At 43.9% G+C, this 288358-nt stretch overlaps 1 protein-coding gene and 1 pseudogene across 5 annotated transcripts; one reads left to right on the plus strand and one right to left on the minus strand.

The window, feature by feature from the left end:
• Positions 1 to 3028: 3028 nt before the first annotated feature.
• Positions 3029 to 234103, plus strand: SRGAP3 (SLIT-ROBO Rho GTPase activating protein 3). Of its 5 annotated transcripts, none has more exons than XM_066615038.1 (22): positions 3029 to 3634; positions 112008 to 112203; positions 135732 to 135894; positions 147720 to 147782; positions 160445 to 160630; positions 164265 to 164393; positions 182080 to 182301; positions 184299 to 184400; positions 186478 to 186675; positions 188635 to 188719; positions 193227 to 193254; positions 199989 to 200091; positions 204883 to 204943; positions 206262 to 206339; positions 207833 to 207967; positions 211037 to 211142; positions 211349 to 211576; positions 214009 to 214088; positions 221343 to 221523; positions 225052 to 225201; positions 225410 to 225737; positions 232126 to 234103. In XM_066615038.1, exons 1-22 carry the CDS (start codon positions 3568 to 3570, stop codon positions 232540 to 232542), a joined length of 3306 nt encoding a protein of 1101 aa, XP_066471135.1. In that variant the 5' UTR covers positions 3029 to 3567; the 3' UTR covers positions 232543 to 234103. The 5 variants fall into 5 exon arrangements, 4 of the variants coding, with proteins under 4 accessions (XP_066471135.1, XP_066471136.1, XP_066471138.1 ...); XM_066615039.1 differs by lacking the exon at positions 199989 to 200091 and adding an exon at positions 203676 to 203706; XR_010793772.1 differs by lacking the exons at positions 225052 to 225201; positions 225410 to 225737; positions 232126 to 234103 and adding an exon at positions 216784 to 218964 and having other exon boundaries at positions 221343 to 221409.
• A 25948-nt stretch (positions 234104 to 260051) lies between these two features.
• LOC136643299 (5S ribosomal RNA) lies at positions 260052 to 260171 on the minus strand (annotated as a pseudogene).
• Positions 260172 to 288358: the final 28187 nt, after the last annotated feature.

Genomic DNA, 288358 nt, shown 5'->3' on the forward strand with positions numbered 1-288358 from the left:
AGGATTTACACACAGGTTTGCATGGTACAAACACACAGGTTTGCATGGTAAATGTTGCATCTGTAGCACAATGGGCCCATTACAGAGTCCTTTGGTCAGTTGCTGCCTTGGTGACAAGGGAAACTGTAGTAGAGAGAATGAAAGAGAGGTACTTCCTGCATGGTTTTGAAAAGAAAGCATTTGATCTGTAGAAGTGCAATGTGATAAGCATAAAACACATTCCTGAGCAAACATGACCCAGTACAGGACTTGATTTCTATACACATTGCCTCCAGAGAGGTATTTTGTCAGTCTGGAAAGCTCTCATCTAAAATTAAGATAGGAAGCTATCCTGAGATAGCTTATAGGGTGCTTTTGAATTTAACAGCATGATTCTTTGCAGTTAGGTAGATTCATTGAAACTTATAGGCCTAGGCATGCTTAACCCATTTCTGCCCAGCCCATAGTTGTATACATATGATCCCTGTTGCGTATATGCAACGTTGGGCAGAAATGGCTCATCTCTGCTTAGGGTCTGGCTACCTGGCTGCAATCCTATGTATATTATATACTCAGAAGTAAGCTCCATCAGATTAATGTGACTCATTTCAAGGTAAACATGCACATAAGCAGATTGCACAAGTGTCACATTTCTTATTCATTTCTGAGGGCGAGTGGATACAAGTGAATTCATAGTTCTAGTGGATACAGCCTGGGAAGGCAGCTCATCTGAGAGAAGGAAAACTCTGATCCCAAACCTCCACTGCCTTGTGGCTACATCCAGTTATGGAAAAGGTTTCAGGAGTCAACCTCGAGGCAAAATCCGGAGCCAGAGTCCCTGAGGCAGTTCATGGCTGAACACAGTCACGTTCTGGCAACTCCTGCGACGCCGCTGGAACCAACCGTATTGGCTTCTGCCTTTCCATTGGACCATTTCAGCGACGTGGAGAGGGGGGATTTGCTGCATGGGTAACAGCCTATCCTCCATACGTACTTTACCCAGGAATACGTATGGGTACTCCTATTTCGCGCACTGGAGAGGACACTCTGTTCCAGAACCACCATTCAGAGCGTGACACCATAGTCTTCTGAGACTGAAGGATGCCAACACAAAGTGGATACAAAACTGCACTTTTGAGCCTGGGTCCAAATGCCATTTTTTTTGGAATTGTGAGGCAACCTCCTCTCTTATCATATGGTGATATGATAGCTCCAGTCCCCCGTGAGTACACTAAGTATAACATAAGACCTCCTAGTAGTGGGCCAAAATAGATCCACACAAGACCTCCTGATAGTGTGCCAAACAGTGGCGTATCCAGCGGGGGAAGGGGTGCAAATGTCCCAGGCAGCAGAAATTTAGATGGCTGGGGAGGCAGTATCACCACCCACTCTCCCCCGCCACCAGTTTGTCGGCACCAACAGTAGCTGCGCTCTCGCAGACATTTTAGGCACTGCTGATCTGAGGGTCGCCCTCCTCTCCTCCCCCTTAAAGAAAAGGGAGGGAAGGAGGGTGGCCCTCAGAACTGCCAGAGAGCTGACCTAGCAAGAGGCAGCTTGTGTCTCCTCCAATTACAGAGGAGGTACACACCACTTCAAGCTGTGAAGGAGCTGTTTACACTGCTGGAAGGCATGGAAGGCTCCATCAGAGCTTTTACATGCTGATGGGGAAGGCGCCCAGGAGGCAGGTAGCACTTGCCTCCTGGGCACCTTCCAGTAGCACAAAAAAGCTCTGTTGAAGCCTGGGTTTCCTCCTCCCTTCCCCCACTTTTTTCAAAGGGGGAACAGAGGAGGCAGCAGCCCGGAAGTAATTGAGGTGATAATGACGTCACCACAATTTCTTCAGGTTGGTAGTAGCAAATGGGTGAGTGGCCCTTGGCAGGAAAACCACCAGGACTGCCACTGGTGCCAAATGGTGGCAGAAGGGCACTCCCTACCAATCTGCTGCCTTAGGCCACTGTTTCAGTTGGCCTCATGAATGGGCCGTTCCTGTTCGCGCATAGCTTTACTGTGAAGGACAATCAACAAATCTTTATTTTAAAATGCTTAGATTGCGATCCCCTTTTGGGGCCGGCAGCTAATTTTCCCCTTAAGTTTTGCCAGGTAAACTGTTTTGTAAACATTTGTTGTTACTGAAAAGCGGCATATACTGTATACCTACTCTAAAAGACAAATTTTAAAAAAGACCATGAGTTCCTTTGCAGAAATCACCAATGACAATGTTGCAGAGAGTGTACTTCCATCAGAGTACACGACAATATGACACAGAATTTGATTTAAAACAGGGATATGCGGTGGGTGGGGATTCAGGTGAGGCAGCGCCTCCCCACTGGAGTCCTTTAAAAAGTGCTGCCTCCTGTGAGGTGCCCGAGCTCCCACAACCCACAAGCAGAGTGAAGAGGGGCAGGGTGCAGAGCGCGTGGGTTGGGGTGCCTGGGCATCTCACACAACAGTGGAGCTTTTCGAAGGACTCTGGTGGGGAGGCACTGCCTCACCTGCCTCCCCACCCACTGCAGGTCCCTGATTTAAAAACACCTCTCCTCCCCCCCCCCACTAACTTGGCTAACTTGGACCTGCTGTCCAGTGCTCACAGCACAGCCCATCAATCATGAGGTCAAGGCGAAAAATCATCTCGATGTGCCTCCCATCGCACTCTCTGGAGCCTGGAAATACGATTGCGGGGGGGGGGGTGGAGGAGAAGAGGAGCTCAGGTCCACTGGGCGTGCCCCGGGCGGACCACTGCAGAGCGGGTCTCGGAGAGAGCTCCCCTCCCTCCAGCGCCGTCTTGTACCCCCCCCCCCGACGGCGCTGCTGCCTCTTCCCCTTGCAGTGAGTTCAGGCGTCCTGTAGGCTACAATGTGTCAGTGGTTAGCAAATGCGGGGGGCGGGGCTCGCCTGCGCGTGACGTGGGGGCGAACTTAATTCAAGCCTGCAGTGCCCAGCAGCAGCAGCTCTCTGCAACTAACTTCCAGGGCTGCCTCTCTCCGGATCCTCCAGCCGGGGGGGGGGGGGGAAGCGCCATGCGAGCCCGTCTTTGCAACCTGACCTGCCTTTGGATGCCAGCCAGGGAGCCTCCCGTGCTGCTGCTTGCCATGGGTTTGCCTGCACGCTAAGGAAGGAGGGGCCCTTGCCTGGTGTGTGTGTGTGTCTCTCTCTCGCGCTCTCCGTGTTGGTTGTTTTGCTCAGCTGCCCCTTCTCCCGCTTGCCTGCTATTGATTGCTGCTTATCCTTCCAGCCACAGGGCATATTTGGGGAAGCCTCCTGGGGCGCAGGTGACACACCCTCCTGGTGCCCCCCCTCACCTTCCATCCACACAAGGGCAAAACAAGGCACGGATCTCTGGCCAGCCAGGTTCTCCCCGATCGGAGGCAGATGAAGGGGCAGCCGGCCCAGGGAGAGAGGAGGGCAAGCTGGTCTCCCTCCGCTGCAGAGTGAGCCGGGGAAGGCTGCGAGGCGGACTCCTGATCGTACCGAGCAGGCTCAGCCTGGGGGGGAGAAGAGGGGAGGACTTTTCTCTCTCCGTTGCCCTCTTATAAAACCGAGGAAGGGGAGGAAAAAGGATCGCTGGGATCTGGGGAGAGCTTTCCAAAGATGTCATCTCAAACTAAGTTCAAGAAAGACAAAGAGATCATCGCAGAATATGAAACTCAAGTAAAAGGTGAGTGACCGTGCCATCCTTTGGGCGGGGGGGGGGGGCTGGAGGAAGACTTTCAACCTTGGTCCCCTCCCCTTCTCTCCCTCCCCCTCTTTCCTCCAGCCCCCACCAGCCTTTCATTGTCATAAATCAGATTACGCATCGGTCATCTTATTGTGAAAACACTTGGATCGTTGAAACCAGCTTTGGCTGCCCTGAGAAGCGAGAGGATTGGGAGGTGTGTGTGTGTGGGGGGGGGGAATCACGGTGGGGTAGTAAAAGCTGCATTGCAGTCGTGTGAATGGTGGCTCTCTCGCTCTACTCGCCCCCCCCTTTAAATAACGGTATCGGTTTGGAGAGGAAAAGATCCTCACTTGCTCTTGGTCGCCTTCTCGGTCGGATCTCTTGATCAATGGTGCCTGCCTCTCAATCTAAAGCCCCATTTCGGCGTAGGTGGGGGCAGCCATCTGTATATAATAGATATGTATGAGCGCAGATTTGCATTGAGCCTCTATGGAACATGTAGGCGTGGATTTACATCTCCCATATGGAGATCACTTCTGGAAGGGCTGCCTGTGTGTCTCCACGGTAAATAGCTTTTTAGATGGAGGGTGTGTACCCATATTTTAAGCTTCTAGATTTTTAAAGAGGGGTCTTTTCTGGGGGTGGTGGAGGAGGAGGAGTTGCTGCCTTTAACCCCTAGCTCAGGCAGCCCAGGTGAGCTGGAAGAGCTCATAAGCAAGGATAAGAAATATCCAGCATGGGTTTCCATATAGTAGGTGCAACATGGGGGGGGAAGCCAGGGTCCTTACTTGCCCTCTTCCTTTCCCTCCAGTACCTTCTGACACACCCTTGGGCAAAAGCTCTGTCTTCCTATGGTTGTCCATAGCCTGTTTGATTTTTTTCTACCCGAGTCATAACCACATTTATTTTTCTGCTTCCTGTGAAGCAACTCTCCTGGCACAACGTAAAAGCCACAAACGCTGTTTCATTCTTGTTTTTAGCAAGTAGTTTTTATTTTCCCCCCTCCCTGCCCCCTCTCATTGAGAAATCGAGGCCCAGTAGATGCAGAAACCCAAACATGCAGATGATTAACTCCGTGTATTGTACTGTTTGTGGTGGAACAGAGGGAACATGAGGTATCAATGTCTACTCATGCTTTTCTAATCCACGGATTATTGATGGGCTAACGCTGAAAGAGCAGTTGGCCGGTGAGCTTTGTGTGCACATGTTTTGTGCTGATGTTGAGTGGTGCCAATTGCTGTGGAGTGTACAAAAGAGATACTGGGAGAAAGTTTAGGTGTCATTTTATAGTTGTAACTTAGTTGTATGTTGTATCAAGGAGCACCATCTGGATAATCCAAGACGGTGGATGATGTTGTTCCTTATTCATGATCTTTTTTTTTACATGGTGTTATCACAATTTTGGAAGGCCTCAGCCTTGCAAAACCATATCTACATGCTAAGCTGTTCAGCTCTCTTTACAAACATTTAACCTCCTTATGCATGCTACATATACAAGGTCTTGATCACATCCACTATGCTTTATTCCTAGAAAAGCTCTTTTTCAGGAAGGCGTGTGAGTCTTGCAGTTAGTGACTTATTTTTTCCTCCTTAATGGATGTGACTCTTGAATATAGATGGGAGAAGTGGTATTAATCCAAGTGGCCTCGCTGTGTGCAGTGACCACCCGCACTATTCATTGTGAGCTGGCTCTGCCCTGCACTTTCATGGCACCGTGAGATTCCCTGCAAATGCAGGTTCGCAGTATCGCTTGCCAAGATAGGCAGGATGAAATCCTGGCTCTCTTGATGTTGGTGGAAACATGGCCATTAACTTCAAGAGAGGCAAGATCTGACTGTCTTTTTTTTTAAAGATCTCATAATATCCCTTGTAATTGTTCTTGGATATCCTGTAGTGGTTCCTACAGGAAACTTCTTCATCTGCTGCTGTTGCCCATAATCTTGTGCTTTAGTCAGCGATTCAAGCCAATGGCTGAGTGGCTTGCAATGTTCTTTCCACTAGTTTCTTTTTATAAAAGGCCTCACATCTTGGAACTCATTTACAATATGTGAAACTTGGATTCCGTGGTCCTCTTTCACTGTAAATGCAAGTAAACATAATCCTGGGAGATGCATCAGACTGTCTTCTCTTAGCAGAGCACGTTTAGAGTGCTCCAAATCCTATATTAAATGCACAGTTGAAGTACTGTACAACCAGATAACAGTGTTTAAGCTGCAGAACTGTGATTGGTTGAATTAAGATGAGTTGAGTAGGCTTCAAGGTGAATTTCAGCCCATCTTGTAGCAGATGCTTTAAATAGATTCATGCAGCTTCTGGGGTCAGTGGAGCAGGTGCTGCACCCCTGGAGGGGGATTTGTGGGAGGGGGGCTGACCTTTGATCTTGTGCCATTGCACTTCATTTTCAGTTTCCTTGCAGATGGCTTTGAACAGTGATGTTGCTGTCACAACTCGTACTACGCTGTGCCAATTATCCTGTTGGTGTAGAATCCTGTCGGTTCTGATTTGACTTTCTCCTAAACTCAAATAGTTCAAGTTCACGTCCAACTTGGAGTGATGCATTGTCTTAAAGCTTGAGTTACAAAAAAAAAAAAAAGGAAATGATCATCTTATAGGATTTATAGTAATATTAGCTTGGATCTGGTTAACTGGCTGTTTCCTGATCAGTGTAGGAGTTGCATTCCCCGCTATTGTTTGGCATATAGCTGGGTTTATTTACCTCTGATATGATCAGCATGAGTTGTAAGAAGCTTAGGAGAACCACCACAATATGGCTATGGATTTTGAGAAGTTACTCCTGCTGTAAAGATACTTCTTCCATCTACTGTATTCTCCATCTTCCTCTACTTGTTGCAAGAAAGTAGATGGTACTCCCATTACAGGAACAGAGAATGAATATAAGGGGAAGGACTTTGAGGGAAGATCTACAGCTCAGTGCATGCAAGAGACACCATGTTCAGATTCGATCCTTGGTGTCTCCAGGTGAGACTAGGAAAGAAACTTTACTGAAATCCTGGAGAGCTACTGAGCAAGTCCCTATAGATGGGACTGAGCAAGATGGACCAGTGGTCTGACTTGGTACTGAGTGGTTTTCTCTGTGGTGTTAATATTGGAGTCAGTTTGGATATCACTATTCTTAAACTCATCTAATAGTGGAAGCAACTTGATGCCTGTATCGGGGTACTGACATTGTAAGTTTGCCCCATCCATGATCTACATTGATGATGGTTGCAAATGGGGCAGGGAAGTTCAAGATGTGGATGCCCAGTAAATACTGTTCCTCAGTGCCTAGCCCTATAGGACTTCATAGAGAGTTTTCTACGACAAGTATAACATCTAGACTTCTTTAATCATTTAGTGGAACTAACATGGTTCACCGAATCTGGTGTTCCTACCTTCTCTCCCCCCCCCCCACTTGGGGTTGTGCTGCTCCAGAATACTTAATATTCATTTGCTTTGATCATTCAAAGCTAAACTTCTTTCTCTTCCCTTGACACAATAGGATATACCACAGCTGTTGATTCACTGCGCTGAGGCTCTTATTCTCTTAATCCATCTGTCTTCATTGGTGGTTGGGCTGCTATTTTGGTTGAAAAGAATGAAGAGAATTTTGCCAACAGGATTGGGTTTTGTGTGCGTGTTTGACATACAATCTCATTCTGTCATTTTTAATGTACTCCATGCGAATGCCATTACTTTAGTCTGAATGAATTTTTTTTGATAGAATTTCATTGAAATTTACTGTTTGCCCTAAATTCCTGAGATTTGATATGCTCTAAGAACTTAACAGGAGTGATGCTAGGCCTCCTGTTTTGTCATTCCTATTGTATAGGCCAAAGGAACTGTGGCAAGTGCATCCTGCTGTGCAAGTGTGAAAAGTGGTACCAAGACCCTGTCACTTGGGGCGCAATCCTAACCCACTGTCCAGCACAGACATAACGGCAATGCAGCTCTGAGGTAAGGGAATAAACATTCCTTACTTTAAGGAGGCCTCCGTGAGTGCCACCCAATTGCAGGGTGCAGCACATGCCTCATTTGCACCACTATGCCAGTGCTGGAAAGTTGGTTAGGTTTTGTGCCTTGGTTAACTAATTCACAGCTGCTGCTGTTAATGGTTTGAGGTTTGTACTGCTTAGGGCATCCTTGCTGGTCTAAGCTGTTCCTGCACGGCTTAAGGACTAGAAAGGCTGTAAAACATACAGAAAGGATCTAGAAAGCTGGGAGGGCTGAATTTCTGTTTTCTTGGGGGTTTTGGTCTCATGGTGGCTAGGGGTTAACTAGGCAGAACTTGGTATAGGGTATGGGTTCTTTAGCATATGAATATGGTTATGCTTAGTAGGATGTGGGGGAAGGCATAAGGTAGGCTGAACTTGTAATAAACCTTTCTTGAAATGTTTGTGGGTTGGGAAACCCCAAGTTAATCTGGTTTTTCAGTGGGAGAAGGTGTGGTGTTCTCCGTACTTCCCTGAGGAATAGGGAATGACTCCTCTCCACTGCCCCAAGTTTAACAATGAAGTTCAGAGTGTTTCATTCCTACCAAAAGCTGAGTGGATACTTTGGTGGATACTTTGGCCTGATGGAAGATAATAGCTCTCACTGCTTAGAAGAGACAGCTGTTTAAATTGGAAGCACGTGAGAAGTTGATTAGAAAGTGGAAGGTAAGCGATGCATAAAACTGTGTATCGTGGCTTCTGGTGACCACATAATAAAGGCTTATGCTGGAGAAGCAAGTATGTCAGTCAGTTATTGAAGCTCAGCCTGTACATCTCCCTTCCTTTGCCTATTATGGCAAGCCCATTCTATGCCATGTGTTTGCCAGACCATCCTCTCTTGTGTGACGTATTCCATGGCCGGTCTCTTTGGATGGACTCCTAGGGAACATGCACTAGTAGCAAGCAACTCTTCAGCCACTTCCTGAATAAAATGGAATAGACAAGTTGTTTTTAGCCTGTTGCGAAGCAGCCTTCACACAAAAATGCACCCTGCAAAACTTTAGTATGGAAATCGCACATAGCAATAACAGTTGACAACAGTCTACCTGTACAGGTTCAGATAGGTGCATGCAGACTTGGTGCATGCTAACATGTACAGGAATAACTGTTTGCTATTACAAAGTTGCATTCTGTGCAGGAAGTTTGCAGTAGGTATGAGAGATTGCTCCGGGTTTTCTTGAGAGTTGAGGATCCATCTGCTTGTCAGCAGGGCCTCCGAGAGGTATTTTATCAGGGGGTACAAAGGTTCTTTTGGGCCCCTGCCCAAAGAGGGAGTGGGTGGAACAGAGTGGGAAGTGGACAGAATGGGGGCAAAACAGGCAGGGGGAGAGTGGCAACAACTGGAATAGACTTTGGAGCCCAGGTCTACCAGTCTTCCCAATGCAGAGCTCAGGTCTACCTGCCTGCCCAGCCTTGCCAGCTAGATACAGTAATATTGAAAACCAAACACACTCCCAAGTCACTATAAAATCTTGCAACTATAGAAAATCATTGCAGAAGATTAGTACCATTGTATTGAGGCTCACACTAGAATGGAAAGTGTCCTGTTTGCACCAAAACTGACATCTGCGGCACCTGTAGGTCTGCAGCTGTGGCCCTGAGCTCCGATACACCCCTTCATGGTAAACGGATCCACTGTAGCAGGCCAGCTTCCTCCCAGATTTGACACTGTTAAGGAATGTTCCTGGGCCTGGTGTGTATGGCTTGTGGCAGTATTCACCACCATGTGCCCGCAGTAGTGTCCTCAGCATTCCACATGGGTGGTGAAGTCTGGATAAGATTGGAAAATATGTAAGATCCAGAAAATATCTGAGTACAAATTATTCCCTTTACCCCCCTCTTCTAGGCCCTGCTTATCAGTCCTGTGCTCTTTTGTTTCTATTAAGCATGCATGTGAGAAATTATTAATCTAGCTATAACAGTAGGCCACTTTTGTCAACAGTCAATATGTCACTTTTGCCATGGGAATGGATGTCCTTGTGATAGGTTGTTTTGCCAAATTCCCGTTCCAAGCCTTACCTAGAGAACTTCTGCCCCCTTTAAGCTAATTGTTCTCCTGGCTAGCTCTAGAGGCATACAAAACTACTATTGACCCTCAGCACTAATAAGAAGGTAACCAGTAGGTAGCTTGCCTGTGAGGCTGCAGGGTTTCTCCTCCTGGCTGTCAAAGCAACAGCTCTTCTGGATATAGCAACACCCTTTCAGCTCTCTACCACCCAGCAGTCTCCAGCTGTCCCCATTCCAGCAATCCTCAGTAGTCCATCTGTCAATCCTCAGTAGTCTGTCTGTCTGCCCAGTAGTCCATCAGTCAGTCCAGTAGTGCCTCAATCCATTAATCAGTCAGCTAGCCTATCACTCAGTCTTTCCTCTGTCTACCATCTATACAGCTCTCCCTCTGCCAGGTGCTGCTTTTATCCCTGAGGGCTTTGTTGTGCCTAAGTGACTGCAACTGTGCAGCACACCACTACAATCTACAGCCCTGGTCCCATGCTTCCCAGATCTATCAGAGCAAGGGGCCACTGTTGATACCACACCCAGTCTCCTTGAGGGATCTTGCACATTTCCACTATATGAGTGTCCTACATCCCTGCAGTGTTGTGAACCATAAGTTCCTGCATGAATCTGAACTACTGTCAAGTGAGTTTCTGCATGTTTGACTGCCACCAAAGTGGATCAAGGGCAGGAAGGCTCAGTGCATGACATGAAACCCATATACCCCTTATAGGAGTGACTGACAGATGGAGAAACTTGTTGTTGGGAATACCAATTTCTGTTCTGAAAGTAATGAATAACCAGCTCAGTTTTTTTGGGAATGATCTGAATAGTTCCAGAAGCACCACTGAATCCCTGCAACTTTTCCTCTTGTGTGTGGAGGTACACACTTCCTCCAGTATGAAAATGTACCTCTGAGATGCAATTCCGGGTCCCTGTAATATTAGGAATGATGTAGGAGGCATGAGGACTGAGGCATCTTCTGTTGCTAGGCTGAGATTCTAGGCACCCTTCCAAGGAAAGGCTTAATCTTGGATTCTGGACCCTTTTCAGAGGGAAGCTGCCTGGCCCCATTGTTGCTTGTTCTTTGGCAGAGAATAGGCATTTTGGGGTGTGTGTGTGTAAGATGTGATCTGCCTGCTGTTCTTATAATGTCTGTGTTTTGTATATTCATTGGTGGTGTTTGTCTCCTTGAGAGTAAGGTGGGTGTAAATACTTGAAAGAAATCCAAACAGAATTAAGACACCCTCTTAGCTCTGCTCACTCTTTTGCTGTAATCTGGATAATATTGGTGCAGATGTGGTTTATAGAATAAAGGACTTGGAAGAGATTAGATTATCCTCTCCTGCTGTGTGATTCTAGGACTGTAAGTATAAAATGGCTAATTACTTTGTTTGCAGTGCTTACAAGGCTGCTTTTAAGATGAAGCCAAACTTAATGGGGAGTGGGAATAGTCAAATACATTGTTTGGGGAGGATTGTTTATTTAGTGGTCTTTGATCATAATGTTACAAAGTTCTGCACCCAAATTACAGTGTAGCTGATCATTGAGAAGAATGAATAATCTGGTGCAGAATCCAGGAAGACCTGGATAGGAAAGCTTTAATTGTTCCTTCTTGTAAAGGCATGTTCTGTGCTTATTCATTTATTCCAGGCATAAACACATCCGCATGGTATAGTCTGGATGCTGACAAATGTTTAAACTAGTGATTACTTAATGCACAGGAACACCCTGCCTCTAAAATTGCAAGGTACAAAGTGCTTTACCAGATTAGTTAAGACCTTAAGGAAGGAGCCCGAGTTGGAAATAACAGGGTCAGTGTTGCCCCACCAACTGGTGATGAGAGGTGAGCTACCTTTAAGTAGAGAAAAGCAGGAAGTAAGGGAAGACCATAGATCAAAAAGGAGTCTGGGATAAAGAAGCTAATGAATTAGAGCTAGTGGAACAGAGACTATGTAGTTGCTGCTGAAATCAACAGCTCCAGCTCATCCCTTGCAAAGTCTAGTGAAATGAAGTATGTGATGTAGCCTCACTGCATTGAGAGTTTCCACTGGGGAAGGTACTTTAGCTTGGTGATGGAGCAAACGCTTTGCATGCAGAAGGTACTAGGTTTCAATCCCATGACATCTTTGGGTAAGAAGAAAAGTCCTATCTGACACCCTGAAGAGCTTCTTCCAGGTAGTGTTGACAATATTGATCTAGGTTGGCCAAGGGTGTGACTTGATATAGGAAGTTGCCTGATGCCCCTCCTTGCCAATCGTTATTGTTTCATGAGGTAGGGAAACTTTGTCATATCAAATGTGTTGGGCTTGCCTGTGGAATAACTGCACTGTTGTCCTAGCAGTAGTTATCTTTGTTTATGTATCTAGATTCTTATTTGGCATACCTGAATTCAACATCTTCAACAAAACTCAATATTCTAATCCCTAGTAAACCCTCAAATATATGTGGCACTTGGCACTGAAAAGGAGGCCATCGGTATCTTGGAAGATGTTCATTCTGATTCTTGGACAAGTTGAGACCAATTGTGGTTTTCAGACTTCTTCTGTCAGCCACTGTGTCCCTTCCGCAGATACAGTAGTATAGGGAAAAAATACGTATATATTTTTTTCAGAGGCAGATGATTTTTTTGTAGGAGGGTGTTGTTTTCTTATTCCAACGCTCATGGAGGTACATGTGCATGATAAATGTTGGACTTGTGACAGCTGTCGTGACCCTTGACCAACGCCATAGTCTCAGTTGTCTCATGACCACAGTGCTTAATCTGAATATTCAGCCCACATGGCAGAGTATAGCTCTAGTTATAGGCTGCTACTGCCTTTTTTGGAAGTCAGTGTAGGTGGTTCTGGATTGTCTCTGTCCCTTTGTAATTTGACCTCAGCCTTCCCACAGTAACAAGGTGCATGGACAAAATTAGGAATTGGTCTTTCTCTCTCAACCCATTGGGCTTCAATTTCTGCTGCACCCTCACTATAAGAATGATTGCTTAAAATGAAGGGAGCCTTATAGGGAAGGAGAAGGGGAGGGGTGGAAAGCTAATAGAAGCAGTATGTTGGCAGTAGAACAGCTGACATATGAAAATGATAATGGGAGAAACTGAAGAAGCATGTCCCCTTACAAGGGATGGGGCTGAGCATTTGGAAGGAGGCTACAATATCTTGCAAAAATGCTAGATCAAAAGGGGAAATTAGTCAGAAGAAAGTGCACAGTATTTCTAGGAGAGAGAAATGCGTACCAGTGTTGGAATAAAGGTAACTTCCAGCTTTTCTAACAGAAATAGTACATTAAGGTGACTGCTGGCATACGTGCATTCCACATGCACAGGCACTCCATACTCTTTCTTACAGAGGGAGTGTCTGAGGCATTTGATCCAGCTGTGACTAACATTATGGCTATATTGAGTGCCAGTTTTCTGTTCCATTGTGTCAGGAACTATAAAGGGGCAGAGCTCGAGTATGAATCGGCATTCTGTAATCCATTAGCCATCAAGTGATAAATGGGACTATAAACTGAGAACCCACTGAGTGAGTGAGTGACAGTGTTATAGGGCAGCCAGAGCCAAGCCTCAAGAGCCGTAGTGGAACTGAAGATGATGTATGCTCTCAGAGGGAATTTGATGGTGGTGTACTGATTATTTTGAACTAGAGCACCTGCAAGCTCTCAGGAGCATCCTCCAAGTACAGATGTGGCCTTTGAAATCAAAGCCATGGCACCAAAGGCAAAACATCTGTTTTCAGAGGAGCCACTGTTGAATGAGTTGTGCTTTTCCTGTCTAGCAGTTGGTACAGTAAACCTAAATTCACATAGACTAATAATTACCTGCCTCCCAGTAGTTGGTATGGCAGATCTGGGACCTTGTCTGTCTTAAATTTATGTCCTACCCACCTGCAAAACTAACACAGCAGCTTCTGCTTGTAAACTGTGCTGTTTGTCTCTAATGTCAAGAAATGCCATTTAGCTCCTGAAAGTTAGTTGTTCCTTCCCCTACACCAGCCTTTCCCAAACTGTGTCGTGACTCACAGGTGGGTCAAGAGCCCATGCAAGGTGGGTCACAGGCCGGGCCCTCCTGCCACTCTTGCATCTGAACGATTCTAAACAGGAGGCATTGGGCAGCTCCAGAGGCTTCTTTTGGGTCATGCTAGGCCTGCAACTCACTGTATGGGCTTCCTGGGCTTCAGAATGGCCTTCAGAAGCCTTCAAAAACCACTTCCAGTTTCCTGAGCCTACTTCCAGTTTGCTTCCAAAAACTGGAAGTGGCTTTCGGAGGCTTCTACAGGTCATTTTGAGGTCTGCAGAGGCCAGTAGCGTGGGTTGCTGGCCCGGCATGACCCAGAAGAGGCCTCCTTGGCACCTCCTGGAGTATCATGACCCACTGCGGAGGATGAGATGGGTCACGGCGCCAACAAGATTTGGAACCACTGCCCTGTGCCATCTGAAACTCGCACTTTGATGTAACCACACTGTGTTTAGCATGCGTGTGAATAAGTGTGTGTTCTTAACATGGGTTGAGATGGTGCTAGTAAATATTTTTTTCAAGAAAATATGGTAGGAATAAAAGAACCAGGACTGGTCACTGAATGACCATAGTTTCAAAAAGGAGACTTAGGCAGATCCCCACATGGAGTGTGTGACTGAACAACTTGTGGCTGTATTTGAGAATTAGAAATAGCCTTGAGGTGCTGTAGGGCAGCCATTCTCAGTCTTTTTTTTTGTTTTTTAAATGGCCACTTAGTAGCTCTAAAGTTCCAGGGCTGCTCTGTCGAACAAGAATGCAAGCTAAACAGATACACATAAAATTCCCTTCTTGCAGTTTAAGTCTGTGGCCCCCTTAAATGTGCCAAGGCTTCCCAAGGGGCCCTCTAGCTCCTACTGAGAATAGTCTGCTATGGGGTGATATGAGAGTTCCCTTTGTGCTGACTGTTCCATTCCGTTCTTGCTGGTCATCATGTGCAACTGTGGTTGCTGAGTAGTAATTGTGCATGTGTGAACTTGTCCTTTGAGTCTGTGTGCAAAGTCAGCATACTCTGAGGCAGAGAGTACAGCACAAAGAGCCAGGAACTTCCAAACTTTAATCTTAGACAAATCTGCAGTTGCTGCCTTGGGCTCTTTGGTTATTAGGGAAATCACTGACACTGTATGCAGCCTATCTTCCAGGCAGCAAAGACAGCAACTCATTTCTGTCTGCTGTGATGGCTGGAATGGGATTTGTAGCATTCCTGGTCCTGATGCATAGAGCTGGTTTTATTTTTTTAATCCCACTTTATTACCTAGGCTTTGAAAGGGACTGTCCTTTACTTTTTGCATATTACGTTTTAATTGTAGTTTGCAATTTAAACTCCAGCAATAAAGCATAATAATTGCAACTATACAACACATGTGAACCATTAAAATACTAGCTGAGATGATTGTATAGGATCAGCTGGTCCAGCCTAGCTAAAGGCTGAGAGAGAACTGGCTTGCTGTGCTTTCCTTTTCTGTGCCTTTTCTTGCATAACTTTACTCCTGTCTCTCCATTTGAAAACTGAAATGATGGTGTTTACTGACACATCTCATTATGCTGGGTTGTGAAGAGTAGCTGTGAAGTTGATCCAGCTGCACCCTGAATGCACATGTTTTGAAAGGAGCAGGTGAATTCATTTGCAGAGCCTTAACTTTTTCTCTTGCTCTGGTTCTTGCTGCCTGTAGAGTGTCTGAGACTCTAGGGAAGATCTGTCCCTGGTTATAGTACTGTACTTGAGCTGGAGACAGGTGCTATATGTGTGGAGGAGGAGCTTTGGGAGTACATTGGTATGGAGGTGGAGCTTTCTGGTGTTTTCTTGCTACCCTCCTGTATTTGTCTTCACCATGTGAAATCTCATGAATGGAGAGTGAGCTTGGTAAAGTCAATATAAATTTGTAATATTGATATGCTCCTTGTATCTGAATTGGGAGTGAGCTAAATGATCTTTATCCCTGACTGATAGTGACTGTATCAGTTTGTGATCTTTTGTGGCGATGCCAGGGATTGAACCTTGTGCAGCACATGGTGTGTGTGTGTAATGTTCAACAGAGCCACTATTCCCTCCCAGGATTAAATAGATGATTGGTAGAAGGGTAAGGCTCCCTCTGCCTTGATAACATCAGAACAAAAAGCAGTGTAACTGAGTGCTTACAGACCACTTAATTTGTGGCATTTGTTTGTGACTTTAAATCTTTTGGAAAACTGTAAAGATATTCTAGATTTTACCCCTTCAGTACTGTGGGGTGACAACTAGCCTGGAATATAGAAAAGAATACGAAGCTCATTGGACCGCTTGTTTTGCAAAACTATTTTTTTATACTTTCTGACAGTGTTGTGTCCACTCCTTCATTAATGATGCCAAATGTAGGGAACATAACAGCCCCACTGGATCAGGCCATAGGCCCATCTAGTTCAGGAAGTGCATTTGATTGTGATTGCCCACTGGCTGATGCTCTGATAATGACTGTACATTGAATGTTAAATCAGCAAAAGCTGGTTTGATGACCTAGATGCATTTGGAGTTCAGATTAAAATACGCAAATAAAATGTACTGAAATGAATGCCTGCAATGCTATAGAAACATATGTAATGCAGTCAAATAAAAGCTGTTTCCATGTGATACAATAAATTTTGGATGTCTTGTTTTTTAAACAAGATTTCAGTCATATTTTAATATACTTGCCTGTTCTGGTCAAGTCAATCTGTTCAGGCAAGTATTGGTAGGAAGCTGGATGTTACTGAGGGAGCGGTGAAGGAGACTGTTTAGCACAGGGCTCTCCAAACTTTATGGCCAGAGGGCCACATCAAATATCTGGCACTGTTTTGAGGGCCAGAAAAAAACTTTAAATATAAAATTTAAATCAATGCATTAGAGATGAAACTTGAATGAATGAATGGGCTCAAATTTCCAGGATTTCTCCAAGCACCATCAGAAATAAAGCACACACTTAAATGGACTTCCATTCCCCCACCTCCCAAGCAGCTTACTTAAATATACAGCAGTAAATATCTCAGAACCAGCACATCATAGGAAACACCTGAAGCGTGTTCTGAGCACTGGGGAGGCCTTCCAGAAGGCCTTCTAAGGCTTTCAGAGGGCACAAAAAATGACTTACAATTTTTCAGGTAAACCAGGAAGTGATGTTTTTAGGTCCTCAGAACACCCTCCAGACATGACCAGAGGACAGCTCTGGTCATGTTCAGTCAAGTGGGCCAGAAGACGGGACAGAGTGCAGGGGACCAAAGGCTGGTGTGGGCCAGAGAGAGGCTCCGACACGGGATGCATCTGGCCCCCGGGCCAGGGTTTGGAGACCCCTGGTTTAGCAGAAGGCACTTGGTGGGTGGTTTACACCAGGAGTGTAGGTGGAGGGCAGAAATTGGGTGAGGCAGTATTTAAGTAGATGGCCAGCATTAAAGAGTTCTTGTCAGAGGTGTAGCTATAGGTTAGGCATGGGAGCTATGGGTGGGGCAAGAGAGCATTAACAATAGTTAGAGCCCTTGAGGGGGGTTTTTGCTGTTGTCAGGGTGGCAAGATAATACTTCCCTGAGGCAAAGTATCAACCACTGCAGAGCACTGCAGGCCAGTATCTGAGACACTCTCTGGACAGACTTGCCTCTTATAGAGGAGGCAAATATGGTGGCCCAGTTGTCAAGGTGACGGGGATGCTGGCAATGGGGGATTTCACAGGGGCAGGTCTTGTGAGAGGTCAGGTTTGATGTGGGGCCATCTGTAGTTTGCACTGCTGGCTCTTAAGAGTCTGGGGGGAAGGTGCTGATGCGAAGATAGATGACAGGTTGCCAACCTGAAGTCTCCTACCACATCAGATGTGAGAACCCTGGAGGCAGCTGCAGGGACAAACATGGGTAGAATATAGGAATAAGAGCCGAGATGCTGGAAAGAAAGGAGGACTGTTTCTTCTTTCTTCCCCCTTCCTGTCACATTTTTGCTTGGTTTTTTTCCCTTCACCCTGCCAGGCGGAAGCTGTTAGGCTTGTTGATGTCACTGGTATAGAGACCTGTGTTGGTTACTACTTGTCCAGGTGTGGAACATTCGTGTGTTTATACAAACATCATCATGCTGTCTTATACCCAGCCAGAGCTATGCTTCACGACACTTGGTCTTTATACTGATTGAAACCCTGGGGATCTGTTTCCAGACATCCTGGAGATGCTAGGGGTTTAAATGTAGCTCTTCTGCATTCAAAGCCTGTGCTCTTTTACCAAACAGCCTCATTCCCTTCAAAAGATCACCCTGGACTCTTGCTTCATTGCAAGGGGATACAGCTGCAAGGTCTGATCATCTATGGTTTTGAACATTATGAAACATTGAGAGAGGGGGCTGTGAGAGGGGATTGCCTTACTGCATCCTCAAGGTGCAGGTGAAGCCTAGCTCTAGTTCAGTGGAACACCTGGTCAGATGTCTGTGGATGGTAATGGGCTGGATGAGAATTATGAAATTTATAGCTGAAGCTTATGCAGGTTTCCTCATATACTTGACCTCTGCTCTACCTGAAGAACTTGTGCACAAGGACTACAAGGACAAGCATTGTAACAAATATGTACATGTGTACCTGTATCAAGACTATCCTGGAACTCAAGTGCATACCCTATTTCTCTCCATAAGACGCACCTGACATAAGACGCACCTAGTTTTTAGAGGAGGAAAACAGGAAAAAAAATATTCTGAACCAAATAGTGTAATAGAACAATTAATAAACTATAACAGAATAACATTTGAACCATGTAAAGTGAACAGCAGTCAGTCGCATTAAGAACCATTATCACTGTCATTAACAAATGGAGAGACTTAAAGGTTTGAGTACTCTAGTTTTCTGGAAACCCCAAGAACTCATCACTAGAGTCAGAATTTATGAAACTCACAAAAGCAGGTACACACAAATAGGGGATCACATTATCTTTCCGCTACAATGATGTTCTGCCAAATCCCAATCCACTGGGCCTCGTGCCCGCTTAAGGCTGATCAGTCCCCCTTGTGCAACTCACCAGTGCAGCAAGCAAAAGTGAGTCCAGTTCCAGTCCACAGATGCCAAGTAAATCAGTCCCATCAATCAGAGTTGCCAAATCAGAGTCCAGAACCAATAAGCCAAATTACAGTCCAAGGTCAGTCAAATCCATCAGGGTATCCAAGTCCAGTCACAATCCACAGTCAGATTCCAAATTCAATAAACCCAGTCAGTCTCCTCTCCTACCTCCAACCTGCACTCCTTCAAAACCCACAAACCCTTTCTGCCTCAGGTACTCCTTATATCCCTGAGGGCCCTATTGCTTTCCAGTGGCTGCAGCTGTGCAGCACACTCTGCTGGATGCCCAGGCCTTACCCTTAAGGGGGCCACTGCTGACACCACAGCCTACCTCCTCGCCAGTTCCCATACAATACAATACAAATGAACAAGTGGAAAGTCTAACTACAACTTGAATTCTCAAGACACAACAAACCTCTGGATTTATGGTGAGAACCGAGCCTTACCTGGGGCTTGTGCAATAAGCAAACACTGGCATTCTGACCAAGGAGACAGTTTTTTCTTTGTGAAGGGGGGGGGGGGCTTACATTCAGATGCTGGATGAGGTGAGTGAAAGCACCCCTCCCCTGCTGTATGAGTGTGTATGGGGGGGCAGAGCATCTGTGTGTGTAAGAGAAGGGGGTAGCCTGTGTGTGTGAGAGAGGGGGGAAAGTGTTTGTGTTGCAGAGAAGTTGTGATGCTCCAGGCTTGGGGTGGGGGGGGAAGAGAGGCTTTCCTGGGAGTAAGCCCCCCTGACTCTAATGGGACTTACTTCAGAGTAGGCATGCACAGGATTGGGCAGCGAGACTGCCACCCCACCCACGCTTTCCTGGGAGTGAGCCCCTGTGACTCTGTGACTTACTTCTGAGTAGACAAGCGGGCTTGGGCAGACTGCCACCCCACCCACACTTTCCTGGGAGTGAGCCCCAGTGACTCTGTGACTTACTTCTGAGTAGCCTCTGACTGCCCGGGGAAGCAGAGCAGAGCGAGGGCTGGGGCGGAGTTTTTTTTTTTTTTTGCAGTATTCGCTCCATAAGACGCACACACTTCCCCCCCCCACTTTTTGGGGGGGAAAAAGTGCGTCTTATGGAGCGAAAAATACGGTAATTAGTAAGCCAGGGTCCATCTTGTATGCTTCTGTTTTTCTTCTTCCCTTCTCTCCCTGTGCACATATTTGGATATTTGATTGAAATACAGTATTCCCTGCATGAGGACTTCTGAATAAGACTTAGGAGGCTGCATGTATTGAATGAAGCTGCATCCAGGAGGCTGAGCAGGTGCGGCACTTTTGCTATTCATAATAAAGATTAATTGATCCCCTCTAATGGAAACAAATTGAATCTATCATAGGTGCTTCCTGTTAAGCTAACATCCAGAACAATTTTGTGGACAGGCCAGGGGAGTTCAACGAAGTCAGCAGGTTCTTGGAAAATGCTGCCTATCAGAATCCATTTATATTAATCTTTGGGTTACCGGATGACTGACTAGATAGCAATTAAAATTCCCTTGCAGTTGGCTTCTTTTAGATGGCAATTGGAAGGCATTGAATATCACAGCTGGCATCCTACAGAAAGCAGCTGAAATTGTGCCTGGATGCATGCAAGAGTGAAGCCTGGAAGCATAGCTTCGTGTGTGCTTTAAATACTGATGCTGCTGACCAAGTTTTCTTAGCTCAGAGTCAACAGGTAGTGCAGAAGAAGGGGTATTCTGGTCTAAATACTTCAGGTGCAATCCTGACACTCTCTCTCTCTCTCTCTCTCTCTCTAACTTAATGTTATATAAAAATTGTTTAATATTGGTGTTGCAGTGGGTATTCAAATCTACACTCCCATGAATTTTTTTTTGGTGGGAGGGGCCCATGAAGGCAAGTGCCTAGGGCCCATGGAAGTTGTAATGTGGCCCTGCCCTTCACAAACTGCTGTGCGCTGAGGTCCCTAGAGCCAAAATCATGGATAATGCACGGAACTGGGCAGCTTTTTGTTCTTGCAGGCACTTTTGCTCCTTTGACCCTCCCTTTTATGTGCATTATCTTGGAGGAAAATGCCACCTATTCTCAGATCTCTGGCTCTTCACTGAATGATATTGAGAAAGACTCCTGAGAAAGGAAAAGTTACCAGGTGACAAGTTCATTGGGGGTTCTTGTAACCCTGTTGGAAGCATGAAATGATTGTTTTCATGGATAGCCAAAAGAGGGATGTTCTTGCTTTGATAAGGCTAACTTTGTTGTTGTGTCCGATCCCAGATAAAAAGCTAAGTGTTCTTGTTGAGTTAGTGTGCTGGAAACACTTCACAAATGCCTTTCCCACCTTTTGAAGAATGTGGATTTGATTGTGTGTGTATGTGTGTGGGGCTTGTTTTTGTTTTCCTTGGTGGAGGGAATATGATAACATGTTTCCTCTCAGAAATGAGAAAGCAGAGAGTTGAAACAAATATATTTGTCTTTCAAACACTCGCATTCCCTTCCACACTCCCACTGATTTCACTGAGGATTGCTTGTTTCAAGACCCAGAAACGTTGCAAGTATCTGTGAATGACTCCAAGCCACTTCATCTTTGTTTGATTTTTCCTTTGGGGTAGAATGGCATTGTGTCTTCAGCATTTGTTCCCCAGCCGATTCGATATTGAGGCTTCTCACTGAATGTGTATTCTATGCAGTTGAAGTTTCGTATGTTGTAGCATGGAGCTTCATCAAAACCGAATCTGGGAGCAAAACCCTGATGTTCTTCTTTTGAGAAGACTCTGGTCATTATGTATTTATAGTTTGTGCAAAGAAAACAAAAGGTTGGATCAGAGGTGGTCTTTACAGTCAGGGAATTAGAGGACCTTAAAAAGGGAAAGAGGGGGGACCCGGGAAACTATAGGCCGGTCAGCCTAACATCTATACCAGATAAGATGGTGAAATGCCTAATCAAAGATAGAATCTCAAAACGCATAGACGAACAATCCTTGCTGAGGGAGAATCAGCATGGCTTCTGTAAGGGTAAGTCTTGCCTCACAAACCTTTTAGAATTCTTTGGAAAGGTCAATAGGCATGTGGATGTGGGAGAACCCGTGGACATTATATATCTGGACTTTCAGAAGGCATTCGACACGATCCCTCACCAAAGGCTACTGAAAAAACTCCATAGGGAATTAGCGGGCAGGTCCTCTCCTGGATTGAGACCTGGTTGAAGACCAGGAAACAGAGAGTGGTTGTCAATGGGCAATTTTCACAATGGAGAGAGGTGAAAAGCGGTGTGCCCCAAGGATCTGTCCTGGGACCGGTGCTTTTCAACCTCTTCATAAATGACCTGGAGACAGGGTTGAGCAGTGAGGTGGCTAAGTTTGCAGATGACACCAAACTTTTCTGAGTGGTGAAGACCAGAAGTGATTGTAAAGAGCTCCAGAAGGATCTCTCCAGACTGGCAGAATGGGTAGCAAGATGGCAGATGCGCTTCAGTGTCAGTAAGTGTAAGGTCATGCACATTGGGGCAAAAAATCAAAACTTCACATACAGGCTGATGGGTTCTGAGCTATCTGTGACAGATCAGGAGAGATCTTGGGGTGGTGGTGGACAGGTCGATGAAAGTGTCGACCCAATGTGTGGAGGCAGTGAAGAAGGCCAATTCTATGCTTGGGATCATTAGAAAAGGTATTGAGAACAAAACAGCTAATATTATAATGCCATTGTACAAATTGATGGTAAGGCCACACCTGGAGTATTGTGTCCAGTTCTGGTCGCCACATCTCAAAAAAGACATAGTGGAAATGGAAAAGGTGCAAAAGAGAGCGACTAAGATGATTACTGGGCTGGGGCACCTTCCTTATGAGGAAAGGCTACGGCATTTGGGCCTCTTCAGCCTAGAAAAGAGGCGCCTGAGGGGGGGACATGATTGAGACATACAAAATTATGCAGGGGATGGACAGAGTGGATAGGGAGATGCTCTTTACACTCTCACATAATACCAGAACCAGGGGACATCCACTAAAATTGAGTGTTGGGAGAGTTAGAACAGACAAAAGAAAATATTTCTTTACTCAGCGTGTGGTTGGTCTGTGGAATTCCTTGCCACAGGATGTGGTGATGGAATCTGGCCTGGATGCCTTTAAAAGGGGATTGGACAAGTTTCTGGAGGAAAAATCCATTACGGGGTACAAGCCATGATGTGTATATGCAACCTCCTGATTTTAGAAATGGGTCATGTCAGAATGCCAGATGCAAGGGAGGGCACCAGGATGAGGTCTCTTGTTATCTGGTGTGCTCCCTGGGGCATTTGGTGGGCCGCTGTGAGATACAGGAAGCTGGACTAGATGGGCCTATGGCCTGATCCAGTGGGGCTGTTCTTATGTTCTTATGTTATGTTCTTATGAGTTGCACATGCTGTGGGGATAAGCCCTTGATTACAGGGGTGAAAGCTCCCATCTCTTGAAAGCCTGTTTCCTGCAGAGAAGGTGAAGGAAAGACTGGCAGATAGCCCTAATCCTGTTGTGTTTATGTGTCATGGTGATTCTGTAGATCCCAAATGTGCTTAGCTCCCAGGTCCCTTGGAGAAGTAGTATATGTTTGGGAAGTGATATGGGTTGGGAGTCTTGTATATTGTCCTTTTTGAAGAGGTCTGCAGTTTTGTAGGGCGAAGTTCTTTGGGCATAGTGGCTGCCTGTTTTCTACTAGCCAGCTGCAAATTTTAGACCCACCACAGTAAAACAGTTGGACAACATCTGGACTGGTGGACCTCTTTATAATGGAAGTATGCTATAAAGAACAACCCTTAAATAAAAAATTAATGGGAGTATAGATTTGAATACCCTAAGTCATGAGTGCACCCTGTGTGAATCTGGCTTTCTCCATCTGGAACCGGTTCCACGTGCCCATTGACTGCATTGCTTAGCCTACTAAAAACAAAAAAATCCACTGCTGTATGGCTGCTCATGCAGAATGTAGGCTGCAAATCTATATATGCTTACCTGGAAGTAAACTGAACTTCCACTGAACTCAGTGAAATTTCCTACTGTGTAAATGTAAATAGGATTGTACTGTTGGTGCCCATATCCCCTCTGTTTCCAAGTAGATAAAAATCTTATCACTGTGCACCCAGATCTATTCATTGCCTCACTTATTCACATGTAAGTCTTTGTAAATGCACAAAGAATTAAGCAGCTAAGATGCTGGAAGTGGGGATTTGGTGGAACTTACTTGTGAGTAGACATGCATAGGATTGCATTGTCAGAGGCACAACCTCTCCACCTTGCTCTGTTCCTTCAGGTACATTGCTAAACATTCCAATGTTTTCTCATGTTGTTAAGTGCTTGTGCTAAGTGTGCAGGCTCCTTACCTCCCCACATGTGCCCTTGTAAAAAGTCTCTACCTCCTGCTGCTGTTTACTGAACAGTACAGTCCTCTGAAGAGCTCAGCACCCTTAAATTCACTGAAATCCATGGGTTTAGGCATGCCTGATTCTGCAGATACAGTACAGAATTGTAAGCTTTTTGTAGGTTACAATTGTAACCCACAGTTTTCTGGGCCTCGAATCTTACCCATTTGAAAAAAATTTTTTTGCTGGTGTATTTGTTCCTCATAGCATTTAGATAAACCTCCTCATTTTTGGATACTACTCTTTCTCTGGAAATAACATGTTTTTCCTTTAGGTTGTAGGACAGTTTTTTTTACTGTCTTATTTTTCTTGCTGCAAAAGTCCACACCAACACATTTTGAGAGGTTTCAAAATGAACTCCTAATTTGAGGAGGGGAGCCAGGCCTTCTCTAGGTATGAGAACTTGTGTTCCCTTACCATGGGGCTGCATTGTGGTTACACTGGAGCTGGAAAGTTGGATAGGACTGGGCTGTTAGTCACCTGGTTTGCTTGCTGCAAACAAAACTCAAGTATCGTGAGCCTGCTTGAGCCACATTGAGGCTTGTAGTGTTGTGTACAATGTTGAGTTGTCTTTGTGGTGAGCAAGTTGGCTGGCAAGTATGCAGAGGATGCACCAGCTGCTCTAGGCACAAGGAAACAACATGACTGCCCATAATGACCCCAACTCTAATTTACTGGTAAATCTTTGACATGTCAGGTGGGCCAAGGATAGAGTTTGGGTTATAAAGGCTGGTTTTAAGCTGTGTGCTAAAAACAGGTGGAAATAAATTGCACTGAAATGAATGGGCATTCCATGCAAGTCAATGTCTTTGGCATTAGGAAGTTAGTATTGTGTATTCAGGCTTGTCAGAACTCCAGTGTCTTCCCAAAGCAGCTGATAGGACAGCATTAACAGAAAAAGAGGGACCTTTTCTCTGCTTTTTTTCTGCCACTGTGGAGTAGTCCTATTCAGCTTTAGTTCAGGGTTGGGTGAGCAACTACACTAAGGTGTTTTATTATCCATTTCTTTTTCATTGGAAGTTGGATCTGATTTGGTTTTCATGAAATGAAGGGGGCAAGGGTGAGGTGAGCTCCTTGCCTAATTCAGAGGTTTCTTTGTTCACGGAAGCTGGTCACAACCATTAGCTTCTCATTTTTACTAACTTGGAGGATGAAATTTAGTTTTTATGATGAATTACCTTCCTTCTCTTAAACTAAAGTGGTTTTAGCACAAAGCTTTTGTTGGTTACAGTCCATGAAAGCTCATGGTACAATACGCATGTTAGCTTATAAGGTGCCTCAGGACTCTCCACTCTTCTGTCGAGATCCACCACTGGATTTTCAGTCACTTGATCAATTGCAGTCTGTTATCTGTGTGCCATTCTCTCCTTATTCTGATGGCTTGCTCTTGATAAGGTGAATTTAGTAGAATGGGCAGAAAACTGGTGTGTGGCTTCAAGATAGTTTTGAGAGAAATGAGGTTATCGGTTTCACCCCATTTCTGCCAAGAAAGTCTGAGAGAAGCTGTGTTAATGCATGAATAGTGCAAATGTAGAAAAAATATCTCTTTGAACCAAATATGATGTTGTCCTCTGTACTTGTAACTTCCAGAACCATACAGAGATGATCCTGGAGGAGCCCTTATCATATCCTCTTAGGTTTGTGGGCCACAGGGCTGTGTGGCCAAGGAGTTCACCCTGTTTTTATTCGGCATGCTTGATTGGTTTTGTTGTGCGGTGCCTAGAAAGTTGGCTGTGTTAAGCATTCTTGTCTGGCTGTTTTTAGTATTGATTTTATTCTGCTGCTGTGTTTAATCCTGCTGGTTTTACAGTTTTTGTTTTCATATCCTCCCATTTTTATTTGGTAGTTGCTTGCTTTAGGAGCTTATTTCTTCAAGCTGAAAAATGGATTACTGTATATATAAAAACTGTGGCCAAAATGTCTAGTGCATGTTTGAGAGATGCACAAGGCATCTGACCCTTGGCAATTCCCTACAGCACATCTCAGAACTGTCCTTGAGACTCCTGCAGCTTCAAAAGTGACTTGATGGGCTTGGGAGAAGGGTATTTGCAGAGCTGAAAGATGAAGTGCTGAAAGATTGTAGTGCATGTGTGTGTTCAAACCTGAGGATATAGCCACTTTCTTCTTACCATAAGGTGCCAAACTTTTTCAACTGGTGGCTCCCTTGACCTACTGGGCCATTGTCCGTGTCTCCCCGTTAGAGGCTACAACTCTATATGTTGTGTAAGGCAGCGAGTTTATTGCAAGGATTCTGTGGCTCCCTTGGCTGGTTTTCATGGTTTACCTGGTTTACCTGGGGAGCCACAGCTCACAATTTGGGAACCACTGCATAAGGGGTAGGTTGAGGTGAAAGTGGAATAGGCTTGCTCTCCACAAAAGTGTTTTGAGGGCATTATGTTAAAGCAAGAATCTCTTTTGCTGGCCCCATGCTTCTTGGTGTGCTTAGCCCAATGGCTAATTGTAGCTTCTTTGGATGACTCAGTAGAACTGGCACTGCTTGCTTAGGAGGAAGACATTGACTCTGTTGCTATGGTCACCAAATTGCTTCATAAGAACATAAGAACATAAGAACAGCCCCACTGGATCAGGCCATAGGCCCATCTAGTCCAGCTTCATACCTTTGGGAAGTGGCACTCTCTCTAAGGCTAGTGTTGTGATATTTTAACCAGGTATTGCTTGGTAAATAGTGAAACAGAGGCATTCCTCTTGATATATAATAGCAATATCATTCTTTGTAGACAGTTCAAATTCTAACCCCAAAAGAACTCTGTATAGATTATGCACCTAAAACAATTGTGCATATCTCCTTATTTTGCATTATTCTGGTGGTGTTGGTTCATGGCGGGAAGATGCCTGAAACCATATCCCTGAATCACATTCTTGCTTCTCTTTAGGGTCTGGACCCTTCTCTTTAGGGTCCAAATCATGGGAAACTGATTTGTATAGTTTTGGGCCTGTGTACTTGTTTTTCCGCTTGTTAAATCACACCTGGAGGAGGGGCTGATCTGGATGTAAACCATAGCAGGCAGATGGGACATCTAGTTCTGTCTCCTGCCATGGTCCTCATCTGGGTGTTTCTTGCCCTGGAAGGGATGCTCCCATAAATTCAGCAGATGTTGCCTAAAATGTTTGTTTCTGTAGCCATCAAGAGATAAAATGCTAAAGCAGCATTCTGGACTCACTACTGTACCAACACAGACGTTCCGAACATGGTCAATGAAAACGGTTTTAAAATATATGCACTAGTTTGAAAGCAGAGAGTTCGTGTGGCAGCGGATGAGATGCTGAGATTTTTCTTGGGGTGACCTCATTTTTTGCAAGGGGAGAGAGTCTGAAGTCTGAAGGGGTCTTGGCAAAATCCAGACAACTTCAATGCACTGTGACACTTTTTGACGATGCTTTTTTTGGGCTAGACCACAGCAAAAGTTCTTTTTGTTTGTTTCTTGTGGTATTCACACTGTGCCATCTCCCTTTTGTTGTGTCTCTGCCTTACTTCAGAAAATCCTTTCCTTAGAGCACACTTTATTGCTGGTAAGATTATGGAGTAGATGAGTATGGTTGAAGGAGTATCATGAGTGCCTATTGAATATTATTAGTCACATGACCCCCCACCCCCGGCCCTTACTACTCTGCCTACTTTTTAAAGTCTGCAGATTGAATGCTGCTGCTTTGTGGAACATAGACTAACCACAGATTTTAATGGGGGAGGGGTAAGGGCTTGGGGAGCAAGCCATGTTCACAGTTCATTATCTTTGCCCATCTGCTGTGAGTGGACTGAATATAGTTTGGCACTGGAAAGAGATTTTGCAGTGAGTACTGTCTAAAGGCTAAAATGTGTTGCCGGTTCTCTGAGAATTATTGTATACATGGAAGAGTAAAGGGACTCTGTAGGGTTCTGCACAATCATATGCAAATATATGAGAATTCAGGGCTGCCCATTGTAGCATTTTGTGGACTGCCCTGTAAGTAGTGGCTCCTAATGCAAGTTGTGAGTTTTGTGGCCAAATAGATGCAACATAGGATATCTATATTCAGCGCCCCCCCCCCCCCACTTTGGTGTGTGTTTAAACAAAACCCCAGTCCCATGTGGTTCCTTCTGAAAATCTGGTAAGGGAATGAGGCAGGCTAACTCTTGCCCTCTGTACCATTTCTTTGATCAAAATTGTTGCTGTCAAGCATATCCAAAGCAACCGTAGAAGGGTGTTAATTAGAACTGAGTGTGTTAGATGTGTGTGTGTGTGTGTGTGTTTTTTAAAGCAAACACAGGAAATGCCAAATATGGATCTTCTGAATTGTGTCTAGATTGGCCTACAGACAGGAATGTGAGTGGGTCAGTATGCTTGATGGCTAGTGAGAGGGAAAGTTGAACAAGCACATGCATGTGTTCTGCAAGAGAATAGATAAGGGAGAACCCTGTATTATTTCAAACTAGGTCAGGTGAAAGAAACAGCAGAAACAGTCAGATGAGAAGAAAAAGTTGTTGTGGAACAAGGCTTTTTTCTTAAAGTAAATGTCTTAAGACATTTGATGGTGTATATAAGGGGGGGCAAGAAAGGTTGGAATCTTAACCTTCTCCCCAAATTCTGAGGGAAACATTTGAAGTTCTGGGATAAAGATTCTAAGCAGTTGATTTGCCAATGGTTGCACTCTTCACCTGACATAAGAACATAAGAACAGCCCCACTGGATCAGGCCATAGGCCCATCTAGTCCAGCTTCCTGTATCTCACAGCGGCCCACCAAAGCCCCAGGGAGCACACCAGATAACAAGAGACCTCATCCTGGTGCCCTCCCTTGCATCTGGCATTCTGACATAACCCATCTCTAAAATCAGGAGGTTGCGCATACGCATCAAGGCTTGTACCCCCTAATGGATTTTTCCTCCAGAAACTTGTCCAATCCCCTTTTAAAGGCGTCTAGGCTAGACGCCATCACCACATCCTGTGGCAAGGAGTTCCACAGACCGACCACACGCTGAGTAAAGAAATATTTTCTTTTGTCTGTCCTAACCCGCCCAACACTCAATTTTAGTGGATGTCCCCTGGTCCTGGTATTATGTGAGAGTGTAAAGAGCATCTCCCTATCCACTCTGTCCATCCCCTGCATAATTTTGTATGTCTCAATCATGTCCCCCCCTCAGGCGCCTCTTTTCTAGGCTGAAGAGGCCCAAATGCCGTAGCCTTTCCTCATAAGGAAAGTGCCCCAGCCCCGAAATCATCTTAGTCGCTCTCTTTTGGACCTTTTCCATTTCCACTATGTCTTTTTTGAGATGCGGTGACCAGAACTGGACACAATACTCCAGGTGTGGCCTTACCATAGATTTGTACAACGGCATTATAATACTAGCCGTTTTGTTCTCAATACCCTTCCTAATGATCCCAAGCATAGAATTGGCCTTCTTCACTGCCGCCGCACATTGGGTCGACACTTTCATCGACCTGTCCACCACCACCCCAAGATCTCTCTCCTGATCTGTCACAGACAGCTCAGAACCCATCAGCCTATATCTAAAGTTTTGATTTTTTGCCCCAATGTGCATGACTTTACACTTACTGACATTGAAGCGCATCTGCCATTTTGCTGCCCATTCTGCCAGTCTGGAGAGATCCTTCTGGAGCTCCTCACAATCACTTCTGGTCTTTACCACTCGGAAAAGTTTGGTGTCGTCTGCAAACTTAGCCACCTCACTGCTCAACCCTGTCTCCAGGTCATTTATGAAGAGGTTGAAAAGCACCGGTCCCAGGACAGATCCTTGGGGCACACCGCTTTTCACCTCTCTCCATTGTGAAAATTGCCCATTGACACCCACTCTCTGTTTCCTGGTCTTCAACCAGTTCTCAGTCCATGAGAGGACCTGTCCTCTAATTCCCTGACTGTGGAGTTTTTTCAGTAGCCTTTGGTGAGGGACCATGTCAAACGCCTTCTGAAAGTCCAGATATATAATGTCCACGGGTTCTTCCGCATCCACATGCCTGTTGACCTTTTCAAAGAATTCTAAAAGGTTTGTGAGGCAAGACTTACCCTTACAGAAGCCATGCTGACTCTCCCTCAGCAAGGCCTGTTTGTCTCCCCAGTTCTGGTTGCCACAATTCAAGAAAGAGATTGACAGATTGAAATGTGGACATCAGAGTTCTTAGGTGAAGACCAAGATGAAGATGCCTAGGTGAAGACCGAAAAGACAGTTAGTTTTAGATAGGAATGGGAACTTGAGTCAGGTGATTTAAGTCACAAAACACATGTTTTTGCTGACTCGTGTACACTCAAGTCACCTATGTCGATGACTCTGGCACTGACTCGAGCCTAAGGCCACTGACTTGGCACTGAGTCCCCATGAATGAGTACTCATGTCTCTGTGTCTGGGTGTGCTTGTTTACTTTTTTTGCAGCATGAAAGACCTTGTGGGGCCATCATTCAGACCAAGAGAGCATGAGGGAAGTTCCAGCCAGGAGGAAGGGAAAGGTTAATGTTTTAGTTTTGCATTGAGTGGGGGCGGGGGTGGGGGAGGAAGTCTATGCGCTGATACTGTGCACTGGAAATGGGACAAGAAGTGGTTGAAATTCACATCAGAAGATAACTCTGACTTATTTGACATTGCAGTTTGATACAGATACAGTGAAATCCTTGTCATTCATCTGTCAAAGTTGCATTGTGTTCTGACCTTGAAATATGCGATACCTTTCATTTTTAGCACTGGGACCCACTTTTTAGAATGACAGTCTGTTGTGACCCACTGGAAGTGATGTTATGGCCGAAACTGACATCCGCAAGCAGGAAAAAATTTTTACAGTCCAGGGTTGCAGTCCTATCCAAACTTACCCAGTAAGCCCCATTAACTATCCTTGTTAAAAGAAGAGAAGAGATCTGCAACATTTCCCCAAATGCAGCCATCTTCCATGGTGGCATCCAGTCTAATATATCAAAAATAAAATAATTGGAAATAATGGGGATCCTACAGAAATGGACCTAGTGGCACCCGACCCACAGTTTGAGAAACACTGGAATATAAAGGCCTCTCTGCTATCTGAACCAATTTCTAGTATGATTTGGTTAGCAACATCCGGAGCAACTTCAGGCACCACTGAGCATGTAAACAAGCCCTTAAGGAATTGATTTAAAAACTGGGAAATTAAAGTAGGGCATTTACATATGGAAGCAGGAAGAACTATCTGCAGCAGATGATGCTGTTTACCTTGTTAGTGCTCAATTAGTTATCAGTGAAAGCTTTTAGCATAATGCAGTACCTCAAAGTTCAAAATGGGTTTCCCCATTTTTCCTGTTAGCCCAATGGCTCAAGTTTGCAAACTACTCTGACATCTCAGCACTGAAGTCAGTGGCGGCAAGAGGTGTCGTGGCATTCTGGAGCTGTTTTGGGCAGTAGGGTTCCCTAATGTCACAAACAGTCTTGCAAGCCAGATAGGTAGCTGTTACAACAGAGCAAGCTTATGCTACTGACCTCAAGAGAAGAAGTTTGACCTCAGGGATGAGATGTTCTGGGAGATACAGTATTGTTGAATGTTCCATTTTGGGGCCAGTTCAGACTGGTTACCTGACCATCCATGGGTTAAAGAACCTTTGAGATGTCATGGCACACTAACAAGACATTAAAATTGTCAAGGAACACCATCAGTTTTTTACAATTGACAAGGCGTGCTGCACTGCCGCATGGGCTTGCATCACCAATGACCCTACTAATGATCCTCTCCCAAACTCCTGTGGCACACCAATGTGTGCATGCTTGTGTCCTGGCCCCTCATCTCCTTTCTGGGAGAGTTCCACTCCTCTGTGCTGATAAACCTACATGATTTAAAGAGTGTTCTGAACTCTTCCAGTCACAAGGACCTATGTCCTTTTATCATGTGGGACTGATCGAAAAACAGGCATATCTTCCAATGTGCTCCAATACTGGTTGGGTTCTTAGTAAAAATAATGAGCATCTCTCTCTCTCTCTCTCTGGTTTGTAGAGTGTATGCATGTGTCACTTGGGTTTGGCCTATCATGGTTTTTTTTTTTTTTTTTAATCCTACTGTCTCTAAAGGAAAAATAGCAACTACACATACTGTGCTTGTAATATTGTCACTGAACCCAGAATCCTACAACTAGAGTAGTAACAGTCTGTGCTATTTCAAGAGAGTGCATCAAAGTGGGTTTAGAGTGTGTCTGTCTATATGCTCTAGGTAGGAGGAAATGCCACCAGTGGTTTGTTGTAGTCTACTTTGAAGGCTCTGTTCCAGCTTGCAGCTCTACTCTTGCTTACTTTTAATACTTCACAATCTCTTCTTGCTGTTTTTTGAAAGATTTTGAAACTCCACCCTATCCCGTATTTTGTTCCTCGGTCCATCTTCAGCAGAGTGCTTTTTTTTTTTTTTTAAACTCCATGTCTTGATCTCCCGGTCTTGGCTAAATGAACTTTCCCTATGCAATCCCAGACTCCTTAGTATTGGGCTGTCTGTTAACCTCCAGTGGCGTCTTCATAGAATCTTCCTCCACCCTTCCTAGGTTCTGCACCTTTCTGCAAAGCTTGTATGTTTTATAAAAGGCTTGCATGTTAGCCTACATACCCAAATTTGGGCAAGGCTCCTCATGAAGCATTCTGTGGAGGGAGAACTAGAGCAAAAACATTCAGAATTAAAACATGAAGGCTTTTGAATTGTGATGGTGTAGAGACAAAGCCTTGGAAAGTTAAAACACTCATTTTCTTGGAGATATTTAGTACTGTACAAATATTCAGATATCCACTCCCAGAATGTTCTGTTTAGACCCAGGCATGCGCCCAGTCGACTCTGAAGATAGGCTCCAAATGTTCTTGCAGACCTGAGGAAAAACCACTCATCATTTAAAATGAAGATAATTATCTTATTTCCCTTCACTGTTCTTGCTTTTCAGCATCCTGTGTATTGCATGCAGCCCCCTCTAGGCAAGAGAATTGAATAAGATTTCCTGGCCTGACTAAAACGATAATCTAACACTCATGACTGAAGAGTTTCTTTTTTAGTTTAGTCTGTGTTGTGCTTGTCAGCTGCAAAAAAATCAGGACCAGAAAAAGCCAAGGACATAAAATTTCTGAATTTTGTAACCATTGTGGTAGCTTTATTTTGACATATAGTATAGTATCAAATAATGTGTAGGGGTCATTCGGTCTCTTACAAAAGAAGAAATTGCTGCTTTATCTCTTGGTAGTTTAAAGCCAGCCCCCCCCCCCCACATCTTAATTGTGGAACTACTGAGGGTCGGGCCATCCATGAGGCCAGCTTACATGGTTGCCTCAGGCAGTCATTGGGCAGGGGATGTTCTCCTGTGTCCACAAACTTGTCTCCATTGTTCCTGAACTGGTGAAAGAAGATGGGGATGGAATGAAAGAGGAAGTGTGAAGGACAAGAGTGGTGAGCTAGATCACAAGAGCTTGAGGCTGGCTGGTACATCCTCAGGTAAAAGGTAAAAACATTTGGCATGATGCCTCATGTATTGGGAAGACTTACATCAACTCTGGGAAATGTATATAATCTGTTGAATGGTTGAAAGCCGCCAGAAACTTTTGCCCCACATTCCTCCCTATTGAGTAGTGACATTCAGCTGACCCTCTTAGTAGAGCCCACATTGTATTGTCCAGTTTGCTTATATTATGACATCCTTGTTATCATGGTAGCTTTGTTTTGAGATCTTGGGTCCTGCTTTTTCTAAAGCCAATTAGAGCCTGACAAAACTGATTTGCCTTATTAGTAAATATATCCATCTGGCTGTGGTCTGCCTGGCACCAGCAGAAGAATATTGGATAAGCATCTGTAGTTATTGGTGAGGAATTTCTCAACTGCCAACATAAGTGGCTTCCTGGCAATTGCAGAATGTGCGTTTAGTTCAAGAGTAGTGGGTTACAAACCCAGGTTTACCAGCCTATGATGCCTCTTTGCAGTGTAGTTGGAAGATTCTGTTAGGAGTAAAGTATCCTAACCCTGTTGATGTTCAGAGTGATTTACTTTGAGGTAGTTTGTAATGGCATCTTGCACTTGGTTTCTGGGGAAGCTGCTATCTTGCCATCCTGTTGGTGGTGGCAGTCCTATTATGGAAAATTTCTGTAGGGTTACACTAATGGAGATGGTTAGTGGGATGCACTTTTTGTCTCTTCTCCAACTTGTCCCTGCCGTGCCATTTTGCTGATCAGTGATTTTGTTACGCAGGAGCTGTCCACTGTGCCATACTTGAAATGGAGGCTTCTGTATATGCAGTCATGCCAATTTGTGCTGCCATACCAGTGCAGTATATTGGGCATGACTTCAAGTTTCAGCTTAAGGTTACAGGTGACTGTTTGGTGCTAGAGTCATTTTGCCATCTTGCAAAAACATTTGCCCAGTCCTTGGTTTTGGGCATGTAGTACCAGGCTACTACCTCAGGCAAACTGTCTAGTTGATTAGAAATGAGCTTCTAATGAGCAGGAACTGACAAATTTAAAAGTGTGAGGCAGGTAGACACAGTTTTTATAATTGCTTCTCATATAGATGAGGTGGTAGTGCTTGATTAAGAGCCAAACAGGATGAGAGAGATGCCTGCAGAGGAAGTTGTGAACTCTTGCTCACCCCCCCCCCGCCTGTACTGTTTGGGGGATCCATAGGAGAGCATGAGGATATCATGAACTCCCCATTTTGCATCTGTTTGGTCCTGAGTAACTGCGAAATATGAAGCTGCCTTGTTCATTGTCAGAGCTGTGGGCCCTTTGCAGAAATGCAAAAATGTGACTCTTGGCAATTGGTTCATACCGTGCAGGGGATCAGTTTCAGGACTCCCCATAGACCCTGTATTCTGCAGATAATGAAATCTGTGGGGCACCATGCAGAACCACAGTTACACTTACCTGGGGTGCGTGGCCTCCCTGTGAATTGGAAGTCCTCCTGGCCAACACTGGAATGCTGTTCTGGTTGTGTCTGGGAGGTCCTCCAGTCACGGGCTCAGCATCCACATATATTGCAAACAGTATGGAGCCTGATGATAAAACTTGTGTGTACAAGTATTGATTGTGTTGAGTGGACCATCAAATTTTGTACAGTAATTCTTGTAGCTGCATTGTAGCAGAATTGAGCAGATGAAGAAAATTAGTGGCTTTGGGGTGTTCCCCCAATCCAGGGTGTCAAACTTGTTTTATACAGAGGGCCGAAGTTAGCATTCAGCGCACCTGCTGAGGGCCGGAAGTGATGTCATTAAGCAGAAAGTGACATTATTAAGCAGCTGATGGCCAGAAATCAGCACTTTGGTCTCACAAAAACCTCAACTGCAAATGACAGAAGAGAAAATACGCAAATCTTGATATTTCAAGATATGGGGGTGCCCAATTTTCATGTAGGCTGCTTTTCAGCAGTAACACCTCAGCGCTACTCAGTAGCTGAGAGCCTGAGGGCTGGATAAAAAGCTTCTGGAGGGGGGCACACCCGGCCACTAGGCCTTATGTTTGATACCCCTGCCCTAATCAGTAAGAGTTTTTTTTAGTGGTAGTTCCTTGGCTTTTCTTTAAGCACTTGACAGTTCATGAAACAGGCCTGCAAGGTTGAATTGCTGGTTCTTCTATCCTTCAGGTTAGCAACTCAAAGCTGCATACCATTTATGCACAGAAGCTTTATACTAAAAACATCTCTTGTGTGCAATGTGTACCTTGCACAAAGTTGAACATAAAAGAAAGGTAAAAAGGGCTTGTTTGGGGTGAAATCATTGTGGATGTGAACTGGAATATTGATGCATGTTCCTTTTCTTCTAAATTTGTAGGAGAAACTTGGGTGGAACTTCTATTGGTCAGACTAACTGTGTAGTCTTCATGAGCGCTAACTGATGAGCAGCTGTTGGGAATTACATTTTTTTAGTGATCATGAAAATCAACCCCCTGAAAAGGAAAACCAAGCAGTGAAACTAAACTTAAAGCATCTGTACTGTGCTTTGCAGGCTCAAAATTGCCATTTTTGATAAATGATTTACTGTAAGTAATCTTAGGGTTCCTTTAGAACAGAGAATGTTGTTAGTTAACAGGAACCTTAGCTTCCTCCATCTCAAAAGGAGGCAAAAACGGATCTCCAAGGGGCATAATATATTGAACGTATGATCTAAAATCTGCAAGCAGCAATACTGCATTCAAACTGACGTGTTCTGTGGACCTGGTACTTTAAAAAAAAATTGCATGTGCCTCAGAAACCCTCTTAGCAGAAAGCATATCGAGAACAAGATCTATTAGCACTAGTAAGGCTTCACATTTTGTCCTATTTGCATTTATTAGTATGCACTAATTATTCATAGAGATAATTACCCTTTACCAATTCACATTAATTTAGATTGCTTTTGAAAAGCAATCAAGGGGTGCTTGGAGTGATCGTACATCAAAGTGAATAAAGATACAGGCCATAAGAAATAGGATGCACTTTAGTGTAACAAACCATGTCAAATAACTGCCAGGTTTCTCTCTCTAGAGTTGTAATTATTTGAACTCAATCTGATGGCTTATACCGAAGCCCATCAGTCACATGTGTTCCATCTCAAAGCCCGTTCATGCCTTTCATTGTCGTTGCATATCTCTTAGGATAATGAGGAGAAATGTCACCGTGCCTGAGTGGTTATGAAGATGGACATGGTGGGATGAAGGTAGTGGGGAGGCCTTAAAGTGTGTTCCTATGCTGTCTTCTTCCTGTCTGGGCTGTGTTATGATCTTGTGTGTGGGTGTGTGTGTATGAAAGAATGAATGAAAATACAAATTTATTTTAATACTATATTCCAGGCCACTGGAGTAAAGATGTGAAATACTGCACACCTTTAATCAAAGAGTGGTGTTGTCCTCTCTGATAATTAGTCCAAGATGTGCCTGCTAAGGCTTTAAGTCTATTTTTAAAATTATTCTAGCACTGATTAAGTGTGCCACACTGATGGTTTACTATAATTGTGTTAAAAGTACAGATCTATCACATTCCCCCAAATGCGGTCACATTCCATGGTAGCATCAAGTCTAATTTATTAAAAATAAAATATTGAAATGAATGGAGTCCCACCTGAAATTGGCATAGTTTGGGAAACACTGGTGTAGGGTTTTCACATGATCAGGAACCTTCGTTGTTCCTTTTGCCCTTCCTGCTGAATGTGCAGAGGGCAGGTCCAGTGGATGCGCTTGCTCCCTGTCCATGCATTCAGCCCCTCCCCTCCCATCTGAAATAGGAAAAGGTCCTCTGTCACTGCAGGCCAACAGATGTGAGGTAGTAATTAATATAAATTTACATTTGTATTCCATCTTTTCTTCAAGGAGTGCAGACTGATTTGTATTGATGCTATCTTATTTTATCCTGTCGCCAGTCCAGTGTGTGGTAAATTGAGCTGAGAGACAACTGAGTGACTCGAACTTGCTTCCAGTGAGCTTCAGCTAGCAGGTTATTCTACCAAATACCCAGGGTGTATTCTGAGAGCCCATGACACAGCCACCTTGCTGATGCTAAGCAAGTCTCGGTCTGTTCAGTGCCTGGATGAATGGGTTGCATGAGATTCCTTCATGTATGCCACCTGCATGATGAACTAAAGGTGAGATGTAAGCACAATAAATAGATTAGCATGGTATACACTTTTGAACAGCAGAATTGAAAACAAGCCTTGTTTGCCTAAATTAGGCACTTTGCCTAAACCAGATACTCTGCAGGGCTCCCCGCATCTTGGAATGTGCTTGCTTCTGCTTCCTTCTCCCAGCCCCGCTTCAGGGGAAAGGGGCAGTGGTTCTTGGGCTGGTGGGTTGTGACCCACCAGTTTGAGAAACACTGAACTAATAAATATGGACTTGGATCCAAAGATAGTGCTGCATGAGGAGAAGGAGGGACAGGTGGCAGAGGTGCCACTTTATTCAGCCATTAGCATACTCTCACAAATCTGGACAAATGGTGAAAGGAATTGGTGATACTCTTCCCCCCCCCCCCCAAATGTAAGCACTTTTTCTTCATGCAGTAGGATCATAGTATTAAAACCATATGGCTGTATGCTCCTCCACCTTTTTAAAAGAGTTTTCCAACTGAAGATTTCAGTCCTGAGTTCGGCCAATATCCTTGCCAGAAAGTTAAATGGAATAGAAGCAACAAAAACTCTAAGCGCTTTAAAAAATAAAAGCTGGATGAGTAGCCTTAAGAAAAGAGCATGGATCCAATTGAGTAAGTTTAAGTCAGAAATGGCAGTGTAAGGAATAAGCATTTCAGAACAATAATGGCTGCTGTGGTCATGATCACATATCTTCAATTAAACAACACAAAGCTATCAGTTATATTGCTTTCTGAAAGGTTTCCATCAAAGTTTGGTCAGTTGGGGTTAATACAGAAAAATAATTATGTTTTGAAATGGTGACCAGTGTTGGCCATTTACAGAAAGTGCTAATTAACTTTTATTGTGGTTGTTTCCAAAGATAAATGGGCGTCTTGCATCACTTAAATGCCACAGGGTTGTACCAGATCCAGTATTCAAAATTAATTTTGCTGGAGTTGATGAGATTTCAATGAATATGCAACTCTCATTTTAAAGATGGATTGTGAGATGCAGGAATGGGTGTGTGTGTGGTTTTTCTTAAAATGCAGAGAAATATTTGATTTAGTCTCTCTTCCCATTTCTGGTTTTGGATGATGTGGTGTGTCAGCTGCAGATCAGATACGTTGCTACGGTATATTCTGTAGCACAGGGTTTCTCAAACTATGGGTTATGATCTGATTGTTGGTGGGTCATGAAGCTTTAGCTGATAGCTGAGAAGACAAATGCATGGAGCCCTATGGAATGTGAAACTGAGCCATATAGGTGCATTTACTCAAGAGTAGACAAACTTGCCTTAGACCATTTGGAAGGGCAGGTTGAGAGAAATCCAATGACACCAGAATGGTCCCGATCTGATGAAAGTGGAGCTTAACAAATGCTCTAGAACAGCGATTCTCAAACTTTTAGTGTCAGAACCCACTTTTAAGAATGAGAAGCTGTCATGACCCACTGGAAGTGATGTCATGATGGGAAATGACATAATCAAGCAGGGAAATCTTTAACAATCCTAGGTAGGAATCTTACCTACACTTACCCAGGAGTAAGTCCCATTGACTCTCACTGTTAAAGCATATACAGCTGTGCACCAGTTAACGATGGGGATCGCGACTCTGATCCCCGTCATCAAGCAGTGCTTGATGCAGTCTGAATCCTCCGTAGAGAAGGGGACGTTCTGCTGCCCTTGCCTCTGGAGGGTTTTCTGAGCTTTCCAGAGGCAGCGCACGTCCGAGCACTGTCTCTGCGAGGCTCAGACTGAGGGAAATATCACCTCTTGCATGACTTCTGGTTTCACAGAGGAAGCCAGAAATCACGTGAGAGGCACGGTTTCCCTTAGTCTGAGCCTCATAGAGGCAGCACTCAATGTTCACTGCCTCTGGGAGGCTCACATAATCCACTGGAGGCAAGGGCAACGGAGCTTCTCTCGCATTTGGAGGGTTGTGGTGTGTGGCCCCAGCGACTACGAGACTACACGTGGTTGTTGCATAAACGATCCCAGTATAAGCCAGTAGGTTGCTAAGGGGCGCTCACCTGTACGTAGTAGCCTGTTAAAAGTACAGATCTGTAACATTTCCCCAAAAGGCAGTCACATGCTGGTCTAATATAATAAAAATAAAATAATGACTTGAATGGGGACCCACCTGAAATTGTTTTGTGACTCACCTAGCGTGGCCAGCCCACAGTTTGAGAAGCACTGCTCTAGAAGGCAGCCCCCCCCATAAAAAAAAATAAAACAGAGGCTTGAGCTGGTGAGGTCAATTTTTTTTTCCCTATTTTAGATTTCTAAAGCTAGGTGGGTCCTGATAGTGATATGGTTTAAATATCAGAACGTAAATTGAATTGGGCACTGGGTAGGACTGAAAATTTCACTGATTTATTTGTGGTGGGGGGTGTTATTGCAGGCAGGCTACAGAGAAAATTCACTTGGTGGAACAGGGCTGACATCCCCTTATTTATTTGTTTTACTTTAATTATAAATTAAATTATAATTAATTATAATTAAAGTAATTAAAAGTTCCAAACAACACAGTCCTGGAACGTGCTGGAATCCCTAGCATGTATGCACTGTTGAAACAGACGCCTGCATTGGCTCGGTCATGTCATGAGAATGGATGATGGCCGGATCCCAAAGGATCTCCTCTATGGAGAACTCGTGCAAGGAAAGCGCCCTACAGGTAGACCACAGCTGCGATACAAGGACATCTGCAAGAGGGATATGAAGGCCTTAGGGGTGGACCTCAACAGGTGGGAAACCCTGGCCTCTGAGCGGCCTGCTTGGAGGCAGGCTGTGCAGCATGGCCTTTCCCAGTTTGAAGACACACTTGGCCAACAGTCTGAGGCAAAGAAGGAAGGCCCATAGCCAGGGAGACAGACCAGGGACAGACTGCACTTGCTCCTGGTGTGGAAGGGATTGTCACTCCCGAATTGGCCTTTTCAGCCACACTAGATGCTGTTCCAGAACCACCATTCAGAGCACGATACCATAGTCTTTCGAGACTGAAGGTTGCCAACACACAACAACTTTAATTATTTAAAATTTATTTTAATTTGCTTGATGATGTCACTTCAGGCCATGACATCACTTCTGGTGGGAATTGTCATTCCAAAAAGTAGCTCCTGGTGCTAAAAGTTTGAGAACCACTGCCGTAGCATTTTTTTTGAAAATGTTGTGCATGTGTTTATTACTGACTTGCTTGCATAGGGCATGAGTTTTAATGTGACTGGTTTTTGTTTTTTGTTTTCATACATAGGAAGCTGCCTTGTAATGAGTCAGATTATTGGTTCATCCTGGCTCAGTAGTGTATCTACACTGACTCAGTGCAGCATCTTTTCAGGATTTCAGACAGAGGTTGTCCTCAGTCTTACTAGAGATGTTGGAGGTTTACATACCAACCTTCATCTTGCAAGCCATGTGCTCTACCACTGAGCTATGGCTTTTCCCTGTGCACTGTGTGGGGGGGGAGGGGGCGAGAGAAGTTCCTCTTGGTAGGAACTGCATCACTTGCTTCCCTGGCTCTAAAAATAACCAACTTGGCTTACTGTGGAATGATTAGAGACTTTAATGGAGTGCAGGTTCCTTTTAAGTGGTGGTTTGCATGGTAGTCTGTGCAAGATTTACTGAAAGGAATTGAATGATGCAATGCCATCAAACCCTACTGGCATACTCGTCTAAGCTGTCTGTGTACCCAGAGGCTGACTTGCTCTTAATTACCCTCTTAATGTGTGTGTGAATCCCTGTCTTTTAGAATCTTGAAGGTTAGAAGTAACTCAACTTCCCCCACAACAGGCGTTGGTGACTGGGGAGGGATGCTAGTGTTACCCATTCAACTTGCTCCACCTGGCTGGTAAGGAGAGAGCCTTTAGAAGAAGTGCTGCTGCTGCTCCACTTATACACTCCTCCTTAGCAGCAACTGTAGGTTGGCTTTCATAGGGAGCAAACAGGCCTTCAATCACTATACCATCTGCCTCTTTTGAACAGGCAGTAGAAGAAGGAACACTTCTTGGTTTCTACACAATCCTATGAACAGATGTGACTAGGCAGAAGTGCATACTTACTTCCAAGTAAGTGTGTGTAGTATTGCATCCTTGATCATGTATGTAGTAATACTCCCATGTTAACTGGCAAGAGTCACTCTTGCAAGTAGTGTTCCTCTTATATTTAGCAGGGCGACAATAACTACCCCTCTTAGATCGAGATCCCTTTAGGGATAGGGAGCCATTAGTTTGGTTTTTGACCGTAAACAGCTTTGAATTTCTTTGTTGAATAACAGTATAGAAATACTGTTAATAATAATAAAGACCTCAGCTTGTAGCTGCTTCCTTATTATGTTCAGTTTAAGAACATGTGGAGGAGGAATATGATATGATTTGGGCAGGCACAAGTTCCAGTGTATATTGTAACCAGTGTATCCTCAGCAATGAGTAATAATTTGTGCTAGTTTCTGGCTCCTTACATGCAAGGCTGGTTTCTTTTATTCTTGGTGTAGTGTGGTAGAAGAGAGTATGAAAATTCACAATCTACTGCTCTGGTTTGATTTGCAGTAAAACATGTAGTCCCAGTAAAGATTGTCTGGTGGGAGTGAGGCTTTTCTAAATGGTAATGGGAGGAAGAGAATTTGATACACTAGTGTGCTCATAAACAACCTACCGTGCAGAACAGCAATTTTCAACCACTGTGCTGTAGCACACTGATGTGCTGTGAATGGTCCCCAGGTGTGCCGTGGGAATTATGGAGAGGGTCATTTATTAGTAGGCCATTGTGGGAAGTGAGCCACCCCATTGACAGCACAGTGTGCCTTGTCAATTGTCAAAAAAACAGATGGTGTGTCTTGGCCATTTTAGTCCTTTGTCAGCATGCCGTGAGATGAGAGGTTGAAAATCACTGGTGTAGAAGGCCACTGGTCCATCTGTTGTTGACTATTCAGCAACAGCACTCTAAGGTCTTGCAGAGGCCTTTCTTACCTCTGCTAACCTGATGCCCTTTGATGTAAGATGTCTGGGGCCTTGTGCCAATGATTTTATAAGCACCGGAAACCTGAATAAATCAGTCTCACCTGCTCTAAAATTCTCAAGTGCCATTTCAGTATTTGGACAAGGTTTACTAACATAAACTATGTGAGTTGACAAATATGTGTGGAACCAAAAATAATGGAGCATGGATTAAAAATGAACGACACAGAATTTTAGAACATGGAGTCAACAGCACAACGTTAGTAGAAGGATTTGATGTACAGTACCAAGGCCTCAGCAACAGCAGGTTGTCTAGAAATGACTGTGTTTTACTCCCAGACAGTGTAGCACTGGAACTAAATATGCTGGTCAGGAGTGGAGATGTCAGCATCTCATTACATGAAATGCAATGGAGATTGACAGCAGGCAATGAGAGGGTACCGGGCTCCATCTGGACTTTATTATGATTCCTTAAAAGATGCCTCCTTACAATCCTTCTTCATTAATGGCATGGGGAGAGAGAATCCCATTTAGTCGAGGTTACAGGAATAATTCTGGACAGGCAATGATAATGGTTTAGTTTAGATATAGATGTAATATAAATCATTTGCATAAGATGAACATTAAACAGACACATAAAAAAGACAGCAGAAAGAGAAGTTGAATTTTGTGGGAAAGGCTGTAGATGAAGCTGCTGAATAACCTGAGTAGGTTCAATAGTGGGCTGTGTGTGTGTTGCCCCTTTGTTGTGCTGAGAATGTTATGTAGCTCAATCTAACTGCATCCTGTGTGCTTGTCCTGGAAACCAGCTGGCAGTGCAAAACCATTTAACAGCCACAGCAGTCCTATGCCAATTGAGAGCAAGTCTCTTAATGGGTATGTGCCTTGCATATGGAAATGAATGGCTTTTAATAATTTAGTATGCAGTGCTTTAGAGGATTGGGTGGTGATGGCTGGTTGAGCTGCCCCAATAGCACATAGTGTGGAATAAGTATAAGGGTCTTTGTAGGATCTGGACAGCTGAGCTCATGGCAACCAGAAGCATGGTTGCTATGGGAGGCATGAGGAGGATAAGTGTAGGAAAGGAAGATCTCGGGGCCCGATAAAGCAGTTGAAGAGCTTGGGGCAGGAAGATTGCTATGTATAGAGCAGCTGTGTGTAATCTTTGAACTTTTGGAGGATTGGAAAAATGAGCAAGCGTTGCCCTTATCTTTAAAAAAATGGGGGAAAGAAGGATTCTGGAAATACTGACCAGCCTGCTTGATACCAATACCTAGAAAGATCCTGGAACAGATTAAGTGGAATGTCTATGAAAACTTTGAAAATAATGGTGTGATTTCTAGATGCTAGCATGGGCTTGTCAAGAGCAAGTCATGCCAGACTGATCTCATCTCCATTTTTGATAATGACTATCAGATCATGGGAATGCTGCGGACATAGTGTACCTAGATTTCATTAAAGCATTTGAAAGTCTCCAGTGGTATCTTTGTGGATTAGGTGGGTTCAAAGCTCATTGAATAACGGTTCCCAACAAGTGCTATAACATGGTTTCACGTTGGTCTGGAAGGAGATATAGTCAGACTTCACTTGGAATACTGCATTTGGTTCTTGGCACCACACTTTAGGCAGGACATTGACAAGCTGTAATGCAGTAGTTCTCCGCCTTTAGGAGCCTGTGGACCACTGAGACAAAAATTGGAATTGGCATGGACCACATGCAACCAGGACCTCCAAGAGGTATTTTGCCAGGTGGTGCAATGTTTCTTTGGGGCTCCTTTCCAAAGCGGTAGGGGGTGAAACAGAGTAGGGGAGGGTGGCAACAGGGGTGGGCAGAATAGGGTGGGGAAGGGGTGAAAGAGCTGGGGAGACTTGCAACAGCAAGAAGAATCTTTGGAGCCCTGGTCTACTGTGCTACCCAATATGGAGCCCAGGTCTACATGCCCACATGGTGTCAGTAGCTAGATCCAGTAATACAGAAAATCAAACACACTCCTAAGTCTCTATAATTCTTTAAATATAGATAATCTTTAAAGAAAATTAGGTCATCAGATTTACACTCTCATATTAGAATGGAAAGTGTCTTGTGTGTACCAAAATATACTTCTGCTGCAGCTGTAGTTCCACAGTTGTGCTTGATACATTCCTTCATGGTAAGCAGATCCACACGCCAAAGAGCTGCTGTAGCAGGGCAGTTCCTCCCTGATTTAACAAGTGTTCAGGAGTGCCCTTTGCCCAGCACATATGATTTGCGGCAGCCACAGCTGCCAGGCATCCAAATTGTTGGCCTTCTTTAGCTCCTGGGCCCTTTTTGACCCTGGGCCCATTAAAAACTATCCCCATACCTCCTGTCATGGCTCCTGCATGCAATCCCCATCCCTTCACACCAAAAATGCAATTAAATTTGTAATAATTAGAGATTTATTAGATGTAGTATTTTTAGTGAAGATTTGTGGGTTGCTGCATTTGTTGCTAGCTGGGGGCAGTTCATTCTTTCCCCTCTGTGGTGGTCTGTGGGGGAGCACGCTAGAAGAGATCAAAATCAATCTTCCCCCCCCCCTTGAGACTTTGTAGTCCACTTCTCAGGGTCTTGCGGACCACCTGTGGTCCCCAGACCAGTGCTTTAATGGGTTCAGAGGAGGGTAGAACCAGTGCTTTAATGGGTTCAGAGGAGGACAGAAGAAGGGGAAGCCTTGTTCTCTGTGCCTCCTGAGGGCAGGATTAGAACCAATGGGTTGAAATTACAGACAAGTAGATTTTTGGCTAGACAGGAAGAAGAATTTTCTAACTGTAAGAGCTGTTGTATACTAGAATACTATATAGCCATGAAGACTCTAAGGAACCTCTGAGTGTATGTCTGAATGCCAGATGAAAGGGAGTGGCAATTGAGGCATCTGGTGGGCCACTGTTTGGTACAGGAAGGTAGACTAGATAGGTCATGTATCTGACCCAGTAAGGTTCTTACTTTGTAGTAGTAGTCTGCATTGAGCAGATGGTTGGCCGAGACTTCCAAAGTCACTTCCAACTCTAATTGATTGTGATTCAGTGATTGTATAGAGGAATGTGGAGGCTATGGGAGAAAATCTTGAAGAGAGAATAAGTGGAAGATTGGGATTTTTAATCAAGTATTGCAGAGGTAAGGAAGCCTGAAATCTGACACTTTGATTTGCAGTTGCCAGGCAAATCTCTGCACCCAGACCTTTAATTTTAGGACAGTTACGTAGGTTGACAAGCATTAAACATAGTCTGCAGTTAGGAACCGTAGTATTTCTATGAATGATACAGGTTTGAATAGAATACGGCGTTTGGGCCTCTTCAACCTAGAAAAGAGACGCCTGAGGGGGGACATGATTGAGACATACAAAATTATGCATGGGAAGGATAAAGTGGATAGAGAGATGCCCTTTACACTCTCACATAACACCAGACCCAGAGGACATCCACTAAAATTGAATGTTGAGAGGGTTAGGACAGACAAAAGAAAATACTTCTTTACTCAGCATGTGGTCGGTCTGTGGAACTGCTTGCCGCAGGATGTGGTGATGGCATCTGGCCTGGATTCCTTTAAAAGGGGATTGGACAGGTTTCTGGAGGAAAAATTCATTATGGGTCACAAGCCATGATGTGTATGTGCAACCTCCTGATTTTAGAAATGGGTTATGTCAGAATGCCAGATGCAAGGGAGGGCACCAGGATGAGGTCTCTTGTTATCTGGTGTGCTCCCTGGGGCATTTGGTGGGCCTCTGTGAGATACAGGAAGCTGGACTAGATGGGCCTATGGCCTGATCCAGTGGGGCTGTTCTTATGTTCTTAATACGGCTTTCAGTGTCTTTGAAAATTGCATTTAAAAACGTATCTTAATATATTATTAAGTGGTTCACCATAGTCCTCTTGTTTGCACTTGCAATAACCATGTAAGCTGGTCTGTTCTTAATAAATCCAGCATGGTGTGGTTCTAAGCATATTAGCAGTAGCAGTTGAAAGCCACTTCACCTTGGTTCATCCTGGGTTGGCAAGAGGGTTTTAGAGTCCTGGTGGTAGCTGGTGTGAAGAATCTCCATGCAATTAAGTCAAACTAAGTACAATCAGTGATCTTTATATGCAAAGAGAACTGCAAATTCACTATCTGCAAATTTGGTTATCCGCAAGGAGCAGAATTGCTACTTTTTCTTGTTATTCGGCCTTCTGTTCTCAATATCTGCTATGCAGAAACCTTCCTTAGGATGTAGGGACTGAATGGTGCCTGTGACAAAAGTGGACCTCTAAAATGGCTGGTGGAAGCGTCTGCCAGTCGTTTTAAAGGGTCTGTGCTGGTTGCAGGTGCCATTCTGAAGGTCTCTGCAGCATTCAGACATATTTTGGCATTTCCTGCTGCACTCTGCAGAGTTCCTGAGGGTCTGTGCTGGATTCTTCTGATGGTGCCCCTTCCCCGGAACCCCTTGTTCCTAACCTTGTTTGTTATCTATGAATTTGCTATTCACTAGGGTTTCTGCCAGGAGCCTAACCCTAGCAGATAATGAAAACTGATTGTACGTAGAAAGCAAGCTTTGATGTAAGCTTACTTACTGGGTAAGATGGTGGAATGCCTCATCAAAGATAGGATCTCAAAACGCATAGACAAACAGGCCTTGCTGAGGGAGAATCAGCATGGCTTCTGTAAGGGTAAGTCTTGCCTCACAAACCTTATAGAATTCTTTGAAAAGGTCAACAGGCATGTGGATGTGGGAGAACCCGTGGACATTATCTATCTGGACTTTCAGAAGGCGTTTGACACGGTCCCTCACCAAAGGCTATTGAAAAAACTCCACAGTCAGGGAATTAGAGGACAGGTCCTCTCATGGATTGAGAACTGGTTGGAGGCCAGGAAGCAGAGAGTGGGTGTCAATGGGCAATTTTCACAATGGAGAGAGGTGAAAAGCGGTGTGCCCCAAGGATCTGTCCTGGGACCGGTGCTTTTCAACCTCTTCATAAATGACCTGGAGACAGGGTTGAGCAGTGAAGTGGCTAAGTTTGCAGACGACACCAAACTTTTCCGAGTGGTGAAGACCAGAAGTGATTGTGAGGAGCTCCAGAAGGATCTCTCCAGACTGGCAGAATGGGCAGCAAAATGACAGATGCGCTTCAATGTCAGTAAGTGTAAAGTCATGCACATTGGGGCAAAAAATCAAAACTTTAGATATAGGCTGATGGGTTCTGAGCTGTCTGTGACAGATCAGGAGAGAGATCTTGGGGTGGTGGTGGACAGGTCGATGAAAGTGTCGACCCAATGAGCGGCGGCAGTGAAGAAGGCCAATTCTATGCTTGGGATCATTAGGAAGGGTATTGAGAACAAAACAGCTAATATTATAATGCCGTTGTACAAATCTATGGTAAGGCCACACCTGGAGTATTGTGTCCAGTTCTGGTCACCGCATCTCAAAAAAGACATAGTGGAAATGGAAAAGGTGCAAAAGAGAGCGACTAAGATGATTACGGGGCTGGGGCACTTTCCTTATGAGGAAAGGCTACGGCGTTTGGGCCTCTTCAGTCTAGAAAAGAGACGCCTGAGGGGGGGACATGATTGAGACATATAAAATTATGCAGGGGATGGACAGAGTGGATAGGGAGATGCCCTTTACACTCTCACATATTACCAGAACCAGGGGGCATCCACTAAAATTGAGTGTTGGGCAGGTTAGGACAAACAAAAGGAAATACTTCTTTACTCAGCATGTGGTCGGTCTGTGGAACTCCTTGCCACAGGATGTGGTGCTGGCATCTAGCCTAGACGCCTTTAAAAGGGGATTGGACAAGTTTCTGGAGGAAAAATCCATTACGGGGTACAAGCCATGATGTGTATGCGCAACCTCCTGATTTTAGAAATGGGTTATGTTAGAATGCCAGATGCAAGGGAGGGCACTAGGATGAGGTCTCTTGTTATCTGTTGTGATCCCTGGGGCATTTGGTGGGCCGCTGTGAGATACAGGAAGCTGGACTAGATGGGCCTATGGCCTGATCCAGTGGGGCTGTTCTTATGATGTAGCCACTGCATTTAGGTACAAGCAATTTTCAGGGGCCTACATGTGGAAGTGGTGTCTGAGGAAGTGTGACTTGGACAATGTTAGTCAACAATCCTAGATTTAGGAAACAAATGGAGCTGTTGAGTTGTTGGACTTTTGATAGCTTAATTTTCATCTGATCTGTCAAGTATCAGAACGGTTTCCTGATATTGTTGGGGAATGTAGAACTTTGGAGAAGAAGATGGATATAAAGTTTCTGGCAGGAGATTCGGTAAATTTTTTTTTAAATATTGTGTAAGAAATGTTTGACTACACACTTTTCACAGCACATAAGAGATCAATATAGAGTTTTAGAGTCCTTGGGTGCATGCATTTTGAGTATCTTGTAGATGGAAAGTTTTCCCCTAGTTGTACAGCTTTTCTATTGACAGGTTTGGAAAAATTCAAATGTCAGACTGTCTTTGTGAAATGTGTTTCTGATGTCCTTCAGATATTGCTGACACTAAACTGTCGTCTTGTACTCATGTTCTTCCCTTATGCTAAACATGCATATTGGCTGTGCCTCCCATATGTGTTCAGCATCTATGTATCAGGGGACACCTATGCATGTATATAGTTTCAGGGTTTGTGACTCTTCTCTGTGCATGTTGGAAGAGAGTGCATCGGACATGTGGGAGGGAGTGGATTAGAATATACAGTTGCGTCTACATCCTGTGTTTGGGAATCTCTGAACAGCAGTTGGTTTAGGATCTCTTTTGGGATGTTAAAATTCTTCATAAGGGGTAATGATAGTGGAGAAAATTCAAGTTATCTGCTAGAGGAAAATGTTAGTTGATCACCCAGGCTGCATGATAACAGTTTATCTAGATTTACCTATCAAGATGTTGTATACTGATGCAAGGAAATAAATATGTATGAACTAGGAATAGATTCTTTGAAAATTGGCATGAGACAAGACTGATTCAGCAGGGAGAAGAGATTAAACTTTGCAGCTGACGAAGCAGATACAGCTTGGATACTGCCAAAGGCCATTGAAGGTAACTATGTATTTCTTGGCTGTCACTCTGGTTATTCCAGCTAAAGAGAAATTTCTTGTTCTGAGATGAGAACTAAATTAAGTTTGAAGGATGGAAGGAACAGAAGGCTCAAGCATGGACCACTCATTGACAACCTGGTGTATTGCTTTTGCTCTTCAAAACCTGTGAGTCATCAGCTTATGTTCTATCTTCGCTTGCTCTTGACCAGCTAATCTAATACCCCCATTTAACCTTGGTTGCAATTTTTCTGCCCCACCTATTAATTGCCAACGCCCTGGAAGTTCAGTTTCTCCTTCCCTTCTGCAACTATGCTACTCTTTTAATTAGGAGTGCCTAAGCGAGCTCGGGTGGCACCAACTTCAGTAAGTAGTTGGTGCATTTCCTGATTTTGGTCAGGACTTGTGTCTAATAAGGTATACTTTTAATCATAACATCATGTGAAATTTAGACTAAATTGTATAATCCAGTACAGTTCTTCATGTTGAAGCAAGGGTGGTGTAGTGGTTTGGGAGGTGGACTTAGACCTAGAAGATCAGGTTCGAATCCCCCCTCAGCCATGAAGCTTCCTGAGTGACATTGGGCCAGTCACTTTCTCTCAGTCTCGCCTACCTCACAGGGTTGTTGTGAGGACAAAAGGAGGGGAGCAGCTGTGTATACCACCCTGAGCACTTTGGAGGAAGGGTGGTATAATAGTAATAGTAACTTGCATAGTTTGGTGGTTTTCCCAGGTTGTGGATCTTCCATTTTTAGCTTGTACGAGTTTAGCTGGACTCAGACGTAGTTGTTGGCAAATAGGTACAGCGCCACCTACAGGACGCCAGGGGGCAGTGTGCTGTCCAGAGGCCTAAAGGGCTATCTGTCCCAGACTTTTGCTTTGTCTCTCTTTGTGTGGGGGTGTCTCTCTAACTGGCTTTCTTCCTTACTTTCCTCCTGATCCTCCAAGCATGCAGGCATCTGTCCATGAGTTCTGACAAGCCGCATGGATAACGCTATGCCTTGCTCTTGCAGTCTTTCAAAGGGAATAGCTCTAGGATTCCCCATTCTAAAGTTTAGGACTGTACAGCCAGCAAAGATGTACATGCTTGTGAGCTATGAGTATAGTCGACCCTCACTTTACAATGGTAATCCTTTCCAAAGACACCATTGTATTGTAGAAATATTGTTAAGTGAACCCATTAACACATTATTTTTGGCAATTCATTCAAGATCTCGAAAGCTGAAGTTTCTGCCACAGAAATAAGCCATTTCCCTCTCTAAAAGGTGCCTACTGCACTCATTAGGGTCCATGGTTGCCAATTCATTGAATGTTGTACTAATAAAACACAAATTACAAGGCTGTGTCCTTCTCTCTATACTCACATGCTGCTACCAGCTGAGATGCTACCAAACATTACCAAACATTTGCATCACTGGTTGGCTTATCTGCCACTCGAGAGGCCCTGCTGGCAACAGTCAAGAGCCCATTGTAAAGTGAATACGGGAGGGTATCTGCGCATTCGTGGATTCAGTTATCTGTGGATCAGGTCTGCAGGCCCCCCTACATGCGTCCTCTGGAGTTGGGGGGCTCCCCTCGCAGACGCTTGCTGCGGCTTCTGCTAGGCTCAGACTAAGCCCTAGAGCTAAAAAAAAAGCACTTCCAGTTTCTCTGTGAAACCGGAAGTGACTTTTTAATGCCTTATAAAGTATTGGGAGGCCCAGGGAAGCCCCAAGCTCCCCTTGGCTGCAGAGGGTGGGGAAGAGGCGTTCGCCCATATCTGCGGTTTCACTTCTGTGGATATGGGGGCATGCCTGTAACTCATTGTATAGTGAACCTTGCCTTACTACAGAGAGTCTGTTTATAAAATGATTTGATTGTAAAGTAAACCCATTGTAAAGTGAGGGCCAACTATATATTTTTTTTTCTTTGCAGCCTTTTTTTCTACCTTTGCTCCTGTTTTTTTCTTGGCAGCAATCTAGTAGTGGAGGTTGGTGAGTTGCTCAGGAGAAGGGATCTTCTGCTTTACAACATTGCTTAAGACAGATGCCTAGACCCTCCCCCCACTTTCCATCAGTTGTTAACAATTGTGCCTGAGTCTGAATTTAACTAGAGTTAATTGCAGTGATTTTCTTAAAAGGTCTCAGGGAGGATTGTGTACCATAATAAAACTTAATATCTTTTTGCTGCAAAATTGACTGATCCAGGGTTCCGAATTATGTGAATAAGCCCTTGATGGTACACCTTTCAAGTAAGTGGCAAACGCTTAGCTGTGATTGACTCCTCAGGGAAGCAATCCTTGGAAAATGGCCAATAAGCACTAATGGTAGGGATGAGGGTGCTCACCAAAGTATTGGAAAGCAGATATGAATGCTCCTTGTGTTTCATATTTGGACCCAGGTGATAAATAGGTGAGGGCAGGGAAGATCCCTGTAGGAACAAAATGTGTGGGTCGCTCAGTTCTTCACTCTCTGCAGATGCTGCTGCATGAATGCTTCCTGAACAATTAAATCTGTGCTGCTGTTTATATGATAACCTCTCCTGAGCTGAAATTCCTAATTAGCAAGAAATTCAACTTCATCTGTTTCTGTTTTACCTTGCTCTAGCCTTGGTTAACCCTGAGGCTGCTTAACGAATATTGAAGTGCGCCAAGGAGGATAAAGCACTATGTTTGCAAGTCCTCAGACTCAGTTTCTTAATAAGTGCTGAGCTGGTGTGCCTGCACGGCCAAGTTTGGGGAGTTGGCTGTACATGCATCTCGCAGTCCACGCTGTGCCAAGGTTCAGCTCACACTGGCTCCTCAAACCATCCGCACTGCAGACCAGGTGACAGTTGTGGAACTTATACGGAAGTCTTAATTTGTATGTAGGCAACAGGGTTGTCTGATACAGGGTCTTTCTGCAGTGGAGTGTTCTTTTTCTTCGCAGTATAGCACCTCATATTATGTCCTCTCCCAGTGAGTCAAGGGAAAGCAGGCACACCCTTAGTCTCATATTTTCAGAGTTTTTTTTCTTGATGGGTACCACAGCCTTGATCATTCAGAAATCACTTGAATGGCGTTCTTTCCTCCCCCCACAAGGAAGGAAGATAACAAGTTAGGAATGCTTTGCACCTTGCTCATCTGGTCCTGGCTTTATTTTGTTGTTCCTCTTGATTGTGTCTGGGAATCCTTTCTTCAGTCCTCTTTACTTTGTGGGTGTAACTATGCAGGGAAAGAATGAATTTCTTAAAGGGGTTGTCTAAGAATTTGGCACTGATCAAGCCATGTGATTTCACTGACAGTGGAAAAACTGTGTCCAGATCCTTGGTACTGCAAAGGCTAAAAGTGCTTTTAAGCATTGTAGATTCTACTCCATTGAAAGACTTGCAGGATTAGGCACTTCATGCCTCTTAGTTTAAAACACACCGTAATCTCTTGACAGCATGTCCTTTTTAAATAACATGAAGCTCTTGAATCTCAAGGAAGCATATTACCGAGAATCTTATTTTACGTGGGGGGGGGGAGCAGAGATGATAATTAGGTGATGGAAATCTCACAGTGACTTAGCTCAAGAGCTTTGGTAGTTGCACTACAGTGGGCCCTCGGTATCCACAGGTGATCCATTCTAGATCCCCTGCAGATACTGATTTCCACAGATAAGCAAATTTGTGGAAAGTGCTCAAAGGATCTCCTGATTGCAACTGGAAGTGCTTTCTGGTCATGTGCATATGTTGTCTATTCTTTGTAGCTCTCCAGCTTGATGCCTACTGATTAATAAATAATATCCCCTCAAGCAACTAAATGTATTACATTGTTTCTTGTGTGTGTAAGACACGTTAAAAAGTAACTCTACAAGTAGTATTGCTTATGTACCTTGTGAGTGCGGAGATATGCTCTCTCACATAACACCAGAACCAGGGGACATCCACTAAAATTGAGTGTTGGGAGAGTTAGAACAGACAAAAGAAAATATTTTTTTACTCAGCGTGTGGTCGGTCTGTGGAACTCCTTGCCACAGGATGTGGTGACAGCATCTGGCCTGGATGCCTTTAAAAGGGGATTGGACAAGAAAAATCCATTATGGGTTACAAGCCATGATGTGTATGTGCAACCTCCTGATTTTAGAAATGGGCTATGTCAGATGCAAGGGAGGGCACCAAGATGCAGGTCTCTTGTTATTTGGTGTGCTCCCTGGGGCATTTGGTGGGGCCGCTGTGAGATACAGGAAGCTGGACTAGATGGGCCTATGGCCTGATCCAGTGGGGCTGTTCTTATGTTCTTATGTGTCTGTAGTTGGCATATAACTGTAGTAAACTATGACTAAGGTCATTGGTGTCTGTTTTTGTATGTGTGCTCTCCTGGGCCTGAAATGGCTGTCTGAGTTCATTCCTAGTTTACTAACAGGACAGGATTAAATGAGAGCTGGAAGTGATAGTGCAGACTATAGCTAGGAAGGTAGAGTCTGGACTCTGTCTAAAATGTCCCCATGCCTGCAGTCAGGTTTCTGTTGAAAATGTTTTCTCCTAGCATGTCACAGTCTTAAGAACATAAGAAGAGCCCTGCTGGATCAGGCCAAAGGCCCATCTAGTCCAGCTTCCTGTATCTCACAGTGGCCCACCAAATGGCCCAGGGAGCATACAAGACAACAGACACAATCTGTGTCCTGGTGCCCTCCCCTGCATCTGGCAATCTGAACCTCAACCAGGAAGCAGAGTGTGGGTGTCAATGGGCAATTTTCACAATGGAGAGAGGTGGAAAGTGGAGTGTCCCAAGGATCTGTCCTGGGACCTGTACTTTTCAACCTGTTCATAAATGACCTGGAGGCAGGGCTAAGCACCGAGGTGTCAAAGTCTTTTCACAGAAGAGTATCTTATATAGCAATGGTATTCAAACTGGGGCGTCGCGACGCCCCAGCTTGTGGGTCCTGGCCTCTGACCCCTTAAGGGGCAGGGGCAGCTAGGAAACAGGGGGAAGGCAGCAGCGCATCCACAGCTCAGGGGGGCGCCGGGGTGCAGTTGCCCAAGCCTCCTGCAGCCTCCCGGGGGTGCGAGAAGCCCTGCGCGAGCGCCTCCAAGGTGCCTCAGGTCAAGGAAAGGGAGAGTCAGATGATCGTGCTCCGCTTCCGCTTCTGCGGAGGCAGAGCAGATCGCTCCACTCTCCCTTTCCCTGACCTGGGGCACCCTGCAGGCATTCGCGCAGGGCTCCTTGTACACAGGGATGGCTGCTGCAGGGACTGGTGAGTGCATCCTGAGCGTCCCTGAGCGATGCAATCCTGGGGATCGTGCTGCTGCCTGCCCCCGCAAAGACTTACTGCGGGTTTCAAATTCCCGGAGAGATTGAAAACCGCAGTTATACAGGATCAGACCATTGATCCATTCAGCACAGGAGAGAGGAGGTCATTAGGTACAGTTGAAAGAGGGTTTTTTCCCATTGTTCAGAAGCTGATCTAGAGTATAAAAATAGATCCTTTCTCAGTGCAAGAGTGAAGTGGGCGTCTAGTTTTTAATCTGGAGAAAACCTTTTGCTTCGAGTTTGGACAACATTCGGAGGGAGCTTTTTTGTTCTGACTATATACTGAGGATTAGGGTATAGTGTTCCAAGCTACAAGGCCATCTGTATTTTTCAGCCTGTGGTCAACCAGTTGGATTCTCAAACCAGGACCTTCTTAAGCTTCAGTGTTGTGCATTTCCTGGTTGCTGTGAACTGTTCATGATGCTCAGTTTGAGATTCTGTAGGAATTCTTTTCAGGGTTGCCGTGGTAGAAAAAGCTATATACAAGCTTTACTGTGTTGAAAGGTGGTAGTGTAGCTATAGGGGGGCACAGCACTTAGTTTTGCAGGGTGCCTCAATGCGCCATGTCAGCTACCCCCTCCCCCTTTGCTGATGGACCCATTCCTGGCGACAAGAGCAAAGTGGAGCGCCTCAGATTTGCTTTTGCTGCCGGGAATTGTTCTGAAGGGGAGGGGCAACTTATAGCACGTTGAGGTGTCCTGCAAAACTTAGTGTTGTGCTCCCTTTGTATCTATGTTGTTGAATGGCCCGTTAAGATCCAGCTATGCTCAAAAGACATTCTTAGCACAATCCTATGCATGTCTGCTCAGAAATAAGTTCCACTGTGTTCAGTGGGGCTTACTCCTAGGAAGGTGTACATATGATTGCAGCCTCAGTCTGTCTAGCCCCTATCAGGACTCTTACCTGATGTTCCTGTTGCTTTGTGAATCACTCTAGCTCTGTCTCTAGCTCTTCCTTTCTGTGAAGGAATCCTACTTATCCCTGAAACTTGCTACTACCTATTGAATTTAGAGTCTCTTATTGTTTTTGATCTCTGGCTTTGGAGATCCGTTGGTATTTCTGCTCTAGCAGAGGCTCCTCATTTTTCCTGACCACTTCATCCGAATACACTGTTAGCATGAATTTAATGAAACTTATTTTAAAAGCTATTTCCTTCCAAGTAAGTCTGCTTGGAGTCAAAGTCTGTTTTTCTAGAGACAAAATTGAAATTCCTTCCTAGGTTTATTTGTTTTTGTGCAAGGTACTTGCTTTCTAGTAAAGATGAAAGCTGGTTATACCGTAAATCAGATGGAACCCATGAAGTGCATGCTCTTTTTTCACTTTTCTGTCTCAATTTACGCTCCTGAATTTTCTCTGTCAATGGAAAGAGAGAATTGGGATCTGTGCAAGACAAACGATTAACTCCAATTATTTACTGGAGAAAAGCCTATTTGTTGTACAGTTACAAGATAGCCTTGCTAACTTGGTCCTGGAGAAGGTGAGGTGTAGGAAACTGTAAACAGCAATTGCTCATCAAGGCAACAGATAGCACGCGCTCTGCATTTTTCTATCGATGTGATTATTAGAAGCACAGAAAGTGCACAGTGGGGATGATTAACCAGAAGAACATGAAAGGCAGAGTATTTTAGGTGATTAGTGCATGCTTCAAATTAATTATAATAAAGTTCTGGAACTGCTTAGGCCATTTTTGGTTTGGAGGCATAATTTTCCTAAGTGGGTCACTCCATGCATTTTTCTTTTGCTTTCTGGCTATGTTCACAGTTCCCCTCCCCAGAGGCCTTTGATTTAACCCTTTAAAGGCATGCATGTTTGTTCATCCTCATAATTTGCTTATGTGGTGGAGGCTTGGGTTGCAAGCAGGGATTTTATACTAGAGATAACTTAATCCTCTTGCCGTAAAAATACTGACTTTGAGACTTACAGTACTCTCGTTCCTCTCCCAAGGATTTCAAGTCAATACTGAGGTCCTGTTAAAAGTGACTTCTTTGCAGTTTTACACAGGATTAAGGAAAGCAATCTTAAGGGCTACAGGGAAGCTTAAGAATTATCAAAGCCAAATACCCTTACATGGGCCTGTAATGGTGGAAGCACTGGCTTCATGCCGAGGAATGGCCTCCCTTGTTCCATTACACACACTTTTTATTCCCATGGATCTTGACTAGCATAAGCAAGGCTATAATACTCCTGCCAGGCAGTCACTGATAAATTATTCTTACCTGCTTGCACTCTTGGTATGCTTCTTTACAAGTTTCCCTCTTGCTTTTGAAGCCTCTAAATCAATTAGATCAGCAAAACCTAAATAGTTAGCTGTGTTCTAATTTTCTGTAGGATTTTCAGATGAAATAACATCCGGCATTCTACCATGCTAGGCAAACACTAGGTAGTTGCACATCTGATTTAGGACCCAATCCTGAACTCCCTAAGTGCTGGTGCTGAGTTTCAGTGCCAGCCCTGAGAGTTGCAAATGTCCCATAAAGCACGTTCATGGCACCTGGAGAGGAGAGGCTGCTGGGTGAGTATCAGCCAGCACTGAGCCTCAGTGCCATGTGGAGGGCTGGCTGGTGCTCCAATGGTGCTGGCTGGTGGTAAATAGTTCTTGTACAGCATGTTCTGCACAAGAAATGGGGGCAAGAGAAGAAGAGGGCTGGTGAGCAACAGGAACAGTGTGTAGTTTTTGTCTGCTACATTCCATTGGCAGTAACTGTGAATGCCTGCCTAGAATGTAGTTGTTCCTGATAATAGGGTATAAAGTCTCATTTGGGAGCTGTAGTAGGTGGGTCCTTCTGGGCTATTTGAATGATACTAAATAGCCCCATGGAACAGGCATTTAAGGAAGTGTATTGTTGCAGCACATTCTTGTGCTAGCCCTTCTCATCATTTCTGGGCAAGACTGGGGTAGTTTCCTCAACCATGAGGGGTTTCATACAAACTACTCTTCTGCATGCAGACAAAACTCTTAAGTGGGTTTGGACAACACCTCCATGCAACATGCCCATAAAGACATGCTTGAGGAAACTAGCCCGGAATCTAGGAGGTGTCGGGAGGAAGCCAGAGGGGGGATGAGTGAATGTGCACATGCACTCTAGATCCATGGGGTCAGTCAAACAATTTATGTACAATCTGAACTGACCATTTGCCCATATTCTCTTCTACACTCTTACACAGAGGGGGCGTGGCAGAAAAATTGAGCATTTGTATTCCAAGAAGCATTGAGCATTCCAAAAAGTGTGTGTTGCTGGAATTCCACCCAGCATCTGGCATCGATGAAACCATATTTATTTACATAACACTTGGCAGAATGAGGACATTTTGTTGGGAACCTGGATCCCACCCTCTTTGAATCTCGGTTTCTTATTCTGTAGCCTTATGATGGAAAGTACTGAGAGAGTTTGAACCTTTTTGTTGAAAAGCACTATAGAAGTATTAGTAGTACTGTGCTGGTAATATTGTTTCACTGCTCTCTACCTTTGGAATTGGAGTCCAGCCATGCGTTATGAGAGTTGGAAAGTTTGAAAGCACTTCTTTAAAGTCCCTCAAAAGATACAAGGATGCATAAAGTTCATGATGGCATATTTGTTTCCAGAGCCCTGCTACATTCTACAGAGGCTTCCCATGTCAAGATTAAAGAATGTGAGGTGTTTTCAATGAGTCACTTAATGAGTTCTTGTACTGTGCCAGAATAGTGAGTCAGGGCATGGCTTGCATTTTTAAGCAGCTGGGGTTCTCTCTCAGAGCTTAAATACGCTCTTGTTTTGGGCTTCAGTTGTTTCAAAAACAGAGCTGAAGTTACGTCACCCAAGAGCCTTGACTGCATCAAAAAGGCTTACACCATTCAGCAATAAGAGACAATATGGCTGAATTGAAAAGCTCTGTACTGTGCTGGACAGAGTGGGCAGAAAAGACTGTTTGGCCTCCTGAGACCTCTTTTGGCTTAGACTGCCAGCAGAGAGGCACTTTTCACTGTGAGGAACCTTTGTGGAAACCTTTTAGTTTTTGCTCTTCTGTTCATAGTCTAGCAGATGTATTTAAAAACCAGAAAAGCTGAGCTTCTTTAATAACACAAGTAAACTGCATGTTCTTTTGTTTTATTTGTGGTTGATTCATAAGATAAACATGGACAAATACTGAGCTATGATGTGGTGGATTTTTTTTGCCTTATTCCCTTTAAACTTCTATGGCACACTTAGGTGGGGTATCCAGCATCACCCTGCAAAGGTATCTTACTAGAGGGGCTCTTGGTCATAATGTGCCACATAGGAAAATAGGGCCTGTTCACCAAAACCTTGAAGAGGGGGGTGTCTTTGCCCCTTCCCCCTTGCATGAGGCAAGGCTGGAAAATTGGGCACACTCATTGGTTGAAGGCTATGGAAGGTGGGGCTTAAGGGAGCAGCTAAAGACATAAAACCAAGTGTTATTCTTCAATACATGTTGTTGATCAAAGTAGCTCTTTCCACCTGCCCATGAACTATGGTATTAGCTGGCTGCCCTTTGTGGGGGCTAAGTGGGAATATTTTGCTTGTCACACATGATGGAAGGTTTTCTTTTCACCCCCCTCAGACTATCTGATTGTGTGTAGTGTGTTTAACAAGGGTAGACACAACTGACAGATATAGTGCAGGTCAGGGAGTAAGAATGCTCAATGGGGGAGAGATAGTAACTGTCTTCTCCGTAAAGAGGTAGGAACGTCAAGGTAGTTATGACTTGCAGCTAGTTATTGCACTAATACCTCTTTTATAGCACTGTTTCATGTAACGCTGTTTTGTTATAGCACTCTTTTTATCTTGAATGTAAGTTTTACAATATTCTGAAAAAGAAAAATTTTTATCCCTAAAACCACTGAAAAGTTTGATACAGAAAAGTACAGCTGTGCTGCTGTGTTTTCAGCCAACAGAAGATGCATATTCTGGCTAGTTTTGGGAGAGCAGTGTATTCTGGCTAGTCCAGGGCCAATTGCTTGGTATTGGGAAATGTTTTGAGAGAGGAATCAATAGGTAATGTAGTCTAGATGTCACTTTCAGCAAGAAGCCTGTAGTTCCTAAGAATGAGTCCCAACCTTACTGTATGTTAAAATATATAAATTGGCTAATTTCACTTCTAACCAACCATACTTATTCAGCTGCATCACCAAATTGGCCTGGTATGATGTAGGTCAGTCTATTTGAGGTGAGAGTTCAGATATGCACATTCTTTTGGTTGGCTACTTCCAATGAACTGTTCTCTTGGATTTCCTTTTTAATTCTTTTCCCTCACTTTTGTTTTTTTACTCTTTAGTTCAGTGGTACTCAAACTTTTCCAGCCAGTGGCTCCCTTGACCCCCGTGGCTGTAGCCATGACTCCCCATCATGTTCCTGAGGGCTGGAAGTGACATCATTAAACAGAGGGGGGCCAGAAATATTAACTATATTAAATACAATATTATAATATATTTATTATAATATAATATTAAATGTTAAATATTTATTAACTATATTAATAATTATATTAATCATATCATTAAATGCAGATCTTAAAAATATATTATTAATACACAGCAATATACATGCTTTATAAATGATCAGCTGCTGATCACTGTTGGAGACAGGATGCTGGAGTAGGTAGATTTTGTCTGGTCCAGGAGGACTCATTTTTTTTAAACTTTGTAGGCATACCAATAGAATTGTTTTATCAAATGAACTTTGTGAACAATCAATGTGACCAACATTACATGCACACACCCTTGTGGTCCCCGATCTAACTAGTCATTTCTCCCATTCTCCTTGGATAGGATTGAACCCTTTATTAATTTAATGAAATTAAATTTTTCCAGTAGCTGGTGGGGAAAACAAAAATAGACCATGAAAATATATCAGAGCTGATAAGGGTTTGGTTAGGAAGCTGATTTGTCTCCTATACTAGGAGATGCACAGCTCAAGCCTATGCATGTCTACTCAGAAGTAAGTCCCATTAGATTCAATAGGGCTTACTCCCAGGAAAGAGTGGATAGGATTGGGCTGGCAATCACTTCATCAATGGCTGATAAGTATTCCCTTCAAATAGCAAGATTCATCACTTTAAAAATACAGCCTTACCTCTTCAGTCAAGAAACAAGATTAATAAATCACTGTAAAAACAGTACCCTTTTTCTGCTCCTGGCCAAGTAAAGTGTGTGCTTGTCTCTCTCCCCCCTCCCTCCCGCTTTGCCAACTGCATGGAAGCAACTTTAAGACCCCCTGGTGACTGGTAAAATAGGAAGTGTTTTATTTGGGTAGGGAGAGGAAAGCGGTAAGGTTTGGAGATCGAAAGGGGAAGAGTGAGGGGGTTGAAAAGAGAGATTTCACTTTGAGAATCGATCCCAGGCTGGGAACTAGGAACCAACCAGACAAGGATCAGCGAGGGTTAAGGACTGCAAGCCGAGCATGCTCGGAAGAGGGTGGGGCGGCAGCAGCCACTCTCGCAGCTGAGCAACTCCTGTTTCTTCTGCTTTAAAAAAAAACGCAGACGACGGGCAGAAGATGGGCTCATATTCTGCCCAGGGGTGTGACAGTATCACTGCAAGAGGACATCCCGCGCCTCCCCTTTGAGTTCCTGGCGCCTCCCTAAAGAGCCGCGCCTCACAGTTTGAATAACACTGCCTTAGTTCATCCCTCCTCTTGGGATGCCATCATTCTGCTAATGTGGTGTTTGGTAATCTCTTAATGCTTTATCCTTTCTTGTCTCTGGTCTATCTTGGTGCCATGATGTTATGAGATAGCTGATGGCAAGGGAATAGGAAGATCTACCCACAGCCTCCCTGCGCCTTGGAACACCTCCCAGGCATGACTGGAAGGCGCTTCAGGTGTAGCTCTCCAGCATGTGTCTGACACCTGCGCCAAGTCAAATCCATTGGTGCCGAACCCATGGATAAGGAGGGCCCACTCATGTTCCTGTGTGTGTAGTTGTTCAATAGGATGAGACACATTTTATAATTTCAAATCCTTGTCTTGGGCTAAGTGGGACCACAGCACACAGCCCGGAAAACTGTTTACAGTTCAGTAAGTGGGCAAGGCTTATGAACTTGCCTAAGCATCGCCAAGACAAAGGCTGAGTTTGTTGGCCCAGCAATGTTGACTTCAGCTGGGGAGCACGTAAGTATCAGAAAAAGGGTATATGTGCAACATAGGCTCCTAGGTTCTTGCTGAAATGAATTCTACTGTGTAAAAAAAAAAAATCTAGGAGATGGGGCCAATATCCATATCGGTCTTCATCATAGCCAAACAACCCATGGGGATGCAGGGGTGCAGCATTATGTGTTACTGAAGCTGGGAAGAGTGACCATGATGACTTTGGAAAAGACTAAACCTTCCCTGTCAAATTTTTATCTTGCATCTTACGAGCCGGCGCCTTAAACTTTCAGACATTCTTCTGAACTGTGCAACTTGGGGCGTAATTCTAACCCACTGTCCAGCACTGACATAAGGGCAATACAGATCCTGTGTAAGGAAAAAAGCATTCCCTTACTCTGAGGAGGCCTCCGCGAGTGCCACCCAACTGCAGGATGCAGCACATGTCTCATTGGCACACCTATGCCAGTCTTGGAAAGCTGGTTAGGATTTGGGCCTTGGGATACTGCATGCCACTGTGAGCTTGGGGGAGGATAGGGTTGCGTGTTACTTATTTGAAAATCTCTAAGTGGATGCTAGGTCAACAAGAAAACTTAAAAACAGATTTTAATTGCAACATTTAATTGTTTAGGGTTGATGTATTCAGCACGACACAGTTCCTGTGTCTTTCTGGGGCAGAAACAGTGGCATCACTAGGGTTAGCGTCACCCAGTGTGGGATGCCAGTGCGTCACCCCCCATGCAGTGGGCGGGGCAAAACCTGGGTGGTGGGCGTGGTGATGTACCATCACTCCGCCCCCACTGGTTTTTTGGCTGTACCTTTTGATAGAACAAAGATAGAACACATTCTGCATGAAATTACTCATTGATTGTATATAACACGATGGCATTATTCCTCCAAACTGATTTTTGGGATTTTGGTCACTAGTGGTGTCACCCCCACTCCAGGTGTCAACTTACTAACACCTTATTGCAGCAGTTCTCAAACTTTTAGCACTGGGACCCACTTTTTAGAATGACAATCTGTCCAAGAGCCACCAGAAGTGATGTCATGATGGAAGTGATATCATTAGGAAAATTAAGAACATAAGAACAGCCCCACTGGATCAGGCCATAGGCCCATCTAGTCCAGCTTCCTGTATCTTACAGTGGCCCACCAAATGCCCCAGGGAGCACACCAGATAACAAGAGACCTCATCCTGGTGCTCTCCCTTGCATCTGACATAGCCCATTTGCATTTGACATAGCCCATCTGACATTTCTAAAATCAGGAGGTTGCACATACACATCATGGCTTGTAACCCATAATGGATTTTCCTCCAGAAAATTAAAATAAATAAGTATAAATAAAGTAAAACAAATAATTAAACAGAAGCCAGTCCTGGTCCACCAAGTGAATTTCCTCTGTAGCCTGCCTGCAATAACACCCCCCTCCAAAATCAATAAGGTTTTCAGCCCTATCCAGTGCCCAGTTCAGTTTAAGACCTTCTGTATAAACCAGATCACTGTCAGTATCCACCTGGTTTTGCAAGTCTCAAAAAAGTTCACCTTATCAGCTGAAGCCTCTGTTTTGATCCTTTTTAGTTGGGGGGAGGGCTGCCTTTTGGAGCACTTGTTGAGCTCCAGTTTCATCAGATCAGGACCACCGGCCAAGGCACGTTTCCTTATTCGTGAGTAAACGTGGCCATGAGGCTTGGTTTCACTTTTCATAGGGCTCAATAGATCCGTCTGCTTGGAGGAAGGGACTTCCTTCTCAGGTGTTTTTGGGGGCTGCATTCATTGGATCAGGACCATTCTGGTGTCTTTGGATTCCTCTCAGGCTGCCCTTTCCGATGGATTAAGGCAGCGGTTTTCAAACTCTCAGGGAGAATTTGAGCTACTCTAAGTTCTTGTGGGGGGGGGAGGCAGCAGGGGTGGGAGGAAGGCAGGGGCATGATCCCCAGGACTGCGCCACTCAGGGGGGGCTGCAGGGGCTTGGGTCTACTTACCCGAGCCTCCTACAGCCTCCCAAAGGTGCGGGGAGCCCTGTATGACCTTCTATAGGGCAGCTTCAGAAGTGAAAGTGGTGCGATCGTGCTGCACTTTTGCTTTCAAAGCTGCAGGGAGCCCTGTAGAAGGTCGTGCAGGGCTCCTCACACCCCCAGGAGGCTGCAGGAGGCTCGGGTAAGTGGACCCAAGCCCCTGCAGCCCCTCTGAGCGGCGCGATCCTGGGGATTGCGCCACTGCCTCCTCCCTGCCTCCAGGCTGCCCCCACCACTTAAGGGGAAACAGGCTGGGCCCACAGGCTGGGGCATTGCGATGCCCCAGTTTGAAAAGCCCCAGACTAAGGCAAGTTCACCTACTCACGAGTAAATACATGATATAGCTCAGTTTCATTTTCCATAGGGCTCCTTGAGTTTTTTTGTTCTCTGTTTTTTTGACCATAACTTTTGATAGAAAGGAGGTATTTAACTCTGGTTTTTTTGCATTGCATTCTGCTGGAAATTCCGCATCCAAAGGTGTATAACATGATGGTATTACTCCTAACCACTGTGGTTTTAGCGTGTCACCCCCCAGTGCGCATCCCCCCACGTGTGTCGCCTGGTGTGGCCCGCACCCCCTGCACTGCCCTAGTGATGCCACTGGACAGAAAGGAACTCAGAAAACAATGTTGATTTAGCGTTTTTCCCTCTCACAACTCTTTTTCTAGTTGGAGTATTGCTTTCACTGAGAGGTTGTCTGTTTAACAGTTCAGTTACTTCTGGACAGAGGGTGGAAAAAATGCTGGTACAATCACTTCTTCATGCTTTTCTTGGCTCTATTTTTTTTTCTTGCTTTCATTCCAAACCAATCTGCAAAATGTTTTTATGTGTTTGTTTTTGCTGCTTACTCATTTAGTTTATGCCAGTATTGTGATGTGCTACTGCTGATGCTTCAAATGTTATTTAAAAATGCCAAGTAATTTCCTAAATGCCTATTGGAGTATTTGCTTGAAAGTATTCTGCCACTAGGCGTTTTGCCTAAAACACAATTGGAGCAAATTAGTTTTGCCAGGAGTGACACTTGAGAAGCCAACATAAATAACCCACAGGTGTATTGACATTACTAGATTTTTTGGTGTGTTTTGAGATTGAACCAGATTCTCTTGTGAACATTTTTGTGTCTTTGTGTGTGTCTTTGTTGTTTTTTTTTTTTTTTTGCAAGAAACGGCATTGGTGATCCTAGTCGTATGCCTGTGCTATGGGCCATTATTTTAACAGAGGACCACTATCCATACATGGGTAAGCTGCAAGAGTACATCAAGGAGGAAACATCTTAACCATGGAGTGGTGTAATACTGCCACTCAAGTTATGGTCATAAGATCAGGGGCAAGCTGCAGGTTTGCCCATTCCTCCTGCCCTCTCTTTGGTACTAATTCCTTGTCTCCTCGCTTTTGCTTCCTGTTCTTAACTTTGATTTACTTTTACTTGTTAGCAAATCTGGAATCCCCCAAAGGCCTTAAAACCCATAGTCCTACTCCCAGAAACCACAGAGAGCAAGTCCTTCTTTCCTTCTGCATGACAGCCCTTCAGAAACCTGAAGACCTCTATCATATCTCCTCTTTTTCAGGCAAACCATACCAAAATCCTTATAGGGCTTGGTTTCCAAATCTCTCACCATCTGAACTACTGGAGCAGACTGTGGAATGCTGAGCTTGTACACAGTGTTATGAACAACTTTGCATATAGTGGTGTTAACAGTTTCCTTCCACCTTAGATTTTCCATGGAGAAAATACCTGGGGAAAACATTTAGCTTAAAATGCAGAATCCACATGGACCTTGCAGGAAAGATCTGCAGGCAAGAGTGTAAACTTGATGCTGGCTCCCTACATTGGAATATTTTCTGCAAAAATCAAATTGTCCCTTGAGAGGCTGGGTTGGCGACTGTGACCAATGAATTCTTGCTTTGTTGCATTTGGGAAAACGTGTTTGTCTTGCTCTGTATTTTTAAAGGTTTGCTTGCTTCTAAGACACTGCTCTTCTGTGACTTTGATCTTTTAAACAAGGAGTGGTGGTTTAAAGATCCCTATATAGATTGAACAGATGCATTGCAGTTCTTCTGCTGTGTTTAGTTTGAGTCTTTCTGAACCCTTTGACTAAGAGTGAACTTCAGCTTTAATCGTGTTTTTAGTTTTCCTGCATTCATCTCTGTTTGAACCTTGGCAGTGAAGACTGAGGTTTCTTTGAGTGACAGTCTGTTCAAGCCTGTTTTCTTTGTACTGCCTCCCTTCTAAAGTAGGCTAATGCAGAACTGAGAACTACTTCTTAAAAGTTCAGGAAAGAGAAAAACGTTTGTACCCTTTGGAAAGCTGCCTCTGTGCTGGCTTAGAAATATTAACAGTACTGTATTTATTTTTAGAAGCAGTGGTGACCCTCTATTTGTCAGTTTGCATCTGTAGAGGTTAATGTGGCTGTAATACCCAGCAGTTTGTCTCTGAGGTTCTGTGTGCCTTGATAGAAAGGGAAGCTCAGAACAGCTGAATTGGTTATTTGGGTTATGTCTCCTGAATGTGAAGGACTTTCTGCATTTGTTGAAGCTTGTGTCTCTCAGGGGGTTTAGTGCAGCGGTTTCCAAACTGTGAGCCATGGTTCTCGGGAAGCCACAAAAACCAGCTAGGGGAGCCACGGAATCCTTGTGGAAAAACCTTTTCACCCTATAACAATATATAGGATTGTAGCCCTAATGGGGAGCCGCAGACAAATGGCCCAGTAGGTCAACAGAGCTGCCGGTTAAAGTTTGTGAACCACTGATTTAGTGTCATGCTAGACCAGGGGTGTCAAACCCGTTTCATACAGAGGGCCGAATAGCATACATGATGCCTGCTGAGGGGTGGAAGTGATGTCATTAGGCAGGAAGTGATGTCATTAAACAGATCAAAACAAAAATAAGCACTTTTTCTCACTTAGGAACTCATTAGCTGGAAAGGACAGAAGAGAAATACGCAAATCTTGATCATATTTCAAGATATGGGAGAGCCCAATTTTCATGTGGGCTGCCCTTTCAGCAGTAACGCCTTAGCACTCTCAGCAGATGAGAGCCTGAGGACCAGATAAAAAGCTTCCGTGGGCCACCTCCGACCCCCAGGCCTTAGTATGACACCCCTGTGCTAGACCTTTTGGACTTTGACTCATAAGCTACAGTTTGCCTGTGGAAGAGCAATGACAGTCCTGCATTACACCATGCAGAATCTTCAGTATGAACCAGGCCAAATTTGTGACTGACCAGTTTTCAAGAAGGCTGAACATGGATGTGAGATTGTGTCTTAAAAAAAAAAAAAAGGGTGGATAACCTCCAGTGAACACCAGGTTAAGACATACTTGTGCAGACTTTAGCCTGCCTGCTCTGAGGGCCCAGTTGAGATAATGTGATATAAATTGAATAGTCTGATTGACCTAGAGGAGTAAATATTTGTCCTCTTTGTGTGAGAGCCAATAGTTGGATTGCTGCACTTGGAAAAAGGAGGCTGGATTTGAGACATTTCTTGGCTGGTGATAATGGATCTTTCAGGCTTTGTTGTGAGGATGAATGAGATGAATGCAATCTGCATGCTGAAAGTGCTGCATAAGTGCTTTTAAAATGGACAACGAGAACCTGCTTGGGTAAGGGTGCAAACAAATTTCAGGCATGAAATATCCTAGTCAGTGTGAAACTCCTAAATGTGCTCTTACAGTTTATGCTCTTACCCTAGCATCCCTGCTAAGCTCCTGATCTTTTCTTTGTCATCTTTAGAAAAGAGCAAACCTGAATAGATCTCTTAGAAAAAACCAGCAGCAGTGCACATTTTCCTTTTAGGTAGTTGCAATGGAGCCTCAAGCAGCTGCAGTGATGATAAACGTTTTCAAACTGATGGAGCAATTCAAGGATATGGGGTTAATGGCCAAGTCTTATTTCAGTTGTGATCGGAATTGTCTAGGAATTATTAAGCTAGCAAGGGGGTTATGTTCAGAAGCTTCCTGCAATTCCCTTAACTGCTTTTGTGCCGACTGCAGTGGCTTGGGAAAAGTCAATTACACATGGTATGATTGCATTTTATTTCTGTGTTTTGTCTCATTTATGACAGTTCAGGATGACACTGCACTTGTTCATTAATATACAGTTTACAGCTTCTGATCAGAAGTCACAGTTACTGCCCAGTCAGTAATTTAGGCCCCCTTCTTCACTGCTGTTCATTACTTCCATAGTTAATACCTTTCTAATGCTAAAGAAGGGTGGTGGTAATTTTAGTGCAGGCAAAATGAGAGAAATGCCAAGGCATGACGTTATCTTGGACATTTTTTTGCCCTGTATGCCAAGCTATGCGTCAAACCTTTCTATAGCAGTATGCTTTACTACACACAGCTTCTTAACAGGACTGATATAGAGTGTCATGTTTCTTTCCTTGGTCGCAGTCTTGGGCATCTGTTTTACAGCATAAATCTTCTGCAGAATCTAGGACCTACAATTTTCTCTTGCCTTATATGCACTGCATATTCCATGCTACAAAAACAGGATATTCTGTTTTAGTCAGCAAGTGATGGGTTATCAAATACTCTCTTTTAAAATTAGCCCCCCTTGCCTCCCACTCCCTGTTCTAGAACATCTGGCAAGTACAATTTTTTAAAAAGTAGCAGCATGTGACTAAATCCTTGCACAAATTTTTTCATGCCCCCCCCCATGTGTGTGCGCGCGAGAGAGAGTTATTGACACTTCATTGTAAGCTGGTACTAAACAGCACTAGTAATGAAACTGAAGTTTTGGTTGCTTATGAAACAGGGAAATGGAAAGAGAAATTGGTGTATCATTGGAGAGCACATAGAAACATCATACTTCTTGGGTCTCAGGCTATGCTTCAGGGATCTGTGTTTAAGGCACCTTGTTTTAAGACAGACAAGAAAACCAGGAGATGCTAGAAGAAAAACAATGGAAGTGATCAGAGGTTGGAAAGTGAACCTTAACCTTCATTAAGTTCACAAGAGTTGATCAACGTTCTGCATGCGTGTAGGTGAATGTGTCCATCCAATTCCATATGGGATGTGATTTTGTTGGCAATCCTATGGAATTTAGAATCCAAAGCAGGCTGCAAATTACACTGAGGGTGCAATCCTAACCAAGTCTAATCAGAAGTAAGTCCTGTTGTGTTCAGTGGGACTTACCCCCAGGAAAGTGAGGTTAGAATTGCAGCCTGAATCTCTTAGTAGTGGTCTATGTTGCATTATCTTCAGCATATATTGGGTTTCAGAGAGGAATAATTCTCAACCAGCCTAGAAATGTCCGTGTTTGAACTTGAAGCCTTTGCATCCAGTGCGTCTAAACTACAATTTCCATTAAGCCAACACAATTTAAAGTTTTTCCAGTGACACTGCCTCCTTGAATATTATGCTACCTGAAGTAACTTTAGAAAAAAAAATCTTCCTTCTATTTCAACAGTGTACAGGTGTATGCTCCTTAACGACTTTCCGGCCAGCAACAGGTAGGAGGTCGCACTCCCTCAAGCTCTGCTCCCTGCACCTCTGGAGGCTTTTTGGAGCCTCCCAGAGGCAGCACGCATTCGTGCGCTGCCTCTGCAAGGCTCAGAATACTCCAATCACACGAGAGAGACGATTTCTGGTTTCCTGGAAGAAACCAGAAGTCGTGTCTCTCACACGATTCTGGCATTCTGAGCCTCATAGAGGCAGTGCACAGACGCACACTGCCTCTTGTAGACTCAGAAAAGTCTCCAGAGGTGAGGGGAGCAGAGCTTACCCTTGCCTCTGAAGGCTTTTCATAGTGTCAAGCCCCACTTGACGACAGGGATGCCGGTTTGCAGTGCACAACCGTATTGCACAGTGCCCTACACTGCCCACAATTACTCAGTCTTGTCCTTGTTATTCCCAGTGTCCTATGTAAAAACTGTTATTCATGTTCTTATTAGCTCACTACAGACTCTTCCTTTAGCTGATCATTGCAAAAAGCCTTCTTTATACACTCATTTGAATGTTGTCCTTTTGTAAGGTTCTAAATCTTCTCTAGTTTGCACTTGGCAGTTTAAATTGGTAACAATGGAGTTATCTGGCAGGTTACAACATTTCAACCAGAAAAGCACTTCTGTGTAGGAATCACGTGCTCCAGCATACAGGTTGTCATGAGACCATAACGTACACATGCATTTTGTAGGATGCACACAGTGGTCTTACTGTGATACGTGAAATAAACTCTAATTTTACTCATTTAGAAGATTTCTATTCTGCTTTTTAGATGGTGGCTTCCCAGAGGGGCTAACATAAAAATGTCATGGAAAAACTAGCAGACCTGACATGCTTGTTCTAATTTCTGTGATGGTGTATTCTTGAACTGCTAAACAATGGGAGTTGGCTTTAGTGCTCTCATTCGTCTAGTGCAGGGGTGTCCAAAGTTTTTGGCAGGAGGGCCACATCATCTCTCTGACACTGTGTCAGGGGCCGGGGGAGGGGGAAGAATTAATTTACATTTAAAATTTGAATAAATTTACGTAAGTTTACATAAATGAATACATTAAAGATGAACTTATATGAATGAATGAAGGTCTTGCAATAGCTCAAGGCCTATAAAAGGCCTTGCACAAAGCAAGGCTGGCCTTTCCTTTGCTGCTGCTACTGCATCACAGACGTGAAACAGTCTGAAGGGATGAAACCCTCATCCCACAGCTCACACAAGAGATCAAATAGTCACCCTCACGCTGGAAGCAGTTGTGTTGGGCCAGTGTGGGCTCCAACAAATCTCCAGAGGGCCAGAGGCTCATTGGAGACTTGGGGCTCCCTGAGGGCCACACTGAGGGGCCTTGAGGGCCGCAAGTGGCCCCAGGGCCGGGGTTTGGGCACCCCTGGTCTAGTGGGACCAGTCCAGAGAACCATTTCTTTAGCCTTCATGCTGTCTTTTGTTTCCCTGGGCAATATTAATTCCATTGTGGGGTCATCAGCAAGCCCAAGGTCAGAAACACATGTAGTACAGTTCAGTTTCCCTGTGCTACTTCTTCAAACCCTGGCCGGTCCCTGCATTAACTGCGGTGTGCTAAGCCACCACTCAAAATTTTTTTAAAATGATATAAGTACAGCTTTATAATTTTTCTTTCAAAAATAAAATCATCATCCTTATGTCAACCTCTATGCACGTGAGACTTGCACTTTGTATCTTCTCAGTCCCTCCTTCAGTTTCCTAGTGCTTCTTAAAATTAAAATGGCAAGCTAGAATTTCTCTGGCCTGGATTCGTGACTGGAAAATGTCTGCTGGAGAATATCTGGTAGCTCTAATGCAAGTTGCCTCCCCAGACTTTATTTTTAGCCATGAACAAAAAGTTAGTAGTGGTCAGGGTGGCTACCCATGTATGGTGAGTAATGTTGGGAGCCAAAGAAGAGGCTGGTGGTTTCTTATCCCAACTCCTACACATATTGTGGTTGTTTCTTTTCTGTAATTAGTTTGGCCCAAACTGTTTTTTCCTTGGGTTATTTTGTGCTGCTTTCAAGTGTAGGTTACTGAGTTCTGGTGAATTATATTGCATGGTAATTATGTAATTAAAATGTGAGACGCACTTCTCTGGAGATGAAAAAAATTGTGTCCGAAGGACAGAATGATGAGTAAAGAGCTGAAGTTGAAATAAAATGTTGTGTGATATAAGTGATATGCCGCCCGCCAATTGCGTATATCCAATATTGCGGGTCTTAATTTATTAAAATGACTAGATTGAGTTTCAGTCAGCCCCTTCTGCCACCTAGATCAGTGGTTCCCCACCTTTTTTCACTTGTGTACCTCTCGGCAACCCATTTTCATGAATGGGAAATACCCCAGGATGTAGGCAACCTTCAGTCTCGAAAGACTATGGTATCACGCTCTGAATGGTGGTTCTGGAACAGCGTCCAGTGTGGCTGAAAAGGCCGATTCGGGAGTGACAATCCCTTCCACACCAGGAGCAAGTGCAGTCTGTCCCTGGTCTGTCTCCCTGGCTATGGGCCTTCCTTCTTTGCCTCTTAGCCTCAGACTGTTGGCCAAGTGTCTCTTCAAACTGGGAGAGGCCATGCTGCACAGCCTGCCTCCAAGCGGGCCGCTCAGAGGCCAGGGTTTCCCACCTGTTGAGGTCCACTCCTAAGGCCTTCAGATCCCTCTTGCAGATGTCCTTGTATCGCAGCTGTGGTCTACCTGTAGGGCGCTTTCCTTGCACGAGTCCTTCATAGAGGAGATCCCCTCCATAGGGAAATACCCCTCATATTAGCAAATTGTAATTAATATAGTTGTTCCACATTTATATGTTGTAACTGTAAATAAATGACACAATAATGAGATTAAAAAGCAACAGAATGATTTTTATAAAACACACAACAAATATATTATGCACAAGTGTTCAGTGTGACCCTTGAGCTTGTTTTGAGCAGGGCCTCTGAGAGGAATTTTATCAGGGGGTGGAAAGTTTCTTTTGGGCCCCTTTGCAAAGGGGGTGGGGTGAAACATTGGGGGAGGGTGGTGACATTAGAGCAGAATGGGAGCAGGGAGGGATGAAACAGGGTAGGGGGGAGGTGGCAACAGCTGGAAAAGTCTTTGGAGCCCAGGTCTGTCCACCCATGTGGCATCAGCAGCTAGATACAGCAATAACAGAATACTAAACACACTCCTAAGTCTCTCTAAATTCTTTTAAATAGAGAAAATAATGCAGAAAATTAGCAACATCATGTTTAGGCTCGCACTAGAATGGAAAGTGTCCTGTTAATACCAAAACTTGCTTCTGCAGCAGCTGTAGTCTTGCAGCTTTGCCCCTGAGCTCCTATACATTCCTTCATGATAAGCAGATCCACAAGCCAAAGACCTACTGTAGCAGGCCAATTTTCCTCCCAGATTTGACACTGTGTTAAGGAGTGTCATATATGCATTCCTCAGACCAGCGTATATGGTTTGCCAGTAGTTGCAGACGCACGCTGGTAGTAGTGTCCCCAGCATCCTGTGCAGGCAACAAGTCTGAGTAGACAAGAAAATGTAAGATCTCAGGAAATTTCTGGGCTCCCTCCTTTGGCTCCTTTTTGACCTGGGCCTGGGTGCAAATTACCCACTTTACCTCTCTCTCCTAGGCACTGGTTTTGAGACCCATATATTTTTGAAATCAGGTTCAACTGATTTAAGATAAGTCTTAAATCTGGAACAGCATTCAGCTTTGGTATTTTTTTTTTTTTTAAAAAAGGCATAAGAAGAGAAAGCCCTCTACACCAGCTCCATGTCCCTGTTAATATATCTGGAATGTTTTGTTTGTAAATGCTGCTGGAGTAAAGAAGGTTTCATTCAACCACTGGATAGTATTTCCCCACACACTACACACTGGGGTTTAGGACAGTCCTCATCTCCTATATATGAAAATCCATACTTTGTGCATTAATTGAAGTATTTTATTTTTTACCAGTTAGAACTGAAGACTATGCAGTTTCACTGTTTTGCGCCAAACTGTTAGATGCTTCCTAAGAAGTGCTTACCTATTGATCACTTTCCACATTGTTTCACATTGTTTTTTCTGTGCCAGTTTTCAACCACTGATCCATATCTGTTAATACACAAATTGATGACCAAAAACTAGCAGTTGGTGGGGCTTTTGCATTCTGCTAGCTGCCTTCTATCCTGCCTTGCCAGCCCCACAAGGCATTTTAAAACAGACTTGCCTTTTCCACCATTATTCAGTTCTTTTTTGAGTACCCTAAAAGTCCTGGCAAGTACCTGTGGGGGTACATGTACCCCAGGTTGGGAACCACTGGTCTAGATACATGTCCCACGGACTGCCTTGCAAACACATTGCAATGAAATCTGTTTCATGTGAATAAACAGCTTTCTTACTTTCCTTTGTTTTGTGTATCTTGTTATACTTATTCAGTCAATGTTTTGCTTTGGGAGGATGGCTGTCTTCCCTGAATTTTCCCTTGGGAAGCTTGAGATTTTCACTGATGCAGACCGAAGTCAAAAGCATGATAGTAGCAGACCTGTGTGCTGTGATGGTGCATGTGATTCACAACATGAAAGAGGCACGCTAGCAGAGAGTACCACACCCTTTATTTCCCAGTATCTACTGACTTTGCTGCCCACTTTTGATGTTACTGCCTCCCAGCTAGGCCTTGATATTGGAAGTGAGCCCAGCTGAGAGGAATAACGGGCAGGTCCAAAACTGCTTACTTGTGTTCATCTTTGATGGGTTGGAACTCCCAGCCTGTTCTTCATACATGGTTGGGACAGACCTCTGTTCAAAGACATAGGATTACTTCTCCTGCATGTACTGTGGAGCTTGATTCAGATATTATGTCAAGGGGCTGCATAAGAATCAGGAAAGCCTTTTTTTGCACCTCTGCTAAAGCACTCTCAGAACATGTCTTTTGCAAGAAATTGCAAAAAAAAAAAAAAAAAAAAAGAAGGCTATGCAGACTCTGAACACAGAATTAAATAATACTTTCCCCCTATATCACCTAGAGTCTTTTTTTTATCTGAGAATGTGTGTGCCTTTTTATTACCTGGTAGCTTTCCAGTATTCTTTTTTGCTGGGGTAGAGTGTTTTTCTAAATTTTGTGGCTGTTGGTCCTCTGCCATCTCAATTTGACAACCAAGTTAGTCGACTCAGTGATGTCTACAGTGTATACTCCTGGTAGAATCCCTCTTTCAGGTTGCTTCATTGCGGTATTCTTGTTAGTCAGGAATGACTAGTTTTGGTGACACCCTAACTCATCCAAGGCCCAGTGTGATGTAGCAGTATGGGCAGGGAATGGATAGTTTTTTGGGTCCATAGTGCAGGGCTTTTCAGACTGGGGCATCGTGATGTCCCAGCCTGTGGGCCCTGGCCTCTATCCCCTTAAGGGGCAGGGGCAGCCTGGAGGCAGGGAGGAGGCAGCGGCGCGATCCCCAGGCTCGTGCCGCTCAGGGGGGCTGCAGGGGCTTGGGTGCACTTACCCAAGCCCCCTACAGCCTCCTGGGGATGCTGGGAGCCCTGTGCAAATGTCCGCAGGGCTCCCCGCAGCTTTGAAAGGGAAAGTGGAGTGATCACTAAGCACTAAAGTGGAAGGCTTTAACCTACCAGCGGGGGCGGAAGGAAGGCAGTGGCGTGATCCCTAGGATCACACCGCTCAGGGGGGCTGCAGGGGCTTGGGTACACTTACGGATGGATGGCCTCTTTCTGTGAGGCTCCAAAACATGTAGCTAAAATAGTCATTTCATTAAATAGCTAATCCTGGTGCTAACTGCCCTTCTAAAGACCTTCTTCATTTGTGGGTTCTCAATATTTGAAGCAAATGTTTCTGAAGTTGGGCCGATTCACCATGATCTCATGCCCACTTCCTGTTTGGAGCTTTTCTGTTATCTTAGAATTCTGGGCACTTTTATAGTAACATTAGAAACAGAAGGTGAGAAATGCTCTAGAGGTGTGTGTTATTAAGTGTCTAATGATCTCAGCGTGGTATGGGATTTGGGTTTAACAATTAAAAGTAAATAAAAGTGTGTGTGTGTGTGTGTGTTTGAGTTCCTTGTGAATATTTTCATAATTTTGTATATCATGCAAGCATCCAATTTTCATTGGCTCCTGGAAAAAGGCTGAAGAAAGCTCTCAGAGCCCTACCAGCCACACTGCATGCACATGTGATTACATGTATACTCCTCCATATATATCATAGTAGACAGTGGCTCAAGACTCATTGGATCAGCCAGTTACAGCCACTGTGCTATGGCACATTGGTGTGCCATGAGTGATCCACGGGTATGCCACAGGAATTTGGGAGAAGGTCGGTTATTAGTAGACCAAGATCCAGGTCTACAGAGCTTGCGTCCTGAGTACACTTCTGTACTGCAGCGAGTCATGGACTCTTCGCTCACAACAGGAGAGGAAACTGAATGCTTTCCACATGCGCTGCCTCCGACGTATTCTTGGCATCACCTGGCAGGACAAAGTTCCTAACAACACAGTCCTGGAACGTGCTGGAATCCCTAGCATGTATGCACTGCTGAAACAGAGACGCCTGCGTTGGCTCGGTCATGTTGTGAGAATGGATGATGGCCGGATCCCAAAGGATCTCCTCTATGGAGAACTCGTGCAAGGAAAGCGCCCTACAGGTAGACCACAGCTGCGATACAAGGACATCTGCAAGAGGGATCTGAAGGCCTTAGGAGTGGACCTCAACAAGTGGGAAACCCTGGCCTCTGAGCGGCCCGCTTGGAGGCAGGCTGTGCAGCATGGCCTTTCCCAGTTTGAAGAGACACTTGGCCAACAGTCTGAGGCTAAGAGGCAAAGAAGGAAGGCCCATAGCCAGGGAGACAGACCAGGGACAGACTGCACTTGCTCCCATTGTGGAAGGGATTGTCACTCCCGAATCGGCCTTTTCAGCCACTCTAGACGATGTTCCAAAACCACCTTTCAGAGCGCGATACCAGAGTCTTTCGAGACTGAAGGTTGCCAACATGTCATGTCAGTTATTAGTAGGGCCAGTCGGGGATGTGAGCCCCCCCACTAGCAGTGTGGTGTGCCTTTTCAATTATCAAAAACCTGGCGGTGTGCCTTGATAATTTTAGTGCCTTGTCAGTGTTGTGAGATGAAAAAGGTTGAAAATTGCTGCATTAGATTGTGAGTGCTGGGCTCTTAATTTTATTCCTTGCTTGCTACATTGTAGTTAAAGTTACATCCGCACCAACTGCTTGTTCCTGAATTTTGAGTCTGTTGTGGTTATAGGTTAAAGATAACCGGAAGAATTGCTCCAGAAGTCAATTTGAACTAACCCTATCCCAAGTTAACTTGAAATGCAAGCTGTAAGTTCGTGGCATCTTGAAGCCCTCTTGGGCTATAGTCTCATGTAAATTTCCTGGGAGTAAGTCTGGGACACCTTAGGTAGACCTGTGAAGGATTGTGCTGTTAGTTTACCATGAATTCTTATTATATGCAGCTCTGTTTTTAAAAGAAAGTTCCCTCTTGCAAGAATCAATGGACCTAGAAGTGGGTCACTCTGACTATATTCCAGTGAATACACTCTGGCTGTATTCCCGAGGCAGGATGTCAACTATGTGACATACTTCATGCATATGTGTGTCTCCATGCCTGAAATCTGCAGTTCTGGTTCACCTCTGTATGCCGAATGATTTTCTAGCTGTCTTTGGTAGCTTTTAACTCACACTACTAAACTAGCTACTTCACTCTTCCCCCCCCCCCATCTCTTTTTGGGCACAGAATGCAGAAGTTTAGATCCCACTTCTTAATTTCACAGCCTCATTTGGAAACTACTCCCCCCTCCCCCAACGTTGCATACCTTGCCAAGTTCTTTAGGAAACAATGTAGTCACCAAAGCTCTGAATTTCATTATGGGTTTCTTGGAATTTGCAAACTGCATTAAAGACTTGCTGACACCATGTGGAATTTCCCCCCCTTCCCAATAGAGTTTACTGAAGAGTAGGTCTATGTATTGTTTGGTATTTTCTTTTTATTGGTTTGGTTCTTCAGAATATAGTCTGGTGACCATTTCTGCTGCCATCTAGTTGCCCTTGTATGACTCTGCAGTAGCAGATAAGTCTATTCAGGAAGATGATAGATAGCTTTTAACGGCAGGTGCACTTGATATGTGCTCAGATGCAGAAATCTCTAGAAACAAGATGAGGAACAGGACAGGAAGATTTCACCAAGTAGATATGTAAAATACCTTGAACAGTGAATGGAAACCACTGTTTTTATATTGATGGTATTACTTTTCTAATATCCAACATTCTGCGTTGCTGTGTTCTTGCACTCAGTTGATCATTTTAGTTTAATATCCAGATACATAATAAACTGACCAAAATAGAATAAATAGGATTAGGAGTGAATACAGTTGATCAATAGCAGGAAGACCATTTATGTAGATTTGATTAAATGCTTAAGAATTAAGATAACAGACCATGTTCTATAGAAAATGGAAACATCTTTGCCTGAGGCTTCTAGAGATGGGGATAAAGGCAATCACATCTTCCCCAATTGTGTTGCATGCTCTTTCCTTGCTATCAGGATGCTTTCCATTTTAGTAGTGTGTTCTCTCTCTCTGCCTTCTATCTACCTAGGAATTTTAGTATTCATGAGAATTAAGTGCTGGCTATGTTAGTTTTGCCTCTGCTCCGTGCTCAGAAAACAGTGTGAACATTGTGACTCCTTTTTGTGTGGGAGAACAGAAGTTGTGAGAGCAAGTCAATAAAGGATACTGTATTTCCCTCCTGTGCTGACTCTCGGCCCTCATAAATTGGGCCTTTTCTGGATAATGGGGCTTGTTGTGTATATGACAAAGGGCACAATCCAGAGAGCATTTGCGCCTCCTCAAGAGTTGACTGGGCCAGTGCAGGGATGCACGCCAGCCTGTGGATGCTGACTCCAGCATCCGTACCAATTCTGACTCGGAGGCTTGCGTTGGCTGGGCTCAGCCAATGCAAGGGCCTGGGAAGGGTGGGGAGAAGGTGGGAGGGAGGTGTTCCAGGGCGGGGGAGGCAGGGCTTGGACCCAGTGTTTTTGCTGGATGTCAACACCGTTTCCTGAGCAGTGCAGAGTGGCTGCAAGCAGCTCTCCTCTACTCTCCTCGGACGTATGCCACCTCCTGAGGTGGCGCAAGTTCAGAGACCCATTGGGGCTGCAGTGGCTTATCTGGGGGTAAGGGGAAGAGTTTCCCCTTTCCTCCAGCTCAGTCACTGTGGGCCCCTATCTTGCGCTGGATACAGCACAGGCCTCCTGGCCTTCCTGTTCCAACACAAGATAGGACTGTGCTGTAAGCTTCCTATGTTTAGGACGGTGAGTGTGTCAGTTATTAGAATAACAGCAAGCATGTCCAGAATCCAGTGTCACACTGTTCACCCACTGCAACATGGTGGTGTCATTCCCTAGTCAGATAAACAACATAAAAGAGATGATTTTATCAGATATTCTGCAGACTTGTTTCTAACAACCTGAGCTTCCCCTTGTTCTTTGGAATTCAGTTTTGGATTGGACACAAGGAGTATTTAGCAGCCAGATGTGATGTTCTTGGTGTGCTTAAAACAGGAAAATGATGATTATTTTCCACGATCCTGTAACATTGGCAGTCTCCCTTAGAAGTGCAGCCAAACCTTGTTCATGGAGAAAGTCCACAAGTTATAAGGAAACTGCAGACACTTGCTATTCTAGTTATTCCTGCTCTGCCACTTAGAATGATGTGTTTATAAGAATAACAAGTCATATCTAATATCGAGGTATGTCTGGTCATCTACAGAACTTTGTGCTGCTTTAACATATATTGATATATGGCTGGTAATGGGTGCTACTATTTAATTTTATGGTCAAGGGCCACAACAGTGAAAAACAAAGATAATCAGATATCCACATTGACAAACGAAGCAGGACATTCTCCACCTTTTTTTTTTTTTTTAAAAAAGCAAGTTCCTGACACATTAGTGCTGTTTTATACATGGTTTTACAGATAATAATTTGGAATAGCGTTTAGAGGGTATTTGAATGTTGGGAGACTTGTATAATTTGCTTGCTAATTGTAGTACTCCTGTTGTAGATGACTGACTTCTTTTGGTCAAGTGGGCTTAGCCTAATGTTTTTACTTCTGAAACCTCTGTCAGGACTCCATCCCAGCTCTGTCTTCTGCACCTGTGCTAGAAGGCTCATCGTATCCATGTTGGACCTTACCCAATGTCCTACCATCTGTATGAGGTGTGTTACTGAATCAAGCCATGGCTATTCTGCTTCAAACCATGGCCAGCCAAATGAATCTGGAAGCTTGCAGTCAAAGCAGGGAAGTAGTGACCATCTCCCATAGCTTATTCTAACCTCTGAAATAGTAGTTTGCCTCTGAACAGGCTGGTTCCTAGAGCCATGTTTAGACACACCCCTAATAAAAGGTCTCTGATTTCATGTTCGCATTGTGTGAAGTATTTCCTTCTGATTTTCCTGAACCTACAGGCAATTGTGTTTTTCTCTACCGTGCACTCTCCCTCAATAATATGTTGCTAAACTAAAAAGTCTCAGCCTTTTTATTAGTCTTTTATCTTGGGAGAGGTGCTCCAGCCCTGTGATTTTTCTAATTTCCCTTCTTGGGCTCTTTTATTTTTAATTTTTAGATGACGTAACCAGAATAGTTTCAGTTTTCCAAATGCAACCACATCCTAGATTTGTATTGTATTAACTTCTGTTTTCAGTTACTTTCCTAATACTTTGTCATTTAGTTTGTGGTGAACACTGGTGTTCGGTTTTCCTCAACTTTCTGCTGTGACCTCAGGATATCTTTCCTTAGTCATCAAATCGCATAGACTCCATCATTGCACAGTCAAGATTTTGTCCAATTCTCCATCTTGAGTTTTCCTTCTTTGGTTTTAGAAAATGGCATAGGCAGATGCTTTTGGAAGATTGGCCAACTGTAACTGTGCCACTGTGTCAGTCTTGTGTTTGCCTTAATTGACTAAGGGTGCAATCCAAACTGTGCCTTGGGCCAGCGCAAGTTCCTTGTGCTGGCTCAGGAGGGTTACAAACATGCTATAAGGCACTTTTGTGCTTCCTCAAGAATCGGCTGGGCCGGTGCAGGAATGTGTGCAAGCCTGCAGAGACTGAATCCAGCCTCTGTGCTGAATTGACAGGGGCAGCTTGCATTGGCCAAGCTTGGCCAACACAAGGGTCTGGGAAGGGCGGGGAGGAGGTGGAGTGAGGCATTCTGGGGCAGGGGGAAGGTGGGCAGAGGGCAGTCCCAGGAGGAGGTGGGTGGGGAGCAGTGGCTTACGTGGGGGTAAGGGGAAGAGCCACTTTGGGCCCTTACCTTGCATTGGATACAGCGCAGGCCTCTTGGCCTGTCTGTTCCAGCACAAGATAGAATTGCATGGCATGAAAACAAAGAGCTGAGATAAAGCAGGGAATAGTGTTTAACTCCTGAAAGACTTGTGTTCAATCCATGTTCTGATATGAAGTTTCTTGGGTGACCTGTTCATATGCATTTTGGGCTAATCCGTCCTCAGTGTTGATCAGATAGTGCAGGGCTATTCAAACCTGAGCCTGTGGAACACTTGCGGCCTGCGGGGGGTCCCCATCCGGCACCTGGGGGGGTCCCCCATCTCCAATGGGCACCCAGCCCTCACCGTAGCCTGCGCTGGCCGAATGCGAGAGCTCTGGGTCTGGCTTTCCCTCGCTGCCGCTGAGCCTTGCACCTGCGAAGCTCAGTGACAGCGAAGGAACGACGAGCCCAGCGTACAGCAGGGCCTTTTAGAGTAGGAAGTTAACAAGAGACTGGCAGGTCTCGCATTGGTGCAAGTCTTGCGTTACTTCCCACTATAAAAGGCCCTGTGCGCATGCGGGGCCCGTCTTTCCCTGCCTGGCCGGTTGAGGGCAAGGAGGGAGGGAGCCGGGCAGGCGGGCTGCAGCACAAGCTGCGGGAGGGAGGGAGGGCGGACGGATGGATGGGTGGCTAGGCTGTAGCACAAGCTACCTGAGGGAGGATGGTTGGGTGGGCAGGCAGCCAAGTGGGCAGACGGGTGGGTGGCCAGGCTGCAGCACAAGCTGAGCAAGGGAAGGAGGCAGGGAGGGCAGTTGGGTGGGTGGGCGGGTAGCCGAGCAGGGGGGTGGGTGGCCAGGCTGCAGCACAACCTGCCTGAACAAGTAAGGGAGGGAGCAAGGGCGGTTCAGTGGGCGGGTGGGCGGGCAGGGAGAAAGGCTGCTGATCGGGCGGGCGGGTGACCAAGCAGCAACACATGCTGCCCAAGGGAGGGAAGGCAGGCGAGGGGGCAGGCAAGCTGGCAGTTGTGTGTGAGAGTGCTTAAGAAGTGGCTGGAAGATCCCCCCCTTTTCTGTATGTGAGAGTGCTTAAGAACTTAAGAACATTGGCTGTTGCTAGACTTGTAAATCTGTTCTTTCACTTACTCGGTGGCTCTTTAAAAAGTTATGTGGAAATACCTGGCCAAGGACGTGTACAATTTCAGTATTTCTTGTGCAAGTAAACAGCTGCTTTTTATTGAAAGCAGATTTTGCCTCTTTCTCTTTCTCTCCTGTGGGAAGCGTTAGAATGTTGGTCATGGAGTAAGATGGGCTCAATATCGGAGTAAGTCTGATATTGGTCCTTAGTGGAACACAGTAGTATGGACACAAAGGCAGTGACTTTCTTGGAATTGGAAGATAAGTTGAGAGTGAGACCAAGGGTTGGTTCTCAACTTGATAAGGATGAAATGATTGTATGAATCCTGTTGTGTTTGCAAGTAACAAATAATGCAGTAAATCTCCTTAAGCTCATTTGGTTTGGTCAGAGTGCAGCAACTTGCCTGTACAGTTTGACCTTCAGCCTACTGTTGGGAGACACCAAAATAGGCGCAATGCATCTGCTTAATTGTGGTATTTTTTTTTACTTTGGAAAGTTTTTCCTCTCTGAATTATTTAAAATATCATATGTTGTAGGAGCTGGAGGAATACTTGCCTCCTTTCAGGCCTAGAGTGAGTGCTGTGCTATTGCACCTAACTGTATGTTTGAGGTTTCCTGGGAAAAGAGCCAATGGCATAATGTTATTGCTAAAACTAGGGGTGGGGCCCCCCAGGAGATTTAGTGGGAGATGGAGAGATACATCTACTCGTAGTATCTCACCATCTGCATTTCTAGTATCTTTCCATCTCTCTGTAAACTGATGATTTTGATTTTGATTTTTAATGTTTAACATACATACTTGTTTGCCCCTTGAGAAGAAAATTCAGATTGGCCCTGTGACAGTGTCAGATTCTTGACACCTTTTCTGGCTGACTGGGATCAAGTAGTGAAAGGGAAACCCTGTTAAATCTTTAAAACATGGCAGAGCAGGATAACTACAATAAGAACAATCACTACCAACAGGTGAGGGGAGAAGGGAAAGGTAGGGATGTTTGGGGTACTCTTTACAACTCCTTGAAAGCATATTAATTTCCTCCAAAATGTGAAGGGACAAAACAAATTTGAGACTCATTCACATTTCCAAAAGAAATGGAGGTGTTGGGTTACTCATGAACATTTTTTTTGTTACCTTGCTCAAAGAGGATTTCTTCCTGTGTTACTTTTAAAATGTTTTTGGCTTGAACAAAGATGGAGGTTTCTTGTTTCACTGCACTGTTATAACTGAGTTGAGTCAGAAATAACTGTATTATCACCCATCTTTCTTACCTCGTACATTTGGTTTGACATAGCAATAGTTGCTCAGTGAATTTCTTGTGCTCCATGGCCATTTGGCCCCTTCATTTACCAGTCTACATCCACCCTCTAGTCTTCAATAGGAAACCATGGCTCCTGCCCCACTACTTTGGTTAATTAATCAGGCACAGCTGGGAAGACTGCTAGACCTGCTTTTACTCTTGCTGCGAATGGCACTCTGTACTTTATATAATAATGATCACTGACTGTCCTCTTTCAACTCTCCAACTTCATCTTACAAATTCTCCCCCTTTTATACGTACAATACTTGTATCTGTCCATTCATCCTTATATATAGTGTTAGTCAGTGCTTTTTTTGTGTAAAAAAAAAAAAAAGGTGCAGGAACTCACAACTTGTTAATCTTTTATTTATTTATTTTTAAACTGAACTTTGAGGAGTTTTGCAGCCTCAGCTGGCCCCCCTTTTGGCAACTGGCAACCAACCATTATATTTTGCAGCCATGGAGCACCTCCCCTCCTAAAAAAAAAAAATTTCTTCCTCATAGGGATTGGAAACCCTAGCCTCTGGCTCCACAGACCAGCACTTTAACAATCGAGCCATAGAAACTCTTAGACTCAAAGTGTTTGGAACTAATAAAAAAGGTGCCGGAACACCGTTCCGGTGCATTCTATTACAAAAAAGCCCTGGTGTTAGTGTGTCACATATACATGTACCCCTGCCAACTGAGGGTGACCATCTGTACACCATAGTCCTGTGAAAGCTTATGCTGAAATGCATTTGTTTGTTTGGTATCATAAGACTCACTTTTTAACAATTACACTAGAGCACATTTGTAATAGTTGGCTAAGGAAGTGACCAGAACCCACCCTGTTGACTACTTTACTTACCCCTCTTGCTGCTACTATCTTCCTCTATGTCCCTTGTGAGTCTGAAGAATATGCTGGTGGAGAGCAATTTTTGTGCTTTCCTCTGCTATGGAATGTTCGTTGGTGTGGCTTCTCTTGAACATTGATGTCTCCCAAGCATAGAGTTGCTAGAAACAGCTGTCCTTCTCTTGTCTCAGGCTGCACATATTCTGCATTCATCATGACATCTTAAATGGTAAGTAGCCCTTAAGATGAAATAGAGATATGGTGGCAGCTGGACCCAACTTCCTCAAAGCTCGATGTCACGCAAGCCCAAAATTTGCAATGGCCACCATTCCAGACAGCAAGATTTCTATGTGTCTTCCATTTTCAAACTCTCTAGCCCTTTGAGATTGGAGGGAGACAGAGCTGCACATGCAGCATGATGTGGTAATGCCCTGTATTGTGTGGTGGTTGGGAAGCAGTTGTTCCTTGCTGCTGGTGAAGGCAAACTTTCAAATGCTGACCTTGAGTTCTGAGAGCCTGGGGAAACCCACCTGCACAGCAGACCTTTGCTTCTGAGTGGGCATAGCAGGTCTTAAAATTTTGCTACGGCTGACTTTGAAGTAAAGGCAGCCATTCCTGGTGAGACATGCTTATTTCCTTGTGTAGCTCTTCTGCACACCTTTTAAAACGGAGGATTCTTTATTCTAGTCAGAGGGCACCATGTAGTTGAAATCAATGAATTTGGTATTGGTTGCTGAAAAATCCAATAGCAGGATTAATGGGTGTTACAAGACAAAATCCCTGTGCTAGTTTGTACTATACTGGTGACCTCTTTCCACCTTCATCTGGTTCATTGCCACAACACTGAATCGGTCCTATGGGAAGCTGTTACCTGGGTGCATTGTTATTTTGTTCAGTGAATTCTGTGTAGGGAGAACTGCCTTATCCTTCATTTTAAAACCCTCTTTACTCCTAAGCCCAGCTATTATAGTATTTTACAATACTACAATAGTAGTATTTACAATAGTATTTTGCAGAACTTTCTTGTTAAGTTGGTTATGGCTGGTTGGCAACCTTCAGTCTCGAAAGACTATGGTATGAGTTTATAGCACCCAGTATTCCCAGGCGGTCTCCCATCCAAGTACTAACTAGGCCTGACCCTGCTTAGCTTCTGAGATCAGACAAAATTGGGCATCTGCAGGGTAACGGTTGCTGCAAAGTTAGTTAGTAGGCTTTTGGAAAAGAGTTGCAATATATGACGTATAACGCTAATAGAACATATAGTTCTCTAGTCCACAGTACAATCAATATAAATCTCAATTGGCTAGGCCCTTGTGTTGATTTTTTGCTGCCTTTGTTGATTATTCCAGCCAACTATCCAGACTGGAGAGAGGCAAAGCTGGAATTAACCATGAAGGGCAAAACAAGACTTCCACTGGAATGATTCTCATCCTTAAAGGGTTTCAGGTTTCAAAAATGCTTCCTATAATTTGAGGACTTCCTGTTTACAAAGGATAAAGCCAGAAACCACAGTCTGGCAAATTGAATGGGTGTAACGCTATTTATACTTCTTGGGTGTTCCTCCCAAGTGTTCTGAGTTGCTTGCAGAACCAATTAAGAGAAAGTTGTGTGACTTTGAGACAGAAAACAAATATTAGAATAGGCTTCCAGAATAAGTGGCACATGTGTGTTGAATCATCAGCTTTTTAAGCCGGTTCTTATAGCCATTTCTTTTCACAACAGTTTGGTTTATAGCAGGTTGATCATATTGAACTGTCTGCCACCTGATCATTTTTGTGTAATAGAAATCTGCATTTTTTTAAATCAGATTTTTTTCCCCTATGGAAAACTTCACAGTTGCATATTGTGATCTGTATCTGGCATACAGCCTATTGTGGAGTGTTTTATGTGGTGCTTGATGTAGAAAACACTGTACAATCCTCATTTATCTTATCAGCTATGTGTGCCTGTCCCATTGTGGAAATGGTCTACTCTGATGGAAGAGGTAGTGGTTTATTCAGTTTTTCAAATTTATTTCCTTGAAATCATAGGTCACCACAAAACAACTTGAAAAAAAGGAAGCAGCAAATGTCCTTAAAAGATTGTGGTGGTTGAGGCAGAAAGTGCAACTACAATGTGGCTTAAATCAGATACATCTCGTACAGGGAACTACATTAGATTGTGTTCAGTTTTGTCTGATTTTTTTTTAAAAGGCTGCCTCTGCAAGTACAAAGGGGCCCCCATGAGTGTATCCGTGGATTCACTTATCTTCGGATTGGTTCTGTCCCCCCAGCGCTTGTGCCCCAATGTACATCCCTTCCGGAGGCAAGGGGAGCTCCACTCCCCTCACCTCTGGAGGGTTCTCTAAGCTCAACAGAGGTCAAGGACATCTGTTCTCAGCCTCTGCTGAGCTCAGACTGAGCTAGGAGGCTAAAAAAAAAGTGCTTTCTGGTTTTTCCTTGAAACTGGAAATGATGTTTCTAATGCCTTATAAGGCATTGGAAGCCCTTTGAGGGCCCCCCCAATGTCTAATAAGACATTTAAAACGTCACTTCCAGTTTCTCCATGAAACCTGAAGTCGCTTTTTTAAGTCTCTAAGTTTGGCAGAGGCCAGGGACAAATGTCCTCTGCCTCTGCTGAGCTCAGAGGCCCCTCCAGAGATGAGGGAAGCAGAGCTCTTCTTGTCTCCAGACGGGGGCGCTCCCCTATACAGCGGGGATGGGTGTTCGCTCGTAACCATGGTTTCAGCTATCTGCAGGGTGTTCCAGAACAGAACTCCTGTGGATAGGAGGGCATTCCTGTATTGAAGTACTTGGTGGGATGTTTTCCGCAATAGACAGAAGGAAACAGATTTTTTCCAAAATCTGATTCCCTAGGATAGTTGATGAGACCAGGCAAATAAATCAAATCTTTGGGAAATTTATACAAATGACAGTGCAACAGAGAGTGATCAATATCTTCTATTTCTTCTTGACCAGACTTAATAAGGTGGTTCAGAGGGGACTAGTGATTGGTCAGTAAGCTCTAGAGCAGGTGGTTAGTAGTTGTTGAGTGCAGGTCACATATGTGGCAAGAATGGAATGAATCTTAAGAAGATGAGTTTGTTATGGACACTTTCCACGCTTCAGCAAACAATTCTCAAAATGGCAAGGAAATGGAAAAACCAACAAGCACCCACTAGAGGAGAGACTGAGCTAGAATAAATATACAGGTCCAGCCTATTTATAACCAGATTTTTTATACACGGATTTGACTCAACATGAATGGCCCCGGCAAAATGAGAGAGAGTGTGGTGATCCCTGGAAAAGGGGAAAAATGCATCCCTTTAAAATCAGTCAAAAACTGAACAGTCCTTTAACAACAGCCTCCTTAATAACTCTTACCTTATAGTCAAAAGGTCAGCAAGGCTGTTTTTCAATCACTGGAGCAAAGAAACTTTGATTTGCTACAGTGGTTTTTTTTAATTCACCTGAGTGCTTGGAATGGAACCCACGTGAATAATTAGTCTCAACCTGTAGTTGCTTGCCCCTTGATAAATGTAAGAGCCACCACTTGAGAAGGTGCCTCTTTGCCCTGTTCGTACATGATTTTTGTGTGCAGACTTTGGTTAATACTAGAGATTCTGTGCATCATGAGGAATTGATGTGCAAGCTTTGTTTGCCCCTGCTAGGTCTGCAACCTGCATGTTTGTGTGCAATGCAAATTGAACTCCAGTTGAATTAACATCTTAAAGTCCTGTACACACATCTCCTGTTCCATAGGCTCACATCATGAGTAGCTGGAAACGCAGAAATGTGAGTTGTCCTGGGGAAAAAAGCAGCAGCTAAATTTACAAGAAATCAAAGCGCTACGTGTGTGTAAGTTTTCGAGAACAGATGGTAGTTGGATCAGTTGTTACCTAAGTGTGTTGTAGAATGCAATAAACTTCACTCCAGCACATGTATTACTGGTGAGACAATAAAAACCAGAAGAGTGAAGGCCTGAAATAGCTCTGTGGTTGCTGCAGATGCTGCCAGACTTTTCTGGGTGTTGGTTATTTTAGGAAATCTGCCAGGAGGATTATAGAATATGCCACATAGGTTATAGATTGAGTTTGGGGAGAGGGTCCAATTTTCAGAAACCGAGTACCACTGTTTAATGACTGCAAGTCAGAGTTGCTTGTTTAAATTTCAGGTTTCCTTGTTTTGCTTGGAGTGCTTCCGAAAAGAAAACCGAAAGTGGAGACTCGGTTTCAATTGTATTTATCTGAAATAGCTCTTGACACTTAAGGGTAGTTTAGTGAGAAGAAATAGTTGAACACAAACTGAATGGGGTGCTTTATAATAAGGAGCTGAACGTGACCATAACTTTTGGAGTGATTGCTGTACAAAAGCATAGGTAGCACATGCTACAATAGCATCATCTCAGGCTTGACTTGGTGCATAGTTATAAAAAGATTGGACATCACCTGCTTAAGTTCATGCACTCTCTCAGCTTGAGGCAAGGCACCTAGATAAATACTTCCAGATTCTGTTTAGTACTGGAAACCCTTTACAGCAGGGGTGCTCAATAGGTGGATCGCGATCTACTGGTAGATCGCGAGGCAAAATGAGTAGATCGCGGAGTGCCGACCCCCCCCTTCAGGTGCCTCTGGGAGGAAACGCCAGGAGTAAGGCCCGTTGCACTCAATGGGGCTTACTCCCAGGTAAGTGTGGCTAGGATTGCAGCCTCACAGCCTAATCCTAGGCATGTCTAGTCAGGAGTAAGTCCTGTTATACTCAGTGGGGCTCAAGGTACACCAACATACATTGTACACATAAATGTTATATGTTATGATGGTGCGAACATTGTAAAAAAAACTCTGGTAGATCTCCGGGCCTTGCTGGGTTTCAAAGTAGCTCTTGAGCCAAAAAAGTGTGAGCACCCCTGCTTTACAGCAAGCTTCAGAATTTAAGACTTTCTGCAGGGTAACCTGGGCAGGAATGTTTCTACCTGCTAGATGCCAAATGTACTGATATTTTCCTAACCCTAGTTCCTTTGAGATGCTAGCCTGTATTTTCAAACCACACAGTTATGAACCACTTCCTGGGTAATCTGTATTGGGCTCCTCAACACCCCTGTGTGCCATCACTTGGCACTTAAGCCAGTATGTTCAAAATAATGTTAAAGGTAAAGCAATAGAGAAAGGTTTATGTGATGCCGCTCCTGGGTTCTCCATGGAAGAGGGGATGGTTGCTATGGCAACTTGCCCCGTTCCTGGGGACTCCACAGGAGAAGGAATGGGGCATGCGAAGCGCTCCTTCTCTGTGGAAAACCTGGAAGTGACTGCTTTGTGCCCCTTGCACCTGCCTGTTGTCTCCTTTAAGAAGCTTGAGTCCTTGATTAGAAGTGTATGTTTGTGACTGATGAGTTCCTCCACTGCAAGCGGATGAAGTGCTTGTATGGCCTGTCTGGAGGGTACCCCTGTTCAAGAGAGAGAGCCACCTCCCAGCCATGATTTTTAGCTGCAGTCTGAATCCTGGGCATCCTCTTCCCTTCTTTTCCATTAACCTCCCTAACTTTGCCCCTTTCATTTCTTTGCTTTATCCCAGATCCTTCATATCTTTCATCTCAGGTTGTCTGAGAAAACTACCTAATTTCCCTATATCCCTTCTCCCCCCCACTTCCTCCTTCTCACTCTGTCCCTAACTCCTTTTAAGGAATTTCTCTTTGCTCCTGACTTCCTCTACATTGGCGCTCTGTACTGAATGAATGTTAGAGATGTCTTTTTCCTGACTAGATGAAGGTGTTCAGTGAGCAAGTTTAGCTAGGCCCCTGTTCAAATTCTTTTTGGTTTAAATCACTAGAATAAATCCTTTTGTTGTACCTTTCACCCCCACTTCTCTTTCCCCACTGAATTATGCAGCTGTGCTGTTGACCATTACACAGGATCCCTCCATACTATTGTTTCATCTCCCCCCATGTGTATGTTACATTTGCTTTAAAAATCACTGCCAGTAACATAATACATGCCTTGCCATGGTATCTGAAGACGGTTTGGAAGCTTAGACTGGTTCAAAGAGCAGTGGCCAAGTAGCTAATGGGGCTAACTGTCGGGGCCATGTGACCCCACTGTTGCAGCACCTACACTGGTTACCAGAATACTTCTAGGCACAATTCCAAATTCGATTTTGTCTGTCCAGAGCTCTAAATGTCTTGGGTCCAGGATACTTGAGGACCCATGTTCTTCCATCTGAACCTGCCTGCATATTAAGATCTGCAGAGTTGGCCCTCTTGCAGCTTTTAGACATGGTAGAATGGGATCTAGGAGGGTCTTCTCTGCAAACCCAGCCTCTGGAAATCTTTCCCTATGGAGATGCTAAGAGGAACTCGTAACTTGCTCCAGGATGTAAAACATGGCTATTCCAGCAGCTTTTAATTTGTTGGTCTTATATTTCATTTTTCTGGTTGCTACTGTGTTTTTTAAATCGCCACTCTTGGGTTTTAGTGTTGCTTTTATGATTATTTGTTTAATATTGCAATTGTATGTACAGGTTGAGCCTCATTATTCGTGTGGGTTCCATTCCAAGCACTCATGTGGTTGGCAAAAACCTGCACTATGACAAATCACTATAAATTGATCTGCACTATAGCAAATCAATTAAAAAAAAGAAAGTTTCTTTGCTCCGATGATTTAAAAACAACCATGTTGACCTTTGTGATGTAAGATAAGAGTCATTAAGAAGACAATCCATCAATCAGTCATCCTCTAAGACAAGGGTGCTCACACTTTTTTGGCTCGAGAGCTACTTTGAAACCCAGCAAGGCCTGGAGATCTACCAGAGTTTTTTTACAATGTTCGCGCCATCATAACATATAACATTTATGTGTACAATGTATGTTGGTGTATCTTGCATAACCGCATGAGCCAATTTTGCACAACACAACATAATTATAAACATTTTTTGTAATTACTTGAGTTTATTTTGATGACTTGCACTGAAGTGAATCAGCCAAGGATGCATAGTCGGACAGTAGCTGCTGACAGCCAGCCGCAAGCACATTTCCAAATGTTCATCAGTCATGGTGGAACGGTACTTAGACTTAATTATCTTCATGTAGGAAAAGGCTGACTCACATAAATAAGTGGAGCCCTTCTTGCCTCAGATGCTCTTATATCCCTGAGGGCCCTATTGCCTTCAAGTGGCTGCAGCTGTGCAGCACACTCTGCTGGATGCCCAGGCCTTACCCTTAAAGGCGCTACTGCTGACACCACATCTACCTCCTCACCAGATCTTCCTGGATTCCAATACAAGTGGGGGGGAGAGCAGATCTCTGTACAGACCAGTGCAAAAACAGGGGAAAGGTGTGGGGGAGGGAAGATCTCTATATAGACATCACAGCAAGACCAGTGCAAAACCCCTTGCACACAGAACCAACAGATGGAAGTTGGGGGGGGGGCAGATCTCTGTATAGACATCACAGCAAGACCAGTGCAAAACCCCTTGCACACAGAACCAACAGAAGGAATTTGGGGGGGGGCAGATCTCCATGCATACCAGTGCAAAAGCAGGGGAAAGGTGTGGGGGAGGGAAGATCTCTGTATAGACATCACAGCAAGACCAGTGCAAAACCCCTTGCACACAGAACCAACAGATGGAAGTTGGGGGGGGGCAGATCTCCATACATACCAGTGCAAAAACAGGGGAAAGGTAAGTCAGCCCCAGTAGAGTCAATGGGGCTCGCCAGCAGCTCCTCTCCCAGGGAGGAGCCTGCCAGGTGCTCACTCCCTGGGCTCACAAGCCTGCCAGGGGCTCACTCCTAGGGATGCGTGGACAGGAGAGAAGCCTGCGATCAACTCATTTCACCTGGAGATCGACTGGTAGCTCGCGATCGACATATTGGGCACCCCTGCTCTAAGAGCTTAGAAAGGAGCTTCACTTAGCCCCTCCCTTCACCAATGCAAAGTGATCACCTTTCTTTCATGTGCTCAGGGGGAAGGGAGGGGTCCGCAGGAGAGAGAAGGATTGATGGATTGTCAGCCAGCTGCCCTCTCTCTCTCATTAAAGAGGCTATTGTTAAGGTACTGTTCAGTTTTTTAAACTGATTTTAAAGGGATGCATTTTCCCCCTTCTCCAGGGATCAGCACATTCCTTCTCATTTGCAGGGGCCATTCCTGTTGAGTCAAATCCGTATGTAAATAGGCTGGACCTGTATTTTGTTTTTCCAAGTTCCATGTGCACTTATATTTTGTCTGTGATGTTGTGAGCTGCCCTGAATGCCATTTTAGTGACGAAGTGGCAGGTTAGAAATCCATTAAAAAAAAAAAAAAGCATGTTCCAGGCTCAAAGGGGTGTGGTGGGGGGATGCTGCATGATCAGTTGGCAAAAAAAATATTCATTCCAGTGTCCCCTCTGGACTTTTCAATTGGCCAGATGTTTGGTGACCTTGCATGTGCTGTGGCAGAAATTACTACTTGTTTGTACTTGAAATCCAATAGGAAGTTATTGTTTATATTAGATCTATCCATGACACTTCGTTGAAAAATATTGCTGCCAAGTGTTTCTCTGGCTACATGATTTTGTGCGTAATCGGAGACTCTTGTTCGCCACAGCTGTCAATCCTGCTACTTCACAGGTGCTGAGAGTTCTTCCAATTTGTTGCCTTTTGTAGCTTTAGAAGTGTATGCACTACTTATGCAGCTCTCCAACTTTCAGATTATTCCCACCTGGCCTCTTGAAGATGCCTATAGTGCTTGTGTATTTATGTCTCCAGGGTTTCACAGATTTTCTCTGGCCTTGGTAGTCAGCCAAAAAATGTTGTGACTTCCACTGAACCTGCCTCTCTTCTGAGTTGGGAGGAAAGTGCAGGCTTTCGTCTCTGACCTTTTGGAGATACTTGAAAGTAGCAGACCTCCTCATAAGCTTTTGGAGTGCCTCTGAAATCCATCTCAAGAAGAGTATAGTATTGCCTGCCTGTCTTTCATTAGAGAATACAACTTGTAGTCTGGCAGGTGAATTGATAGAACTCTTGTTTATCCCCTTGCACACTTTGAAAATAGCATGTTCAGTCTTTGGCTCAGGGTGGTGGTGAAATTATATTCTGGAATTCTGATCTGTCCCAGTTTAAATGTTGTCTATGGTCCAAAATCTGGAATTTTGCATTCATTTTTGGTCTGCATCTCTAAACTTATTGACTCTCTGCTCCTGTTAAGGGAGAAGCCCATTTATTGGCTTTAGGGCAAGGTATCTTACTGAGGTGATGTTGAGCCTCTTTTCAATTAAGGGCTCAGTTGGAAAGGAGAAAGGGTTTGTGCAATTGCTAATGGGGACTTTTTTCAAGGATACATTTTGACTGAATAAATTGCTCTTCAGAAATACCAAGCAGCTGGTATAGAAAATGGCTCCTATATCTCTGTTTGCATTGACCATGATCCCCCATTAAAAAAAAATATATTGTAACAATAATCTTGTATGCTGGGGCTAGCTTTGTGAGAAGCTGTACAGGTTTGCTACAATAAGATAAAGCACCACAAGGATTTGTGTTTATTGACTTGAATTGGAGAGGTTGTCTGGTGTTATAGAGCCAGGAGGCAGAACTGCTTGCAACTGATTTCAAGGCTCCCTTCAAACGGACCTTATTTTAAGACTATTTCTGGCTACTGTAATTAATTGAAGAGGGTTATTTTATGGTTATAACACAGGTAGGAAGTTTTGTGAACTAGTATCTGGAGTCTTCTTTTGCCCTTGGTGTTGCACTTCTGCTAGCTGTTAACCTTTTGAGAGTACTTGAAATCAGGCCTTAAGTCCTTCTGAGGAGTCAAGAGAACAGTGGTACAGTATTGCATGTAGATTCATTTGCAGAGCTCAGGAGGAAAGAGTCAACTTAAACATTTGTTTTATCCAAGTTATTATCTAGATCAGTGGTTCTCAAACTGGTGGGTTGCGACCCACCAGTTAGTGTAAAGGTTCCCCTGTCCCTTTAAGGGGCACCCCCCTCGCCCCCCTTAGCAGCTAGATCCTGGGGATTGCATTGCTGCCCTAGCCCCTCCCCCACAAAGACTTACTGAGGGAGTAAAGCTCCCTCAAAGTTTGAGTACCACTGTTCTAGATCAGGGGTGCTCACACTTTTTTGGCTCAAGAGCTACTTTGAAACCCAGCAAGGCCCGGAGATCTACCAGAGTTTTTTTTACAATGTTCGCACCATCATAACATATAACATTTATGTGTACAATGTATGTTGGTGTACCTTGAGCCCCACTGAGTATAACAGGACTTACTCCTGAGTAGACATGCCTAGGATTAGGCTGTGAGGCTGCAATCCTAGCCACACTTACCTGGGAGTAAGCCCCATTGAGTACAATGGGCCTTACTCCTGGCGTTTCCTCCCAGAGGCACCTGAAGGGGGGGGTCGGCACTCCGCGATCTACTCATTTTGCCTCGCGATCTACCGGTAGATCTACCGGTAGATCGTGATCCACCTATTGAGCACCCCTGTTCTAGATAATCGGGGTGGATCAGGGAAATCCTGCATCTCTCACTGCTTCCTATAGAATTTCCAAAAGTTCATCACAGATTGATGTGCTAGAGGTGTAACTGATTTCCAAGAAGAAGACACTCTTTCCACTCCTATTTCCACTGGAGCAGCTCCTTTGAGTGTAAATTTTGTAAAAGAATAATAAAAAGTAACCACGGCATTCAGATTTCAGTGAATCTGTGTTGCTTATCCCGATAGTGCCACCAAGAAAAGGATGCCCTTCAGTCACATGTGAATTACTGGATTTTTATCAGCACCTGCAATGGCTTTATCAATCTGGATGCTAGTGCTGTTTAAAATACTTCTGTGGCCAAGTACTAATGAGAGAGAGAGAGAGAGAGAGGGTTCATTAAGATCAGTTTCTGGCTTTTTAACTCAACCCCTTCTCTTCTTTCCTGAAAGATTCCTCTGCTAGGATTATGTTGGAGAAGGTGGAGTAGAGAATAATTCTCAGGTCTTGGGCCATCTGCTTCAGAGCTACTGAAAAGAGCAGGAAATAGGAGGAGTATAGCACTCATTCAATTGATCCATCCTTGGTCCCCCCCCCATGATACTCCCCTTCTGCAAATTCTTGGGCATTTCTATGTCTAAGGCTCTGTGGGAATTGTGTGAACACTACTATGCTGAAAGGAAACCTGAGAAGGGAGGAGGTTCTGAAAGCTTTCATCTCATCCCCGTTGCTAGAGAAACCCCCTTCTTTTGTCTGTGTATGCCAAAACCAGCTGCCTTTTCCAGAGGCTGGCCCCTCTTGGGAGGGTATAGGGTAGAGAAAATGAACCAGAAATAAAATAATTAAAAAACCTTTCCAATTTAAGTTCGTTCTTTGGGAGCATTTGAGAGGTTTGTGCAAGTATAGAGATTTGGTTGAAGGTTATAAATTTTTATGAAAGGCTTGCTGTAACCCTTGACAATAAATGAAAAAAACAGATGAGTAAGCCCTGCATTTTGCAGGCAGACAGAATGGTGTTCTCTCTTGCATGGACAGCTAGCATTCTGACATGGTCTGTTGTATCTCCCTTTACCCCATCTATGTTCATGCATGACTGAAAAAACAATTCCCTCGTTTCTCAGGACAGACCATCTTTTTATTGGTTCACTTTATTGAAAGTACCATACTCATAAGAACAGCCCCGCTGGATCAGGCCATAGGCCCATCTAGTCTAGCTTCCTGTATCTTACAGTGGCCCACCAAATGCCTCAGGGATCACACAAGACAACAAGAGACCTGCATCCTGGTGCCCTCCCTTGCACCTGGCATTCTGACATAGCCCATTTCAAAAATCCAGAGTTTGCACATATCCATTGTGGCTTGTAACCCGTAATGGATTTTTCCTCCAGAAACTTGTCCAATCCCCTTTTAAAGGCATCTAGGCCAGATGCCATCACAACATGCTGTTATACAATGGCATTATAATATTAGCCGTTTTGTTCTCAATACCTTTCCTAATGATCCCAAGCATAGAATTGGCCTTCTTCACTGCCGCCGCACATTAGGTTGACACTTTCATCGACCTGTCCACCACCACCCCAAGATCTCTCTCCTGATCTGTCACAGACAGCTCAGAACCCATCAGCCTATATCTAAAATTTTGATTTTTTGCCCCAATGTGCATGACTTTACACTTACTGACATTGAAGCGCATCTGCCATTTTGCTGCCCATTCTGCCAGTTTGGAGAGATCCTTCTGGAGCTCCTCACAATCACTTCTGGTCTTCACCACTCGGAAAAGTTTGGTGTCATCTGCAGACTTTGCCACCTCACTGCTCAACCCTGTTTCCAGGTCATTTAGGAAGAGGTTGAAAAGCACTGATCCCAGGACAGATGCTTGGGGCACACCGCTTTTCCCCTCTCTCCATTGTGAAAATTGCCCATTGACATCCACTCTCTATTTCCTGGTCTTCAACCAGTTCTCAATCCATGAGAGGACCTGTCCTCTAAATTCCCTGACTGTGGAGTTTTTTCAGTAGCCTTTGGTGATGGACCGTGTCGAATGCTTTCTGAAAGTCCAGATATATAATGTCCACGGGTTCTCCCGCATCCACATGCCTGTTGACCTTTTCAGTTGTCCAGTAGTCCAGTTAAAACTACTTTTGACAGAAGTTTAGAAGCTTATACTTTCTCTCTCTCTGTCTCCTCCCCTCCCCACTTCTTCTGGGGCAGTTCCTAGGCTTCTCCTTTTGTTTTTTGAAATATGAAAATTGTGTTAGGCTCTCCAACAGGACTCCCTCTTGCTCCCTAGGGCCACTCAGTGGCTTTAATTATCCCTATCCAAAATGTCTCCTTTTAAATTTTCTGAACTTTCTCAGCCAGAAATAGAATTTCCCCCCAGTCATTCTAGCAATACAAGATGTTCTCCCTGGATTGCAACTTGTATTTTTAAGCAAAAGTGTTCATTATGGTGTGTATCTGGACTTGGGTGTAACAAGTACTGTGCCCTTGTTTGTCTGGAAGGATCCAGTAGATAGTTTTGGGAGGCTGTTGTTGAGCTCCATGGCAATTAAACCTCTGTGATGCTGCCAGTTTCCATCCTGTTTCCTTGTTGAATATTTACATGGAACCGCTTGGACGAGTTATGTGGTGGACTCCTTGGAGTCAGTGATAGGCTGGTTACATATTTTTGCAAGTGGTATACAGATAAGCCAAATGATGCATAATAACTGAGATATTAATGATGGGTGGTAATGCTGACTTGGGAACTGAGTGTTGGCTAGTTTGTAGATAGGGTTATACTGGCTCTTCATTCAGTTCTGCTGATTTGATTTTCATGTTGTGGATGTGATTTAGGATTACCTTTTTCCAGTTCTGGGTAGCATGCCAGCTATATCCACTCCTGGGAATTTCAATTAGACCATCATAATACATTGCCAGGTAATCTTTGAAATTAAGCTACTGCTGTGAGCTCTGTATAGTATTACCACTGAGGAGTACAATGGCTCATAGTTTGGCACTTGTGGCTTTGATTTGGTGTGGGTGTGGACCCACGCTGGAGGGACTCACTTAACCTCCTGAACACAAGCCTTTTCAACACCTCCAGAAAGCCTTCTGAGGTGCAGGGAGGCGGCCTCGAAACACCTCCCAGACATGACTGGAAGGTGTGTCCAGAAAGTCCTTTAAGGGCTATCTATGGAAACTGGTATTTGTAGAGGACCCTGGCACAGTTCCCTCAGATACTGAGGGCCCACTGTATCTGGAAATTAACTCTGATCCAAAATGTGGCAGATTGATTTGCACTAGCCAAAGATAGCATATAACCGCAGTCAGTGCTTTTTTTTTTTTTTGTTAAAAAAAAAAAAAGGTGCAGGAACTCAAAACTTGTTAATCTTTTATTTATTTATTTTTAAACCATTTTTTATTGGAGAAATAAAATATTTTTTATGTGCTTCCCTTCTAAAGATGAACTTACTTCTGAGTAGACATGCATAGGATTGGGCTGACAATCTCCACCTTCTCCCTAGCTACTTTTTCTACACATGGAGAAAAATACTGTAAAGGTGCACTTGTAGCGTGTGGTATGTAGTGTGGCACTACTTCGAGGAAAGGAAGCAGTGAATGGATTCCGGAAAATGGCTTACATGAGTTCCATGTAGTAAAATTACTCTAAGCAACTGTGGGAGTAAGAACAAAAAAGGAATTCTTACACGAGAGGGGTCCTTAGGTGCGCACAGAAACAGCTACGTTTGCAAACAAGCAATTAAATACGATTTAATTCAGGTATCAGAATACTTTGTGTCTTTGGGAAGGCTCTTGGCATGCAATTGTATGTTCTCTGCTGCCCTGAGCAGCTGCTGTGCATTGCTGGAGAGGAGCTGCAAACGCTGGCTGGTGGAGGGCATGCTTGTGGGGGAAGGATGAGGAGGATCTCTGGCAAGGCTGGACAGCATGTTGTACACGTGTAGAATCCCTTTTCACCTGCCCTTAGCATGTGAAAACGGATGCAGATATATCTCTCTGCCAGGATTAAGAGCCCAATCCTAGGTATGTCTACTCTAAAGTAAGTCTTGTTCTAGTCAATGGAGCTTACTCCCAGGAAAGTGCCTAGGATTGCAGTCTAAGAGCCCAATCCTATGCATGTCTGCTCAGAAGTCCACTTTAGTGAATGGGGCTTACTGTGGATAGGATGGCAGCCTCAGGGCCCAATCCTGTGCCTGTCTACTCAGAAGTCAGTCCCATTAGAGTCAATGGGGCTTCCTCCCAGGAAAGTGTGAAAAAAACTGCAGCCTTAGAGCCAAAGCCTATGGCTGTTTCCTCAGAAGTCAGTCCCATTAGAGGCAGTGGGGCTTCCTCCCAGGAAGGTGTGGAGAGGACTGCAGCCTCAGAGCCCTTCCTCTGCCTGTCTACTTAGGCTGCAAGGCTATGACACTTTCCCAGGAGTAAGCCCCATTGAACACAATGGAACTTACTTCTGAGTAGACATGCATAGGCTTGGGCTCTCAGGCTGCAAGTCTATGCATCCTTTCCCAGGAGCAAGCCCCATTGAGCACAATGAGACATACTTCTGAGTAGACATGCCTAGGCTTGTGCTGCAGATTGGCACAGGGGCTGCACCAGCCAGCTTCCTTCCCCTCCTCCTCTGCCAAGTCAGTATCTGGGCGTTCCTTGGGTGCTGCAGCCCGTCTCCCTGGCTGGCTGTTCATCTGTCCTCCTCCTCGGCGTCGGCAGGTGTCCCCTGCGCCCTCCACCGGCTTGGAAGCTGCGCAGGGAAGCAGAGCGTGGGGGGAGGGGAGGCGGGCTGGGCTCAGGTGAGAGCTTGGAGATGGTGGCAGGAGGGGGTCGTTGTGTGGTCAGGCAGGGGTCAGGTGCCCGCCCACCCTGGACTCGGCAGCACCCACCGGGCGAATGCCTCTGTTTTGCTACCCCCCTCCTGGAATGCCTCCAAAGGGGGGGGCCCTGCAAAAAGGTGCCCGAATGCTGTTCCCCCGTGTTCCATTAGAAAAAAAGCCCTGACCCCAGTTTTGAAAGAACTGCATAGGTTATTAGTGACCATTTTTGGAAATAGTTCAAAGTGTTGGTTTTAACCTGAGTGTTGGAGCACTTTCTTTCTGCATCCCTATTCTAAGTGTACCTGCTGTTGGAATGTTGCATGTGGCGATTGCCAGAGGGTCTCTTTTGTTGTGGCATTTGCCCTTTTATGAAAGGCTTGGCAGACTTCCTTTTTTAAGGAAGGCTTTTATGACTTGATCCAATTCATTTTGGGCTTCACAGAGTCACCTTTTTCATTTGTTACTGTCTTTTTTGTGTTTTGATTTTGAGGGCCTTCCTTGACTAGTAATAATGTGGAAGTCAGATAATCATATAGCATCTTGGGAGCAGTTCCCACATGATTTCAGTTTATTCATAAAAGAGCCTGAAATCACTATCAAAGATCAGTTACTACGAATCAAAACTTTGTTATTAATCTCTTGAACCTATCCAGCAATAACCTTTTAGTTTGTGTAACTAGTTGAGTGAATTCTTAGTGAAATAAATTGAGGGTGCAATCCTAGGAACGTCCTGGGCCAGTGCAAGTCCCGCACACTACCCGAAGAGGGTTACCAATGTGCCATAAGACACGTTTGCACCTGCTTGACAGTTGGCTGGGCCGGCGCAGGGACGCACACCAGCCTGCGGAGGCTGAATCCAGCTTCCACATTGACTTTACAGAGGAGCCTTGTGTTGGCCACTCTCAGCTGACACAGTGCTCTGAGGAGAGCAGGAAGGAGATGGGGAGGAGGCAGAAGGGAGTAGTTCTGGGGCAGGGGGAGGGCGGTCTTGGGGGCAGGCAGGGAGTGGGAGGTGAGGCTGGAAGCTGGCAGATATGCTGGATCCTAACCCCCATTCCCGAGCATGTCCAGCCCCCATTCCAGAGGTGGTGCAAGTAGCCCATGGGGGCTGCAGTGGCTTACCCAAGGGTAAGGGAAAGGGTTTCCCTTTGCCTCCGACTGAGCCACTTAGGGCCCCTATCTTGCACTGGTTGCAGCCCAGGCCTCAGCACTGTAAGTCATTTCAGAAGTACTACATTGAGATCTGAGTTTTGAAATCAAATTAACATTTCTGCTTTAATAGTACCTGAGGAGCAAACAACTGCAGGCAAGCCTCCTCCCTTTCCTAAAAAACCCTTTTGCTAATCAACAAGCCCTACAACTTCTTGCTTGGTGCCAATTTAGGAGGCTTCTTGCTGAATTAATATAAGCAGACTTCTTTGAACCTCCCTATTATATATTGAGATAAGATGCTTCAAGTGCAATGCCTTATAGAAGAGAAGAAGCTCTTAAGTACCTTTACAGCCTGCAGCAAGAGAATACAGGCTTTGCTTTCTTGGCTGGAGTTAATTTGCAATTTTCAAATGTCACACATGGATTCCAAATTGATGTCTGCATTGACAGGCCATCCTTTTTGAAGTTGGTGCTTCTCCAAGTGCTTGCCTGGGGAAGAACTGATGAGATGACTCTTGAAGTGAACTCGTTCTTGAAGTGAACATGTGTTGATACCCTTGTGTCCACTTGCTTAGATGTAGGTATCTGTGGGGAAATTGTGGGATGTTGTTACAGTGGCATCAAAAGCAATTGGTGAATTCAAATATTCTAGGACAGTGCTTCCCAAACTTTTTAGCACTGAGATCCACTTTTTAAATACACTACACTTTTTAAATACACAATACACAAAACAAAAAAGAGACCTAGAAAGAAATAATATTTTTATATGATGCTGATGATAAACATCAATTAATAATAATCAAGGTCCTGTGTACCCGAGGCTGCTAGAGACCTTGCAAATGGTATGTATATTTAGACATTTGCTAGACCCACTCTAAAAATGGAGTTCAAGGATTGTTTCCCCAAACCTTTACAGTCATTCCAGGGTACCCAGAAGGCTGAACTGGAGAGCAAGACTTGCAGTTATGGACTTCCAGGCTAGACAAATGTCTGAAACTGTACTCACGCCTGATCTATAGCACACTATTTAATAGAGAAAATTGGAAAATGTGACACTTTAAATTGGGGGTTTGAAAATTATATCATGCTAGCTTTTGCGAACAGGACAAGGGTGCTTGCAAAGTTTTTTTAAAAAAATGTTTCAAACTTTCTATGACCCACCAAAAACCAGCTTGCAACCCACTGGTGGGTCTCGACCCACAGTGCGGGAAACACTGTGCATCTATGAGTGCTCTTTTATAATGAGTGCACTCTTTTATCTATGAGTGCACTTGAATAATTTTCAGGGCAGCTCTGATTTATTTGCTGTTCATTATATGTACTTCATTGTCCCCTTGGTGTATAATGAATGTCGGTTGACTAGGAGTCAACATGTATGACCTATACTTTAATGCCTGACGTGAGGCATACTTGTATCAAAACTTTTCTGATATTTTCAATAAATGACAAAATTTCTTTACCTTTAAAAAGTGTATTGGCAATTTCCACATCATGTGATCGGACTTTTGGAAATTTTAGTGAGGCTCTTGGCTTGTTAATGCAATGGAAGCTTTTCTTGCAGTGTAACTGACTGTTACCCAATACAGTACAGTCAATCTGTAGGACACACTTCAAGGACACACTTCAAGTTCTTTTCTTAGCATTTGAGAAAGATTTGAAAAAGAAACATTTCTGCATAAGATTAAAGATTTAACGCTTTAGCTAAAAAAAACTTAGTGTTGACTACTTGCATGGTTACCTCTAGGTTTTCATATAGCACATTAAGTTCGCAGGGAAAAAATACTGCTGGCGTTCCCTTAATTTCAACAGTGATACTGTATTTGCTGTACTTTTACCCCAATTATCATTTTGTAGTGTTGTGAAATGCCTCCAGAGTAGTTTAATACTGTCAAAAATAGTCAGCAACATTTTGCACTTAATGCTGCCTACATAAATTGCAGTGGTAATAAATTGAGAGGAGATCATTAATTTTTTAATCTTGGAATAAATTTTGCAGATAAGAATTGCATTTATTTATCAATGTTTATGCTTTAGTTGAAGCTTTAGTTGAAGTTGATATTTGAATTTCTGTACGGTTTGTAGTTCATTTTGGAAGCAAACTGTAGGAATCTATTTATAGGGCAACGGATGGTGAGTGGAGATGAAGGAAGTCATGAAGCACCAGCCCCTGGAATGTTCCCCATACACTATATTTTGGGCTCAGACATTCTGTCAGTTCCATAAGAAACTTAATTTAAAAGTTTGTCGGCATCCCTGGTAACTTCACTTTTTACATGCAATTCTGAATGTGTGGAATCTTGGAAAATAATGACTGTGGTGTTTAACAACTCTGAAGACCTTCAGTAGACACCCTGGAGCAATTTAAAAATATAGGTGGCAATTTGGATGTTTTCTTGTAATATTCTTGATTCTTTTCTTGATTCTATACTGGTCCCATATTAGAATCTTCTTCTGTATGGGATGCCTATACAGATCACTTCTAAATGTGATTTTTGTGAAAACTCAGAGTATAGTCCCACATGAGCATGTGCAGTAGTCATTCTCCATGTCATTCCAGCAATGAACATCTCAGTTTGTCTTTGGGCTTAACCCTTGCTTTATTAGGGGGGAAAGGGTATCAATGCTGGAATTTAATTAAATCTAAGTGCATTTATGACAGTGCACATACACAAAACATATACAGGTTGAACCTGTTTATCTGCTGATTTTCCATCTGTGGATCTGGCTCATTGTGGATCACCCAGACCCTCATTAAGGCAAGACTTGGCTCAACCTGAACCCTCTGAAGGCAAACATAGCTGTGCTCCAGTTGCCTCCAAAGGATTTTCTGAAGCCTGCAGAAGCTGCACATGTCTGCCTGTGGCCTCTGCGGCTTCAGAATGGCCCCAGAACACAAAAATGCGACTTCCAGTTTCCCTCAGGAAACTGCAGGTGACTTTTTTTGCCCTTATAAGGCATTCTGAGGCCTGCAGAAGCCCTCTAGGGAGGGTTTAAAGGTGCTGAAACCATGGATTTCATTATGTGCAGTTTTCGGTATCCGCGGTGGGTCTGAGAACAGATATCGAAGCAACACCTGTATAGCTAGTTTTCAGTGAGGCAGTCAATGATTTAACAGGCTCAGAAATGGACAAAGCCGTTTTAAATTGCAGATTTGCTGTATACTTAAGTAATTGTAAATTAACTGTGGATTAAGAGGTGAAAGAATAGTCATTTTCTCACCTTTGCCTGAATGCAGACTGAATGTGTGACTCTCTCATCCTAGCAGGACCGAAGCCATGGGCAGGTTAGGCAGATAAGGGTCTGGCAAGCAATCTGGGACATAGAGAGATTACAGTCAGGGTTCAATTCCAGGCTAGGGAATAAGAATGGTCAGGCAGGCCCTTCAGAACCCTGGACAGGTCCCAGGGCATGAAAAACTAGTTTGAACAAGGATTAAAGTCCTGTATACATTCATTATTACTGTGGGAAATTGAGTGTGTTGACAAGCCTGTAAAATGTTGTTGGCGACCTTCAGTCTCGAAAGACTATGGTATCGCGCTCTGAAAGGTGGTTCTGGAACAGTGTCTAGTGTGGCTGAAAAGGCCACACTATTGGCCTTGGTTTATTAAAGAAGAATTAAGGTTACACATACACACAAGGCAACAAATTGCATGAGTTAAAGACTTAACGGATAAACTTCAGTTCTCAAATAATAAAGCTAGCTTCCTAGGCTACATTATTCCCTAACTCTCACCTGATTCTTCCAACCAGAAGAGAGAGCCAAAAGCTCCCTGGCTACCTTTCAAGCCAGGCACCCAAGTTGGACGTCAGAGCTGCACAAAGATGAGTGGCAAGCAAAAGACAGGCTGAGGCTTGCCTGTTCCAGCACAGGGTAGGATTGTGCCCTATGACAATTACGCCTGAGACAGCCAACCAGGATGCAGAATGGTCAGAAACATCTAGAAGGTTGGGAAACTAAGCTACTTTTGGTCACTGCTCCTACTCCTTCCAACCAGAAACCACACAGCTGTAAGCAATTCTCTCTTGATGAGTGTGTCCTTGAGCACACAAATAGCGCCTGTCTCTATCCTGTTATCTAGTTCTCCTGACCACTGGGAAGCGGATAACAGGTTCTTTCTCACCAGCTAATTAGCTCCTTTCTCACAACTGCAGAGAGGCAGTTGCAGTTCCAAGATGGACACAGACTAGGGCCTAGAGTTTATCTGTTCATGATGGTCCCCAGGAAGAACACCTGGTAGCTGGCTCAGGGGTCCCACTCTGCATTGTGGACCTTTCACATTAGGGTATAAGTTGGAACAGGCTTGTGCCAGCTGGGCCATTAGCCAAACATATTCAGCCAAAGGTGATACAAGATTTATGTGTATGTGTAGGTGCTATGTGTGATAGGGAAACATGGTTGTGGTAGGGCTACATGTTGTAAGCATAAATTGTACCTGTATCTGTTTGTCTTTTGGCTGAATGTGGAGAAGTTGAGGGTAGGTCAGCTGGTGTCATCCCTCCTCCCCTTCTGCATGTTTATGTGGAGGATATGATGAGAACAGGCCGAATATCTTACCATGACTAGCTGTTTGTTTTAGACAGCCAAGGCCTAGAGCTGCTATAAGAATATAGTTATGTCTCCTATTAAACTTGTGCCTGCCTTGTACTGATTACTATTTGTCCTGTTTTCTTTGAATGTATTAATATGTGTTGATTTTTATTTTTTTGCTTTAAAAGAGAATAGACCTTCAAAAACTAGATAAACATTTCCCTCCTTCTTTCAGTACTGTTGTGTGTTTTTCTTTGAAGTTGCCTGGCTCTTTTTATTAATCCCTTCCCTTTTTACTTTTACCTGGTGTTGAGTTTTTTATGAGTGCTTTTCTTAAAAAACCCCTGTGATGCTGGGGCTGCTGGTTGTATCCATTTATTTGTGTGGCTACTCTTGGCTGAGTGCCTTTGGGATACCAATTAGCTGTCTGTTGTCTGCTGAAGTTGACCTTTTGTCATCTTAACTCAGATGGAGCTGGTCTGGATGAACCCCCAGAACAAACTTTGAAAGTAGCACATCATTAGTGTAGTGACCTGTATGGTGTTGGAGAACTGAAGAATTCTGTTGATTCCCATTGCTGTGGATTAAGCAGTAAAATTATGCCTGCTTGTTTGTATGCTTGGCAAAGAGGCTACCCTATCAGTGCTGCCTAGAGATTATCTGATCAATGTGAGGGAACAAAATAGAGAAAAGATAGAGCAGTGTCTGCATTGGCTTCTCACTTCATGGAGTAACTTCTGTCTGCAAAACAGAATCTGTAACATTGTGGACAAGAGATGGTGATGGTTGTGATACCGGTTTGCTCTTATTATAAAATAAGGAGAGCTACTAATATCCACTTAATATAATAATATAATAATAATATACAGTATTTATATACCGCCTTTCTTGGTCTTTATTCAAGACTTTATTCAAGGCGGTTTACACAGGCAGGCTTATTAAATCCACGCAGGGATTTTTACAAATTGAAAGAAGGTTCTCTCTTTCAAGAACCACCACATTCAAGATGTTACACTCCGATCTGGTTTAACATTCTGGCCTCCATCCTCCCACGCTCTGAGCAGATGGAACAGCTCAGCTGCAGCTTGCCGGCTGCTTCAAGGTCGCACGGTGCCAGTGGCCTCGAACTGGCGACCTTGTGGATGTTAATCTTCAGGCAAATGGAGGCTCTACCCTTTAGACCAGACCTCCTGCCTGTTTACACGGGTAATAAGTGATCCTGCCAATATTTGGCAGTCGTAAGATCATATTCTGAAGAAAGAAGTGATGGGGAAAATGTAACTTGGTGGCTGTTAGCCATGTAATTTCTAGTAATGACTCCATGAGTAAGGCTCAGCAGAAATATTTTGGCTTGCCACGTAAACGTCCCTGGAAGCAACCAATTCTGGCACAATGTTTTCCATGACTAAGTGCTTCAGTGCTTCTTATGGGCCTTCAGTGACAATTCTGAGAGCAGTCCTGTTAAGAGAGTTAAGTTTCTCTCCATGCATGCTTTTGAGAGAGAGACTCTGAATTGTATTGGAGAAGGGGTTTAATCATGCTTAAGCAAGTTTGTCATTGCTAACTTTCTTAGATATGATTGACTAAACTGGCTTACAATCTTCCAGTTTCATAATGTCATTCTTTTTTCCATTACATACTCTCTTATGTCCCTATTTCATTTAGCTTGGCTTGTTTTGTTTGCTGCCATTTTTTTAAAATAAAGTGGCAATTGGATATATATGGATACTGAGACCAGGGGTTTGCAGGTGGCCATACAGACCCCATATTTTATTGTGACTGGAAGTGTGTGTGGGCTTTTAAAGGAGTTCAATGTCCTTAAGGAAATGGGGAGAATGCCCCACATGCTTTTTCAGCCAATTTTTGGCAGAAGGTAGGATATGGTCAGATGAGTCACTAGAAGGTAGGCTAATGCAACTAACAGTTGGGAGGTTTCAAAAATGTGTATCTGTTTTTGGTCCTTCTAAACAACCATATGAACATCTCACATTTTTGAAGTCCTGATCCATGAGTCAGGGCAGTGGTTCCCAAACTGTGGGTCACGACCTGATTTTTGGTGGGTCTCAAAACTGACAAGCTGATAGGTGACAAGGAAAATTTATATAGCCCTATGGCTGCAGTTTTCAAACTCTCCAGGAGTTTGAAACCAGCAGTAACACCTTGTGGGGGCGGGGGGGGGGAAGGCAGCAATGCAATCCCCAGGATCACATCACTCAGGGGGCTGCAGGGACTGGGATGCACTCACCAGTCCCTGCAGCAGCCGTCCCTGTGTGCGGGGAGCCCTGCATGAATGCCTGCAAGGCGCCCCAGGTCAGGGAAAGGGAGAGTGGAGTGATCTGCTTCCGCAAAAGTGAAAGTAGAGTGCCATCACCGCACTCTCCCTTTCCCTGACCTGGGGAGCCCTGCAGGCGCTTGCGCAGGGCTCCCCACACACAGGGATGGCTGCTGCAGGGACTGATGAGTACATCCCAATCCCTGCAGCCCCATCAGAAGGGAAAGTGAAGCTATCATACTCCACTTCTGGTTTTGCGGAGTGGGGCATGATCACTCCGCTTTCACTTTTCCTGACCTGGGGAGCCCTGCTGAAGGTTGCGCAGGGCTTGCCACACCCCTGGGAGGCTGCAGGAGGCTTGGGCAAGTACACCCAAGCCCCTGCAGCCCCCCTGAGTGGCGTGATTTTGTGGATCGTGCTGCTGCCTTCCCCCTCTCTCCTGGCTGCTGCCGCCCCTTAAGGGGGCAGAGGCCAGGACCCACAGGCTGGGGCATTGTGATGCCCCAGTTTGAATACCACTGCCCTATGGAGACAAAAATGTATTTAAACATGTTTAGAGAAAAGGGTTTTCCTTTTTTTTTTTTTGTAAAAAGAAAATTGCTACCCTGTCTAGCCATGGGGGATCTAAGATGCAAAATATGCTCTCCATGCTCAGTTTTCATTTGGGGGTAACTAAGACAACCAAGGCAGTAACAACCAATGGTTAGTTGAATCATTTCATCTTTCAATTGGAAGCTTCCACGCATAGCTTAGATATTGGGAAAGGTATGTAGTCAGATTAATTCTCAGCATCTCCCATGTAAAAGACCGCTGATCTGGAAAAGATAACATCCTGAGACTTTGGCGAGAGGTATTATCTGAACAGACTATGGTTTGCTTCATTGTAAGGCAGCTTTATATATTTGTATAAAAAGCCAGTGCCAATCCAGGATGGTGTTGTGGTTTGGGAGTTGGACTTACACCTGGAAGGTAATAGGTTCAAATCCCCGCTCAGCCACAAAGTTTCCTGTATGACCTTAATGATGGACCTATCTCCCAGCCTAACCTACCCCACAGGGTTGTTGTGAGGACAAAAAGAGAGAAGAAACTATATAGACCACCCTGAGGTCCTTGAAGGAAGAGTGGTATACAAATGTGAAAAATAAAAATAATAAATAAACCTTAATGTAAATTTTAAAAATGCATGAAATATCCAAATTGAAAAGAACATGCTTTAAAAAAAATTGAATGTTTGAAAAAAATATTGAATGAATATTGAATGTTGGTGACTTTCAGACACTTTTGTGGGAGCATCTTCCTGTCCCTAATTTCTTTCTTAACAACCTCATTGTTTCAAGGAGTCCTCCCCCAGAGGCTTTCTCCTCGTATGAGGATTTCTTAGAAAGAAAGAGTAGCACCCCTGCTTGCAGTCTGAACATATTCTCTCTTCAATTAAAAAAAAAACACCAAACTTTCAGGTGTCCAGTAGGATGTTTTCATACATCCATGCTCAAGAATGCAGGTGTCACTAGGCAGAGGCCAATTGTCTGGGGAGGTGATTTCCTTTTAAGCTCTGATGGTTTGCCTTCCAAGAATCAATTCTGTTTAGTAAATTTGCAGCCTTTGCTACAAATTATGCAAGAGTCTTGGGGGGGGGGGGTGAAGCTGTTGGTCTCTTGCCACAAGAGATAAATGTCAGAGGAAACCATTCTTTTCTCTTGATCTGCAAGGTGATATATCATGCAAGATAGCCTGATTTGCTAAAGAGAACATGTTAATATGACAGATATTACTAAATACAGTGAAACCCTGGTGATAAATATCACTATGGGAAAGAACAAATTTATCTCAAAATGTTCGGCTGCCCTGAAATGCATGAGCGCAAAATGAAAAGCTGCCCTGAATGCATGTACTCTGTATCATGACTTCAAAAGTTGCCGGTTCAAGAACTAGATGTGTTGAAAAAACTGGGATATGTTCAAATGCAGTGAAAATACTTGCATCTATTTCCAGCTCAAGGCAGTCAAAGATCTAGGAGGGATTTCTTCTGTACAGGTGCAGCCTATTTATCCACGGATTTTTTTATCTGCAGATTTGTCTCAATATGGGCCGAATGGGGTGGGGGAAAGTCACACACACCTTTGCCTCCTTTGCCCTGCACTGGCGTCTTGCTCCATTTCCAGGCAGCCCAAAACACTGCAAAAGGCTCTGCCTCGCCCAGGCAGGGAAGTAGCCCTGGAGCCCTGGAAGAGGTTCCCCTTGCAAAGGAACAGTAACGCTCCTGGAGCCCCTGACCCATCAAAGAGGCTGAAGAGGGGAAGGGGGACCCGAAAATCTCTGTAGCCAGAATACGTGCAGCAAGGTGGAGCGCTCCCCCCCTCACTCACTTCAAGTTCAAGTTTATTAGGTTGATCAGTGCATAAGCCATACACCTATTTATCTAAAATCTTAAAACCAGAGTTTAAAACCGCATAGAAACAGAATTGGGCTATATCCGCAACACACTCTTTGCAAAGACTACTTAACAGTAATTTCCGTCTTAAAGAGTCTGAAAACATAGAAAATGTATCAATTTCTTTAAGAATCGGTCTCTTCCTGCTGCATATTTTGGGCATCGGAGAAAGATATGCACCAGGGCGTCTAATTCGGTTAAGGGACAATCACAATAATGCTGCTCAGGAGGAACTTTGAAAACGACCCTTCATTTGTGCCGTTGGTAAAGCATTGCATCGTGCACTCATATAAGCACACCTCAACTTGGGAACCCTCAGTACATAAAAATAAATGGGTAAAGAAAATTTAGTGGGAAATTTAATTCCAAAATAAGAAGGAGCATTTACGCTTAGCCTCCCTTAGAAGGCAATCCAAATCTTGAATTAATAGCTTTTCAACAAGCAGCAAATGGCTTATTCCACAGAATTTTTCTAGTGACTGTAGGCCCAGCTCACATATTTTCATATTAACTCTCTCTCTCTCTCTCTCACTCACTCACACAGGCAGGTGTGGTAGCAACAAAGGGGATTGCTTTAAAAAACCCAGGGAGTGTTTGCCAAATTCCCCCTCCCCCATTGAGATGGTGCAGGCAGTCACCAAGCCTTCCCACCAAGCAAAGCATGAGATATAGTCTACAATCCTCTCCACACTTTCCTGGGAGTAAGCCCCATTGACTACAATGGGGCTTACTTCTGAGTAGAAATGCATACGGCTGGACTCTTAAAAGATCAGCATCCCATGTAAAAGAAGCCAGGCAGCTGGCAACGGGGAGGGCTGAGTATGGAGCGGAGGGGATTGATAACAGCTGCCTTAGTTTCCTTTCATCTGGAAGTGTCTGGCTGCAGTGTATTTGCGTAACTCTATGGAATTTAGCACAACACGTAATTGCGCCAAGTCACGGAACGGAATTAACGCGGATAAATAGGCTCCACCTGTAATCTAATGGGTCTTCTCCCATTTCAATGTACATTTTAAATTTGCTTGAAAAATCATGAAGCAGGGTGTGAACACCTTTATTTTAGAAATTGCTGTTTCTCTGGGCTCTTCCAGGTGGTCTGATTTCAGATGCTGTTTGATTGCTTCAGTATTCAGAATGGTAGAGCATGTGCTTAAATGGGAGTATAAGAAAACGGTCAATTTTTAGACCAGTGGTTCCCAAACTTTTTCAAGGCCTTAGGGGCTGCTGCTTGATTTACATATGCCAAGGGTTGTGGCTATAGTGGTGATTGGGCAGCAGTGCTCCCCTCCCAAAGATCTGACTGCATGCATGGTACTTGTTTGTGGTATCATAAACAAGGTCTGCATTGGATGAGAACGAACTGTGGTTGCACTGCACCACTGCTATGTGGCAGGCACTGTAGAATAAAATCTGCCTGCCCTGCAGCTCATTCTCTCAAGAGGAATGTAGCAAATCTAGGTTTATATCAGGTCATAAGCATTAGAACAAACCTAAGTGAATACATTCTCTGTGTTGTGTATTTGGTGATATTGTGAATAAGTTTGATTAGGCATGGTAACTTGCATGGCTATATTTTCTAAATGATCAACTTCAGGGTTGCCAGCTACTTGCTAGTAGGTGTTAAATGTGTCCTGTCAGCAGTTCAACACTGTGTTTGGAGAAGACGCATGCCTGCCATCTCCCTGCCATTAAAAGCCTTACAGGAGCTATTTTGGTGTTTGGAGGTCAGCATTAAGCTGATCACTTTGGGTTGTAGGAGTTGGCGCCTGAAATGCCCTTGAAATCTGGGTGTTAACTGCCTGTGTTGAGAAATTGTCGTTTCCTTCTTGCTAGCATAAACAAACTTCAGTGTGGTTCATCAAAATGGCATTTATCCAATCCAAAGGAGGAGGATTGTGTCATGGAGAAATGAATGAATTTAAGAATACATCTCATTTTTTTAAAGTGCTTGTATGACTCAGCTGTTATAAATCTAGTATTGCTTAATGTCAGAATTTACTAGTATTTGCCACACATTAGTAACTGTAAAATAATTTTGGATACCACTGTAGAGAAATACTGGAAGCTCTGCAGACACAGATGGCATGGCTGTATGTTTCTTTATTTGTATTTATAACCCATTGTATCTCAAGAGCTCAGAGTGGGTTACGGTAAACATGTCACACAGACAGGATGTGTCCTTAAATCCCTTAATTTTGACGGAACGTATGTATTCAGTGGCGAGTTCTGCTTGATCTTTGTGAAATGTAATTCTTGTAGATGCCCTTATAACTGCAAATGCATTCAGACAGAGGGAGAGCAAAAATGGATGCATAACTTTCATTATTTCAAAAATTCCTGTTCCATTTCCTTGAGATATTAAACAATTGTTTGCAACCTAATTTCAGTAGGTGCACTTAAACCTTGGTCCAGTTTTTTCTTCTCTATTAGGATGGGTGAGAAGCTTTCTCTCTCCCTGTACCTTCATTTCTGTCAACTCTATCCTGCAAGTTTGTGCTCTTTGCAGTGCGTCAATGTAATTTGGTAGGACAGATAAATAACGGTCAGGATGCCACGTAAATTGTCCTTCAGGCTCTGTTCCAATGGGTTTTTAATGCTGCCTTGTTCTCTGCTTTGTGCATCCAGAAATTCGTACGCAGTTGGTGGAACAGTTCAAATGCCTGGAACAGCAGTCTGAATCCCGGTTGCAGCTGTTGCAAGACCTCCAGGAGTTCTTCCGCAGAAAGGCTGAGATTGAACTGGAGTATTCCAGGAACTTGGAAAAACTAGCGGAAAGATTTTCTTCCAAGATTCGCAGCTCCAGGGAACATCATCAATTCAAGTAAGCATGGACTCTTGAGAGAGAGGCCACATGGCTGCTCCTGTGTCTCATTGGGTAACCTACTCTGGTTGTGGCCTCAAAACTATTGGTCTTTGTAGATGATTTTGTGTATAGGCGAGAATGAAAAAAAGTTATTGTGGCTTTTTAAAACTCTCAGAGGACTGTGATTAAAAAAAAACTTTGTGAAGGCAGCCCAGGAAAGTAAAGTTCTGTAGCCTGCACAATGCATTTACAAATTCTTTTTTTCAAAATCAGAGCTTCACAAGGGGTGGAATTAACAATGTTTGGACATCACTTTGTCCAAACATTGTTAATTCCACCCGTTGTGAAGCTCTTGGTAATCAGAACCAGTAGCTACGCTTAGTCTTATATTAGTCTTGCCTGGTGCAGATAGGACTATGGGGAAAAAGTCCTATCAACTACCTTTCATTAGCTTCTGAAGGGTAAGGAGAAAAGAACTTCACCAGTGAAAGATGGGCTTTTGGGGCTTAAGACTTTTGTTTAGGCCTTTGCAATGTCACTAGTGATGATGAGTGGTCTGGCACCCTCTACTGAGAGTGAGGAGCTTTGGATATGCTCACTGGCAGCACCCTAGGCACCTCCACTGAGCATGGCAGAACCTTGCACTTTCCTCTCCTGCTCTGAGGCAGGGGGCTGTTGTGGCTGCACTGGGTTGAAGTACATACGAGTAGAATGGCTGACAACTGGCCACCTCTGAGCTTCCTTTTCCTGCTCCTGAAGAGGAGTTTGCTGGGTTGCACTCATCCAGGGTGCTCTGGACACTGGCCAAGTGTGGTCACAACGATCCTGGTTCCTGTGCTTCTCTTGTCTGCTGTGGAGCAGGTGATGGAAGCATGTGGTGGGAAAAAGACGACTATCTTGGAGGTAGTGACAATTGTGGGTTGGTGAGCAAACCCAATCAACAACGGTGGTCTTCTGACTTTGTTTTAAGCTTGCATAGCATATAGTGCAAGTGGTCTACCCTAACCCTCTGGACGACATATGATTGCCAAAGTTGTTGTGTTTAACAGACAGTGCAAACTATAGCATCAAAAGACTGTAGTGTAGTCATCTATGTTTGTTCCTCTCTCCCACTTTACCACTAGTATTTCAGTATTCTTTATTAGCCGTTCTATTCAACTTCCAGCCTTTGTCTTGGGTGTCTGGCTTGGGAGAGCCTGATTGAGTGTCTTTATTTGCCTTTGAGATCCCAAACTTTAAAGTGTCCCCACAGTCCATGTTGGCATCCTTCAGTCTCAGAAGACTATGGTATCACGCTCTGAATGGTGGTTCTGGAACAGAGTGTCCTCTCCAGTGTGCGAAGCCTGGGTAAAGTAGGTATGGAGAATAGGTTGTTACCCATGCAGCAAATCCCCCCTCTCCACGTCACTGAAATGGTCCAGTGGAAAGGCAGAAGCCAATACGGTTGGTTCCAGCGGCGTCGCAGGAGTTGCCAGAACGTGACTGTGTTCAACCGTGAACTGCCTCAGGGACTCCGGCTCCGGATTTTGCCTGGAGGTTGACTCCTGAAGCCTTTTCCATAACTGGATGTAGCCACAAGTCAGTGGAGGTTTGGGATCAGAGTTTTCCTTCTCTCAGATGAGCTGTCTTCCCATCTACCCGGTGGCTATTTAGTCGCCTCTTACCACAAGTACAGCCAAACTGAGGGCCTATTCTTATCCCCCAGTCCCCACAGTAAAGTGCTTAAAAAGAGATTATTAATACAGTGTATTCTTGCAACTTTATGTCTGAATTATTTTTTTAACTTCAAGTTGCTCTAAGCCCTACAGTTTATCTTTGTTTTCATTGCTTCTTTTTGGCAATCGCAGCTGTGAGGTACTTCATGTTGAGAGTTTGCCCTTTCTCCTGTATTGGCAGCATTATTTGTGTCTTAGACCACAACCCTCATGTCTTTCTAGAGGGTTGATTGCAAAATGTGCTTAACAGTGATAACTCCAACTCTCCTGTACTATGTGTTGTCTTCCCTTTTTTGAACAGCTGCTTACGTTACTGTATTACAAAAATCCTATTTAGGCCATTTTCCTAAATCGCTTTTAATCTATTTACCCTGATTCTACTGTATAGAATCTGCCCAATTTTTTTGTCGTGGCTACTCAGGCATCCTGCCTTATTTTATTACATGAAGTGCAGTTGTCACTTACTTGTCCTTGAACCAAATTTAGGAGGTGGTATTTGAACATACTTGAAAGAAAGATGGGGGAGGGGGCCAACATTATAGTGTGGGCAAGTGTCTTCATCAGTCTGTAAAGTTATTTTTTCCTAGCATTGACTTTTCAATATGTACTATTTAACTATCATGGATATGGTGTATGAATTCAGTATTTGCCAGTCATTTGCCATTGAACTGAATTGTTTTCCCATGTGAAAGTGCATCAATAGCGTGTGTGATCTTTCACTCCTTTCAGGGGCCAGCTATCTGGCATGTTAAATTCTACCTTACCTTGAGCAATGTGTGTCTGTTGCTCTGTGGTAGCAGTGCTTTTACTGGAACCAAAGGCTTTCCTTTGCGTGGGGATAGCACACACACACACACACACACACCCCAGCTCATTTTGTATTTTACTCCAGATGTCGATTTTTTGTTTCAGTGGAGTGGGTGGACTGTGGGCATAATCCTAACTGAGTCTACTCAGAAGTAAGTCCTGTTTTGTTCAGTGGGGCTTACTCTCAGTAAAGTGCGGTTAGGACTGCAGCCTGTGTCTCTTCACTCAGTAATCCTCCGTATTAGAGAATTCCTGAGCACTTTCCATATATTTTGCTTGGGGTGGCGGAACAGGCAAAGAGAATTGGGCCAGACTATGGCATAAGTGGAGTGCAGAGGGAAAGAGACTTGAACAGGGGCAGAACTGAGTGAACAATAGAGAACTTTGTCACAGTAATAGAAGCTTGTGCAGAACTGGTGTGGGGATGTCACAGAGGATATATGTGAGGATTTCATCTTTGGGGATAAAATGGTTCAAGATTTTTTCTGGAGTCCATGTTTCTTGTTTGCTGTGTGCATGTGCTTTCTTTCTTTTCTTTCCCCTTCTCATGTTTGGAGCAGGACTGTGGTTGTGCTGACTGAGCCAGCCTCCCAACCTTTGCTCCTTAGGCTAAAGATGAGAATGGGATTCACATAGACCTGCTTTGCATATGACTGGGAATCCTGTGTCTTTGGGTTTCCTGATCACCTGAAAGCATTGACTGGTGCAGCTGTATGTATGTAGAAACCCACATTTTTAACCTTTCATCTTACAAAAGTGAGAGAGAGTGCCCACCAGTATGATCTCCCTCCAAGTGTACATATACGCAGATGTGGAAAGAAGGCTACACATATCCATAAATGTGTGGACTTTATCTATCATGGCCGTAAGTACCCCTTTCTGCAAGGGTTTCCATTGTCCCTTTTAATTTCAGGCCTGCATGTGGGACAAGTGTTAGGAAGCATTTTTAAATGAAAGCGAACCAAAGGGTTTTGAATACATAATCAGCCACAGCTGTAGGGAGTATAATGGTTTGAAGCCTGGTAGGCTGAACATGGTATCTGGCAATAGGCAAGAGGAAAAAGAGGCTCTTAAAGGGGTTGGAGGAGCAATGGTAGAACTTTCTGGAAAAGCAGCCATGAGCATGTGCCTCTTTGCTCCAGTGCACTGACTTAAATTGACTCTTTAGACCGGAATCTGACCCGGAAGTCTCTTATGCCATTTGGCAAGCAGCCTTTGACGGCTGATGTGGCTCAGGGGAATTAATTATACAGTAGCTCCCTTATTTTGATTTTGCCTTGAAGCAGATCTTTATGTATTAATTGTATTGGCAACCTTCAGTCTCGAAAGACTATGGTATCGCGCTCTGAAAGGTGGTTCTGGCACAGCGTCTAGTGTGGCTGAAAAGGCCAATCCGGGAGTGAACACATACATCTTTATGTATGTGTTTACTTATTTGAAAGTGCTTTTTTTCCTTGGCAGATATAATTGAACTGTGCAGAAAGTGAGTTCTTCACATTTATGGCAAAAATGAGAACAAAAGAGCCACCCCACTTCTGCTTAACATTTGCTTTTAAATAAATTAGGATTTGCTTCTGCTGTTTTAGCAATAACAGCCTGCTTTTGAACCTCCAGTTCTCCCAAGTAGGTAGCAGATACAAATAGCAATTCATTTAAAGAATAAAGCATTTAAAAAGTGGAACATAATGCAGAACCTGCAAAATAATTGAATACAAGAGGCAAAAGTCAAAGCTAATAGAGTTTCTCTCTATGTGCAAACTGAAGGCTTGTCTAAAGGGAGAGGATTGCTCTTTTGAAAGGATCAACTAGGAGGCTTTCAGATGGGAGAGAGTTCCACACTTGAGAGCCATCTTTAAGAAAACTCTTAGCTATAGAGACCAATCTTGCTTATGATAGTGGTAGAACCAACAAAAAGTTATTGACCACAAAACATGGAGAGTTTCATATGGGAGATGTTCTTCTAACTATCCCTTCTTAAGTGTTCTGTACACCCTATGAATGCAATGTAGGGGAGTAGAATCTTGTCCCCTCAGTTCAGCAAAAGGTCTGAAAAGGGCTTCTATGTGTGTATAGCTGCACCTGGCTGGTGTCTTCCTACAGCTGAGGAACTTGATTGTGAAAGGTTTCTGATTCGTATAGAAAACCACGCATACAGCTGTATATGCATGGAGATGCTATTCAGACCTGCCACTGAACATGCAAGGTTTAGGGACCAGGAGGGGGGTGCAAGTGAATTGCACTTTCCTCTTCATGCAGACTGTGAAGACATGGAGTCTGAGGGTCGCTGTTCCTGATCTGGTTTTTAAAGGGCACAGCCATCAACTTGAGCTGGTGTACTTCATTTTAACAATACAGCAGGGATGGTGCAGACAGTCTTGCATTTCTCTTTTATAAGCTGGGTCACATGGTCATGACCTCTAAGGAATCCCTACATAAGAGGTGTAGAGCCATGAAACCCAACTACCAATGCCCCCCTCTACTTTAGATTGGAGACATTGCGGTGCATGGAAAAGGGGTGTGTTTGGATCGGGAGGATGTGTAGAAGCCAGCCATGTCAGGAGAATGCTGTATAGCAAAGTGTTGGTAGATGGCTGTGTTAGTACACAGAGTATTTATTTGATTTGATTTGATTTGTAATCTGCCTTTCTCCCTGGAGAGCACCAAGAGTAGATATGTGCATGCGTGCGGGTTGTGCATGAGGTTCAAAACGTTCAAGGTTCAAAACGTTCAAGGTTCAAAATGTATTAATTTGCACATGGATTTGGGTAAAATTAAATCTGATAACTACTCTGTATTGTGATTTTATTTTACATAACTTGAGCTACTAAAGCAGGGCAAATTTTTTAAATTTGATTTTACTAGTTTTGTGACTGCTTAGCCCAGGATATTTTTAAACCATAATGTGGATATTCATAAATACAATTGTGCTGATAAGCAGCACTTCAGAGCTACATCACACATGCTAGAGAGCAATGACGAACCTCCCCAGCCCCGCCCCTGGGGCAAAGGTCTGCAATGGCACCCCCAGTGGGCTGTTGCTGCCCCTGTGCAAAAATCCGCCCCCTACTAACTTGAGGCTCACGGAGCTTCGCGCGACCTTAACCTGTGTCAGGGAAGCTTCTCTGAGTTCCCTGACACTATAAACAGTGCTTCCGGAAAACCGGGAACACAGTTTCCGACCCTGTCGGGAGCGGTCCTAGAGGCTTGTACCCAGGGCATTTGCCCCATTGAACCTAATGGTAGGTCCGCAACTGCTACAGAGGCAAATGTGTAGATGGTCCTTCTTATCTGTGGGTTCAGATCCTGTGGATTTGACCCATCGTGGGTCCTGAACCCACATCAGTAGGGCCCACTGAGGACCTCTGGAAGGCACCTCTGGTGAGGTCTGGAGGTGTTCTGAGTTGCTGGGAGGTTACACGCAGCCTCCCAGCTAATCAGAAGGCTTCTGTGAGCAATCAAATAAATGGCAATCAGCAGCAGACCTAGCGCTGGGCAGACAGGGCAAATGCCCCGGGTTATGAGCCCATGCGCCTCCATGACCACGTGGGAAGCATGACTGAGGCTTCCGATGCGATTGGAAACTGTACTTCCTGTTTTCCGGAAGTTTTCTTTAAGACCACGGGGAAGTCTCAGAATGCCTCCCCCGTTGGTCCTGGAGCTGCGTGAGACTCCGTTTCTTTGCCTTAGGTACTCCACTGGTCTTCTGAGATAGTGCCTCAAGTCTCATTCCCAGATGTGGTATAAACTGCCCATTTCCCCCAAACTATCAAATGTGAGGTTATATACAGCAGATGTTAAGCCAGTGATTTTCAACCCAAGGCACACTGACAAGGTACTTAAATAGTCAAGGCACACCATCACTCTTTTGACAATTGACAAGGCACACTGTGCTGCCAGCAGGAGTCTCACATCCTCCATTGGCCCTACTAATAAATGACCCTCCCCCAAATTCCTGTGGCACAAAAATGTGCCACTGCACAGTGGTTGAAAATGGGTGTGTTAAACCATTTTAGAAGTAGTAGTGACTGTTAATAATTTCTGCTAAGGGATTTTAGCTTTTAATAATTAATGGAAAGTGTTCTTAGTTTTTCTGTTGGTACAGAGCAGGAAAACTTGATCAGACCGCATAACTAGCAGCGTTACTATTTGAGAATGGGAGAGGCTAGGCGGAATTGAAAGGAGACGCTAATTCTTAAGGGTTAGAAATCCTTAGGAGGCCCATGATGTTGCTGGCTGTTGTTTCAGTTGAAAAGCAAAGCCAGCTTATTGTGGCTCCAGTCATTTTGGCAGCCAGATGGCAATAAGCATAGCATCTGGCAAATGGACTGAGCAGGCCCTGGAACATACTGCGAATGTTGAACTAATTATTACTAAGTCTCCAAGCAAAAGCAGCTGGAGGGTGTTGGTGGTTCTGTGCTAATAGAACATTGTGGGGGCCATAAGCACAGGTGTGTGAGCAGGCCAGGAAGAAGATTGTGAACTGTTTTGCAGACTTTGGCCCTTATTTCTTTTTAAAAAATCCTATAAGTGAAAACATTTGCTCTCTAAATTGTATGCATTTTCCCTTATGCCTTCCTCTGATTACGTCAAAGTTGCTTATCAAGTTATATAAATAACAGTCCTACTCTGAAATTATTTTAATCACGGCGTGTATTTATTTAATGCATCAGTATTTCACTCAGTTGTTCATGGAAGGGAATGGTGTTCACTTTTGATCAAGAGAACATCTTCCAGATGGCAACAATTCAAGGTGGAATTCTGTTGATCTGAAGAGGAAGGCACATGCACTCATGATTATATATTTCAAAGTGAAATGTAAGCCAGGCTTGCTTTTGGGCCTGTGCATTGTTTGCAAATGGCGATGTGACTGAAAATCCAAAAATACATGGTTTCTGTGTTCTCAGAGCTCTTTAGTATCTGTGTGGTTTTAAAGCTGCTTGAGGAAAAAAAGTCAAGTAGAATTGGGGAGTACAGGAAGTACAATGAGGGATCAGAACGGTTTTATGATTTGCAAGCCCTTTACTCCTCTTGCTTGACCAAGAAGCCCTGCCAGGGTTTGCATTTGCAAAGCATAGTAGCCTTTGTTGACATAATAGTACTGTACTGTAGAACGGGGTGCCCAAACCCTGGCCCTGGGGCCACTTGAGGCCCTCAAGGACTCCCAATGTAGCCCTCAGGGAGCCCCCAGTCTCCAATGAACCTCTGGCCCTCTCGAGACTTGCTGGAGCCCACACTGGTCCAATGCAACAGTTTGATGTCTCGTGAGAGCTGTGGGATGAGGTCTCCCTCCACTGCTTGCTGTTTCACGTCTGTGATGTAGGAGCAGCAGCAGCAAAGGAAAGGCCAGCCTTGTTTTGTGCAAGGCCTTTTATAGGCCTTAAGCTATTGCAAGACCTTCATTCATTCATATAAGTTCATCTTTAGTATATTCATTTATGTAAACTTATGTACATTTATTCAAATCTTAAATGTAAATTAATTCTTTTTTTCCCCCGGCCCCTGACACAGTGTCAGAAAGATGATGTGGCCCTCCTGCCAAAAACTTTGGACACCCCTGCTGTAGAAGGATTATCTGTGGCACAGTGGTGTTTTCCCCTTGCACATTTTCAAGTAAGAAGCAGCTTTGCTTCTTGATTTTGATGCCTGAGTGAACTCTCCTACTATTTGCTGCAGCTGTCACTGCGGCTCATTCACTTGCCCTCTTCCCCCAGCTTCCGTTTCTGTCCACTGCTCTTGTTGCTGATTCATCACTTCTTCCACCCCTAGTTTTTATAGGGGTATAATATTAGTAGTTCTAGTCTCAATCCTTTTCCTAATTACCCCTAGCATGGCATTTGCTGCCTTCGGTGTGAGGCAGCTGAGGATTTTCATTGAGCTACATGACCTCAACATCTCTTTCCTAGTTAATCATCAACAAAAACAGTTCAGACCCCATCAAAGTATATGTGAAGTTGGGATTTTTTATATTTTTGCCTGAGAGTACATCACTTTACATTTATTGATAATGAACCATATTTGTCATTTGGTTGCCCATTCCCCCAGTTTGGAGAGGTCCTTTTGGAGGACATCACGAGCTGTGTTGGTTTTTACCATCCTGAATATTTTGGGGTCATCTGAATATTTTGGGGAGATAGGGAGTTCTCAAACTTCCACCGGCTGCGACCCACCTGTTCTGCAGTGCACAGTGACCTGTCTCCTTCTCCTGTGCTGTGACCCATCTCCTTTTCCCATGCTGGGCCTCCACAGGCCCCTGGAAGCAACTGAAAGTCATTTTCTCGAACCCAGATGTAAACTGAAAGTGACTTTCCAGTTGTTTGTGGAGGCCTGCAGCTATCTGGTGCTGCCGCAAATTGTATCTGGAGGACTCCAGTTTGGAGCCAACAGGATGCAAATGTGGGTAGAGGGCTCAGCCCAGGGTGACCCACAGTTTGAGAAACCCTGTTCTAGATCATTTATGAACAAGTTAAAAAGCCAAGGTACAGAGACAAATTCCTGGGAGACCCTACATCTTTCTTTGCTCTGCTGTGAGAATGGCCTAAGGCAGCGGTTCTCAACCTCCCAGGGAGCTTGAGAACTGCTGTAAGTCCTTGCGGGGGAGCGGGGAAGGCAATGGGGAGTGGAGGGAAGGCAGTGATGCAATCCCCAGGATGGCGTTGCTAAAAGGGGCACAGAGACTGGCATGCATTTACCAGTTTCTGCAGCAACCTCCCGGGGATACGAGAAACCCTGCGCAACCTTCTGCAGGGCTCCCTGAGCTTCAGAAAGTGAAAGTGGAGCGATTGCGTCCTGCCTCTGGTTTGCGATTGCAAATGGGAAGTGGGGCGCGATCTCTCTGCTTTCAGTTTCTGAAGCTCAGGGAGCCCTGCGGAGGGTCGTGCAGGGCTTCTTTCACCCCCAGGAGGTTGCTGCAGGAACCAGTGCATGCCAGTCCCTGCACCCTCCTTAGTGACGTACCCCTGGGGGGTCACGTTACTACCTTCCCTCCACCCCATCCTTTAAGGGGGCAGATTCCAGGGCCCTCAGGCTGGGGTGTCGTGATGCCCCAGTTTGAAAACCACTGGCCTAAGAATTCTCCCTGTTCTGTAACCAGTTACCATAAAAAAAGCTCTCCTCTTTCTGCATGACTACGAAGTTTACTGAAGAGCCTTACTCAAAACCCTTTCAAAGTTTACTCAAAACCCTTTCAAGTATACACTGTCTACTGAATCACTTCTGAGAGCTTGTGGATCACTTTTTAGAGTTTTGAAACAGGATTTAACCTTTGCAGAAACCATGCTGCTTTTTTTTGAGCAAGACTCATTTTTGTACAGCGGTGTTTCTTAAACTGTGGGTCAGCACCCACTAGATGAGTTGTGAGCCAATTTCCAGTGGGTCCCCATTCATTTCAGTGTGTATTTTAATTTTTAATATGTTAAACTTGATGCTACCATGCATTTGGGGAAATGCATGCATTTGGGGAAATGTTGCAGATCTGTATTTGGGGAAATGTTGCAGATCTGTAGTTTTAATAGGCTACTATGTACATATGCTTTTAACAATGATAGTCAATGAGGCTTACTCCTGGGTAAGTGCCGATAGGATTGTAGCCCTTTAGATACTTGGGGAATTTTTTAAAACAGATTAGCAACTGCTTGGGGTGGTTAGGAGGGTTCTTTTTCATTTTAAATAAAATTTTAAACTTATACTGTACTTATTGTAAACATTTAATTTACTTAATTGATTTTATTTTTTCATATGGGGTTGTTGAAAATTTTCAGGCTTGATGTCACTTCTAGCCATGACATCACTTCCAGTGAGTCCTGACAGATTGTCATTCTAAAAAGTGGATCTCAGTGCTAATAAGTTGTTCTACATGCTTCATAACTATATCTTTAACTATACTTTCCATAAGTTTACTTGGAAAACATGTTAAACTGACTGGCCTATCATTTTCCAGATCCCTTTATAAGCAGGTGTTTCATTGGCTGTTTTCTAGTCCTCTGGTATGGAAGCTTATTTAAAGGGCAAGTTACATATTTTTAATATTTGAATTTCACATTTATGTTCCATAAGAACTCTTGGATAGATGCCATTTGAGCCTACTGATTTTCATTGAGCTATTCACCATCATCCCAAAATCCGTTTCCTGGTTTATCTGGAATATTTAACTGGTCAATACTCTCTAGAAGCATCATCCTTTGTTAATTTGACAGTTCTTCAGATATCATAAGGGGTTTGATTCAGGCCCACGTATAAGGCAAACCCAAGCCTTGTGACTTTCTGTTGTATGGGAAAGAGCATTTTACAGCTGCTGTTTTTTTCCTTTTAAAAAAGAGATGCTGGAAGTTTAAAACATGCAGTTGTAACTCTCATCTATTTTTCTTCAAAGATGGTTTTGTTCATCTCCATCATCATCTGCAACAATAATTGTGTGAGTTTCAAAATCAGAATTTATCCAGGAAACCGATACAAAAATACAGTTACCTTTATTCTTGTTTTCCAACATGATAGTCATAGCAGGCTTGGGTTTGCTGCTTTGAATGAGCTTCTTTTTTAAGAACTCAGAGCTGTCATAGTGCTTCATTTCCTTTCCAGTTCAGTGAAGAAGGAAACTAAGGAAGGTTACTGGCCTCTGAAAACACTGTAGCAGTGATCTGTGTCTTTTCAGACTTGAACTTAAAGTTCATTCCACCAGAGAAAGTGTCTGCTGATTGTACGTAGACTGGAAATGTTGTGCCACTAATCTGTTTTTCTTTGGTACTTGAAAAATGAAAAATACAACCCTCCAGTTTTCATTCAGGATGAGGGTGACAATCAGTGAAAGTTGTGAGATTTGTTTTGGAACCAAATGCTAATGAGAAACATACATGTATGTCTATTGAGACTTTAGTACGTCTCTAATCATGAAGCTCAATGGGGACCTTCGGCCAACCTCTATGTCCAGAGGGAGGAGCTGACCAAAGGACTCCCAGTGAAAACAACTGCTCTGTGCTCTCTCTGGAATTGAAACAGTGCCCTATCTCAGAGCCTCATGTTGGGTACAAGATACTTCCTTGACTGATTTTCTCTTGGGTAGTTAGAGATAGTGACTTGACTGAAATTATGCAGTATGACTCTGGCTGAGAGCACCTAAGTTCCACCTCACCATCTTCTCTTTGTTGCTGAACCAAAGGAGCTCATCTGGCAACTTATTGCTCTAGCAGGGGTGTCCAAAGTTTTTGGCAGGAGGGCCACATAATCTCTCTGACACTGTGTCAGGGGCCGGGGGAAAAAAAGAATTAATTTACATTTAAGATTTGAATAAATGTACATAAGTTTACATAAATGAATATACTAAAGATGAACTTCTATTAATGAATTAAGGTCTTACAATAGCTCAAGGCCTATAAAAGGCCTTGCACAAAGTAAGGCTGGCCTTTCCCTTGTTGCCGCTACTGCATCACAGATGTGAAACAGCAAGCAGTGGAGGAAGCACACATCCTACAGCTCATGCAAGAGGTCAAACATTCGCCCTCATGCTGAGAACAGTTGCATCGGGCCAGTGTGGGTTTCAGCAAATCTCTGGAGGGCCAGAGGCTCATTGGAGACTAGGGGCTCCCTGAGGGTCACATTGGGAGTCTTTGAGAGCTGTAGGTGGCCCCAGGGCTGGGGTTTGGGCAGCCCTAACCTAATACAATATCTTGGGGATAGAGCCCAAGCCTAAACATGAAAATAAATTATTTTCATATACAGCCTGAAGGTAACACACATAATCTGAAGGTAATTTTATACCTTCAGATTATTAATATTATTAAAAATTAAAATATTAAAATATTATTAAAAATCAATATTTTTGATAATTTTGTGCATTTTGTGCAATTCGTCACATGAGGTAAAGTGTGGAATTTTCCAATTGTGGTGTCATGTCTGTCCTCAAAAAAAAAAAAAGTTATATATTTTGGAATGCTTTGGATTTCAGAGTTCTGGATAAGGAATGCCCAACTACACATTTTCATGTGTGTCTAGAACAGGGGTGTCCAAACGTTTTAGCAGGAGGGCCACATCATCTCTCTGACACTGTGTCGGGGGGGGGGGGGAGGTGGAGAAAAAAATTAATTTACATTTAAAATTTGAATAAATTTACTTAAATGAATATATTAAGATGGAACTTATATGAATGAATGAAAGTCTTGCAGTAGCTCAAGGCCTATAAAAAGCCTTGCACAAAGCAAAGCCAGCCTTTTCTTTACTGCCACTGCTGCATCACAGACATGAAACAGCGAGTAGTGGAGGGAGCCCTCATCCCACAGCTCAGGTAAGAGGTCAAACAGTCGTCCTCATACTGAGAGCAGTTGCGTTGGGCAAGCATGGGCTCCAGCAAGCCTTTGGAGAGCCAGAGTTTCATTGGAGACTGGGGGCTTCTCGCAGGCCGAATTGGGAGCCCCTGAGGGCTGCAAGGGGCCCCCGGGATGGGGTTTGGGCACCCCTGCATTAGGTACACACAAGTATTCCAAAATACGGAAAAATCTGATATACAAAATGCTTCTGGTCTCAAGCTCTTTGGATAAGGGATGCCCAATCCTGTATGTTGCCAATCTTCATTTTGCACCCAGATTTGCTGTTGTGGCTTATTACAAGTTCACTTCACTCATACGTTTACACATGCCTCGGTTATCAATACATTAGCAGTATTGGTAACAAGATTCCACAATTAAAATGTTATAAATAAAATTTGTATACTGTTCTTTCAAAAGAGGAGATTTAGGCTGCCATCGTTCAAAAGAGAAAAGCTATAATGTCACTTGCATGTTTAATTGTGTGCAAACTGATAGCTGCTTGTTGTTTTTTAGCATTAATGCTGAGGAGGCCTAAAGAACAGCAAATTTTGTGAAAATTTTCACTAAAGCACCTCAGGGGCTTACGAAGGCAAGATGAAATGACTCTGCTGGACCACTGCTTCAGCAGCTACACTGGCTTCCTATTCACTTATGATCCCAATTCAAGATGCTAGTTCTAACCTTTAAGGCCCTATATGATCTGGGTCCAGGCCATCTGAAATACTGCCTCCTTCCATACTTTCCAGCCCGCCCTCTGAGGTCATTTGAGGGGGCTCTTCTCAAGTGCCGCCTCTGTCCCAGGTGGCATCTTGGAGGCAAACCTTCTCTGTAGTGGCACCACAACTATGGAATTTCCTTCTAGCGGAACTGAGAACTACTGAGAACTACTCTCTCGCTCATGGCTTTCCAGCAAGGGCTCAAAACATACCTGTTTTGTCTAGCGTTTGGTTGCTGAGTGGATATTTGACCTCTGTGCCTCGAGTGTTTCCATGGACTAATTTGTTCCCCATTGACCCAAATTAGATTTTTTCTTCTGTTTTGGCTTAATTTTAATATTACATAGTGAAATGTAATGTTTTAATGCCTTGCTTGATGTATTTCTTTTTACCTGTTGTGGTACTCTGTACTTTATTATAAAGCTTTGTAAGCCGCCTTGGGCTTTGGCATGGGAAAGGTGAGAAATAATACTGCATGTCTGTCTGTTGCTTCTCTGCTGCCAGCAGAAGACAAGGCACCGACAATTTGTTAATAAAGTTACTCTAGAAACAGAGCTATAGAACCCAGAAAAGTTTTTCAGTGATTTTCAGTGGCTGTGCTCCAAACTCCCGTGCATACTTGTGGACCCTTTGTGGCACCCTGGCTGAAAATTGTTGCCCTAGAATATGTGGTGACAATACTGAGGTAAATGAAGCAGCGGTCTGATTCAGTATAAAACTGCATCCTGTGAACAATGTGCAAGATGCACAGTCAGTCCGCATCTTATACGGAGTTGGTGCATAAAGCCAAAAACTACCTTAAATTTAAAAAGCTGATACAGGTGCGCCACTTTGCGACCTTTCGGCTTACGCCAGGATTGCATGCGTGGACTGCATTGCAGGACTACAATGTGTGGTTATTGGGGGGGGTGCACACCCCAACCCTCCAAAAGCAAGGGGAGGTCTGCTTCCCTTCCCTCTGGAGGGTTGTCTGACCCTCCCAGGGGCAGCACACATCTAAGTGTTGCCTCTGCAAGGCTCAGACTGAGGGAAAATGTGTCTCTTGAGCGATTTCTTGTCTCCTCCATGAAACCGAAAGTTGAGCAAGAGACGTGATTTTTTTCCCCTCAGTCTGAGTTCTGCAGTGGCAATGAGCAGATGTGCGCTGCCTCTGGGAAGCTCAGATAGCCCTCCAGAGGGAAGGGGAGTGGAGCATTCCCTTCTCTACGGAGAGACTGAATTGCATCAAGTCCTGCTTGACGATGGGAATTGTGGTCCCGATCGCTGTTGTTCAGCAGCACATGACTATACTTACGGTCTCTTTAAGAACTGGAATTACAGTACAAGAGAGACATGGGTAGTAAAATGACTGAGGGTACTGCAGTTCTGTTCCCCTGTTTCAGGCTGAGGCATATTTTGAGTAAGTGGAATGGCTGGTGAACTACTTAAACTGTAGTTTTTCTCTGTTTTGCTGGGCCATAGTGCATATACTTGAATTTGTGCAACTACAATGGACAAAAGTAGCACAGACCTATTGCTCTGTTAGATAGGTGATTGTCCAATGAGGTTAAAGACTAGCTGCCTTGATACCCATGCTGAATTGCTGGGATGGACAATCTTCTTATCCCCTTCTGGAGCACTTGCTGTCCTGCAATCGTATCTTCACGGCAGAAGACCTCGGGCAGATACCGCTGCCCGAACGGCCCCTCCTAACCGAGGAGTTAAGTCAGATAGAGGTTAAAAGAGAAGATGTTTCAGACCTCATTGATAAATTAAAGATCAATAAGTCACCGGGCCCTGATGGCATCCACCCAAGGGTTATTAAGGAATTGAAGAATGAAGTTGCAGATCTCTTGGCTAAGGTATGCAACTTGTCCCTCAAAACGGCCACAGTGCCAGAAGATTGGAGGATAGCAAATGTCACGCCTATTTTTAAAAAGGGAAAGAGGGGGGACCCGGGAAACTATAGGCCGGTCAGCCTAACATCCATACCGGGTAAGATGGTGGAATGCCTCATCAAAGATAGGATCTCAAAACACATAGACGAACAGGCCTTGCTGAGGGAGAGTCAGCATGGCTTCTGTAAGGGTAAGTCTTGCCTCACGAACCTTATAGAATTCTTTGAAAAGGTCAACAGGCATGTGGATGCGGGAGAACCCGTGGACATTATATATCTGGACTTTCAGAAGGCGTTTGACACGGTCCCTCACCAAAGGCTACTGAAAAAACTCCACAGTCAGGGAATTAGAGGACAGGTCCTCTCGTGGATTGAGAATTGGTTGGAGGCCAGGAAGCAGAGAGTGGGTGTCAATGGGCAATTTTCACAATGGAGAGAGGTGAAAAGCGGTGTCCCCCAAGGATCTGTCCTGGGACCGGTGCTTTTCAACCTCTTCATAAATGACCTGGAGACAGGGTTGAGCAGTGAAGTGGCTAAGTTTGCAGACGACACCAAACTTTTCCGAGTGGTAAAGACCAGAAGTGATTGTGAGGAGCTCCAGAAGGATCTCTCCAGACTGGCAGAATGGGCAGCAAAATGGCAGATGCGCTTCAATGTCAGTAAGTGTAAAGTCATGCACATTGGGGCAAAAAATCAAAATTTTAGATATAGGCTGATGGGTTCTGAGCTGTCTGTGACAGATCAGGAGAGAGATCTTGGGGTGGTGGTGGACAGGTCGATGAAAGTGTCGACCCAATGTGCGGCGGCAGTGAAGAAGGCCAATTCTATGCTTGGGATCATTAGGAAGGGTATTGAGAACAAAACGGTTAGTATTATAATGCCGTTGTACAAATCGATGGTAAGGCCACACCTGGAGTATTGTGTCCAGTTCTGGTCGCCGCATCTCAAAAAAGACATAGTGGAAATGGAAAAGGTGCAAAAGAGAGCGACTAAGATGATTACGGGGCTGGGGCACCTTCCTTATGAGGAAAGGCTACGGCGTTTGGGCCTCTTCAGCCTAGAAAAGAGACGCTTGAGGGGGGACATGATTGAGACATACAAAATTATGCAGGGGATGGACAGAGTGGATAGGGAGATGCTCTTTACACTCTCACATAATACCAGAACCAGGGGACATCCACTAAAATTGAGTGTTGGGCGGGTTAGGACAGACAAAAGAAAATATTTCTTTACTCAGCGAGTGGTTGGTCTGTGGAACTCCTTGCCACAGGATGTGGTGCTGGCGTCTAGCCTAGACGCCTTTAAAAGGGGATTGGACGAGTTTCTGGAGGAAAAATCCATTATGGGGTACAAGCGATGATGTGTATGCGCAACCTCCTGATTTTAGGAATGGGTTAAGTCAGAATGCCAGATGTAGGGGAGAGCACCAGGATGAGGTCTCTTGTTATCTGGTGTGCTCCCTGGGGCATTTGGTGGGCCGCTGTGAGATACAGGAAGCTGGACTAGATGGGCCTATGGCCTGATCCAGTGGGGCTGTTCTTATGTTCTTATTATGTTCTTATTATTGTCATAACCACAGTTGTGGTTATTGTTCAAAGGCCACACAGTGGACCCTCACTTCTGAATGCATCTTTGTATGGTGAAATTATTGTAGTGTGAACCCAAATTTTTTGATAATTTGTTCCAAAACTTGTAAGTTTCTCCCACATAACTAAGCTGTTACCCTCTTTGCTAATCATGGTCCCTAAAGAGTACAGCAGGCACCTTTCAATTTGCACAATCTTATAATTATAAAATGTTGGCAACCTTCAGTCTCGAAAGACTATGGTATCGCGCTCTGAAAGGTGGTTCTGGCACAGCGTCTAGTGTGGCTGAAAAGGCCAATCTGGGAGTGACAATCCCTTCCACACCGGGAGCAAGTGCAGTCTGTCCCTGGTCTGTCTCCCTGGCTATGGGCCTTCCTTCTTTGCCTCTTAGCCTCAGACTGTTGGCCAAGTGTCTCTTCAAACTGGGAAAGGCCATGCTGCACAGCCTGCCTCCAAGCGGGCCGCTCAGAGGCCAGGGTTTCCCACTTGTTGAGGTCCACTCCTTAAGGCCTTCAGATCCCTCTTGCAGATGTCCTTGTATCATCGCAGCTGTGGTCTACCTGTAGGGCGCTTTCCTTGCATGAGTTCTCCATAGAGGAGATCCTTTGGGATCCGGCCATCATCCATTCTCACGACATGACCGAGCCAATGCAGGCGTCTCTGTTTCAGCAGTGCATACATGCTAGGGATTCCAGCACGTTCCAGGACTGTGTTGTTAGGAACTTTGTCCTGCCAGGTGATGCTGAGAATGCGTCGGAGGCAGTGCATGTGGAAAGCGTTCAGTTTCCTCTCCTGTTGTGAGCGAAGAGTCCATGACTCGCTGCAGTACAGAAGTGTACTCAGGACGCAAGCTCTGTAGACCTGGATCTTGATATGTTCTGTCAGCTTCTTGTTGGACCAGACTCTCTTTGTGAGTCTGGAAAATGTGGTAGCTGCTTTACCGATGTGTTTGTAATTATAAAATACAGTTATAAAAAACAAGACTGTATCCTTCCCTAATATGCACAGTTGTAAACTTTTCCGAGTGGTGAAGACCAGAAGTGATTGTGAGGAGCTCCAGAAGGATCTCTCCAAACTGGCAGAATGGGCAGCAAAATGGCAGATGCATTTCAATGTAAGTAAGTGTAAAGTCATGCACATTGGAGCAAAAAATCAAAACTTCACATGTAGGCTAATGGGTTCTGAGCTGTCTGTGACAGATCACTAGAGGGATCTTGGGGGGGGGGGTGGACAGCTCGATGAAAGTGTCGACCCAATGTGCGGCAGCAGTGAAGAAGGCCAATTCTATGCCTGGGATCATTAGAAAAGGTATTTAGAACAAAATGACTAATATTATAATGCCGTTGTACAAATCAATGGTAAGGCCACACCTTACTGGAGTATTGTGTCCAGTTCTGGTCACCACATCTCAAAAAGGACATAGTGGAAATGGAAAAGGTGCAAAAGAGAGCGACTAAGATGATTACTGGGCTGGGGCACCTTCCTTATGAGGAAAGGTTACGGCGTTTGGGCCTCTTCAGCCTAGAAAAGAGACGCCTGAGGGGGGACATGATTGAGACATATAAAATTATGCATGGGAAGGATAAAGTGGATAGAGAGATGCTCTTTACACTCTCACATAACACCAGAACCAGGGGACATCCACTAAAATTGAGTGTTGGGAGAGTTAGAACAGACAAAAGAAAATATTTCTTTACTCAGCGTGTAGTTGGTCTGTGGAACTCCTTGCCACAGGATGTGGTGATGGCGACTGGCCTGGACGCCTTTAAAAGGGAATTGGACAAGTTTCTGGAGGAAAAATCCATTATGGGGTACAAGCCATGATGTGTATGCACAACCTCCTGATTTTAGAAATGGGTCATGTCAGAATGCCAGATGCAAGGGAGGGCACCAGGATACAGGTCTCTTGTTATCTGGTGTGCTCCCTGGGGCATTTGGTGGCCCGCTGTGAGATACAGGAAGCTGGACTAGACGGGCCTGATCCAGTGCTGCTGTTCTTATGTTTCTTATGCTACCAGACGCTTGCATTCACATAACTCATTGGCCTATCTGACCCACCTAGGTCCTGTTGGCAGCAATCATGAGCCCATCATAAAATAATGAACCTTGTTGTACTAAGATAAGAATATAAGAAGAGCCCTACTTGAACAGGCCGAAGTCCCATCTAGTCCAGCTTCCCAGTGGTTCACCAGATGCCTCAGAGAGCACAATAGATGACAAGATACCCCATTTCCACTCCCTTGCACTTGGTATTCAGAGAGAGCTGACCTGTGATGGCTTGTAACCTGTGATGGTCCTTTCATCCATAAATCTGTCCAATCTCCTTTTACAGGCATCCAGGCCAGACACCATCATGACATTCTGTGGCAAGGATGTGTTACAGTTCAATGACACTGTGTATAAATAAATATTTTCTTTTGTACTAATTCTCCCACTACTCAATTTTAGTGTATGTCCACTGGTTCTAATGTTGTGCAAGATGGAAAAGAGCATCCCTCCATCCACTCTATAATTCCCTGCATAATTTTATATGTCTCAATCATATTCCCCCTCAGGTGCTTTTTTTCTAGACTGAAGAGCCCCAAGCACTGTAGCCTTTTTTCATAAGGGAGGTGCCCTAGCCTGCTAATCATTTTGGTCACTCTCTTCTGCACCTTTTCCACTTCTGCTATATCCTTTTTGAGATGTGGTTACTAGAACTGTACGTAATGCTCCAGATATGACCTTACAATTGATTTGTACAATAGCATTATAATATTGGCCATTTTATTCTCAATCTGTTTTTTTAATTATCCTAGGGGGACTCCATTGTAAAGTGATTTGATCGTAAAGTGAACCGAGCAGGGTTCCACAGCAAAGTGTGCAAGATGTGGGTCAACTGTATATTGTGCATTGCCTGAAGTAAAAGGTGATCAAAATATGTATGACTTCCTTTCTTCAAGCTTTCCACAAATAGGAGGAATCCAGATTGTACTTGACCCTGACAGTTGAACAGCTTATAGGTTAGTGCAAATCAGTTTCTTGTGGCAATTGGGCTTCACTTTCTAGTTTACTGAACCTTTTTCTGCCTACTGAGTGTTGACCTTTCTGGCATGATTTTTTCAGCCACAGTTAGTTCAATTCTTCTTTGTATCTGCTGAAAGATTATAGTCCAATATTGCCCAAATAGTTGAATTGTATTAGCTTGCGTACAGAGATCTTTGACAAAGTACAGTTGCTTTGTGAGATCTGTGAAGTTTAATATAATAGAAATTCTCCTCTTGTTGGAGGCCTCTAAGAGAATAGATTTGGACTGAAGAGGCTCTGTTGCTGCTGAGGTTTATAAAGTGGTTCATCAGTTTTAAATAGGAGAAATGTGTTATTGAACACCATAGTTTCAAGGGGGAAATGGAAAATGAGCTTAACAAAACTGAACCATTTATTTGCTTTTACACATTAATAACCTTCAGCATAGTCCTGTCCTCTGTTTCTCTTCCAGAATATTCCTAGTCCTTGGTAGTTTCTTGTCTTGGAAACACTTGGATATGGTCTGGGTCTGTATGTTTTTGTAGATAGAAGGGGAAAAATAAACTGCTGAAAATGTGGATCCTCTCCTATCTCTTCCCCTGCCTTTGTTTCTTTGGTAGCAACTCTGTTACTCTCAGTTGTCTCTTATTGAGCTGCTTGAGCAGGTAAATTGCCAATCCTTTACCAGACAGAGCCAGGTGGAGCAAAAGGGAGGTAGCAATGGTGGAACTACAGGTAAGAGAGAGGAAAGTTTTGAGGGACTTAGTCATCTCCTATTCCTTGCTAAGCAGGTGAGAAGGAGACAAAGTCAAGAAATTCTGTTTTGATTGCTTGTGCAAGCAAGTGATTGGAGCAGGATTGCTCTGCTGCTGCTTCTTGCAGCTCTATCACTGCGATCACTCACTCAATCGAAGAGGAATGAGCTGCTCCAGCAAGGACAACCACCTCAAGTGCACTTTGTAACTTGCTTACAATACTGCAAACAAATTGTAGTTGTGAGTCTCAGAATGTTATTACTATTTTTGTGGCCTTGTGTGGTCTTGTTGCTCCCTCCAGGTTTTGCCATTTCAGTCTGGCAGCGAAAATGAACTTTAATGAACCACTTGTGGGCTCTCATTTGACTTGGCGGGTCACTAGTTCTTCCAATATAGATAATGGATGGTGGGTTTAGATATGTAAACCCAGCCCTTAACACAGTCTCTAAGCTCTGATTTGTAGGAGTTGTGTACTGCGCCATTTGAATGGAAGAGTGTGATGATGTTTTGTGACTCAGAACTATGATTGATAGTACACCAAACAACATCTTTAACAAAAGAGATTTCTAAACCGTTTGACAGAATCTCTGGCCTGGGAGATGGAAAAACCCTAATAAGTCACCTGATCCTTCTCTCCACTAATGCAGAATTGTTCCCTCCTGCACCATTTCTAGCATTGCTGCTTTGCTTCGTCTGCACACAATATTCTTCACTTGATAATGAGATGTACATCTTGGGTCTTGACTGCTCTCCGGAGATTTGATCCGATTGCTTAATGGCAGAGAGCTGGTCTAATATGGTTCTTTGTGATTTTCTCTCCCTCAACAAGGCAGTCATTCAGTGACGTGAATTGCAATCTCTTGTTTCAGTTTCTAAGCTTGGGAAGCTGGAGCAGAGCATGTGTTCCATTGGGAACCAGGAAGTGCGGGCTTATATCCTAAGGAGGCTATGTTTGCAGGGAGGGGAAGCATTCATAGATGAGTGGGAGACTCAGATAAGGACTGCCTCCCCAGTGACCCTTAAGTAGTATCTGTATCAAATCTCTGCTCATCCATTAAGCTTCCTGGCAGCCCTTGAATCAGCTACTATTTTCAACCTGGCCTTTTTATGAGGCTGCTATATACAAAGCCAGAACTTTCTTCCATCAAGGACATTGTTGTTCATGCCAACCGGCAGTGGTTCTCCAGAGTTTTAGATGGGGTACTTTCCCAGTTCTCCTCTAAAAGGGTGATGTAAGGTCAACATACAGAACGCTGTCCATATTGTCAGAATGTGTGTTCATAAACACAAATGAACAGAACCATGTCATTCAGTGTGCAAAGTGTGTGTGTTTGGTGAGATTGGTTGGAAGCAGTGCCGTAGCTGGGGAGGGGAGGGCAGTTTGTCTTAGATGCCAGCCTTGGTGGGGGGGGGGGTGACACCACAAGTAACCAAAATCACTAATATCACGGTTTTTGGGAATAATGCCATCATGACACATTCTATTTGATGTGAAATTTACAGCAGAATGCAATTGAAAAAACTGGAGTGAAATATCTCCATACTATCAAAAGTTATAGCCAAAAAACAAAAATGCATGGAGCCCTATGGAAAGTGAAACTGAACCATATTGTATATTTACTCATGAGTAGGTAAACGTGCCTTAGTCCATCAGAAAGGGCAAGCTGAGAAAATCCAATGACACCAGAATAGTCCTGATCTAAATAATGCAGCCCCCCCCCAAACAGCTGAGAAGGAAGTCCCTCCTTCCAAGCTGATGAATGTATTGAGTCCTATGGAAAGTGAAACTAAGTCACAAGATCGCATTTACTCGCAAGTAAGCAAACGTGCCTTGGCTCATGATCACATCGCAAAGGGGAATGCGAGGCCACCAGAATGGTCCCTATCTGATGAACATGGAGCTCATAAGAACACAAGAACAGCCCCACTGGATCAGGCCATAGGCCCTTCTAGTCCAGCTTCCTGTATCTCACAGCGGCCCACCAAATGCCCCAGGGAGCACACCAGATAACAACAGACCTCATCCTGGTGCCCTCCCTTGCATCTGGCATTCTGACATAGCCCATTTCTAAAATCAGGAGGTTGCATATACACATCATGGCTTGTACCCCGTAATGGATTTTTCCTCCAGAAACTTGTCCAATCCCCTTTTAAAGGCGTCCAGGCCAGTCGCCATCACAGCATCCTGTGGCAAAGAGTTCCACAGACTGACCGCACGTTGAGTAAAGAAATATTTTCTTTTGTCTGTTCTAACTCTCCCAACACTCAAATTTTAGTGGATGTCCCCTGGTTGGAAGGTCGGTGAGGTTCCAGTGCAAGTTAGGCTTGCGCCCTGCGTTGCCTTTGTTTGTATGCTATTGTAAAGTAAGGTCTTTACTCATTAGGGCTACAGCCCCAAGTGTCCACAGCCTTGGGAGTGAGCCACATTTAAATACAATGAGACTTACTTGCAAGTAAGCTTGCATGAGATTGGGATGTTGGTGTAATACCTCATTCCTATTACTATTTCCAAATGTCAATCTCATGTATTTCAGATTTCATTTAATCAGATGTGAGCTGTAATGGCCTACTGGATAATGGCTCTTGCAGTGGGTAGTGACAGCCAGAAAAATGCACATATTTAGACAAAAAAAAAAAAACTAATTTAGAAATTTAGGCTCTCTAGCTCAGGTAAACATTGGAATAGCAAAACTTTTAAGCTCTGGAACTTGTTGCTACTACTGATGTCAAGGAAGACTGTGCCACTTTGTGAACTAAGACAATTTGTTTTAATTTCTTACAATCTTGTAGGAAGGATCAGCACCTTCTTTCACCTGTGAACTGCTGGTATCTGGTACTGACCCAGACTCGGAGAGAGAGCAGAGACCATGCAACCCTGAATGACATCTTCATGAACAATGTCATCGTCAGACTTTCCCAGATCAGCGAGGATGTCATCAGACTATTTAAAAAGGTAAGCCAAGTGTTGATGCGTCATTTAAGGGTCTCACTGCTGAGAAACAAAATGCCATGTTAAGAGAACTATGGAGAAAAAAAATCTTGGGAAGTTATGCTGTCATAAAAATATTTGTTAGTCCTGTGCTAAAAGCACTTGCAATATCCCAGCATAAAATTTATGCACAAAGATGGGCTGGGATTCAGTGTAATTTTTAAATGTGCGTATGGACAGGTCAGAACTCTAATTTATGAATGATTTTGATGTCATTTTGTCGCATTTTACATAATGGTCAGAATTTTTCTCATATTGATCTCCAAGCCTGTGAATCTAGGAAGCTGCCTCATACTGAGTCAGACTATGAGTCCGTATAACTCAGTACTGTATTGCTTACCCTGTCTGGTGGTCACTTCTCAGGGCGTTGGTTCCTCTAAACGAAGGGGAGTAATTATCTCAAGGTTCTCATTAAAGTCCAAACAAAAGGGAACATGAAACGCAGGATTTATTAGGATCCAATTAACAATTAAAAACTTTAATATAAATTCAATATGCAGATAACGAAAGCACTACAAAGTAAAGGAGGCTCCTGAACCTGCAGGACTCCCCCTCAGGCAAAACCCTTTTATGAACTTGCCAAAAAAAAACTGCAAAGAAAAATTAAAAACCTAACGCAGTAAAAAATAGTTTCATTCACAGTCCCCAGCTACTCCCCTCCAAATCCCATCCAACCAAGGAGGCAACAAAGTTTCCTTCTCCACAGGGTTTTATTCTCTATATCTGGGGTCAGCAAGCCGCGGCTCTGGAGCCGCATGCATCTCTTTCAGCCGTCTGCTGAGGCTCCGGAATCTGGGTGAAAGTGGCAAAGGGGGTGACAGAGTGCCTCTCTGTCACCCCCTTTGCTAAACTAATTACTATGTAAAAACAGGGCTTTTTTTCTAATGGAACGCACTGGAATGGCGTTCTGCCACCTTTTTAATGCACCTTTTTGATGGGCTTCCCCCGCAACAAACAGCCGCCGTGCTGAGTTCCGCCTCCCAGCCCGGTGCCTGCCTCCGTCCCTCCCCTCGAAAGCGCAGTCACTGAACGAGGGTCCCCCCAGCCTCCCCTGCCCAGCCCAGCACAAACCCCCCCATAGGGCTGCTCTTGTCCCCCCACCCCATCCTTTCCCAGGCAGGCTTCCTCCTGCACCAGGTAACTCTGGCTGACAAGTGCGAGGGTGCAGTGAGCCCCGTTGACTCTAATGGGACTGACTTCTGAGGAGACAGGCAGAGGAGGGGCTCTGAGGCTGCAGTCCTCTCCACACCTTCCTGGGCGGAAGCCCCACTGCCTCTACTGGGACTGACTTCTGAGGAGACAGGCAGAGGAGGGGCTCTGAGGCTGCAGTCCTGTCCACACTTTCCTGGGAGGAAGCCCCATTGCCTCTACTGGGACTGACTTCAAAAATGCAACACACTATAGTTTTTTTTATACATAGCATAAAAGTAAAAAAACAACTATATGTGCAGTGTTATCTTCATTTTAGATGTCAAAAGGGTTTTGTGGCTCCTGAGGTTTTCTTTTCTCCGGAAAACAGGTCCAAATGGCTCTGAGTGTTTAAGGTTGCCTACCCCTGCTCTATACTAATAAACCCAATCCTTCTCACCTGGGTCCTTTACTCCTGAGGAAACCCAACTACTCTAATACCAACGGAAGGAAAGTAAAGACCTACATGAAACAACAGTTTTATGACTGTTTCTTCAGAGTTTCAGAAAAGGGCCTTCTCAGCCCTTCCTGGAGATTGAACCTGGGATCTTCTCCATGCAGTGCATTCTACTCAATCACTGAGCTACGTTTTTCTTTCCTTTCCTTTTTCTATGCATCTTGTGTACTTGTTTGATTGTAAGCCAGAACTACTGGCAGTATTTTGTCATCTAAACACAGCATGCCTCTGGGATTTGAAATATTATTCTTTTAACAGGTCAACCTCAGGCCAGCCTGGTGTGGTGTTTTAGAGGTTGGCTTTGTAGAAAAAGTGGCATAGTTTGAAACAAACATTATGAAATACTGCTTGACAGCATTGAACTATTTTTGTTTCTTGGACACTGCCTCTAATGCAATAATTTGGAATTGTAACTTTCTCTAATGCGACTAAGGGATCTGTGCTTGCTTTATTGCTTCTAATAACTGCCCCTTTGCCATCCCCCTGAATTGGCATGATCCGCAACAGAGGTAACATTAACCCAGGACTCATCTGCAGTCTGCCATACACAGCACCTGCTTTTAATCAAGGCAGAGCAGCATTATTGAGTTCTGTTGTGTGTGCATCTGAGATTCTATTCAAAAATTGTCCCTAGAGGTGGACCTCAATACGGCTCATATCTATGGAAATAACAATCAGTTAAATCAAGAAAAGGAGGCTTATTTAATGTTGTAATTTTCTCTTGTGTGTACAAGAGCTTACACACACAGAGTGTCTTAATGTCTTATATTTAAGGAACTAGACTTTCTAGACTTTAACCCTGTGTGTACTGCTTTGAATGGTGGTTCTGTTGTATCATTGCTCTGTCATGGCTAATATTTGAAGAACCTACAGCAAATAGGAAGTCTCAAGATTATTGGGCTGGAAAATAACCTTTAGCCCAGCCAGGGACAATGAGGCAGGATTCATCATGACTCCCCCTGAAATCGACCTATAAAATACATTGAATGTCTGTGGCAATGTGTTCCTATGAGAAGGTCTCTTGTAGTAAAACACAAGGTACTGTGCTTCCAAGATATGGCATCTAGCAGTTGTAGCACTGGATATGTTTTCACAAGGCTAATTTATTTTACAGAGCTTGCCCACTGCCTTTCCAGCCACTGCAGATCATGCCTCACAGCAGCAAGAAACAAACAAGTTCACTTTACCTTGTGAAAATCGAAGGAAAGTTTTCCTGATTCTTCTGCCTCTGAAATGGTTGTGCAAATGAGGCTCAATCTGTTGTTTTGGCATTTTGTATTTTCTTCTGCTTCTTTTTGTGCAGAGATGGTTCTGTAACCCATTTTAAGAACCAATATGCAAGCCGGCTGGCACAAGAAAGGTTAAGGACATCCCTAATTGTTTTGCAGCTTCTTGGCATTGTTGCAGATTGCTCTTTGGTAAATTAAAGTTTTGTTTAGAAAATGCTGCTTTATCTCCCCTTTTAAGCTAATGTTAATAGGCTTTGGCACCTTGTGGGCACTAATGTACAGGGATGGCAATGTATGGTGAATGTTTCCATTGCAAATGGGGTATTTTCATTTTGCTGATAGCCATAATCAGAGAAATGCACAAACAGACACATAATTGATTCATGTTTTCTTAGCTTTGGGCAACCTGCTAGTGGTGTTAAATTTTGGACATTTTTTTCCTCTTTGGCTGCCTGAGTGATCAGTCTTTGACAATAGTAGTATGGCATACTTTGCTGCTTAGTTCCATGTTTCTGAGACAGAATTTTGCAAATATATGTGCGCTGTTCTTTGACTCAGCGAGGCAAAGATCACTGAGTAAGACAACACTTCAATTGTTCTTTAAGAAATTAACTGGATTTAATTGAGCTGGAGACTATATAAATGATAGACTTCCTTGTCATTGATCAAGGTTCAAATCCCCACTCAGCCATGAAGCTTCCTGGGTAACCTTGGGCCAGTCACTATCTCTCAGTTTCACCTACCTCACAGGGTTGTTGTGAGAACAAGAAGAGAGAAGAACTCTGTGCACCACCCCAGTCTCCATGGGGGAAGGGTAGTATAAAAATGTGAAAAATAAATAATAATGGCAGAACTGAAGACCGATTTCACAGTGCTCTACAGTGTCCTCGAATGCAAACACAATTCTATTCATTTGTCTTGTTTTCATTCTTTGCTACTTTTAAACTTGTCTCTTCTTCAGTAAATAAGGTACTATGTATTTGGGCCAATACCCTGCTTTTGTAGTGGTTTCGGTTCTATGGTGAAATAATATGAAAGCTGGAAAACTTTTAAAGTAAGGATTTGTTAACAGCTTGGCTTCATTGGCCTTTCAGATTTGTTATGTAGCATAATGGGCATCGCAATCCTTACTTGTGCTGGAACAGGTAGGCTGGTGGGGCTGCGTGGTATCCAGCACACATTTCAGGCTGTCTGAGGCTTGGCCCAAGGCAAAGGAACCTTTTCCCCTTCCCCTGGCGAGAGCCACAGCAGGCCCAATGGCGCAACTCAGATCCACACCACCAAAATCGATGGTGCAAATCCGAGCAGCCTGGGACTGCCCCCAGCTGCCCAGGAACAGGGCTAGGATCTGGCGTAAGTGCTGGATCCTGGCCCTGTCTCCTGCTCCCCACCTGCCTGCCCTGGAAACACTTGCCCTTCCATGCCCCAAAATTAACCAAGCCCCAGACCCCTGCGCCGGCTGACCTCAGCTGATGCAAACTCACTTTGCCCCGGGGCCCGCATCCATGCTCCGGCCTATCTCCTCGAAGAGTGGTGCAGAAGTGCTTTATGGAAAGGGACTTGCACCTGCCAAAGGTGTGCTTAGTATTGCGCCCTAAATGTGTTTTTCACTAACTTCTGTGCAATTAGTGATTATGTAGTTACTCCAAGGATTAAGAAGCAATTTGGAGACAGACTATTTAATCACAAGCCTGCATAGCATTTTTGGGGACGGGTTTTGCCAAGGAACCCCTCTGGTATTTCTTGCTCAGGTAGCAGTGGACTAGATCTACCAAGTCTGGTCCCACCAAGCTGCAGGTTAACTATTTGGAAGGGGGGAGGGAGAGGAAAGGTGTGATTACTTGGCAGTAGGCGTCACTGCCCTGGTTTAATGGGTGGTTGCTGGAAGTCCCCATCTCTTTCATGACAGAGTCACTACCCATTACCTAGGAGGAAAGACTCCACGACTTTGGGTTGCCTGTTTCGTGTTGTGGACATTGTGTACTCTGATGGAAATAAGGCCCATCAATGGGTTGCATTGTCCCCATGTTTGCGAGCATCAGATGAGATTGCATCACCATGTTGTGACAGTTGCATGAATACTTAATAACTTTCAGTCATGAGGGATGGGTTCACTTTGCAAGGATAAAGGGGTAAGATCTCAAGACAGTGGATTATGTGAGAGGGTCTAATTGGCAAGACAGATCTTACGGTAACTTGGATTGAAAGCATCTTCTGATGACATGATCTGAACAAGGAATCACTTTAATCCCTGGAAATTCATGTCCTGTAATATTAACATAGTTCAGATTTTATGAAAGATGAAGTAAATGATTCATCTTGGGCAAGTGTTTATCTCAGAGCATAGGAGAGAGAGAGAAATGATCCTTTTTTTGTAGCTGCTTAGCACCATTACTAATGCTGACAGTCAAAAACTTTAATTTGTGTGTTAAACATTAGCTTCACATGCCTCTCCCCTTGAGCTAGGTACTTGTCACTAAATTTCAGGTGAATTGTTTCAGTTACAAAAGGTTATTCATGGTGATAGAAACTTTCCTCCCCCATTTTTTAAAACTATGAATTGATTGGCAACCTTCAGTCTCGAAAGACTATGGTATAAGCCTACAGCACCCGGTATTCCCAGGCAGTCTCCCATCCAAGTACTAACCAGGCCTGACCCTGCTTAGCTTCTGAGATCAGATGAGATTGGGCATCTGCAAGGTAACAGTAGTTGCTAAAACTATGAATTAAAAAAAACAAGCATTTTGTACATCAGTTAGTAAAGCGTACATTTTGATAATATGTCTCCAACATTAAGTAATGTCACTTTTTTTCCTCTTCAAACTGGTATACTCTTCTGGTATAAGTCTTTCTGTCTAACTAGGTATAACATAAGACACATTAAATAAAGAGAAGTCTCATTGTTTCGTTTCCTCCACAAGTGTATCATATGCTATAGTCTTAGGGCGCAATCCTACCCTTCATTTGGGCCGGTGCAAGTCCCTTGCGCTGGGCCAGGAAGGTCGCAAACCTACCTTATGCGCCTGAGGAGGCACAAACATAAGGCATGTTTGCGCCTCCTCAGGAGGAAGCTGGGCCAGTGCTCGAAGAAGCGCTTCGGAAGCTAATGCAAGCCTCCACAGGCCGGCTTCCTCCGTGTGGGTTGCTTCGGCCCGACTGGGCCAATGCAAGGAGGAAAGGTAGGCAGCGAGGAGGAGATGGAAGGGAGGCATTCCTAGGTGGGAGGAGGTGGGCAGTGGAAGGCCCCGGGGGTGGGCGGGGAATGGGAGGCGGGGCTGGATCCAGACCCCTGTTCCTGGGGAGAACAGAGTAGCTTCAAGCTACTCCGCTCTCCTTGGACTTGCGCCATGTCAGGAGGTGGCGCAAATCCATTGAGACCCATAGGGAAAAGGGCATCTTTCCCAGGGGTAAGGGGAGATGTTTCCCCTTGCCTCTGGCTGAGCTGCTCTTGGCCCCTATCCTGCGCTGGATATAGTACAAGCCTCCTCGCTTGCTTGTTCCAGCACAGGATAGGATTGCGCACTTACTTTAACAACTTTGTACCTTTATAACCTAATACTGTAAGTTTCCCTGGTGATGGCTCTTCAATGTCCATTATGGGCAAAGTAGATGGAAGTTGTTTTGTTTTATGTGCCACTTTTTTTAACCTACCAATATGCTTTTAAGGCAGCTACTAATAAGGGAAAATAGCATTCAATAAACATTTTTTTAAAAGACTCTGGGGAGATTATATAAAATGTTTAAGGATGACTAGTGTGATTGCAGATTTTTGAATGGAAATGATCTTCTTCCATCAGCCATCCATGATCTCTTGAGTTAACTTGCAAGGGGCACCTGAAAAGGCGGGGGTGGGGGGGAGATCTTGCAGCACTAGTTTTTCTTTTGGTAAAATTATTTGCAGAGAGTTGATACTCAACTATTTCTAGCAAGAATCTTTCAAAGATTTCCAGAAGGAAAATATTGCTGACAGGGAGCGAGAGCATGATACGCTTCAATTAAATTGTCTTCAGCTGCAGTGTTTGGGCCCAGATTTGAGGATATACCTATTATTGAAATGAAGGAATCACATCTGGCCTTTCCCTCTCCATTCCAGTTGCTTTTTAAAATTGTTATTTGGCCATCATCTCTGTCTTTTGGATCCTAGTCCTGCCAGTACTACTGTACTCATGATGTGGGCAAAAATACTCCTTTCCTGCCAAGTAGTGGGTGTAGCCGACTGAATTCTTATACTTCAGAGCAATGCTGACCCTTTTTTTAATTGCACCAGACACTTCGCAGCCAGCCAGCACTATGACATCATAACCACTGTAGGAAACATGTGCCATTAAAAACAGTGCAGTGATTCCATTCTGTTGCTGTTATAAGTGCGACTGTTTCACTTGCAAGGAACAGTTCAGGCCAGGATTGCTCAGTGCTGCAGGGAAGCTGCCTGAGTTCATGAGATTGATATGAGACTAGCTTTTGAGAGTTTCTGTCCCGTACCTCCAAGGTTTGTGGTGTTGATGTGAGTCACACAGTTTAAGGCTAGGTCACTTTGTGTAATGACTGGTGCCTGGGAGATGTAATCCATTCTGGCGACCCAAGGCCTCTCATTTCATTATTGGTGTAATCTCGCGCCAGTGCCTTTTCATTGATGAGGTGGCCCAGGAAGGTATTAAATGTGTTTTTCAAGAGCTTTATAATGTTTAGCACAGGGGTGCTCAATAGGTGGATCGCAATCTACCGGTAGATCGCGAGACAAATTGAGTAGATCACGGAGCCCTGTCTCTCCAAACTGTTAATATGTCAGTTTCGTCTAGTGACTAGACAAAACTGACATATTTAGCTGACACTAAACTGACACTGAAACTGACACTTTAGCTGCTCTTCAGGTATGCAGCAACAAAACTGACTAGACTCCAGCAGGGGCTCCATACATTAAAGGGGGTGTCTGTCAGACGCTTCCTTCCCCCCTGGTAGATCTCCGGGCCTTGCTGGGTTTCAAAGTAGCTCTCGAGCCAAAAAAGTATGAGCACCCCTGGTTTAGCAGTTATATTGCTTTGCTTGCTGCAATGGCTATTTAAAGTTTTAAGGACACAGGGCACTTGTCCCCCAGTGGTTGTGGTTTCTTGCTGCATAAACCACATCAATCCTCCTTAGAACAGCTGTAAATTTTCCTTGGAAAGGTTTATAGCTGGCTACATTGAGAGAGTTCAACACTAGGAATGTAAACCAACAGAAAACACAAATCCTTGAAACAAACACATTCCCAGGCATATTACTCTATCTGTCACCTTTTTCCTTTCTAGGCATGCTATGTTGTTGTTGGCTGACTGTTTTTGCAGAAAGAAATCTCTCAAAGGCTGCTTTTGTGTACCTGACTGCTACAAGCTGTGATTTGAAATGTAAAAATGTCTTCTGTTTTTCTGTTGGCACCTGGCATTTTTAAATGTCTACAGTGTCTGATTTAAAGACAGGTCAAATAAAAAAATTCTCTATTCTTGCTTTGAAGTGTTGGAGGAGACCTGTTGATGCATCCCTGTGCAGAGGTGGAGTGGCCACCATTCCAAATCAAGTGGATGCAAACCAACTAGGGTTATGGCGAAGGATGCAAAGTTCTTTTTAACTTCTTCTCCCATCCTTTAGTGCAGTGGTTCTCAAATCAGCTGTTCTGACCCAAATGACAGTTTCATGGATGTTCCTGAAGGTCATGGGAAACAGTAGTCCCTCTAAGCTGCTGTGCAGCTAGAATTGAAGCCCTGTGCTTTCTCAACACTCCAGAACTTGGCAAGGATGTTATTGCCAAGTGCTCTGGAATGTTGTTGTTGTTAACATTTACCAACTCCATGGGTCAGCAGACTGAGAGACCCTGTTTATAGAGTTGAGGTTAAACTTTGGGGAGCACTGTCTTAGGGCACAATCCAGGGGTGCCTTTTGGCCGGTGCATGTCCCTTGCGCTGGCCCAAGAGGGTTGCAAATGTGCCATAAAGCATGTTTGCGCCTCCTCGGGAGTTGGCAGCGCCGACACGCTGAGCTGACACAAGGCTCTGGGGTGGGGGAGGAGGCATTCTGGGTTGGGGGAGGGTGGGTGGTGGGCAGCCGGGGGAGCGGGTGGTGAGCAGGAGGTGTGGCTGGGACCCGACAGTTATGCCGGATCCCAACCCCCCTTCCCAGGGAGTTCGTTCTGCTCTCCTTGGACTTGTGTCACCTCAGGAGGTGGTGCAAGTCCAAGGAGACCCATTGGAGGTAGGGTTCCTTACCCAGGGGTAAGGGAATCGTTTCCCCTTACTCAGCCACTTTGGGAAAATTATTCCAATGGAAATTAATTCCCCAATGGAAATTAATCACCACTGACATATCAGCTATACAAATCAAGTCAGTTTGTTACAGTGTGGTTATGTTTGTAATAAAGGGCAAGGGGATATCTGAATGTGTGCACTCTTTCAAGGCTGGGAAGCAAGGGCTCCTGTCTTTACTATTGAACGATGCAGTTATAAAGGTGAGACTACTAATATGTTGACTTCATAGTGTATTTGACTAGACAGTAGTGAGAGGGCTCAATAGTCTGATTTAGTTTACAAGGCAACTTAACATATTCATGTGTGTGTTCATATATATCAAATTTATATAGCTTGAGATTATTTTATCTTCTGATCATATCAAATGGTGAAAGATAACCTGTTACCTATAGTTGCTCCTGTCCCAATGTGACATTGATGGTGGAAATTGCACACCTGATTTCCACAGTGCAAATTGCTTGGATCAGTTGTGTTGACCTGCAGTTTTGTGCTAGCTGGAACTGACTACTAAACTCTGTGCTGGTGTATGTAAGGGTCAGATCATCTATTGAAGATTAGTGGAGAAATATGGAGTTGGACTATGGTCCAGGTAGACATCTACTATCTATGCTGACTTTATGCAGAGGACTTTCCCAGTTCTACTGCCTAACATTGTTTGTTAGAGTTATTTGGCACCAGGGCTGTAGCTAGCCTTCCTAGCTAGGTGGGGCTGTGACTCCCCTACTAATGGAATAATTTTGTTTAAATGGACTAACCTAAACAGGTGCTAGACAAAAAGAGAGAGATGGGGAATGTGGACCATTCTGAGGGCTCCAGAGGAACAGGAGAAGTTTAGAGCGCTATTCCTTCTACTTTGGGGGGGGGGGGGGAGCCTGAACTGCCAGAAGTTTAAAAAAAACAAACTTTAAAAACACTCTTGTTTTTAAAACAAACTGTCATTCTTTAAGCTGTTGTCTTGTGTGCTCCCTAGGGCATTTGGTGGGCAACTGTGAGATATAGGAAGCTGAACTAGAAGGGCCCTTGGCCTGATCCAGCAGGGCTGTTCTTATGTTCTAACAGGAGGATGTCAAATCATAAAAGTCAATTTTCTCAAAACAAATTCTAGGTGTTGTGGAGCAGTGCTGTAGGTGAGGTGGCATACTCCACAGGGTTCCATTGTAGACTACTGATTGCTATTCCACTGCAGACTACTGACCATTTTTATATACACAAAACAATGTGATAGAGAACTGAATTATGGGTGTCTCTACTTTCTTTAACCCATTTCTGCCCAGCCCACAAGTGTACACATTTGATCCGTATTGCATATATGCAACGTTGGACAGAAATGGCTTAAACTAGTAGAGCAAAAGTGATGGCCTAGTTCTCTCATATGGTTTATGAGTAGGGAAGCTTATGTCTGGACTGGATTCCTTGACGTTCTCCATGTACAGGGAAACCTTAAAAATAATAATAATAATGGAGAAGTATTTTGTCATGTGAAGCTGAACTTGCTGTCTGATGTGAAACAATTCAGCCAGAGGCTTACTGCTACACCTGCTGTTTGTGAGAACTAGATTAAAGTTTCATTCGCTTAGCTCTCCCAGACAAAATAGAGAACATCTGCATTTTCATTTTAACACTTTTGAAGGAGAGAAGCAGAACCCAGATGTTGATTACTGCCCTTTTTGGATTATGCCAGTTCAGTGTTTGAAGGGAAAATGTACACTAAAAAAGAATTTGTACATTTGTGGTAAACAAAGCACTATCAAGCCATTTCTGTATCCTAAAGCATTTTTTAAAAAAGTAATTCATGAGTAAAATACACATACTGTTTGTAATCAAAACTCCAGTGCAAAATGCAGGACTGTAAAATATCTGAGTGGCTTTTGAAACAATAGGGAATGGATGCCAGAGGAAATCATGATGACTTTTTAAAATATAAGAGTGACATTACCAGAAACTGATTCTGAATCAAATATCCACAAGGTCTGTTATAAACTGAGAAAAGGTATAAACGGATTCAGTAAGCATGAAAGTCATGTGAGACATACATAGCAATGACACAAAAATATTCTCTGTGGGAATTCTGTTGTTCATCTGCTGTGGATTAGCAGCATTCAGTTGACAAATGATTATAAAATGAAATTCGGGGAAAAAAACAGAACCCATTGAACACCACTTTTCTAAATGTGTTCCTTTTGGAGCATTTTTCCCAGCCTCAGTGTGTGTGTGTGTGTGTGTGTGTGTGTATTTTTCCTCTTTGCTACCTGGTGTGATATTCAACTGCCAAACTGTCCTTCCCATTGTAGAGTGTAATTTTTCTTTTGCCCAACAGTGGTAGAGTGTTGAATCCTAGTTTCATATCCTGGCTAGTTTGCAAACAGTGGTTAGAATAAGCCAAAACTTGCCACTTGGATGTCTTGACAAATCATGACTTGTTCAGTTTCAGTTGGTGGCTGATAACATTTCCCCTTTCACCCATGACCTTGAGGCTTGGGATCATCATATCAAAGTGTGGCTCCTGAGATGTCTGAACTCAACCACAGGGTCCTGTTTAGCTCTGAAAACACTGTAGAAGCCTCTTGTGGTCATCTAGATGTCTTTGCTTGTAACAGATCTCAACTTGCCCATTTCTGCTTTTATTTCTTGTTCCAGAGCAAGGAAATTGGGCTTCAGATGCATGAAGAACTCCTGAAAGTCACCAATGAACTCTACACTGTGAGTAGTGTGACACATTCTTGTGAAGTAAGATTCTGGAATAGCATAACCACAGTTAAATATAGCATGGATTGAACATTGTGTCAGACTTTTCATTTTGAGGGATCTCTTGTCTCCTGGTGCAGAGTTAAGTTAGTAGCAGTACTTTAACTTGTGTATTATGTGTACATGGGGGGGGGGAGGTGGTTTAGAACAATCATGTGCAGAGACCTTGTGTAATGACCAATGGCATGATTGTGTAGTTCAGTGGGGTAAGGAAAACAGGCAAGAGTGAAGGTGCACACAGGTTTATTGTAGTGTTCGAAAAACCAAAAGGGGGTATAAGCTGGATCAAACTAAATTAACACGTGTTAATTTACTATACGGGAGGGGGAAATCCGGACACGGGGGGATTCTGTAGTTAATGTTCTTGCACAATAGAGCCTAGGGAAAATGGTTAAGAGGAGGAGAGAGGAACTCCCTAGAAGGAAAATGGGAAGAATGAAGAGGGGAAAAATGTGAGAGAAGACACATAGGGAGATTAGATGGGATTCCAAGGGTAAGGAAAGTTTGGGTGTGCAAGGGAGAAAGAAGTGGGAAGGGAAATGAGGGCCGTTAGTGGTGCAGAGAGGTTTAAGTCTGAGGTCAGCAACCTTCTTCTGCCTAGGGGCTGGATATTGGATCTATCAATAGTACAAATGCATGCGTGAACCTCCCGATGAGGCCATAGAGCTAAAAAAAAAAAAAAAGAGATGGGCACAGTGCAGAGAGACGCATGCCCAGGCAGAGAATGATGCTTGAAGGAAGCTTCTGTTCTTGGTCTGCTTATACTGTAAGGTTTACAGAGAGATAATTACAAATTATCATCCCCTGGTGGCTGGGGATAAGAATAGGCCCTCAGTTTGGCTGTACTTGTTGTAAGAGGCGACTAAACTGTCACTGGGTAGATGGGACTCGTTAGCCTGGGAAGGCAACTCATCTGAGAGAAGGAAAACTCTGATCCCAAACCTCCACTGCCTTGTGGCTACATCCAGTTATGGAAAAGGCTTCAGGAGTCAACCTCGAGGCAAAATCCGCAGCCGGAGTCACTGAGGCAGTTCATGGCTGAACACAGTCACATTCTGGCAGCTCCTGCGATGCTGCTGGAACCAACCGTATTGGCCTCTGCCTTTCCGTTGGACCATTTCAGCGACATGGAGAGGGGGGATTTCCTGCATGGGAAACAGTCTATCCTCCATATTTACTTTACCCAGGCTTCGCGCACTGGAGAGGACACTGTTCCAGAACCACCATTCAGAGCACGATACCACAGTCTTCCGAGACTGAAGGATGCCAACAACAAATTACAAATTTGAACTCTTTTTGTTTTGTTTTGTTTTAAGGACACCATGGGCTGGGTGGGTATATCTTTTTGGGATGGATAATCTCAGATGGTGAGCTGTAGGTTGCCAGTCCCTGGTTTAGCTTCAGACCATTGCAAAAGGTGGTGGTTCTGTAGCCTGAACTGAGGGCTACAGGCAAGGAGTGAACCTCAAATATTTCATCCACCTTCAAGGTGGGTGGGGAAAAGAACCTCTTCCACCAAGCAAACGCTCCTGACTGATACTGCAAGCATCTGAAGGGAAATCACCACTGGCAATGGGGATTCTCCTTATTTGGAGGATTTGTTGTGTCATTCAAGGGAGTTTGTTTGGGAAGGGAAACTGAAACTGAACTTGGGCCTCCATCAAAAAGGTGCAGAAAAACACTTTACACAAAATCACACAGCACTCTCAATTGGAAAAGAAAGTGAAAAACACTAAGTGTGTGGTCACTTTACATAAGACAAAGATAAGGAAAATGGGGGAATGGGTGGGTCTTTCAGGAGACTGCGCCATGGATCAAAATTACCTATCCTGTTTCTTTAAAGCAACTCCTTCCAAACCCTGGCCCATGGGCTGGATCTGGAGTTTGGGTGTTTCCTACCCCACCCCCCATGATCGGCGCTTACCATTCCAGTGCGCCACAGTTCGTCATGTCCCCACATTGGGAAAATGCAAGGTTCTGGGCAGTTGCATTTGTCCGAAAATCCAGGCGCAATGCCCACTGGGGCATTGCACCATAGACGCAACTGCCTGTAGTGTCACATTGTCCTGATCTGCGGACATGAAGAGCCGCACCATGCCGAATTGGTAAGCTCCAGTTGTACTGGGGAAGGCATTTCCAGCGTGTAGCAGTCTCCAGTTAGGAGACATCTGCTTTAAAGCATGAGAATGTTGAGTTGCAGGGGTTGTGGTGGCAATGGACTGATCTCACAAATCCCCCTGGGCAAAGAAGAGTCTTAAAAATAGATGGGCTGTGAAGCAAGCCCTTAACCTGCAATGATAAAGTGCCCAGCTGCCTTTCAAGGAAGGAAGGCAGGTTGGGCAGGTGTGTGCATGAAGAGAGATTGACATGGCCCACATGGTTAGCTGATCAGCCTGCACAGGCTCAGCATCTTTCGTAGTGCTCAGGTTTTTAGAAGGGAAAGTCAAGTTGATTGCCAGATGTTGCCGTCTTTAGTGTCGGCTGGCATAGTGGTGCTAAGATGTCTGTTGGGATGGGAAAGCAAAGAACACAAGGATGTAGTGCTCAGGGTTTTAATAGATTTTTACCCCATAGTATCTTATGGGACTCTTGGGTGAGGTGACTGAGAGCCTGATCCTATGGTCCATGCCACGCCTCCATGTGCTGTAAGGCATGTTTGCAGAGCTTACCGCCGGGCTCCCGCTGGCGCTGGCTCAGCTCCAGCTGGCGCTGAGCCAGTGTGCGGCGGGCGCCCGGGTTCCGCGCTTGGCGGTCTCCATGACCGCCGGGCTGCGGAACGGGAAATGGGGGTGTGGTTGGGGGCGTGGGGGAGGCGTGTTGGGGGAGAGGCAGATCTGCAGAGCCGAGTTCCGCAGGATCCAGGATGCTCGGGTAGGGCAGCTCACCAAACAGTCATCGCTAAAGTGAGTAGCCCCATTGCGGGGCTGCTTCCCTTGCCAGGGGGAAGAGGACAAATGTCCCCTTCTCCCGAGAAGCCTTCCGCAGTAGTGCGGGAGGCGCTGAATCTGGCGGGAGCCCTCCGTGGCACTGCCAGGTCCCGCAGCTCCGGGCAGCTCAGGATTGGTCTGTTAGTCAGGGAATCCTCTATTGCTGGTAGATGGCCCTGTTGGGTTTTGCCTTTGTTTTCCCAACCAGTTGAAGTTATGATAACTAGTTTGAGGATCATTGTCTTGTTCCTAGGTTGAACTCTATCATGGGGTTCAATCTTGTACATCCGTTATGTAGAGTACAATGAAGCACTGATTAGTTTCTGAAAACTATTCAACATGTGTTTTAATTTGGTGCTAATGTAGACTTTTGACAGTGAGCTTCATTTTACACCTGATCTGATAAATACTTGGATGATGTCCCAAAATTCAGTTCTTCCTCCCTTAAAATACAGAAAAAAGACCAAAAATGACCATAAATACTGGTGGCTGTGGAACTGATAGACTGGTTTTCAAAACTCCCCAGAAACATACCTGATGCTGAAGACAAACATCTCAGGGTAGTATTGTGGTAAATACTGTATGATGCAGATGAAATTGGTACTCGGTTACTTGATCAGCACCATGGCGTTAAAGGCAGGTGCTGTGGTGAATGTATTTTTAATTGATTTGAGAAAGGGAGATAGAATTGAAGAGCCGGGGTGGTGCAGCAGTTAGTGTTGATCTTGGGAGACCTGGGTTCAAATCCCAACTTAGCCATGAAAATTATTGGGAGACATTGGGCTATTCATTATGTCTCAGGCTAACTTACCTTGTAGGGTTGTTCTAAGGATAAAAAAGGAGGGTAAAGAGTTGTATACACCACAGTCACTAAAACTGACTGGTGGCAGAATGTGTAATTTATCTGTGGAAATCCTTGCCACAGGATGTTGTGATGGCACCTGATTTAGATGCCTTTAAAAAGGAATTGGGCAGATTTATGGAGGAAAAGTCCATCACGGGTTACAAGCCGCAATGACTATGCACAACTTCTAATGGTTTTAATGGTAGACTATCTCTGAATGTCTGATGGAACAGAGTGGAAGCAGTATACAGGTATCTTGTTCTCTTGAATACTTCCTGAGGCATCTGATGGGCCATACAGGAAATACAGGATGGGCCATACTGTGAGATACAGGAACCTGGACTAGGTGGGCCTTTGGCCTAATTCAGCAGGGCTTTTATAATGTTCATACCACCGTGAGCTCTCTGGAAGAAGGGTGCTATATAAACATGATTAAAAAATTGAGCAAACCAGGTAGGAGGAATTTGTGGGAGTCCAGGTGAGAGAGCATAGTAATGACATTTTAGAAATAAAAGGTGCTTATTTTGCATGCCTTGACAAGAATCTTTGATCCATAGGCTTTTATAGGAGAAGAAACAAGGTAAAACCATGCTGTCTAGCCAAACCAAGACAGCTCACAAGCCTACAATTCGTAGGCATAGACACTCTGTTGTCTCCCCCTCCCAAAATGAAAAGGGTAGGAAAAAAAGCCTCTGTTTCTTTTTCCCCATTTTAAAATACTGTATAAATCACAGAAATGGCTTATTGGTGGTGACTTCAGCCTGGCTTTTGGAGCTCATTTAAGAGGCTGTGTGTACGGTCGGCTGGGAAACAGATCACACATTTTAGACTAGCCACGTCCAAGTAAAACACTCAAGGTTCTTTCTCACAATTAAAGCTGGGGGAAACCCTTTTTTTTCCTTCTCACTTCAACTCATACAATATATGGTTTTGTCTGTAATAAATAAACCTACTTTTAACTTATACAAGGATCGCACTTCTTTTAGAATACATATTTTGCTGCTCTCTTCTCCCTGCAATCTCCTTTCCTCTTGCTCATTTTAGTCTTGCTTTACAATTATCAACAAAATTGTATTAGGCGGAGGTTTTGCAGCATGTAATTCATAAGTCATGTTGTTTTAGTAATCCTCCTCTAAGGATTACAACATGGTATATTGTCTTTTTTCCCCTCCCCTAAAGTGCTTTCACAGTAAGGGTGCTATACAGTCATTCTCCTTAAAGGAGCAGACCTTGTCTGCACGGTTACATTTTGGAATGTTGGAATGGGTTTTTTGATTGTAATAGACGTGTTCTGTGACAAAATAAAAATATTTAAGATTTTGTTTTTTTCCCCCAAGGAGGAAAAGTGCAGAAAGTGGTATTATGTGTTTTTATTCCAAGGGCACATTTTTATAAATTATAATTGCAAACTGTAATCATTTAAAATGTACTAGGTGGGTGATATGGGTGATATAGTGTCAGTGGATGCAGCCACATGACCCATGTATCCCCCCACCCAGCACATTATTTATTTTTTTGCAGATTTCCCAGGTTTTTTTTGCAGATTTCTTTAAACAAAATTGAGAAGTGCAGAAAGCATGTGTTCTTATTTCACTATCATTGGAAAAATCACACCTAATTATTATTATTATTATTATTATTATTATTATTATTATTATTATTATTATTAGCAGTATTTATATACCGCTTTTCAACTAAAAGTTCACAAAGTGGTTTACAGAGAAAAATCAAATAAACTAAATGGTTCCCTGTCCCAAAAGGGCTCACAATCTAAAAAGATGCAAAAGAACACCAGCAGACAGCCACTAGAAAAGACACTGCTGGGGTGAGGTGGGCCAGTTACTCTCCCCCTGCTAAAAAGTAGTGGTAGTACTCTCTTGCATATGGTAGTGCATACTCTCTCTTGCTTAGTATTTACATGCTGGGGGCTGGATACTACTAACAACTACTGGGACCAGACTGTGGTGAACTGTGGAAGGACAGAAGAGACACTGTGTCATTTTGATGGCCCTCAGGCATCCATTTATGTCGCACTGATTGAGAGGAGAGGAATAAACTCTCTGCCTCTTGACCTTCTTAAGACTTCCACTGGGGTGATGGAAGAGAAGGAAGAGCAACCTGGTAACTCCCCAAGGTCCTTTTAGAGAATGGTTCTCTCCAGTTTTGAGAATATGGAAGACTGATGTGGCTGACGTAACCTGGCTTAACCAGTAGTTAGGATAGCACAGCCAAAGTGAGGAGATGGGCTTCATCTGTTGCCCATAATGTTTGAACATAAATTTGTTTTAATCTGTTAAATCCCATGTTAGCTGTTTTTTGACTGCAGTTTGAGTGCAAAGCTGCATTGACCCAAACGACTGCATTGACTATAATTGATATTATATTTCACAGTACTGTAGTGCTCTTCCATTTTTCCAGCACCTTAACAACGTTCAGCATTTGCATGCCCTGGAAAAAAAAGAGTTGGTCACATTGCGAAAGGCCCTAAAATTGCTGCCCTCTTCTAGTTCAGAATATTAGAGGAAAAAATCAGAAGTGTAGGTTGTTACTGTATTGATGTAACTAACAGCTTGGCAATTTATTTTAAGTGTGTGTACCCCACCCCTGCCAGTATTTCTCAGAACAGCTTACAAATAATAAAGAGCAGTGGAAAAAAATATTGAAATTGCAACTAAAACATACCTAAGAACAATTTAAATTATGTCTTTAAAGGCTTCATAAAAATCTTTTGGTGCCAAGACATGAGTAGGTGCCAGACATGCTTCCAGGGGCAAACATTCTAGAGATGAGATGCTTCAACCACAAAGGCCCTATCTCTGGTTGTCACTTGCTTTCCCTCAGAAGGTGGGGGCTCCAGAGAAGGTCTCTGAAGATTACAATGAACAGTCAGGTTTATGTGGGAAGAAGTAGCCCTTTGGTTCTCCTCAAGCTGTATACTGCAGTGTGAATTCTTCTGTTCTGTTGCAGGGAGTTCCACCGTTTTTCAAACCAATGTCAAAAGCACCATTGACTTTCCAATTCCAAGGTTAGGGGATTGTTTTCTAACTGGGACTGAATTCTTTACTGTGTCACAATTCTTCCCACAGAAATGCATCAAGAACCAATCCAATCTAACATGGGCATCTAATATTGATGCAAGTGCTCTTTTTGAGTACTGTGCAGAGTTATTTCTATAGCTCAGCTTATTTCTGTAGCTCAGCTTTAGCATTCTTCCTGATGCTTTCCTGTACTTTAAAGATCTGCTTCTTACAGCCCAATCCTGTGGGCTGCCAGCGCTGCAAGGCACAGTGGTGCCAAAATGGCCACTGCTGTATCTCACAGGGCCAGAGCAGCCACCAGAGTCTCCTTGGGGTAAAGGGACATCGGTTCTTTTACACTGGGTAGAACACCGCTGGCTCCAATAGGTCTCCTTAGATCTGCACCTGCTGTTTAGCAGGCGGAGAACTGAGAAGGCCTTGTCAGGCTTCACGGCTCCAGAGGGGGCATGAGATTTGGTGGCAGCCTCTGTCGCCATCCCTGTCTACCTCCCGGGCCCAATCTGCCCTCCAGATGTCACTGTCAAGTTCTGCCACTCCTTGCCTTCCCCATTGCCCTGAAAAACTTCCTTGCAGCCTGGTGGGGATACTTACTGTCCTGTCTTGAAAGTGCTGAAGCCCAGCGCTGACTGGCGCTGGCCTCTCCACCAGCACTGGGTGTCTCCTGTTTGTGTTGGAGTACCTTACGGCTCTTTTGTGACACCCAGTGCTGGCTGTGGGGCTAGAGCACCGGTGCTGTGCCCGATAGGATCAGGCTCTTCGTTATGCTGCTGTATACTCCGAAAAACACAAATACCAGTTGATATTGGTTTCATCCTGGCTTATTCTTTTTTTTAAAGCTTGGTTTTCTTAGCTTCCAGTTGGTGTTCTTTATGTTCACATGTCAGATGTCACAATTTTTCTTTTTGGCTTTGCAGAATTTCTTCTGCGCACAGTTGGCATTATTGTTGATGGAGACTATGAAAGGAGCTGTACGTTAAAGAATAGGTTTGTTTAAGAAAGCTTTCTTGGCTGGTAAGAAAAGCAGGTCTTTAACTTGAACACAAGTGAAAGTTAATTATTTCTTAAACAGACGGTTCTGAACAAGCTCTGCTTCTGCTTTCATGTCTACGTCTAAGAAGAGATACTGAGAATCTTTAGAATCTGTGGGGGTTGAGATCTATGATATACATCTCTGTTTATAGCTGTTCTGGAAATCTGATAATAAAGCACCACCAGAATATCTCTATACTATAGGACTATAACATGTGTAGCAGTGGTATCTGCATATTTTGTGGCAAAGAGAGTGGAGATTTTTATTTCATGCTTTGATTTTTGTGGCTTTAGATATCATTGTGGATAACATAATAATAAGATCTAGTAGACTAGCTATCTGTTGAGAGAAGGTGTTTTTTTCTCTTTGATTAGAAATGCTGCAGCTGTCTCTTGCATTACTGTGATTGTCACCCTTTTCAGGGCATTACCAGAAGTTAGATCCGTACAACGTGTTTTCATTACATTGACGTTATTAAAAATGACTGATGTAATTCTGTAGATACGTTATAGTTTAATGAGGATGGAAGGGGGATGGGTACAGCATATGAAGAAAATCCATGTCTTGTGAGCTTGACCTGTTCATGATTGAAGATGGTAAGAGAAGGTCACCATCATTTTGATGGCACTGGGAAGGAGAGATGGAAGGCACTGGGAAGGAAAGATGAAAGGAGAGAGAGGAAGAATCTGTCACAGTGCTGGGAGAGCCCGATGATCATGCAGACCAATCTTTACTGCACCGCTTCTGATGAGCTGTTGCTTTGCAAAGCACCTCTCAGCGGCTGAGCTGGAAAGTGATGTCCCAGCAGAAGCTGTGCTGAAAGGGTGGCCTGTGTGATAACTGTGCTCTCCCATATCTTGAAAATATGATCAAGGTTTGCATATTTTCTCTTTTGTCCTTTGCAGCCAATGAGTTCTATGTGAGAAAAAAGTGCTTGTTTGTGGTCATCACCTGCTTAATAACATCACTTCCAGCCCTCAGCAGGTACCATGAATGTTGTTTAGCCTGCTGTTTGAAACAAGTTTGATGCCCCTGTCCTAAAACAATGTCATAAAGTGCTATCCCAGATAGAAGGCAAAACAAAGTGGTAGAGAAGAAAAGTAGCATGGGTTGAATGTGGACCAGAGTCTCTTGAAGACTGTAGAGTTAAGGCAGTAACCTTGGATGCAGGGCTGCTCTCAAGTTTTTAATGTGTGCTTTTTGTACATTCTAAGACCATAACATTTATGTTCCAAAAACTAGTTGAGCTACAAGCTGTAAGGGCCCAGAACCCTGGGACTGCCTGATAGATTGTAGTTTCCTACAGTATGTAACCATACTGGAAAAGTGTGTTCTTGACATGCGACACCCAAAGTCTGGCTGAAAACAGGAGGGTTGTGTGGAATGCATGCTAATATTGCTATAAAACCAATTTATTTTTTTTGCAGGGTCCAGACCATCTAGAAATAGTTCTATTAGTATTCATTGCTCAGAGTACCCTGCAATAAATAGATATTAGTTTTATTTATTGCAGGGTCTTCTAGCTAATGCATACTAATAAGGCAAAAGTGGCACACTTTATTGTTATGCGGTATAAGAGGAAGCAATGAGGATGCAATGAAAATGAAAAAGGATTGGGTTTTTAAAAATTTAAACTTTAAACAAGGTGGATTGGATGGGGGTGGTGGGATCTGCACAGACTGTGCAAATCAGTGCAATAATGCCACAGTCTTGTTCACAGTAGTCCAAATGTACTGATGAATTTTAAAACAAAACAGAAGATTTAACAGTGGACTGAAAATGCCAACAAACTCACAGTCAGCCCAAGTCCAAAGGACTCTGATTGGATTTCAGCTGACATTTTGAAGAGATAGTTACGTAACAAGGTGTGCTCTAGGCAAACTGTTTCCCTTTGATATGTTTTTATCTAAGGAGATAGTTAACTGACCTCTTGAAAAACAGCAGCTTATAAAGTAACTCCTTAAAAGAGTTTGTATACAACAATATTAATAGAGGTTCTAAAAGGGGGAAGGGGGGCTTGGTGCTGCCCATCATTCTTTGCCATTATTAATCTTGGAGAGGCTCAAGAAAGAGGGATTAGATTTTGATCCTAGATATACTCTTGGTGAATTAGGCTGCCCTTTTTGCTTCATGGTGATATAACGGCTTCGAAGCAGCACATAGTGCAGCTGCGACTGCATGGAGGTTTTATCTGTAGTTGTGCAACGAGGCAAATTTTATCATGATTCTCGTAGTTGAAAGCTGTGAGGTTTGGAGGTGTGAAAGAATTTGTCACACCACTAAAGATAACCGTGTCTGCTCAGGCTGTTTCTTCTACCCAGTGAGTTGTATGAAGAGAAAGTTCATTGTAATGAAGTACCTTTTGGGGCGATGGGGACGACTTGTCTTATTGGTTTCAATTGTGCGTAGTCATGACTTCCTTTTGAAAGAACCCAGTAAATACATAGTGCTCCACCACAGAACAAAAGGTAATCCATATCCATCTGACCAGCATATATTTATTTATTTAAAAGATGTATGTACTGCCTTTCCTTATGAACACTCCCATCACCATCTTCCTGCCCAGCAGAAAACACAAGCTCCAACATATGTCTTGCCACACGTATCGGGGGGAGGAATTACCTGCGACAGGCGACCTTGAAATCCTGAGCTATTTGCAGTCTGCGAGTTCTGTGAACACTGAACTTGCCCAGAACCAATAAACGGACATTCCAGTGCTACTTTAGAGCTCACACTGGTCAGCTCGGGCAGGAAGACTGTTTAGCAGCAGGATGAATGCTACACCAGCAGAATTAGGAATGTTAATTAGAAATTCTGTTGGAAAGCTACACCAACAGAATTTCAATCCTTTCTCATCCATTCAGCATCATGCAAAAACATTCAAATCTTGGAAATCTCTGGAGAGGACACTCAGGCAGGGAGATGGACTTTTATTTTACCGTCCCTCAGGCCAGCGCGACCCCCCAAGTAAGGGAAAAAGCCCCTTGGTTCCCATGGTCCCATGATTGCTGCAGCACTGTCAGGGTCCCTATTACTGGACCCTTAAGGGAGAATGGCCCAGTTTTTGTTCCCTATGGTGGGTTGCAATCCACACCTTGCAAACCACTGTGATAGACTATTGTGACCCTGCCTCTGGGACTCTCCCCTTGAGGTCTTGGCTGCTGCATCACCTGGGAGCCTGGCAGACAAAACTGGGAGAGTCTTATCCCTTCCTTCACATCCAAACAAGTCTCTCATATGGGCCAGATTGTCACCCTCCTCCAGAACCATGTGTCTGAGTGGTCTTATTGTTTACCAACTTGTCATTTAAGCAGCAGTGTCTTCAGGCTACAAGGGTCACAGTTAGGACTGCTAAGAGTCCCAAGGCTGGGGGACTGACCAAAAGATGGGAATATTTTGCCTATGACTAACCTACCTTCCTTCTGCAACAACCAGTCTAAACACTCACCACCATATCTTCCCTGGCCTGTCATTCTCAAAATGGCGGTGCCAGTCCCTCCCATGTCCTCCTCCTTGTACTAAAAGCATATTGCTCTGGACAAGAATCAATACTGTCATCCCCCCCACAGAAGACCTGTTGATGAATCTACACTCTCTTTATAAAGTAATATCTTCTCTTTAACCCAGCAATTTTCAATTGTTTTCATCTCACAGAACACTGACAAAACACTAATTGTCAAGGCACATCATCAGTTTTTTTTTTTTTAACAATTAACAAGGCACACTGAACTGCTGGCAAGGGCCTCACATCCCTCAATGGCCCTACTAATAAATGACCCTCCCCCAAACATCTGTGGTACACCTGTGGACCATTCGCGGCACACCAATGTGCCACAGTGCATTGGTTGAAAATTGCTGCTCTAACCTGATATTTGCATTAACCAGAGCCTTGTCATACAGTAGAAAATAAGGTTGGTTGTTGAACTTGGAAGACACAAATTCGGATTTCTTCACAGCTGTGACGTTCACTAGCTCCCACCCCACAACAGTGCTCCAACACAGTATTGTTCTGGAACATGCTACATTAGGTGCATTGTGTCGGATTTTGAATTGAAAGTACAGCTGCTGCTTAGGGAGCTTACCCCTATACTGGGGTCCTGCCAGTTGCAGGAGGGGTCCATGAGAGTCCCTGTTATCAAGGCTCCATCATACTTAGAGCTAGCTTTGGTACAGGTACTGGTGGGACGTTTTAAAATACACATCAGATGTAGCTACAGTTTGCAACTTTATGGAAATCTGACGACTGCCCAGTTCAGTATAGAACCTACTCCACAGACTTTTCTTGTAATTACATCACCTTTCTGCCAGAAGGCACCCATGGCAGCGTGCTACAATTAAGGTGACACAAAATTGCCAAAATCCACCAATCCATAAAAATAAACAAATAAGCATATATATGGGAGGAATTATCTCCTGCTTCAGGGCTCTAAGCGGAGAAAAAAAGGATCCGGGAGACAATCTGATGAAGCCCCTTGGTGGAAGGTAAGTAGGTCATGGTCTGGTCAGTGAATGAATGCACCTGGGAATCCTAAAAATGCTACGTTCCATGATAGAAAAAAGACAGGATATGAGTAGTAATAAAAAAACTACAAAAGCATTTCTTTTCCAGTTAAAAGTGTGGTGTAAATGGCAAATAGTTGCGGAAGACCCACTCATTTGTTTATCATTACTACTACTACTACTACTACTACTACTACTACTACTAATACTAATCATTATTATTATCATTATTATTTATTACACATATTGGAGACTCACTTAATTTTCTTGCATTTTAGGTGATGAAAACCTACCACATGTACCATGCTGAGAGCATTAGTGCTGAGAGCAAACTGAAAGAGGCTGAAAAGCAAGAGGAGAAGCAGTTTAACAAAGCTGGGGATATCAGTGTGAACCTGTTGCGGCATGAAGATAGGCCTCAGCGCCGCAGCTCTGTCAAGAAGATTGAGAAGATGAAGGAAAAGGTGAGAAGGCGGGCAGCATGATTGCTGAAAGATCCACAGTGGGATTTGGAGAGCATAAGTGCCAACATAACAATGCCAACATGCATATCTGTGTGCTTGCAAAAAGTCATCAACTGAAAAACCTCCCCAAGGTTTATGGCTGATAATATTTGACCACTTGCAGAATACAAATCTTCCTCTGAATGAGTTTGAATAGCTAAGGTTGCCTCCTGTTTTGCTTATGTACATTGAAAATCTGCTTGGGTTAGCCATATAAAAAGCTTTGCTTTTTGCTGCCTGTTTGCTGAGGAGAGATGCCAAGAAGACAGCAGGTAGCAAGAGCTTTGAGTCAGTCGGTCAGGCACCTTCCAGCAAGAACGGAGCTCAGAGGCACATTGCGGAGCACTTCCACTGAGGGGGGTGCATTACATCATCCAGGCCTGATGTGCTCAGCCATTAAATTGCCCAACGCAAGGAGAGTTGAAAAGGGCAGCTGGAGGAAGGAAAGGCAGGCCTCCAGAGAGTGATGGCTCAGAAAACAAACAAAGCAAAGCAAAAAATCCAAAATGCTTTAGGCATCCAGTGCAAAAGGGAGTTTTGAGTGCAATGCTCATGCCATAGTTTCTCAGGCTGCGTCGCCTAGATCCAGAAGAAAGTTTAATGGTTTGGTATCCAAGAGATTTTGTTGTCGACAGAGGCGGGGGAGGTTGGCAGTAAATCTTGGTCTCTTACATTAATGCTTATCTGAGCAGATGGGGCAGCATGCAATGCAGCATTGTCTCCAGCTTGTGATCCATGATCACCTCTCTGTGGTATGCTGTGCTGTGTTTTTACATGATGAACCCCAGGGTTTTCCATAAAATGTTATGGAACTATGGTGAATTGACATCCTGTCACCATACTCATGGCCTTTCATACAAAATTTAGATTCTATGCATGTCTGCTGTGAAGTCAGTTCCATTATAGCCATTGGGGCTTCCTCCCAGGAAAGTGTGGATAGGATTGCAGCCTTAGATTGAAATCCTAACCCCTTATGTCAGTGCTTTCCAGCACTGGCATCGCGGTGCCAATGGGACATGTGCTGCATCCTGCAGTTGGGTGTCACTCATGGAGTCCTCCTCAAAGTAAGGGAATGTTTGTTCCTTTACCTCAGAGCTGCATTGCCCTTATGTCAGTGCTTGAAAGCACTGACACAGGGGGTTAGGATTGTGCCCTTAATTAGTGAAATGGCAAGGGCTGAGCTAGCATATGTGAGAAAGTAGCACAGAGGCAATACTTCAGAAGAAACTCTTCTAACACAGATTATTTTATTGATGTTTGTCTGAAAGACTTTTCAGTTCTTTATAGCACACTTTGTTTGTTTTTCCTTTACTCTTGGATAGGCAAGGCCGTCAACTTCATTGGTTATGTTTTTACCATCTCCTCTTTCAAAGCTAACATGTCCGCAGTTAAAAAATTAAGGGTGCAATCCTAACCAACTTTCCAGCAGAGAGGTAAGGGGACAAACTTTCCCTAACCTTGAGGAGGCCTCTGTAACTGCCACCTAACTGCAGGATGCAGCACTTGCCTCATTGGCACTGCTGTGTCAGCACTGGAAAGTTGATTAGGATTTGGTCCAAAGTTGCAATGGTACTGTACCCTCTGCTTACAGTGTATCGGCCAAATTTGGGTCCCTACACCAAGGTCTGGTCTAACCATACAGTGAAATGAGGTGGTAGAATGGAATGCACCATTTCCCAATATAGGTGAAGGATCATATTTTTAAATGCTTGCTCACTAAAAAAAAATCCCTGCAGATAGAAAATTAGCATGGAAGGGAATAGATTAGGCAATTGTTCTGGGGTGCTTTATTATTTAGGGCACAATCCTATCCTGCACTGGAACAGGCAAGCCAAGAGGCTTGCGCTGTATCCAGCGCAGGATAGGGGCCATAAGTGGCTCAGCCAGAGGCAAGGGGAAACATTTGCCCTTACCTCCGGGTAAGGGCTGCTGGTCCCTATGGGTCTCCTCGGACTTGCACCACCTCTTGAGGTGAGACAAGTCTGAGGAGAGCGGAGTGTCTTGAAGTGGCCAGCCCTGCCCACTGCCCGCCCTCCCCCCTCCCAGGGACGCCTCTCTCCCGCCTCCTCCTTGCCTCCCGCTGCCTACTTTTGCTCCATCCGTTGGGCTGGCTGGGCTGGTGCAACCTGCGCGGAGAAAGCCGGCGTGGAGACTTGTGTCAGCCTCCATAGGCCGCACTTCTCTGAGAGCCGACCCAGCTTCCTCCTGAGGAAGTGCAAATGTGCATGTTTATGAACCTTCTGGGCCAGTGCAAGGGATTTGTGCTGGCCCAAATCAAGGGCTGGATTGTGCCCTTACATATAGAAACATTCAGAAATGGCAAATTCCATCTGCACTCTGAAGTTGTACAGTCTACCCTGTCACTTCAAGGTTCTACACCTTGTTCTGTTGTACTGGGAAAGACCAAGCTTAAGAGAAAAGTTCTTTTAACCCTTTCTTATCTAGGATAGATAATGGTGAACTTCTTGCAGTGGTAGCCCTTTATGCCACTGAGCTGCTGATAGTATGATTTGATTTCTCTGCCACACATGTGGCAGAGAAATCCCCCCAGTCAGTGGCATAGTTCAGGCATCTGTTACAGGGGGTCAAACGGGGTGTCTTTTTACCCAGTTAGTAGGGATAACTGTATGATGATACATGGAAATTGGAGCTGACTCATATTAACACCTTATTGATTCCCTTCTGTATTGTAATAACACCTAATGGGCTCTTGGAGCAATCATTCTCATTGGTCAATTTTGAGTAAAGAAAATCCAATTTTTGTTACATAACGCAGTTGTATTTTTATTTTCTGATTATTTGGCTATAACTTTTGTTAAAATAGAGATATTCTGTTGTGGTTTGTTTAATTGCATTCTGCATTAAATTTCGCATGATGGTATTATTAAAAAATACCAAGGTTTTCACAATTTTGACCGCTACTGTTAAGCTCAGGTTATTGCTTCCCTAAAGCTTGTTGCCCGGTGCAGTTGCTACCCTCTGCACCTCCTTAGCTATGCCACTGGCGCGCCTGTCCCTTTGCAGGTCCTACTGCCATGCATAATCATAAAGAGAGGTGGACCGGTAAAGGGGTATTTAAATTTGCATTGTGGAGGGTTGTTTGAGTGGTCCTCACCCCCTGTGATTGTGCAGCAATGGGATGTTGCATCAGGAGGCAGAATGTGTGTACGCATACCTCTCACTGTAGGTTTGGAAGAACCAATTGCATAGCATTGTCTGAATTGGCCCATTGCATTTTCACTGTGTGTTAAGAAATTGACTAGGATGCCATATCGGTCTGAAAGAGCTTCCCCTGACCACTTGATATGATTGATGTCAAATCTTTTGACAAGGCAGTGATTAAATGCATAAACTGTAGCATGTATGCTGAAGTAGAATGGCTGGGCTGTGCTGCTGACTGTACAAGGGAAATCGCTGCTGCTCGATTAAACCTGCTTGGGTTTCTCTTATATCACAGAAGTCATTTCGTTACTTAAATGCAGCAGCGCTGCACAGTGTGCCTGTTCTAAGTACCTAAACTTTGGTGGTGGGGAAAGGTGAGCACTGGGATGACATATTCATGCCTTTGTGTGTGTACCATTTTGATGTTTTTCAGAGACAAGCCAAATATTCTGAAAATAAGCTGAAGTGCACTAAAGCCAGAAACGACTATCTGCTGAACCTGGCAGCTACGAATGCAGCAGTCAGTAAATACTACATCCATGATGTCTCAGACTTGATTGATGTGAGTATTTGCTTGATTCTTCTTGCTCAAAGTGCTAATGCCCAATGGGATCTTCACACAGGCAGCCGTGCCTGATGCTTTCGAATATATGAATGTGTCTATGCTGCAGGTCGCCTTGCTTTTGGAGACTTGCAGAGCTGATTCTCATTGTTTATGATTCATGGCTAACATTTCCCGTGTGCAGACAGTGTTATCTGGTGTCAACTTATCATTTTTTAGACAATTGCCAATGTCTGGATAAGAATCTCAATACATCCTATTGTGAAGAGTTTGATGAGGCTGAAGACTCCCGTGAAGGCCATTGTACCCTGCCACTTGGCAACTAGGGTCTTGAATCAGTCAAAGCTGGCCTGAATTTGGAGGTGTGATGCTTATTAATTGCAGGTATCAACTGTAGAGCAACTGAGTCTCTGGGTTCAAGATGAAGCTGATGGAATTCTGTACTTAGAAAGCAGCAAGGCAGCAGAAGCAGAGATGTTTCAAGGGGGCTAGTGGAAACTGCAGGCAGGTGTGAGTGTAGCTAGGCAGGAGCAGTGAAAGAATCCAGAAAGGAATGGGCCAAGGTTTGGCTTCAATATTTCCTCCCTTCAGCATCTGCCAGAGCAGGAAGACCAGTCATGAGGTTTAGGCTGCAATCCTAACCTCACTTTTCTGGGAGTAAGTTCCATTGAACACAATAGACCTTACTTCTGAGTAGACCTGCTTCGGATTGTGCCCTTAGTCCATTAAGCAGTTATAGAGTAGATAATAAGAACAGGTATTTGTTATGCATCATGAAATGCCTAACCCCAGGGTGTCATAAGAACTAAGAAGAACCTCGTTGGATCAGGCCAAAGGCCCACCTAGTCCAGCTTCCTGTAACTCTCAGTGGCCCACCAGATGCCTCCAGGAGCACACAAGACAGTAAGATACATGCATCCTGTTGTCACTCCCTTGCACCTGGCATTCTGAGGTAGCCTAGTTCTAAAACCAGGAGATGGCACATACCCATCATAGCTTGTAACCTGTGATGGATTTTTCCTCCATAAATCTGTCCAATTTAAAGGCATTTAGGCCAGGTGCCATCACCACATCCTGTTGATGTAGGCAGCACCCTAAATTCCCATTAATAATGGGGTTTTTAAACAGTATGATGTGCTTTTCCTGAGAACAGTTCTCTTGAGGTTACTGTGTCAAGTCATACTTCAGACACAACAAGGAACCTAGTATAGGCTTGGTAGGCTGTCATCTGGAGTGGTAGCTGTTGCAATATTACTTCTTTCTCATCTCTAAACCCCTTCCCTTTTTTGGTTTTGAGTCAGGGTTTTTCCTTTGAAATGCCTTCTTTCCAATTCATTCTCACATTTTCTCATCACCCCTCAGGTGCACCAAAAACTATTCACATGCATCCACTACCACCTCAGGAGTCAGGAGCTATTTATTTTATTATTGGTGGAATGGTATTTTTGTACAGTGTTTAACATTTTAGAATAAAACTCTGTTCTTTTTGGAGGAAGCTTTCCCCTCTGTTTCTTCTACTAAGAGTTGTTTTCTGCTTAACACTGATTCACAGCCTGTCTGATCACTTATCAACAGAGCTGTTTATTTCACCTTCGCTGCATATCTCTTAAGGTGGAAGCAGGGCTGGCCACCCTGTGTCTTTCCTGGTGGAACGACTTATCAATCATTCCATTTGTAAGCTCCCTTGAAAACTATATGTAAAATGAGTGACAATTTGCTTTCTTGGAAATAGCTATATATGGTCAGAGAAAGAAGCAAATGGAACTGGATGCCATGATCTTAGTTTTTTAATGTTAAGTTCCAAGTCACATTATGCACTTTCCTCTTTCACCCTCATCAAGAGATTCTTTAGTTCCTCCTTCTTTTCTGCCTTTAGAGTGGTATCATCTGCATATCTGAGGTTATTGATATTTCTCCCTGCAATCTTAACTCTGGCTTGTGATTCATCCAGTCCAGCCTTTCGTATGATGTATTCAGCATATAACTTAAATTTTCTAGCTTCATTCTACAAAAACACATTTTTGTAAATTGCCTTGGAAAGATTAAAACACATTTTTGGAAGAGGGGGAGAGACAAAGCTTGGGTTTTCTGCACATAATGCACATACACTTGTATACTGAGTTATGGTCCCTCTCTGGATTTATGGCCCCTTCCTAGATTTGATGGAGTGTCTAAGTGTAAATAGTTCCTGTTGGACTCTGAGAATCCAGTATTATTCCTTGTTTGCTATGCACAAGAGGGCTTGAAGCTTGATTTTGCAAGTACAAGAAGGTGTCTTTATCAACTGTCTAGGGGAATGAGCCAATTCCCTTTATATCAGAATATAACTCCGCCCTGTAGTGCTCTTTTGAAGCATACTAGACATGTATGAAAACCTGTTCAAATAAACAGCTCTTCTCTTGGGGCGCTTGAAATTAGGACACATACAACTCATGCATCCTTAATAACACTTTGTTTTCTTGGGCAAACAGAATATATAATTAGACAAATTTAGTTGTACTGAATCAAAGATGTTTTCGTTAAAGTCCCCTAAAGGGATTTCCTGGAGTGAGGAAGAAAAGCCATCTGCTGACTGCAATGGAAGTATCGAAAAAGAAATAAACTGGGGAGGAATGACATAAAAACAGCTAGAGCTAAACTAGCATTCGGCAGCTCTCCAGGAATCTAGAGATCAGAATTCATGAAAGCAAAAAGTCACACATCAACATGTGGGAAACCCAAGAGGCAAATCAATAAAGACAGACTCATATTCTCTTCCCATGCTTTTGTTTTCAAGGTTTGCCTCCCTAGCATGCAAACAAAGCAATGCTTTGAACAAAAAGAAGAATGAGATTACAAATTGCACGTCTGTTTAAAACAAATCTTTTGGAAATTGCTAATGGCCACCCAACTACCATAATATCTTCAAATCCTCTGAGGATTTGGAAATGCTACAAGAAACTTGCCTTTTAATTCTAACATGGAACAACAAAAACCGATTCAGAAGATTAATTAAATGAGATTAACTTCATGATGCAGTTAAGTGACATTTAAAACCAGGGCAAAGACTTCAAACTCCGATCGCAGCTATGATGGTTTTACAGCAAGTGCAGTTGGTTTATAGCCACTGCTACATGGTCAGTGTTTTATTTCGGTTTATTTCTCAAGATGTGCAGGAGACATGTGCCCCGATGTATACTTGGTGCAGTGTGCCTGCCAAGAGAGCAAAGGGCCAGGCATGGTTGATGAAAGGACTGAAGGCAAGAGGCCCCAGATCCCCTCAGGCCAGAAATGCCATGCTTTTCACTGAACCATGTGATCAACTTCCCTTTAACTGATCCATGGAACCTAACAGCCCAGTCCTGAGCTGTCCAGTGCACAGGGCTGCTGCAGCACCTAAAATGGCTGCTGTGGCATCCTAAGCACACTCGGCAACTGCTGCCAGCTCCTAGAGGAAATTGTAAGGGAAGTAGCCTAGCAGTGGGTTACTTGATTCTGTGGCAGCTCTTTAGCCAGCCTCATATGGGACTATGAATTTGGCAGAGCTGAGTTCTGCTGGTCCCACCCTATCCATCCCCACTCCCTCCCTCGCCACGCCTCCTTCCCACCTCTCCCACGCCCTCACTTATCTCTCTGCTGCACAGGGGTCTGGGCAAGCCACTGGGTGGTGGACCACAGACCCAGTGCCAGAGCTGGCCCAGCACGGGCTCACGCTGGGCTAGCTCCGGCACTGGGCCCAAACTAAGGCTCACAAACATGCTTTACGGCACATTCGTGACAGTGTGTGCCAGCAGTGAGTCAGCATGTGAGGCTCAGGGTTGTACCCTAATGCTCCAAATCTGACCGGAGTCAGTTGACTCCTTATATATAAATTTTTTACTTTTCCAAAATATAGGTGAAACTCAGTTCCCGCCTAGGCTACTGCATCACTTTATGTTAAGGGCTTGCTTCATAGTCACCTTTCTGTCTTTGGGACTCTCTTTTGCCCAGGAAGATTTGCGTGATTTTTCTCTTTACCGCGCTACCCCTGCAACTTAACATTCTCAAGCCTTGCAGAAACAGGATAGGTAAACTTGGTTTACGGTGAAGTCTCAGAGGCATGGAGCATCATTAGTTGTGCTCATTTCGTTTGTTGCCTCTCATTTGGTGGGAGAGGCTAGCTTCCCCACTGTAAGTGGGTGCATTCATGGTTGTTCTAGGCTCCCCCGTGGCCTGTAGCCCTCCATTTTCAGGCTGTAGGTAGCCTAGCTGCAGCCTTTCGCCACTACTTGAAACTTTCTCCTTTCTCTTCCACTAACTCTCCCCTCTTTCTCCTTGGCACACCCTTGGCGACCCCAAACCCTTCCCTTTCTCCCAGGTTTCTCAGTGAAGCCTCGCTAATCTCCCTACGTCCCTTCTTCCCCACTTGTCCCCCCTTCTCGCTTGGATCCTTTTCCTTCTAACAAGCTCCTCAATCTTCTCATTTCTCCTCCTTGTAATCGAAGCATTATCTTGAGTTTGCATGTGTGGGGACCAAGTGCCAAGTCAGTGGCCTCAGGCGCAAGTCAGTGGCAGACCTCCCCAGCCCCACGCCCCAGAGCAAAGGTTTGTGATGGCACCCCTTGTGGGCTGTCGCAGTCCCTCCCCCGCATGGAAATCCGCACCCTCACCTGAGGCTCATGGAGCCTCGTGCGATCCATGCCTGTGTCGGGGAAACTCCCTGAGGCTTCCCCAATGATATAAACCGTGCTTCTGGGAAACCGGAAGCACAGTTTCCGACCCCCTCGGGAGCCTCAGAAAGGCTTCCGCAGGGACCTAGAGGCTCGCGCCTGGGGCATTTGCCCCATCAGACCTAATGGGAGGTCTGTCACTGAATGCACTAGTCATCAATGCACTCGACTCCAGTCTGCACTAGTCAATGAAAAAACATGTTTTGTGACTTGGACTTGAGTCACCTGACTGGAGTTCCCATCTCTGAAGGATGATCCAGTGTTGCAACGGGGATGCAAGAATTGGCTAAAAAATTGTAGCGCATTTTGCAAAAGAGACCCAAGTTGTGGAGTTCTTATTCTTTAAAGAGTAGAAACCTCTATACCTCTGTCTCCCCACCCACCCACCCAGCCACCCTTGATGCATATGGCTGTGGCTGAGGGACATAGGGGGTCTTTAACCCTTTTTCCTGCCATCTGCCCTAGCAATATTAAAGGTTCTTTCCATTGACTTGGTCCTGGTAAGGAGAAATGAGAGCTATTCAGTCAAAGCTTCCCCCCCCCTTTAAGATTACCTAAGTTAAAGAATCTCAGGATGGAGAGAGAGAGAGAGAGAGAGAGAGAGAGAGAGAATTTACTAGTGTGTGTATTAAATAAATGTAACAGTAGAAGAATGCCAGTTGAACCCACCTAATCTGGAATAAGCATTTTAAATGTTTGAGGATGTATGTGTAATGGGAAGTTGATTTACTTAGTGTCTGACTGTTGAACTCTAATTTAGTTATGTTTACTGCTTTTAAGCAGCTGGTGAATGAGTAGGATGACCTGTGCTGTCTATGGTGCCTGCCTGACTGGTAGGCTTTGTTTTTGATTGGTCAAGATTCTAAATTTGGAAGGCCTCCAAAGTTCAGGTATATAGAGATTCTATGTAGAGTACAGTGGACCCTCCTTATCCAGACTGTGGATACCCATAGATTTAACTCAATGTGGTTACTGACCCCACGTCTGGAGGGTCTCAATGACTGGTTGGTCTTTGAGGCATTTCCCGCGAATTCTGTTATCCTTGGAAGTCTGTATCCCCTTGGTGTCTGGGAAAAATTCCCCCGTGGATGTAGAGGGCCCATTATATATAGAAATATCCTGTAATGTAGGGTAAATATTTCAACTGAGAAAAGATTTGGTGATCAGCAGAACAAGTTTAACGCAAATATGTAACTTTAACAGTGCCTATAAGGAAACTCTCCCTGAACTGCAGGTGGGTGCTTTTGCTCTGGCGTGATATACTGACATCTCTGGCTAAAGTGATCTCTTTGCTTCAGGGTTTTTCAGATAAAATCAACAGCCTGGCAAAAAGAGAATAAACAGCTTCCATCATGGGAAATTAGTCTCCCTCAAAAGACTGAGTGTGGTTTTAAGGCAGTGCCTTTGCTTTCCACTCTTGTGTCTTTTTTCTGGGTTGTTTCCTATGTTGCAATGCCAAGGGGAATTTCAAGCCCTTGAACCCTTTGTCTTCTCTGCTGTTCTGCAAGGGGAAGAGCTTTGCATGTGTGTGAGACAAAGATGAGAAATATAGTACTTGGAGCAAGGAAGTAGTAGGCAAAGCTCCTCTCCTTGGTTTTCAGAGACTGCCAACTTCAAATGGCAATATGCCCTCCAATTACACGCAGTAACAGGCTGTGTAATTTTGAGCATTCTTCTAGGCTAACAATTGGTGCAGCCTAAACTGTACTCTGCCCTTGTTATGCACACAAAAACCAAGAACAAGAAGTTGGGAGGTTGGCAGCGGCTTGCATTTCTTAAGCATCCCTGGTATGTGTGTGCATGCGTAAGAATGTTGGACCTGGGTCACATGGTTACTTTGGGGGGTTTTGTTATTTGCTCTGTAGAGTAGAAATTCTTGTGGTGACCTGACACATCTGGCCATTTTGGTTTCTACTTATTCAGTTATTCAGTTAGTGCAGGCGAAAAAAAAATAGCAGCACTGGATGAATTAAGCTCAGAATATGATTGTAGGAATTGACCCTCACAGTGTCCAACTGGAAGGTTTTAAAAGTTCAAGAGACCTAGAGTCAAAGCAGATCTTAGCTAAATGCTGCAGCTTGTACTAATGCTGTACTAAATGTATAGGCAACCCCTACATTCACTTGAGAAACTTGACATTTGGTTTGTGGCTTTCAAAATTATCCAGCAAGAAATCTAATGTGGTTGAGAGAGACTCTCTTGATGTGGGGAGTTTAGTCAACCCCTGGCCTGCCTGTAAAGTGATCCCCTTTTAATTAGCTATTGCTAGATCTTTTCCGACGAGGAAGTGTGTGGTTAGGCTGTTTTCTCACTATTTTAAACTGTGGTAGCAGGGGCTACTATTTTAAACTGTGGTAGGGAGGGTAACTTGGTTGAAATAGAGGGCCACACCCACTGAGAAATGCATAAAATGGGGGTGTGTGTGTGTGCACACTTTAACCAAAATATTCAACTTACAAAATCCTTTAAAACTCTAACTTGGACTTGTTATAAGTAGCATACCTTCTCAGGGATACTTAGGTATACTGTATACAACAGATATAACACTTGTTAATATATGTATATAAAAGTGCTTCACAGAGACAGCATAGCTATTTTATAACAGAGCTCCAAAGGGTCACACATTTTCTGCTTCAAATATCACATTAGTTTAAAAAATTGTTCTCTTTGGACCGGAGCTGGGGGAAGAGTAAATTCCTTACAATGTCCAGAGACGTTTCTTTCCTTAACATACCAGTGCTGATTTAAATAGTACAAAGTAAACTATGGTTGCTTCATGATTCCATTTGCTTATAATCTCCAGGTCTTGCTACAGTATGCAGGCCTCCTAGTATAAAGTTATAGTTCTAAGAACAGTGTCCATTCTAAACAAATGACTTAAGCATGATCCTTAAAAGTGTTGCTTTCTTTTATTAGAGCCCTGATTCTCCTGTAATGTTGAAATTGGCCGTATATCCTTTTGGGGACGACGACTTTATTTGCAATTTTTTGTGTTCATGGGGGAGAAGGTGGCACATGACTACGGGTCTTGGAAACAGCAACATATCTTATCTCAGGGAGCGTACCCAGTGGGAGGGGGAGCCATAATCAAAGTGCTGAGCTAAACAGCTCCTCTCACTTGGAAGGAGACCATAAGAAAAAGCGAAATGACCCATATTTTGTGTTTGGTGATAAACTTAAAAATAAAACCCAGTGCAGGTGGCTTTCATTTACTCAAGTTCCGTCTAATAGTGCAGCCAGGTTATGCAGACTTTGTTTTGCCAGGCATTGCACCTATAAAAATTTTATTCTCCACTTGGAAAGCACAACATTTTGGTATGCTGGTCCTGTAAGCTATCTGTGTAACATACATAGTAGTGTGCACGCATTGATTCATTTGCCATTCAAAATGGCCCCACAGCCTGTAGATAGTGAGCACCCAAACCTTTTTTAGCTTTATGTGAACAGTCATTTCCCTCAGAAATAATTCCTAGTGCAGCTTTTCTTGGCCAGGCCACAGGCCACATTTCTAATCTTTAGAAGGGAAGAGGCAACTTTACATTTTTCTGTTCTCTTTGAGAGAATAATCTGTCGATATGTGTCTCTAAGGGCAAATTATGCATTCTATATAAGCAAGGAAAGAGGAGTTTAAATCCTTCTTGATTCTCATTAGCTCCCATGTAACACCTGAAACAGCCCTAAAAAAGTAAAAGAAATGTGCAGACCGATGGAAAGTACTTCAGGAAACAAAATAAGATCTATTGCAGAACTTTAAATACCCATTCTTTTAATATATGTGTATAAAATTATGACTCCTGAGACTATACAGTTACTTAATGTATATATGTATATATGTATATGTATATAATATATATATGTATATGTATATATATATAATGTAATGCGGGTGGTGGCGTCCCAGCTTCAGAGGGTACTGGAGGAAACGGATTATCTGGACCCATTCCAATCTGGCTTCAGGCCGGGGTTCAGGACGGAGACTGCCTTGGTCGCCTTAGTGGATGACCTTCGCCGGGGGATGGACAGGGGAGTGCAACCCTGTTAATCCTGCTGGACCTCTCAGCGGCATTCGACGCCATCGACCATGGTGTCCTTCTGGGCCGGCTGGCCGGGTTGGGGCTTGGATGCACTGTTTTGAAGTGGTTCCGCTCCTTCCTGGCTGACAGATCCCAGAAGGTGGTGCTGGGGGATGCCTGTTCGGCACCCCGACCTCTTAGGTTTGGGGTGCCGCAGGGTTCCATCTTATCCCCCATGCTTTTTAACATCTACATGAAGCCGCTGGGAGAGGTCATCCAGAGGTTTGACCATCACCAGTAGGCTGATGACACCCAGCTTTATCTCTCCTTTCCCCCTGATTCCGAGGAGGCGGTTGGGATCCTGGATCGCTGCCTGGAGGTGGTTAGGGACTGGATGTGGGTGAACAAGCTGAAATTAAATCCGGATAAGACAGAGGTGCTCTTGGTTCAGAAATCCACAGCTCGGGTGCTGGACTATCGTCCTGCTCTGAATGGGGTTGCACTCCCTCTGAAGGAGCAGGTCCGCAGCTTGGGGGTTCTCCTGGATCCACAGCTGCTCCTGGAGTCCCAGGTGGCGGCAGTGGCCAGGGGAGCCTTTGCTCAGCTTCGGCTGATTCGCCAGCTGCGACCGTACCTGAGCTGCGTGGACCTGGCCACAGTAACCCATGCCCTAGTGACATCTAGATTAGATTATTGCAACGCGCTCTACGTGGGGCTGCCTTTGAAGACGGTCCAGAAATTACAACTTGTACAGAACGGGGCTGCTCGTGTGGTTGTTGGGGCACGTCGGTTTGACTCTGTTGAGCCATTGCTCCGGCGGCTACACTGGTTGCCGGTTCTGTTCCGGGCCCAATTCAAGGTGCTAGTTTTGACTTTTAAAGCCCTTTACAGCTCGGGTCCGGGGTATTTGAGGGACCGCCTCCTTCCTTACAATCCGGCCCGTGCTCTTAGATCTTCTGGGGGGGGGGGCCCTTTTGACTGTGCCGCCACTAAGAGATGTGAGAGGGGTGGCGGCCATGAAGAGGGCCTTCTCGGTGGTGGCCCCCGAACTGTGGAATACCCTCCCCTTAGAACTGAGAACTGCTCCCTCGTTGCTAACGTTTCAGCGTGGACTGAAGACCTTTTTATTTCAAAAAGCTTTTAATTGTTGACAGGCTGGCTGGCGTTCTTGCTTTTTATATGAAAATCCACGGGGTTTGTTTTGTTTTTAGCTTTTTAATCATTGTAAACTGTTTTTAACTGTTTTTCATGTTGTATTTTTAAATTGTTTGTTAGCCGCCTTGTGTGCCCGTTGGGCAAAAAGGCAGGGTACAAATTAATAAAATAAATAATAATAATAATTAATTGCAGCTGGGTTTTTCAGAAGGAGGGGTAATTTTATGGTCAGTAATATCCATAATTATGCAATCTGATTGCTTGTTTCTAGTCATCTAAGCAAGGCAAGATAGTTTAATAGTATCATGGTAGATCAAAATTGGCCTACAAACACCATTTTTGGTGCAAATATATCAAAAATCATTTATTAACAAACTCTCTGAAATGTATAGTTGGTAACCCTCCTACTTTATTTTCATGTAATTTTTTTTTAAAAAATTGTACCCTTCACCTTCTTCCACTACGGAACCCAAAGCATTTTAAATTCAGGAATTTAAATAAATTATACAATTTTAAAAATCTGACAACAGCAACATGATACCCTTCATGAGAACAATTAATTTGTTTTCTGTTTCTCCGAAGAGTGTATTAAAGATATCTATTTCTACATTGTTCCTCCCTCCCCCTTTTTTTCTGGGCACTGAATTATAAAATGCAAATCTCAGTGCTAATTGTAAGAGACCAAAGGAGCTGTTAAAAAAATTGATTTAGCCAGGCTGCTGCCGTAATTGTCAGCTGAATTATTTGTGCCACGCTCTAAATTCTGGCTTCAGAACAATGTCAGCAATGGAATTAATAGTATAAAAGTAGCATTGTTGAGTTCTTTGTAATGCAGGTGAATATAGATGTAAGATGATCTACAATTTCTGGTTTTAGGGGAAAATTCAGACCAATTCAGTCAGTTTCCCCCATTGTGTACTGAAATTTTCATGGAATGATTCTGTCTGAAAAGGTGTGGTGGACTTTGAAGCCATCACATTTTCATTCTAGCTCTTAAGTACTGAGATAGCTGCAAGTATTCTGGCTAGTACACTCATTTACCTGTTGAATCCTTTCAAACAACCAAGCTTGCTTCAATGATCGTTCCACACTGTAGGAGATGTCAAAGAGCAGTTATAATCCAGTGTCCTACAAATTCAGAATTCTACTTTCAGTTGTTCTTCAAAGTGTTCCCAGACTGAAAAATCATTTGAATTGCCAGGCTTACACTAATGATGAATCACTTATTAGTTTCATTTGGTTCTTGCTTCTGCTTAGAGTCTAACAGCTCAATCCTATTAATGTTTACTCAGAGTAAACACCATTTTATTCAGTGGACTTACTCTCAGGTAAGTGTGTATAGGATTGCAGACTTACCTCTCCCACTCCTGGGACAAAAGTCCACGATGCTGCTCTCCACCCCGTGCACGAAACTGCCGCCCCTCCCACCTTTCAAGTGCACTGGAGCCTTGCATGACTTTTAGACCAACTGGGGAAGCCTTCTGAAGCTTCCCCGCAGTCTTAAACTGTTCTTGAAAATAAAGTACAGTTTCCGACCGGTTCGAGAGCCTCAGTGAAGCTTCCTGCACGATCCTAGAGGCACATGAACTCGGAGCCCGGAGCATTTGCCCTGCGCTAGGTCTGCTGCTACTTAACAGGAAGAACATTAACTGCATCCTGTTAATGTCTGATCTAGTCTCTTCGATCATTCAGTCTACTGACAGCCCGCCTGCCTGCTCTAGAAGCTTACATGCTTTTATAGCATCCTGTTAAAGAAAGAAATACTTCACCCCAGCAAGCTTCTAAACCAGGGGTGTCAAACTCATTTCATACCGAGGGCCGAATAGCATTCATGATGCCTGCTAAGGGACGGAAATGATGCCATTAAGCAGGAAGTGATGTCATTAAACAGGTCATAACCAAAAATAAACACTTTTTCTCAGTTAGGAACTCGTTAGCTGCAAATAACAGAAGAGAAAGTATGCAAATCTTGATCATCTTTCAAGATATTGGAGAGCCCAATTTTCATCTGGGCTGCCCCTTTAGCAGTAACACCTCAGCACTACTCAGCAGCTGAGAACCTCAGTCCGGATAAAAAGCTTCTGTGGGCCACATCCGGCCCTAGGCCTTATGTTTGACACCCCTGTTCTAAACAATGTTAATGGATGAAGGGGAGGGTGCAGGGTGCCACAGAGATAGGGTTTCCCCATTTCTGTTTCCATATCTGCAGGGGGCCCTGGAATCTATTCCTCCTCAGATACGGACGGACACCTGTACTTTGTTCTGCTCTCCACAAGCGCAGCGTATAGGCTTGCACCACAGATAATTAAGGGTTCACAACATTGGTGTGCAGCAATGACCACTTTTGTTTTATTGTTGCCTCAGAACAAAACAGTGAATTTATGTGAAACCTATCTTTTTTTTTGTAAAAGTTTTTCCCAAACTTCGGAAGTGGCCACGGTCACTAAATTGAACTCACTAAGTTCTTTTAGAAATTTGGAGCTGTGAAAACTTCATTTGAATTTAATGAGTAAATAGATTTCTGTTCAAATTTGGAACATCAAACTCCATAGAACAATCAAGGAAAGCGAGGTGGAGGGGGGAGGTGATTACATGGGTCAATGAGAAGTGTGACCTTTCTGGCCTATAGATATGTGGCTTTAGCAAATAGCCTTGTGGTGATCTGGTCCATGCTCTCCAGGCAAGAACTCAGCACTAAGTATATGTGAAGAAGTGTGTGTCTCCTGCACACCAGAAAAGGAAGTATTGACCATGTAACTGTACCTAAATACAACAATTACTCACTTTGAATTAAATTCAGTTACAGTTTGTATACTGTGTGCATGGATTGTTGATTGTAAAAAAATGGACCTAAGTATAGTAATTCAAAGGGACATTGTACCAGGTACACACCAGTTGTACCTGGTTACAACATAATAAACTGCTTTCCTGTGTTTTGTTTACACATACAGTACATTGATAGTTTAGACAGAATGGAATGATGTGGTAGTCTGGTTTCAGATGCATATTTAACTACAGGTGGGACCTTGGTATCAATTGATTTGACTCAATGCTAATATCAGGGTCCACCTTTAAATGCCTTGTAACAAGAAAAAAAGCACCAAAATCCCATTTCCTACCTTTACACTGTTAAATAATTATAATTTCATTCCATAAGATTCCATTATTCATCTAGTGGCTGAATATGGTATAGCGTCTATACCAATGCAATCTGGGGTGTCAGTGGTGGAGCAAGAAACCTGGAAGTGGGTCTTTAAAGCTATTTTTCCACTGATTTTGTATCCACTGATTTTTTTTTTTTTTAATGCACTGGGAATTCTGGAACATTTCACAATGTTGCATGTTTGGTTACAGCTATCTTTGCAATAGAGGAGTGTATCTGAGAACAGGATCTGCCTACCCCCTCTGTGTTTCCATGGGAGAGAGAGTGAGTTGCTGCTATGGCTGCTTTTAGAGTACTGTAGGATAAATTTATCTCTTTGGCGTGACTTAAATATGAATTGAGGGATGTCTCTTGAAATCATCAGTAAAGATGAGATGTCTTCTTTGGCTAGAGTTGCCTGTGGCAGTAACTGAGTTTTAATATTTCCCTTTGAGTTAGGAATGGAAAAAATTCTGCTATAAAATCCTTCTGAGGACATGCCTTAAAAAATAACACAAGATCTGTAGAACTGAAAGTGGGGGGAAATGCAGTCTTGGCAGTATTCTGCCATATATTTGTAAAACAAAGTGTGTGTGTTTTTTGTCTCATCCCATCAACCAACTAATTTTAATTATTCATTGTAAGATTATTGAATTGTATTGCTCTTTCTTTCATGATTCCAGCATTTATGCTAAACAGCCGATATAGTGTCTAGTGGAAGGTCTATTACAATAAGATTGCTGTTGTCTGAAGTTCTCAACTGAATGGCACAGGGTGCAGTATCTTGGAGCGGATTCACATGATGCTTTATAATATGGTAATGTGTGGCATGAATCCTACCACAACCAGGGAGAAGAGAGCAGGCTCCCTTCTGGCTAACTCGGGCAGCACTGGCTAAAGTCTTCTGTTAGCACTTGCTTTTTCTCCAGTAGGGAAAGCAAGTACTAGCATTGATTTCTGGCTGCTCTCTCAATTCTCGTTTTCCACTGGCTGTTTTTCCTGCCCATTCTGGCCTGTGATGCTGCTTTCCACTGAACTGACAAACAGGTATATAACCCTCCAGCTGCTTATTCCTCTCTGAGCATTGCTCTCTTGTGAAAGAGAATTTGCCTATATACATATTTAAGTGCTCATGTATGTAGTAATCAAAAATTATTACCTGCTTCTGTCGATCTCTATGCAGCTTGGACTTCAATATCTGCAGGAAATCTGTTCCCAACCCCCTGAGGATTCCGAGATCCCACCGAGGACCTCTGGAAATACCTTCTAGTCATGCCCAGAGGTGTTCTGAGAGGCATTTCCAGTTTCTCGGGCCCTCAAGGCACTGGTTTGGAACCTGCAATGGGTCAAATCCACAGATTCCAAACCTGCAGATAAGGAGGACCCACTGTATATGACATTGAGCTCCCATCAAGAGAACTGCTGCCCCTGCATCTTTGTGTTACTGAGTTAGGATTACTTGGATCTATGAGGCCCCTTTAACTCTGGTGGGTGTTTCTTTGCATGTAGTCACACAAACAACTCTGCCGTCACAGGCATGTATGTACCCAGGGCCGACTTATCCATTAGGCAGAATGCTTAGGGCCCACAATACTTTTAGTGCCCCACAAAAATGTTTCAATTTCTTTTGAAATCAGAAGAAAAAAATGAAGTTTTAGGGTCGAAGAAAATGTGTGAATTTTTTCTAACATAGGAAAAAATGATACCTTTAGACCCACGAACATCTATTAAATTTTGCCTAAAACCAGGGATGGGCACTTGACTCAAGTTGACTCGACTCGAGTCGTACTAAGCGACTGTTTTTGGTGATCCGAGTCATGGATGTCACTGACCCCAACTCAACTCATGAATCTGGGCCAGTGACTCGAAAAGAGTCTGGGCTCAAAATGACTCAAGTCTCTCTCTCTCTCTCTCTCTCTGTGTGTTTGCTTACTTACACACCTCACCACCTTCCATTTTTCTGTGCATTTTTGCTCAAGGACTGGTGATTCAAACTCACAACTTGAATATTTGAAATTTTTTTCAAATCAAGCTGTAACGGGTGCATGCTATGACTTGCAAGTTGAGTTGACTCGCGGGTCAGTGGCTCGCGACTCATCTAGAGCTTTATGACTTGGGTTTATAACATTGGTAAAACCTGTGCTTGATGACTGCGTATTGTTCTTAGCAGCTAATGTGGAGACTGAAAAAATTTAATCATAGAGTCCACCACCAGTTTTTCTTATCTTTTCTCTATATTGATAGAATTCTATAGTTATTCTTGGCAGCAGTAAGTGTTCTACCTGCTCCTGTTTTATTCATATGTCACCATAACTTAACCTTTTCTGATCTCCACTTTGTAACGTAATTAGGTGTTTTGATGGGTTTTGCCTAATAGGATAAGAATAATTCAATAGCAGCCATTAGTCAGCTGCAGTGAGAATGAAAGAGTTCTTTTTCTGCTCTGTGGTACCTTGATCAGCAGCCCTTTCCCTTCTGTTCTTATTATAGGTTGTTTGGGGGTTATACTGTAGTATCTCTGCATGTCTGTGTAATTCAGATGTAAATAATGTGTTGCTAAACTGAGGATAATATAATACTGCAAACACTTTTCAGCATGCCTTTTAGTGCAGCACTATATCATGAATTGAGGTATCATTGTGCCTTTGCTCATGGGTCACTCCTCTTGGTAAGGGCTGTCAGCTCACCAAGGAATCTTTCCTATGGAGTGGTGACAGTTGCTCCCAAGCTCTATCCCTCAGTGAAAGTTTGGTGTAACAACTTGAAGAAATATTTGTCAGAAAAAAAGAAACCGTAGCAGCTATTCATTCATTGTTGCTCAAAAGGAACAACCAAGTAGGTATCTTCACATTTTCATCATTTTTCTGGCTTCTTAAGGCTGACTAGGTTTAACTGATGAACAGAATAAACTGCTTTTAGTTCTGCCATTGTGTTATGTTGCAGCAGCTATCTGAACGTGCTGGAATCCCTAGCATGTATGCACTACTGAAACAGAGACGCCTGCGTTGACTCGGTCATGTCGTGAGAATGGATGATGGCCAGATCCCAAAGGATCTCCTCTATGGAGATCTCGTGCAAGGAAAGCGCCCTACAGGTAGACCACAGCTGCGATACAAGGACATCTGCAAGAGGGATCTGAAGGCCTTAGGAGTGGACCTCAACAAGTGGGAAACCCTGGCCTCTGAGCGGCCCGCTTGGAGGCAGGCTGTGCAACATGGCCTTTCCCAGTTTGAAGAGACACTTGGCCAACAGTCTGAGGCAAAGAGGCAAAGAAGGAAGGCCCATAGCCAGGGAGACAGACCAGGGACAGACTGCACTTGCTGCCAGTGTGGAAGGGATTGTCACTCCCGAATCGGCCTTTTCAACCACACTAGACGCTGTCCCAGAACCACCTTTCAGAGCGCGATACCATAGTCTTTCGAGACTGAAGGTTGCCAACTACTGAGCAGCTAACTGCGTATTAACTAAAGACCCCTTTTTCAGGTGGAATAGAATAAAGTGAGTGAAATAAAATGCTGCTTCTAGTCCAGCCAATAGCAGTTATTAGCAGTTATTATTTTTTAGGGCTCCAAGTATTCTCTTTACCTTCCCGTAATGATTAGCCCAGTTCACGTACTAGTTGAGATATTAGAGGCAGTTGAAGCACATAATTCCCAGGGAAGTCTGCAGATTCCATTTTTACCAAGCTTTGAACAGACATTCTAAGAAAAAACTTCTTAATTATTGGTTCTGCTGTCAAACCACACTCTATTATTCTTAAAAGAGATTTTGAAAGTGTGTTTGTACAGTGCTTTTTTTTTTTGTGGACAGAAACTGGGTTTCTGTGTTAGCAATTAAAATTCAGATTTTTCCCCAAGGCGAATGGGAATAGTTTTGTATGTATGAGAATCTGCTGCATGGAGGAAATTAACCGGATCTTCTTCTGTTACGTGATAAGAGTTTATACTAATGGGAACTTGTTTTGAGTCTCTTTATTAATGAAGGGAACAAGCCTAGCAGACATATATGGGAACACATTCCAGTGAGAATTAATTCATCAAGAGTGTGTGTTAGGATCTGGGTGGAGATTATTTAATTGATGGTATTTCTTTGATCTACAGTGTGACCAATCAGATTCATCGGTGCATGTGTAAAGGGAAAAACTAAATCAAAGAATGAAATACAAAGTTTTGGGACCTCATTTCTCTGTAGTTGTGATAGTAGACAATCTTATAAATAGGATTTAAGTCAGATCAAAAAATGAACTTTCAAGGAAATCTTCCCTCCCCTCAACATATGGCCAACATTGATGGTATTGAATATTCTTTGGCTGCCTTCTCAGTAAGTTAGGATGAAATGTGCTATCTAGTTGATCATGAAAGTCTACAAAAAGCAGAAAAGTCAGTTGTTGTCACACTCACTGCATAGGAGTATGTGGTCCAAAGGGGTGGGTGTGTGTGTGTGTGTGTGTGTGTGTTGTATTTGTGAGCTCTCACAGGTACAATTTTTCACCATTACCCCCCTGCTCTTGTGTGTCTTAAATATTTTCACAGTACTTCGTTTATATAGGTGCTCTAGAAATTACATCTTCTTCTTCTAATGAACTATTAGAGATTTCTTCGGGAGAAAAGTGGTGTAATGCCACTATTTAGGGGTACTTAGTTAGCAATAATTGTTTAAACTGACAGCTATTTCTCTCTTTTATGTAGTGCTGTGACCTGGGGTTTCATGCCAGCCTGGCAAGGACATTCAGAACATACCTTTCTGCTGAGTATAATCTAGAAACCTCGCGTCATGAGGGCCTGGATATTATTGAGAATGCTGTGGATAATCTGGATGCACGGAGTGACAAGCACACAGTCATGGATATGTGCAATCAAGTCTTTTGCCCTCCTCTGAAGTTTGAATACCAGCCTCATATGGGTGATGAGGTATGGTAACTCTAGATAATGGTTTTCCACAGCTAACATTGCCGTGTAGTTCTTGTGTCTCTATGGATACAATACTTGTACATTCTAGTACCAAAGGTTACTTTCAGCTGGACCTGTATTTCATTTGTTGCTACTGTTGGATTGAGGTATTACTTCCACTCTGTTTGTGAAGAAGGCTTCAAAATTACTAATACATGCCTGGATTGCTGCTGTTTTATGTACCAGGCCAGTTGACATAAAAATACTTGATTTCTTATTTGGCTTCCATTGATGTTGCTTTCCTCCCATTAAAATCCATTTTATAGAGTGAATAGGGCTGCAATCCTATTCCAGTGCTTACCTGAGTCCTATTGAACTCAGTGGGTCTTACTTTGAAATAGACTTTGATAGGCTTGTCCTGTAACACCCCAATCCTGTTGCTGGGCTCCACCGCCAGTACTAGCACTCTGATGGCAGAACACACTTTCCAGTGTTACAGAAGGTGCCCCAGAAGCGTATGGAGCTGTGTACTCTCTTTGCTAGAGAGGCTACTGATGCCCAGCATATGCTGATGGCCAGAAGGATGTTTGCTGACGATGATGAGTCAGCAGCAGGGGTGGAACTGGGGGTAGGGGGAGGTATGTCAGGACGCAGGAGGGGGTGGCACCCTGCATGGGTGACTTATGCTGAATGTTATTTCCTTCCTATCCTTCCGACATGCCTCCTTTCTCCCTCCGGACTTGTATCAGCTAAAGAGCAGAGTGGGAGACTTATGGGGAGGTAACGGAAAATATTTTTCCTTAAGTCTCTGCTGATCTGTTCCTTCCCCCTCTTCCATAGCAGTCTGTTTTGGCACAGCTGCATGCTGTAGCAGGAGAGAGGATAGGATTAGGCTGCAAGTGTTCCACATGGCTTCTAACCAATTGGAAGTTCTAAAATACAGCTGGTCTTAGCTCTTCCACTTCCTATGAGTGGAAGGAATTATAAATATCTAGAGCAGTGCTTCCAGACCAGGAGTTACAACCCCCATGATAGTTATGTGGATGTTGCTGAGGGTCATGAGAAGCAGCCTACCCTGAAAGCTGGGCAGCCACGCAAATGACATTGAAGCCCTGCATAGCTTACCCCCCCCAGCACTCCAGAGCTCAGTGATGATGTTAATGATATCATCACCAAGCATACCAGCCTAAGGGAAAAATAGTGTTTAGGATTGCGACCAAAAAAGTTTGAGAAGTGCTGATCTTCATCTTTTGAGCAGCAAATGTCAAATCCTTGCTTTAAACAATCTGTTACTTATTCAACCTCAGAACAATTCCACCTACATATTGATTTTTTGCAGTTTTGATTTGATTGATTTAGAGCAGTTTTGCTTATATCAACAATGGCAATAATTTTATCCAGTATTTTGCATCTGAGTCGTACACCAAACACATTGAAGGAAGTGCACTACAGGTTAAAAATGACACACTTCATTTCCTGTTTTTCCCCACTTCCCATTTCCAGCAGTCTAGAATGTTGAGGGACCATAATCATGAGGACTTACTTTCTTTGCTGCTTTACCTAATGCCTTGTCTAATAACTGTCTTTGAATTTGTGTGAATTCAGATCCAGATTTGTGTGAATTCCAGACACCAGATCCAGCCCACGAGCCAGGTTTGGTGCCTGCTGGCTAAGTCATTGTCATCAGCTGGTGTTCCTCTGGCTATCAGCATGTGCTGAGCATATGTAACCTTTCTGGCATAGGTTCAGAAGCACCACAGAATGTGGTGATGAGTTCTAGTTGCCCATTGTAGGTTGAATGTAGAGGTATGTTAAAGGTTCCATGCAAGAACAGGTACAGAGAGGTTCCCACTTAAATGGATGAAAAGAAGCACATTTAATGCGTGAAATTGCTCTCCAGTGTTGCATTTTCTATGCCTTGTCATGAGGACTCAAAGGCGAAGGGGAGAAGCCCTGTCACACCACAGAAATATTCATACTGTAAGATCTTGTTTCTTTTTTCTAATTTGTTGCTTCAGGTATGTCAGGTGAGTGCCCAGCAGCCAGTTCAGACAGAGTTGCTCATGCGATATCACCAGCTGCAGTCTAGACTTGCCACGCTCAAAATAGAGAATGAAGAGGTAAGAACTTATAATGGTCTTTCATCTTTAAGTAAACAAATGTTATCCCCTCAGTTATGCTAATGATTCTGAACAAGTTGTCTTTTAAATTAGTATTTTAAAAAATCAGATGCACTTGGACTGTCCTGTGTGTTCAGCTTCAAGGACTGTGATTCCTGGAAAACTTTCTTTTGTGGCAAGCCTGTTCTATGCTGCTTATTTCATGGGGTGGGTGTGTTTCACTTTGCTTAATATTTAGAATGGAAGCTGGATATTTAGTGTGTTACAATGCTACATTTTGATCTTCAGTGTTTATTGAAAACACAGTCCATCTTTGGGGCCTGTTGAGATGAATTTAGGCTTGTTGCATTGGGGAGAGCATGTATACATACTCAGATACAGGAACTCCTAGTTTCCAGTGAGGTGTATTGTTGAATAGTGGAGGAAATACCACTTCCTGTTTGGTCTTACTCTAGATAGAATGCCAGGGGACAAAGTAATCTAAACACGTCCTAAGCTTGGTATCTGAGTCACAGATAAACTATCTGATAAATGTAACCTGTTAAGCTTAATGCAGCCTGATAAACTATCTAAAATAAATTACTAAAATACTCTGGCCACATTGTTGTCCTCAAACAAAACTACATAAGGACTGACTGGCAATATTGCCTTGAATATTGTTCATGGCAATATTGGGAACATTTTAACCTTGGTGTTGTGTTATCAGCATTCATTCGTATTGTCAGTATTTATATCAGGGGTGCTCACACTTTTTTGGCTCGAGAGCTACTTTGAAACCCAGCAAGGCCCGGAGATCTACCAGGGGGGAAGGAAGCGTCTGACAGACACCCCCTTTAATGTATGGAGCCCCTGCTGGAGTCTAGTCAGTTTCGTCAGTTTTGTTGCTGCATGCCTGAAGAGCAGCTAAAGTGTCAGTTTCAGTGTCAGTTTAGTGTCAGCTAAATATGTCAGTTTTGTCTAGTCACTAGACGAAACTGACATATTAACAGTTTGGAGAGACAGGGCTCCGCGATCTACTCATTTTGCCCCGCGATCTACCGGTAGATCGCTATCCACCTATTGAGCACCCCTGATTTACATGATATGGTCATCTATATGCTGATATCTGCAAGAAATTCATGTTTTTTTGTGAAAGAGAATATCCACAGCAAGTGCAGGACTACTATAACTTTTTGGTTCATATCTTTAGCAAGTTTTACATAGTTCTTAATGAGATCCTGACCATATGTTATTAAAGCATGTAGGTGACGAATTATGATCAAAAAGTTTTGTTGAAATTCTAAATTGGAGAAGAAGCCTTGGAAGCCTAAGGGCTTGTCCCTGAATGGAGAACAGTAATGTTTTATTATAGACTTTATAGAGCAAGCATCTGTGAAATAATTTTTTTATTGAATGTTATCCCATCCTAATGGCCATCCTGCAAGCTAGCTCATTTCCATTACAAGAATGACCTGTTTGCTTCAAGATGCACTCAATGCCAGATATTTGACCCCAAGTAGAAAGCAGGCACTATGGTTTCTATTGAGCACTCATTTTGCTGTGTCTCTGGATGTAGTTGCTAATTTCCACTACACATTATAAATGGATTGCTTGGAGTGATAAGTTCAATATTGTATCCAGACGTAGGGCCTTATGGATGATGGGCACTCTAAATCCAGGTGCTGTTCCTGACTATCAGAATAAGAGGATCAGCACAGAGGTCCACAGCTACCACTGTGCGACACCTCCTCCTATCGCAAATCTACAGAACATGACTCTAAACCTCTCTATCAAGAGCTTGAGACTGTGCTTTCTGATTGAATGCTACCATCGCTGCTTTGAAATGAGAGCTAGAAATGTCTTAAGTTATATTTTTAATGTGGTCTAAGTTGCTGAACAAATTGTCCATCCATGCACAAAGGCATCCAGTTAAATCTGGGACCCTTAAATAATATCATGTCTCTTCCCCTCTCCCCCAGAAATGTTTCAGTGCAAAACCCAAGATGGTTTTACTATTTCAGAGGTTCTGCAATTATTGTGTCAAAACTGTAAATCCTCACTCTTGTTTCATAGTCTTCTGTGTTTACAATTTCTGTAGGTGAGAAAAACGCTGGATGCAACTATGCAGACTTTACAAGACATGCTGACTGTGGAAGATTTTGATGTCTCGGATGCGTTCCAGCATAGTCGCTCCACCGAGTCAGTCAAATCAGCTGCTTCAGAGACTTACATGAGTAAAATAAACATTGCCAAGAGGAGAGCCAACCAACAGGAAACTGAAATGTTCTATTTTACAGTGAGGATAATTTTCTGTCTGTACTAAGCACAGTGTAATGAAAAGGACTAAGGGCCCAGTCCTGTCCAACTTTCCAGCACTGGTGCAGCAGCAGTGCAGCCTCCAGGTAAGGGAACAAATGTTCCCATACCTTGATTGGGCTCTGTGACTGCCTCCCCACCATAGGATGCAGTGCGCACCCCATTGGCACAGCTGTACTGGCACTGGAAAGCTGGATAGGATTGGGCCCTAAGTGAGGAGGCTGGATCATCCTGAGTGGAGGATTCTTTGCATTCCCTCCCCAATTTGATAGCAAAGATGTGACTATCTATGTTACTCTTTTTGATAGTGTGTGCCAGCATTCTAACACTTTTAATCCTCAGTTGCTGTCAATGTCACATGGGGTCAAATGTATCCCTAGAAAGCCATAACAATAAACCATTTGGGGGATTATAGTGACCATGAAACTATTTACAGATAGGCAACAGTTTATTTAGAACAGGGGTGTCAAACTCATTTCATCCTGGGGGCCACATTGGGTTTATGGCACTGCTGAGAACTGAACTCCAAATGTGGCACCCGGAAGTGACCTGAACACAGGAAGTGATGCCACTTGTAACATCACTTCCTGTTTTTTAAAAAACTGAGGTTTCCTCCTTGCTATGCTATCTCACCCCACCCCAGACCCTCTCCTGTTCACTCCAATCAAGAACCCTTTCTCTTCTGTCCCACCCCAGACCCCATCCTCTTAACACCCACCACGCATCTTCTCTCTTCTGCCTCAGCTCACCCCAGACGCCATCCTACCACCAAGAATCCTCCAAGAAAGCCAAGAAAGCATTAGCTTGCTTCTGGGGTTACCCGTCAGAAACAAAACAAAATAACCAACCACAGCTAACAAACCAGCTAGTCTTTCCAGTATAACTTTCAGGAACGTGTCTTCATTCTCCAAAAATTGTGAAATTTGTTAAAATTAAGTTTTTTCCTCTGGTTACAAAGATGCCTGATGGTAACCATCAAAGGCACATTTTGCAGAGTTCTGGGTGTCTGACTAGTCTGTTATGGTACCTTGAAATAAGTAGGAAAATACTACAACTCATCTCTTCTTGTTTTTGGTATTTGGTTCTCAACCAGTGTCATTCAATAATAGTTGTTTTTTGGGGGAGGGAGTGGAGTTTTAGCTTTAGGGATCTCCTAGTTCACAGTGAGAGGTTTCAATGAGGAGCAGTGCTGGAAGTAGCACTATAGCCAGAATTATTCATTTATTCAGAGGATTGTCTGATTTGTTTTCCAAAAATTTTAAGGGGTGTGTGTGTGTGTGTGTATTAGATTTAGATATATTCTAATAAATCTTTGAGCCTTCCTATTTCAATTTTTTTTCTTCTGTCTTCACTCTTAGCTCCTAACATCTGTGAAGTTATTTGCCTCTAGGGTGCTGTTATTGGGTATGAGGCAATCTAGAAATAAATTATTCTCTGAACAATTCTACCAGCGCTGCAGTAGCTTCTGATCAACCGAGCCAGCAGACCTCATGCAGTGGGAATTCTTCTCTGCTTTATCGCTATTTGCACAAAAGTCGAGCCTTTTCAGTAGAAAAAGCTTCTTTGCTTGTTGAGGCCATTCCCAGAAGCCTGACAAAAGAGCATTTTCTTTGAACTGTTGTCTTTGGGTTCCTTGTGATGTCAGGCCCTGACCTCAAGCACATGGCTGAACACAAAGGTATCTGGCCTAATAAGATCAATTGAGCTGATACCTGAATTGTGCAAAAGTCTAAATGAAAATAGCATCCTTGGTCCAGCTTTGTGTATGTATCTGAGGTCTGGTTCATTAGGGCTTACAAAATGTCCTTTGTTCAACTTAGATTTTCCACAAATCACATAGGAGAAAAAATGTGTGTGCCTCAAAAAAAATGTGGTCTTGTTACCAAGAAGCTTTGCTGACCTTTGTTTTTTTCCTGTGTTTGTGCTTGCTTTTCCTCAGAAATTTAAGGAGTATTTGAATGGCAGTAACCTTATTACCAAACTACAGGCTAAACATGACTTACTGAAGCAGACTCTAGGAGAAGGTAAGTCACCAATGTGTGTAAAAAAAAATTTACAGCTCTCACCACAACAGGCTGTTAAACTACATTTTAAGCTTATAGAGGCTCTTCTCTACTGGTCACATTTGGGGATTAGGGGAGCTTCTGTACAGTGAACCCTCAATTTAGGGCACAACCTGTCTTGCCCTTGGGCCGGCGCAAGTCCCTTGTGCCAGCCCAGGAGGGTCACATACATGCCGTAAGCCACATTTACACCTCCTTGTGAGTCAGCTGGGCCCATGCGTGGAGGTGCACTGGCCCAAGGAGGCTGAATTCAGCCTTTGTGCCAATGGAGGGAGCAAGTAAACCTTGCCTCAGCCGAGCTTGGCCAACACAAGGCTCTGTGGAGGGCAGGGAGGAGATGGGAGGGAGGTGTTCTGGGGCTCGGGGAGGTCGGGCAGAGGGCAGTCCAGGGGCGGGCGGGAAGCTGGGCTGGGATCCGACTGTTATGCCAGATCCTAGCCCTATTCCCTGAGCAGCTTGGAGCAGCTAGCCCTATTCCCTGAGCAGCTAAACCACTCCACTCTCCTCACACTTGTGTGGCAGATGTCCGAGGAGACCTATAGGGGATGTCCGAGGAGACCTATAGGGGCTGCAGTGGTTTACCTGGGGGTAAGGGGAAGAGTTTCCCCTTACCTTTGACTGAGCCACTGTGGTGCCCTATCTTGCGCTGGATACAGTGCAAGTCTCCTGGTTTGCCTGTTCCAGTGCAAGATAGGATTACACCCTTAATGAACTAATAGTGGGAAGAAGAGTCTGTTAAAGCCAAGAGTCCATTAAATCCAAATGCAGTGAAGTCACTGGAGATGCACATGCACAAATGTATGTGAATAGTTTTTACTGGAGCAGAATAAGGGCTGTCCTCATGCTTTTTCTTATGTATGTTCCAGAAAACTGCATGCTTTCTCTGTCTTCTGCCAGTAATAGATAAAATGCTTGTTTATTGGCTGGCCTGGCTTAGTCCTTTGCTCAATTTCTTTAAGGGCCACATATTTTATTTTAGAAGAAATGTACAAGGTGCTTCCATCAGATTTTCCAGCTTTAATGATCCATAGTAAGTAACCTTCTGCTGGCCACATTTATTTCTCCATCTAGCCAACTCCTACTGGGATATTTTTTATTTTTTTAAAGATTCTGATCTGGGATGGTGCAATAAACTTTCAAACCCTGTAGGGGCTAAATCACACTTAAGGCTAATACTGGCTTATAGTGACGAAAGGCAACCTCAGCTTCTATTCCTCCTCCCCTGGTTTTATAGGATCTTCTCTTGAGCGGGCAAAAGAGCCCATTGTTTGCCTTTCTTCCCCTGCCATACCCTAACCATGATATCTCCAAAATTATCATAGTTACCCAGGACTCCAAATGCATAATTGCTTCTACCTTAATACTTCAGGAAGAGTCATTACTCTAAATAGGCATGATTTAATAGTTAAATGCATGATTTATACTCTGACCTGAACATTATATTGGAACCTGAGGTGACCTGGAACCTTGAGACCTTTTTCAGTACCCCTTTTGGGAACAAGGGGCTCTTTCTCATTTTCAAGATGCCCATTTTGCAGTAGTTTCTGGTGATTTATTTATGTATTTTTCTGCCCTACACTGAGAAAGCACTACTTTAAGTTTTAGAATCATCTGTGTTTAATTTGCTCTTAATAGTGCGTTACAGCCCTTGTAACACATACATTCACATATAAAAGTTTAATTAGTTTTTGTTGGCTTTAATTCCATAGATATTTGTCTCTCCAAATTCATATAATTTTAAGACCTGATTCATCAGTAGAGCCAGCCATATGTTGCACACAACTTGTACTTTAAGCTGAACTGCCTTTCAGAGAATCAAATTAAGAACTACAAAAACTTGTTCATAAGTTCTGGTGTCTCTCTGAAATGTTACTCAGCTGCAGAGCTGGTAACTTTCCCGACCATATGTAGCTGCAGGAGAACACTGGTAGCTTCTCTTACCTCCTTGCACAGCTCACCCTGTGTTTCAAGTTTACATTGACGTGGTTCTCATTAAGCATATTCCATAACTGCACCCTGCCAGGCAGTTGTGAGAGCAACTGTTTCCACCACTTCAAGCATGTGACTTGAGGTGTTTGAAAATGGTGTTATTTATTTTACTCATAGTATCTCATTAGACTCTTGTTTATTGGGAACTTTATCACTAGTGCAATGGTCAACTGGTTATCCTCATCAAGGTCTTAAATTACTTTTTTGTGTCTACACTCATCCTGACTAGTCCTGTCTCTTTCTCTTTGGCAGGTTTGTTCATCCTTTTGTTAACATTCAAGCTTGTAACAATTTTCTCCCTTTCACTGCACCCCCTTCCCCCAGGCATGTAGCCTGCTTCAGTTACCTTTCTCCCTTCGGAACCTTCTTCATTTCACCAGGTTTTATTCTCTTGCTTAGATTTTGCCCAGCTTCTCTGGGGTGGCATCTCACACCATTACTTTCTCAACACATTCAGCAGTTTGGATATTCCGAGTGCCCTGACTTTGTCACCAGATATGTGCACGAGATTCATGTCTAGCACCTGGTGAAGCTGATTGCTCCCGACTCCATCTTAAGACTTCTATTTAAAAAAAGTTCAGAGCTTTTGGGGCTGCTTCATGAGATCCAACTCTCTGCCCCTTTTTTCTTCTTGCCATCTAGCCTGCTTAATCATTGAAAGCCTGGTGCTTGAGATTTTGTCTCATTTTGGTTGGTACCAATAAAACTTTTACTAAAGTGTGACTAACAAAGAAGTAAGAGCCCAATCCCATGCATGTCTACCCAGAAGTAAGTCTCGTCAGTGGGGCTTACTCCCAGGAAAGTGTGGATAGTGTTGGGCTGTCAGTCTCAAGCTGTTACTGAACATTTATCCCCCCAAACAAAAATCATTGTCCTAAAAAGCCCAACACACCTTGAATGTCATTTTCATCAGATGCAATGTCACTTGATCTTTTGCTTCATCAAAAAGTCTGTGGGGAACTTTTCAAAGGAGCACTTAGCTTAGTAGTAGAGCATATGTCTGCATACACAAGATCCCATGATCAGGTCCTAGCATCTCACGTTAAACTCTTAGGTGGCCAGATTGGAAAAGACTTTGTATAAGTTGGAGAGCCAGTGGCAGTTAGAGAGAATACTTGGCTAGGTGGACCTGTAGGCTGACAATATAAGGCAACTTCCCATGTCATCCCTTAGGAACATTATCTATAAGGATAAACAGAGTACACCGAAATGTGATGATGCACAAAGGAAAACTGAAAACTTTTTATAGTTCACTCTCTGGGCGCTTACTTGCATAGTCAGAAAAGAGCTGCACCTAAAACATTTCCTTCTTTCTGTATTGTGAAAAAAGAAAAATGAGAAGAATAACATAATCTTTTAAAAAATGTTGGGCTTTCAGCTCCCCCCCCCATGAATGTGTTTACAAATTTATCAGTGGGATGACACATTTTTAAAAAAATGAATAGATTGCATCAGTGGTATGCCTGCACTTCTACTAAATCCAAGTGCTATAAATCAATGAAAGAAGCAAAGATATTGACGGCAAGAACAGAGTCTGGTTGCAATCAGATGGACAGTTATCTCACACGCAAGAGCTGAGCTGCTAAATAGTCTGCCATGTTCACATGCTATTAGTAGTCTGCTCTAAGGTGAAAGGATAATCTCTTGCTAGCTCCCCAAGGACTGTAACCTTTATCAGGGAGTACTCCCTGTTCCCCCATTTTCTTTTGGCTGCCAGAAACAAGGGATGCTGGGGAACAGATCTTTGTCTGGTACAAGTCAGCTTCATTGATGGAGAAACTACTAGATTTATGCCAGCTGCCTGAGCCTTTAATAATTTATTCATGCTCTTAACGAGCCTCATCCCTGAAGGCTCAAGGCAGATAACATTTCTATATGAAAGCTTAAGATAGTACTAATCAAAAAGATTAAAGTCAGAGATAAAGCTAAATAACCGCCTTCCTCCTGCTTATCCCCAGCTGTCTATTAAATGACTGCCCAGCTAGAAAGAGCTTGTATCAACTGTGGAAGATGCTTGGGCTTCAGCAGTTCCAAAGTTAGGGCATGGCCAGAGATGATCCTCCCAAGTACAATTTCATAGTTGGAAGGGTGGAGGAGGCACTGCAAGGGCTGGTAATAGCATTGCATTTAAGAGAAAAAGTTACCATTATCTGTGTATCTTTAAGTGATTGATTTAGGTATGGACATTGAAACACTCCCTGCCTCCCTGAACTCCAGGAGTTGGTTTTTGACTTGCATGATATTTTTCCTGCAGCCATGGTGCACAGAGAATAACCTCACAACAGGCTAAAGTTTTCAGTTATATGCAAGTTCTTCAGGCACATTCAGTTTCTCACTTACAACGCTTATTTCATATATCAATTGTATAGCAGTTTTCCCTCATTGATCAAGCCCTCCCCTCCCGATTAACTGTGTCCTTCGTTGGTAAACAGGGCTGGAATTAAATTAATATGAAATTTCCCTTGCTTTTGTCTTCTAGGTGAAAGAGCTGAATGTGGGACAACCAGGTAAGTGGATACAAATAGGAGCCACCCTGTTTGAATTTTTCATTCTGGGAAGTAGTTGTCAGAAATGCGTTTTAAACCCAGGCTAGTATCTTCTGCAGGTTTTTGGTAAATCCGTGTGCTGTGGAGAGAGGCAGCAAAAGGCAACTTTCCACATCAGGGGCCTACTTATGTCTGCATTGCCTAAATGGATTAAGTAGGAAGATGACAAACAGGCCCTTGCTTTTGTTGCAGTGTAATTTTCAGCTGACTGGGTCTGAAATGCTGAAAGGTGCAGCATAAGCACGGTGCATTGCAGTGTCTTTGTGGATGTACCTGAGGGTTTTTTTTTCAGTTATTCAGAATCTGTTTGACATTGACCATCCTCTTAGTCATTTCTCCAGCATTTGAGGGAAAAGGAGGTTTTAAATCTGCACGGATTACTCTGTAATCCCCTTGTGCTTTTTGGTGCATGGTGGCTGCTGGATGACTCCATTCGCTGGAGAAGAGAGAAGGAAGCAGAAGCAGTAGGAATGAAATACTAGATTCTTAGGGCAGTAAAGGAGAATTCAGTGGTGGTTGAAGGTAAAGCAGTGGATTCAAAAAGACAGGTAAAGTCTAGGAAACTGATAAAAAAGAACTGATGGCAAGAAACTGAAGGAAAGCAAAATTTAAAAAACATTAATTAAACTGTGAAAAGATCACATAGTGGCAGTGGGCAATGGAAACAAAGAAGCTGATAATAGAGTTGAGTGGGTAAGGTGGAAGCGGGCAAGCCTCTGAGGAACCCACTCTGAGCCTTGAAGAAGTGTGTGTGTTTATGGGTAATGAGGTCAGTCTAAGTTTCTTAGCATAGGGGCAAAAGTCTGCTAGGTGAGAGGCTCAAAATATACCACTCTTCAAACTGCCACTTGTCCCCCACGTTAAAAATGTCTACTGAGTTCACCATCTCACTTTATAATCTCAGCTGCATCCCTTTTTCCTCGCACACACCCCGTTGCTTTAGTAATCACTTCTTATTTCATCCTATCCATGCAGCAAACTTTATTTAAAATTGATTAAATGTCATGGCTGCTTATAAGGAAATCTGGGGATTGTGGTTTTATGAGTGAACTGAGAATTTTCTGCCAAGAGATCCCTGATGCCCTCACAGTGCTACAATTCTCAGAGCTCCTTGAGAGAAGCTGCAGCATTTTAAATCTGGTAATGCAGATATACTGTGTTTGCCCTGCACAGCCAGTACTTCTCTCTCACTGTTTCCTGGCCAGACTACTGCTCCTTCCCTGCCTCTAGGGCACTTGTTGGTGAAAAGTAATGTAGACGGTGTCACCACTTGTAGCCAGTTGAAAACTGGTACCAGTGTGACTGGGGCAGTGGAGAGGTGAGAATAGAAATAAGTCTGCCCTCAGGGACTATGATATCTAAAGTTGTTTCTGGCTTAGGTGCTTCAGGGTATGGGAAAGGTAATTCATGCCTCAAGTGGTATCTGCCAGATTAAATAACATCTCAGTAGCAAATTGCATGGGAGAATATGTAGCTATGACCAGGATTATGATGGTTCCAGAACCTCCTTTGTTGGTTTGTTTTAATATATTTGTGTCTGTCTTCATTTTTTCAATTTTAAAATTTCTAACCTAGGGCTTAAATAAAAGATATAGCTTGCATCAGACCAATACAAAACAGCAAAATTAGTCAATCTGAAAGGTACCTCAGAACAAGTGGATCTTCACCTGCTGTGAAAAAGACAGCAGGTAGGGGGTGTCACAAGAACATTCCAAATTACTGGAATTGCCACAGCAAAGGCCCTGCTTCCTGATGTGACCAGTCTGGCCGCCATGCGAGATGGGATCTGAAACAAGACCTCACTTGCAGTTCTTAACTGCTGAAAGCTCATAAATAGGATATGTTCCTTTGGGTAATCAGGATCCAGTTTGTTTAGCGCTTACCTAATCTCTTTGTAGCCTACATTTGGGGGGGGGGGGTTTACTTAAAAGAACAAGGACTAACTGACACATGAAGTGCATGCACACACACAGTCGTGTGTCACTTAGCAACAGGGATGTGGATTGGCACCCCCATTGTCCAGCAAGTCTTGATGTTATGCGAAGCCTCTGAAAAATGAGGGGAGCCATGCACCCCTCATCTCTGAGGCTTTTCTGAGCCTCGCAGAGACAGCACACATCTGTATGCTGCCTCTGTGAGGCTCTGAATGCTCATTTTGAGTGAAAAGACACGTCTTCCGGTTTCCCAGGAAACTGGAAGTCATGTGTTTTTGGCTGAAACGGCCAGTCTGAGCCTCACAAGGCAGCACACAGAAGTGTCCTGCTTCTGTGAGGCTCAGAAAAGCCTCCGGAGGTGAGGGAAGCGTGACTCTCCTCAGCTTGGAGGGGTGAACAGGGACCAGTGGTGGCCACCATATATGCGGGCTGTCGCTGGTCGGAACATGTGTGTATGTGTGTGTGTGTGTGTGTGTGTGTGTATATATATATATATATATATATATATATATATATATATATATGCACTCTAAAAAAACAACTTCTGCTTACAGCTAAGCTTCCTTTCTAGATTATTTCTAGCTTTCTAAAAAGTTTCCTTTCTAGATTTCAAGGCCTTACAGGACTGAAGTCTATCATGCTAACAAAGTCTATAGATCCATTCGAAATGTCTGCTAAAGAAGATGATAAGAGGAGGGGGCATGGCAAGTTTCCCTAAACTTTTTAACATTCAAGTAAATGCAGCAATTCCTTTTCAGTTTGTAGCTATTTTGTAAAGATGTAGAACAATAGAATATGGGACTCTGGCATGCAGGACTGTAGAACTGCCAAATTTCCCTTCCGATCTTATAGAAACCTTTAATTATCTTTTTATAGTACTGCTTCAGTATGTGTTAAAGTATGCAGTACTAGCAAAAAAAAATTCAAGAAGTGATTTTGCAAATGTTGGAATAGATGGCTGCTGCCTGTTTTTTACCCGCTTGGAGAACAGCTCTTCACATATGAAGCTCTTTTTCCAGTGAAGTACAGAAGAATATGGGGGTGCTGAATGTGTAGCTCAGCCCTGATTACAGAAAAATAACTTTTCTGAGTGGTTGAAAAATACTTTACTGCATTTTAGAAGGTCTAAAATAACTGTTAAGAATATTTAATGCCTTTAAGGCAGAGGTTTCTAAACTGGGGTGTTGCAGTGTCTCAGCCAGGGAAGCCCTGTCCCTGCCCCCGAAGGTGATGGACAAAAGGGTTTCTTTTTTACTTAAGTGCAGCAGCGCTGGACCTCTGGAGGCCACTTCTTTTTTTATTTTTTTATTTTATTTTTTACTATTTAAAGCAGTTTGGAGATGTGGGGAGCCCTGAGGAGGGGTTCGTAGGCTCCCGAACTCTCCAGAGGGCCAGTGTTGCCACAGGTAAGTAAAAAAAAAAAGATCCTTTTGTCCCCAGCAGTGGCACCCCTCCCCCACAAACACAGCAGTTTCCAAACTCCCGGAGAGTTTAGGAACCACTGCTTCAAGGGTTTAAAACTCCTTGACAATACAGTCTTATCCCTGACCACAAAGGATATAGTGGATGTCACTTATGATAAATTTTAAAATGCCAGATCTGTTATAGGGATGAGAAGTAGACGGATTCCCATTGGAGTTAATAGAATTTTTCCTTAGAAGATCAGACCTGCTTCTTCCAAGGTTACTTTAGGTAATGGTTTAGATATTTATCCTGTCTTGTGGTCAAGATTTCTCTCTTGCCCACAGTGGATTGTGTTGTAGAAACATATCCTGTAATGTGTCCAAACTACTGAAATTAAATGTGTTAATTGAGTCCTCAAAAGTGTTGTTAGATGTCTGCCGCACACACAAAGTACCATAAATAAAACATCTCTCAGTGTTAGCCCTGCATTCCAGTTTTATCACATTCATTCATTTTACCCCACTGCATTCACAGCCCATTTTTCCCAAAGAGATTTGACTCCTGAGCTAGCACTTAATGGATCCCCTGATGTCACCTGTTCTTGGTCTCTTACCTCTGCTACCACTCACATTGACAACTTCCATCCTCCTCAAAAGCTAATTTTTGCCTGTGCCTACTAACCAAATTGTTTCCATGATCTAGTCCCTTTCAACCTGTGGCTTGACATTCTAAGGAATCCTTTGAGAGTATTAAAGCTTGCCACTTCCTTCTGCCAATAGACCTGGGAGTTTGCATATTTCTAAAGTTATACTGGGAATTATCTCTGCAGGTCACCAGTTTGCTGTAGACAGTGGATGGCTGGGCCATGGCAGTGGTTTCTCCTCCTAGGCTGTAAACCCAATGTTCTGCCATGCCCATCAGTTACTAGTTTTAACTGGATAATCAATACACAATAATGAAGAGGAAAAACCAACTATAGAGTATTGCCATGGTAACAAGCTCTAGTCTTAGGTGTGGCTTGCCTACCAACAATGCATGAATAAATTAAACGCACAAGCCTTGCACAACAAATGTTCCTTCAGAATTGAAAGATGGAAGTTTAAATGACTAAAAGGGCACTAGACCAATTCACAGCTATATCTATGCTGGAATTAACCGCTGAATGAGTTCTGGGACATGAAAATGGAGTAGTGTCCTTTGCAAAATTTAATGTATCTGGGCCAGTGTTATGAGCCAATGATGAATTTCCAGGTTCATTAATGAGGAATGGACAGAAGAGTGCTGCATGTCCTTTATTCCTCTTGTCCCTGAATATATTTAGGAGGCAAACTATTAAAAAACTTCTTGGGCAATCCAGGGAAGACTGCTTCCAAGGGTCTTTGTCTGGTCCATCCTTTCTGATCACAAAACAATCAAAGGCAGAAATGCATAAGAAAAAATTATCGTCACAAACATACTTGGCCCTTGTGATATAATGTTATCCCATCATCTAACACAGGGGTCTCCAAACTTTTTGGCCAGAGGGCCGCATCAAATATCTGGCGTGGTGTTGAGGGCTGGAAAAAATGTAAATATAAAATTTAAATATATGATTTAAATACATGATATATATGATATATATGATTAATACCATCATGTTATGTATCATTGGAAAGGTAATTTAATGTAGAATGCAATGAAACAAACCTCATCGGAATATCTGTATTCTATCAAACGTTATGGCCAATTAACTAGAAAATGAAAACACAACTGCCTTATAGAACAAAAAGTGGATTTTCTTAACTCAGAACTGACCTATGAGACTGATTGTTGTTCAAGAAGTGCCCCTCTTATATTTAGCAAGAGAAGAATAACCGTCCCTCTTCAGCCCAACACAGTGTCTCAAACCTACCAGGGGCACACTTTTTATTTATTTACTTAATTTGATTTTGTCTGGGGAGGGGCTATAAATCTTCTTTGACCCCAGGTAGCAGATAGATGCCTTTTCACTTTTGAAAAAGCCCGGGCGTGACGTCACTTCCAGTTGTGACATCACTTCCGGGGCAACATTTTGAGCTTGGCACTGGGCTACACGATCATTAGCTATGCCACTGGTTATACTGTATATTAACAATAACGCTACCTGGTTATACTTGTAATCTTCTGTCCAGTTATGAGTGATTGTATATAGGGGTATGAGAAAGGTTTATCACTTTGAGAAGATGTTTCCCTGTAAAATCACCTGGTTTTTGAATATTCATGTTTGGTTTTGAATCTGAATTGGGACTTTGAAGTATAGGAATCCTGTACTGTCCAAATAGGATGAATGTACCTCTTCATCAGTATTAATCCAGTGTGAGACCTGATGTACTGTAGAAAGTTCATTTTTCTTAATGTCTAAACCTTATTGTGGGGGTACTGTTGGAGTGTCAACACAGGCTCCTAACTTCTATCACTGAGCTTAACTTGGGGGGGGGGAATCTGTAACAACTGATCAAATACAGCTTCCTGCTATCATTTTCTCTATCTTTAGTCAAGTTACTGTCACAGTCCAGAAACATCTGGAATTCAGCAACAGATTTTGGGTTCTATCTGGATAAAACATGAGGAGCTTGTTGTACCAGGTCTGTTAGATTTGCCTGGAAAACTGTTAGGCTCTGGCACATGCTGTCAATGTAATTGGCATATATCAAGCTTTGAAGGTCGCTGCACTCCCTGAGGCCTGTGCAGTTTATATAAGTCATGAAGGGGTGGAAAGGACAGTCTGTTTGTAGCTGATCAAGCCATAACTTGCTCCACACACGGCCTCTCAGGTTGGTTCTGGAGCTTTACAACCTGAGCTTTAGAGCCTGCCAGCTCTGTGACCTAGCATAGCCTATTATGATAGATAATCCAGTGAACCCTGAGAAATTGTGCACTGAGTTTGGTGGGGCAGATTATTGTGCAGAATTTGGGTGGGTAATTCTGGATATCAAAACCCTGCAGACCTTATAACCTTCACCTCCCTGCCACTTCACTTCCTGTCAGATTGGAAGACACAAATACAGATACGCTATGTTCTTCTGTGTCCATGCCCAGACTGAACTCATACCTGTTAGTGCTTTCCACTTCTATTTGTATTGTATCCTCCCTACTTCCTTTCAGTGGGAAGGGGAAGCTGGCATTCAACCTGAAATCCAGGTGAGTCCTGATATTTCAAATGCCAGATGTTCCTGAGGAAGCTATCCAGGTGGAAATGGTGACAGAATATGGTTTGACTTGGTGCATTAGAAACCTTCCCCTTCCCCAGGTGTTTTTTATTTGTAGTCATTGATATCTTTCCCTGCCATTGTATTCACGTTGATGTTCTGTTGATCTCTTTTGTTCCATTTTTCTCAGGCCCCCATGTCTTCCCCCTAAACCACAGAAAATGAGGAGACCTAGGCCTCTCTCAGTCTATAATCATAAACTCTTTAACGGCAATATGGAAACGTTCATTAAGGTACTTGCTGTCTAACAGTGAGAGTCTGTGAACACTGTGGATGTAATGGTAGCTTTCTCTCTAACTGCTGACCTGTTTCCTTTTCCTGAACCTGGCCTCACCCATGCGCTGCACGTCACATCATTAACATGGTTAGTATGCTCTCTGCCTCAGTGAAGATTTCATTTGGTGATTTCCCTCTTACCACAACGGTGAGGCATGCAATATAATCCACTCAAGCCTTTCTCACTCCGGTTCGTGCCAACTGGGAGGGATGAGATAACAGCAATGACTCTTGTGGAGCAGTATGGAAGCACAGGGCCCTTTTTGCCTGTCAGCATGCTAATTGCAATCTGCCATATCTTATCACTTCAGGCAAAACTGCTGTAGTCTTATAAGCGGCTATTGCCTATGAACATCCTGGAGGTTAAAAGCATCCTGCCTATGGAAGGAGATTTTTCGTGGATCAAAATTAAAATAAAAATCCTTAAAAGATTGTGGTGCTCCGACTGATAATGGGTCCTTAGAATTTCAGGAAAAGCAATATGCTGTTAAGAGAAGCAAAATGTATAATTATTTATTCCTCAGACAGTAAAAACTTGAATATTTGTTTAGGAGGAAAGAGGAAGAAAGGAGCCAATTGATAAGTGAATTATGATCTATGTTGAGGCACATCTCTCCCCCCTTCCCCTTTCCTCTCCTACAATTTCCTGAATATACCCCTTCTGAATATTCAGTATACTTCAACCACTTTTTCACTATGTGAGACCAGCTTGATGATAGAATGGGTTTCCACATTTTATTTAAATTGGTCCAATATTATTGTTTTGTTGTTCAACAAAGCAGGGGAAAAGTCTTATAACAGGTATTCTGACAGGATGATTTTACTTCATGTCTGAACCCTGAAAGACTTATCTGTATTAAAAAAAAAAAAACATCATCTAGTACTGCCGAGAGTTCTTCAAAAGAGGATGTGTTGATCTTTCTACTACTTGGAAAGAGTTATAATTTAATAGGCAGTGGGGAAACAGAGAAAGGGTTTAATTGAACTGAGGAATTGGTGCCATTTTGCAGTCCATCTCTACTCAGCATTCGGCTATATACCTGAGGCATGTCTTAAAAGCAGGATGCTGACCTAGGAATTTAGAGGGATATGTTTTCTTTAAATCAGTACAGATTATTGCAAGGAGAAACACACTTAATGGGCAAACTTATTATCATTCTGGTACAAGAGCAAATTGCTTTTTGAATGGCCCTTATCTTGACTCAACTGTCTGTGACTTTTTTTTTTTTTTTAAAGGATTTTCCTTGGCTTTACCTGATAACAGGAGCAACATCAGCTTTTAGACGAGAACTCTGGAGTTTGTCTGGAGTTTGAACTCTGGGGAATTGTCAATAGGGTACAGTGCATGTCTTTGAGTGACATCTGAAGGGATACAGTTCAAGGGTGGTAAAGCTTTTTGAGATCATGTGCCCAAATTGGCATAATCTTTTAAAACATGCTAATTTTGTGCAGCAGATTATCATTTATTATTATATTTGTTTTATAATTATTATATTTGTTTTATAATTTTGTTTTATTTTATCATATATTATTATATTTGTTTTTTACCAAATTTTCCATAGAGAAAGAGGAGATAATACACACACACCCTTACCAGGAGTTTGATCTGCAGCCTGCCTTGTCCATGTTGTTTCTGTTCGAAATGGAAGTGATGCAGTTTGGTTTCCAGCCTCTTCTGTTACTGCTCATGTCAAACAAAAATGATGTGGGCCAGGCAGCCAGCAGTCATGCTCTTCATAAATATATTAAAAAGAAGGGAGACGGGATCCATATTTCCTATCTCTACTTCCTTGTAGAGGTGATCGAGATCTAGATGCCCCCTTTCTTGTAGCACTGGAAAAACAGTGGGGAAAAGAACTCCTTACCGCCTCACTGTACTCCTCACATGTAGAGTGAACATGTCCCTTTAAACTTTAAATGCCATGCAATTAAGGAATGGGGTAGGAGTAGTGAAGTGCTCCTTCCTTGTGCATCTAATGTTTAAAAGGATACATTCCTGTTAAACTATAAACCCTGTGCAAGCAGTGGCATTCCCAGGGGGAGCACAGTGCTAGGTTTTGTGGGGTGTCTCACTGCATCATGTAAGCTGTCTCCTCCCCATGCTGTCAGAGAAGTTCCGGGTGACGAGAACAAGGTGGCAATGCCTCACCCTTGTTCTCTTTGCCCGGAATGTCTCTGATGGTGAGAGGGAGAGGCAGCTTACATGGCATGGTGAGGCGCCCTGCAAAACATAGCGCTGTGCCCCCTCTCTGGGAATGCCACTGTGCGCAAGAATGGAGCATGCAGAGGAAAGGGGATTAGCTACTTCCCATTTGCATGTAGTGAGTGGCCCTGCATGCTGCTTGCCAACAATTTTTTTTCACATGTCACTTATGGCATGCGTGTGTCACTTTTGGCACCCTGGTATAGTTTGATGCCTGAAGCTAAACAGGTGTAACCCTTAAAAGCCACCTGAATGATACCTCACAGCAATCATACATAAACTTAAGATCTTTGTAGGAAAAGCTGGTATAAGTGTAATGAATAAAACATTGAGCTGCAACCAGAGAATTGGCTGTTGTTGTTCAGTATGTGAAATGCAATGTGTACCCCACCCCTACTGCTGTTTGGTCTGTGATGTTCTCTCAGGATTGCCAGGTCACAATACTTCAGTGATAACAGAAGCCACAACTTGCTGAGTTCCTCTCTGTAACTCGTGAAGTTACAACAGCCTTGGCAGGGTTTCTGTTCTGTTCCCTTGGGTGTATATCCCTAACCCTTCAAACCTCTTATCCCTGTCCACTTCCTTCCTTCCTACCAGTAAAGCACAGACAGTCTGCTTCCTTTAGCCACCTTGTCTCTTGGTGCATAATATCTTTGCCTCTCCCCATCCTCAGTTCATAGCACCATCTCACCATAAGCACTGTGAAGTTCCCCCCCCCCCCACAGCTCTCATCTCAATTCCCTGTTTCCTCTATTTTCTTCAAGCCTCTTTTCTATTTAGTTGAGCTTTTGTGAAGATCTCAAAGAGCGAGGCAGTTATGGTTTCTTGTGGGCGTCCCAATTTCCAGTGGTAAAAAGGATGTTTAATTGGGTCCTGAAGCATGTTCCTGGTATTAACTGTGTGGCATATTTGTGAGAAATCTTAACTATGGAAGGAAGACAGGGAAATGTCCCTATGCTCTAAAATGGTGCTTTAGCAAGAACCAGTCCATGAGGGATGGGTCCTGTTCATTCTATGAAAGGGAAAAGAAGGCTTTATTTTTTTTACCAACAGGGCTTGCCTTGTTGGGAAACACTTGGGACTCTTGTGAATTTGGGCAATGGGTTTATTTGGAAGGATGGAATAAATCTGACAGGAAGCTTCTGAAAGTCTGTCACTGAGGCGGAGAGGTTGCATACTAAGCAGTTATATGGAGTGTTGGAGCTTGAACTCGACCCTTCTAAGCTGCCATCGCATTTCAGCTTTCATAGCCTCTGGAAGATATGCTTACTTTAACTGATCTCTTTCTTGCTTAACCTTTTCTTTTTTCCCTGCTCTGCTGCTTTATTTGCTTATCAGAGGAAGAAGGAATGCCCGAACAAGAAACCAGGTATTTACTAGAGGGCCTCCTATCTGGAAAAAAACAAAAACAAATTATAGGGAAGGGTATGTGTATGCGCTTCTTAGCATAAACTGAAGAGATGTGTTTGTATCCTTTTTGAAAAAAAAATATGCCAGTTTGTAAAGCTGAACTTTCTTTCCTTAGCGCTCATGTGCATTTGATTTAAAATGGAAGCCAAAAACCAAAATGTGTGCTAGAATCACTCCTCCTCCCCTTGTTAGTTGAAAGCAAGTTTTTTATTAAAAAAAAAAAATACTATTACTAGTTTAGGCAATGATTTTTTCCCCCCGAGATTCTAACTTCTGGATGGTGTAAGCCAGGGGTGCCCAAACCCTGTCCCTGGGGCCACTTGTGGCCCTCAAGGCCTCTCAATGCAGCCCTCAGGGCACCCCCCAGTCTCCAGTGAGCCTCTGGCCCTCTGGAGATTTGTTGGAGCCCATGCTGACCCAACACAACTGCTCTCAGCGTGAGGGTGACTGTTTGACCTCTTGCGTGAGTTGTGGGACGAGGGCTCCCTCCACTGCTTGTTGTTTCACATCTGTGATGCAGCAGCGGCAGCAAAGGAAAGGCCAGCCTTGTTTTGTGCAAGGCCTTTTATAGGCTTTGAGTTATTGCAAGACCTTCATTCATTCTTATAAGTTCATCTTTAATATATTCATTTATGTAAACTTATGTAAATTTATTCAAATTTTAAATGTAAATTCTTTTTCCCCCCCTGGCCCCCGACACAGTGTCAGAGAAATGATGTGGCCCTCCTGCTAAAAACTTTGGACACCCCTGGTGTAAGCAAACAGTAGCATAGTTTTGTGGAAGACCTGGCTCATAGCTATGTCTCTATAAAGTAGTAGTAGCCATAATCCAGCTGCATGAAGTGGGTTTCTTCAGACTGTTAAATTGGGATGATACCAAGAACGAGCTTTTCATTTTGTACTACCAAAGAATTTTCCTCACAAGTCAGTGACAGAATGCGTGAAGCACTGTTTGAAAACTTGCAACTGTTTGTGATCTCAGTATCTTGCTAACTCTCTGGCTAAACTAACAGTGCCCATTTTTCAACCTGGGGCTTGTTGTGCAATCTTTGCTTGAATCTGTTTCCTAAAGTACTGATGTCAGCAATCTAATGCCCTCAAATTGATTTTGTTTTTAATTGGTTTTATTTTGAAGGATTCAGGCCAGGCTATTCCACTTGTGGTTGAAAGTTGCATTCGATACATCAATTTATATGGTAAGTTCATTTGAGTCATCAGTGTTTTCCTAGGAAGCTTTAGCATAAGAACTTGTTTTTCTCTGAAATGCAATGAATATGCCAGCTGGCTTGACTAATTATATGGGCCTGAGTCTTAATGATAGCTATTTAATCTATAATTGATTTAGTATCAAAACGGAACATTTTCTGAGTGATAAATATTTGGTGTGTACAAGCGCTCACTGGCCAAATTGTTTGCATTTGTCTCAGTCCAAATACTTGTAATTAAAACCATTTGCAATTTTTCCATGTACCTCATTGGGCCATATATCATGATGGTGTTGGGGTGTTTATATGGTGTTGGGGTGTTAGGGTAGAGGTAGGTGATACAAGGTTTGTAGGCCATATCAAGATGCCCAAGCCTTTCAGCTGGGGAAAAGTGTCTGTCTCCCTTTGCATAATGAACAATCACCCTGTGGGTGAATCTTCAAAGTCTCTACCAAGCAGTACAATGCTTGGTAGAATCAGTATGACCCCTGAGCCTTACCTTGCATGCCTTTGTTCTAGGGAATTTGGAAGCAGAACTTAGTCTGAAGTTATGTTCCTCTCCCCTACATTAGCTCTTTAGCATTTCAACCTTCCTTGGGTGGGGTTCCATTTCCCATGAAGTTTCAGGCTTGCCGTTTCGGAATGCACCTGGACTCAGCTTTGAGCCTAGATACTCAAATTTGTACTGTAGCCCAGGGCACCTATTCTTATCTTCGCTTGGTACATCAAATACCCCTCAGCCCAATCCTGAGCTGCCTAGCGTGCAGGGCTACAGCGGTGCAGAAAATGGCTGCCGCTGCATCCAGCCCACTCCAGTCAGCCACCGCTTCCTCCTCAGGAGAAGGGGACTTTCGTCCCCTTCCTCCAGGTAAACTGAGTAGCCCAGCAATGGAGCTACTAAATTCTACGATGACCTGAAGCTTGGCATAGAATGAAGAGCCTCTGTGTTGGGCGAGCGGCCCAACACGGAGGCTCTGGATCCGGAGGAGCAAAGCTCCACAGGTGCCACCTCCCTCCCGCCCCATTCCCTGCCCCTGGCATGCCTCCTCCCCTCCCGCTGCCCCAGAACGCCTCCTCCCTGCCTCCCCCACGTCCCCACTTACCTCTCCACTGTTCGGTGGTCCGTGCAATCGACAAACGGCAGAGCTCCAGTGCTCCACAGGCCTAGCCTAGCACCAGCCAGTATACAATGTGCTGTTTGACACATCTCAGAAAAGGGTAAGCAAAAACAATTACAATTCTAAAATGTAGTGTTTTTTTCCAAAAATGCTTCAATAAGCCTTTCTTCTTATGCCTTGTCTCACTTCAGGCTTACAACAACAGGGTATTTTTAGAGTTCCAGGATCTCAGGTTGAAGTCAATGATATCAAGAACTCATTTGAAAGAGGTATGTGAATAAGCTGTGATACTTGCAAGTTAGCTTGCTGCTCTTTTCCCTGCAGTGTTCAATGCAATGTGTAAATATTGGTTAAAAAAGTACAGTGGAAGCTTTCCTAGTGGTACAGTGGCAGGGGAGGGGGGCTTTTTTGTTCATACCACAACATCAGGAAACAGTATTAATTACCTTTTCCCCAGTAATGGATTTATTGTCACATCTGGTTTGGCAATTAGATCATCTTTTAAAAACTTCTGCCCCTAGTTTTATCTGCAAACTCAAGAGGGTCACTATAAGAACATAAGAAAAGCCCGGCTGGATCAGGCCAAAAGCCCATCTAGTTCGGCCTCCTGTGTCTCACAGTGGCCCACCAGATGCCTCAGGGAGCACACAAGACAACAAGAGTCCTGCATCCTGGTGCCTTCCCCTGCATCTGGCATTCTGAGGTAGCCTACTTCTAAAATAAGGAGGTTGCACATACCCATAATGACTGGTAACCTGTGATGGACTTTTCCTCCAGAAATTTTCCAATCCCCTTTTAAAGGCATCTAGGCCAGATGCCATCACCACATCCTGTGGCAAAGAGTTCCACAGACTAATTACATGCTGGCTAAAGAAATATTTTCATTTGCCTTTCCTAATTGTTTCAGCACTCAATCTTAGTGGATGCCATCACTGGTTCTGGTGTGTGAGAGGGAAAAGAACATTCCCCAGCGGCAGACCTCCCCAGCCCTGCACCTGGGGCAAAGGTCCACATGGCGCCCCCCCTGCAGGCTCTCGCCACCCCCCCCCCCACTCACCTGAGGCTCAAGGAGCCTTGTGTGACCTTAGTCTGCATTGGAGAAGCCTCTCTGAGTTTCCCTAACGCTATAAACTGTGGTTTTGGAAAACCAGAAGCACAGTTTCCAACCATGTCAGGAGCCTCAGAGAGGCCTCTGTGGGGTCCTAGCGGCTTGCACTTGGGACATTTGCCCCATCAAACCCAATGGCAGGTCTGCAACTAACATCCCCCATCCACTTTATCAATCCCTGCATAATTTTGTATGTCTCAATCATGTCCCCCCTCAGGCACCTTTTTTTTTTTTTTTTTTTTAAAGACTGAAGAGTCCCAAATGCTGTAGCCTTTTCTCATAAGGGAGGTGCCCCAGCCAAGGGGCATAGTGCCCAGGGGGGACTATATTTGCATGGCCAAATTGTTGTCCGCACATTTCACCTACTAAATAACATATTTATGCTAGGCATGCAGAGTTGCATAAATCAGTCCTGTCATAAGACTACTGAAAGAAAATCCTATGACAGCATTTACTGGTCCTTTAAGAGGCTGAAAATTTTTACTGATCATTATCCTGATGATGGAAATCTCTGGTCTGCTGTAATATAGACAGTTAAATGTTTTAACAGACCTTTTTCAAAGCCTCAATATTTCATTTCCATTTAGATGTGTAGTTTTCCTGCCTATTCTAGAAATAGAATGTAATGTAGAAATGACTTTTTAACCTATCCAGGTGAAGACCCCCTAGCTGATGATCAAAACGAACGCGATATCAATTCTGTTGCTGGGGTCTTAAAGTTATATTTCCGAGGACTGGAAAATCCACTCTTTCCTAAGGAAAGGTTCCAAGATTTGATCTCTACCATAAGTAAGTATGGTCAGTGGTGAATGAACTAAGTACTTGAATTCTGTATATCAGCTTCTACCTTTCCAAGCCCCCTAGAGCTGTGAGGTAAAATAGAAGCTTACTCCTTGGGAGCTAGCAAGTAATTACTTGACTACATATGACTTATGGTTATTCAGACAAGCGTGAGTCACCTCACCCCCCCCTTTTTCAGGATACCAGTCTTTGGGTTCCATTGGAAGGTTAGTACCATGTTCTAATTCCTGACATGCTGGACCTAAACAGAATTGTTGAAGACTAAAAGTAGCTACATATGATCAGACTATTTACGTGATGTATCTGTCCCTAGACCATATCATTTCAGAATGCATGCGGGAGAATTGCATTGAATGCTTCCCCATTGTTTTTCTTTCTCTTTTGTTCTGTTTTGTTTTCTTGTTGCTGTGAACTGAAATGGTACAGTCCAGGAAAAGCTGCACCATGTGAGTGCCCTAGGTTTTTATGTTCTAAGTCCCACTGATTTCTACGTAATCTAATAAGAGCCCAATCCTGTCAGGCTTGGGCTCCAGCACTGGTGCCAGGTGTTGTAAATGTGTTGTAAAAGTGCCAAAAAGCACATTTATGGCACTGTGGGAGGAGGGAGCACCTGCACCGAACCAGTGCCAGTCAGCACTGTGCCCAGCACCAGAAGGATGCCAGCCGGTGGTAAGTGGCACCGCTGGCTGGAGGTATAGCTGTTCAGGGTGGGGAGGCATTCCAGGGCAGGGGGTGGGGGGGAGGAGGGGCCAGGTTGGGAGGGGGTAGGACTGGTGGAGGCCTCCTTCTCTAGATCCTATCCTCCATGTTGGGCTGAAAAAGCTCGACACAGAGGTTCTCAAGTTGATGCTGGCAAAATAGCTAGTGCAGACTTGCATAGTCCCATTGTGGGGCCTGTGCCCTTACTCGAGGGAAGGGGATGAATACCCTCTTCACCTGAGGTAACTTCTGGCAGTTTCCATGGGGCCACTGGATACAGTGGTCACCATTTTGGCAGTGCTGCACCTGGCAGCAGCAGTAGTCATAGGACTGAGTTGCCCATATTCTTAGTAGTATAGTAATAAAACCAGTGGAGGTATTTCTGTGCTTTAAATTAAGCATGTGCTTAAAATATGTTTTTAAAAAGAACAAAAGGGCTGATTCACGTGCTGGTGACCCCGTACAGTGAAGCGTGAGCGTGCTTGCCACTGCACATTTGATATACCATGAAATGCGAGTGGTACGGGGATACCTCTGTATGGTTATATCACATGTGCCACACATTTAGATGTTGATGTGATGCTGGACTCATCTGCAGACTTAAGCTTTGCTAGACATGAAGGATGAGGCATTTCATCAGTGTATGTATCGGCCCCAAGTTGAACTGAGTTATCAAAACACTGTGAAAGCCAAAGTCTAGGGAACATTGAATAGGTGAGCTTTTCTTGTTTAGATGATCTCTCTCTCTCTTCTGTCTTAAATGTCTTAAGTGTTTCAGATATGTTAGTTTTTTTGAATGTCCCAAGTGTATGTTGAGTTGTGGAAGGAGAAAGACAAGTTACAAATATTGTAAATAAATCAGATGTCTATTCTGATTTGAATGGAAGGGTATTTTGTATTTTGAATACCTTTGTATTTTGAGAGCCTTACACCCAAACTACTGTCTGCTCTAACATTTTTCAGTTTCTTTTAAAAAGGACACACTAATCAATGACAAGGAAGCTCCTTGTTGTTTTGGGTCAAGTGAGAACTGTAGAATTTGCATGAAATGCTTTTTCACATGGACAGCAGCAACACATGGAGATTAAAATTCATGCAATTTTTATGTTCTCGGTTGCTAGGCCATAGCTGGACCAATTATAATTGTGGCCCAGTGTTCATGCTGCCTTTTTAAAGAGGGTATCTATATCCGTAATCTATATCTATATTTATATCTATATTTCTGACATGAGTGCTATTATGATCAAACAGTGGTATGGAAAGATAAACACAAATGTCACTTCCAAATCGTAATGGATGTTTGTTAATGTCAACTTAAATGCATGTAAGTTTTCTTTGTTAACAAAGCAAAATGTTCCTAATTATGTTTAATAATGCCAGAGAACCACAGAGTTGAACTAATCTGTAAACCTGTGGCAGGATGCACTTATATCTTCTACTGAATCTGGCCTAAGATTCACAACAGACTGAGAAACACAACAGACTGAGGCAAACAGGCAAAGAAGGAAGGCCCGTAGCCAGGGAGACACACCAGGGACAGACTACATTTGCTCCCAGTGTGGAAGGGATTGACACTCCTGAATTGGCCTTTTCAGCCACACTTGACGCTGTTCCAGAACCACCATTCAGAGCGCAATACCATAGTCTTCTGAGACTGAAGGATGCCAATGAAGAATCTGGCCTCCTTTGTTGAAGACCTTCAAAAAGAAGATTCAGCAGTGTTGGCTTGCTTGTGTCCTAACTGGGCTGCTCCTAAAAGCTGTAGTCTTCTACATTGTACTTGAAAGCAAGCAAGCACCACTTGTTTCTCCCTAACTAATACATAAGGAATTGCAGCCATAGCCAGGAAGGTTTTCATAAAGTTCATACCTGATCTACCATCCTGCAACTTGAATTATTTGCCCTGTTCTCTCAGGGTGTGGTAAACCTCTACTAATCCTCTTGTCAGACTTAGGCCCAAATCCTAACCAACTTTTCAGCACTGGCATAGTGGTACCAATGGGTCATGTGCTGCATCCTGCAGTTGGGTGATAGTCATGGAGGCCTCCTCAAAGTAGGGGAATGTTTATTCCCTTACTTCGGAGCTGCATTGTCCTCATGTCAGTGCTGGAAAGTGGGTTAGGATCGTGCCCTTATTGTGAGAATATAGTGCACCTTTTTGGGTTGACGTTTCACTTCTGTTCCCAGAACATTTAACCTGAGTTGTGAAGAGAGAAGCTTGCCTCATCAAGTGCGTGAAATGACTACGAATGGTCAAATCCAATGTTACATTTCCTTACTTGCATCTTTGAGAAACACACAAATTGTTTGTGTGTGGTTTTGAACCTTAATTGACTAATGGAAATTCTTATGTTACAGAAATTGAAAATCTTGCAGAAAGAGTGCACCAGATTCAGCAAATCATTATTACCTTGCCACGGGCTGTCATCATTGTCATGAGATATCTCTTTGCTTTCCTCAACCAGTGAGTCTTTTCACTTGTTGCTTGCTTTTATTGAAGATGCAAATCTCTTTCCATGTTAATTCCCAAACTCAGTGCTTGGGCAGCAAGGGAAGGGTGCCACTTGATTGTTAATCTATCTGTAATGCAGCTTTTTGCCTGTAGAACAGTCCTGCCTGTGTTAATAGTTGATGCTCAGTGGTATAGCTATGGGTTGCTTGTATTTGCAGCTTGTCTCAATACAGTGATGAGAACATGATGGATCCTTACAACTTGGCCATTTGCTTTGGACCAACTCTGATGCATATTCCAGATGGGCAAGATCCAGTGTCCTGCCAGGCTCATGTCAATGAGGTCATCAAAACCATCATAATAAATCATGAAGCCATCTTCCCCAGTCTCAGGGAGCTCGAAGGACCTGTCTACGAGAAATGCATGACTGGTGGGGAAGAGTACTGGTAAGAAATGTGTGCGCAAAATATGTGCCTTCAGCATCATGAACAGGTGAAAGATTTTTTTTGTTTGTTTAAACAAGAAACACCTACTCTAGCTGCTATTAATTTATATTGTATGACAGAATGAAGGCTGTGAAATGATGCAGAAATAGTAATTTGACCTAGTTTGCTAGAACTGCTATTGATCCAAAGACGCATGCATAAGAAAATACTTTCATGCTTAAGCTTCATGGTTGCCAAGAGAGGTTTTGAAATAGTGATTGGCTGTGCCTGTCAGGAAACAAAAAGGGGCCTTGAGCCTTCCAGCTTTCAGTTACCTTAGAACGGAGGAGAGTGAGGGAAGAACTACTATATCCTTAAAAGCTCCCAAGATATGAATTCTGAATTTTCACAATTAAAGTGCTCAATTTGATCCGTGTCAGTTGCATTTATTTAAGCATATGTTTAATTCTGTTCCCAAAATGGACATATGAATTGGGGTCCACTTTCCCAGATGGATCAAATTGAAAAAGGTGCAAAGAGGAGTAGCTTACTAGAATGACAAACTATGCCAGAGACTGGTTGTAGGACTTGCTTTAAATGTGAGCATACAGTTGGCCTTTGTCATCTTTGAGTTCGGCGCTGCAGATTTGACTCACTACGAGTGCCAACCCTGTGTCTGAAGGTCCCTTGAATGCCTTCTGGAAGTGTTGGTAAAGCACTTCTGGTTTTCAACAAAATCAGAAGTACCTTTCTAACGCCTTGGGGAGGCATTCTCAGGCCTGGGGAGGTCGTCTGCAGTCTGGTCACATTCAGGTCCTTTGAGGGCTTTGAAAAACCATCTCCTCTTCCCAAAGCTATGCTTACATCACAACTTTATGCATATCTTCTTAAAAGTTTCAGAGGGACTTTCATAGGGAAGTGTTTGTAGGATTGTAGCCTTAATGGGTTGTGGAGCACTGGTTCAAAAACTCTCCACATAACAGAGTCCAGCTACATGCTGAGATGATGTCAGATGTTATAGTCCGTGTGTACTACTGGTCCAAGTAGGAGAGTCTCCAGCATCTTTTCATGTGAGGTGATAACATTTGAATCCATCTCAAACTATCCTGAGAGGGAGGAAATTTGTCAAGGTGTACAAGAGCAGCAGCAGTGACAGAACTCCTGGACCCCTCTTTCTGTTTTGAACACTGGCGTAGCTAAAAGGGGAGTGGGGCATGAAGTTCTGCAGGGAGCCTTCCCACAGCATGCAAGCAGCCCCTCCCCTTGGAAACCATTTGCCTTCGTTTTGCCCTCCCCTGCCCAAATGGCTCCCAGGGGGAGGGGGAGGGCCACTTGCATGCTGCGGGGAGGCTTCCTGCAAAACTTAGTGCTCCGCCCCCTCTAGCTATGCCAGTGGTTTTGCGTACAAGACAACTGGATTTTAAAATGGCTGCTGTGAAGGGGAGGAGCCAATCCCACCTGGTGACAGGAGCAGCACATGAGAGTCACAGCTTGCCTGATTCCCTTCCTCTCTCCTGCTCATGAGGCAGCTGGCTCTTAAAATAACTGTTTGGAGGGAAGAGCCAAGTCTTGGCTGATCACAGCAGGAGCAGGTGGTGATGGCAATGAGGACAGCTTGTCTGGTGATATCTCCTGCTTGCTGGGCAGCAGTTGATTCTTTAAACTGGCCTCTGTGAAGGAAGCAGGCCCCAGGAATAAAATCAATGCATGCCTGTTTCCATTGGATGAATTAAATCAAATGGGACCTGCCAGAGGCTACTCTGTTTCCTATTTTGTGAGCTTAGAGTTTCTGTCAAACCCAATTTATAACACACGTACTTGCCCTACCAATTTTGTAATATGGTGAGCAGTTAATCAAACCCACAATAATTATATGACCCAGTAATCAAGGTGGATTTCATACATATTCCTTTGCTGCAATATTAAGATCTTGAATCTGGAAAATGGGAAAGAAATGTTAACTGCTTATTTCCAAAGAGTATTATTGTCCAGTCCTTTTGGGGGTGGGGTGGGGGTGTGAATGATCAAGCCTAAATCAAGTTTTTAGACTTCGGGATACATGTTTCTGTGTCAGATGTAACCTTGGGCCTAATTCTGGACGTTTTGATGGACTTGTTTCCAGTATACATGAAATCTAAAAAGTTTTCTAGATTATGTGGATTGTTTTGAATTATTTGAAACTAATCTTGATTTTTTCTCCTTAATAGTGCAATAAAATCAGTATAAAATGCTGCCACTGATGTGTGCAGCGAATTCGGTGTATAGCAAATTCCCTTTTGAACAGTTAGCTTGCAAGGCAATGTCAACATTGTTAGGAGGTGCCTTTTTATCTGAGAAATTTGGAAAGTCAGTTCAGAGAAATTCTAAGTTCCCTACATTAAGCAAGGAATTGGTAACCCTCACCTCACATTTTAAGAGCGGTCTGTGTTTTTTTGTCCACAATTTAATTCCAGTGACAGCCCACACAGTGAGCCAGGCACTATTGATGAAGCGGACCATGACAACGGCACAGAACCACACACGAGCGACGATGGTGAGTGTGAAAAAAAACTGTGGAAAATTGACTCTGACCAAGAAAAGCAACTGAAACTTCTGTGAAGAACAGCAGTGCACATTTTTTTTCCTAATCAAATTACTGTGAACTAACATGTGACTGCAGGGCAAAGTCTGACTCCACTTGATGGGGCAAACAGATACAGACCAAGTACCTTGATAGATATTTAATCAAAGTAGACCATATGGGAGTATACCAATTAACTTGCTTTTATTTGTAATTTCATTCTAAGGCATTATGGGAGTTGTCCTTGTGTCCTGGTTGACAAGCTAGCCTTTCGTCTTTCCATTTGGCATGGAAGTGGCATGCATGGATTGTTGTCTGTTCCAGTATTTGGGGAAGAAAAATGAAGAGATATATGGTTGTATTAAAATAATCATTGAAAGCAGTGGAGGATAGTTACATATGTGACTGGTTGCAGCTTGTAATGCACTTCCTAGAAAGAAATATGATCAAACTTAATAAGAGTGATTCTATGAAATTATGTTGTTTTGACAGCCTAATGAAATTGTTGGAATTTTTTCATAAGCTTTAGTGGAATTTAGACAAGCCAAGGCCATAACCCTTTTCCTTAACAGGCAATACTTTGTAGTGTTGATATGCTCTCTTGCTCCTGGATCTGCTCATCTTTGTTTAATCCCTTTTAGTAGATTTAATATTTAATAGATTTAAATATTTAAAATCTATTTAAAATATTATAGCAGTTAAAGAAACTAGAGTACTCATTCACAGTTCCAGTTCCAAGGAGATCCTGCTTTGATTAATACCATGACCAACACTTACTATAGGTTAGAAGGAGGTTGAGGAACTTTTTAAAAACAGTTATGTCTCATTGATGTCTAGAATTGAACTGGAAATTACTTGGCTCTTTCAGCAGTGCCAAAGTATCCCCACTTTTGGCAATTTCTTGTTCATTGATTCGAAAGGGTTGATTCATTTACAGTGCTCCCTCTTGCTTTCTGTCTGAATTGACTTTGTTCTTGGTGGCATTACCTTTATTGCTAAATAATATAGCACAGTGGTTCCCAAACTGGTGGGTCGTGACCCACCCAGGGAACCAGAAAAGGGCCATTGCCCTTTAAGGGAAATAGCCCAGAAACCGGCAGCAACATGATCAGGATGATGGTGCTGTTTCTGGAGAGGGGAGGGTTTTCCAACTTACCTGGGGATCACTATGTCTCTCCAGAGGGTCTGGGGAGCCTTCAACCTCCTCTGCAGCCCTCCCTGAGGCTTCAAAATCCTGTAAAAAAAAATAGAGGAAAAAAACGCCTCTGGTTTTACAATGAAAATAGGAAATGTTTTCTTTTCCCTTTTTTACAAGACTTTGAAACCTCAGAGAGGGCTGCAGAGGGGGTCACAGGCTCCCAGGAGCCTCCAGAGAGCCATAGCGACTCCCAGGTAAATTGGAAAAACCCTCCCCAACAGCAGAATAATCGTCACAATCATGTTGCTGGCCCCTGCCCCTCCCCCTTCCCTCCCCAGGAAATACTTACAGGATTCCCAAAGCCCAAGTGGGACTTTGAGAACCACTGATATAGCAGCATGATATCACTGTGCTAGGTAGGCAGAGATAAATACCACTGGCTTATGCAGAATCAGACCATGGTTCCATCTAGCTCAGTATTGTCTATGCTGATTGGCAGTTGCTTTCCTAGTCCAGTTGACAGGGTCTTTCCTAGTCCTAGCTGGAGATGCCAGGGACTGAACTTGGAACCCTTTTGTATGCAAAGCATGTGCAAACCCTGAGCTATGGTTCCTCCTCATATTCACTACATTATCCCTGATTGGTTGGGTACACCTCTATAAATATTGCCCTTCCTAAATTGACTTCATTAGTCCTCAGTGTGATTGTGACACACAGATACACGTTCGATGGATAATATAGCCTTGGAACACCATCATGTTCAGTGCTTGATTGGCTAGGATTACTCTTGTGACTTATCCTGGAAGGGAAAAAAGAAGCAGTAAAGGCAGGAAGAAAGGCACCTAAGCTGCTAGGGAAAAGAATGGTACTGAACAGAACATGTATAAAAATTGGATATTCTCAAAGGTGATAATTTTTTGAGAAATACAAGTGGGGCCTCTGTATCTGCGAGGGCTCCATTCTCAGACCCCTTGCTGATACCAAAAATCGTGGATAATCAAATCCGCTATTTTCCTCCCTTTCTCCCTCCGAAGAGGACCGGAACTGCACTCTGGACCTTTCCAGAGGGCTTTCTGAAGCCCTCAAAGGCAGCATGCACCCACCTGCTATCTCTGCGGGCTTCAGAATGGCTTGGAGAGGCAAAAAAAAAAAACTCCACTTCCAGTTTTCCTTGATATAAGGAAAGGTTTTCCTTCTTTCCTTTCCTGATATAAGGAAAGGTTTTCCAGTTTTCACCATATAAGGCATTCTGATCATTATGTGGTATGGTCCCCTTTGGAGGGCTCACGTACATTCACATTGAACCAGATCCATAGATGAAAAATCTGCAGATAAACAGGCTCCCCTGCCCCCAAGATAGCTATTTTCAGCTCCATAATGAACCCAGGAGAATGCTCAGCATGGCCCTATTAGTAATGACCTCACTTTGAAATCACTTTGTGATACATAATTGGGGGAATAAAATATATATTTGTTTTCTACTCGCGCAGGCACCTACCCACCCATTCTTATTTTTATTTTTTTTTGCAGACTGAACAAGTTTGATTTGGACATCAGTGAGAATTAATAAACCTGGAACCACATGGTGCCATTTAAATTGGCTTATTTCGCAGATTAGAAGAACATTGTTTCAGAATCCTGCCTGCTGCATGACTGTGCATGCCTGTTGTTTGCTTGCTTTATGGCCTTTATACTATTAATATTTTTTCCCCTCACTGCTGCAGATACATAAAGCCGCAGACTTTACTGATGCATGATGTGGGGGAAGGACATAGGTTACTCTAATTGTTGGTCTAATGCATATGAGGAGGAGAAGGGGACAAAGGATAAGTCAGATGTTGAAGATGGATGTTTTAAAGGGAGGGAGATGTCAACCTTCATTTTTTAATGTTGGTGACAAATGGGCTACCCCAACTGAAAAGTCAAGTCGGCAAGCAGGCTTCCATTTAGGCAATTTTATGCCTGAATGATTATGTTAATAGTTCTGATTGGAGTTTCTGGGTGATTAGCCATAACACAAGCATGGAAAGGAAGAGCTGTTTTGGTTTTATAAATTTACATACCCATTTCTAGCCCGCCTCCCTCTGTCCTGTTGAGAAACTCAGTATTTTTATACAGCCTGTAAGACTTTCAGACTAGCCACTGCTATCATATTCCATCCCGTGATTAGCCTTTATTGATTCTTCCCATTTTAACCAAATGTTGCTTCATTTGGCCCATGTTGGTGAAGGAAGCAGAGGTTGAAGGCACCTCTTTTGTGTCACTAAGGACTTAGTTTTAAGGCAAAAAGAGTTTTGGGGTATGAGGCTTTGCACAGCTCTGTTGGCCCAGAAGAATGGAGAGGTGTGCTGAATTCTCTGTTCAGGAACCATCTCTGTTTTGCTTTGCTGGATTCTGGTTCTGGCAGTGGCCAGAAGGAAGTTCACAAGCAAGATGATATAGCATTTGGCAGCCCCAGGAGTTTGTCGCCAGTGTCTGGCATACAAACTGCCTCGGACCCTAGAAATCACAGTTAGCTGTCATATGAGAGGCCCAGTAGACCCAATATGATATGATAGACCCAGTACGGAACTGAGTTCTTTTTTTTTTTTTTTAAGAAACTATTAGGTTAGAGACAGGTGGTAATTTCTTCAGAATGCTGAGAGTGGTTTGAAATAGGGACTTTTGCTTAATGGGGAGTGCATTCCTACCCATTTTTGCCTCTGGCAAGCAAATTTGTAGGATATCGTTAGGCAAGCAAATTTGTAGGATATCGTTAGGCTTCAAAAAATCAGCAGAACTTGTTTGACCAGTGGAAGCACTAGTATGCGTGTACACATTCATGCATACATACATGTACCACGCAAAGTGAAACTTACCTCAGAACTTTTTCTTGAAAGATACGAATTGGCTCCATCCTAAGTTGTCGGCCATCACCACACCTCTCTGCTAGAACATTTTCTATGTGAATATTAAGTGAAGGCCTGTTCACTGTTAGCTGCTGATTCAGTATGAGATGGGAAACCTGTGTGCATTAATGAAAATGTAATTCAAGTGAAAGATCACTTGCTTTTATTCAACTTTGTCTTTGACCCTACTGGTGTATGAAATGGTGGTCTAGTTTCAACACCCACTGGGAACCTAGGCAATTGAAATTGGGTGCTTGCCAGGAACTTCTGGAGGTTTTTTATGGTGGTGCGATGAAATGACAGAGTTGCACCTGGTGTTGTGTCAGTGACAGACTGCTGTGAAAGCGTGTTGGCATAATCCCTTTTTTTTTCAGGCCACTACCCCTTATCTTGCTTCAACCTCTCATTTCTTTGCATGGTCGTGGGGCTAACTCCGAGAATAAGAGAAGTTAAAAGTGAGGAAGAGTAAAATGCACTCCCTTCCCACAATCTTACCTCTTGTAGGTAACTAATAATCTACCACAGAGCTGGCTTGTGGCATGTTGCATTGTCTGTGTTGGTAAACTAATAAATACCATGGCCAGTTCTCCCAGTAGATCCAACAGTTCACTTTCTGCATTGTGTAGAGGGAGCAGGGGTGTATGCAGGCATGCCTCTGAACAATTAGATCTTTTCTGCCTTGCTGAGGTTATTCATGTGGTAGCCTTGGGATACCAGACTACGAACTTCGCCTGTATTTCTGTGTAGTCTAAACAAACCTGAGGGATGCTTGTTGATTCAGGATAACCATTCTGAACTTACAGCCTCTGTATCTCTGGATCAGGTAAACAAGCTCAAAGGACTGCTTCTAGAATTTCATTCTCCTGTTTCGAAATGTTCATTCTGTCTATTCAGAAAAAACATGCAAAGAAATGTGCAGAAAATGGCCTTATATGTTGGATTAGCAAAGGGCAAACTCCCCTGCTTTGCCTCATAATGTATACAGGTTTTTCAACCTTTGAAAGAATTCTTGGGAGGGGGGTTTTGAAAAACCAAGCCTACAAAGCTTTTCCCCAGTTCTTCCTCACACTCTCTCTTCCCCCAAATGTCACTTTGTGTTTGTGAAGAGGTTGGCTGAATGAAACTGGAAAGGTCTATGCGACCTCTCCTGTTTCCAGGTGGCCCAGGCACTGGTTTCCTGACTTCTTCACAAGACCTGTCTGGGAGGAAAACCAAAGGGAAAGTTTACTAGAAAGTCTCAGACCCCTATTAGGCTTGGCCCAAATTAAGAGAGGTTTGGGCGCACCATCTAATGGGTGTGGATCCACATCTTATGCGTGTGGATTTCTGAACTGGGGAAGTTCAAATTCTGAACAACCCGGTTCCAATATTTGCCAGATCTGAACCTGGTTCCAGTATTAACCAGATCGGAACCCAGGAACCACTTTGTGACTTTGAAAGTGGCATGGAATTTGCATCAAGAGAATGAAATTTGGGTATATTCTGTGATTGTTTAGAGCAGCCATTTTCAGCCACTGTGATGTGGCACACTGGTGTGTCAAGAGTGGTCTACAGGTGAGCCACAGGAATTTGGGGGAAGGTCATTTGTTAATAGGGCCAATGGAAGATCTGAGCCCTCACTGGCAGCATGGTGTGCCTTGTCAATTGTCAAAAACCTGGTGGTGTGCCTTGACCATTTTAGTGCCTTGTCAGTGTGCCATGAGATGAAAAAGTTTGAAAATCACTAGTCTAGAGAATGGTCTGACGTCACCTGATATAGTTTTGCCTCTGAAGCTTGGGCAAGTTTGAATACCACCTCAGATGGTTTATACGCTTTTCTGAGCTCATTCTGGAGGAATGATGCAATTCAAACAAAAAATATTCAGTTTATAAAAGATGCAAAAGATGTAGTTTTATACTTATGGTATGCAATTTTTAAAAACATAGGTCAGTGCAAAAATGTGTTTTAAAAAACTTTTTTTAAAAAAAAGGGTGATGTGAACATACTGTACCCAATGGGTGGATGGTTCTGAAAAGGGCTATGCCTTGGTGGTAGAACACATATTTCATATGCACCATTCAATTCCTGTTATCTTCAACAGGGCAGAGACAATTTCTGTCTGAAACTATGGAAAGCTGCTGTCAATCTGTGTTGACAATCTTGACCTAGAGGGGCTGATCCCGTATAAGGCAGCTTCCATTTTTAATGAAGGTTTAATAGAATCTGTTTTCACTGCTCTTCCCTGCCTGTGTGTGCACATGCATGCAAACAGCATATGGGATCTTAGGCAGAACAGGAGTCCTATATGTGCTTCCTGTGTCCCTATCCAGCCACCCGTCTCTGCCCAGGTTACTTATACTTGGAATTTGTAATGTGAATGGATTGTGTTCATTATTTTTTTTTAATCATGTGTTCAAACTCTAGTCACACTTCAGTTCACTTCCATGTTGTTGAGATCTGCCTTGAGGCATGTTTTTGGCAAGCTTCAAGGCTATCTTCTCCAATAGTTTACATGTGTCTGAAATGACTCGGACCACTCCCAAATCAATGAATTTGTAGCCATTTTGTAGTTTCTGCCTTAAAAAAAATGCAATGCAAGCAAAGAAAAGCAATACTGGGAGTGGTGATAAAGTGTATGACATAACTGTGTATCAGAGTGGGCCCTGGTATTCTTGAGAATCACATGTGGAGTGGTAACAGGAAGGTGGAGATCTATGTAGTGGTGCCTTCATTATTAATGATAGGTATCTGCATAACTTCAGCAAGCATTTTGGGTTTTTTCCCCCATATGAAGAGATACTGCTAATCATTCACATTTTGGTAGTTCCATAATTTAAAAAAAACCCATTAGATATCCAAGACGGAGCAGTCAGGTTGTGGGGTCTGTCGCAACACTGAAGTGAATTTTCCCTTGTCCACCCTATAGAAACGCTTGGCTACAGGCAGGGGTGTAGTGACATTGCATACCTGCGTGTACATGAAATGTCATGTCCTTTCCATGGTGTAAATTTTTGTGAATACCCTAAGTTTTTGTTTCCTGAAGAATGCCAAATGAACAGGATTTTGCTTCTGAAGAAGGAAAGATGTCCCCAGATAATGGGACAGCATTAGCCATGTCATTGCAGGGTTACGGCACACAGCGCAAGCCATTGATTTCTGCTAACATCTTTTCTATAATAGCATCTTTCTCTTTTTTTTTTTCTTTCCTCCCTACTTTACAGAGGTGGAACAGATTGAAGCAATTGCAAAATTTGACTACATCGGCCGGTCCCCACGTGAGTTGTCCTTCAAGAAAGGTGCCTCGCTCCTCTTGTACCATCGGGCTTCCGAAGACTGGTGGGAAGGTCGTCATAATGGTGTGGATGGCCTCATACCACATCAGTACATTGTGGTACAAGACATGTGAGTAGGAAAAACTTGCTATACGTGGCCTAACACAGATTCAAGAGGTGAACTTGCATCTGCTGGGTGGGTGCAGAGGCAGGGGCCAGCCAGGTCCATGAGCTGACCCCTGAAGCCTCCTCGGGCAGCTCAGTTACTCAAACAAGCAACATGCACTGCATTTTCTTTCTTCTGCCCCTCCCCATTGGTGCTTGGGTTTCTAAGAATCTGCTGTAATGATGCAAGAGCCTCTGAGGAAGTGCATTTGCTGGAGGACAGGGGATGCAGCTGCTGCCTCTTGCCTCCTTTTCCTCAAGGCACTGAAGGAAGAGCATGCAGGGCACTCTACCTCTGCAGGTGCCTGGAAAGACAAAAAAGAGCAGTCTTTGGTTGCTGAGAATGAAGGTTGCCGACAGTTTCTTGCACCCTTGCAGCGCTGAAAACCTTGCCACCCCTACTTTCCCATGTGTCCAAGAGAGGCAGAGAGAGAGAACTGTTTGAGTCATTCTTCTCACAGTACTGCTGGGCTGCAGAGAGACCAGTGGCAAATAGTTGACCCTTGGCACCAGTGGCAAACTGGTGACCCTCCAAATGCCCAGGAAAGTTAAAAAGGGGGCAGTTGCTAGATGCTGTTGTCTCATCCCCCTGGTAGTACTGAAAGAGCAGCAATCAAGCCTGGGGGGGGGGGGAAGAGGATGAGACAATTTGTGTGTATGCATGCACAGCAGAACACCATGAGGGGACCCAGACAAGGCTTTACTGGAAGGCCCCTCAATGCTAGGTGGTTGCCTCTTTTTGGGGTGGACACTGGTGAGTGTGTTGCTTCTTTAAACTCAGAATTATAATTCCAAAATAAACTGCTGGGTGGTGAGAGGAGATGATTTTGTTGTTTTGCCTCTGTCTTTTTCCTTCCTGTTAGGTTCTTCGATAAAATGCATTTTTCCCCATACCACTGGCAATTACTCCTCAGGCAGGCTACTGTATGTCTCTTTCTGAACTACACGCCAATAAAGGAGATCAGATCTAAGCGCAAGAACACTTGAATAAGCTTTGATTTGCAAGAGTGGCATCCAGAAATCAATTGATATGATTTACAAGAGAACAGTGCTCTTTCTTATTAGATGAGCCACCAGATAGTTGTAAAACTAATTTATCTGTATAACAAACACAAAGTGGAATCTGTTCTAGTAGGTTTCAGGTGGCTCATTTTACAAAGGTCTCTGCATAGATGTGAGCCTCTGTAGACTGGTTTCCAAACTGGTAGGTTGCAACCCACCAGCCAGGGAAGCACTGGCCCATGTCCTTTTAAGGGTGGGGAGGGGAGGAAGGCAGCAACGTGATCCTCAGGATTGCGCTGCTGCCGGGGAGGAGGGTTTTCTCTTACCTCCAGCCAGTGCTGGAGCCCTGGCGGATCTGGGGAGTCCTCCACAGGGTTCTGTAAGTCTGTTAAAAAAAAAGAACCAAAAAAAGGGGTGAAAACCCCCCTCCCTGGCATTGCTGCAATCTCCCGGCCCCAGCAAATATGTGGTTCCCTCCTCCTAAGGAGGGCTTTGGGAACCACTGGTGTAGAGAATGGCTCTCTAAAACACCATTTTTAAATCTTGAATGCCCTAATATGGCTTTTTAAAATCTGGACGACACTTGAACAGTTTTATAGATTTGGCAAACTATCATTAATTCAATCACATTCATTTGTTGCCTGCTTCTTCTCTGCATGATTCACTGCTCTGTCCATGTCTCCTTCTAGTTAATCTCCTCTGAGAGAGGGTAATTTTTTTCTCTGCCTCTGCATCAGGTATGATTGAACTTCAACTGACTGAATGATTCAGAGATAGCAGCAGAATTACACAGTCAATTGCCCATTGACTCTCTGTATGATTTTATGCTCTGGTCTTGTATCTTTACAGTCTGGAGTTACACCCAGAATAGTGAACTGCATCATAAAAATATGGAGTGGGATCCACTGAAGTTGGGCAATCCCATATTCTTGCATACTATCAAGTAAATACTTTGGCGCCAATCTCCCCAATCTCCTGTCCACAGAGTAGCTAAGAGTACAATGCTTGGTTTCAAAGGACATGTGATATGCACTGTTTTATAAGCAGAAATTGAAGAATTCCTTAGTATTTGTGCTATAACAATGAACATCCAATATTATTTTGAAACCCTGGTAACATTAGTCCAGTTTCAAAAAGAGTTTAGAAGCAAGACTACCAGATGGTGATTTGTGCAGCAGCAAGGAGGTGTACTGTGGCTTTTGATTCTGAAACCAGATCAGCCCGAATGCCCACTGCTCTAAAGGGATGCTCATGTTCATATGCTATAGAGATTCCCTGGGATTGACACTAATGAATAAGTTTAACTGTGGGTCTTCTTTATGGCCCATAAACATCAAATGAGAAAACTCCTTTTGCATCAGTGGCCTTCGGATCATATCATAAGTTGGCAGACCTCTTGGTGATATGAAACATTTTTGCAGACTCTTCCCGTCATTATGCAGATCACCTCCCTGGAGCACAGCTTCTAGTTGTTGATGAGCAGAGGTGTGAAAATTCAGAGGCTACCTTCATTGCTGTGCAGGTAGCTGAGCCTCTTGGGAACTTACAGTTTTGAGCCGTTAATACAATGCATGTGAAAGACATTGATGTTATAGAGGCAGGCATCTCCCCCAGATTGCTAAGGATGGACACAGAGTCTTTTAATGCTTTTCTTTCTTGAGGATATGTGCAAGTCCAGATATCTCAGACCACTCCTTTCTGTATACCAGGGGCTTCCAAAGTGTGTGTTACAACACCCTAGGACATTGCAACGCATTCGCAGGGGCACCATGGGATGTCCCCAGTTGCCCCTCTATCTGTTCCCTTAGGCAACACTACCTTGGATATCGTGAAATCTCACAAGATCTAAGATAATGCCCAAATCCTGTGAAATTTTGGTGCCACCATCTTGGATCTCACTGTATTTCATGAGATCCAGGATGGCAGAGCCCAGCTCAGCCAAGAAAAATAGCTTTTGGGAAACATTGCAATATCCTATTCTTAGATCTTTCACTTTGTGTTTCCTGCTGCTGCAGCATGTTTAGCCTTTTAGCAAGTAGATAGATAAGTATACCAAATACTGACTCCCTGAAGTATAAGAAAAATGAGTTCTTGGATGATTTGAATGATCATCCAATGATTGTGAGTTCTTGGATGGTATGAATTGCTTTGGCTGTATAGATTGTTGAACGAACCTGCTTTGTGTGTGGTGCAAAAAGTTGAATAATTGACCCAGAAAGACACAGTGGGGTCAGCTGAAGAAACGTTTGTATTTGAGGTCTCTTCCTCATATGTAGGAGCTTATCTAAAGTTGTGGAATAATTAGGCAGCAGTTTAGAAACTCAAACGTTTAAGCTTTGCTTGGTAGGCTGCACTCTGTGCTCAAACATTGTTCCACTCCCCACCATTCAACAGAGAATCTAGACACAGGTACGAAACTGAACTGCTCCTTCAGGCACAAGACGGCATTCTGTTATCTGCCCTGGCTGACAGTGGGTTCCATTATTCATAGGGATGATGCATTCTCTGACAGTCTGAGTCAGAAGGCAGACAGCGAGGCAAGCAGTGGACCCCTGCTGGATGATAAAGCCTCTTCAAAGAATGATATCCAGTCTCCAACGGATCATATTCCAGACTATGGATTTGGGGGAGTAATGGGACGGTAGGAAACTGATTTGTTCTTACAAGTATATTTTCCCCTCTGTTCTGTGACAGTCAAAAAAAAATCTGAATGCATAGATTGCAGGGAATTTGAGTCAATTTGTATAATTTATGCAGCATAGCAAAAACGGGTCTAGAGAAATCATTCATTAGTCTTCATTACTTTGGAAGCTTGGTTTCATAATAATCCTGTTGGTTTTTATTTGCAGGGTGAGGTTGAGATCTGATGGAGCAGCAATCCCTCGCCGTCGGAGTGGAGGGGATACACACAGCCCCCCAAGAGGGATTGGTCCTGGAATTGACACCCCACCTCGAGCAGCAGCTTGTCCGAGCAGCCCCCACATACTACCACTGAACAGAGGCAGGATTGAGAGCCCAGAGAAACGCAGGATGGCAACATTTGGTAGTGCCGGCAGTATCAATTATCCGGACAGGAAGGCCATGACTGATGGCCATGCATTGAGGCCCACCTGCAGCTCAACTCGGCACAGTAGTCTTGGCGATCAGAAATCATTAGAAGCTGAGGCACTGGCAGAGGTAGGAGAGCCTTGTAAAGCATTTCCAGATTATGAAAACATGAGATGCAACAAATGTTTTAGGGAATGTATTCCAGGAGTTTCAAGCTGAGTCCATATAGGGCCATCTGGACTGACCTGCCTAAGATGTGCTAGTTTCTGGGCTTGTAGAGTGTGAAATAAAGCACCATGCTCAATAGTATTTTCAACGCAGACTGCTCAGTTTGCTGCTTACAAACCCGCCACTGTGCCGTCCCCACCCCAAATCCACCACTTTCACAGTTCTATTTTTTTTTAGCACTGTGGGATTGTTCTCAGTCTTTAAAATGCCTTGTCACTTTTCACTCCAATGAATTGGGAACTTCCTAGAAATTTTTTAGAGCCACCGGAAATCCTGATGTAGCAATGCCAATGACTTACTATTTACAGTACCAGTACCAGGTTGTTTGGGGTGCTGGGGCAAAGCCCTGGACCCACTATGGTACTCCCTGGAGATGCACTGGGCCCCTGCCTTAATACTAATGTTTCGGGGGGGGGGTCAGTAGCGAACCTGGCCTCGAGGCGCCCCAGAGCACCCAGGTCTGTGATGGTGCCCTCCCAAAGCTCCCCCCCCCACTCATATGCAATGCGCTGCTCCAGGACCAACCGGGGGAAGCTGTTTAAGGCTTCTCCATGGTCTTAAACTGTACTTCCGGTACCATTTCTGACTGTGTTGGGAGCCTCAGAAAGCTTCCCGGGTGGTCTTAGAGATTCATGCCCTGGGCATTTGCCCCTTTCACATAATGGTAGATCCGCTGCTGGTGGTAGGGTCAGCCCAGCCAGGCAAACTCTGTGATGTGTGCATACCTTTGACCAGTGCTCAACCTGCCTGATCATCACTCTTGGCGGTTTGCTCAAGTATTTATTTAGTTATATGGCAAAATAGTTGGCAACCTTGAAAGACTCGAAAGACTATGGTATCGCACTCTGAATGGTGGTTCTGGCACAGCATCTAGTGTGGCTGAAAAGGCCAATTCGGGAGTGACAATCCCTTCCACACTGGGAGCAAGTGCAGTCTGTCCCTGGTCTGTCCCCCTGGCTATGGGCCTTCCTTCTTTGCCTCTTTACCTCAGTCTGGTGGGCAAGTGTCTCTTCAAACTGGGAGAGGCCATGCTGCACAGCCTGCCTCCAAGCAGGCCACTCAGAGGCCAGGGTTTCCCACCTGTTGAGGTCAATTCCTAAGGCCTTCAGATCCCTCTTGCAGATGTTCTTGTATCGCAGCTGTGGTCTACCTGTAGGGCGCTTTCCCTGCACGAGTTCTCCATAGAGGAGATCCTTTGGGATCCAGCCATCATCCATTCTCACAACATGACCGAGCCAACACAGGCGTCTCTGTTTCAGAAGTGCATACATGCTATGGATTCCAGCTCGTTCCAGGATTGTTTTGTTTGGAACTTTGTCCTGCCAGGTGATGCTGAGGATGCGTTGGAGGCAGCGCATGTGGAAAGTGTTCAGTTTCCTCTCCTGTTGCGAGCGAAGAGTCCATGACTTGCTGCAGTACAGAAGTGTACTCAGGACGCAAGCTCTGTAGACCTGGATCTTGGTATGTTCTGTCAGCTTCTTGTTGGACCAGACTCTCTTTGTGAGTCAGGAAAATGTGGTAGCTGCTTTACCGATGCTTTTGTTTAGCTCGGTATCGAGAGAGAGAGAGTGTTGGAGATCATTGAGCCAAGGTACCCAAAGTCATGGACAACCCCCAGTTCATGTGCAGAGATTGTAATGCAGGGAGGTGAGTCCACATCCTGAACCATGACCTGTGTTTTCTTCAGGCTGATCATCAGTCCAAAATCTTGGCAGGCCTTGCTAAAACGAATCATGAGCTGCTGGAGATCTTTGGCAGAGTGGGTAGTGACAGCTGCATTGTCGGCAAAGAGGAAGTCACGCAGACATTTCAGCTGGACTTTGGACTTTACTCTCAGTCTGGAGAGGTTGAAGAGCTTTCCGTCTGATCTGGTCCGGAGATAGATGCCTTCTGTTGCAGTTCCAAAGGCATGCTTCAGCAGGACAGTGAAGAAAATCCCAGACAAGGTTGGCGCAAGAACACAGCCCTGCTTCACTCCGCTTCGGATGTCAAAGGGGTCTGATGTGGAGCCATCAAAGAAAACAGTGCCCTTCATGTCCTTTGGACCTGATGATGCTGAGGAGCCTGGGTGGACATCCGATCTTGGGGAGAATCTTGAAGAGGCCATCCCTGCTGACCAGGTTGAAATCCTTCATGAGATCTATGAAGGCTATAAAGAGTGGCTGTCGTTGTCTCCTGCATTTCTCCTGCAGTTGTCTAAGGGAGAATAGCATATCAGTGGTGGACCTGTTGGCTTGGAATCCGCACTGCGATTCTGGATAGATGCTCTCTGCAAGTACCTGGAGCCTCTTCAGTGCAACTCGGGCAAACAGCTTTCCTACAACGCTAAGGAGAGAGATGCCGTGGTAGTTATTGCAGTCACCACTGTCGCCTTTGTTCTTGTACAGCATGATGATGTTTGCATCCCTCATGTCCTGGGGTACTCCACCTTCTCTCCAGCAGAGACAAAGGATTTCATGCAGCTCAGTGACGATGATCTCTTTGCAGCACTTTAGGACTTCAGCAGGGATGCTGTCTTTTCCAGGTGCCTTGTCAAAGACAAGGGAGTCCAGGGCCACGTGAAGTTCTTCTAGGGTTGGTTCACTGTCAAGCTCCTCCAGCACAGGCAGGCACTCAATGTTGTTCAGCACTTCTTCGGTGACTACATTTTCTCTGGAAAATAGATCAGAGTAGTGCTGCACCCAGCATTCCATCTGCTGCGCCCAATCCTGGATGACCTCGCCTGCGGCAGACTTCAGAGGGGCAATTTTCTTCTGTGTTGGACCTAGGGCTTGATTGATACTATCATACATCCCCTTGATGTTGCCTGTGTCAGTGGCTATCTGTATCTGGGAACAGAGCTGGAGCCAGTAGTTGTTAGCACATCTCCTGGCAGTCTGCTGGACTTTGCTGCGAGCAGCTTGGAGGACCTGCAGGTTGCGCTCACTGGGACAGGCCTTGTGTGCTGCTTGAGCTCTCCCCTTTTGCTCAATGACTGCTTGTAACTCCTCAGAGTGGGCTTCAAACCAGTCTGCCGCCTTGTTGGTCTTCTTGCCAAATATGGAAAAGGCGGTGTCGTAAACAGCTTTCTTGAAACGTTCCCATCTGTTGGATGCATCTGCATCGGCCGGGCCTGGAAGAAATTCCTCAAGCTCTCGTGCAAATTCCTCCACTTTTCTCTGATCCCGGGTCATGCTGATATCAATGCGAGGTCTTCCTTCCTTTTTCGTGTGATAAGAACATTATGTTCTTATGTTATGTTCCTTTTTCGTGTGATACAGTCACTTTGTTTGCAGTTTCACTCTGCTGCACACCAGGGAGTGGTCAGTGTCGCAAGCAGCACCCTGATAACTGCGTGTGATCTTGATGCTGGAAAGGCTGGAGCATCTGGTGAGAATCAGGTGCAGCATCATTATGGCTGAATATCTAAATAATTTAACCATTAGTAGTAGCCTCTAGTTCCTGCAGGGAGCCAGAATACCTTCTAAGAGGACATTCCACTGCAATGTGGTATAAAGTTTGTGGAATATTCCCACAGTCACAATTAGGATTATCAACCAATCCCCATTTGTATTTCCAATATTGGTACCTGCCATGGTTGAAGTTGTTGCTGCTTCACACATTATGTGTGTCTCAATCATTTACCTAAATGAAATACATGAATTATACCTCCTCACTTGATTATTTCATATTAGTGATTCATTTCAGGAAGATTATTTTCTAGCCTTGGAGCAATTAATGAATGAAGCAGGAATCCCTGTTTTTGGGGTTTCCCCATTTTTTGTGACCCACAACGAACTTGGGGTGTTCTTGCCTCCTGTGTATCCAGTCTTGCTTAAATAAGAAAGATCTCTATGAAGATGCTGTTTCAACCTTCAGTCTCGAAAGACTATGGTATCGCGCTCTGAATGGTGGTTCTGGAACAGCATCTAGTGTAGCTGAAAAGGCCGATTCGGGAGTGACAATCCCTTCCACACCAGGAGCAAGTGCAGTCTGTCCCTGGTCTGTCTCCCTGGCTATTGGCCTTCCTTCTTTGCCTCTTTGCCTCAGACTGTTGGCCAAGTGTCTCTTCATACTGGGAATGGCTTTGGTGGTTTTCCCTGCCAGAAAAATGAGAACTGGGAACCAAACATGCACTAGAATAAATGATGTGAAGGGTATAAGGTTGTTGGAACTTTTAAAAAAAATCCCAGGCAGCAAGCACTTGTGTCAGCTTATAGCCTTTAAAGACTAAATGGAGGAGCGTTTTCCCCTGAACTTTCAGCTGTGCTTTTCTTACTTCTTGCTGCATGGGCTGCTCAAAGGTCGGTGGAGCTGTTTATTTTCAATCTAACACTTATTAGCGTTTGACACCTTTCAACCTTTTCCGTGTGGGCTGTTGATTGATTGATTATGTTGTCACTTTGTTCCTTGTTGTTACTGTGATACTTTCACCATAGTAACAATAATAGGAGGGGGTGGGTGGGTTTTATTTTGCTTTTAAAGATCAACACCAATTGTTTTGCAGTACTATGGATTTAGGTTTAGCGCTATTATCCCACACACAGATCTTCAAAGGAAACGGCCCTGTTCCGTGGAATCAAATGGCTTTTCCAGTTTTAGTTTTTGTCTAGTGTTTAATTTTGCCCAGCAGCTAACCAAATAAAATATTATGACTACTTTGCATAACAGTGAGTGTTCTTTGTTTGATGGCCTACAGGTTTCTATTAGGAAACGTTTGTGTTGGCCATTGCTTCTAGTGTGGGCACAGAAACCAGTGGAGATGGACCTATGAACTGAATATGACAAACCTTCTGTAGTGATGGGCATTCGGAAGAAAGGGAAATGCCTCCTTAACAGATAGTCTAGCTTGCTATCTTTGTCATCAAAAGATAGGATAGCAAGTGTCCTCCAGGTTCACCAAGAATCATTTTCAAACTATATTTTTTTAAAAAAGCTTATTTTCAGCCAGCAGAGGAAGGTACTAGGAATGTGATGTGCAAAAAGAGCATAATCATAATAAGAAAATGAAAGTGAATGGGATCAGAATTGGAGCAAATGGCTAGTAAGATATTAGCAAATGTCTACAACCAGAGAAAGCATCTCTACATTCCGTGAAACACCTTTTATGTATTGGCAAAACAGCTGATTTGGGAAAGGGCCTGTGGTGTCCCGGGCTCCTGCCACCTAATCCCATGGGGAGTCCCATGGGCAGGAGGTCTGATCTAGAGGGTAGAGGCCCCCGGAGATCAGCCTCGGAGATAACATCGGAAGGTCGCCAGTTCAAGACCACCGGCAGCTCCTTGAATGGTGAAACCTTGAAGCAGCTGACAAGCTGAGCTGAGTTATTCCACCTGTTCTTTGGTATGAGCAAAGAAGTGTCTTGGCTGCCCTTCAAGTGAGAGATGAAGGAGCTGCTTCTCAGCCAGCATGGGAGGCAACTGGGGGCCAGAAGTGATACCAGACTGAAAGATCCATCTGAAATGTTGTGTGGTTCTTGAAAAATAGAACCTTTCTGTTATTGTAAAAATCCCCTTGCGGGTTTAGAGATAGCCTGGCTATGCGAACCGCCTTGAATAAAGTCAGAGGAGTAATCCGATGACCAGAAAGGCAGTATATAAATATTATTATTATTATTATTATTGGGAGAGATCTACATCATTTGAACTGAAAAAAGGTATTTCCTTGGGTTCATGGGCTAAAAATATGTTTACTACACTGAATGGGTCTCATATCCAATGTGGCTTATCCCAGGTAAAGAGATGACTGGGAACAAAAAGGTTAACAAGCTTGCTTTCACTGGTCACTACTTCAGTCCAGGTTTTTGAAGGGGATGGTTCCCATGGATGTCTGGCAATTGAAGACCAAATCACTCACTATGTTAAATGTATATTATGGCCCTCTGTATGCTAGTTCCCCCTCCCCCCAAATTAGTTTTTTTTTTTTTTAAGTTAAATGAAATTATCCTCTCTTGGAGAGAGGATAGTTATAGGTCATTACCCCTGCTAACTGGGTAAGAGGCACTTTTTCAAGTGGGTGCTCCTTTTTTTAGCAGGGGGAGAGTAACTGGCCCACCTCACCCCAGCAGTGTCTGTTCTAGTGGCTGTCTGCTGGTATTCTTTTGCATCTTTTTAGATTGTGAGCCCTTTTGGGACAGGAAGCCATTTAGTTATTTGATTTTTCTCTGTAAACCGCTTTGTGAACTTTTAGTTGAAAAGCGGTATATAAATACTGTTAATAATAATAATAATAATAATAATAATAATAATAATAATAATGAAAGCATAACTGGGCTTTTTTCTTTAACGACTTGAATTTCTTGTGTTTACAGGACATTGAGAAGACCATGAGCACAGCACTGAATGAGCTACGTGAGCTTGAGAGGCAAAATACTGTGAAACAAGCCCCTGATGTTGTTCTGGACACCCTTGAACCAATGAAGAACCCCCAAATAGGTTCTGTCAACTCTGAACCTGCCAGCCCACTTCACACCATCATGATCAGAGATCCTGATGCAGCCATGAGGCGTAGCAGCAGCTCAACCACTGAAATGATGACTACTTTTAAGCCTGCCCTCTCAGCTCGGCTTGCTGGAGCTCAGCTTAGGCCCCCACCCATGAGACCCATCCGACCAGTTGTTCAGCATAGATCAAGTAGCAGCAGCAGCTCAGGAATGGGTAGTCCTGCAGTGACACCCACAGAGAAGATCTTCCCTACCAGCTCCTCAGATAAATCCGGCACGATGTAGCTAGTACCATCCTAAGGGAATAAGTATTGGAAAAATGGGTGATCATCCTGCTTTTCACTTCTTTGAAGAGGGAAGCTCTGATTGTACAAATGATGTCATTAAAGAGAGACTTACTGGGAAAAAAATGGCACTGGGGACAGTGGTTGAGGCTTAAACATTTCATGATATTTACACACATACTCATCAAGATTGCTGGAAAGCTGTACAGCCAAATAAGATGGCCGTTTTATGTATACCACTGGAAATGTCCACGTCTGTGTAGAAGTATATATGAAAACTGTACATAGCCCAGTAACATTTTAGTAGATTTACCTCAGAAACTTGCCCTTAGACTTCATTAGGGAATGTTTTTGTGTGCCTGTGTGTGTGTCGGGTTGCACGGCAACTGTGCATTTAGCAATAGAAGATTGGTCAGTCCTTGAATGCTGTTTCACGCTGGAGAATGAAAGGAAACACCGGTTTGCTTCAACTGTTGTCCCGCCAATACTGAAGTGCGTCCGATCTTCATGCCAATCCTGCAAGATGGATGGATTTCTGTCTTCAAACTCATCTCTTAAAGACTGCATTTCATTGGGACCTGAAAGCTTGTCGTTCATTTCCTAGCTGGAAGAATGTACCACCTGTGGACACACAAAAATGAAAAGTAGTACACCATCCCTTTTGTATGAAGGGAAACCTAGGATTTTCTGTACTTATTTCATGTTGTAGCACAGTGTTGTGTGTGTACAAAAGAAACTCAAAACTCCTGATGTCTTGAAGGTTTCAAAACAGAAGGGGACTCTAAAGTAAACTGTGGTAACAATAAATAAATAGGCTAACATAGTGTTTGAAATATTTTATTCCTCTTCCCCTCTTTTTGGTAACTATTCCCTTGGGGGAAAAATCTGGATTAAAACAGGCAAGGAAGCTTTTAGTAAAATCACATTCCCTTTCAAATTACTTGATTCGGACTGCATCCCTTTGCATGAATAGCATGAGCCATATTTGACCGTGTCAGACATATAACTGATCTGATGGGATGATAATTTGCACTTTCTGTACTATACTATTTAACAATATGCATCTGTTTGGGTTTATGAAAACGCATTTTTTGGGTCTAAAAATTTAACCTAGGCAAAGAGAAGTGTGTGTGTGTGTGTGTGTATCTTCATTCACTGTACTCAAGACTCGTCTTGCTGCTATTTTTATTTTTGTCTGTCTTTGTGGACAGATTTTATAACATTGGCCCTCCCACTGGGCTAGCATTATTATTATTTCAAATACCACTGTATGATTATTTTAACGTGAACTGCCTCTTGACTGATCTCATTCAAAACTGCACATGAGACTATTCCTGCATTTTCTTTCTTTCTCTTTGTATTTCGTAATCATAAAGTGGCCATCACGCTGAAGAAAAAAAGTCATTTACTTCCCCCTTTAGAGGCTGGTTTTAATGCCCCTTTGAACACTGTAGTGCAGTGGTTCTTGAACTTTGAGGAAGCTGTACTCCCTCAGTAGGTCTTTGCAGGAGAGGGGCAAGAGCAGGGAAGCAATCCCCAGGATCCCGTCCCTAGGGGAGGGCGAAAGGAGGGTGCTTGCACTTACTTGTACCCAGTGAGGGCTGCAGGAGGTGCAGGGAGCCCAGCGCAGCTCTCTACAGGGCTCCCCAAGGCTTAGAATCTTGAGATGGAGCAATTGCAATGCACCTCCTGCAAACAGGAAGTGCTCTGTGATTGCTCTGTTTCAAGATTCCATACCTCAGGGAGCCCTGCGGAGGGCTGTGATGAACTCTCTGCACCTCCAGCAGCCCTTACTGGGTACAAGTAAGTGAAAGCACTTCCCTTTCACCCCCTTAGGGTCGCGATCCTGGGGATTACTTCCCTGCCTCTCCTCTTCCCCTGTCCCTTAAAGGGACAGGCACTGTTAGGCTGCAATCCTATGCACATATACCTGGGAGTAAGCTCTATTGGACATAGAGGGACTCCTGAGTAAACATGCATAGGATTGGGCATAGGTTAGTTGCTGGTCCATCTTGACAACTAAAGCAGGAAAGAGCTGTGAGGACCATCCAGTAATTTACCACATTTATACTTTCAAACCCCCATCAGTGTGCCTATTTCACACCGAATAGCCATATATTGTGCCAGATTTCATTATGAAATTTTTCATTATGAAACGTACACGCTATCAGTGTATGTGCCTCTTCGACACCTAGTGTGCAAGCATGCCTCACTCCATGGACCCTCTTCTCTTAATTGCCCCTTGCCTGTTCTAGCCTGTTTATATATTGCTGTACTTGCTTAAATGCTGGAAAATAACTTCTAAAATGTAACCTGTAAAAAATAAAAAGGCTAAATTTTAAATTGAGATCCAGTGACACTCGTCAAATCTTTGCACTTAGTAGATAGCTCAATGTAACAAAAAACTCAACAAAATGATCTTCCCCAACTATCTTCACCTTCCCCATGTACAGTGTGAAAGGAAAATACTGTATGTAGTTATTCTATTACTGTTCCTAAATATAATATTACAAGGAGAAATGGTGTTTGCCTACATGTCTGCTAACGTAGGCATTTATAATTGCCACACTTAGTTAATAGTGGTGTGTTGTTGGTTTTTTCATTCATGCTATTCTTTGAATTGTCTCCCTTTCCCCTACTGCTCCATGCTTCGCCATGTCTGCTAACTTTAGAGTAACCCTAGGGTCATTATGACAGCAGATGTTCAGTTTGTTGTAATAGTGAACCGGAAAATATGGTTTTAGATGTGTGGGGTGGGGGAGAGACAAAGCCATTTGGCAAACTGTGGTATCTTCATTGCCAACCATTCTACCCTTCCTTCCTTTACTTAATGGAGAACAATTGCTTTGCCAGTTTGTGTTTTGTTTTTTTTAAATATTCTTTTGCAAAATGACTTGAGAGCAAAACCATGATGACTTCATTGGAGGGTTTATTTTTCTTATTACAAGATATGATTCCATACCAATACCTTTTCTATTAAATTATGTTTTGTTTTTTTTCATCTGTTAGTAGTACTATCTTTTTTAATCTTTAAGTGCCTTTTGAGCACCGGAACAAATGCTTGGATTAAATTTGCTTGGGAGCTGGACGTATCAAGATCTCCGTACAGTTTAATGTTATGCTGTGGGTGTAATGCTTTAAAAGTTCTTTCCCCTTTGTGTTGTACAAGGAGGAAATGGTTTTAAATTTAAAGAACTGCCAATGTCAAATTGCTGGGGACTACTAGGAATTGTAGAAGATCATCTGTTCTGCTTGTGTTAGAGCAACAAATGGAAGCACTTGCAACATATGCTGTACAAGCATCAACATTTTATCTAGATAAATTTTGTATGTCTCGAGTCTAAGTTGTATAGACTTTGGGCAGAAAGTACTGGACTTTTTTTTAGTAAAAGCACAGTTTCTTTTGAAATGAAAAGGTGTGATACAAATTTCTAAAGTGTCATCTTGGGCTTGTTTCAAGATGTTCCTGGTAGACTTGTGTCTGCATTCACACATGCAGTTGGGCCTAGCTTGAACCAACACCAGGGTTTCAAGGGACTATTAAAAATGTACAAAAGCAGCAAATGTGAAGCAAAACACTGTGTGAGTGTAGTGCATTAACTCACTCTGGTGAAAAACAGCCCAGAAACAAATTAGTATCTTGCTCCCCGTGTCTATCGTATCGTGTTGATTTCTTACCATAACATCAGTCATGGGAACACCCTTGATCAGAGGTCTATATGGGGGCGAGTGTAGCTCACAAATATGGTGCCAGGATTAAAGGGAACATTGCAGTGTTTGTAATATCAAGATCAGCTGAAGAAAAGACTAGGCATCGTTTGGTTGAATTGACAAATCAAACGTGTTTCAAACAGTGAGGAAAAAGTCCCTGTTTTACTGACCTGTGGAGAAATTGTGAAAGAGCCCAAGTCTCAGTGCCACATAAATGGTTGACATTGAACCCCAAAAAGGGGAGGGGGAAGGATTTTTCTGCAATGCATAACAAGTGAAGTCTCCTTGAGCGACTGCTGTCCCTCCCCATAAAATTAGAATGTTCTCGTTCAACAGAAGCTACTTTGGCCAACACCCAGAAATGACTGACTGTTTAAGTGTAGCCTCATCTCTTCCCCGTACCTTGGCGAAGGTATAACTTTTGTTCAACCAAGTGATGCTTGTAACGGTGCTGACTTAAAAGCAATTGCGCCTGCCCTTATATTATTGCTGTACAGAAACTGTCATAAACAATATAAATGGTTAACTCCCTTTAATGATATAAGGAGCATGCACTTTTTCTCTTCGGCTCAACAATACCTAATAGCGTGTTTTTATTTTCTTTACTTTTTTGTAAACCTGGACTATATAATTTCCTAGCAATGCTGCAGTTTTCACAGTATGGCAATAGGCCTCCTGAATCTCAATTTGCTTCTGAGTGGCTGCTTTTTGTTTCTTGCCAGAAAAATTTTAGGAACCTGCTGGTTGGCTGCCCTATATAATGATTGTTGTCCCTCTTATGGATATTGTCTCTGTAATGTATGATGAAATGCCATTCAGTTAGTGTCTGATTGGATCCTATGTTATGTATGCTGATGATGCCATGTAGATCAAACCACTGGTTGGATGTGGACTCATCCTGTTGAATAAACAGTTTACCTTTTTTCTCAAATTTTTATATTTCAGTCGTGATTTAACAACCAGCCACGTTGGTGCCAGAATGCTTCCTCCCAGGAAAGGACTGAATTAGATGCCATATATACCACAGTCTTCTGAAGGTTGCCAACAGAGATGCCATATGAGTACAGCATTGGTTGGTTAACCTGAATCGAGCCAAGTCTATTTCCTGTTACATCTAGAAGAGGATTCAAAATCATTTTTCAGGATCCTTGACCAGAAGCACAGCACCAGTATTAGTGTAGTAATTGCACCAGAGAAGGGGAAAATATGTGTTTGAAACATACCAACCAGGAAACCTCAGTTAGCATACGTAGCACACATTGTCACAGTACTTTGAACTACTCTAGTTGACAAATTGTTCTTCAGAGATAACATGGACTTCAGTTAGAGAACAGAAGTTTTATTAATCAATGTGGGGGCACAAAGATCCAGGCCAGGCTGTTACCAGTTCCCTCATCAATCTTGGCTACAATGTAATTCCTCTCCACTGGCCTAACTTCTGGCTTTCTGAACATTTTCTCCACTGCTTCATTGTACCCCTTTTTCAGGGTTGCCTCTAGAGATACATTCTGTTACAGCAGGGGTGTCAAACATAAGGCCCGTGGGCTGAATGTGGCCCCCAGAAGCAAATTATCTGGCCCCCATGATAATTGGGTTTTCCCAGCATGATAATTAAGCTCTCTAGCATCTTGAAAATATGAACAAGGTTTGAACATTTTCTCTTCTGTCATTTGCAGCTAATGAGTTTCTGTGTGAGAACAAAGTGCTTATTTCTGACCATCTTCTGTTCAATGATGTCACTTCCAGCCCTCAGCAGGCAGCATGAATGCTAACTTTGGCTCTCTGTATGAAACTAGTTTGACACCCCTGTGTTACGGTATTACTGATGTCATAACTCTGTAATCAGGAATTCACTGCACATTTTGCATCTTCCAAATTTTCCCCAGCCCTGCAGCTCTTCTAATAGTTGAGAAGCATTTGGGAAAGTAGAACCTCCATGTTAACTTAAACCAGGAATTTCAAACAGAAGGCCCGCAGGCCGGTTGTGGCCCCTAGAAGCTCTTTATCCAACCCTCAGGCTCTCTTGGCACCACATCAGCTTCTCTCAGCTGCTGAGCTATGCAGCAAATATGATCAAGATTTCCATATTTTCTCTTCTGTCATTTGCAGCTAATGAGTTCCTAAGTGACAAAAAGTGCTTATTTCTGGTCATGATGATCTGCTTAATGACATCACTTCCTGCATATTGACATCACTTCCAGTCCTCAGCAAGCATCATGAATACCATTCGGCCCGCTGTATGGAATGGATTTGACAATCCTGACTTAAACAAAACTTTTTTTGGCCAGGACATGGGTGGGTATACTAGTACATGGTGATGATGATGATGCCACCACAAGTAAGGAAAAGCTTAGGAATGGGATTTGTGTTAACTGCTCATGCCGCTAGATTGTGTGCAAAGTCTGCTTTTGGTCAGATAAGAATCTGGCACAAGTAGCACAGATTGCCTAGAACTCTGGCAAGGCCTGATGGGCTTGCAAAATGGCAGCCAGTCTGGGCACTGGCAGAGGCTGGTTTTGGAGTCTATGGCTGCTGGCAGAGATCCCTTTGTGTGTCTTTCAGAGAATGTATCTGATTTCTAGGCCGTCAACTCCTGTCTTGAACATTGCCAATGATATCTGGAGTCAGCAGTATTGTCACTAGGTGTGTAGAAAAGATAGGGGTAGACACTGTTATATAATTGTTACGTGTCAAGCAAAAGTCCAAAGTGTATTAAATAAATATTAAAATACAAAAAAAAAAAAAATGGGTGCCAGAAAGTGGGTTTGGATTCAGTGGTGGTTGCTGCTGCCAAATCTGCCCCCTTTCTGGATCCAATCCTCCCTACCCCTATTGGTGCCCTGTACTGACCACCCCCTGCACTTGCTTACTGGAACCAGAGGGCATCTATCAGCTGCTGGCACACGGAGCTGGTGGAGATCTTGTTAGCACTAGAAAAAGATCTTACTGGACCTTTCTTGGAAAAATCTGCTCTTGATTGTAGAATAAATTGGCCAGATTAGTAATTAGACATTAGCTAAAACCCATATGACCTGAGTGCTAGAACAGTACCCTGGCAGCCCTGTTCTATTTTATCTATAGCCGGGATTCTTTAGAAGGTACCTGGGTGCTCATGAAACTTTTCCCCTAAACTTTCCCCAATAGGTTGAGTAACATGCAGGCCAAGTGCCAAACCATCTGGTCTGATTGGAAATCCTGGATCTTTGTATTCAAAATGGAAACCTGGGGCTGTGAAATAGTGTTGCTTGCAGAGAGACCAGGATTTGATTAGACAGGTTTGCAGGCATCCAGGTCCCATCTGCTTTTTGTTGAACCACACTGGCTTTGTTAGGATACACCACTTTCCACAGCTGGTGTTGCAATGTGACACAAAGAGACAGAGGGATCTAAGATGAACGAAAGGACAAAAATGACCCAAATGGCTACTGTTTTATTGACAGCCAGAATTAATAGGAGCTTAATCACACTAAGTGCCAAAGGGTGCTAGTTGGTCTTTTGTCTCTATTTTAATGTTCTGGCAATGAGATGCAATTCAGCTATTTCATAAAAATAAACAAAATTTGAATAGGATACAATGCAAGTTGTATTTAAGGCAAAATACTATGCATTGCTTGTCCCACCACAGAAATATAATTATTTGAATCATAAATCTTGATACATGTCATGCCTTAATATCCACTGGGCGTTCCATTCCGGAACCCCCAGTGGATTAAAAAAAAATCAGTGGATACCAAATCAGTGGGAAAATAGCTTTAAAGACCCATTTTCAGATTTCTTGCTCCTCCATTGTCACCCAGAATGCATTGTATAGATGCTGTACTGCATTTAGCCACTAGATGGGGTGAATAATGAAATCTAATGAAATTCCATTATTCACCTCATCTAGTAGCTGATTGCAGTATAGTGTCTATACTGATGGAGGAGCAAGAAACCTGGAAGTGGGTCTTTAAAACTAACCCGAGGAGCTTGCAAACAGTACAGTTTAACAGTGCAAAGGTAGAAAATGATTTTGGTACATTTTTCCCTTGTTACAAGGCATTTAAAGGTGGACCCCAGTATCAGTGTTGAGTCAAATCTCTGAATGCCAAATCAGTGGATACCGAGGTCCCACCTGTATATGCTGTCTTTAAAAATAATGCATAAATCCTGATACATGTTGTCTTTCAAAAATTATGAAAATTTTGTTCTGGATGATTTTCAGTATGGAATGGAGGAACCACACTGAGAAAAATACTTTACCTCAGAACTGGGCAACTGGCTCTCTTCCTCTGATCTGAACTATCTGACAGCTGACCTGGATTTGGTATTATTTCTCAGGGAAAGCACAGTTTTCAGAGCTATTGTGAATATCTTATCTCAATCCTTGCCACAAAAGCACCTTTCAAATGTGCTGGAAATCTTTCTCTAAGTCATTCTGTCTTCACAGCACTCCCACATCCTACCAGATCTGCAGTTGTCTGTGTTTTGGGGTCATGTGCCAAGGCATCAAAGCAAGCTCTGTGAAACTTGGGCAGTGGTGTGGGGTGAAATGGGATTTCACCAGAGAGCTTGGGTCCCTGAGAACATTACTTGGACCTTGGGTAGAATGATGTCTTTGCATCCTTTCAATAATAAGTTGGGGGCAACTCTGTCAGCTTTTCCCTCGTCCTTAAGGAAATGGTGGTTCTGATTCCAAGAAGTGTTAGCAGAAGAGGTCTGCTTCCCCTCAGTCAGGTCTCAAGATTATCTTTAGAGAGGAAGGCTTCCCTTCAGCTGCACCCTCAGATAGCTGTTTGCTTCTCAGTCACTGGGATGAATATGACTAGTGCCTCTCATGGCCTTCCCCATGTTGACATGCTCAGAGTCTGGTTGTGGCAGATGAGCATTAGGACAAACATACTAAATATGTGTGTGAGCGGAATCTTTCACCATAGACTCATGGCGCAGCCACACTGTGTATTGGCAGTTAAGAAGTTAAAAGAAGATGTAGGAGTTCACAGCAATTGAAATGAGCTTTACTGAGGGATTAATTACTAGATTAGAGGTGGGAGAAAAAGCAATAAGATCAATACATTATTCAAATGAACAGGCACATGCTATATGGGAAATCCCTATGCTTTGCTACTGACTAGTGCTGAGCAACAGTCAGAGGGAAAGGAGGGGAGAGAAATAGAGGGGGTGTCCCTTCTGTGACCTCAGAGAGGGGGAAAGAAGTTAATGTGGATGGAAATGACATAGTTTACCCAAGAGGCACGTGGGGTTCCTTAGGAGTCTTGGTTTACAGTCAGTTATGGGGAATTGAAAAGGAGGTGCAAGGTGAACCTTGGGGTTAACATTTGGGGGAATAAATGTAAGGTGGAGAATACAAACAGTCCTGCTTTGAAAGGGGGGGATATTAAAAGTGGAAATGTTGACATGAATAGATCAGCCTGCGATATAATACTCGTACTTCTCCTTGTGTTAGTTTTTTGGCACAGTCACTGAGGTGGCTGGGTGAGTGGAGGCTGCATACCAGAGATCCCATCTCTGTTCCAGTACAGAGTGAAGGAAGGATGTGAACTGGGGTCTTCAAACCAGAGCAATTATAGTCTTTTTTGCATGGGGGTTGGGTGGATTTCAAGTGGCTTAAGGGCTGCATGCCTCTTTCCAGGAATCTTTCCATCTCCCAACTTCCTCATTGGCTTTATTTGTTGACCAAATTTGGGAGCAAGAGGGGACATGGGTTTGACACAGCAGATATGGCAGATGTTTTGAAACTGAGAAAGGGGCTAATTGCTACAATTACCAACCGAATGTGAGGATGTTGTGATATTGAGTCTCATGTTGGCAGGGGCACCTTGGGGTCAGGCTCCTTTGTCTTTTTGTGTGTCCATTCAGATTTATTTTAACATCAAAGGTAGAACATTGCAGTGGTTGTGTCCAGATAGGGCATCAGCATACACTGTGGTTATCTTTGGAGAATTCCATCCCTAGGAGGTTTTTCATGGAAAGTATTAGACGAGGAAGGAGAAAGGGGAGAATCTGTTTAGCCATGCCTGAGGTTCATGCTCTTCTGGTATTAATTCTGAGCCAAAAGACATGTATCTCATGTTCCATATGAATGCGGGACTTCTGCAATGCAGGTTCTTGTTCTCCTCCCATCTGGATCCCAAGACAGGAAGGAGAGTGAATTGACAAGGACATGGCCCTGACTTAATCCCCCAATCTACCCAAACTGCGTCACCCAGTTTCCATGATCGTCTCTGCCAAATTCAGTGTAAATGGGATGAAAGTAGAACCCTGCCCCATCCGTTGCTGGACCGGTAGCCAAATAGAAGATGGGCCATTGTCACCACCAGCTGTAAGCCAAGAGATTACAACTCCAACATCCAACCTTGTCTGCACTCTCTTCTTCTGCCTGGACCAGAGGTGAGCAGAAAAAGTAGAACCCTCAACTAGTCAAGCTAGGAAAGCCATCACTACCTAGTTCTGTCAAAATGCCACTTCGATCCCTAGAAATCCTCTCCAAACGTGCTCTTGGTTCTGAAAATTTACTCCTTTCACCCTTTCTTTTGTTTTATTCCCTTGAAACTTGGGGAGTTTGGCCTGGAGACAGTGTGAATGTTCGGGATGATTTGGCCTCTGCCATTACAGGAAAGAGAAAACTCTGGTGCAGTTTCTGTGTTTTGAATCATGATATTGCTTTTAATGGCCAGTCCTATGGCCTGTCTTCCACTTTATGGGACCTCAAGTCAGATGCTGCTAGAAATATTTCTGCAAGGCACCTGCTCCGTGGGGATGGGGCAGAAATGTTTAAAAGCCAGACACCATGTGGACTACCCTGACTGCAGTTCCTGTGAACATTCTGGGAAGGTGGGTGGGAAATGCAACTTAAACCAAAGTGTTCCGGTCAACCCTTATAAGCTGTTTACTGTGTTAATACCAACTTTAGTATAAGCATTAGCTTTGGTTAAATGCAGAGAACTGTTCTGGTGACAACATATTTAACAATATGTTGCATTTGCTAATTTGCACTTTCAATTTTGCCCTGTGCACTCAAAGTGGCCTTCAGAGGGCAACTGCTTTTGGATTCCAGTTAACAGGCAACCCTAAGATTGCACACAATTGTCACCAGCATTATCTTTAGCCTCTGTGAGCTATTAACTACCCCACCCACCATCCTTTATGATGCATTACCTCTGGCCCATCTCTGTTGGTTCTTTGGAACATGTACAACTTATTTAGCTCACTGCCATTGCCTCCCTAGATCATTCGGCAGTGTCTTTATTCTGAGTCTCCTGAATCTATCTCCTCCTTTCTTCTCATCCTCAACGAAAGAGATTTTCCTTCCAACTTTAAGCACATAATCCTCTTTTGCTTATTCTTTGTCATATTATCTCTGTGACTCCTCAAGTCTTCAGAAACTTCCTTTGACATCCCTTTGCTGAGCGCTGTTCCCTTTTGGTATAATTTTGCTTCATAGAAATCTTGTGCCTTAGAAGAAAAGGTTAAAGACAATAATAAACTGCCTATATTCTTTTAAGATGGTGATCAGGTACCTCAGATCAAGTGGTCAAGGTCAACCTGGATTTTTGTGGCCTGTAACTAGCTGTTCAAAAGTACAGTTGCAACTGAACTGAAGCCTACAAACGAGACCTTATGCAATCAAAACGTGTAGATCAGGGGTCTCCAAACTTTTTGGCCAGAGGGCCGCATCAAATATCTGGTGTGGTGTGGAGGGCTGGGAAAAAAATTTAAATATAAAATTTAAATAAATAAATTAGACTTTGAATTTAGGTGAGTGAACCCATTCATTCATTTAACCTCTCTGGCCCTCAGAACACCCCCCAGACACTATCAGAGCACAGTTCTGGTCATGTTCAGTTGAGTGGACCAGAGGCTTTCAGGGGACAAGAGGTTGGCTGCGTGCCGGAAAGAGGCTTGCTGCAGGCCACATCTGGTCCCCAGGCCGGGGTTTGGAGACCCCTAGTGTAGATCATCAAGAGTGAGAGGCTGCTGACTTGCTGCAGACTTTTATCTATATAGGCAATCATTTTTTGGTGCGTCAGTCAGATACACTACTGATGAAGATCAACTTTTGGCAATGAATTATGAACAAAGAGCCATATGTTTAGCTCAGCAGGGGTTCAAGGGCCAACCACGTTGGGTCTGCACAAATATTGTGGATGACTCTGCTTTAAACTTTGTAAAACTTTATTTGCATTGCGTGATCATTACATTTTGAATAGCACCCTGCGATCTTCAACCTGTAGGGACAATTTGGCATCCAGAAATTCAGAGTAATTGCTGAAGCTTACTGAAAGAAGAGGGATGTGCCAGAAAGTAGCCCTATTTTAAAAATTTGGTCAGTAACAACCTTCATTGTGGAAGTGCATGCATAACAGTGGCATTTTTCTCTCTCCTAGTATCTTGTCAAGTGACCTGTGAAGGTGTCACATCCAGAATTGCAGTTATGTGTTGCTGTACAGAGTAATAACTTTTTATTTGCATGCCCTTCGATCATTGGAAAGTCATTTTCTTCTCCCAGTGGTCTAATTAGTCAATCTTCCCTTTGGCTGATTAAACCCTTTCAGCCCAACTAGTGATTAAAGGAGTTTTCTTTCCAGAAAACAATTGAAAAAAGTCTACTTTTTTTGTAGGAGAATTCATTTTGTAGGAGAATTGTGTGTGCCAAAGAAGGGGGGCTTCCTCTTGGCTTGGAGCACCAATATGATGTGTGCCAACATGAGCTGATGGGCCTGCCTTTTGATGGGTAGAATGGATAGAAGGATGTTCTTTTCCCTCTCACACAACACCTGAACCAGGGGACATCCACTAAATTTGAATGAACAGAAAAAAGAAAACATTTCTTTTCCCAGCATGCAATTAGTCTGTGTTACACCTCACCACAGGATGTGGTTATGGCATCTGGTCTAGATGCCTTTAAAAGGGAACTGGACAGATTTCTAGAATTCTAGAAAAAAGATTTCTAGAAAAATGAAATTTCTAGAAAAAAGTCCATCACAGATAACAAACTGTGATGGGTATGTGCAACCTTCTGGTTTTAGAAGTCTGCTACCTCAGAATGCCAGATTCAAGGAAGTGGCAACAGGATGCAGTTATCTTGTTGTCTTGTATGCTCCCTGAGGCCTTCCTATGAAATACAGGAAGCTGGACTAGTTGGGCTTTTGGCCTGATCCAGCAGGACTCTTATGTTCTCTTTTATTTTAAGAGAAGCACGTGCTTCTTCATTTTTAGAACAAACCAAGGACTTCTATGCCTCTTGGCCTAAGACCATCACAGGTGAGATGTGCTTTGTTAACCTTTGGGTGTCCCTCTACACCCTTCTTTGACCCATATCTGCCACACGTAGGCAGAGAGATTAACACATTTGATCCACCAATATTTACCCAAATATATGCACACAGCATTAAGGGGTGACTTTCCACTTTGTTTTTGCATGTCTTGCTTGCCAAACAGCAAAACTTTATGTCTGAAGTCGCTACAGGAAGTAAAGTGCAACTTGGGTATGGAAATGAAGACAATCAGGTTTCCTAATGGTTGTGTAGTTAATCCACAATACTTCGCTCTCATTGTCTATCGAAAGGGGGTAATTTCTTGCTGCCTTGCTAAACTGAAGGGCCATGTGTACATTCAACACCTGATATTTCAATATTCCCTCACAGGCAAAATGAAATAAAAAAGGGCCTGAGTGATAGCTGCAGTTTTCCTTGCTCTTGCTAATTTGGTTCACATTATTTATCTCAACTCCTTGGCAACAGAACAAATACCTGGACGAAGTCAGCTTCACAGATGGCATTTGTTTAGTATGGGGATGCCAAAAAAAGAAGAAGTTGAAAATAAGCCAACTCCAAGGAACCACCCAGATTCCTCATGTGTAAGAGAAATGGTGCCAAACCACAAAGCCTGCATTTCAGCTGGGACATGCAGAAAGACTTATGTGTACATGTGTGTTTTGGTGACTGAGAGTGCGTGCGCCTGTGCATGTATTCAATGTATTAGAATTCATTTTTGTATTCTATGTCTTTTACTGACACCAATGTTTTTAAAACCTCTGATAACTGGGCAAAGAGACTCCTTTGAAGTGGTGATACGCATATATTTAGCAGCTGTCCTTGTTCATCCCAGCATCCCTCTCAGTGGTGCTTGCTGACGTCTTCATTTTCACAAAACCGTCACATATTGTGACCTCCTTTGGGATAGAGAGCCACCATCTTGCTGTGCTGTGTAAGCCACTTGAAGAACTGTTTAGCTGAGCAGTGATAAATAAATATTGTAAATAATGATGTTATGAAGTATTCTACAGCCTCAGTAGGGGTACATGACTTCTCAGATGAGCACTCTGAATAGCATTGAAGTTTGTTCCCCTGAAATCCAGAACAAACTTCTTTCATTCTCCCTGCATGGTCGTAATCTTGGATTATTTACTAAAACAGCCATTCATAAAACATGTGAGAAACACTATGGTGGCATACTGTGTGTACATATTTCATCTGTCTTAACTGCCAGTGGTAATGTCTGCAAAATAAAGGTGGACTAAGCAGATACTGAGGCTTGTGGAAGGCTGCAGAGGCCCCATTGTGATTCCTAACCTATTGTCACTTCCTATTCCCTTCACAGAAGTTCAGAGTGCTTATCATTGTGGACACCAAGGAACCTTCAGAAATTCAGCGCTCTCTCTCTCTCTCTCTCTCTCTCTCTCTCTCTCTCTCTGTGCGTGCATGTGTGTATTGCCACTGCATGCAAATCTTGTCTTGCTGATTCACAGGAGAAGACTGGGTGGCAAGGGAATGAAGACCCAGCAGACTCTTGCTCTGTCACTCTTGTGCCTTTGTCCCAAGAAGGAAGCAAGAGTTTGGACTACTGCAAAACCGAGACCCACAATAAAAGTCATCCAGTGTGCCTTACACATCTGCTCAGACTCACAGAAACTGCTGTCATACTCCAGATTGAAATCTGGGTTCTAGTCAGTACGCAGACTGAGCTGAGCCAACCCCATTCGGAAGTCCAGCCGTGCCAAAGAGGTTTACTTGCAGTTCATAGTAAAGGGACCAAGACTCATGACTGCAAGTATCTTATGTGGACCGGGAAACAACATACTCTCTTACATCATTCATTGCATAAAACTAAGTAGTCATGTTGGAACACAAACTCATGGACGAGAAGTTTGAACTATTTAACTAGGAGAGGTGACATGTTCAGGAACAGTGGTGATCATTCTCTGTTATCGACGCAACTGAGAATGTAGAGTGCTAGATCCCATTTAGTTTTTATGGCACTGCTTAGCCAAGAGCAAGGTTGGGAAGAAGAGATTTATGTGGTTGGCTGGCTGCCCTGCTGGAGTGATCTCTGCCCTTGCTGCAGTGCTGGGCCAAAGACTGATGGGCCTGAACTGTGCAGTGGAAATTAATATTTGATTCCCTGTCATCTCTGCACATTTTACATTCAGCCCTGGCTATCATTCTTCTGGATGGATTTCCAGCATGCTGACTTGGTTGTTATTTTGGTTTTTTTTTTAGTTTATCCATAGATTTAGAGGTCGCACTGGGAATCTCTGATAGAGCAAATGGATGGAGATGCATACAAAATGTTCCTTACCATCCTCTCAGAGTTAATATAAAAAAACTTCAACTCTTGGGCTGTATGTAGACAATGAGACAATCCCTTTGCTTCTGTGTTCAGTCAACGTGTTCTTGTTTCTCCAGCCTGGTTCCAGGCTTTTGTGGATGCTGAATCATGTTGTGTATAATCAGAGATCAGTGGTCATTTGTAATGGTTGTTGTCAAACTTACTGGAGCCATGACCCACCTTGGCCTCTGGCACTGCTGTTGTGACTCAAAATGGGCCTCTGGATGCAACTGGAACTTGTGTTCTCAAAACTGGAAGTGGCCCCCAAGTCATGTCCAGAGGCGTTCCAAGGACCTTGGCAGCCTCTGGAGGCTTTCCCAGGCCTGGTTCAACATAGAAACGACTTCCAGAAATGGGTTGCAACCCAGAAGTGGCCTCCAGTTTTATCCGTTTGGCTCCACTTTGGAGCCAGAGGGAGGCAAGGGTGTGCAGGTGGGCCCAACTTGCAGCTTACTGGGCCTTGGGCCGCAACCCACGAAGTGGGTTGCAACCCACAGTTGGAGAAATTCTGATTTAAGGGTGCAACAGTGGTAAGGCCAAAACAGGCTGCAACTAGCAGGGGAGAGGAGCAGATAATGGTGCAAGACGAAACAAAAGTTAAATTGGACCACAGTTGATCCAGGAAGGGGACAAAATGACCAAAGGAGGGAAACACAGTCACATGCAGCAGGAGAAGAGTCTGTATCCTCAAGGTCGGGAAGGACCAGTAAAGCAGTAGGGACATCATATAGGGCACATCTTCAGACCTCAGGGACTCTCTTACTGAGTCATTTTGCCCACTGCAATGCTGCTGTGTGCTGGTCACTGATGAAACTCAAATTTGTTTCATGAGTAGTTCTGGGGTGGAAAAAATGATATGGAAGTTGTTTGGCTTCTAGGAATGTGTACCCCACTCCAGCATGAGAAAACAAGTGACTCAATGGAGCCTAAGAATCTAGCCAAAATACATCTCTGTTCTCCCAGGACTGCTAACGGTTAAGTAATAAGTGATGCGCTGCCATCTTGTGAGCCTTCCTGGTAAGTTCAGGATCTGCTCTGGGTTATTGCTATCTGTGAGCAAATAGTGCTATATCACCATTCCTGATAAAGAACTCTTGAAAATATTCTCTATTCTTCAATAGTATATTCGAAAGACCACTAATGCCCAATCCTTGCCCCCACAAGTTATGCATTGCAACCTTGCTGCCGGAGTGCGCACTGCAGGCTAAGGTGGGGAGTATGACCAGACAGCCCAGAAAAGGTAAGTCAAAATATTTTTATCTACTTCCTGCAAGGCTGCCTGGCCGCCAGTGGGTATCCTGGGACTAATGCTTAGCTGGCAGTAAGTCCAAGGAGCCTTGGGGGTGGGTTCAAGCCTAGAAAGAAGGATGGGATTTCAGTATGTGCTGCTGCTGCTATAATCCACCCCCATCCTGCCCTTATTTGCCCCAAACTTCCCTAACCCACTCATGATCTGCCACCACCACTACCTTACCTGCTTAAGTGCCACTAATGACAAATGTACACGGTTCCAAGCAATGTGCCCCTGCAATATCACAGTATACAACAGTGGTGCTTTTGTGGTGCCACACCAGCATTTAGGGCTGCAGATCAGCAGGGATGTGCCGGAGCCACAGTGCCAAGACTTGAGTCAAGCGCTGAGCATCCCCCTTGACTTGACTCCATCCCCTTTGACTCTCCATCCCCCATGACTTCTAAAAACCGGAAATAGCATGTTTATTTTTTTTTTTGCCTCTAGAAGGCATTCTGAGGCCCATGGAGGCTGCGGGTGGTCAAACACGACCTCCCTGGGCCTCAGAACACCCTCTGGACGTGATTGGAGCACAGCTCTGGTTGCATTCAGAAGGTTTAGGTTCAGCCTGATCAGGGCACAGTGTGGGTCAGGGGACCCACATTGAGTCACATCCGCAGATGAAAAATCCACGGATAATCAGGCCCCACCTGTATCTTGCTGCTACAATTATTTATTTTAATTTATTATGGTTGTGTGTGAATTTTATATGATTTTAGTAAGGTTTCAGATTTAGGGGGTTGGGGTTTAATGTGAATTGAAGATATAATATGAAGTAATAGGGAAGTGGGATAGAATATGAAATGGCAAATGAAACTTTTCAAGACAGATCCAACTGTTGATCAAACATAATCACTGCAAGAGCTCTATTCCTCTGCGGGCTCATTACAATGATTTAGTTCACATTTATTTGTTCGTTAAAACTGAAACTGAGAAAAAACCCCACAATACTCTATTTCATTCTCCTTTTCAGAAGTAGAAGTTGGGGTACTGTTTGTTTGCTTTCATCACATCTTCAGAACTCTGGTTTAAATGAATCCAAAAGTTACTGGCCTTACTTTCAGGGTAGGCCACAAATAAGAATTTTTATCTTCATACTGTCACTTGGATTTTCAAATCTTGGCAGATACAGGCCTGCCCCTGTATCTGCAGGAGTTCTTTTCCAGAACCCCCTGCGGCTATGTGAATCTAGACACGGGTGGGCACCCCCCCAAAGGTGAGGAAAGCTGTGCTCCTCTCACCTCCGAGGGTGGGGTGGGGAGGGGCAGGACATGGGGGGCCTTCCCACATCCACGGATACGGGATCCACAGATGTGGGGGCATTTCTGAATGTGGATCCTGGAAATGCTTGCCATTCATTTTTTTTTAAAATGCATTTTATGGAGAGTTGTTTCTCTCTCTCCTTCCAGAAGATGGCAATAAGCACAAATTTATGATGACTTACTATGTCTTGAAAAGGAAAGTTCAAAATTGCTTCTGTTATGAAAAAAAGTACTTGAGTCGAACCTTATTCAAAAAATAGGTACCAGTAAACACAATTCACATGCATGTGCTATGCACTAAAAATCTTCTTGGGGTTCGCTTCACAATTTGATAGGCAGTAGCTTATGAATGAATTCATCAAACAAGCCATTTGCTCTCACATGCAAGCCAAGTGTAATTGGTGCTGCTCTCTATGAAGTGCTATAAGAAATATGCAGTAATAATAAGGGATTATTAAGCAATTCTAATATTCTAATATTAAGCAATTCTATGCTTGGGATCATTAGAAAAGGTATTGAGAACAAAACAGCTAATACTGTAATGCTGTTGTACAAATTGATGGTAAGGCCACACCTGAAGTATTGCATCCAGTTCTGGTTGCCACATCTCAAAAAGGACATAGTGGAAATGGAAAAGGTGCAAAAGAGGTGCAAAAGAGACTAAGATGATTACTGGGCTGGGGCACCTTCCTTATGAGGAAAGGCTACAGCGTTTGGCCTCTTCAGCCTAGAAAAGAGGCGCCTGAGGGGGGACATGATTGAGACATATAAAATTATGCATGGGAAGGATAGAGTGGATAGAGAGAAGCTCTTTACACTCTCACATAACACCAGAACCAGGGGACATCCACTAAAATTGAGTGCTGGGAGAGTTAGGACTGACAAAAGAAAATATTTTTTTTTTTACTCAGTGCGTGGTTGGTCTGTGGAACTCATTGTCACAGGATGTGGTGATGGCATCTGGCCTAGATGCCTTTAAAAGGGGAATGGACAAGTTTCTGGAGGAAAAATCCATTACGGAGTACAAGCCATGATGTTTATGTGCAACCTCCTGAATTTAGAAATGGGTTATGTCAGAATGCCAGATGCAAGGGAGGGCACCAGAATGAGGTCTCTTGTTATCTGGTGTGCTCCCTGAGGCATTTGGTGGGCTGCTGTGAGATACAGGAAGCTGGACTAGATGGGCCTATGGCCTGATCCAGTGGGGCTGTTCTTATGTTCTTACAGCATATTTGCGACACCCCTGGGCCAGAGCAAGTTGCGCCAACCTAACTGGGGGTTAGGATTGTAACCACAAGCAAATAAACTCACAGTTTCACCTGCAGCAGCACCATCTTTCCCAAGGTGGTTAAACCCCCTGACTGTTCAAAGGGTTACCTTAGTTTTTTTAATGACAGGCACTGTAATGAATTAGTGGCTGTTATGGATATAATGATCAACCATCTACGACCTCATTTGAGCACTTTATCTTCCTCATTCAAATTGCTTCATTTGAGTAACTTTTCCTTGCCCACTTTACCATAAGATGTTTTGGACTATTGTCCAACTGCAGCTTATCTGAGGCTTCCCATTTCAAAAATGGCAAATACAGGTTGAGTCTCATTATTTGCGTCCGTTCCAAGAACTCACATGGATGGCAAAAAATGCACTATAGCAAATCAGTTTAAAAAACAAAGTTTCTTTGCTCTGGTGATTTAAAAACAGCCTTGATGACCTTTGTAATGCACACAGAGTCAATCAGTCTCTCTCCAGGAGCTTAGGCTTCACTAGGAGGCAGCAATCCCTCCCTTCAGCAGGAGCCCCAGCAAGGGTGAAAGAATGGAGAAGGTGATAATCGCTGCCATTTAGCCTTCTTTCAGGTGCTCAGGGGAAGGGAGGAGTGAAGCCTGCAGAGAGAATGATTGATGGATTGTTAGCCTGCTGCCCTCTCTGGCATTATTAAAGGACTGTTTTCCTTAATTTAAAGGACCCTTCTCATCAGCTTTGATATAGAAAAATCTGTGGATACTTAGGTTATACCTGTAATCACTTGCATGACTGTCTCTCTGCAACAGTAAAAACCAGTTTTTTAAACTGTGTTTTTAAACAGGTGCATTTTCCCCCTTCTCCAGGGATCAGCACATTCCTTCTCATTTGCAGGGGCCATTCGTGTTGAGTCAAATTCATATATAAAAAATCTGTGTATTACAAGGCTGGACCTGTAACCAATATCACATAACTGTCCAGTGCAGTAAAAGTTGGTGTGTGACGTGATCTCATCCCTAGCATAGTAAGATTTAGTTTAGATGTTATTCTTGTGGTACTCTTTGCAGAATCAACTATTGCCGGTAGTAGTCTACTTTTGCTCTGGAAGAAGGGACTCATAAGAACATAAGAACAGCCCCACTGGATCAGGCCATAGGCCCATCTAGTCCAGCTTCCTGTATCTCACAGCGGCCCACCAAATGCCCCAGGGAGCACACCAGATAACAAGAGACCTCATCCTGGTGCCCTCCCTTGCATCTGGCATTCTGACATAACCCATTCTTAAAATCAGGAGGTTGCGCATACACATCATGGCTTGTACCCCATAATGGATTTTTCCTCCAGAAACTTGTCCAATCCCCTTTGAAAGGCGTCTAGGCTAGACGTACTGCCTTACATGTGTCTTTAATTGTGCACCCTTTGACTTCTGTGAGTGGGACTTCCCAGTTTTGGAGTGCAGGAACTTCTCAAAAAGTTCCATCAGTCCCCTCCCTCTGTGTTGCACTGTTAAAGACCCACTTGTGCAACAAGTTACATGCACAAATTGGTGAACTTGGCTTGCCCTGACCTTCCACTGAGGAGTCAGAAGTGGAAGAACAGGCTTGCCCAGGTGATTCAGCCCATCTGTTTCTTTCTTTTTTATTCCTCTGCGTGTAAATGATGCTTTTGATATGAATCCAATTAACACATCAGTAACACAGCAAGGCAAACTAAACAGTTTAGACCTTGCTGTCAGAAGACACTTCACTGGACCATTGTTAACAATGTGCTCATATGGCAAAGCCACTATGACATCTGAGTGGAACTCTGGCTAGTACTGAAGTTGTGGCTTACCAACTTCTGGATCCACTAGAACGTTGAATGTTTTCTGGGATACAGTGAACTGTACTGCAGTGGTGAGCTACAGGGGGCAGTGTGGTTAAGTACCGCAGGCACCGCAACGTGCCATGTAAGCGACCCCTCCCAATTGTCATCAGAGCCATTCTGGACAGTGCCTGTGCATTGTCATCACTGCCCAGAGTGGCTCTGATTGCACGTGAGAGGGGCTGCTTACTTGGCACATTGTGGTGCCTGTGGTATTTACTGCTCTGTCCCTCATGTAGCTACACCACTGCTGTCCTGTTCAGTGCTGGTCCCTATCATCATCTCCTCAGACTTGCATTCCATTATTGTTATAGCTGTAACTACTCCTCTCTCTTCTCCCTCCTCACCTGAAATGCTGGCCAGACATTCTCAAGCTGTGTCCCATCCACCGAAACCTGGAGCAGGAGCTGACCCATGTAGGAGGAGATCCACTGAAGGGCTCTTTACCATGTGTCTCTCCAAACTTGGAGCTAGTCCTGAAAAGCAATATTCGTGTGCAGCACTTAGAAAAGATATCTTAGCATGCCTTTCTGTCATAAATGAGAACGAATGGTATGAATGGAGTTTGCCCAGCAGTAGCAGTCATTGGTGGATCACTCCCAAAGTCCCCAGAAAAGACTACAAGGAAGTTGCAGCTGTAAGGATTTGCATTTGGTGTTTGTATTCATACAAATACTCAAAATATTTTGACAGATTTTACAATATTGGGCCATTTCTTTTAATTAATTATAATCGGAAAAGCATGCATGGAAAGCCTTAGAGTTTCTGTTGGATCAGTGAATCTGTAACCAAATGAAGCCGCATGAAGCAGACTCGCTGGTCCCACAAACGGTGAATTAAACATTGCTTTTGTTCTCACCCCTGAACACATTATTTTTGTTCCTCCACACCCTGCAATCTTAGTTTAAGACCAACCTGTAATTAATATTTATTGAAGGTCTGAGTTTCTGAGAATGCAAAATTAGCCAGTGCCAAGATAGGCTATCGCTCACATCAAAATATAGCAAACCTCCTACTGTTCCTTTATTCTGATGTAAATTCCCCTGTAAGCTTGGCATTGTGATGCCAGCAAATGAACAAGGAGGGAAACAACAACACCTTGATTGAAACTCCAAATGATTCTGAATGGCCTCTTCTTATTCTAAACACATAATATTATGAAACGTTTCATTCCATGTTGATTGATAAAGAGTCTGTTCCACCCCGTCCGGAATAAGACAAATAATATCCTACATTAAATAAAATTTCCAGTTGATACAAATGAAAGTGAACCACACACTGAAAGCAAGGTTTTCAAGTGACTATCACATGCCATGATAATTGGCCCTGGTATATTTGCAAATACCTTTCTTGAAGATACCCTAGTCAGGACAACACTTGCCAAACCTAACATTTGCCTGCCCAATCTTAACTACAGTGGATGTACCAGTGCAGTATCCAGTGCAGGTTAGAGAGGCTGCTGGAGGTCACCAACACATACATGGAGCCAAAATGAGTAATCAAGGTTCCCCTTACTCCAAGTAATGGCCCAGCCTACCCTATGGGGCTATTTAGATCTGTGCCAGATATTTAGCTGGTGCAAATCCAAGAAACCCTTGTAGGGCTCGGAGGCCCAGGAGTGGGAGTTAGGATTAGCAACTGTTCCTCTCCCATTCCGCCCTCCCCCAACCAAAAAGGTCCCCTCCTGCCACCCTCTCTCAACTTCTGTGCCATCCAGAGCAAACTTACCCTGGCCAGTTGGCCCAGATGCTGGATCCAGCTCTGCTGGCCCAGCTGACCCCCATGTTGGTAGAAACATGCCTTATGGCAAATTTGCAACACTTGGGAGCTGGCACAGGGGGCCTGCACTGGCTCAACACAGCGTTTGGATAGCGCCCTAACGTAGCAATCCCGTTGATTAAATCCTCTTGATCTGCTTGTCTTTTAAAAGAGGCACAATGACTCCACTGTTGACTGCAATCATGCATGGTGAAATGCGCTCATCTTCACTTACCGCTCTTTTGAATATGCACTGAGCACCAGCCATGTGCTTCATGCTATGTGGAGCATAATAGTACTCCGTGGCCCCTGCGCAGAGTGGTTGATTTATTTGTACAAATGCTTTGGGGGAAAAGCAGGTCTCTATTAAAGCACTAAATGGTAGTTAAGCAGATGTGTGGCTCTCTAGTGACATTATTTATTACCTCATTAATGTATCAGTAATGAGGATGAAGAAACGCGTTCATGTTTGCTCCATCCTACCCAGCATTAAACTTTCATCATTTTACTGGCACTTTTCTAGTGCAGGGCTAGGGATTTCTCCATGCATTAGCAGCCAGTATGGAAATAAGGAGCCTGTCGCTTTGCAGTGGCATGCACATGTGGGTTTCTCTATGCAAATTTTGCTTGGTGAGAAGATTGATACATTTACATAATGTGAAGGCTGCTTTCACTGCCAAGACACGAAAGAGCAAACATGCACCTTCTTTCTATTCTGGAAGTTCATTAGCATGATGTTATCTGTGATTCCCCCCCCCCCTTCTTCTGCCAAGGAAGCTCATCTTTATGGACATTCATCTCAAAGAGGTCAGGACAGAAACAGTGATGGGATGAAAGGCTCATCTGGACCTTGTATGCAAATATAATGTTTATAGAAGACTTCAATGCTACGCTTTGGTGAATAATTTGTTGCACGTTTGTCCTCTGGTTCTAGCACATGAACTGGACCATCTTGGTGTCTTTAGTCATTATTATCATCAGGAAGGAGTGATGAAAAGCAGGTGCTGGACTGGAGCCCAGAAGCAACATGCACCTGTTCTTTCCATCCTTGGATTTATGTTTTGCTTGCTTTAAAGTCGGTTCCATTTTAGGTTTGAATTCATCCTCAGTCAGATATGATCTGAATTGGTCTTTTAACCCAGATTGAAACCATACAACTAGAAATGAAGAACAACAACATGCTGGCAAAAACAGTGTGTGTTGAATTTCTGCATGCCATGCTACCATGACACAATGAGAACTATCTAAGGAGAAATGTGACATGTGTGGCTGATTCCTCGACCTTAGTGGTTAGCTTCTCTGCTGTTCCTGGTTAACCTTGGTACCCAGGATGACACTGAAAGCCTCCTTGGTTAGTTCTTGGGGGGGGGGGCACCAGTAGTGTAGCTAAGGAGGTGCAGGGGGTAGCAGTTGCTCCAGGCAACAAGCTGAGCTTGACACTAGTGGCCAAAATTGTGAAAAAAATTGGTATGTACAAATAATACCATCATGTTACATATCATTGGAAAGGTAATTTAATGCAGAATGCAATGAAACAAACCTCTTTGGATTATCTGTATTCTATCAAAAGTTATGGCCAATTAACCAGAAAATGAAAACACAACTGCTTTATGGAACAAAAAATGAATTTTCTTAACTCAAAACTGACCTATGAGACCAATTGTTTTGACAGCCAATAAGATGTTGTTATGATACAGCATGGAACCAGTAAGGTGTTAATATGGGTCAGCTCTCATTTCCATGTATCATAATGTAATTACCCCTGCTAACTGGGTAAAGAGGCACTTTTTCAAGTGGTGCTCCTCTTATATTTAACAGGGGAGAATAACTGTCCCTCTTCACCCCAGCGCAGTGTCTCTAACCAATAAGGGGCACATTTATTAAATTAAATTTTGTTGTGGGGGGGGGGTGTTATAAAATCTTCTTTGACCCCCAGGTGGCAGATAGATGCCTTAGCTATGCCACTGGTTGGGGGGCAGCAGAGCAAATGGGTTGCGAGCTTCTGGCAGGAGGAGGTGAGTTTTCTCCCAATTTTCACTTTTTAAAAAAGCCTGGGTTTTAAAAAAGTCTGGTTGTGACATCACTTCCGGGACAACATTTTGAGCTTGCACATGATCATTAGCTAAGCAACTAGGGGTCACAATACCTTAGACATCAGCAGCCATGGTTGGGCCCATAAGAAGTTAACCACTATGACTGCCTTTACTAAATGCTGTTGGGCAAATGGGAAGACCAGGCATGGCCTATTCGTTTCTTTTTTTTCTCATAAAAGGGCTCCTAGCAAGGCAGACCACAGAGGGAGAAGCTGCAACTTGGACGACAAAAACAGCTCCAGCCTTTGTCCCCAGATCCTCCAGTCTGTGATCACAGAAATAGCATCTTTGCTGATCAGTAAGGTTTTGGGGTTATTGAAAACTGGTTGTCATTTGACATGGAAAGGGGCAGTGCTGCATTCAGGAGAATCATAGTGAGAGCATGGATACCCTGCAGTTCACCATGGCTTGTGTGATGGTGTGCGAGCTTGTCTCCATTCAAAGGTGAGGTCATAGCTCAGTAGTGTAGCACTCTTTGTATGCAGAGGATCCCAAGTTCAACACATGGCATCTCTGCCACTACGTACCTGCTACAGAGTAGGTTGCAGGTGGTGGGTCAGCCTCCTGCCCAAGACCTTGGGGAGCCCCTGCCAGGTAGACAATTCTGGCTTGTTGGACCTGGCATAGGCATATGGCAGGGGTGTCCAAAGGTTTTGGGCAGGAGGGCCACATCATCTCTCTGACACTGTGTTGGGGGCCGGGGAAAAATAATTAATTTACATTTAAAATTTGAATAAATTTACATAAGTGAATATATTAAATATGAACTTATATGAATGAATGAAGGTCTTGCAGTAGCTCAAGGCCTATAAAAGGCCTTGCACAAAGCAAGGCTGGCCTTTTCTTTGCTGCTGCTACTGCATCACAGACGTGAAACAGCAAGCGGTGGAGGGAGCCCTCATCCCACAGCTAATGCGAGAGGACAAACAGTCGCCCTCACGCTGAAAGCAGTTGTATCAGGCCAGTGTGGGCTCCAGCAAGTTTCCAGACAGCCAGAGGCTCATTGGAGGCTGGGGTCTCCCTGAGGACTGCATTGGAAGTCCTCGAGGGCTGCAAGTGGCCCCAGGACCGGGGTTTGTGCACCCCTGGCATATGGCATTGGATGCCAGGATATGGCATAGTCATACAAATTATACTTGAGTCACAGCTATGAACTTCCTCTACTCCATTTGCCGCTCTGAGGCTGACCCCGAGTGGGCCTCCTCACTTCAAGAGCTTGCCACTAACTCAGATTATGATGCAAGCAAAAGGAACCAGGCCTTGAGAACCAGGATCACTTGCTGGCTGCACTGCAACTGTTGTATCAACCTGTATCACTGGCTAGAAGGTGGGGAAGTGGACCAAGGGCTCACCCCTTCCTCACCTGCCCCTTTTCCTGCAGCCTTTGTTAGGTCTCAAGAATTCTAGAAAGAGGGATTGCTGCTTCCTGAGAGGCCAAAATTCGGTTCTGGGCTTCTGATCACATTCCAGTGTGACCAAGCTTATGTCATCATGAACTGGCTTTCATATATATATGAGCATTGCCCTTGAGAGTCAGGTGTCTGATTCTGGAAGCTGGAAAGAGAAACGCAGACAAGCAGTGCCTTCTCTGCAATGTACTATTGTTCAGCAACGAGCCAGAGAGAAATCTTAAACATAAGTGGCTTTTTACCTTTAACAATGTCATTGTAATTCCACCTTAATTCTTGTAGGAAAGGTCTGTGGAAAAGGACCCCTTAACAGTGCAATTTTGTCGCTTGTTGACATTTTCCTGAACTTAGGAAGCAATCTGAAGTCCCAGGACTAAATTAGCCAAGACAACGAGAATTCCAAAAAAGGTCCCTTCTGGAGGGAAGAAAGCTGAAGTGGAATGAGAAGACACTGTGGGCTGAATTGACTTTGGGTACAAACAAAAATATTTTGGCTCTATTGATCTAATCATTTCCCTGTTTTTAATTTAGAAGGGTTCATCAGTTTAAAGAAATAGGCATTTACCCTTTAAAGGGCTTTGCTCACTTTTAAGATTAGTCAAAGCTCTTTCTTAAGCTGAGGCTTGATCGCTTTATGATAGGCCAATCTTTGTTCTATTACTCATCAGGCACAGCAATTTCCAAATTATAGCCTATATATAATGACAAATCAAGTAAATTAGATTTAAAATACAAAACAGCTGGTATAAACTAGACTTGTTTAGGGGAGGAGAGGGAGAGTGTGAATTCATAGTCTGGGTTCATGTGTGCACCCCCCCTCCTTCTGTTTCATCAGCACCAAGGTATTGCACTCACCTTTAAAAAGTGCATTGACTGAACATACGGAGAAAGAAGCAGATTGCCAAATTGCCCCTGGCTCAGAGCAGTATTCAGTGGGAAAATGACAGTAAGTGCATATTCTGATCATAATTCATCTCTGTTGCGAACCACTGAAGCCAGCCAGTATTCTAGTTGGAGTGAAAAGTGTGCCATCACTAAAGTTGAATCAGAGATGGATGCAGAAGAGTCAGAGGAAAACCCTCTGCCACGGCCTATGAGCCAGAAAGGATGTATGCTGTTGCTAAGGCAAGGCATGACAGGAGAAGCGGCACCCAAAAGACCAGGCAGGGATTGAAATCTAAGGGGGAGGATTACTGTAGAATGAGTAAAAAGCTTAGGGACATCATAATAGCATTGGTTGGCAACCTTCAGTCTCGAAAGACTGTGGTATAAGCCTACAGCACTTGGTATTCCCAGGCGGTCTCCCATCCAAGTACTAACCAGGCCTGACCCTGCTTAGCTTCTGAGATCAGACGAGATCAGGCATGTGCAGGATAACAGTTGCTGTTAATTAGGGTTACTGGATCTCGGGTTTCTGGTGAGATTCAAAGTTTTTGAGGGTGACCTTGGGCACTTGGGAGTTAGAAGAACTGAGACTCGTTCGCCTCTTGGCCTTTTGGCTTAGATCAAGTATTGAAGGGCTACTTTTAGTGCCTCTCAACTCCCTAGCCTATGAAATTGCGTAGTGCACTACCTCCCAGTCGTTGGCATAGGAGAGGAAGATAAGTTGAAGTGGAATGGCAGGAGGAGTGTTTCAGCAGTATACCTCACTGGAACATTATCATTTGAAAACACCACTTTTAAAAAGTATTTAATTCATAGTTCTGGAAAAAAAATATTGCAATTCTTCTATGGAAATATATACACTCTTTATGTGTTTATACAGAGCGGTGTGTGTGTACACACACACACACACAATCTCAGGTTTGGAGTGCCTTGGATGTGGCACCCTTCCACAGAATTATGTAGCTACTTAATATTACAGGAGGAAAAAGAGACAGGAACTACCTTACATAAGCTCAACTGAAATATCAAAGCCAGCTTCCAAGTCACACGGTAGCCAAACTGAACATAAAATGTATAGGGTTCACTTTCATTAGGCAGTTTTGATGCTTTCAAGGAGATATCGGTTCCAGGGATTGAGTTTCCTTATTGCTACTGTAGTTCTATATTCTATTGAGGTCAAATGATAAAAAGTAATCATGTGGAACTGCCAAAAAATACCGTATATCTAATAACTGGAAACAGAGATAAAACAGGAACTGAATTAGTAGGGGTCATGAAAGGCCAGTCTTTTCTGCTACCTTTTGATATTTCCTTTACTTTTTGAGAATTGAAAGGGAGATTCAGTGTGAGTGTCAGGATGGACAGTGAAGGTACTTCAGAGTCCAATCCTATCCCACTTTCCAGTCCTGGTGCAGCTGCAATGCAGCCCTAAGGGAACAATTGTTCCCTTATTTTGTGGAGGCCTCAATAACTACCCTCCTACCACAGGATGCAGTGCGCACTCCATTGGTACAGCTACACCATGGGTCAATAATTGGATAAGATTTGGCCCTCACTCAGCACACACTTATTGTCCAATCTTACTATGCTGGTGGAGTGTGACCAGCATTCAGTGATTCAGGAGGATGATTGGACAGCCAGCAAGAGTAAGTAAAAATGAGCTCCTGATAGGCTGCCTGCCTGTGGGTCTCCTCAGATATATGCCAGCCATTTTGCCTGTGTATGAGGACAGGAAAGGGACAGGGTGGCCTGGGAAAGAGAGGACAGAGTCTAGCCACACTGGTGGCACTGAAATCCACTGAAAAGGGGCTGTGCCTAACTTTCCCTCCCTCCCTCTTCCCACCCCTGATCCTCCCTGAAAGTCTTCCTCCCCTCCCCACTAACAACTTGCTCTGCCAACAACTTGCCTGTGCTGATGGAGGCTTCTGGAGTCACTGCTACATGTTGTGCTGCTGCTTGTTTGAGGCAATGGCTTGGAAGCACATGTTGGTGGCTTTGCTTTCTCACCACCATAAAAGGCTTTGCACTGCTGGAATGCTAGCAATACGAGTGTGGCCTTGATCTGTGGAATTCATTGCTGCAAGATGAAGTGAAGACAAAAGAAAATATTTCTTTACTCAGCATGTGGTTGGTCTGTGGAACTCTTTGCCACAGGATGTGGTGATGGCGACTGGCCTGGACGCCTTTAAAAGGGGATTGGACAAGTTTCTGGAGGAAAAATCCATTACGGGGTACAAGCCATGATGTGTATGTGCAACCACCTGATTTTAGAAATGGGCTATGTCAGAATGCCAGATGCAAGGGAGGGCACCAGGATGCAGGTCTCTTGTTATCTGGTGTGCTCCTTGGGGCATTTGGTGGGCCGCTGTGAGATACAGGAAGCTGGACTAGATGGGCCTATGGCCTGATCCAGCGGGGCTGTTCTTACGTTCTTATGATGGCCCTAGCTTAGATGGCTTTAAAACGTATTTAGACAAATGTCTGTCTGTCAGATGAAGTCTGTCAATGGCTACTAGTCATATTGGGTACCTGTTCCATATGTTCTCATAATACACCTCCATATATGTTTTCCCTATATAAAACGTTAGGAGGAAAACTGTATTGGAGATTAGTGTTAACACCATCTGAAAGATCGTGTATAAATAAGAGGTGATTAGAGCAGAATTTTGACATTTCAGCTGCCTGTATCATTGCATTTAATGCCTGTATTTTCCCCTCCAGCTTTGATATTTTCATCCCAGCTTGGGGGTTAAAAATGGACAAATGCATACCCAATGACAGCCATCATTTGGGATGTTTTCAGGTGTCAGCTGTGTAGGAAATAGTTATGCTGCAAATGGCTGTGCATTTTTACAGTTAGTTGAGATGAGGAAGACTCCAGCCCTGCTCTTTTTATATCTCCAAAATGGAAAGACTGAATGAAATGCGATGCACTTTCAGAAATTTCAGGAACTTTCAGGTCCTCTCCTGGATTGAGACCTGGTTGAAGACCAGGAAACAGAGAGTGGGTGTCAATGGGCAATTTTCACAATGGAGAGAGGTGAAAAGCGCTGTGCCCCAAGGATCTATCCTGGTACCAGTGCTCTTCAACCTCTTCATAAATGACCTGGAGACAGAGGTGAGCAGCGAATTGGCTAAGTTTGCAGACGACACCAAACTTAGAAAAGTGGTTAAGACCAGAAGTGATTGGAGAGATCATTCTGGAGCTCCTCATAAACTGGCAGGCTGGGCAGCAAAATGGCAGATGTGTTTCAATGTAAGTAAGTGTAAAGTCATGCACACTGGGGGCAAGGAATCCAAACTTCACATATAGGCTAATGGGTTCTGAGCTGTCTGTGACAGATCAGGAGAGAGATCTTGGGGTGGTGGTGGACAAGTCGATGAAAGCGTTGACCCAACGTGCGGTGGCAGTAAAGAAGGCCAATTCTATGCTTGGGATCATTAAAAAAGGTATTGAAAACAAAACAGCTAATATTATAACTGGTCCAACAAGAAGCTGACGGAACATACCAAGATCCAGGTCTACAGAGCTTGCGTCCTGAGTACACTTCTGTACTGCAGTGAGTCATGGACTCTTCGCTCACAACAGGAGAGGAAACTGAATGCTTTCCACATGCGCTGCCTCCGACGTATTCTCGGCATCACCTGGCAGGACAAAGTTCCTAACAACACAGTCCTGGAACGTGCTGGAATCCCTAGCATGTATGCACTGCTGAAACAGAGACGCCTGTGTTGACTCGGTCATGTCGTGAGAATGGATGATGGCCGGATCCCAAAGGATCTCCTCTATGGAGAACTCGTGCAAGGAAAGCGTCCTACAGGTAGACCACAGCTGCGATACAAGGACATCTGCAAGAGGGATCTGAAGGCCTTAGGAGTGGACCTCAACAAGTGGGAAACCCTGGCCTCTGAGCTTGGACGCAGGCTGTGCAACATGGCCTTTCCCAGTTTGAAGAGACACTTGGCCATCAGTCTGAGGCTAAGAGGCAAAGAAGGAAGGCCCATAGCCAGGGAGACAGGCCAGGGACAGACTGCACTTGCTCCCAGTGTGGAAGGGATTGTCACTCCCGAATCGGCCTTTTCAGCCACACTAGACGCTGTTCCAGAACCACCTTTCAGAGCGCGATACCATAGTCTTTCGAGACTGAAGGTTGCCAACTACATGTACAATTCAATGGTAAGGCCACACCTGGAGTATTGCGTCCAGTTCTGGTCGCCGCATCTCAAAAAGGATATAGTGGAAATGGAAAAGGTGCAAAAGAGAGCGACTAAGATGATTACTGGGCTGGGGCACCTTCCTTATGAGGAAAGGCTATGGTGTTTGGGCCTCTTCAGCCTAGAAAAGAGACGCCTGAGGGGGGACATGATTGAGACATATAAAATTATGCAGGGGATGGACAGAGTGGATAGAGAGATGCTCTTTACACTCTCACATAACATCAGAAACCAGGGGACATCCACTAAAATTGAGTGCTGGGGGAGTTAGGACAGACAAAAGAAAATATTTTTTTACTCAGCGCGTGGTTGGTCTGTGGAACTCATTGTCACAGGATGTGGTGATGGCATCTGGCCTAGATGCCTTTAAAAGGGGATTGGACAAATTTCTGGAGGAAAAATCCATTACGGTTTACAAGTCATGATGTGTATGTGCAACCTCCTGATTTTAGAAATGGGCTATATCATAATGCCAGTGCAAGGGAAAGCATCAGGATGCAGGTCTCTTGTTATCTGGTGTGCTCCCTGGGGCATTTGGTGGGCCGCTGTGAGATACAGGAAGCTGGACTAGATGGGCCTATGGCCTGATCCAGTGGGGCTGTTCTTATGTTCTTAACTGTAAAGGAAAAAAATTAATAGATCAGCCAGTCAAAGATGATTCTAATTTGCAATAAGAAAATGTATAAATGCACTCATTGGCTCTTAAATTTAGGTCACTGTCAAGTAGCAAGTCAAGTTCTAGTAAAATACAAATGGATAAAAGAAAATAGTTCTTGAAACAGAATATGCAGCACTGAGATTGTCCTGTCAAGAGCCTGACTGTAGTATTTTGTGAGTGATAGAATGAGAATGAGCCAGGGATGAAACGTGATCAGTGCAAATGGGGGAGAATCAATCTCATGTTTCATGAAAACAAATACTGAAGATTGCTTGATTTATACTTGGCGACAGCTGACACTGTTGGATGATGTGGCCAGTTCCATAGATTTCCAAAAGCATAGTCGGGTTTTCACTGCTCTGAAGAGCTGCCTTTTTTTCCTAGATTTGAACAGACTCAGGAATCCTGCATATGCTCAAAACCCATTTTGGGTAGGACAACACAATTCCTATGAATGCTACATAAGTTATTTCCCCCCTTTACACACCTTCAGCCAGAGGAAACAATAGTGCTGCTGAGTAAAACTGAGGTGAAGATATAGATTTGCAGGAGAAATGTTCCACCACATCTAAACCAAGAGCTTGGAACTGAAAAATCAAGTCTGTGGCTAATTGCGAAAAGGAGGTGGTAACCCCAGGAAGTGTGGCAGATGCCAACCCTGAACTATAGGAACACAGATCTGAACTGCAATTGCCGAGCGTAATTCTAAATTGTGGTGCTTGCCTTGAAAGCCCTTCATGAATTGGCGTTGTCGGGGTTGCCACTGACAACTGAGTGGCAACCCTGAAGGATCACACTGAGGTCACTTTCAGTATCCTCACAGCTGGCACATGCCCCCATCAACATCAAAAAAACGATGTGTTTTCCCCATCACATGCTGCTCTGATGCTCCACATTGTGCATGCATGCATGCACCCTCTACCTTCTGCCACTACTTCCTCTGCTTACCTGCTCCCTCATTTAAAAAACCTAGGAGACTCTGGAAAGTGGAAGAAGAGGGCAGGGAAGAATAAAAAGGCTGTTATCCAGAGCACTCTGACTGATGGAGGTGACCCTCCACCATTTCACCCGCATCTTCAGTAGGCCACTCCCAGTGCTCTCATTGAAGTGATGCAGATGGCAGCCAGGGAGAGAGTCTGCCTTGGTGGTGACACCCTGTTTGTGACACATAGCCTCCAGAGAGGCTTGCCTAGCACCTACTTGAATATCCACTGAGGATCAGGCAAAGATCGCTTTATTTGTATCTTTGCATTGGCAACCTTCAGTCTCGAAAGACTATGGTATCGCGCTCTGAAAGGTGGTTCTGGCACAGCGTCTAGTGTGGCTGAAAAGGCCAATCCGGGAGTGACAATCCCTTCCACACCGGGAGCAAGTGCAGTCTGTCCCTGGTCTGTCTCCCTGGCTATGGGCCTTCCTTCTTTGCCTCTTAGCCTCAGACTGTTGGCAAAGTGTCTCTTCAAACTGGGAAAGGCCATGCTGCACAGCCTGCCTCCAAGCGGGCCGCTCAGAGGCCAGGGTTTCCCACTTGTTGAGGTCCATCCCTAAGGCCTTCAGATCCCTCTTGCAGATGTCCTTGTATCGCAGCTGTGGTCTACCTGTAGGGCGCTTTCCTTGCACGAGTTCTCCATAGAGGAGATCCTTTGGGATCCGGCCATCATCCATTCTCACGACATGACCAAGCCAACACAGGCGTCTCTGTTTCAGCAGTGAATACATGCTAGGGATTCCAGCACGTTCCAGGACTGTGTTGTTTGGAACTTTGTCCTGCCAGGTGATGCCGAGGATGCGTCGGAGGCAGCGCATGTGGAATGCGTTCAGTTTCCTCTCCTGTTGTGAGCGAAGAGTCCATGACTCGCTGCAGTACAGAAGTGTACTCAGGACGCAAGCTCTGTAGACCTGGATCTTGGTATGTTCCGTCAGCTTCTTGTTGGACCAGACTCTCTTTGTGAGTCTGGAAAACGTGGTAGCTGCTTTACCGATGCGCTTGTTTAGCTCGGTGTCGAGAGAATGAGTGTCGGAGATCGTTGAGCCAAGGTACACAAAGTCATGGACAACCTCCAGTTCATGCTCAGAGATTGTAATGCAGGGAGGTGAGTCCACATCCTGAACCATGACCTGTGTTTTCTTCAGGCTGATTGTCAGTCCAAAATCTTGGCAGGCCTTGCTAAAACGATCCATGAGCTGCTGGAGATCTTTGGCAGAGTGGGTAGTGACAGCTGCATCGTCGGCAAAGAGGAAGTCACACAGACAGGCTTTTACATTCCAAACTAAATGATTCTTATGATGATTTTACCTGCTGCTCTTCCTTTGCATTGTTGGTTTGATACTGCATTTTATTGGTTTAACTTGGTGGCAAGAGAGAGAGAGAGGGTGACCTAAAAATAATGTTGTTTATTCATTTGTGTCTAAGCAGCCTCCTGCTTCCAGGTTTTAAGGAAAAAAATCTTGGACATGAAACCCTTGTCTATGTCATGAGTTGGCTCTAGTGATCAGGCATGCATCTTCCATATTCATTGACAAATCGGACAAATTCCCATGTAGTTTGAAGTTGACTAGACTGATGCTTTGAAAATGATGCTTTTAGAATAAGTGGATATGGCAGCAATTTGTAGAGGTGCATTTTTCAAATTACATCTGTTTTCACTGGAAACATGATAGGATTGCTGAGATTGTCCTGTCAAGAGTGTTTATCTCTTCCTGGCTGGGGATAAATCTGTGTCTGAAGAGGGCAGAACTGGTTTAATTCAAAATACTGTTAAGACTGTGCCATTAGCCATCCAGTGGATCTACTCATTCTGGGTAGTTCTGGTTTCCCCCCCCCCCTCTTCTGACCTCAGTGCTGTAGGCTGATGGAGGTATGCTTTTTGAGTAGAACTGTAAAACTAAAACCTTAGCATCTGGAGCCTCTATAGATCATAATGTGTTCTAGAATTATAGCCAAGATATCCAAGCCAGACACTTATTGGCAGACAAATTCTATTCTTGCTTCCAGGTTTCTCCAGATGTGTTATCTGCCATCCTCCATATAGTAGTTTTCTACCTCTTCCTCTAGAGCTTGACCTCTAAATAGGGTTACCAGATACAAAGTGGGACAGAGTGCCTATACCTTTATAACCATTGAACAGAAGAAGGAATTTGGGCAGGTGCAGCTTTTCAAACCCTGTCCATGTTGAGCTGCACCTGCCAAAATTCTCTCTTCTATGCAATGGTTAAAGGTGTAGGCACACTGTCCCACTTTGCATCTAGGTAACCCTACCTCTAAAGCCCTGTGTAAGCCTTGAGAACTTAACATACCTAGATGTGTCTACTTAGATGTAAGTCCTACTGAGTTCAGTGGGGGTTACTCCAGTGTGTATATATTAGAATTGCAACCTCTATGCAACCAGTACCTAACTTGGCTGTAGTATACATGGAAAAGATCTCAGGACTGCTGTCGATAACAAACTGGGTACAAGTTGGAGAGCGGGTGTTTCTGCAGAATGGACAAATACAATTTTTGATTACTTCCGCAGAACAGTAGTTCTGCTAATGTAACCTATATGAGATGTAACCCATGAGTCTAATGTAACCTGTAATGTATAAGAAGCAATAGTTCCACTTTATTCCACACTCTGGGTGTCAAACATAAGGAACACGGGTCAGATGCGGCCCCTGGAAGCATTTCTCCAGCCCTCATTATAATTGGGCTCTCCCAGTATGATAATTGAGCTCCTTAGTATCTTGAAATTATGAACAAGATTTGCACATTTTCTCTTCTGTCATTTGCAGCTAATCATTTCTATGTAAGAACAAAGTGCTTGTTTCTGGTCATCATCTGCTTAATGATGTCATGTCTGACCAGTGGAGTAGCTAATGATCATGTAGCCTAGTGCCAAGCTCAAAATGTTGCCTCGGAAGTGATGTCACAACTAGAAGTGACATCGTGCCTGGGCTTTTTAAAAAGTGAAAATTGGGGGGAACCCACCTTCTCCCCCCAGCAGCTCACCACCCACTTGCTCTGCTGCCTTCCCCCAGTCAGTGGCATAGCTAAGACATCTATCTGCTACCCAAGGTCAAAGAAGATTTTGTAGCCCCCCCTGCATAATAAAATCAAATTTAATTAAGTAAATAAATAGAAAGTTATTGGTTCCATGCTGTATCATAATAACATCTCACTGGCACTCAGAACAATCAGTCTTATAGGTCAGTTTGGAGTTAAGCAAATCCACTTTTTGTTCCACAAGACAGTTGTGTTTTTATTTTCTGGTTAATTGGCTATAACTTTTGATAGAATGCCTATATTCCAGTGCAGTTTGTTTCATTGCACTCTGCATTAAATTACCTTTCCAATGATGTATAATGTGATGGTATTATTCATATGTACCAAGATTTTCACAATTTTGGTCACTAGTGTCAAGCTCAGCTTGTTGCCCCCCTAAAGCTTGATGCCTAGTGAAGCTGCTACCCCCTGCACCCTCTTAGCTACGCCGTCATGTCCGACCCTCAGCAGGTGCTGTGAATACTATTTGGCCCACTGTATGAAATGTTTTTGACAGCCCTGCTCTAGGCAGACTTCATCTAAAGCATCGTGTCCAGATTAGGGTTGTGGAGAGGGTTGCTAGTTTCAAATTCCTAGATATTTACATCACAGAGGACCTCTCATGGATTATTAACACCAGCATGTTGATAAAAAAGCCACAAAAGCAGTTATATTTTCTGAGGAAGCTTGGGAGGTTAAATTTGTCACAGCAGCTGCTTGTGTCTTACTATCGTTGCACCATTGAGAGTGTCCTAACCTATGATATCTTGGTGTGGTACAGAAATTGCTCTGCAGGGGACAAAAGAATTATTAAGATGGCGCAGCACATCATCAACCTTCATCTGAAAGATTTGGAGGACATCTATACATCTCGCTGTCTGCAGAAGTCACATAGTATTCTGAGAGACCCCTTCCATCCTGCTCATAAGTTCTTTGAACTGTTGCCTTCGGGTAGACGATACAGAACTATTAGAGCAGCACTGCACGATTCCTGAACAGTTTTTATCCCACAGCCATAATTACGTTGAATAAGGCGATATAATTGTTACCATGCTCCTGGGCATTATGATCTGTTATACTGTTTTAATATTATGATGCATGTTGTATAGAATGTGTGGGTGAGTGTGTAGAGTGTAAGTGTTGGAATTGTAGTTTATATTTATGCTTGTATCTCTAAGGTGCATAAATTTCGTTGTGCTATACCACAATGACAATAAAGTTACTACTACTACTTAAGGAGGATGTCAAAAACTGGAACAGAATCAAAGGAGGGCAACCAAGATTTGTGGGTTGGAAAATGATCCAGTGAGGAACTTTTGACAGAGCTAGCTGTGTTTAGTTTTGAGAAGAGAAGGCTAAGTCAGGATACATAATAGTACTCCTGAATACCTGAAGGGTTGTATGGCAGTCTCCATGGTAGTCCTTACCCAATTCCTCTCTGGGCAATCTAGTGCTGCTCCCCATCCTAGATCACAATGAATTCAATAGGTTGCTGCCACCATAAACATGTGGTCAGGGGCACCCTTTCACCCAACTGGAAGTCTGGCTGCCAATTGTCAGCCTTCATGCTGAGTTACTTGAGGAGGTTGAGGAGTGTCTTGACCAACCTCTTTCCTTCATTTCTCTCCCTCTCTCATCCACCCCCCCCCCCATAAAACTATGCACATGCACTCAGGTTTCTCTGGATAGCATGCAAGACTGAGCAAGGCATCAGAGATGAGGGGCAGTTGCCCTTTAGGTGATAGACAAGTTGGTTTTAATAAATCAGCTGAAATGATTTATTGAGGATTAAAATGAAATAAGGGACATACAATTGAATTCTGTATCTGAGATCAGAAAGCAAAGGTCAACATAAAATAAAAAGATTCTCAGACTCTCTTGACTTAAAGAGTCTGCTCACAATTCAGCGTTTTCTTGGCACTGGAGGAAAGATTTTCTTGGGAGACTGAGCTGGACAGCATCATGGCTTGGCTGGTATCTTGCAAGGTGCAGTGCACCTCTTATACCTTTCCTCCTGCGTACATCTTGTTCTCTCAACCCGGCTGAATTGGTTTCTTTAACCCCAGTTTGGGAGCCCCCCAAACACTAATAGACTGGTCTGAAATTAGCAGATATTCAAATTTCCTGCTCCCAAAGTGTGTGAACTAGATCAATGACTGAGCTAAACCCAGTGAGGCTCCAGGAAGGTTTTAGTCAAGATTATTGTTATCTGGCAAGACCAGACAGTCCTATTTACCTGGGGGGGGGGGGGAAGCAAATATTAGGTGTGAAATGGGACCTAAAGCTTCTGTCTGAATGGAGAATGTGACAGGTTATTTCCTAGGTCAACCTCAGGTTACACAGAGCATTGCTATGGGGGGGAGGAAGTTTCCTCAGGAGAAAGGTGGTTGCTCATGATGGGCTGTCACATAAAAGCGACCAAAGACCTGTTCTCTGCTTCCTCAGAGGACAAAGCTGGATCTTATAGCCTTAAGTTACAGGAAGACAGATTTTGGTTGAACATTAGGAAAAATGTAAGGAATATTTACTGGTAAAAACAACTTGACAATGGAACCTATTACCTAGTTGGGGTAGTGGACTTTTCTTCACTGGAGGTCTTCAGGCAGAGACTGGACAGCTATTTGTTGGGTATACTGATCCAGTTGCTATTTCCCAAAGAAAATTGAAGCATGTCAAGGCTGCTGACTCATTTAATGTCAAGTGTGCCTAGGAACACAGTTTAAGCATTATGTGTTTTTTTTGTGCTGGAGGCAGTGCACATGCTGTATTCAGGCACAATGAATTAACTGTGTAATGTCTCCTTAAATACAACCCAGCATCCAGAGTTCCTGTCCTTCTCTTCCCTTAAGAGAAGCCCTGCTGCAGGCCTTTGTTTAGAGACCTGCTGGGGAACTGTATATAAATCTATTTGATAGACATGCTACAGTGACAATAAATGTGTGGAGCCAAAATCTGTAATCAAGGTTCAACATCATATACAGAATAATTCAACAGTACTCAAACAGTGGGTCTGGGACCTGCCAATGGAATGTGACCCAATTTTTGGTGGTTCACAAAACTGACAGGGCAGATTAGGCTGTGTGCTTCAAGAGATAAACACGCTGCTACTTGGGGCTAGGAGCACTACTGCAATCACCATTATAGTCAGTGGCAGCCCTGGGGAGGGGGTAATGGGGGTAAAACCATCAGGGTGCCATGCTCGTGGGGGCAGCACCGCTGCTGCCTCCTCCATCCGCCCCCCCCGGAGCACTTCCGAGGGGGCCCCACACTGTGTCCATGGGTGCTTCAAAAAGCCTTCTGAGGCCTCCGGAGGGCCATTAAACAATACTTCTGGTTTTCATTGGAAAATCAAAGGACTGTTTAATGGCACTCTGGAGGTCTCAGAAGGTTCTCAGAGAACTAGGGGATGTCGTGCAAGGTTCCATTCCACAAGTGTGAAGGTAGCCAGGACTCTTATGACCAACAGTATTCAAGGCCACTGGATATAGGCTGAAATCTTATATCTGATAATCCCAGGCAATACACTCCACACAAAATTGATTGTAAAAGATATTTATTCCACAAAATACATAAGAGATAACTAAAGGTTCTCAGTAACTATATATAAAAATAGGTAGGCACAGAACCAGTGAAAAGAAAAGAAAAAAATCTCTAAAACCAACTCTTTCCTAGCAGAATGCTGCAAAAGAGCAGGGAGCAACCCAAGGGACAAACAGAAGGACAGGCCAACACGAGCTCCCAGGCCCTTCCTTTTATACCTCTTCCCTTTCTCCTGAAAAACTTAACTTAACCCCATGACTCAATACTCCACAACAATCACCTTCTCTACATAACAGCAATACAGAAAGAGGGCACTGATCCTAGAAACTTACTGCTCTTCAATCTTCCTTAGCCCCTTCTACATCATCTTGCTTATCAACCCTATACCTAATTCCTATATCTTTACAGCAGATAAGTCTCCTTTCTGGGTTGTGGGGTGGGGACACAACATGTCGAGGTCCTGTGCCCCGAGGTGGGACGGGGGCCAGGTCTGCAACTGATTATAGGCACACCTCTTGGCAAATCAGGCAGCAGCCTCTAGGACCTCTAAAACGTTTGAGAAGCACTGGAATAATTAACTTTAATCCCAGTTTTGGTGGTGGGGGCGTTTTAGGCACAACTCGTTGAGAGCTGGGATCGTGTAATGATTAAGAGACTGAACTGTAAGTCACCACTTCACCAGTTGGAATCCCTCCCGGACCATGAACTCACTAGGTAGCTATAGGTAAGTCATGCCCTCTCATCCTCAACTCTTATACTGCAGTGTGGTGGTAGTAATACAAGAAAGGGTAAGGACAACCCATGACAGCGTTGTAATCATGGGGGACTTCAATTATCCTCATATAGACTGGGTCCATTTGTGTTCTGGTCACGAAAAGGCGACCGGATTCCTTGACATGCTAAATGACTGTGCCTTAGAGCAGCTAGTGATGGAGCCTACCAGAGGACAGCTAACTCTGGATTTTATATTGTGCGGTACACAGGACCTGGTTAGAGATGTCAATGTTACTGAGCTGTGGGGAACAGTGATCACGCTGCGATCCGTTTTGACATGCACATTGGGGGAAGAATACCGGGCAAATCTCTCACAAAAACCCTTGACTTCTGACGAGCGGACTTCCCTCAAATGAGGAGGCTGAAAGGGAAGGTAAAATGAGTCCAGTCTCTACAGAGAGCATGGAGGTTGCTCAAATCAACAGTAATAGAGGCCCAGAAGAAGTGTATACCGCAAAGGAAGAAGGGTTCCACTAAATCCAGGAGGGTGCCCGCATGGCTAACGAGCCAAGTTAGAGATTCCGTTAAGGGCAAGGAAGCTTCCTTCCGTAAATGGAAGTCTTGCCCTAATGAGGAGAATAAAAAGGAACATAAAGTGTGGCAGAAGAAATGTAAGAAGGTGATATGGGAGGCCAAGAAAGACTATGAGGAACACATGGCCAGCAACATTAAGGGGAATAATAAAAGCTTCTTCAAATACATTAGAAGCAGGAAACCCGCCAGAGAAACGGTTGGCCCTCTGGATGGTAAGGGAGGGAAAGGGGAGATAAAAGGAGACTTAGAGATGGCAGAGAAATTAAATAAGTTCTTTGCATCTGTCTTCACGGCAGAAGACCTCGGGCAGATACCGCTGCCCGAACAGCCCCTCCTGACCGAGGAATTAAGTCAGATAGAGGTTAAAAGAGAAGATGTTTCAGACCTCATTGATAAATTAAAGATCAATAAGTCACCGGGCCCTGATGGCATCCACCCAAGAGTTATTAAGGAATTGAAGAACGAAGTTGCTGATCTCTTGACTAAAATATGCAACTTGTCCCTCAAAATGGCCACGGTGCCAGAAGATTGGAGGATCGCAAATGTCAGGCTGATTTTTAAAAACAGAAGGAAGGGGGACCTAGGAAACTATAGCCTGGTTAGCCTAACATCTATACTGGGTAAGATGGTGGAATGCCTCATCAAAGATAGAATCTCAAAACACATAGACGAACAGGCCTTGCTGAGGGAGAGTCAGCATGGCTTCTGTAAGGGTAAGTCTTGCCTCACGAACCTTATAGAATTCTTTGAAAAGGTCAACAGGCATGTGGATGCAAGAGAACCCGTGGTCATTATATATCTGGACTTTCAGAAGGCGTTTGACCCGGTCCCTCACCAAAGGCTACTGAAAAAACTCCACAGTCAGGGAATTAGAGGACAGGTCCTCTCATGGATTGAGACCTGGTTGAAGACCAGGAAACAGAGAGTGGGTGTCAATGGGCAATTTTCACAATGGAGAGAGGTGAAAAGCAGTGTGCCCCAAGGTTCTGTCCTGGGTCCGGTGCTCTTCAACCTCTTCATAAATGACCTGGAGACAGGGTTGAGCAGTGAGGTGGCTAAGTTTGCAGACAACACCAAACTTTTCCAAGTGGTGAAGACCAGAAGTGATTGTGAGGAGCTCCAGAAGGATCTCTCCAAACTGGCAGAAAGGGCAGCAAAATGGCAGATGCGTTTCAATGTAAGTAAGTGTAAAGTCATGGACGTTGGGGGCAAGGAATCAAAACTTCACATATAGGCTAATGGGTTCTGAGCTGTCTGTGACAGATCAGGAGAGAGATCTTGGGGTGGTGGTGGACAAGTCGATGAAAGTGTCGACCCAATGTGCGGCGGCAGTAAAGAAGGCCAATTCTATGCTTGGGATCATTAGAAAATGTATTGAGAACAAAACGGCTAATATTATAATGCCATTGTACAAATCAATGGTAAGGCCACACCTGGAGTATTGCATCCAATTCTGGTTGCCACATCTCAAAAAAGATATAGTGGAAATGGTAAAGGTGCAAAAGAGAGCGACTAAGATGATTACTGGGCTGGGGCACCTTCCTTATGAGAAAAGGCTACAGCGTTTGGGCCTCTTCAGCCTAGAAAAGAGAGGCCTGAGGGGGGACATGATTGAAACATACAAAATTATGCAGGGGATGGACAGAGTGGATAGAGAGATGGGCCTATGGTCTGATCCAGTGGGGCTGTTCTTATGTTCTTATGTGCTTATCATACACATGAAGGCTTTGCATTCTCAAAAACCATGGCACAAATGTGACTTTGTCCCATATTCCTGAGCTGAAACTACATCATATTCCCTGTGCTTTGGGCAACTTTAGCTCAAGTGAAGCCCTGCAGCTTCTGTGCCAGAGCAATGTGGACAACTTGAGTCCCCAGGCATTCTCTGGGGCTTCCTTCAATGCTACTTGCAAAACTCTTAATTGTTTCCATATAGAGTTTTTTGGTTAACCTGGAACAATTTGGATGATGTCAGTGGTACTACTTTGGTGTCAAGGCAGGAAGCAAGAATATCAGTTGGCTTTTTGGATCTGAACAGCTCTTCATCAAAGCCCAGGGATGGTTTGGGCTTCCCAACATGGACATGAACTCATTTTCCCTAGGCAGTAATTTTTGTTTCCATTCAGTATCCACTGAATAATTACAATGAAGAAATACAGAGTTAATACAAGTCTTTCTTTTTGTATCAGTTAGCAATAGGCATGAGCTATACTGCAATACATTATCTGCCTTTTGACAGTGTCATTTGTGGAGCGCTTCCAGAGTGCTGGACTTAAGTTGTCTTCTCTGATGTCATTGAGTGGTTGGGAAAGATGATGGCTTAAGAAGCCTGATGAATGAATAAGATTGAAAGCCCCATTAGTGGAACTTGAGACGTGAAGCCGGCATGTTGACACACAGTGGATTCTGCATGGCTCGCAAAATATTCTTTCTGCAGGCAGGACTCATTTCTGAAGTTGGATTTGGCTGCCTCAGGAGCCCAATGTAGTAATGGATATCATCTGTTAGAGGCTGCTTTGGATAGAAGTCTTTAAGAAAATATACTACCTTCTTCCAGTTATCCCTGCAAAGGAGCTCCTTAAAAAGGACATATGAGAGGATTAAGGTTACTGGATGTATTTCTCACTACCCTTTTGCCAGATAGATGCAAATGACTATGAATACACCTCAGAGGCAGGACATTGGGATGGCTGAGGGTCCAGGTCTATCAGAGAGCCTACGTACCTAGACACACAACTAAACTCTCAGTACTGGTGTGGCAGTGGTAGTATCCAAAGCACCATCGGGGGGATGGGTGCTAGTCCTGGAACTAGCAATGCATGTGAGTGGTCTTTGTTTTGCTTTAGTGCTGGGTTGCAGGTGAGACCAGCCAAATGGCATGTCCATGGTACAATCATCTGTCCTCTAGGAGAACTCTTCTGTTCTCCATCCAGACTCCACCTGCCCAGCCTTGATTGTAGGAGCCATAGACCACTGGAAACCCAAGTAGTGAGGGGACAGTAGTGGAAAATGGGATCCCACATGGGGAATCTGCCTTCCACTTGTGGAGGGACTGCTTTTTTATACTCCATGCTAGACTGTTATATGAGAAAAATGAAACAAAATCTAAAGATGCTCTTCCACAAGTGGAAAACAGGAACTTTAGGGACACAGTTGCAACTTGGGAATTTGTGGAAGTGCCACCAATTCCCAAATTAATGGCCCAATCATAAAAGGATCTTATGCAAAGATTCTTTACATTTGTTGCAGAGTCCAATACATCATGCAGCATGGCCTGATTACTACTGCAAACAGTAAGCGGCTAGGTCTGCACCCAGCAGAGAAAGAAAGAGCCCTGAGCTGGTAAGTGAGAGTAGGGGGCAGGAGGGAAGTGGGGTGGGCAGATCAGGGCAGGGAGGGGGAGGAACAGGGAGGAGACCAGGGCAGAGAGGAGGGTGGATCGAGGCCAGGAAGGAGGGATGTCAGCAGCAGTGGCACAGCTACTATCGTGATATCTTGTTCCCCACCCTCAATCTGCTTTCCTGGGTCCACTTGGACTTGTGCCAGATCCAACAAATTCCTGGTGTGCTTTGATAATAACTTCTACCTCCAGGAGGTTGATGAAGGAAAAAGAGGAGAAGCTATTCTTGACTTGATCCCAATCAACAGGGAAGAACTGGTCAATGATGTTGAGGTAGTAGGAACTTAAGGGATGTGACTAGGACATTCTGGAAGTCTTCTGGGAAGCTAAGGGTAAGAATAGTGAACTTGTACCTTAGAATTCTGGAAGGCTAATTTCTAGCTCAGAAAAATCTTAGGTAGGATTCCATGATGGACAAACAAATTAATGAAAAAGTAGCCCAAGATGGATGGGAGTTCATAAAGAAAGAGTTACTACAGGCTTAATTTAAAAAATTTCAATGAGAAAGAAAAACGGGAGACATCTCAAAAAGCCAATGTGAGCCACAATGAGTCATGTGGTCCCAAACACGTAGAGAGTTCTAGAACCACAAATGGCACCAGGGTTTAACTTGGCTGGGTATTGGATGAGGGATGGGCCCACATCCATCAGAAAGCCAATTTAGCTGGGCTGACCTCTGAATCCTAAGCACCACTGGCAGTGGTAATGCCCAACACACCATCAGGAGGAGAGGAGGACACATCATGGATAGAGCTCAGGCTCCCAGGAAAGAAACAGGAATCTTAGGAAGTGTCCTAACACAAGAGACAAGTTACGTCAACCGAAGAACAAGGCCTCAGGCTTTATAGGTCCTGGTGGATAGAGGTTGACCTTTGAGGATAGCAGCGAATGCTCAGACAAGCAAGCTGGTACTGCAGCCTTGATGGTGCCCTTGAAACACAAAGCTCCATCTATTTGGCTTACAGTAAAATCAGAGGCCTACTTGTGCAGGAGGAAAGGTGACTGCTGGGGGGGGGGGTGACATCTCTACTGCTTTCCAGACATGACTTTGGCTGGAGATCCTAGCCTTGCTGATTCATCACTGAATTTAGATCATGTTTGTGTGCTATTTTGGTGGGCTAGCATTGGCAGCATGTAACTTTACAATTTAATATTTGTAGTATAGCTTTGCAATTCAGAAGCATGACCCTGGCTGCACAGGAACTCTTCTAACCACTTCTCAGCCTCAGGGTAAAACTGGCTGGTATCATTTTTTTTAAAATGACAAGACAACCCAGGACTGCAGTGCGAGCAGGAATTATGCATGATGAAGAAATGCCGAACAAAACATTGAGCGTGCAAAGCTGTCAGCTTAAACGTTCCCTTGTGTAAATCAAAATGTCAGTCTCTGCACAATAAATTCATTTCTGCAACTGATGACAGGAGTTCCAGGCAGAAAGTGAAACTGGTTTTCTGTAGAAAAGGAACATACTGCTCATAATTCCATTTCCCACCAATGCTCATGTTGGAAAGGCTTAAAGTCAGCTGTTGAAGTATCCTGTCTCTGAATGGTAATGTATTCGGCTAAAATACTGAGTGTGTCTCATAAGCTATTGGTCCTTGAAGCTGCTAAGCTTGACACATGGATATTGTTACATCCATTCACCTATTTTTGTGTTTGTCATGATCAGAAACATGCGACTGCACATTTGTTCTGCCCTTCGGGGCCAGCAAAACTAGATTGGTGTTCCATCTATTCTATTGAACCACTGCTCCGGCAGCTATACTGGTTGCCCATTTGATTCCAGGCCCAAATCAAGGTGCTGGTATTGACCTCCATGGTTTGGGACCAAGTTATCTGAAGGACCGCCTTTTGCCATGTGTTCTGGCCCACCTTCTTAGGTTGTGTGAGGGGGCTCTCCTGCAAGTGCCTCCTCTGACTCATGTTAGGGAATGGCAGTATGAGGGCAAGCCTTCTCCGTAGTGCCACCACAACTATGGAACTCCCTTTCAGGTGCGTAAAGAACTGTCCCTTCCCTCGTGGCTTTTTAGTAAGGGCTCGATTTTTTGGGGGTTTCATCAAGTGTTTGGGTGATGTGTGTTTGGATGTGCTGGTGGTTGCCTGCCTCTATATGATGCTTGCGGCTATTCCCCCCCTTTTTAACTGACCCCCCCCGACTGTTCTTACTAATTGTTTTATTTCTTATTGTATTTATTGTTAGCCTCATCACACCCCCGCTGTGCACGTCACCCGGTGTGGCCCACACCCCCCGCACCTCCCTAGTGACGCCACTGCTTTTGTGTTACTGTTGGTTAAAAGGAAGAAAGATAAGAAACAGCTGCTGACATCAGGGAAATCCTCCAGTTTTTCATCCTTATTTTCATCACTGCCTATCATCAAGTCTAATGAGAACTAATGAGACCGTGCACATAAGAAAGATTGTTTGAGATAAGAAGGACCCTCCAAAGACCAATGATTGTTCTTTGAATTTTCTGAGCAAAGGATGGGGGTGGAGGAAACTTAGTAAGCAATCTCCTGATCGACGAGATTATAGCTGACAAACGGTTTTTTCTCTGTAAACAAAAACACTTTTTGCTTCTTTTGTTAAAGGAGAGACTACTTCACCCCCTCAAAGTTCTTTTTCCTTAGCAGAAGCCCATGGTACTTCACACGCTTCTGAAGATATGAAGTAAATAAACATACATTCGTTTTCATGGTTGGTGCAGCAATATGTACATGGGGGAATGATCTCTGCCCCCTATATTACTATTTACAGAGCAGTGGTTCCCAAACTGTGCAAACGCACAGGGTCATCATGGGATGTCCCCAGCTGCCTCTTCTTACCGGCTCTCCTAGGTGCTGCCATCTTGAATTGCACAATAACCCAATTCAGCCTCTGGGAGCTGAGAGCATGCCCGCCCACCTGCACCATTCTACAACCATGCCAAGCGCATGTTTTTGCTGTCAGCTGTGTGCATCTATGAGGGGCACATGCTATGTGGGTCAAGTTCAAAATTTGGCAGGAAAGACAATGTTTGCACCTTACCCCTGCAGTCCCTATGCAACCATTTGTCCTTCTGATTGAGGCCATTTCCTTGTGTGCTCAGGGGACAGGCCATAAGGGAGAACTCAGGCCCCAATCCTATCCAACTTTCCAGTGCCATTGCAGCCACAATGCAGTCCTGAGGTAAGGGAACAGAACTTTTCTTATCTTGAGGAGGCTGTCTTGACTGCCCCCCCCCCACACTGGATGTAGCACATGCCCTGTTGACACCGCTGGATTGGAACTGGAAAGTTGGACAGAATTCGGCCCTTAGTTATCTCCAGTTAATTTTAGGGTTTTTTTAGTGTGTGGAGTAAGGGCCCAATCCTATCCAACTTTCCAGCACTGATGCAGCCGCAATGCAGCCCCGAGATAAGGCAACAAATGTTCCCCTATCTTGAGAAGGCCTCTGTGACTGCCTTCCCCCTATAGGATGCAGTGCACACCCCATTGGCACAGCTGTACCGGCACTGGAAAATTGGATAGGATTTGGCCCTAAGAGTTAATACTTGTGATTCTCAGGAGGGCCCAACCCTATCCAACTTTCCAGTGCGGAAACAGCTATGCTAACGGGGCATGTGCTGCATCCTGCAATGTGGGGGCAGTCACAGAGGCCTGCTCAAGGTTAGAGAATGTTTGTTCCCTTACTTTGGGGCTGCACTGTGGTTGAATTGGTGCTGGAAAGTTGGCTAGGATTAGGCCCTCAAGGTATTAGAGAATGTCCATTCCGAGTACCTTAATATCCCAGTTCCTGTTTCCAGAATGCAGTGTGAAAAAAGACAGGAATGTGACACACAGAACAGTCTGTTTCCCTCCCTGACTAAGACCCATTCCATCTGATATGCCTTCCTCATTGCTTTCTCCATGTGATACTTTGAGCCATTTTGCTGTATTATCAGGGCAGCAGTGGTGGCTTCAGGTGCCATTTCCCAGCACAATGACAATTTTAGAACAAGAGTCCCAAAATGAATTTGTGGGAGTCTTTCCTATTGTTTTAGCGATGCAGCAGCAAGTTGTTAGAATTTTAATTTTGCTTTACAGTTTATATGACTCGTTATCAAGGACATATGTTTTATCCTGGTAGAACTGCAACGGCGGAGGCCATGAGGAAACTAACACTGGAGACAAAAACAAAGGCAGGAAATGAAGATTTTCTAATTAAAATCTGTGGCTCGTACAAAAATATTTATCTAAGAAACATTTGGGTGGGCTTCACTTCCAAGTCCATCTCAGTGAAGATGATCTGCGTTAAAAGCCAACCAAGGTATTTGAGGGGAGGTAAGAACAACATACTGGGAGGCTGAAACTATTCAGCTCCTCTTCTTTTTCCTATTAACGATTAAATTTTATAAACTAGAAATACTGGAAAAATGACCAAAACAACAAGCAAGTAAGGGCTTAAGTGCATGGTTTGGCAAAAGAAATATCTTATGAAGTGGCAGCTGAAAAAAAAAATTCATGCCTCAAAAACCACTCACCCCCCTTTTCTCTTATAGCTTCATATATATGGTAATCCATTCAGATAGATCAGATGCATAAATAGCTTTCAAGAGAGTAACATTGCTTTCTCAAGAGACGCATCCATTCCAACACAGTTGTTGCCAGGTGCCCCGAGGAAAAACAGAAATAGAGATCAGAATCATGGATTTGGGAAGCTTATTCAACATATGCCTCTTAAGTACAGACTGACTATCAGAGTTAATCTGCCATTATTTGTGTACTCAATGTAAAAGCCAATGCAATGCTAAGCTAATGCTGAGAACTAGATTCTGCACTCAGCTATGCTCAAGCAACTTCTCAGAAATTTAATTGGGATTGCATAACTCTTGTACACTGTGAAACTCATCCTTTTACACATTGCCTACAATGTTGTAGAGGGAGGTGTCAAGAAGCAATCTCGTTTTTCATGTGAGTACTGATGAAGGCTTGCTCACCCCACCTGTTTCCTCCTATGGGTCAGCGGTCTGCCTTCTTTCCTCATGAACAGTGGCAAGCAGGCCTCCAGGTGTGTTACTCAGCTGGTGAGGGAGGAGGCAAACAACAGAACCACTCAGGAAAGCATGGAAAGAAATGCAGTTCATTACTCCCCCCACCGCGTCAACCAGACTTTTAGAGAACAGTCACCTAGGTCAGCATTTCTCAAACTGTTGGTCGGGACCCACTACATGGGTCACGAGCCAATTTCAGGTGGGTCTCATAGGACCTAGCTCAGCTGCAATTGAAAACACAGAGTACAGAGCTGCTGGGCAGCGTGGGCTCCTGGTGGGAAAGAGGCCTGGTGCTTTGCCCTGAATTGATGAGAAGATGGGAAACTGGAAAGGGGGGAGGGCTGTGTGGTTGGAAAAGGCTTCAAGTCTGCTGGATCTGAGCTGGAATGTTTGAATTCCTAGCTAAGCAAAATAAGAGCACGAGCGCACTGTGTAATAGGACCATTGGCTGATCACAGCTTAGATTTGAAGCCTCAATTGATGATGTAACTACCAGCCATGACATCACTTCCAGGTTAATGATATCACTTCCAGTGGATCCCGACAGATTTGTCATTCTAAAAAATGGGTCCGGGTGCTAAAATGTTTGAGAACAACTGGCCTAGGCGAAGATGTTGACACTGATTTGAATTTGTTAGCTTCAAGTGTTTAGAATATATTACTTTAACAAAGCTCTGCACCTAGGAACTTGTCAGATCATCCAGATTTGTCCACATATTTTCAGTGATGAGGCCTGGCTTGGTCAAGTCAGTGAGCAAGGTCAACAGTGCTTATACACTGTATTGAGTCGCTTGAAAAACGCCATCATGTTGTTTCTGCCTTAAAGTTAAGCGTTTGTTGCTGATCTTGTTTCAAACAAAAAGCAGCAACACTGATTTTTCTCAAGTCTTCATAAATGTTGCAATCAAATACAGCCCCCACCCCCGTATCTGCAGTTCCTGTATCCATGAATTCACTTAGGTTCGTGGGCACCCTGTGCAAGCTCCCCACATGTGTCCCCTGCAGAGGTGAGGGGAGCTGTACTCCCCTCACCTCCAGACGGTCTTCTGAACCCTGAACCCCTCCGGGGCTTCCCCAGGTGTCCTAATGCCATATAAGGCATTAAAAACATCACTTCCAGTTTTATGGAGAAACCAGAAGTTGCGTTTTTTAAACCTTGAGGCTCAGTCTGACCCTGGCAGAGTCTGCAGACATATAGACGTGGCCTCTGCTGGGCGGTCACTTTTATCCACAGATTCTCCTAACCACGGGCGTGGGGGGTGGGGGTGGGGTTTAGGGGCACGCCTGTAACTGATTCTGTGTTCTGATCCCACTCTAAACTGGTATTCTAATTCGTTTGCAGTGCAGGATTTTATCCACTGCTGAAGATCAAGGGGTCCCGTTTGTATAACAGCAAAAGATTGATCGAAGCTGCATTTCAAATAGGCGCTTGACTAGCAGCTTTGGTACGCATGGAAAAGATGGAAATGAAATCAAGTTTAGATCTGTTTGATCAAAAACTACATGGTGGAGGGAAAATAGAGAGGTGACTTCAGTCCGCTTAAGCCACTTCTGCCCAATGTTGCATACAGCAAGAGGGATCAAATGTATATACCTGTGGGCTGGGCAGAAATGGGTTAATTGCTTTTCCTTATCCTTGCCATCTGATTGGCAGGAGATGTTCTCTTTTTATTCACATTGTATTCCTTTCCTTTGTCTTATCTAATAGGCTACGTTCTATCTGGCAAATAGGCAAACATAATCTGCCTTGAGAAGTTTTGAACTTGGGACCTTCTACATACAAAGCAAGTGCTCCCATAGGTGTGTGTGGCTGATGGCACAAACATGCACTTGGCGTGGCTATAGAATGGTAAGGGTGGACATGCCCCAGCCACGGACCTCTGCAGTCCCATGCCCAGGGCAAAGCTTCGCAATGGCGCCCCCACTGGCTATCGCCGCCCCCGCTCAGAAATCCGCCCCCCCCACTCACCATAGGCTCACGGAACCTTGTGCGACCTTCTCCCGCGTCGGGGAAACCTCTCAGAGAGGCTTCTGACGGGTCCTAGCAGCCGGCGCCTGAGGCTTCTGCCCAGGGAAGTCTATGGGAGGTACACAGCTGGCATGCTCCCAGCTCCCAGAGGTTTTCCACATACCTACTCCAAGCGTCATTTAGGGCCTCTGTAGCCTGCTCTCCATATGCCTTGACTGAGGGCTGTGTTGGGCTCTCAGCCTGTCAGCGACCTAGAGGCAGGGATCTGTTTCGTATTCTACATTTATGCAATGGCAAAGTTCTCATAATTTCAACTGTATTTTATTGATATAATTTATTATTTGTCTTTTCCCACAAAAATGGAAAGGAGGTCAATTATGCATTTTAAACCCCCTGCCACACATGCTGACATTCTGTTGAAAGCCAGTTTTGGACCAAAAAAAGCACTTTGAAATCAATGGACTTTAGATGAGATCCTCCAGCAAAATCTGCCTAATCACTGGCATTTATGGAGCTGCCAGACTTGAAGCTATTGGCAAAGGAAACCTCACGAACGTATCATTATGGGGACATCTGTAGCGCATCAGTATGTACTCATTTGCAGGTTTTCTGCAAGCCTATGTGGGGATTTCTTGCTTTGCTAGCTCTTGTTTCCATTTGGTAGGGAATGTGATTATATTTAATTACATTTTCTTTTTTTTCATTTGTTTGTTATACATTTTGGACTTGATTCGGACTGCCCAGGGTACAGCACCCACAATAAACAGGATCCATAGTGGGCATAAAAGAGTCCTATTTTCACCTCTATGCTTGTCGTATGTATGCATGGGAACTGATGAGGAATAGGAGAATTGTGTGTATGTCTATAAGGCTCTAGAAGTGTGTCTGTTTCTCGAACTGGGACACTCTGGAAGTTCGACTTACCTCTTATGCCAGCAGTGCCCTGGTTGCCATACCAACCTAACCTACTGCTTGTGCTTGTGAGGGTATCATGTAGATTCTGGTACCACCTGGCCTGAGGGATCAGTCAGCTGCCCTCAGAGGCCAATGTCTATTCACTAAGAGTCCAATCCTAAGGGCTTGTAGTGCTGGAGCTGAGTTCCAGCACTGGTGTCATAAATGTGCACCACACAGATGCTGCCTGGAGCAAGGGAGGAGCTCCAGGTGGCAGTAAGGTGTTTCAGGGTAGGGGTAGACATTCCAGGGTGGGGAGATGGGTGGGGTAGGAACTGGGGAGGGAGGGGGTGGAACCAGTGGGGCCTTGCTCCACTGTATCCTATCCTCCATGTTGGGTAAGACAGAGGCTCTCAAATCTGCTCCGGAAAAATAGCCAGCCAGACTTTATAAGCCCCATTGCTGGGTTTGGGGCTTTCCCTGGGGGAAGAGGAAAAAAGTTCCTTCCCCCAAGGAGACCTCGAATGCCCCCCGTGGTGCTGCTGAATGCAATGGTAGTCATTTTGGCGCAACTGCACCTGGTGGAGGTGCCAGGGATAGGATTGGGCTGCCCGTCATGTCCTTTAATGCCTTAGCTTGCTATTCAATTGACAGCTTGTCTCTTTTGCTTAGACACTGTCTAAGCTTCAGTTACTTACCCTTGATTGATGCTCTAGATTTGCCCCTGCCAGACTAGACACCTGCTTCCAGTCATTCTGAACCTTGATTGCTGCTTTAGAACAGACCCTGTCTGTTCTGGGCCATTGGCTTCAGGCCCTCATGAACTGACAGCCCTCTCTTCCTCCAGGTCCAGGAACACGACTGCTTGGAGCCTGACTGTTGCCAAGGTCTGTCAAAGACACCCATATCTTTGCATAGCCTTCCAGTCTCTGCTCAGTTAATGGTCAAGGTCTGCTTCTGATTATGGTGATGCATCAGCTACTAAAGCTCAAATTAAGCAAAGATGGCCATATAATCTGTCCATAAGGTATGGGTACTTTCTTATTATTTTCTTCCGAACCTGATATGTTCCTGCATTGGAAAGTCCAAAAAGCCTTCCAATCGTGACTCAGTGTCAATAGATATTGTGGATTTCCTGTTCGAAAGGATGAGTCTTTTTGAAATGAGGGCAACTTTATGTTTGGTTTTCACAAATGTCCTTCTTCCCTGGAACTGTGCATCTTTGAACCATATTCATTGATAACAATATTGGTATTTTGAGGGTCAGGTTGATATGAACTTCTGTCACAAATCTTGCCACTACAATGCAATTCTCCATCTGGAGTAAATTGCCCAGGATGAAAAATGATGATAATTGGACTGTTTCTAGAGCCAAAAACTTTGTGCTGTTTGGATATTTGATTAGCCAGATTTTCTTTTTTTATTACTACATTTTGCCTTCTTTCAAATGGCAATTTCATGACAAACTATGTGGTACAAAAAATGTACCAAAAATTCAGCCAAATTATTAAATGGAGAAATCCATTGCAATTTAATTCTCAGTTACAACAGTTTTTCATGAACTCGTGAGGCCAAGGGAGAGCAAGTAATTTGACATGGCTATGGATCATGTTCCTTCTTTTAAATAAATATATTTGGGCAGTAGCCATTTATAAGGCTGTCCTAGATTTAGCCATTCAGCGTTTCAGAGCAGGAGAGTTTGGTGAGTGCCATTTACTTGCCATTAATTAAAAAAAAATTATAGCAATCATTAATAAGTTCCATCTCATCTCACATATTCAGATTGAATAAACAGCTTCTCTTTGCTTCATAATGTTCACAGTAAATGCTAGGACTGCATCAGGCTTCACTGGCACTGGGAAATGATCCATGATTGATCTTTGTTTTGTGAAAGATGCTACCTTTGTAGCCTATCATTTTAGCAGATGGTGCTGTGCCAAGATAGCCTTCAACCTCCAGCTGAATTTGAACCTGATAACAAGGATACACTAAACTGAAGTGGGTTTTGATTAATGAACTTGAGTATCGTTCAAATCTATTATTATTATGTGATACATGAGATACACTTTAGTTGCTGACAAATCACGTTTTGGGTGTAATTTTTTTTTTAAATATCAGGATAAATCTTGGAAGAGAGATGTTCCTAGAATACTCCAGCCAAGACTGGTGATTTGAGAAGGGAGACAGTAATCGCAGACAAGCAAGATGTCACTTTGGAGAAGAAACAGTGACACTATTTTTAAAATGGGCATCAAGCTGTTAAGATTTCTTGTGTATGCTGTAAGAAGGCCTGAAATCTTACTCAGATTTCAGAACTATTCCAGGCAGTGACAGCAACACACCGGCATTCACCGCACCAAAGGGTGTCTCCTGTGTGTTGGCTTCACTTCCTGGAATGGCTCCAACAACAAGTGGGAAAAGCCACTTACACAGCATGTTGAAGTGCCTGCAGTACTTACCGTTTTGGCCCTTTTCTAGCTACACTACTCGCATGCATTGCCTATAAGCCGAAAAGAAGGTCGGATTATGTCAATTCCTTGAATTCTTGGTTCATTTTATGACTTGGTGAGAGATGCATGGAACTCTAGTTGGACTGGTCTGTTACTGGAGAATAAGAGCAAATTTTGCTGTCTTGGGGATTCCCCCCATGATGTCACCCAGTCAAGGGGAAGGCTGTTGTCACACCACTGAGTTCATGGTGTTGGGCCAGATGACCCAACTATGCTGGCTGTGATGCAGACCAAAGTGACAGGGAAGCATAGTTCCACTGCACCTTTCTGCCCTGCCAAGAAGCCTGGGTGCTGCCAGCAAATTTGGTCAGAGGGTAGTGCTCCTGTCAAGTCCGGTATTCAGTGTTTCCAAAGTCAGTTCAGTGTTGGACAATGAAGATCAGCCCCAAACCTCTTCAGTAACTTAGGGTGCAGAGGAGAGAAGAACTTGGGCCGGTGCAAGGCCCAGGAGGGTCGCAAAGTGCCATAAAGTATGTTTGCATTTCCTCATGAGCAAGCCATGCCAGTGCACAGAGGTGTACTGACACACAGAGGCTGAATCCAGCCTCCGTGGCAGCTTGCACACCAAGCCTTACGTTGGCCAAGCTGGGCCTACGCAAGGCTCTGGAGTGGGCAGGGGAAGGCGAGAGGGAGGCGTTCTGGGAGAGGGTGGGCGATGGGCAGCCCTGGGGGTGGGTGTGTGGGGAGTGGGAGGTGAGGCTGGGACCTGGCAGTTATGCAAGATCCCAACCCCTATTCCTGGGGAGTTCAGAGCAGCTTCAAGCTGCTCCACTCTCCTCGGACTTACGCCACCTCTGGAGGTGGCCCAAGTCCCAGGAGACCCATTGGGGCCAGGGTGCCTTACCTCTGGCTGAGCCACTTTGGGCCCCTATCCTGCGCTGGGCATAGTGCAAGCTTCTTGTGTACTCCCTGGGGCATTTGGTGGTCCACTGTGAGATACAGGAAGCTGGACTCGATGGGCCTATGGATTGATCCAGTGGGGCTGTTCTTATGTTCTTGGCTTGCCTGTTCCAGTGCAGGGTAGGAGTGCATCCTTAGAGAGAGTAGGAAAGAAGCAAGACTCTGGGAAGCTATAGGACACCTCTGAGCTCCTACTCCCATCTTATGACAGAGTTTGGAACTTGGAGTGACACTACAAACAGCAGTGTCTTAGAAGAAAATGTGATATCT

Source organism: Tiliqua scincoides, chromosome 2 (genome assembly GCF_035046505.1).
Source record: "Tiliqua scincoides isolate rTilSci1 chromosome 2, rTilSci1.hap2, whole genome shotgun sequence".
Classification (NCBI taxonomy): domain Eukaryota; kingdom Metazoa; phylum Chordata; class Lepidosauria; order Squamata; family Scincidae; genus Tiliqua; species Tiliqua scincoides.

Excerpts from the sequence above, each read along its gene's own strand:
- SRGAP3 (XM_066615038.1), top strand. The coding sequence starts at position 3,568 with ATGTCATCTCAAACTAAGTTCAAGAAAGACAAAGAGATCATCGCAGAA. Across the intron at positions 188,720-193,226 it reads GAAGCAGACTCTAGGAGAAG|GTGAAAGAGCTGAATGTGGG; the intron begins GTAAGTCACCAA and ends TTTGTCTTCTAG. Across the intron at positions 207,968-211,036 it reads AGATTTGATCTCTACCATAA|AAATTGAAAATCTTGCAGAA; the intron begins GTAAGTATGGTC and ends CTTATGTTACAG.